The sequence below is a fragment of the Peromyscus eremicus genome, chromosome 7 (assembly GCF_949786415.1).
Source record: "Peromyscus eremicus chromosome 7, PerEre_H2_v1, whole genome shotgun sequence".
In the NCBI taxonomy this organism is placed as follows: domain Eukaryota; kingdom Metazoa; phylum Chordata; class Mammalia; order Rodentia; family Cricetidae; genus Peromyscus; species Peromyscus eremicus.
The window spans coordinates 29502737-29791094 of NC_081422.1; the positions used below are offsets into that span (position 1 = coordinate 29502737).

General features: G+C 39.5%; 2 long non-coding RNA genes across 4 annotated transcripts; one reads left to right on the forward strand and one right to left on the reverse strand.

Moving 5' to 3' along the window:
• Positions 1–120929: 120929 nt before the first annotated feature.
• On the reverse strand, positions 120930–242281 carry LOC131914145 (uncharacterized). Of its 3 annotated transcripts, XR_009380082.1 has the most exons (7): positions 242176–242281; positions 167122–167198; positions 151940–152008; positions 149691–149871; positions 131709–131911; positions 127544–127605; positions 120930–121059 (listed from the first exon to the last, which is right to left on the reverse strand). It is a non-coding gene; the product is annotated as an uncharacterized LOC131914145 (long non-coding RNA). The 3 variants fall into 3 exon arrangements; XR_009380083.1 differs by lacking the exon at positions 149691–149871; XR_009380084.1 differs by lacking the exons at positions 149691–149871; positions 151940–152008.
• Positions 242282–271586: 29305 nt separating this feature from the next.
• LOC131914146 (uncharacterized) lies at positions 271587–288011 on the forward strand. Its single transcript, XR_009380085.1, has 3 exons — positions 271587–271823; positions 281766–281833; positions 287927–288011. It is a non-coding gene; the product is annotated as an uncharacterized LOC131914146 (long non-coding RNA).
• The last annotated feature ends 347 nt before the right edge of the window (positions 288012–288358 follow it).

The window sequence follows — 288358 nt, forward strand, 5'->3', positions numbered from 1 at the left end:
AAAACCTTTGTAAAGACTAAAACTAACAGCAATGCTATAAGTCAAGAAAGTACTATGCTTATTTTGTTTTGTTTTTGGGTGATAGGGCAAGGAAGGGAGAAGGAAAAACGATGTGTCCCAGAAACAAGGTGGAGTGCAAACTGTGGAAATTTACTGAGCTTTACATATATGATAAAATTACAATGAAGAATAACTAGGTATTATGAGCTATAGTACAAGTATATAAATAAAGTGACATGGAATAAGTGACATTTGCTAAATGGTTGACAGCCACCACCACTCAGGAAAATCACTCATACCAGTATAATCATTGTTCTCAAGGGATTGTGTGTCTAGAGCATGACTGTGTGTAGAAAACTTGCTAATGCTGGATCAGTACATAGAATTTGTCACTGTCATATGATCATCTGACTCATCTCAACTAGAAAAGTAAAAATCAAAGTACCTTTTCAAGACATCATAGAGGATAGAAAACAAGGAAGAAAATCAAGGATGTTAACATCCTTTCAACATTCCTTGCTCTCTCTCTCAAATTCATGACTTCCTTTTCTTTAATTGTAACACACAAAGATGCACATACACACATGCCACACACACACACACACACACACACACACACACACACACACACACACACACACATTTCTAAATAGATGAATGCAACCTATTCAGTTCTTATAATGTTATATGATCTCAGGGCTGACCACTTAGTATTAGATAACAAATTGGGGGTCCTTCTGTGGACAAGACCGCCTCCCAATCTCAGCATTTCCCAGTTGCCCATAGTTCTTTGCTTAGGGTTGAGGTCCTCCAAGTTTTTCTGCTTCTGTGTTAGCATGTCCAACACTATCATCGTTCAGGCCTTTCTTAGGCCACTGTGTTCATGAGAATTCATGGAGGTAGCCTTTCTGATATTTCTGGGAGATGCAGTCTCATAGCAAACTTCCTGTTCCTCTGGCTCTTACAGTCTTTCTGTTTCTCTTCCAAAAATGATTTCTGAGCCCAGGTGCAGGATTTGTGTTATAGATATTTCAATTGAGAATACATAGCACATGTTATCTGTGTGGCTGCATTTTGATCGGTTGTGGTTTTCTGCAACCGTCAGTCTCTTTCTGCTGCAAAGAGAAGTTTCTTTGATGAGGGTAGGAACTACACTTCTCTATGGGATAGAGATAAATATTTAGAGTGCAGTTAGGAATTACACTGGTTTAGTTAAGTGGTGGTTATAGATTCCACCTCCATTGTGGGTGTAACAAATAGTTAACAAGCTGGACTCCACTGACTAAAGATTTCTGCTTCACAAAATATGCCAAGATAGAAGACAAGTTTTAGACCAGGGAGAACATTTATCCACAACCTACCTCACGAAGGACAGCTTCCAAAGTGTACAGTGAACTTTTAACACTCCACAATAAGACCTAACAATTTAATTTACAAATGGACACAAGACCTGCATAGGAACAGACACAGCATCAAATAATACAATCATATGATAAATAAGCAATTCAAGTTGCTTAGCACCATGTCATAAAGAAATTGTAAATGTAAAAAACTGTCATATAGCCATTTCTTTAGAACTGAAACATTCCCCCCATAGGAGTGAGAGAGGCTCCTACAACGTACCAGGCTGAGAAAAGTCAGAACGTTGTGAGATTTACAAGACTCCTCTCCAATGTTACATATGCAGCAACAGTTGAATGGGAGAAAAGGTTCTCCAGCCAGCTGACCAGTCTGTAAGTTGCACATGGAGTCCCAGGATTGCTGCTTCCATGATCCCATAGGAAAGGGTGGGCTTCCAAATGATGTGGCTGCCTGGTTCATCATGCTTCTGCAAACACAATAAACACACTGGTTCACTAGGCTAGATTTGATAAAATTGTTTCCTTGGTCTGTTATTGATATGCTATTTATTTATGCATCACACAACAGTGAGACAATACTATAAACCTTTTAAAAGAGCCAAATCCCAGACACTAACCACAGCAAGAATGTGAAATAAATTCTATTGCATTACTGTCATGAACACCAAATGATACAGCCACTTTGCAATTTCTCATAAAACTAAACATGTTCTTACTGCATTCTCTAGAATCTACTCAGATGAATTAAGACCATGTGTATACAAAAACCTGTACCTCAATGTTTACAGCTATCTTGTTCATGATTGCTGAAACTACGATGCTACTAAAGTAATCTTCTATAAAAGAATAGATAAATAATGTGGGAATCCAGACTATGGACTATCATCCAGTGCTATAAAGAAATGAACTGTCAATCATAAAAAAAACATGGAGGAAACTTTACCTGTCGCCTAGCAAAACAAGCCCATCTAAAATGTTCACATACTGTATGTTTTCAACTTTATGGCATTGTACAAAATAGTGGTAGAAAGACAATTGACTATCAAATGTTAGCATGGATGGCTGGATGGCTAATTAGGAGGGATGACTAAGGGAAGCACAGAGGATTCTTGGGGCAGTGAAACTATTAGAATTACAGTGGTAGGTTTATGCTATTATTCTATAGGATATGCAGGACCAAGAATGTTCCTTAACGCAGACTCTAGGCTTTGATGATGTTAACACTTAGGTGTAGATTAGTTAATTATTACAAATAGATCACTACAACACATGAGGTTGATGATGGGAAAGCCTATGGATGGGAATAATGGAGGAATATGTGGAAATCTCTGCTTTTCTGAACAATTTGTTTCTGAAAATTTGCATTTAAAATAATTAAAGGAGCCTTGCTTAAATATGAGACAAATTCTCTTCAACAAACACATAATAGAAGTGACTGAGACAAAGGAGAGAATGAAAAGCCCAGAAAAACATTTGAGGAAATATTGGTTAAAACTATGGACTTGATGAAAAACATTAACCTACATGTCCAAGAAGATAAAAATTCTCCACAGGATAATTGCAAAGAGATTCACACCCACTCACACAAAAGGAAGAGAGCCAAGGGTAAAAAGAACATCTTGAAGACTGTAAGAGAAAAATGACTCATTATACACAAGTGACTCCAACAAGATTAACAGCTAACTTCTCATTAAAAAAGAAAGAAAGAAAGAAAGAAAAGAAAAACAGAGACCAGAAGGTACTGAGCTGACATATACAACAATGAAAAGATAAACTTTCAACAAAGAACTTTATATTTGGTAAAACTATCTTCCTTGAAAAGAAAACACAGTTAGTAGAGTCATTGTGGAAAACAGTATGGGAGCTCAAAAATTAAAAATGAAACTAACATATGATTAGCCCCAAATCACCACTAGATACGTACCCAAAGGAAGTGCCATCTGTGTGAAGATACATTTGTGTGCCTATGTTTATGGCGGTGGTCTTCACAAGAGCTGAGAAATGGAAACAACCAATATGTCCACAAGTAGATGACTGGATAGAGAATGGCTGGTATCTGTATACAAAGAACTACTACACATCTACTAAAACAACAAAATCCTGTCACTTGAAATACTGTAATTAGGTCAGGAAATCACTTTAATTAATGAACTAAGTCAAGCACAGGAAGACAACACCATGTGATCTCCTTATACATGGAACTGAAATAAATGGGTGGTAGAACCATGGTGGTGTGAGATATGGAGCAGTCCAGATGAGAGAGGCTGGTCAGCACATGATAAGCTATAGATTGAAGAGAGATTACTACTGTTCTTATGTGGAGTGACTATAGAAAAGGAAGGGTGTGTGTGTGTGTGTGTGTGTGTGTGTGTGTGTGTGTGTGTGACTGGAAATTGAAATTATATTGAAGTCTTGTGCATCCAAACAAAGTCTCTATGACTGAGCTGTGGTGATATTTTGTTTGTGCTCTAACAAAATAAAGCTTGCCTGGAGATCAGAGTGTGGAGCTAACCACTAGAGGCCAGGCAGTGGTGGCACACACCTTTAATCCCAGCACTTGAGAGCTCATGCCTTTGAACCCAGTACTTGGGAGGAAGAAACAGGATATGGCTGGGCGGAGAGAGTAAGTGAGAAGGTGTGATGGAGACAGGAGCTCAGCCCCTTTTCAGTCTGAGGATTCCTAGAGATAAGTCTCTCTGGTGGTTGTCTCCTTTACTTCTCTGATCTTTCAGTATTTACCCCTATATCTGACTCTGGGTTTTTATTATTAAGACCAATTAGAATTCACGCTCCACTGAGGTATGCCCAGTCAAATGAGGATACTGACTGTTTCTGCCTTAAAGATGTGATGAATGTTTGAGACTGCAGCTCTGCTTACCCTCACATGAGCGTCATGTATATGAATTGAAGCATCATTAAGTACACACATATGTGTGATTGTCATGGACTGACTGAAAGTTTAAAAATAAACACAGTCTCAGATAGACTAAAAGATAAGTCACTGATGAGGGACTATCTTACAAAAAATATGAAAGGAAGCTCTTAAACATCAGAATGAAGTGATGCGTGATTGTAATCAAATGCACAGGATAAATCAGCAGGGCCTGGTGAGTGTAACTGTGCAGAGAATTAGTAATAACAATAGAACTTCCTATTTTTTCTTTTAAACCTTGAATGATTTTAAAAATAGTATATTGTATTGTTCTGTGTTGTTTGTCTTCCATAGACATGTGAGGTGCTTAGTAACATATTCTGAAGGAAGCAAGGGAGAGCAAGGTTGTCCTGGTGTAAATATTTATGGGAGGAAATGAAGACAGTCGGAGAGGATGGAAGGCTCATATTATAAGCTTTATGATGCTGGAGTTGTTCTTTTTTTTACAGTTGTTTCTTAAAAGACTTATACATGATAAATTTGACAACAATAGTATAATAAGTGGGAGAGGGAAATATATAAAAGTATTATTTTTATATATCATTGGGACTAAATATAAAACTGAAACCAACAACCACCCTTTAAGATGCATTCCGTATACATGGAGGAATCAATAGGAAAAATAACCCTGAAATATCAGTAGAATGATTAAAGGAGTTAATGTGCTATATAAAAAATACCAGATGTACTGTGTCAGACGAAAGGAGTGAAAAAGATAGAAAACCGGAAGTACAGAGGCAGATGTAAATCAAGAGCAGAATCCAACAACTGAGTCAAATGATGAAGACTGTCAGGGTGTAGCTTGAAAAACAAGCACCAACAGGATGCAGCAGGCATATTGGAACTCAAAGGTACAGAGAGAAAATAAAAGGACAGGGAAAGCAAATGCAAACAATAATCAAAGATGAAGGGACTAACAGACGGGGTGGCTAACATCATACAAATTAAATTATAAAATAAAATATTTTCAACATAAAGTAGAAAATTTCAAGATAATAGAGTCAATTCATCAGTATTATTAATATTTACAAAGTTTTAAAAAATCATTTCAAATGAAGGAAACGTAAGAATATCAGTAATAATATATAGAATCAGAAACTACATTAATAATTGAAGATTAATACTCTAGTTACAATAATAGAAAAACTAGCCATAACATGAATAAAGAAAAAGATAAAGTGAACATTATAAAAAAAAAATCATCCAGACACCTGTGCCCCATTCCACTTAATAGTAGCAGCACACACTTTGCTTTACAGTGCACATGGAACAGAGTCTGCTTACACCATATGCTAGGCAAGAAAAAAATCAAGCCTTACTAAATTTAAAAAGCTTGAAATCACAGAAAGCATATTTTCTGATTGCAATTTAATTTAATGGATGAAATTAGAAAGCAGTAGCTCATATCTGTGAAACAATACAAGCGTGTAGAAATTAAATACCATAACCAATGGACTAAAAAAGATAAAACAAATAAAATTTAAAAATAGCTGGAGATGAAAAGAAAACACATCAACAGATCAAACAAACAAACAAATGTGTGCTCACTTGCTGATGGGGTGGAGTACACTCTTAATCACAGCACCGGAGAAACAGAAGCAAGCAGATCTTTGTGAATTCAAAGTCAATCTAGTCTACATTGTGATTTCTAGGTCAGCCAGGGCTGCACAGTGAAACCTTGACACCCCCGCACCACTACACTACCACAAAGAAAAAAAAAAAAGACACCAGAAAATTTGTTTTTATAAAATCCTCTCTTAAGAAAGAAAAGTTGGAGGGCTGGGATGTAGTTCAATTGGTATAGACCACATGCCTAACATGCACAGAGCATGGGTTTAGTACTCAGCATTATATCAAACCTGGCATGAAGACACACACCTGTAGTCCCAGAAATTTGCAAGCAAAAGCAGAAGATCAGAAGTTCAAGGTCATCCTCAGCTACGAAATGAGTTTGAAGATACTGTTTAAAAAAAGAAGTATTCAAACATCAATAATCTAACTAGGAAGACCAACAAAAACCCAAAACATAGGCAGAAAAAAATGACTTGGGTAAAAATCAATATAAAAAGACAATGAAATTCAAAGTTTTATTCTCTAAAGGACTAAAAAGCAAATTGATAAACTTCATTCCAAAATGATGAAAGAAAAGAGAAACAATGTATTGTGTACATAACTATAATACATAGAAATACAGCATGGTCAGTAGCCATAGAAAGTTGAGTGGAAACAAAGCTACATTAAAGAGGTGAAATAATCACATACAAACCATAAAAGAAAGTTAGTACTTTCTTTGTATAGGTATAAAATTTGTATATGTATAAAATATGTATAAAATTATAAAGTGTATATATTTGAAGTTGTTCTATTTTCTTATAGCTTTCATTTTAAAGTATGTGAGATTTTTATAAAGTTATTAAATTCAAGAATTAAAGAGAAAATATGACTAACAAATAGAATTATAAATACACACACACACACACACACACACACACACACACACACACACACAGTGAAAGAGAGCCACAGTTATGCTGTGAATAGAGCAACCAGCCACAAATTGGTTAACACATAAAATGGACCAGTCTGAAAGATAATTCCTAAAACTTATTTTAGTGAACTCAGAAATCTTAATCAACCTATAATATGTAAAAATATCAAATCAATAATTTCAAACTTCCTAGAAAGGAAGAAACAAATGCTTATATGAGTTTAGTTGTAGATGCTAACATTGTTAAAAAATTACCAAATCTTGAAGATCTGTTCCCAAACAGAACAGTAAGGAACATTTTCAAATTTGTTTAGTGAGGATGTACTAACCTTATATTGCAATTACAGAAAGATTTCACTCCAAATTACAAATGATAGCCCCCAGAAGCATAGATAATAAAGTATTTTTTAATTAGTAAACATACTCATCAACATTTAGAAAGGATTATAGATGCTATAAAATTTAAGATCCAAAGATAGTATTTTATTTAATTAAAACAGTGTTTTCCAGACATGGGAAGGGCCATTGCACATATCAACTCACAGTGGCTATGACTGCATGCATATGACCTCCATGAGACCAAGCCAGCATGTACTGGTGCTGGGGTATCTCAGAAAGTCCCACTCTTAGCCGAGAAGCCATAATGGCATTTGATGGCTGCCATCCAAAAGAGAGAATCAATTTTCTTCAGAGGTACAGCCCTTGAGAGGCTACTTATGTCATGCTTCGGTACATGGTCCCCACCTATAGAGATACTAACAACACTAAGTGGGCTCAGTGAGTTTTTAAAAAAACAAATGTTGGCACTAGAGAGATGGGTCAGAAATGGATCAAGGGTTAAGAGTAAGTACTGCTCTTGCAGAGGATCTGAGTTCAATTCCTGTAGCTGAAGTTTTCCTGTGTCCCACCTGGTCCGTGGTCAGGACAAATCTCTCTCATCTACCAGTCTTGCAGTCGCTTGGACCCAAGTAAACATACAGAGGTTTATATTAATTAAAACTACTTGGCCATTAGCTCAGACCTACTACTGACTAGCTCTTACAAATTCTTATCACTCATGTCTGGTAGCTCATAACCACCTATAACCCTACTTCAGGAAGATCCAACACCTCTAGCCTCAATGGTCATCTGCATTCAAGTGCACATATCATATACACAAACAGACATATGATTAAAATAAAATAAAATCACTTCAAAACTAAAAAAAAAAAAAAGCACACGGAGTTGGAAGGGAAAAGTAGTGGTGGTGGATGAAATAAATGGAGGAAATGGAATTGAAGATAGTTTCTGTTCAAAACACATTTATAGGCATATATTTAATTTTCAAACAATAAATCTTAAATAAGGTCTGACCCAGAAAGGCAAGGTTGGTTTGACCTTTAAAAAAGTCAGTTAATGCTCTATAATAATGGATTAATGAACAAAAGTTATGTGATCATCTTATTAGATAACAGATAAAAAATGTTTGACTCATGATTAAATTGTTCAACTTCTAAGAATGTAAAAGAATATTTTCAGATTGCCTTAGGACATTGGAGAAAAAGAAATGCAAGGAAACTATTATATTTACTGTTAAAAGAATTAATGTGGGGGTTGGGGATTTAGCTCAGTGGTAGAGCGCTTGTCTAGCAAGTGCAAGGCCCTGGGTTTGGTCCTCAGCTCCGGAAAAAAAAAAAAAAAAAAAAAGAATTAATGTGGTGATTCTTCCCCCACCTTCTACTTCAAAATAGCATATTAATTAGAATAAGTCAGTTACACATAGACAAATTAAAAGTGATTGTCATCTGTATTCAATAACATCCTGGAGGTTGGAGGTTCTAAATGGGCAAATTAGTCAAGAAAAAGAAATAAACATGATCTGTTATGGAAAGTTAAAAATAAATTATCCGTTTCCAGTGACATAACTACAAATGGAAATCGTTAGAAATCCATTGAAAAATCTATTAGAACTAAAAAACTTGCTCTTCATCTTGATTTTATAACCAAAATCAATATAAAAGATCAATGGTATTGCTTTAAACTAGAAATGAAGTCACAAGTAAGTTTAAGAAAATAATCTGTTTAGATATTTTAAAATACCTAAGAATAACAAATGAAGCGAAAGACTTAAACACCCAAACTAAAAAGACATGGTTGATATTTTTAAGGAAGATAGAAATAAATGAAAATATATCTCATGTTCATGGATCATATATAAACATAGACTTAATACTGTTAAAATGGCAATAATCCCCAACCTAGTCAATAGGTTCTATGCAATCTCCATTGAATTCCATTAAGTTTGGAGTGGAAATTGATAAGATGAACTTAAGAATTACTTGGAAGTGCAAGAGACTGCTAATACTCAAAACCATGTTGTAAACCAGGGGTTCTGAAAGACTCACATTTATCAGTTCAAGAATTCATCATAAATCTTAGCAATCAGCAGTGTAGCTGATACTTAAGGATAGACATGCAGATCAGCAAAACAGTATTGAGAATCTAACAGTAAAGCATTATACACATGGTTAATGAATTGCCTATGCTGATAAAAGTAGAACTCATTCGGGCAATATTTTTGTCAATAAATAGAGATGGAAAAATTGGACAATCATATGCAAATAATAGGTACAAACCCTATGAACAATATATGCAAAAGTTAATTCAAATTGGAGGAAAGGATTAATTTAAAAGATAAAACTAATCCTTACAACCCTAGTGATGATTTCTTAGATACACTACCAACAGCACAAGCTACAAAAGCGCACATAAATTGGGGACCACAACAATTTAAAAATATATTCTGCAAATAACGTAGTAAATTGATACCCAATCCATAGAATTAAAGTAAATATATGATAAAAGACTTATACAAGAATATGCAAAGAATTTTTTAAAATTCAACAATATGAAATCCCAATGAACCACCTTTAAAATAAATATGTTTGCATAGATGATATCACAATAAAATGAATAAATCATCAAAAAGTATAGGAAATAATGCTCAAATTTTTGTTGTGAGAAAATGCAGATCAAAAGCTCAGTGAGATAACACTTGACCTATTTTAGGACGGCCGTAACTAAGAAGACAGGCCAAAACAAGTGACTGGAAGAATGTGGAATGATTAGTCTTCTTATATTTCTGTTCAAGGTATAAGGTGGCATAGTCATATTAGAGTAGATGGTGGGTTCGTAGGACTGGGACAAGGTGGCGCCACATGTGTATTCAGCACCATTAGTACAAGGGGACTTATTTCAAAGGAGTTGAAAACATATTGTGAATAGATCTCAAACTCTACTTTGAAAGTGCACTAAGACAATACACAATTGAACTAATATACTTTAAAACAATGAGCTGTACAGTAAGTTACACCTCAATTAAGAGCAAGAGAAAGTGGCAATGCTTTCTGGCCTAATTATGGAAGTTAATTTCCATCAAATTTACCTTATTCTATTGGTTGCAAGTAGGTCAGATGATCCCGCCCACATTGAAGGGCAGAAGAATTCACCAGGGCCTGAATGTCCCTAGGCAAAGATCACTGTGGCTGTTATTCAAAGTTCACTTCCTACAAAAAAAAAAAAAAATCCTGTTGATCAGGAAAGCATTGATAGTATTCACTACCACCATTTCTACTGAATATTTTATTGGAGGCATTTCCAATCACAAATATTTTTAATTATTTGCAAGAAAATGTGCAAGAAATAATTATTAAGCAGAAACTCATTTTATTTCTACTTAAAGAAGAGTTTCAATATGAAGTTTAAGCACATTTTAAGCAAGTAAAAGTAGTGTAATGTAGTTAAGAATCCACATAGATGAAATTACATAAAAAATATTGTGAACAAAATCTTTATTAAATTTTTATTAAGAAGTTTTGAGGTAGGCCTAAATAAATTAGCATTCTTTGTGCATAGATTAATAACATTTAAAGACTCCAAGTTCCACAGCCTTTGGTCATCAATCCTTTATCTACCCTTTTTCAATATATAGATCTACTCTTTTCAAATTACAGATTACGTAGATAAGTCTATTAGGTGTCAAGGTTTATTTTAATGTGATAGTAATTGAGAAAATGTTAGTGCAAAAGTAGACTCCAGAACCAATGCACAGAGAAGAGTGTTAGAAAGTGACCCAGGGGTATAAAGTTAACTATTTACAGCAGAGTGGCTATTTTTAAATCAGTAGGAAAGGGTTCTAATCAATCTTTCTGAAAGAAATGCATAGCCTCAGTGAAGGAGTTAAAGGAGAGAAGAAAGAAAGGGAGAAGGGGATGGAGTGAAGGACAAAGGAAGAGAAGAAAGGAGGGGAGGGAAGAATTACAAGGACATTAAATAATAATTTTGAAAGAAAATCTCCATCCTTTCCAAACAAGTTAACAGTTTATTGATTTTAAAAGAAACAGTTTCATTAAGAAAATACACTGAAAAAGGAAATAAATTTTTTAAATAAAAAATTATAAAAAATAAATAAATAAAAATTACAAAAGAAAATACATTAAATTAAAAGATACAAGAATATGGAAAGGGTGGCTGGATAGTTGGCTCAGCAATTAAGAGCATGTACTACTCCTATAGAGAACCTAAGTTTGGTTCTCAATATCTATGTCATGTAGGGCGATTCACAACTGCTTGTTAATCTAGAGACAGAACATCCAGCACCCTCTCTTCTGGCTTTGTGGGCAACTACACTTGACTGCATCCCACCCCCCAGACATGCATATATAAACAGCTAAAAATATCAAAGTCTTCAAAAATGAGAAAGTGTGAAAAACACCAGCAACACACCAAACAGAATTATTTGCAGTCTGTACAGTGGACAAAGCATTCATCAAAACAAGGGGAAAAAGCAGAAAATGCCATGTTCAGAAAGTAAAAAGTGTAGTCCAGCATTTCTCAAAAATTGAAAAAAGTGCTTACTCCATTAGTGGTGGGGTGATGCAAATTGAAACCCAAATAAAAACCCATTAAACCACAGGGACATGGCCACCAAAGTGCCACAAATTAGAATATAATTGTTTTCCTGGAGGGTCACAATGGGAAAGGTCCTGGAAATGTTCTGTTTATTGGTTTTTCTGTTTAAGAAATAAACACAGATATTGGTTTTATAATTACATGTTAAGCTATGCATAAGCTTTATTTTTCTGCACTTTTATTATACTAGAAAAGTAAAAGTGCTTAGATGCAAAATTTATCTCTTTGTAGGGAGACTAGTGACCGCAAAGTTATTCCCAACTTAATCAGCTATTAGTTACACATTTGCTCACTTTAATATTATGTTATGACTTTCATTTGTTAAGCTTTATATGTAGAGATTGTTTTGTCATTAATCTTTAAAGACCCTAACCTAGAAAAGTCAAGTATACAGCGTAATCTGTGGTGGAATACAAGAGTCACCAGGGAAGGCTTAACTGTTATAATGAACTAGATGTTCAAAATGATTTGACTCTGTGAGGAAGGGTCAGCAAATCACAGCTTGAAGGCCAATTCTGGCCAGCCACCTGCTAAGTGAATGGCAGTTTGCTATGAATGGGTTGGAGAAGATCTGGGGGTGTAGCTAAAGGGTGCAGTGTTTGCCTAGCATGAGTGAGCCCTGGGCTCTGAATACCAGCACTAAAATAATTACTTTATTTATTTTCTAATTAAATTTATAAGATAATGTTATGTTATATAAAAGTTACATGGAGTTCAAACTTCAAAGACTACAAAATTTTAGTGTAACTCAGACAGAGTTTCACCCATCAGGGCCATTTAGAAGAAAAACAGTTTCAAACCAATGTGTGAAATAACCCTGAAGAATGCGTGGCATTAAATGTTTATTTGTATTAAAATACTTGACAATTAGGACAAAACAGAGTTTATTTCTCGATAAATTTTATTTTATTTGGTAATTAGGCCGCATTGCAGAGCTTCTTGTACACTGCCTATCTCTGTTTATCTAAAGCAGCAAATGACCGTGGTTGGGTGACAACAGAGCACAGCTGCTCTTCTAAGGAATGGAGGCTTGCTCTAAAGCACTTGGTCTTTTCCCAGGCTGCCCTCTGCACTGAGAAGCCAGCCTGCTTTGGGCAGCTTGCACAGTGCAGGCCATGGGCCTTCACCATCCCAAAGGGGTGTAATAAATAAGCCCCACAACCATCATTTGTCTGCTCCCTCCCCTTGCAGCAGCAGCAACAGCAGCAGCAGCAGCAGCAGCAGCAGCAGCAGCAGCAGCAGCAGCAGCAGCAGACATCCCTCTGAGAATTCCAGGAGCTCTGATTGGTGTTGATATTAAAAAATGTGGGCCTTGTTGGATTTTGAGAGAGGGGCAGTGTGTCTAAGTTTGAATTCTGTTGCTTATCAGATATTCAATGGTAGGAATTTATATTGATTCTTTGTCCACAGAACAGGACTGCTAAAGCCAACTTGGGAGTATTTTATTGAGTATTAGGAATTCTATACATAAAATTTCTGCAAATAATAGTCATTCCACTACAATAATCAGTATTCATAATAAATTATTGCTTTGGGATCAAAACTAAGGGAATAAATTGTAGATGGCATCTTTAGTATTATTAGATTTCATATCTAAGTCCATGAGATCTTGGGAATGAAGAAATGATACAGAAGCATAATTAATTAATCCAGAAAGACAGAATGGAGAAGTCCTTGATCTGCTCTTCCATTTCTCTAGGGATTTATCAGCTCCCTTGTTCCAGCTCTGCTCTGAATTCAGTTTTATACTACTTAGTCACCTCCTATGTAGATAACTCAACTCACTTCACAATTCCATAAAGTCTAGAACACAAGATTAAGAGCCGAGGACTCAGCAAATCACCAAGGAAATATAAAGCTATTAAAACACCTCTGTGCAGGGCTTCCTCGGGCAAGGGTTCACCCATCAGGGAAACTTAAGAAGAAAATCAGTTTCCAACCAAAGTGTGAAAGAATACCAAAAAGTGAGTTCCTGGCATTAACTGTTTATTCATATGAAAATACTCGATAATTAGGATAAAACATGACTATCTGAGGGTGAGAATGACTGTAATTAAGGTGAAATTGAATTGAGTTAAGCTTTCAATTTAACTAGGTATAAAATTAGACTACTAATGTATTGAAACATGACACAGCAAATTATGCCTGTTGCTGATCCTCGGTACAGTATTTTAGGGATCCTGTTTAAAAAGAGTAGAGAGGTAAGTGAGAAAATTATTTAAACATTATTTTCAACAAAGAAGGGCATCATGCAGAGAAAATGAAGTATTTATTCCTGTGGAGGTAATGAGGAAGAAGGAGGGGAATTCCCCCATCTGGAAGGGCTGTCTGAACTGGGTCATTCCCATAGGGCAAAGGTTCTACTCTGTCCACCAACCCCTGGAGCCTGAGCCTGGGCATGGAGTCTATGGAGATACTTCTAAATCTGCTCTGCCTTGTAGAAGCCAAGAGAGAAATTCAGATATCCGCATGAACTTCTAATTGACTTAAAGATCAAAGAAGAGTTGGTAACCTGTAAAGCGCTCTCAAAAGTCAAAGACAGTGAAGACAAAGAGAGCATTCAGCAGTTTCTGGAGATTCCTACTGTCTGGGCACAGAATAGTTTTCACTTAAAGTAACACATGGGCTCCTCCTGGTCATCTTCAAGGAAATTGGGACTTAGTGAAATGAAGTGCCCTCAGGTCCCACAATCAGAAAGTGACAGCAAATTTAAAAGTCTGTCTCCAAAGTTCAAGCCCTAGGTCTGTACACCAGTTTGTGTTAGAATAGTCCTCACTCACGTCCCTCGGACACATTCACCCTCTCCCTAAACATGGTAGTTTTGTTACAAAACTGTATTTTCAATGCACAACTGAAAACTTTCAATTCATGTTTTTTTTTTTGTTTGTTTTTTAATCTACTTTTGTTTCTCTGAATCTGCATCTGTAAGTATTCGCTAGCTAGGCTATTGATTTCTGAGTTCCTGGAGAACATGGCTGGTGTTTAAAGAGTTTTCCTTCTGTACTATTTAGCATAGTGTCACAGGCTGAGAAATAATCAGAGTAAGTTCTAGCCAGAAGGGTGTGTCTTTGATCTATTCAATACTCCACACCACACTGCTAGAAGAAGAGGTGAAGGCTAGTGAATTTGCACATTGCCCAAGTGACATATGATGCCTGCCTCTTCTGTGGATGTCCCACAAGCAAGTAAAATGGCTCTGTTGGGGCTTGAAGCTAAAAATAGCCTCCAAAGGGTCCTGTGTTAAAGACTTGGGTGGTAGAATATGGATTTTAGAGAGGTGATTGGATCATGAGTATCTATCTCATTTATCCATGAATTAATTTCCAGCTAAATGGACTATTGGTGGGACCTGGCTGGAAGAAGTAGGTCATCAGCTCTCTGAGCAGGTCTCCCTCTCTGCCTCCTGTTTGCCATGCAGTCATCAGCTTTACTCCACCACACCCCTCTGAAGTGGTGCTCTGCCTTACCACAGACCCAGGAGCAAAGGGAAAAATGATCACAAAATGAATCCTTCCAAACTACAACCAGATCTTTCCTGCCGCAATTTATTTTCCTGGTGTTTTGTCATGGTGATAAAAAAAGCTAATTTAAATAAGCTTTTATTCCACAATGGAGATCTTCAGTGTCTGTGAAATCCAGCCAAGGTACCAAAATAGACCAAATCTACGTTTGGGTTGGAATTTCACCACTTACTACATATATAACATACTCCACACAGCTGCAGCTTTCTCATTTGGAAAACTGGGTCCCACTGGGGATTTTATGGTTTTGTTTTGTTTTGTTGCTCAGATTCAATTGGGTCTATTAGACCACTGCTGGTGATCATGAACCCTATCCTCTTGTTACTGAAGCCATTGTTGAGGTTTAGGTCAAACCCCTGTAATGAGGAAGTGATGAGTATGTCCCTTAGCTGGCCTCATAAACTCCATACGAGGCCTCAATGTTCTGCAATCAGCCACCTCTGCTACCCTTAGAGAATATTAGGTTACATGGGAGGCCACTGTTCAGCCCTGGGAGATACCCAGGAAGGGGCACTCAAGTCTTGTCTCTTGGTAGGCTACATTTCCATACACTCTTGTTGAGCTGATTCTCTGACATGATCCAGTGGCCCTCTACAAGACTGTAGACCCATGAGAAGGCTAGAGACTTCTAGAAATAAGAGGACAAACTAAGACACTTAACCATCAATTCCAAGCTCTTACCATCAGAAAAAAAATTCATGGAAAAAAGCAAGGAAAGGAATTGGGAAGGAGTTTCATTGATGAGTGATTTCGTTCTGTATGCTGTGAAAATGTGTTGCTCTGATTGATTGATAAATAAAGCTGTTTGATTAATGGTGAGGCAGAATAAGGCTAGGCAGGACATTCTAACTGGACTGATAAGAGAGGAGAAAAGAGACCAGAGAGACGCTGCTAGCCGCAGCCAGGAGAAGCAAAATATAAAGGTACTGGTAAGCCACAAGCCATGTGACAAAGTATAGATTTATAGAAATGAGTTAATTTAAGATATAAGAGCTAGCTAGCAAGAAACCTGCCATGGCCACAGTTTAAAAATAATATAAGCCTCTGTGTGTTTATTTGGGTCTAAGCAGCTACCGAACCACGGGGCCACGGGAGCCGGGCAGGACCAGAAAAACTTCAGCTATATTACATTATAGATTAAAGGTTCATATTCAAAAGATGAGTTACGATTGCTTGGTCCAGTCACTTCATCCAGGATTTTGGATAACATCTTGTGAATTAACTTTAATAAAGGGAAGATCATTGAAGAATTAAGGAAATGAAGGATTACAGAAATAGACCAAGACTGTTCAGTAATTAGAATTTCTTCTCCCCCCATGTCCCCTATGTATTTGTAAGGTTTGCTAATATACTGTGGCATTAAAAGCATGATGGGAGCAGACAATGCTGAAAGTCTAATGCTATGTAGTATTATAATGAAGCTATGTTGTTGGCTACGTTGGTCCCAGAAAACTTTGGGTGGTCTGGCATTTTTTTGTTAGAAGAGTCACAAATATGCTATAATATAGTTCTATGGTTACATCAGCCTCTAGCCACTGTGAAATTTGCCTCTTTTATTTTTCCTATATCTATCAATATTACTCCAAATCCTCCCAATTCTATTACCTCAAAGATTTTCTCTACAGTAGGTGGTCTGATGACTGACCAATTATGTCCTATATCCCTGTCCTCACCACCTTTTATAATCTCTCTTGATGCTGGAAAGTCATTCTTCCCCCAGTCCTTGATAGCATGACCTCTGCTAGGCCATGCCTTCTTCATTAATAGGAGGTTCTTTCCTCACTGTTTTCAAGGATCAGTGACAGAGGAAGAGCTGAGAAACAACTAGAAAGGAATGGGGTAATACCAGCAAAACTAAGATTTCCAAAATATCATTCTCATTCTGGACATGTTCTTTTAATGATTATGGCAACCTTGTTTCACAAAGAAACTGAGATTGTAAACCCAATACTCTGGAAAATGAGATTGGATGATCTCTCTCTCTCTCTCTCTCTCTCTCTCTCTCTCTCTCTCTCTCACACACACACACACACACACACACACACACACACACACACACACACACACGAGTGGGAGGTGAGGCCCAGGAAGACTAATTCTCTTGTCTGCATCATACAGTGATTGGTCTCTGTTTTTCTAATTGCAGAGGCCTAGCTTCTTCCACTTCACACATCCATCTTACATAGCTGGAGATGTTAAAGCAGAGAGGCCTTATTTACCATCATGCTTCATGTGGTTTTTGCTCCGATGATTAAACCATTAGCTCGGAATTTTAACTCTGTGACATGAGCACTTTCTGGGCTAAAATTCAATGGCTGTGTATTTCTGCCTGATGTTATGTGTGATTCAAGATCCCAGTGACTCTTTTTCCTTTCCCATCCTCCCTTCAAAGAGTGTCTGAAAAAGCTGAAATAAGTGAATTGGGCCCCCTTTAAAACTCCCTGAAGGACCCTCCAATTGCATCAGAGTAGCTACATAATAGTCCTGAGAGGAGGTTTTTTCCATAATTCACTCAGTGCGCAGGAGCTGGACAAGAGATACATAATTTATACAGGCAATTATACATCAATTGGTTATTAAAAGTGCCCTCATTGAGATGTACTATATTGAGGACACAGAGATAAATCTGGTTCCCCAGGTAACCAGCTACAGCTCACAGACAGAAGGCAAATTTTCTGATTTTTTAGATTGGCGTTACTTCTCTTGACCCTGCTATTCTTTCTGCCTGCCGTGTGGCACTCTGCCTGTGCGTGGGTAGCTGAAGACAGGGAGCAGTTGTGAGAAAGCCACAGGATGAATGTTAGCTCCATACTTTCCTTGGAGTTCTTCCCTCCTGGGAAAAAATAATTATTTTCCTAATTAATTACACATTCACCCAGGATTTCACTCATTCAGCAGCCCATCCACTTAAATAATAAGAATGGATACTGACAATGTGATGCTGGAGAAGAAACAGGATCTGAAATGATATCATCTCTTGCTTTGACTTGTGACTGTTTAGTGAGGACAAACATGGGCAAACAAATAATTACAAATATTTTGAAGGGTGAAAAAAAATGAAAAGAGATACAACTGAAAATGTGGATCAGATCACTGGCTCTCCCCAGGACAACTTGAAAGGAAGGGCCTCACTCAAGAGGTTAAAGATAGTAGGGCTGTGGTGGCGTACACCTTTAATCCCAGCTCTTGGGAGGCAGAGGCATGCAGATCTCTGTGAGTTCAAGGCCAACCTAGTCTATGGATAGAGCTCCAGGACAGCCAGAACTACACAGATAGACCCTGTCTTAAAAAACAACCACCAAAAAAGAGGATAAAGATAAGCAGAGACCGATGAAAATAAATAAGGATTCACAGATAGAGGGGAAAGGCATCTACAAAGAGGGACATGGATGTGCAAAGCCACACAGATTTTCCTCTAATTAAGATATCCTTGTGTCTGGAAGAAATAACTATGAGATACTCTGGTCCATGTCTACCTCTAGTTAATAATGGGTGGGGAATAAAGTTATTCTGTTATTAGAGGGCTAGACCATAATCTCCTGCAGGGAAAGCTTAGCTATTCATATTGTTAGAGTTTTCTCTTACTTTTTAAGTTTTACTTTGTTTTAATTGTCACAGAATAAATGTACAATTTAGTCAGATAAATTTTTTTTTTAACATGGGAATACATAGCATGATGCATGGCCTCAAACATTTACCATTTCTCTTTGAAACTGTTTTACTTAAATTCAGAAACTTCATGAAGCACAACTAGAGCTGGACCCAGAAATCAGTCTGTTAAAAGCCCTCTAGGTGAGTCTTTCGAAAATGGGGCTCTGACAACACCCAAGAAAAACTGGGTTAGTGTCTATACTGTTCTGGGCTCTTGTTCTCTTTTCCTAATGCCTGTGCTGGACCCCTGAGGCCTCCTTTAGTCATCCCAAGCAGTTTGCTGAATGTCCTCTGGTCAGTGTTATCCCCAGAAGAGTCCCTGCTTTTCCAGTTGTGTTTAAAAGTTGGGGAAATGCCCAGATACACTGACAGTCCTTTGGCACCAGCTCCCCGCTCAGTTCCTTAGAAATGTACAGTAGCAGATCCAGAGATCAGGTACTGCAGATGCACAGAAGAACAAGCATTTGTGTCCATTGTGTGACTGAACCCTGAAACTCTACTGAGGGTAGAGGGAAGGCCAGTGAAGTAAATGGGTAATGGAGTAGGGCTGTGATTTGTAAGGTTTTACAAAATTGGTTCAGGTCACTCATTAAAAACAACTTAGGAGCCAAAAATATCGAACACTCTGATGAACAAATAAATGAAGCACTTTGGAAAATACAGGTAGTTTTGATCATCTAGGTGAAAGTGCAGATACTATCTATACATGCAGATAATTTCTATAGTAGGTGCATAATAAAATAATTTCAGTTGGCCCTGATAAAATAAGCTAATGACCTGAAAAGCATTTATAAGTGACACTATCACTTGTTTAAGTACTCAGGAAACTATCAAAAATTCACAAAGGAAATAATATTTATTCTCTAGGAGTTATTGCTATGAGAATGCATTTTTTATATCTTGTTCACCACTTGATTTTATTGCTCATCAAAGAAGACAGTTAACATTTGATGGTGCTTTCTATGAAACAAACAAGTAAGGTATTTGTTGCCTGTATTATTTCATTTTAGTTTCTCCAAGACCTAAGTGGGGAAGTGTTATCATGATTCATTAGTGATTAAAAAAAAACTTTCAAGGGATATACACACCTTATCCATGGATCCAGTGAGAGATGGAACTACCCATCAACTCTTTCCCTGACATTCTGCCATCTATACTGGTGGCAGATTTGGATAGTATCATCATTATACTTCAGTGTTTCAACCTTCCTAATGCTGTGACCCTTTAATACAGTTCCTTGTGTGGTAACCTCCAAGCATAAAATTATTTTCATTGCTCCTTTATAAGAATATAATTTTGCTACTGTTATGAATCATAATGTAAATATTTTTGTCGATAGAGGGCTGGCAAGGGGCTCACGGCCCATGGGTGGAGCACTGCTGTTATAGTTGATTGGATAAATATGTGGCTTTGAAGAGTCCTGGGTCTGTGTATTCATTCTGTGATGAGATAAGACAGTGAGTAGAGTAGACACTTTAACAAATCTCTGGCCTAAATTGAACTGCTTTGTGATAAATGCACATTCGCTCACTGCTTTTCAGGGATGTGGGCTACTGGAATGAACAAAATGTTTGCCAATGGTCTGTGCTCATGGCATTTCTAATCTGAAGTTTGGAGTCTAATAGAGTCCTCACTTTATAAATCCATACTATAATATTTTAGAATAGAAAAATGTCGCAGAGAAAGAAACAGCAGTAACACCAACCAAATCACAGCTACTGCCCAGCTTCAGGTGACCAGGTTGGCTGCACTGGGCCAGTTTAATTCCAAGGAGCAGGAAAGACACAGACATGTCCATTCACCTGGCACCTTCTTTCCAAAATTAATCATTCCATGTTTTAGTGGTAAAGATTGCTCATAGACCTTTTTATGAATCCTCGGGTTGAGGATCATTTGCTTATTGGTATTTTTTTTCTCTACCTCCCATTAATTGTCAAAACTTCAAGAGAACCCTATATAGAAACATGGAAAAACAGCAGCGGGGTTGGGGGAGAGGCAAGAACGAGAAAGGAATGCCAAATGTGTGTCCAAGACAAGCCTGGCTCTTCACTAAACCTTCATTCTACTTCCTTGACCAGGAATATAAAATGACTAAGATGGTATGCTATGTGCAAGGATAGCAGAGGATTCCTCTGTCAAGGCACTCACTGTGACAGCGCACTCACCGGAGACATGAGACACGCAGCTGACTGCCAAAGATGTTTTTTTTCCAGAAACAGTTACCCCAAAGCCTCTGGAGCAACAAAATCTTCAATCTGGAAAAGAGAGTTAGCGCTAGTCACTTGGTTTTCACCCAGGTGCAAGGGCAGACCAAAAAGTCCCCTGCCATAAATTGTGTACTGTGATTCTTTGTAGAGGTTCAGAGAAGCAGGTGCCTTCTTGCAGAGAGACATTCTGAAAGAGGATCAAGACAAGAAAATTAATCTGATGAACCCCTATGTCTAGAGCTTTCCCATAAAGGCAGAAAACACAAGAGTTTTCTTCTCAGTCAGGGGAAAATTAGGTCCCTTCCTCCCCAGCACCTGGAGGACTCTCAGCCTAGTCAGTCCCAGAAACTGATCCTTTCCCCAGAGAATTCCTTTAAGGATACTTAGAAGAATATAGAATAAGATCTCAAAAACTTGACTCAATATGAAAGGAAAGAAATAAAGAGAATTTCTCCCCCCTGAAAATCTTCTGTGGCTGTGAAGGGACCCAATTAGCATGAGAAGATAAATCAGAATAATGTAGTCTTCATCCCCTTTTCCCTGTGGCCATCCTCCCAGGACTGTTTGTCACCTGGCATTTTGGAAGAGCAGGTCCCCCTTGGATTCAGATCACTTTCATCCTTCCCCATGCTAAGCGAGGTATGCTAAACATGATGGGCTGATGACAGACAGGCATCTCATCATGGGACTGGCAAAGGAGGGGCAGGGCCAGATGGCAGCCTCGCAGTGGCCTGTGTCTGCTAACTTCTTTCTTCCTGTCTGGTATCTTCTCACTTCTGTAATGTTAATAGGGCTGAACATAGCCACGTTAAAAATGAAAATAAAAAGAGCTTTTCTTCATCTTGAATGAATAACTACTTTTCTTTCCTCTCCTCAAAGTCTCCTCTGCCCTCCTGACCCTGGCTCTTCTTATGTTACTCTTTAAATCCTCTACCATACTCACTAGGATTTACATTTCTGCATCACACTTTCTGAAAGTTTTTTTTTTTCTCATTTCGGGGTGTTGAGGATTGAATCCAGGCCCTTGCACATGTCATGCTGTATCTGAGCTACTCTCTTCTGTTTTTTGTTTTGTTTTGTTTTGTTTTATAAAGACTCCTAAAAAGAGAACCAGACCCTATAAATAATAATAAGTTGGGAATCTGTGATTCAAGAATTATGGTCAAAATCTGAAACAAACTAAATTTCTCTATACAATATGGGCAAGTACAATGGTGTCTGTGAATGCATGCCACTATGGCTGAATTCCTAGTGGAGTTCACAAATGACCTCAAACAGCATATACTTCCCAACAAATCTTGTAATATTTCTGTTTTCTTCCCCCCCCCCACCAGTCTAAGGTGCACAGCTGGTCTTACTGGTGACACTTTCCATATCAAGGTATTAACCGTGTTTGGTGATGTCTCCGTGCTCTCTGACCTGCTGGTACAAAGAGTTTTAACAAACAGAAGCACGACCCCATCATTCCAAGACAGTCTTGTGTAGTTTACACCCACATCTGTTCCTGTACCTGCACCTGTGCTGAGACACCTGGCCATGCCACAGGGCCCAAGAGGCAGGCCCCAGATCCTCAGCATCCTTTCTGTCCTCTGGAGCTCCACATACCAAACCCTCTTAGCAGCTTGTCCTCCCTCTGTTCTATGAGAACCCATTGAGGTAGGAAGAGGACAAAGAAAGAAGTGATGGAAAGTATTCACTGGAGTGAGTTCACCTCCATCCTTTACTGTCAAAGGCTACCCTCTAACTCCAACTACGCTTGGATAAATAAAAGCCATAGGCAGAGGTTTTGCTTTTCTGACCTTCATGGCTGAACACCTACCAGAAAAAAACTGCTATTAAATGCTGCCCTTAAATCACTGCAAATGTGGCCTTGTGCTGGAGCCCTTGCCTCAAAGTATAATCATTCCCTGTGTCTCACACATCCCTCTGACCATCACCATCTCCTCTTATTCCTTCCCCCTCAAGAACTGTGCTTCTTAGAAGAGAAAGAGCCCCAAATTTGGGGGTATAGCCGTTCTGAATAATATAACATAGATTTAACTCTGGGCTGACAGCACATTAAACAAAACAGTAAAACAGGTCCATAAATTTCCAAGGAGACTACATGGAAGATGTTGCTCTGTAAGACCTACTGAGGCTCAGGAAGGCTAATAATTTCACCTTATGTTTTTATAACATTTTATTGTGCATAAGCCCCTTCCCCATTACCTCTGCTTAATTATTATTTCATCTAATACAGGCTCCATAACCATTTACTCCCAGGGAAAGAAAACAGGCTCTGAGAGGCTGGGCAATGTGTTTGAGAGTGCATACCAGCTGATGGGACTGGAGGCATGATTGCAGGGTTTGCCTGCGAGCTGAAAACTAAACTTATGGCTTCTTATTTAAAAAAAAAAATCAAACAATAACAAAATAAAAGCCAAACAAAGTATTGCGAGATATCAACTGCAGAGCATTACAGCAAATGTGTCTCGAACATAGAACCCGGTGACATTCAGGAAGCAGATACTGCTGTTAAGTGCAAGTGAAGCCAGGACTCCCATGAAACCCCTCCAAGTTCAAGTCTATCTTCCCTATTACTCTCCAGCCGGGTCAGAATTCCATTACAAGAACTTCCTCTAATGTTGCCATGCACTGTTTAATCTGCGTGTATTGTGGCTTCACTACTGTAAACCATGACAGTAGAACAAATAAGGACTGCTGTCTGCTCCTGGCTCTCCAAAGTGTTATAATCTATTCCTTCCTCTATCCCTGGGTGCTGCCAAACAACTTTGTCTACAATGCTTCTGAAAATAAAGGCATAAAACATCTCATGGATGAATGTCTTCGTATTTTTCATTCATCAGTGTAGGGTCAATTCTTTCAAAATCTTCTCTCACATATCAAGCTCCCTTTCTTGCCCACATATAAGATGGAAAGAAGGGAGAGAGGGAAGAAAAAGAGGAAGGACAAGAAGGAGGGATGGGGAGAGAGCTACACAGCTCTGGCTGTGCAGATGGCTACATGATCTCCTCTTCTGTTCTGTCAGCGGCAGACTTTACTCCAGGGCTGATGCACTCGGCAATTTGTTCAGCAAAGACACATTTGTGAAACCAAACTGGTTATTATCGTGGAGGCTCCTGCCTCAAGCAACCATTGGAAAGTTTTCTCCCTGAAATCTGAACATATTCATCAAACTGTGCTGTGTTTTTGAACTTGCAATTAATCACAGCTCATTTCAAGCTTTATTAATTAATACTCAGGCCAGAGATCCAGTGGAGGCCCCTTAATTTCATCTGCAGTATTTTTAAATTATTGTTATCTTCTGGAGGAAGAGACATTGGAATTAAATGAATTGTGTTTAGATTCCAACAGTGCATTGCTGAGAATTAAAGGAAAGACGAAGATTGCCCCATGAAAGGAACCTTGGAAAAGCATCTTCCTGTGGTGGTGAGGCAACATCTGGCCAGCAGAGGGAGCAGGATGGGAGCAGGATTTTAGGCTAAGAAGACTTACTAACTAAAAGATGGAGAGAGGCGACTGGAGCCCATCAGGCAGCTTTACTAGTAACAAAACCAATGTATGAGAGACACAAGATCCCAGGTAGTCAGCTCTGGTGGATCTGAGCTGGACATTATTTGATGTCTTTATTGCTCACTTTAAGGGTCTCAATGTTAAGAATTCTGATATGATTTCAATCAGGGAAAGGAGAGAGCATTGACAACACAGTGATTCCCAAGGTGTGAAGGAATCATCCATCCACAGTTACCCTCAGTGGCTAGTGGTTGATGCCACTGGACTGAGATTATTACTGTCTTCCATGCTTTCTTTTCTGAGTTTTGTTCCCTAAACTGGACCAGGCAGGCACATCTCTGTGTCTGGTGAATAATAACAATTATTATTATTACTATTATTGCAACTTTAACACTTACAGCATCATTGCTCAACTATAATTTGTATATGTACTATCTCCTGTCAGTGCCTCACCTGTTAGATCAACTGTTGGAAACTTTTGAATTGGAAATGAACCACAGGAGGGAAACTGGTCTTGAGTTATTAATAGAACAACATCAAATTATGAAATACTTTGTGCACAAAGCAGTACTTATGATCATAAAAGCATAGAAGGGATGATTTTCTAAAATATCATTCCCAGCACTTTGAAGTTACAGGCAGGTGGATGTCTGTAAGTGTGATGTCATCCTGGTCTACATAGTGAGTTCCAGGTCAGCCAGGGCGGTGGTGGCGCATGCCTTTAATCCCAGCACTCGGGAGGCAGAGCCAGGCAGATCTTTGTGAGTTCGAGGCCAGCCTGGTCTACAGAGTGAGATCCAGGAAAGGCGCAAAGCTACACAGAGAAACCCTGTCTCGAAAAACCAAAAAAAAAAAAAAAAAAAAAAAAAAAAAAAAAAAAAAAAAAAAACCCAAAAAAAAAAAAAGACTCTATCTCAAAAACAAGCAAACAAGAAACGCCTAAAAATCTACATATTAAAAGGATAAAATATCAGTGTATAAAGCTCTATAAATCTCTTAATGAGACCAGCAGCCCTCTTTTCTTACACTGCCTTCCCCATATTGGCCATCTCCATCACTGCACACCTTCACTTGTGTGCCTCTGAATCTCCACTCGATACACTACTCTACTCCATCACTGCACACCTTCACTTGTGTGCCTGAGTCTCCCCACAAGATACACTACTCCAGCGGTTCTCAACCTGTGGGTCTCAACCCCTACAGAGGTTGCATATCAGATAGTCAAATCACGATTCATAACAGTAGCAAAATTACACTTACGAAGTAGCAGTGAAATTAAATAGCTTTATGGTTGGTGTCATCATACCTGAGGAACTGTATTAAAGTAATTAATAAATTAATTATCAAACACATTTGGCACACACCAAGCCATGGATCACTCATTTCCTTGAGTAGACAGCTTCAGACAAATACCTGTTCTCCAGAGTTGCTCAGTCTGCTCTGAGCCGCATAGTTACAAGTCAGACAGCATTAGGAAGGTTGAGAACTGCTACACTCCTCTCTTAAAAATCCCATCATGATTCTTTTCTTTCTTCAAGACCCTCACAAGACAGCATTGTTCTGAAGCCTTTTTTGAATCTTAGAAGTGTTCTCATGCAATGATTTCTTATATTCTGGCACACATTGACGTATCACAGGGCTTTCTAAATATTGTATATATATTTCGCTATTATATGTGTATGGCTACTTTATCCTTACATTCCACTAAGCGAATAGAACAAGTTCTGAACTATTAGGCAAATTACCATTGTCTTAACAGCAAAGAGTGGATTTATGCAAACCTAAGTGTTACAGGTGACTCACTTGCTGTCACCTCTTAATGAAATCATGAGGTGACGAAAATACTAGACAGATGTGGCTGCCGACAGTGTAAGGTATTCTGTTTCACAGTAAAATAGTAAGGAATGTATGTTAAAGTGATGCAAAAAAAAATAAGGATATATGTTAAAGTAATGATAGAAAAACATAGCACAGTAAACTCAGAAGCCAGAAATATAGCTATTATTATTACTGTAAGGATTGTTCACCATGCATAATGACTTGTTGAACTTCTGTTGCACTAGTAGTTCAGAAGACATGTCCACCGCAGCATCACCATGAATATACATGTACACATGACCTCGTGTTGACATTGTGTGATGACTACAGAGGTGTCCTTAGGAGACAGAAATGTTTTGGCTCCATTGTGATCTTATGGGAACACTGTTGTATGTAGCTGGAGAGTTTTCTCTCTGAGTCCCGCCAAACCCCAGCTGTCCGACAGCCCACTTATAAAATAAAAACACAAACGCTTATGTTATTTAAACTGTTTGGCCTAATGGCTCAGGCTTCTATCCATTTCTATTTTTTTTTGTTTGTTTTTTGTTTTGTTTTTCGAGACAGGGTTTCTCTGTGAAGCTTTGCGCCTCTCCTGGGACTCACTTGGTAGCCCAGGCTGGCCTCGAACTCACAGAGATCCTCCTGGCTCTGCCTCCCGAGTGCTGGGATTAAAGGCGTATGCCACCACCGTCCAGCTTCTATCCATTTCTATAAATCTATACCTTGCCACGTGGCTTGTGGCTTACCGGAATCTTCACATGTTGCTTGTCATGGTGGCAGCTGGCAGTGTCTCACTCACTCAGCCTTCTACTTCCCAGAATTCTCCTCTCTCCTTGTCCTGCCTACTTTCTGCCTGGCCACTGGCCAATCAGTGTTTTATTTATTGACCAATCAGAGCAATTTGACATACAGACCATCCCACAGCAGTTGTATATACAATTCATCATTGAGCAAAATGCATTACATGCACATGATTGCAAATAAGTGTTATAGATAATAAACAGATAAATGGAAACAAACATATAAGGCTCTTCTTCCAGACTTTAAAATGCCCAGGGGCAGTGCCATTGTCTTTTCTGTCATTTCTATACTCAGCTTCTAGGGCAGTGTCTGTGACACACTACGTACTCGATACTTATTACATGAGTGAATCACTTGAATGAATAAGTAGAGGTCATGCTGGGTCGAGTCTTATTTTATAAAAGGAAACTGAAGTACCCGCAGAGCAAATTACTTGTCTAAAGTCACACAATTAATTATCAAACACATTTGGCACAGCGCCAAGCCACGGAGCGCTCGTTTCCTTGGGTAGACAGCCTCAGACAATTTTCTGTTCTCCAGAGTTGCTCAATCTGCACTCAGCCACATAGTTACGAGTCAGACAGGACATGACAGCAGTGGAAGGAATAAAGACTCGGCCAGAGGAATAGGCAGAACCTCCAAAGATGCCCCAAGTTGAACACTTTGGAGAGGGGTGCAGCCCAATGTGAGAGCTGCTGGGGAACTCACATAAGCGGGAAGTAGCAGATCAGAGGGGCAAGGAGTCCGGCCCTTGCACTCCCACTTCCATTTCTGAGATATAAGGTGAGCAATTTAGAGATTTCAGTGAAGAAAAAAATATAAAGTAAGGTATTAAAGAGATGTATTACCAAGGTATTATTCCCACAAACATGACCACAGATATTAGCCTGGTGGGGAGATGGACCAGCGGATTTATCCTATGGCTTTGCACTGTCCAAATCATGAAAGCACCATTTACTGGAGTGGAAGAATGGTGGTGGGGAGAATGGCTCTGAGGACCTAGAAGGGAACATAAAAGAGACGAGCTGGGCAGGAGTGCAGAGTGAAAAGAAGCATGATTCCAATGGTAGTTGGCATCTAGCCTCGCCTCAATGTCAAATATGCATTGAGGACTTAGGGAAGCAGGAGGGCCCAGGAGGGCTGTCAGGTCCCAAGGGTGCATCATGGGATGATGTGATTCGATGTTGTCACATTTTTATATTACACAGAAGAAGCTAAACACTCAGGAATATATGTATCTTCTTTTGCTTATTTAAAAAATAGTCAGTGACTATTACTGTGTATGGACCTAACTCAAGAAGAAATATGACTGCAGGCTGTGACTAACAGAAGTGTGAGCCCTAACTTAAATCCACACATCCTAGTGGATTTTGTGTTGCCACTGGAAGAAAATCATGTGTTCAGGCAATGTTTTCATTAGTAGCAGATGCTTGGGGGATGAGTGGAATATAGGTGTATTTTTTTCTTGAGTAGTTTAAGAACCCACTGAATTTCTTCATTTTCTGTTCCCATCATTGATTTCAAGGCAACAGACCAAATCATTAACCCCAAGTTTCGTTTTTTTAGTAGACTTACTCTCTTTTATTTAAGTCAAATAATTGACCTTATTTGGGACTCTCAGACATCAGAGCATTGCATGATAGAGGCTTCCCACATGGTGTCCATGGCAAATGATGGAACCAAGTTTCATATTGGTGGGGTGTGGTTGGGAGAGATGCTAGTGACTGGCAAGGGAAGGTTCCCACTGTCCCCCAGAAGGCTAAAAGGCAGCAGTGGCCCACAGTGGGAGGAGGGCTGAACAGATCTCTCTGCACAGGTTGCTTGTCTGTCAAGGTGTCTTCACATAGTAACTCAATTTCTAGGCAGCCTTTGGGCATTCAATCAATGTGGCCTTCAGCTCAGCACTGATCCGTGGTCTCCCCTGTACTCTCCCATTCTTTATGTTGATATAGTCTGCCCACCCACCCACTAACCCCAGTACATGAGGGAGATACAGAAGGCACCCATTTGATCTCTTAAATGGCTCCATGCATTTCCTTCAGAGATACTCAGTCCTGACGGTACTTATGCTTCCCAAACACCAATATAATCTGCTTCATGGTTTGGGCATTTGGAGCCACTGAAATTCACAGGCTTATTCCCTGTCAAAACCTCCCTCAGGCATGGCCACACTTGATTATCTCTTTGAGGATATATGCTTCCATGGAACAAGGGGTGCGGGGAGGGGGGCAGGAAAGAGAAGGAGAATAGTTCGCAGAAAATAAAAGGCTATATCACTGTATTTTCAAAATATCCTGTTGCACATCTTAAGAAAAAAAAGAGATGTTAAACCTCAGTTTCCCCCTTGGTATAAAATAGATATATAATAGTAGAGCTTCATCAGCTGGCCCATAGATTCCACACTAACCCTGTAGCTTACCTGTAAATCCCTAGAACTATGTGTGGGCTCCAGACTGTCTTTTCTGTCAGACACAGACAAACATCACACCCATCACAGAGATAAAGCAGGTCTCCAGGTTTTCAGAATCCACCCTTGCAAGTCTACAAATAAGGTTTGATTGAGTCTGTTTCTGAACAGCCAAGAAGAAAGCTTGTTCACAGCAAGCAGGTTGAGGGAGGTGTGCTGGGAGGGAAGCAGGACAAAGGCTGCTGTGAGCCAGGCCTAGGCAAAGCCTCCGCGGGGATGGCTGAGGAAGGCCACTGTTTTCTCATCCTAACTGGCTCCCTTCTGATGTAAAGGCCGTGTACAGCTCTTACTTTCTTTTCTAAGCCCCTTTATTCCTGGTGCCTCATGCAGTGTCAGGAAAAAAAAGCAACCACTGTGTCAAGAAAGCAAGGGAGCCAGAGGAAAAGGAGGACAGAGCAGCCAGCTTTGAGCACATATTAAAGACTTGAGCAGGCTGGGCATCACCTTTCCAGCCCTTCTCAGCTCTTCCCCTCCCCAACCAAATGAATGAAGTGAGTCCAGTAAAGCTGCCGAGGGCTCTGAGTGTACATCTCAACCTCGGTGTGACGGATAAATGAGGGCTCCCGCTCACCAGTGAGGACAAGTGTCACAAGGGCTTTGCTCGGGGATGAGGGATGCTTCTTAGTGATCTCTGTTGGAATGAAACATACACCTCTGCAGTACAAGTGCAGTCACCCTGAGGTTCCTCCAGGCACCTGTATGTATACTCAATATGTGTAGTTACAAAATATGTAATACATGTATCTATAGACACATATATAATGTTCGATGATATGAATAACAAATGGAAGACAGACAATGCTTTCCTTCTTCTCCTCCTCCTTCTTCTTCTTCTGGAAATTTAAAATCTTCAACAGCAAGCACATTTTTATAACTTTATGTGTTTGTGTGCATAAAGAGTGGATATTATACTGTAGGACTTCCTAATGGGTCAAATGAAATCTAGATTTAGAATCACAAATCCTAAGTCTGAGTTTCAGTTCTGTAACAGGTTTGTTTAATAGCTGTCAAATGCACATCCCTCACTCAGTCTCCCTGAAACTCCTGGAAGAGTCTCTGACAGACAACGGACACTTAATGAATTTTAGTTATTTCTTTGGTTTAGTATTATCACTATTTTAAAGTTGAAAATAGATTCTTTTCTTTTCTCATACAATATATCCTGCTTGTAATTCCTCCCCTCTCCTCCCAGTTTTTCCCCTCCATCTCTTCCCTCCAGACCCACTCACGCCCTTTCTGTCTCTCGTTAGAAAAGAATAGGCTTCTCAGAGACAGCAACCAAATGCGGAAAAAAATAAGGTATAAGGATGAAGCAAGAACTTTCCTACTGGACTTGTACATGGTAAACCAACAGGAGGAAGAGTTGCAAGAGAAGGCAAGAGTCAGAGACCCACCTGTTCTCCTAGTCAGGAGTCTCATAAAAATACTAAACTAATAGCCATAATATATATGCTGAGGACCTGGTGTAGATCCATGCAGGCCCTGTGCTTGCTGTTTCTGTTTCTGAGAGCTCATCTGTGCCTTGCTTAGTTGATTCAGAGGGCCTTGTTCTCCTGGTGCCCTCTATGCCCTCCAACTCATAAATCTTCCTGCCTCCTCTCCTGAAGGATTCTCTGTGCTATGAGGGGAGGGGTTTGATGGAGACCTGCAATTTAAATTCTATCTCCATATAATGTCTGACTGTGAGTCTCTATATCTATTCCTATCTGCTGCCAGAGGAAGCCTCTCTGATGATGACTAGATCAAGCATCGATCTATGAGTATAGTAAAATATCATTAGGAATTATTTTGTTGACTTTTGACCAGTAGTTTTTTATTTTACCCTAGGTCTCTGGGCTGTCTAGTCTCTAGTTCTTGGTTATCCAAGAAGTGATGAGTACGGCTTTCTTCTCATGGAGTGGGCCTTAAATCCAATCAGACATTGGTTGACTACTCCAACAAGTTCTGTGCCACCATTGCCCTAGCATCTGTTGCAGACATGACAGATTGTAAGTTAAATGTGTTGTGGCTGGGTTGGTGTCCATGTTTCTCTTTTGGTAGCCTGACGAGCACCTTTCTTTACTAATGAGACTAGAATGTATGGGTGAAGGATTCATATAGGCACCAGCGTCACTTCTCCATGTTCAAGAAGTTGTGTGTATGTTTGCTGAGAGTAACCGTTTGTCTTAACATCAAGCTGGGTTGTTTGGGGATATCTGTGGGGCCCCTTTGGCTAACAATTTAATTGAATGCAACGCAGTTCCTCCAATGGAAGCCTTTTCTGTCCCTTGCGTTATTGATCTTAGCCATTCTGACAGGTGTAAGATGGAATCTCAAAGTAATTTTGATTTGCATTTCCCTGATGGATAAGGATGTAAATATTTCTTTAAATGTTTCTCAGCCATTTGAGATTCCTCTATTGAGAATTCCCTGCTTAGATCTGTTCCCTATTTTAACCAGATTATTTGGTTTTTGATATCTAGTTTCATGTGTTCTTTATAAATTTTGGATATAGAAATCTTTTCCTATTCTGTAGGCTGCAGATTGTCAGGTTGACAATGTCTGTTTTACAGAAGCTTTTCAGTTTCATGAGGTCCCATTTATTGATGGTTGTTCTTCGTGTCTACACTATTAGTATTCTGTTCAGAAAGTTTTCTCTTATGCCAATGAGTTCAAGGTTATTCTCCACTTTCTCTTCTATCAAGTTCAGTTCATCTGGTTTTATGTCAAGGTCTTTAATCCATTTAGACTTGAGTTTTGTGCAGGATGATTAATATGAATCTATTTATTTGCATTCTTCTACATGCAGAAATCCAGTTTGACCAGTGCCATTTGTTGAAGATGCTATCTTTTTTCCAGTGTGTATCTCTTGTTTATCAAAAATCAGGTGTTCATATGTGTTTGAATTTATATCTCCATTTTCATTTCTATTCCATTGATATATGTGTCTTTTTTTCTGCCAATATCACGTGGGCTTTTATTACTATAGCTCTACAGCACACCTTGAACTCAGGGATTATGATACCTCCAGCAGTTCCTTCATTGTACAGGATTACTTTAGCTATCCTGGTTTTATTGTTTTTCTGTATGAAGTTGAGAATTATCCTTTGAAGGTCTGTAAAGAATTGTGTTGGAATTTTGATGGGGACTGCATTGAATCTGTAGATTAGATTGCTTTTGATAGGATGGATATTTTTGCTATGTTAATCCTACTGATCCATAAGCATGGGAGATATTTCCATCTTCTGATATCTATTTCAATTTCTTCAGTGACTTTTTTTAGATATAAGTTTTTGACTTCCTTGATTAGTGTAATCCCAAGATATTTTATATTAATTTAAGCTATTTTGAAAGGTATTGTTTTCCTGATTTCTTTCTCAGTCCCTTTGCCATTTGTGTATAGGAGGGCAACGGGCTACTGATTTTTTTTCTTCATTTGTTTTAGTTAATCTTGTATCCTGTCACTTCGAGGAAAGTGTTGATCAGCTGTAGAGTTTCCTGGCAGAATTTTTAGGGTCACTTATGTATACCATCATTGAAAGAAAATGGCCCCCAAAAGGAGTGATGCTATTAATAGGTACTGCCTTGTTGGAGGAAGTGAATCACTGTTTGGGTGGGCTTTGAGGTCTTTGTGACAATCAACTTCCTGTTGCCTTCTGGTTAAGATGTAGCCAGCACCACACCTGGCTGCATGCTGCCATGTTCCCCATCATAATGATAATGGACTGAACCTCTGAAACTGTAAGACATCACCTCAATTTAAATATTTTCTGTGTTTTAAAATGTGGAATGTGAAGAAGTGTGTCAATGTGGCTTTATCTACTGAGAATCCCCCTCAGATTCATTCTACAAGGGTAGTTCTGATATAAGGGATGGCTAATAGGAGGTTGGTAATTACAGTGGCTCCTCAGAATGATATTTGTCCTCATGGAAGTATGTATCCTCTAAATGCTGTTGCTATAATGGTAAATAATAGAATGATTCCATTGTTTTATGTTTCTACGAAGGTATATGAGCCATAGTAGATCCCTCGTCCTATATGAAGGAATAGGCAGATAAAGAATATGGAGGCTCCATTTGTGTGTATGTAGTGGATTAGTTATCCATAGTTTATGTCTGGGCAGATATGTGTTACTGATGAGAATGCTGTAGATGTGTCTGATGTATAATGTATAGCTAGGAATAAGCCTGTGAGGATTTGAATCACTCAGCAGACACCAAGTAAGGATTTGAAGTTTCATTGTGATAAAATGTGAGTTGGGGCTGGGAGATCAACAGATGTTTGATAATTTTAAGTAGTGTGTGTTATTTTGAGTGTTTGTCATTAAGTGTTTCTTTGTAAGAGTTGCTGTGTTTGATCGGTGACTACCCTGTCATCATAAAGCCTTTCTCTGGTAACTGATGGAAGCAGATTTAAAGATCCATAGGCAAACACCAGACTGAGCTCCAGGTGTCCAGTCCAAAAGAGAGGGATTCTATGAACAATGGCATCAAGATCATGATGGGGAAACCTACAGAAACAACCAAACCAAACTAATGGGAACTCATGAAATTTGAATCAACAGCTGTGGATCCTGCATGGGACTGGACTAGGCCTTCTGCATAGCAAAACAGTTGTGTAGCTTGATCTGCTTAAGGGGCCTCCTGGCAGTAGGATTAGGATTCATCCATGGTGCATAAGCAGGATTTTTGGAGCCCACTACCTATGATGAGACACCTCGCACAGCCTTCAGGCAGGGGGAAGGGCTTGGACCTGCCTCTACCAAATGTACCTCCCATGGGAGGTCTTAGCTTTTTGTAGGAGGGAATGGGGGGAGGTTGAAAGAGGGAGGCTGGAGGGGTGAGGGGAAGGAAGAGGGTGATCTTTGATTAGTATGTAAAGTGAATAAAAAAATTTCTTAACCAAAAAAACATAAAAAAAGAGTTGCTGTGGTCATGGTGTTTCTTCACAGCAATAAAAAACCTAACTAAGACAGTATCATATCATCTGCAAGTAATAATACTTTGTATACTTTGACTTCTTCCTTTCCAATTTGTATCCCCTTGATTTCCTTTTGTTGTCTTATTGTTCTAGCTAGAACTTCAGGTACTATACTGAATAGGTATGGAGAGAGTGGACAGCATTGTCTTGCTCCTGATTTTGTGGAACTGCTTTGAGTTTCTCTCCATTTAATTTGATGTTGGCTAAAAGCTTTCTATAAATTGCCTTTATTACATTTAGATATGTCCCTTGTATCCTTAATCTCTTCAGGACATTTACCATGAAGAGATGAAGGGATGTTGGATTTTGTCAAAGGCCTTTTCTGCATCTAATGAGATAATTGTATTTTTTTCTTTTAGTTTATTTATGTAGTGGATTACCTTTATTGATTTTTCTATATTGAACCATCCCTGTATCTCTGAGATTAAGCTTATTTGATGATGGTGGATTATTATTTTTAATTTGTTCTTTGATTCGATTTATAAGTATTTTATTGAATATTTTTACATCTATGTTCATAAGGGAAATTGGTCTGTAATTCTCTTACTTTTTCAAGTCTTTATGTAGTTTGGATATCAGGGTAACTATGGCCTCATAAAATGAATTGGGCAGTGTTCTTCTGTTTCTATTTTGTGGAGTAATTTGAGGAATATTGGTGTTAAATCTTGGAAAGTCTGCTAGAATTCTGTGCTAAAACGTTCTGGTCTTGGTCTTTTTCAGTTGGGAGACTTTTAATGACTTCTTCTATTTCACTAGAGAGTATAGGTCTATTTAAATTGTTTTTCTCATCTTGATTTAACTTTGGTAAATGGTACCTATTGAGAAAATTATCCATTTCTTTCAGATTTTCCAATTTGGTAGAATATATTTTTAAATACATCCTTAAGATTCTCTGGATTTTCTTGGTGTCTGATTTTTATGTCACTTTTTATGTTCCCAATTGATTCTAGTTTGTGTCAAGTTGACAAAACTAACCTGTATACTTATGGGTGGATTCCTCACTGGATTCTGTATCTCTAGGCTATTTACTTTCATCTGTTACAGTATTTCCAAGCTGAAAGCTGCCAACCCACCTCACATTTAAAACATAAATTCTAATTCTTTTAGGTTTTCCAGTTTTGTGGAGTAGAGGTTTTTGAAGTATGACCTGATGATTCTCTGGGTTTCCTCAATGTCTGTTGTTATGTCCCCCTTTTGATTTCTGATTTTGTTGATTTGGATGCTCTCTCTCTCTGTCTTTTGGTTAGTTTGGATAAGGGCTTGTCTATCTTGTTGATTTTCTCAAAGAACCAACTCTTTGTTTCATTAATTTTTTGTATTGTTCTCTTTGTTTCTATTTTATTGATTTCAGCTCTTGAACTATGAACCAATGGCTGAGGGGTCCCCAACTGGATCAGGCCCTCTGAATGGGTGAGACAGTTGATTGGCTTGATTTGTTTGGGAGGCATCCAGGCAGTGGGACTGGGTCCTGTACTCATTGCATGAGTTGGCTGTTTGAAACCTGGGGCCTATGCAGGATCGCTTGGCTCGGCCTGGGAGGAGGGGACTGAACCTACCTGGACTGAGTCTACCAGGTTGATCTCAGTCCTCGGGGGAGGCTTTGCCCTGGAGGAGGTGGGAATGGGGGGTGGGCTGGGGGGAAGCTGAGGAGGGTGGGAGGGGGGAGAACAAGGGAATCCGTGGCTGATATGTAGAACTGAATTGTATTGCAAAATAAAAATTTAAAAAAAAAAATTCTAAGCTTCATGGTGGGCTCTTAACTAAAATGTTGTATAATCTATAAATAGGAATTTTAAAAAGACAGAATCTATGTAAGTTTATGTTTATAGCTTTAAAATTTAGAGTTTTTATTATTAATAATATGATATTGAGGAAAACAATGGTTAAATGAGCCCAAAACACTTCCGTTCATTTGTTTGACATTTTGTATCTGTTTATATTGGTGGGCGTATATGTGCCAGTGCACTTGTATCTCTGTGCATACATGTGTGTGTATGTCCTTGCTTATGTGTGTGTATAGGTGTGGATGTAGATGTATGCATTTGTGTGTGAAGAACAAAGGTCAACTTCAGGTGGCTTCCTCAATCAATGTGCACCTTAATTTTTTGAGACAGGGTCAGTCACAGAACTTGGAGCTTCCTGATTTGCAAGATCTGTCCAGCAAGCCCCATGGATCCTCCTGCCTCTACCTCCCTAGTGCTGGAATTACAAAAATTACATACCTTCGCATCTGACTTTTTACATGAGTGTTGAAGACTGAACCCAAGTCCTTTTGCTTGCAATGCAAGCACTGTATATATTGAACCATCTCTCAACCCCCTGATGCTGTGTATGCCAGAGATTGAACAAAAGTGACCAGAGATGCCATTTCATGGAACTTACGTTCTTCTAGGAAAGACATAAACAAAAATGTGGATAGACAAGACAGGCGTGAATGTTCACAAACTCAGAGCTGAGGGCTCTAAACCCGTTGGAAGGAAGGCACTGCCAATGGATCCAGGCACTGATCCAAGTGGACATACGTGGTGAGATGTATTTGTCATGTTTTGCCACGTTTTTTTTCCTCTCTACAGTGTCAATAACAAGATCCCTAAGCCAGATTTGAGTTCCTGAGATACAGTTGTGTGTGTGTGTGTGTGTGTGTGTGTGTGTGTGTGTGTGTGTGTGTGTGTCTATGTTGATAGAAATACATTTCTGAAAATGGGAACTGTAGCTAAATTGGTCCTGCCTGGGTCCACAAGGCAGAGTCTTATAGAGATATTGTTTTTCCAAGTTTCTGAACTAGGAAAATCACTCTCCTTTTCCCTTTAAATTCCCCGAAGTGTCTGCCTCCAGCCATAGTTTCTTAAAGCTCTCCTTCATTTAACTTAGTCTTTTCAGGCCTCAAGAATGCCTACCCTGATGACAGACTCCCAACAACTCCTCCTATAAGTCAAGTTGCAGGCATGCACTGCAGAGGACCTGGGTTCTACACCCAATTCATCACAAAATCACAGTACCTGGTAGGACCCAAGTAGCCTCTTTTGCCTATTTACAAATTTCCCCCTGGAGCTTTCCTCCAGCCCCACTGCATAGTCATGAATCTGCATTGTTGAACTGTAATCACTGACTTCTGAGCCTTGGTCCCTTCCTGACATCTGACCAGATGAGCAAATGTGAAGATACCTGCATTTTCCTGGACAACATCATCCCTAAGACAGACAGACTTAGTGTTGCCTTTACTTTCTCTCCACGGACTGGGGGATGCCCATGAGCAAATCAAGCAACAACAATCAAATTGAGTTAGGTACCAGCTGGAACCTCAAAGCTGTCTCTTGTCTCACCTGACTGAAATATTTATTTTGCTAGACATACACACAGATTATCGATAATAGTTTCAAAATATCTTGACAAGGTATTAATTACTCCCACTTTATAGATGCGGCATTGAGGTTTGCATCTATTAATTCTCCCAAAGCATCATGGCTGGCAGTATTGGAAAGACTGGAATTTAAAAAACGTACTGATATGGGGGAATCACCATGCCAGGGCTTTTATTACTGTAGATGGCACCATGAAGTGACGGGTGGCAGGCTCTTCTTCCTACCTATCTTCCACAGTTGTGCTCAAGGCTTACATCCCTTCTCCACTCTCCAGTTACATAAACTGTGGGCTCGAGTAGCAGCAGTGAAGGAATCGGTAATAAGTCTAATGGTGAACTGATTACTCTTCTGAGCACTTTGGCAAAATACATGACAAAAAGCAGCTTAAGGACATAAGGATTTCCTCTGGCTTGCCATTTGATGTAAAGCCCTACACAGTGGGGAAAGCATGGCCACAAGAGCATGAGGTGACTGGTCACATACATTGTGTACATAGTCAGGAATCAAAATTTAGGCTGGTGCTCAATTCATTTTCTACTTTTTATTCAGTCTGGGGTCTCAGCCTATAAAATGGTACCGTTGACACTCAGGATGAGTCTTTCCACCCGAATTAACCTATTCTAGAAACTCACCCAGACATGCCTAAAGGTGTGTCTCCTATGTCATTCTATAAAGACAGCAATGGCTGCTTCAGAGTGGATCTATAGTAAGGATCATCTGAGATCACAGCGAAGCCAACAGTGCTGACAACATGCTAGGGATTGAACGTGACCTACACTAGGTAGTAGTAATATCTTTCTTATGGCTAACTTTCTTTCCAAGTTGCAGACCTATATTTTACACCTACAATTGAATGCTGATCTATGTAAAATTGCTTCTCAGGAAGCGCCCTGGGTTTCTGAGGCCCCAGCATGTTTTGCTCTGTAGAAATCCCAGACCTAAACCAGCCATGCAAATTACTTGCTGGACTTTGCATATATCCTCATCTAGTCCACACTGACCTTTGTCCTAAATGCCTCAGCTTTCTTCAGCACCGCAGTCACTGTTATCTCCCTAGAGCAGATCATACCTCAAAAGTTCCTTCTTCACAAATTAAAAATTCTTCACTGCCCAAATATTTTTAAAAGCATCACAAATTTTCACACCCTGTTACTTGATTTTCAAAAACTGTTCTCAAACCGTCTGATTTCTTAATCTTTTTCTTTACATTTTTAAAATCTCTTTTGCGGGGAAGAAGCACGGCATGGTGCACTTATGGAGGTCAGAGGACAACTTGTGGGAGTCAGTTCTCTGCTTTCCCACGTGGGATCAAACTCAGATTTTCAGGCTTAGCCACAAGCACTTCCTTTCACTAAGTCATCTTGCCAGCTCTCGATTCACCCACTTCTTATCTGACTTTATACGCACATACCCATGCTAAGCCTCCATCATTGTGCACGTGTTGGGAACTTTTCTCCCATGTGACCCTTATCTGAAACTATCTTATTCTGAGCACCCTTACCTTTCTCCTGAATCCATGTAGGTCCACATCTTAATCCCAAGGTTTCCATATATGTTGAATTTCTTTCCAAAATCTATCTAGCCCTCTTCTTTACAAACCCTACATAGTGGAGATAATGTTAAAAGAACACGTGTAGCACACAGGGCTTCAGCTGAGCCTTCGGCAAACACGGGGAGTATATTAATTCCACCAGTGATGTTACTTGTGCTATACAGAATTGGTAGCCAGTAAGTACTTACCATGTTGTTTTTCCCACCTCTCCTAGGTTTTTCCAGAGGTGTAAGGTATATAATGAGACAGACTTATAAAATGCAAAAGTTGAAGGGAGGAACACTTCAGAAGAACATTTGATGAGATGTTCCATTTTATAATAGAAGGATATACATCAGACAATAATAACCATTTAGATTAAAAGGAAGTGTCTCATACATGCTTCATTCATTGGCAGCTGGTATATCTAGAAAGTTAGTTCTAGTATGTGATTCTGCCCAGCATAATTTTGAAAGCGACATTCATGATGTTATAACCTAAATTTGTCTCGTAAAAAATGTCACTACAATGGTGTTTGTATGTTTTGCAGCACTTGTATAGAGTTCCCCATAATCTTCTTTTATTGCAGGCATTATTGCCCATGCCTGATAGTTCCTATTTAATTTTAAGCTCCTGGAAGCCAGAACTCATGCCTTACTTATATTTACCAAATATCACAGGAATCACTCAGAAGTACTACACAAATTAGCTATATAGGTCATGAGTTTTTAACAACTGCTGGAAGTTAATGGCTGCATCGTGTACTTCTGAGTCAGCATGTTTTAGGCGTGGTTTGACTATTAATTATCCCTGTGGGTAATCATCCGCAGCTGAACAATCCCCCCTGTATAGAACCATTGTGAAGATAAATAGAAGGAGTTGTGAAAAAAAAAAAAAAACAATTCAGGAGTACACATAATAGGTGGAGCATTATAATAGATGTTTTCTTTTAATTTTATGTAACAGAATAAAATGCTAACATACCACTGACATTCCCCACCAGTACTCTTCAAAGAGAAGCAGAGATGTCACCACCCTCTTAATTTCTTTATTTCTACTCTGAGTCTTCTGAGTAGAGTTATGCTTTGTCAGAATCATTCTTCGAAATCTTAGTGAGTAGCCGAAGAAAAGGGGAGATGGAGGTAATGTAAACAGCGTCTAATCTGAGATGGGGGACATCTAAATGTAGCCATGGGAATCAATGAAAGCTGATGGAAAGAAAGCACAAATTGGGAATTATTTCTGTGTCCCTAAGTTTGATATCAGGAACATATATTACCTTATAAAGGGCTTCGGTTATTTTAAAGGTAATCTTTGGAGGGCTTATGTCTGGAAACCTGTAGGTCACAAATTTATAAACCTCAATATTATAATCAACTGATGAAGTCTACTAAATCTTCAAGCTCCATAATCTGATCCACAGTGTACTCTTAAAAAAACAAATAAAGCAACACTTACTCTTAGAAATGAACGTTTCTCCACAGGCATGCACATCCACAGAATGATGAATGATAGATAGCTCTACCCACTACTGGGGCTGATCTGTGGTCTTGATGTTTGAAAGACACTTTAAAAGGAAATATCCTTGATATCACAACATGTTGTAAGACTTCTTAGTTGGTCAGCTTTCATCTGTGTTTTGGCTTTGATATTTTGGATCTTTAAATGTGAAGCCTGGAGGATGGAGAGATGGTTCAGTGATTAAGAGTGTGTACTTCATTACTATCTCTACAGAATTACCTAGAAGGCAAACCTCTGAGCATGTCTAGGTGGGTTTCTACATTGGGTTGATTGAGTTGGGAAGATTCACCCTGAGTGTCAGTGACACATTTTTTCAGAGGACCTGAGTTTGATTCCCAATACCCACATAGAGTGGCTCACAACCATCTGTAACTCCCATTCCAGGGGATTCACATTGGACTATTGAGCACCTACACAGTTGTGACATACACTCCATAGACACACAGATGAACATGTAAATAAGAATAAAATAAATCTTAAGAAATAGAAGTAAAGCCTAAATTCTGACTTCTGAAGTTTTTACTGGGGTCTTTAGAAAAGGCAGGACATTAGAAAGTATACTGAGTATTCTGATAATTTTAGGTTGTTTTCTTTCTTCTTAATTTCCAACATTAATAGTTGTATAGACATTCTGGGAGCCTATAAGATAACTGTGTCTCTGCTCACTGATTCAACAAATATTTAATACAATTTTACTTTTAACAGTTGCTAAACTAATTGCTATGGGTACCTTGTTACACTGAATTCTCCATTCTCTGGAGCTATAAGGTAGATTACACACATACCATTCTTTTTTTTCCTTTCTTTCTTTTTATTAAGAATTTTTTTCATTCATTTTGCACACCAATCAAAGATCCCCCTCTTCCCTCCTTCCGTCCCCCTCAGCCTTACCTCCCAACCCATCCCCCACTCCTCTTCACAAGAAGGCAAGGCACATTCAGTAGAGACAAGTCCAAACCCTTCCCCCTGCTTCAAGACTGCACGAGGTGTCCCAACATAGGTAGTGGGCTCCACAAAGCTAGCTCAGGCATCAGAGATGGATTCTAATCCTACCACCAGGGGGCCTCCCAAGCAGATCAAGCTACACAACTGTCTTGTCATTCAGAGGGCCTAGCCCAGTCCTATGTAGGCTCCACAGCAATTGATCCATCTTTCATGAGTTCCCTCTAATTTGGTTTGGTAGTCCCTACATGTTTCCCCATCATGATCCTGACACACTTGCTCATAGAATCCCTCTTCTCTTTCTTTGACTGGACACCTAAAGCTCTGTCTAGTGATTAGCTGTGGATCTCTGCATCTGCTTCCATCAGTCATTGGAGAAAAGTTCTGTGATGACAGTTAAAGCCCAGGACCAGATGGTTTCAATGCAGAATTCTACCAGACTTTTGAAGAAGAGTTGATATCAACACTCTTTAAATTGTTCCACACAATGGAAATAGAAGGAATGTTACCAAACTCCTTTTATGAGGCTACAATTACTCTGATTCCCAAGCCACACAAAGATGCAACAAAGAAAGAGAATTATAGATCAATTTCCCTCATAAACAATGATGCAAAAATACTCAATAAAATATTGGCAAACTGACTCCAAGAACACATCAAAAACATTATCCACCATGATCAAGTAGGCTTTATCCCAGAGATGCAAGGATTGTTTAACATACGAAAGTCTGTCAATGTAATACACCATATAACAAACTGAAAACAAACAAACACATGAACATTTCATTAGATGCTGAAAAGGCCTTTAACAAAATCCAACACCCCTTCATGATAAAGGTCTTGGAGAGATCAGGAATACAGAGAACATACCTAAACATAATAAAGGCAATTTACAGCGAGCCAACAGCCAACATCAAAGTAAATGGAGAAAAACTCAAAGCGATTCCACTAAAATCAAGAATAAGACAAGGCAGTCTACTCTCCCCATATTTATTCAATATAGTACTTGAAGTTCTATCTAGAGCAATAAGACCCCAAAAGGAGATTAAGGGGATACAAATTGGAAAAAAAGAAGTCAAACTTTCACTATTTGCAGATGATATGATAGTGTACATAAGTGACCCCAAAAATTTTACCAGGGAACTCCTACAACTGTTAAACATCTTCAGTAATGTGACAGGATACAAGGTTAACTCAAAAAAATCAATAGCCCTCTCATACCATTCTTAAGATCAAGAAACTGAAGCTCACAAAGAAGCCACTCTAAGCTCTACAACTGAAGCTCACAATACTAGCCACTCTAAGCTCTACAAAACGCTGTTGGTTGCCTAGGCTGGATGGTGTCCTGGACCGCAAACTTCAGTGGCAATCTTGCAGCACACTCCCTGCCTCTGACAGCCACTGAGGTTGCTCTGCGTTATCGCATGAGCAATATATTTGATGCACAATGGCGTGATGCTCCGAGCTGAGCTATCCAGGCTGATAGAAGATTGTGCCAGTATTATACACTTGTCTCTATTGTGTTTATTCATTTATTTTCCAGGATGCATTTCCTGAGTGCCTCTTGCTATGGCAGCTGGAAGCTCTTACAAAATTTAAGGGACACATATATTATCTATAGCTACCTGCAACTATTGGCATTAAAACTCCAGTTACTGCCACACCACAGGACATTCTCCTGCTGGGTTATTGGAAGCCAGGTTAGTTATTCAATCATTTCCTCCTGGCCTCTGTTTCTCCAAAGCATTCCAGATGCTGAGAGTCTGGCCAGCCAAGAAGTCCACAGGAGCCCTTAGGGCATAAATCTTAGTCCAGAAAGCATCATGACAATCAATATGATTTGGCAGATCCTATAATATATCATAGAATGTAGAAAGCAGGAAAGACGTAGCCGTCACCCTCAGTGACTTTACACCATAGTTCACTCACTTGTCACTCAAGGTAGTCCCCAGTCAGGAAATGTTCTTGCCTCATTCCTAGAGTGACTATATATTATGGGTTTTCCGGAATAGTCTCGATTTCAAATATTCTGTCTTGTTGTCCCCATAAGTGTACTTGGGCTTGTCAGAATTGTATCTTGATTTGGGAGTTGGGAAAATGCATTCCTTCTGATTTTTTTTTTCTCATCGTTGCCATAGTGAAATTGAGCTGTATATCCTTGCATGGGGTGTGAAATCTACTTGGGCCTCAAATTATTTCATGTTGAAAATACGAGAAAGGCAGGAGGGTAGACAACTGAGTCTATTATCTTTTTAGTTTTCCTTTATCAACAGAGCACATTCTTAGGCTTTAATGTCTTACTTTTAATATTATTTTTGATTGGAAAGCTGTAATTATGTTCAATGGTACATGATAGATGTAAACAAGAGTCATGATTAAGCCATTAGCTAACCTATCAGTTTTTATATACAGAATCTTAACATTGATCCTCAATATTTTGAAATGTGCATTATTATTGACTGTGGTCACAAATCTCTGATCTTAAAACCTGTTTCTTCCATGTTTTTTTTTGGTGATTATTTCCCTATTCTCTCCCTTTCTACCTCAATCCTCATTCTCAGCCTCTAGTAACCATCCTTTGACTCTCTATTCCTGTGACTTCAATATTGTTAGAATCCATGTGCATATGTCCTTATGTGCTATTTCTCTTCCTATGCAAACTTTATTTCAAACAGCATAACACCCTCCATATTGACCAGCATTCTCAAAATTGACAAGGCTTCTCCCTTTTAGTGGCTGCATATTTTTCCATTGTTCATATGGTATATGACCTATTATCTTGTCACCCTCTGATGACCATTTAGGCTTTTGGTATTTTGCTTGTGTGAATTATATTTCAGTGAACATGAGAATACAGGTGTCTCTTCCATATATTGATTTCAGTTCCTTTGTCTATATTCCCAGAAATAAGTTTCCTGGATCATATGGTAGTTCTATTCTTAGTGGTTTTTTTTCTTGAGAGATTTACATATCATTTTACATAATGACTGTACTCATTACTTTCTAACCAATGATCACCATTTTATCTGCATCTTCTCTTCCTGCCTTTCATCTTTTGATAAAAGATCATTCTAAAACATTTCAAAATAGTGTCTTATATGTATCCACAATTTGTAATAGCAATTAAAGTAGGTATTTTCTAGTTAAATTGTGCAACTGAAACTCACCCATGGGAGCACCAGAGATATGGATCTTCGAAAGCCTTACCATTGAAAGCTCTTCTCCTAAAGCACTCAGTTTAAAAGTATTTACATTGAAGATTTCTAAATCCCCTTCTAACACTAACCAATGCTGTGAGACTCTGGAAGGGGTGATGAGGGCCTATCAAGGATGGAGTGGCCAGAGGAAAACGTGAAGTAAGTCTCAAATGGATCTTGTGTACATCTACTCTTCACGATCCACTTTTCAGTGCACTAAATCACCAGAGAAATGACTTGTAGTTTTCTTGGAAATGAAAGTATCAGTGAGCATTAATGAGGATTTTTTTTTTAGAAGAGCCAAGTTCAAGGCTTGATTATGTACTGACTGTCTTGGCAAGTTATCTAATCTGTCTGGATATCCATTTGAGCTACAGAATTGTTCACCTGTCATACATGATGAGAGGTCTCAATTACCCCCAACAAGCTGGAGGATTACATATCCAGAGATGGAGACCATTGGGAGTTTAGCTCTGTTTCTAAACCTTTGGATTTGGAAGACACACATGCGGTTGTTCATTTGTTTGTTTGCTCATTTTTACTACCCCACAACTTAGCTCTGTTCTATTACTTCCTACATTCTGATTATCTCTGCCTGATCTGTACACAGTAGTTTCACAGCAGGAAGAAAAATAGAGTTCCCTCATACTTGGCAGAAACACCATGAAGAAAGAGCACAGTGTACAGAGTCATATACACCAGGCTCACAAGTACCTGTCATGAAGACTACATCCTAAGAGTATGGATACTCTCCAAGGATCATTGCTCACTTTTAATCATGTTTAAAATGTTCAAATCTAAAGAGAAAGATATGGTGTGATACAAAGGCAGATCTAAGAACATTACACCATTTGCATATCATTTGCGAAGACCTGTGTGTGTGTGTGTGTGTGTGTGTGTGTGTATGTGTGTGTGTGTGTCACAATGTCAGTTACAATGTGCTATAGTCAGTGAAAACAAACTGCATCTCCTGGAGTATCCAAGATCAAATCACAAGCTAGAGCACTACAGTGCAGTGATTTCAGTTTCTGTGTCTTCATTTACCCATTTTCAACCAAGGTATAAAACTACACATGCAAAGTTCTCACAATAAGTAATTCATAAAACATTAAATAACCTTTATTACAAGACATTGACATCATGATTCTGTTTTATTAGTAGTCATTATTTATATCTTACTGATAATTAAAGTAAAACTTTTGTTGGTGTGAATATGTATACATCTGTATGTATATGTATAGCAAAAATTTTTATAGCAAAAAATCATATTTACATGTAAGTCTCAGTGCTATCTGTAATTTCAGCCATCCACTTGAAATCTTGGGAATGTATTCACAGTAGATATTGGGTTTCCTGGCTTTCTATAGACAGAACTAAGCTTCCCCCTCCCTCCTGACCAGCACTAAGTAAACATAACCCTGACAATGTTCTTAAAAAACAGATGCTGATGTTGTCCACACTCATCCCTCAGATAATCTGTGTTTCTACTAATAAACAACTAACAAGTAACTCAGAAATAAATACAGAAGCTCACAATTGAGTATAAACTCGAGGACAATGTGCCCCATGGTCACCTACTAACCAGACATGCTCTAGGTAACTGGTGATATTCCTTACAGCCAAGTGTGGCGTTTTATACATAAGAAACAGAATCTGTGTGTGTACAGAGGTAAAAGGTTTGTTCCAACTTTGAAAAGCAGTGTCTTTTAAAATTCAATCTTCTACTCTCTCCTTCCTCATTTCCTCCTGTTTGTCACCTTTCTACTCTTAGACAGTTACACTCGTGTTGAAACAAGGTCCATGAATGAAGTTGTATGAGGAGCTTTCTGAGACCTTGTGAGAAAACTCCAAAGAAACAAGACAAGAGTCTTGTAATCTCTATTCCTCCATTACATGGGTTGTTCCTGGAATGTGCTTTCATGCCCCTTCCAGGTATAGCATATAGAAGTGAGTTCACTTCAGATTATTCATTAGAGCTGGCTATTGTTATTTGTTTATATGCCTCTGGGAAAGCATGTTTTTGCTATGTGCAGCTTGTCCTTGTGATTGTAAACTTTATTCATGTGATTCTTCTTAACCCTCAGAGTATAAATTGTCTGATGCTCTGAATAAAGTTGGATATTGCATGAGACTTTAGTCCACCTCATTTTAGGCCCCGCTCTCCCAGGTTCATGCCACCAACTAGAGCAATAAATGCAGCTGGACTTTCATGTCACATATACATACATAATTTGTTGTGTCTATACAAAATTAAGGAAACACAAATGAGAGAAAAGATAATATGCATCTTTCTGAGACTGGCTAAATTTCTCTAATATTATTACTTCCGCTTACATCCATTTTGCTGCAAATGATGTAGCTTCATTCTTCATGGCTGGAAAACAAAACAAAAACCCAACTGTGTCTATGCACCATGCTTTCTCTACCTACCCCTCTGTTGTTGGATACCTAGGCTGGTTCTATAAGTTAGCATTTTTTAATAATAATGCTGAGATAAATATTTATGTGCCAGTAACTCTATATCAATTAGAGATGAAGTCCTTCAGGCAAATATCCTAGGTCATGTGGTAGATCTATGTTTTCAGTTTGTTTTTAGAAACATCCATATGGATTTTCAAAGATGGTGACTAGTGTATATTCATAGTAGCAGTATTTTAGCATTCTCTTTTATCTACACACTTGCCAGAATTCGTTGTTAGTTGTTTTGTTAATGACTGTAATTCTGACTAGAGTGAGATGGGCATCTAGAACATACAAAGAATTTAATAAACTAAACAACAAGAAAGCAAATGATCCAATCAAGAAATGAGCTTGCTGGGGGTGGTGGAGGGATATGCCTTTAACCCCAGAACGTGGGAGGCAGAGCCAGTCAGATCTCTGTGAGTTCAAGGCCAGCCTGGGCTACAGAGTGAGTCCCAGGAAAAGTGCAAAGCTACACAGAGAAACCCTGTCTCGAAAAACCAAAAAAAAAAAAAAGAAAGAAAGAAAAAGTAAAATACAAATGGCCAACAATGGAATCTGAATGGAGTCACCACATAATGCAGGGAGAATGCCCCAACTAGATACTGTATGATGCCAAGTAAAATCTCCAGTGCCAGAAATGGGTTATGTCTTGTTGAATCATTGTCCAGAGGGCTCCCATGGATCCTCCAAACATCCCAGGCTATTGCCAAGGCTGCTTGTTGCTCTCCACATCCTGATGGTAAGACCCCAAAGCTGAGGACAGAATTACATATGTCATCAAACACAGAGAAGTTGAGCTGGTGCCCAACATAAAAGCTTCACTCCAATTGACTAGTGTTGATGGTACTGAAAGTATTCTGAAAGCTCCTGGAAGAGAAAAGCAACCACCAGTACCACCCGACTACAGACCTTGAAATCTACAACAGTGACCTGCATGCAAGATACTGGTGCAATAATGACACAAATGATATTGGAGTAACCAACCATTCCTTCATTGACTTTAAGGCACACTCCATGGGATGAAATTCATACTGGATACTGCTTATGTGGTAAAGAATCTAAGACTAGCTGGATCATAGGCCCTAGGGGAAATCACTACTGTTAATCTGCCAAAGGAACATAGCACTAAAATGACTCCTAATGACATATTGCTGTACCAATAGGTCACTACATTGCTCAATGGTCATGAAATGTTACTTTTTTCAGTAGATGAAAATTAACAGCGTTCCACAGCTGGACAATGTACACAGAGTGGGGGGACTTTGAAGCACTCAATCTTTTTATGTGTATCTTTATCAAATACCTCCTTGCAAGGCTCATGGATCTGAGTATAAGACTACGTGATAAAATTGTAAGAGCCAGAGGCAATGGATAATGACTTCAAGAAACAGCATCTCCCGGGTACAACAGGACTAATGCATATGTGAATTCAGAGAGACTATGGCGGTACACACTAGACCTGCACAGGTGAAAGCCAGACAGGGTCCTAGCACTGAGTGGGGGAAACGGACATGGATCCTACTCCCCCTAACCAAGAAGCTACTTACAGTTGATACCACTAACAAAGGGAAAAGTCAGTTTTCTCCAATGGAGTGACTGTATATAACAACCATATTCTAGGGCAGACTCAGTGCCTAAAAGTAGTCAACACAAAAAGATCACCATGATTTTTTTTGTGGAGTCTCCATTTGGTTTTATTTTATTTTGGAATTTCTTTTGTCTGTTTTGATTTACTTTTGTTGTGGTGGTGGTGGGGATTTTTGAAAGAGAGAGAAAGAAAGAACAAAGTTGGGTGGGTAGGGTGATGGGGAGGATCTGAGAGGAGTTGAGGGAGGAGAAAATAGTAAACAAATAAATAGCATTAAAAATTAAATAGAAATCAGTAAAGATGAAGCCAAAAGGGAAAAAAGCAAATGGCCAATAAACATATGAAAAAATATTCAACATTGTTAGTCACTAGAGAAACTTAATTAAAGTTCTATTTTTTTAATTTTAATTTTTTTTAATTTGTGAAATTTTTTCCTTTTTTTTTAAATTTTATAATTAATTTAATTTTACATATCAGCCATGGATTCCCCTGTCCTCCCTCCTCCTGCTACCCCCCTCCCCAACCTACCCCCCATTCTCATCTCCTCTAGGGCAAGGACTCCCCTGGGGATTCAGCTCAGCCTGGTAGATTCAGTTGAGCCAGGTCCAGTCCCCTCCTCCCTTCACCCAGGCTGAGCAAAGTGTCCCAGCATAGGCCCCAGGCTCCAAAAAGCCAGCTCATGCACTAAGGACAGATCCCGGTTCCACTGCCTGGGGCCTCCCAAACAGTTCAAGCTAATGGACTGTCTCACTTATCCAGAGGGCCTGATCCAGTTCCATGGGTGCTCCTTAGCTATTGGTTCATAGTTCATGTGTTTCTGTTGTTTGGTTATTTGTCCCTGTGCTTTTTCCAATCATGGTCTCAACATGTCTCGCTCATACAATCCCTCCTCTCTCACCAATTGGACTCCCAGAGCTCCACCTGAGGCCTGGCTGTGGATCTCTGCATCTGCTTCCATCAGTCATTGGATGAGAGTTCTATCAGGATAGTTAGGGTGTTCAGCCCACAGATCACCAGAGTAGGTCAGTTCAGGCTTTCTCTTGACCATTGCCAGTAGCCTATTGTGGAGGTATCTTTGTGGTTTTCTGGGGACCTCTCTAGCACTTTGATTCTTCCTATTCCCATGGGGTCTTCATTTATCATGGTATCTCTTTCCTTGTTCTCCCTCTCAGTTCTTGACCCAGCTGGGATCTCCCGCTCCCCTAAGTTCTCTTTCTCCCGACCCTTGCTCTTCATTACCCCCCCCCACGTCCAGTTTGCTCGTGTAGATCCCATCCATTTCTCTGTCATTGGGTGATACCTGTGTCTTTCTCAGGGTCCTCTTTACTAGGTAGCCTCCCTGGAGTTGTGAGTAGCAGTCTAGTCATTCTTTGCTTTACATCTAGTATCCACCTATGAGTGATTACATACCATGTTTGTCTTTCTGAGTCTGGGTTACCTCACTCAGGATGATTTTTTCTAGATCCATCCATTTGCCTGCAAACCTCACGGTGTCATTGTTTTTCACTGCTCAGTCATACTCCATTGTGTATATGTACCACATTTTATTTATCTATTCTTCAGTTGAAGGGTATCTAGGTTGTTTCCAGGTTCTGACTATTACAAACAATGCTGCTATGAACATAGCTGAGCATTTGCACTTGTGGTATGATTGAGCATTCCTTGGGTATATGCCCGAGTGGTATAGCTGGATCTTGGGGGACATTGATTGCCAATTTTCTAAGAAAGCACCATATTGATTTCCAAAGTGGCTGTACAAGCTTGCATTCTCATCAACAGTGGAGAAGAGTTCCCCTTGCTCCACATCCTCTCCAGCAAAAGCTGTCTTCAGTGTTTTTAATCTTAGCCATTCTGACAGGTGAAAGATGGTATCTCGATTTTTTTTTCTTGGTTTTTCAAGACAGGGTTTCTCTGTAGTTTTGGTGCCTGTCCTAGATCTCACTCTGTTGAGAATTTTCTGTTTAGCTCTATAGCCCATTTCTTAATTGGACTGTTGGCATTTTGATGTCTAGTTTCTTGAGTTCTTTGTATATTCTGGATATCAGCCCTCTGTCAGATGTGGGGTTGGTGAAGATCTTTTCCCATTCTGTAGGCTGTCATTTTGTCTTGTTGACTGTGTCCTTTGCTCTACAAAACCTTCTCAGTTTCATGAGGTCCCATTGGTTAATTGTTTCTCTCAGTGTCTGTGCTACTGGTGTTATATTTAGGAAGTGATCTCCTGTGCCAATGCATTCAAGACTACTTCCTACTTTCTCTTCTAGCAGGTTCAGAGTAACTGGATTTATGTTGAGGTCTTTGATCCACTTGGACTTAAGTTTTGTGCACGGTGACAGATATGGATCTATTTGCAGCCCTCTACATGTTGACATCCAGTTATGCCAGCACCATTTGTTGAAGATGCTTTCTTTTTTCCATTGTGCACTTTTGACTCCTTTGTCAAAAATTATATGTTCATAGATGTGCAGATTAATGTCAGGGTCTTCAATTCGATTCCATTGGTCCACATGTTGGTTTTTATGACAGTACCAAGCTGCTTTTATTACTGTATCTCTATAGTAGAGCTTGAAGTCAGAGATCATGATGCCTCCAGAGGTTGTTTTATTGTACAGGATTCTTTTGGCTATCCTGGACGTTTTGTTTTTCCATATGAAGTTGAGTATTGTTCTTTCCAGGTCTGTGAAGAATTGTGTTGGTATATTAATGGGGATTGCATTGAATCTGTAGATTGCTTTTGGTAAGATTGCCATTTTTACTATGTTAATTGGGCCTATCCATGAGCATGGGAGATCTTTCCATTTTCTGACATCTTCTTCAATTTCTTTTTTCAGGCACTTAAAGTTCTTGTCATGCAGGTCCTTCATTTGCTTAGTTATAGTTACCCCAAGTTATTTTATATCATTTGTGGCTATTGTAAAGGGTGATGTATCTCTGATTTCCTTCTCAGCCTGATTGTCAATTGTATATAGGCGGACTACTGATTTTTTTTTGAGTTAATCTTGTATCCTGCTACATTGCTGAAGGTGTTTATAAGTTGTATGAGTTCCTTGGTTGAATTTTTGGGGTCACTCAAGTATACTATCATGTCAGCTGCAAATAGCAAAGCTTGACTTCTTCCTTTCCAATTTGTATCCCTTTGATCTCCTTATGTTGTCTTATTGCTCTGGCTAGAACTTCAAGTACTATATTGAATAAGTATGGGGAGAGTAGACTACCTTGCCTTGTTCCTGATTTTAGTGGAATCGCTTTGAGTTTCTCTCCATTTACTTTGTTGGCTGTTGGCTTGCTGTAAATTGCCTTTATTATGTTTAGGTATGTTCTTTGTATTCCTGATCTCTCCAAGACCTTTATTATGAAGGGATGTTGGATTTTGTCAAATGCTTTTTCAGCATCTAATGAAATGTTCATGTGTTTGTTTGTTTGTTTTCAGTTTGTTTATATGGTGTATTACATTGACAGACTTTCATATATTGAACCATCCTTGCATCTCTGGGATAAAGCCTACTTGATAATTGTGGATAACTGTTTTGATGTGTTCTTAGAGACTGTTTGCCAGTATTTTATTGAATATTTTTGCATCATTGTTCATGAGGGAGATTTGTCTGTAATTCTCTTTCTTTGTTGCATCTTTGTTTGGCTTAGGAATACGGGTAATTGTAGCCTCATAGAAGGAGTTTGGTAATGTTCCTTCTGTTTCCATTGTATGGAACAATTTAAAGAGTATTGGTATTAACTCTTCTTTGAAGATCTGGTAGAATTCTGCACTGAAACCATCTGGTCCTGAGATTTTTTTTTTTTTTTTGGTTGGGAGACTTTTAATGACTGATTCTATTTCCTTAGGGGTTATTGGACTGTTTAAATAGTTTTTCTGGTATTGATTTAACTTAGGTATGTTGTACCTATCCAGAAAATTATCCATTTCTTTTAGATTTCCAGTTTTGTAGAGTAGAGGTTTTTGAAGTATGACCTGATGATTTTCTGGATTTCCACTGTCACCACTGGACAGATGTGCCAAATCAAAACTTAGCAGAAAAATAAAGGACTTAACTGATGTTATGACTCAAATGGACTTAATCAATATCTACAGAACATTCTATCTTAACAAAAAAAATATACCTTCATCTCAGCACCCCATGGAACCTTCTCTAAAATCGACCACATACTTGGCCAGAAAGCAAATCTCAACAGATACAAAACAATTGGAATAACCTCCTGTGTTCTATTAGACCACCATGGTTTAAAGTTAGATTTCAACAACAACAAAAACTACAGAAAGCCTACAATCTCTTGGAAACTGAATAATGCTCAACTGAATCACCAATAGGTTAAGGAAGAAATAAAGAAAGAAATTAAAGACTTCCTAGAGATCAATGAAAATGAATATACCATATATCCAAACTTATGGGACACCATGAAAGCAGTGCTAAGAGGGAAATTCATAGCACTAAATGCCCACATAAAGAAGTTGGAGAAATCTCACATTAGGGACTTAACAGCATAACTGAAAGCAAGAAGAAGCAAAGTCACCCAGGAGGAATAGATGCCAGGAAATTATCAAATTGAGAGCTGAAATCAATAAAATAGAAACAAAGAGAACAATACAAAGAATTAATGAAACAAAGAGTTGGTTCTTTGAGAAAATCAACAAGATAGACAAGCCCTTATCCAAACTAACCAAAAGGCAGAGAAAGAGCATCCAAATTAGCAAAATCAGAAATGAAAAGGGAGATGTAACAACTAAAACTGAGGAAATCCAGAAAATCATCATGTCATACTTAAAGTTCTTTATAATTTCTTCCAGTCACATTTGAGCCTTCCGACTTCTTTGGGTGACAGTGAGGTTGCAGAGATAGAGCAATATCTCTCAAGCATGATGTACATGGTGATCATGTGTGGGACCTGACATAATGATGGTCATGGCTTGATAGGTCTGAGGAGCAAATAAGTCGCTGCATTTGTAGCAAACTTTGAGGTCTCTGAGTATTAATAGTTATTATTCCAGGAATAGACTATTTTTAAGCCTATACTGAAATAGAGGAAGGTGGTATGAGGGGTTTGGAAACCATGGTTGAAGAACACATTCTTATCCATGCTGCTTTATATGGGAAATGATTTAAGCAGCTGGTTGTTAATTGCTTTTCTCAAGTATCCATATCCATAACAGCTGGCATGAATATAAATAAATAAATACAGAGCAGAAAACAGCCAGGCATGTGTGCCTGCCAAAAGTGGATATACCCTAGGTAAAGATTAAACTGTTAATATTGCTGACCGAATAATCTTAAAGTCATATGGTACCTATTAACCTGTTAACTGATTGCATTTAACAATTCTTCCTTCTTTGGGTTCCAGTCAGGGTTAGGATTCGAGGTGTAATTTGGTTTCAGGATAAACTTAAAAGCAGACATTTGCATGTGGTTTGTATTCTAGTGACTTAATTTTGTTGTTGTTATTGTTAGGATCGTATGAGAATTGCTACCATGATTCCACTACATACTTAATTGCAAAGGACCCCTATGGGGTGAAATCCTAAGCAAACCATCCAAAGGCATCTGAAACACACAGCACCTGGGGAGCAAGAAGGTTGGTGGCAAATCTAAGTTGTCTGTGGGATGTCTCAACTGTGGTCAGAATTTCTCCATAAACAACACATTGTGAATGTGGCTTCCCAGAACAAATATATAATTCATTTCCAGGCAGCAATACCTGGAGGCTAAAGCATAAGTCTTGGAAGCACTAAATCCCTTTACCAATCCTAAACTTATCTAAGACACAGTTACTTTTAAATCATTTCACCTCTCCAGTTCCTTGTGTGCAAGGGAAGGATTAAGGATGCCCATCTTGCTTCAGCAAAGCTATGGTGTGAATTAATTATGGTTTTAAAATGACTGCAAAGGACTATCACCCAGAAATGTATATGACAAAGGAATGTTTACACAACACACATGCCCCAGTTGGAATGTAAGTAAATGCCAGAGAAAATTGATGACAAATATCACAAGGCGAAATATTTACTCAGCAGGGAGGGAGTAGTTGTATCCTGCAGGAAGATGAAGGGGAGTTTACCACATGGGTAACATAAACTGACTTAAAAGAAATGATGCTCTGTATCCAGGTGCTCGAAGAGGGGGTTCTTGCTAAGGTCTCACATTTAAATCAGTGGAAGTGCAGACAGTTGCCAAACATTTGTTCATTCATTCAGTTTTTCAGATGACTTTATTGAGAGCCAGCAGTGGTCCACTACTCACTGTTATAGGTCCCAAATGTCAAATCCAACAAGGTATTGATTATCTTCTATGCCAAGAAGCTCCCAATCCACAACATGTAAAATAATGATCCCTGTATGACATCAGAACCACCATGGCACAATCATACACAGAGGTGCTGTAAGAGCAAAGAAGGGTTGCCCCTGCCACAATGAGACTTGGAGCTGAAAGCAAGATTTCTGGAGATTATGCTTGAATGGAAATCCAAGGATGAGTCACAATTTGCCAAGTTCAAAGTCTGGAAAAGCAAACAAACAGACACCAACCTCCCATCCACACAAAGTCAGAAACTCAAAAGCTAATGTTCCACTTTCTTATGGATCTTCGCTCTGGTAGGGGAAATTCAGAGCATTCCATGAAGTGTCCCAAGTGGAGCAGGGCAGGAAGTGACAGGGCAAGAACAGGCTCTAGAAGGTTTGGTCCTCACAAAGCTCTCCTCAGAGCTCCTCTATGCATCTCTTCTTCCCAAGTTTGAGGGACTCCAATGTGTCCTCTTTTGTGTTCTAGCCATCCTTATAAAAGCTTTATTCAAAGGAATACAATTAGGAAAGGAATAAGTCAAATTATCCATGTTTGCACATGGCGCTATCCTATACTAAAATAAAGAAATTAATTAAAATAAAATAATTGTTAAAAGCACCAACAAAGACTCCACTGCAGGCTCTTAGCTCTGACAGACTCCTTCAGTAAAATAGCTGCTTGCTGAAACAGTAGCTTTTGTATCCATACATGCCTAAAATGAAATTGCCTTAGAAGAATCCAGGACTAAAATAAAAAAAGATACCACTTAGTCACAAACTTAACCAAATACGATAAAGCTCTCTATAATGAAGAGCATAAAGCATTGAGGGAAGACCTCATAGAAGACACTGGAAAGGGAAAAGACTGTTCACATTAATAAATTGGTAAAGTAAATACTTTTGAAATGACCATATCACAGAAAGCAGCATATACAGTCAATGAAATCCTTAGAACAATTCTGATGATATCCTTTACAGAACTAGAAGAGACAATCCTAAAACTTGTATAGGAACACAAAAGATCACACATAACCAAACCCACCCTGAGATAAAAGTGCAGTCCAGGAGTTATCAATCACAGTACCTGGTTTCAAAATATACAATAGAGCCACACTAACAAAAACAGCACGGTACTGACATGAAAACAGATACAATGACCAACAGAATAGAATAGAAGCAGAAATATATCCAGAAATAATAGACACTAGCAGCTATAGCCATATGTTTCTTGACAGAGATGTGTGATGGATAACGTCCATTGGAAAAAATAGAGCATCTTCAACAAGTGATGCCGAGGACAATGAGCATTCGACAGTAGAAGAATGAAACTAGATTCAGGTATCATCACGCACACACAAATGAATCACAATGGACCAAAGTTCTCAGTGTAGCACATGAAACTTTGAAACTGCAAGAGGGAAGCACATGGGGAAATGCTTCAACATCTAGACATGGCAATGGCTTTCTGAATGGACCCCAGCAGCTCAGGAAATAAAGCCAATCCTTGACAAATGGGACTGCATCCGATTTAAAAGCTTTCCTGAATTAAAAGGAACCACCAGCTTATGGAATCAGAAAAGCTTTTCCAGTTATTCATTTAAGATAGAATGAAAATGGAATCATATAAAGAACTCAAAAATAAAACTATGAAGTCAACAATACAACCAATAAATGGGCAGTGAAATGAGCAGACAGTTCAAATGAAGAAATATAACAGCCAATGATACATAAAATAATTATTCATTATCGCTCGCCACCAGAGAAATGCAGGTCAGAACTACATTGAGTCCATTTCATTTTTGTCAAAATTATGTCATGAAAACACATAATCAAGTTGGACAAGTAAGAAGATCAAACCCAGCAAACTATAGAGTTTTCTGCATGCCCAAATTTATCATGGTACTATTCACAAGAGCTAAACTATGAAATCAGTCCATCAATATATGAATGTGTACAAAGAATGTAAGATAGCTTTCTCTCTGTCTTCTCCTCTGGGAGAAAGAGAGGAGAGAGACAGAGAGAGAGAGAGAGAGAGAGAGAGAGAGAGAGAGAGAGAGAGAGAGAGAGAGAGAGATGGATAAATGGATGGAACTGGGGATCATCATATTAAATGAAATGAGCCATTCCCACAAACCCACAAAGACAAATATTTAATGTTTTCTCTCATAAAGGAAGTCAGTGCGTCGGGGGCAGATCTAGAAGCAAAGGTGAGGGCTATTAGTGATAAGGAAGAGGGAAATATGGAAGATAATAAATGGATGAAGGAACGACTGAGAGCTCAGGTAGACTTCACCCAAATAAATGGACCACAATTTGGGTGCAAAAGCTCCTGTCCTCAGCTTTGTGGAGACCTGTGCTTCCTGCTGCTCCTTGACTATACAAAAGCAGCCACATCCCCTGCTTATAACATAAATCTAGTTGAGTCCTTGAAGGTAGAGTTATCTTAGGAGTTTCTACTACCTGAGGCAGAAAATAGTCAAAGTGAGGGAACGTTGTATATTCTAGGCTGCAGCTCTCAGACATCTCAAACTTTGGATATCATTCCTCCCAGAAGCTCATGTGCCATTCAGAGGAGGGTAGGGATGGGGAGGTTGGAGGAGAGAGATATCAGGAAAGCATATCCAAGCAAGAGAGGAACTGACAGCAGAGAAAAGAGACAGGCAGTCATGTTAAGAAGTTGTTTCAGTACTTAGAAATGGAAGGATCAAGATATGCAAGCCTTGCCTATTATACGTAATTATACAACACTAATCCCCTTTCTCTCCCTTTGTGTGTGCGTGTGTATGCGTGTGTGTGTGTGTGTGTGTGTGTGTGTGTGTGTGTGTGTGTGTGTGTGTTGAGAGGAAGGGGGGGGGAGAGAGAGAGAGAGAGAGAGAAACACTTTTTCTGAAAAGCTCGGGTCAGTTGCTGCTAGGTCACAAGGATATGTGTATCTTCAGAATAAAGTCTTTAATCGCCTGATGGATATGGAAAAATAAATTACTGTGGCAAAATGTAATAAACGTTAAAGGGAAAATGATGAGGGTAATATAACTACATTGATTTAACTAGGATGATAGAGAGGAATTGTCTGCTTTATAGGTTTCTGGATGTCTATTAGTGGCTCTCTATCAAGGAATGGGGCTGTTCTCTTGATATACTTAAGAGCTGTCAGTAATTCCTATTTCACAGTCCACTGCTTCAATTCAGAAAGTGTGTTCCAGCCCTTGGTGACCCCATCCAGGAGGCACCGGAGGGTGACCAGCTGCCAGTGGTTTGCGTTCAGGAAGCTCTCAGGTAAGGAGCTGTATTGTTCAAAATTGGGTTGTATTTAAGGGGATCCAGTGGCTCCAGCCTCTCCCTCCTCACCAGGCCACCTTGCTGGATGACACTGACATTTGTTTTAATGACTCAGTGTTGGGTTCATTACATCCTGATATTTTCTGGAGAGAGTGCCCTCCTTGGTGTATAGAAATGGTAATTAAGGACATTTAGGGAACAGGCACTGTGCCAATCCCTTAGGGCATATGTCCCCAAGAGTTGGGACACCTTCCCATGATAAAGCATAAGAGGAAAGCTTTAGGCAGCAGAATGTCATTTTTCTACTGTGGTCATGTCACCAAACTATAAAAAGTGTCCTACAGTTCTCCTACAGCTTGCAGAATTAAGCCAAAGTATGATCAGGAGAAAAAGGAAGAAACTCATTTCTGGTCTTTTTATGAGCCCCCTACACTGTGCTGGCATGTTCTAATGTCAACTCATTAGCACTCACATTAATGCTTCTTAAACAAGGTAGCTTTGTGACTCTTCATATCTGAGCTCCAGCTCTTTAATAATCTGTTCCTTACCCTTCATTTTTCTATGGGAGGGGACACCTGTCCAATTTTCAAGCATTTACATGAGGATAGCACACTAGAAGTGTCTAGACCTGGCTTCTTAGCATTACACTGTGTGTCTTTGGCCCAGGCACACCACATTTCTGAACTGCAGTGACATTGTCAGCAAAGGTGAAGTTGTTGGACTCAGGCAGTGATTCTCAGCCAGGGATGATTTTCACACCTTGGTGTGGGGGTGTTTAGTAATATCTGGTGATATTCAGGGATGTCGTGAAGGGATGTGGAGGGGGGGTGGGTGCTAGAAGCATTCATTGGTTAAGGCAGATTGTGCTATTAACAGTCTTCTACAAAAATGACTATTCTGCTCAAAATATCTGCAACGCTGAGCTTGAGAAAATAAGACCAAGGGCATTTCCTGTTCTCTCTCCCAGCATCACCTACCACATTGACCCTATTGCTCTTTAAGAATTTTCCTTTTCTATTTATTTATCTGGGGATGGGATACACATGGCACAGCATGTATGTGGAGGTCAGAGGAAAGTGTGCTGTGAGTCATTTCTCTCTTTCCACTCTGTAATTTCCACAGACTGAACTCAAGTCATCAGGCTTGGCCATAAGTGCCTTTACCCACTTAGCGGCACTGCCTTTTCCTGGAACATGAATCACTAATAGGTCTTTTAATAAAAAAAAAACCCAGAGTCTGATATTGGGGTGAATGCTGAAAGATCAGAGAGACAAAAGAACAAGCTACCTCTTACCTCTAGGACTCCTCAGCCTGAAAAGCCTTCCTCAGCCGAAAGACTTTAATTCCTATCTCCTCACACCTTATATACTTTTCTCCATCCACCCATATAATTTCTTGTTTCAACTTCCTTAGTGCTGGAATTAAAGGTGTGTGACTCCCAAGTATTGGAATTAAAGGTGTGTGCCACCATTACCTGACTCTGTTTTTCTCCTAGACCGAGTCAATCTCATGTAGTCCAGGGTGGCTTTGAACTCACAGAGATCCAGGCAGATCTCTGCCTCCTGAGTGCTAGGATTAAAGATGTGTGCCGCCACTGCCTGGCTTCTATTTTTAATCTAGTGGCTTGTTTTGTTCTCTGATCTTCAGGCAAATTTTATTAGGGTACACAATATGTCACCACATTCTCTTCATTTCTCATGCTCATGTTCTAGCCAGTTTGATCTCCTCCCAGTACCATCTCCCCTACACACATAGGATGCTCCCCCCCCCATCCTAATTCTACTGTTGAGTTGCTAGCCACTCTGGGGGCAAAGTCAATCCTCACCACGCTCCCACTCGTGAATCAAACGTCCATGACCTCTGAATCAAAGCAACTCAAGCAAGAATCTTTATTCAAAAATGAGCTAGATTTTCAATTGTTATCTGTTGGCCAAGGTCTCCTTTTACTATTAATGAAAGCCATAATTTATTAAATTCCTATTACCCATATAGCACTGTCATTTCTAAGATGTATTTTTAAAAGTTTAGCACCCAATCTTTACACAATTTCTGCGAAGACAAATAGTGTTCCCATTGGAAAACCTAGAAACTGAAACTTGGAGATGATACATCATTAGTACAAGATGACCTTTCCTCCCTTAGATACATAATTTAACCTTTGTTCTTAATAGGTGGGCAATCCTGGATTCAAAACAGATGCATCTAACTCTCAATCTGTGAGCATATTTCTATGATGGAGCAGAAACTCCTCAACCTCTGTTTCGACAATGATATGTTCAAAATAAGCCAGTAGCCACAGTGATTAAAAGAGACAACTTACTAAAGCTTGTTAGGAAAGAAATCTGTTTCCTATGTTCATCCTTCCAATCGCCTCAGCTTTAGACATGGATTGAAGAGTAAGGAAAAGACCTGTTTGACCCCTTTCCTAAAGGGAAGAGTGATAGAAAAGCTTTCCATGTTTATAACAAATTTGTCCCTGGGATGAACAAACAATCCACTAGTTGATGATTGAGAACTCACTGTGCCTTGGTCATCTGTTGCTGTAAGATTGTTTCTAAATGTGTGCGTCACAATGTGTGTGCAGCAGAGCCTTGGAAGCATTGCTATGGGGAAGTAGCAGTCACCAGGAGTCTGAATGCAGTTACAATGTTTGTTCTCAAGCTGACACCTTCATTCAGCTGGCATTTGAATACAGAGCTGGCGTTGAGTATAGCTGGCTAGAGGCCTCAGTTCTTTACTACTTTGACCCTCAGAGGTTTCTTGAGTGTCCATATTAAATATATGTTAACATATGTTAACACAGCCAATTTGCTTCAGAGTGGGTGATTCAAGAACAAGGAAGAAAAATCCTGACTGGTTCCTGTGGTCTCATTGCAGAAATTGCATGCTCTTATTTCCACACTTATAAGGGAGGAAGAGACCAACCCTAGAAGCCATGGGAAGGGAAGACTCAAAGACAATAATCCCAGGAGGCAAAGATCCCTAGGACACAATGCTGATGAAATTATCTAAATATAGTGCATGGCAAAATTCAGTCACAGAGATTTTCTAGGCTGCTGGATTCACGTGTGTGCTTGACAGTTAGCTTCCATCTGAGACTTTACCACGGGGCAGTTCAAACAGACAGCTATGATGCAGAGGTTGCATCCCACCTCCGTTCTGGAATATAAGACCATGGAGCTGGAGGGATGAATAGTGGAGAAGCCTGGAGCTCTCGAGATGGACAGGTGAATCAACAACAGAGACTTCAAACAGAATTCAGAAAATGAGGAACCCTTGCAGAAGAAGAAAAACACGCTGTTTGCTATATCCCTTCTGGAGACAGGGGAGAAGGTTTGCTGATGTGGAAGCCCCTCACAGGAGTCTTTGAACCAGTCCAATGTTAGCGTGCAAGCTGTAGTTTCCTATGAGACAGAAAGCAAGAAGATGAGAGCCCAAGAGTCTAGGCTAGAACAACCACCAATCCTAGCATAGACCTAATGGCTCCACTAGCAAAATGAATGAAACAACAATTAATGATACCTTGTAAGACTTAATATATTCTGTCAAGTCCCATGAATGCTGGCAAACTAAAGCCAACAGTGTGTGTATCATCAGTCTCACTTTTACTGAGAGGAAAGAGTGACCGATGTGATCAAAGAACCCAGCCAGTTCTCACACAAGGGCTGTTAGGGGTAATGTAGGACTCAACTTGATTTGTGTGTTTTAGTATTTAGATTGCTTTTGTTGTTCGTTTTATTTGTTTGTTTGTTTCGTATTGGTTTGGTTTGGATATTTGTTTGTTTGAGACACAGTCACATGAACCCCAAGATGTTTTTGATTGGTGTGTATCCAAGGATAATCTTGAACTCATGATCTTTCTGTGTGTACCTCCCCAGTGTGGTACTTATAGACTACTTTAAGTTTCAGATGTTCTGGAGATCCTTATTAAGAAGCAATATCAAGGGAAACTTATTGTCATGGAGAAAATACTCCTGAATAAAAATTTATATTTAGTTATTATATATAGTCTAGGGCTAGAATATGAAACAAAGCCACAATAGTCATCCTAGAGTGTAAGTCAGGTAGCGGCATGGTGACTTCTTTAATAGTAGGGTTTCTGGAGACTCTTATTACTCACTAGCTATGTAACTTCTTCAAATGACAGTCTATGCTTTCAATTCTTTATTCAAAATATGTAACATTACTGGTATTTACTCAACCAAGATCTTTTTCTTCTGTTTTTTATTATTAAGAAATTTTCTATTCATTTTACATGCCAACCACAGATCCCCCTGTCCTCCCTCCTCTTGCCCCCCAGCCTTCCCCCTCAACCCCACCCCTGTTCCCACCTTCTTCAAGGCAAGGCCTCCCATGGGGAGTCAGCAGAACCTGGTACATTCAGTTGAGGCAGGGCAATGGAGGGTAGGGGGTGGGGAATGAGAACATAAGGGATGGGATGTTCAAGCTGGAACAGGGACAGAGTGGGAGAGCAAGGAAAGAGATACCATGATAGAGGAAGACATCATGGGGATAGGGAGAAACAGGGTGCTAGGGAAGATACCAGGAATCCACAAGGATGATCCCACCTTAGACTACTAGCAATAGTGGAGAAGGTGCCTGAACTGGCCTACTCCAGTAATCAGATTGGTGAATACCCTAAGTGTCATCATAGAGCCTTCATCTAGTAACTGATGGAAGCAGATGCAGAGATCTATATATAGCCAAGCACCAGGCCGAGCTCCAAGAGTTCAGTCAAAGAGAGAGAAGAGAGATTCTATGAGCAAGGGGCATCAAAATCATGGTGGGGAAATGTACAGAGACAACTGAACTGAACTAGTAGGAAATCATCATGAACTGTGAACCAATAGCTGTGGAGCCTCCATGGGACTGGACTAGGCCCTCTGCATAGGCGAGACAGTTGTGTAGCTTGATCTGCTTAAGGGGCCCCCTGGCAGTGAGATCAGGGTCTGTCCCTGGTGCATGAGCAGGTTTTTTGGAGCCCAGTGCCTATGGTGGGACACCTTATATAACCAAAATCTTTAAATGAGCTATAACTATGAAGTGTTTTTTCTGGGGTCAATGAAGTATGTGCTATATAATAATGCTGGAGTTAACAATGACCCACATGTTTGATAATAATCCTGTGATAAAGGTCTGAAAAATTCTTATCACTTGGCTGTACCATAGCCATGTTCACACAGCTGAATGCATTGTCATATGCTTGTGGTGATGCTGACTAGACAAAACCATCAAACTGTTAAGTCACACACAAAACTATGCATTGTGAATAAGACCTAATAATGGTAAAACAACAACAACAAAACAAAACAAAAAACAATGTTTTGGTTTATCTAGCTACTTCACTTGAGAAGTAAACATCATTTGAGAGTATATTCCTTAGTAAATACATAAAACAGTATGTTCTTTTGTACTAGAAGAAGCTTCATTCATCACGAGTTTGCCATGTCTTTTGACTGTATCATATCCCCTTGAGCTTGATTTAATCCCATGTTGTGAAGACCCATATGTGTGTGTGGTGTGTGTGTGTGTGTGTGTGTGTGTGTACCAGAAGCATAAACATGTATGTGCATATATGTGTATGTATTTATTTACATTAAATTAGAGGAGCAATGTTTTGTATTGTGTGATTTCCATATAGCCTGTAGCCTTGATCAACAACAGTCTGCCATGCAGGCTGTGTTAGTGCCCTCTGCACTACTCACACTAGATGATCACTGCCTGATGCCTTTCTCAGAATGTGTCCCCATCATTAAGCAGCAAATACTGTAACGTACTTTGGATAGATGTTATTTATCATTAATTAGAGTTGGTTCATGTTTTACAGAGTATTGCCTGTTTTGGCATTTGTTTTCCTTTAGTTCTTCTAACAAGACATCCAAATAACATAAAATGGATGCTTTTTTTTTAACATGTTGGAAACATCTCATATATATATATATATATATATATATATATATATATATATATATATATATGCACTCCATGTGCCAGCTAACATGACATACTACATACTATCACAGATCACAGCCTGGCTAAATTGCAGCTATCTGGGAGAAGATTCATTTCCTTTGAGTTTGAAACTACAAAACAAAATCATAAGGCAATGTCTGAAATTAGTCAGAGTGGGCACTGTACAAAGTGCACAACTTCATAAGAAATGAAGGAGCTGTGCCTGATGTGGCATGTTCTGGGAGAGCAGCAGGCTGATCAAATGTGCTGAATTCCCTGTCCAAGTTTAGATCTATCAGGTTGGGACCCCTGGAACCCATCACCAGAGCCTCTTTCAAAATTAACTAGGCCCATGTATCTGTCAGTAACAAGGCATGTGGTACCACTTTAAAGAATCAAGAGAAGAGCTTTCCTGGTTTCTTTGTGATGTCTTCAGCAGATTGAGTTGCAACTCTGAGAAAACAGGGAGCTGGATACCTCCCTGAGCAGAGTATGTGCTTCCAGCCAGTCCCCAGCCTCGATATTAATAGATTTTCCACTCTAAGTGTTCTTACTTCAGTGACTGAAAGTTAAAGTGATGAAAAGAAAGTAGCAATTACGACTCTGACATGTTCATGTGGACAGCTGTTGGTCTCCAAAGATGTTTTTTGCAGACTCTTAGTTGTCATTTACCTGTTTCTTGCTGGAGAGAGAAGCAGTGCTGAATAGAGACATTGACAGCAAAGGAAAGAGCTCCTGGGGTTAGGGAAATTTCTTCCTCCACTGCCCAAGTAAAATGGAAACTGTGTTCTCCCTTGACTAGCCTCGGGACTGCTTCTAAGCCCTTCACCCTCTCTCCCAACCATGGTAGGTGAAGCATGAAGCTTTGCTTAACATTGTCCAAACACATGGACTTAGTATAGTCAGGTTGAGATGTGATTATCTCATAATACATTTGCTTAAACTATGTTTCAGGGCAATGGCTTTTTACCAATATGTAGGTTAAAGCCATATGAGGTTTTATATACTACATATGCCTGAGCCTTTGATTCCTACCCCAAAGATATACTGACTGAAAAGTTCCAGTGTAATGTCTATGAAAACAAATTTCAAAATGTATTTCCAGAGGGCTGAGGGGATGGCTTAGCAGTTAAAAACTTTTGTGGCTCATCCAGAGGACCTAAGATCAGTTCCAGCATCCACTTTGGGTGGCTTACAACCACCTATAACTCAGCTCCAGGGGAAATGACATCTTCTTCTGGTCTCCCATGTACCATCACACATCTGGTGTACACAGTATGCACACATACATGCATTCACATATACATAATAAAATGAAAATAAAATCTTTAAGTGAAAAAAATTGTCAAGAATTTCTGATGTTCCCTCCCCCGCTCAAAAACAAAACAAAACAAAACAAAACAACAGGATTACAACACCCCACATGGCGCAGGGGAAGCTTGTCCCAGAGGTCCACAGCATGGTGTTCCTGCCCATCTGAATCAGTGCCATGCTATACAGCTCTTTCCTAGAACAGACATAAAAGCTAAGCCTTCCTCTTATATTTCTTCCTTCAACCTTTTTTTAGTTTCTTACCAAACCAAATGAAGGACAGACTTAAGACTGGGGAAGAACAGGACATTGGGAAGCGGTGTTATAAAATTAGACAGGAATGGAATGAGCAACATGAGAGGCATATGAGAGGTTAGGAGCACCCAACTCTACAGCCACAGAGCAGAGAGCAGGGAGCTCTTCTTATCTAATTATTTTCATACAATAAATTTTTATTGTTTTTCCCTTTGCCCACCTATACCCAGGTCCTCCCCTACTCCCAACCTACCCAAGTTCACATTCCTGCTCTTCTTAAAATCCTAGCTTGCAAATTCTCAAGCCATGCTATACTGTAGCAGTAATTCTCAAAGGATAACCAGTAGACTCCTGATAGACCTTCTAAGGAGTCCATACAATCAAAACAGTTCCTTCATGATGACCAAGCTATTTGCCTAAGAAGTGTTATTGACATTGGCGGTCCAACAAGAATGATGCCAAGTACTGAACTGCATTGCCACATGTGGTTATATTTTAATTGTGCTGAAATGAACTTTTATTTGTACGTTAATAAATAAAGATTGCCTGGAGATCAGAGGTCATTAGCAAGCCAGGAATAGAAGTCAGGTGGTGGTAGCCCACACCCTTAATCCGATCATATGGCAGGCAGAGTCTTTGTGTGGTCAACACACAGCCAAGCGTTGTGACCCTTGAGTCTTTAATCCCAGTACCAACCAGAGACCAGGAGGTCTGTATAGACAGGCAGTGACAGGAAAGTCATGTGGCTAGGCTTACAGCCAATGGGAAGGCAAAACAGGAAAGCAATAAAATACAAGACACACAGGAAGAAGGGCTCTCTCCCTCAGGGGAAGGACGACATCAAGTGGTAAGCTAAAGGTAGTCGTGGCTCTTGCTCTGATCTCTTAGGCTTTAACTCTGTATTTGACTCTGTGTTTCTTATTTAATAAGACCGTTTAGAAATTCATCTATAGCCACGCCCTTGCACTGCATTTTCTAAAGGCTAATTTCTTATAAGATTGATCCTAAGGAAGAAAGGAAACATTATTAATTTTACTAACTCTTGATCCTCAGTTACATACCTTTTTAGAGTATTATACATGACAAAGTAGGAAATAAATACAGATCACTTATGTCACATACCCCAACTATGAGAATGTTCTGGAAGAAACACTGTATAGTTGTTAGAGCTGTGAACAGAACAAACCATATCTTTCATAAAACATTTCTTTCTTGAAGGAATGATAGGCAGACAAACTATGGCTGCTCAACCTGAGTATTTGACCTTGGGAAAAAAATGAATGAAGTAAGCCTGTAATTTCAAGAAAAAAGGACTACATTCATCAACAATGGTACAACTGCAACGTTCAATGGAAAACAGAATTCTTGCAAAGTTTCAGCAGGAGCTTTCCATAACTGTAATAGTGGTGAATTTCACTTTTTTGGTGTTTGATGATAAACTGTAGCAAATTTGGAAGGTCAAAATAAATGAGCAGGACAGAGTCTTCTAAATGACCCCACAGCACAAAATCCTGCACAGGTGTAAGACTTCAAAGTTCAATTCAGACTATGGAGGTTTGAATCTTCTATTGTTCATTGACCAGAAATAACTTCATAGTTATGGGGAATAATGTAATAACCAAATTTAGGCAATTAGCCTAGCCATCACCTCACTATTTCTCATTCCTTTGGGTAAGAACAATCTATCTATTCTATTTAATGTGCTTTATTACTGTCAACTATAGTCATTTGGGTGGATAAAGACGATGTAGCATATACCACAACAGAATACGATGCAGTTATAAAGCTCCTAAAACTAACAGTAAACTGTTTAAAATGAATAATGAGGGGCTTCAGAGACCCACCCAACCTCTATAAAAAGGTTTCATTACATGTGTGTTGTAATGCTGACTTCTCTGTATATTAAGGCATTATCAATTTTCTCCAGTGGAGTGTCACTGAGTATTTCAGCCTCATTCCAGGGTGGACCCTATGGCCAGGAGTACCTGGCTAACATGAAATAGACTCCATTTTTTCTGTGACTTTCTTTTGGATATTTTTGGTACTTTTGTCCTCTTGGGTTTTTTTTTGGGGGGGGGTTGTTTGGTTTTGTTTGTTTGTTGTTTGTTTGAGAGAGAAGAAGAGAGAGAGAGAGAGAGAGAGAGAGAGAGAGAGAGAGAGAGAGAGAGAGAGAGATGAAGCTTGGTGTGTAGGGAGATGAAGAAAATCTGGGAGAAGTAGGAGAAATTAGGGGAGGAGAAAGAATATAATCAAAGTACATCATGTGGAAAATTTTGATCAAAAACATAAATTACCACTCATTTATTCTACTAAATGAAAGATTTTTATTTTTGCTTAAGAAATAGCTTCTGTATAGTTTTTCTGTGTTGTGATGCTAGTGGCTGCTGGCTGTATATATAATATACAATATGCCTCTTCAATTATGTAAGCCTTCTAAACACTGACAGGTATTAGATACTTGTAAATTGTACATGGTTACAGAATTTTCATAATATCATTAATCTTGGTGATAGTGTTTTCTAAAAACTTACAGCAAACAAAAAATTATGGAGCCCTATTACTAGTAGCAACAGAAAATAAGTTTAGAAGACATTATGTTAACTAAAATTGACCAGGCTCAGAAATTAATCATCTGGCTCTTTCACTGAGTGGGTCTAGAAAATGTTGTTCTCTTTTTAAAATTACTTCTGTTCTGATGCACTTACTTACTTACTATACTTTCTAAATTAGTGTAATTTCATAATATTTTAAAGTCAATTTTTGTTTCTAGTTTTTAAAGTTTCTTTAGGTTTTCTGAATTCTAAATATTTCCATGTACATTTTATAGTCAACTGATAAGTTTATTTTTTAAATAGATTGTCCGTGTCAAACACTTTTAATCTCAGCACTTGGGAGGCAGAGGCAGGCCAAGCGCTTTGAGTTTGAAGCTAGTCTGCTCTACACAGCAAGTCCCAAGCCAGCCAGATCTACATAATGAGCTGCTGTCTCAAAAAGAAAAAGAAAAATAGGTTGCTGTAAATTCACTGGAAGTGTGTTGAATCTACTCATCAACTTGGGGGAATTGTAATTTTAAAAATCATAGTCTCTTTTGGTCCATGGTGCTTAATTATCTCTGTCCTCCTGAATGGTCTCCACAAGGTTCTGCATGTAGTTTTCAATGAATAGTTTATACAGCTTTTGTTAAATTAATCCCTATGTATGTCAATTTGTAGTGCTGTTGTAGTGGGATTATTTTTTATTTCATTCTCTGATTACCTGTTACTTTATAGAGAATTGTGCAGAACATATATAAATGCTGATTTCAAATTGAAAAAAGACTCTCTAGAATTAGAAATGAGAATGCTCATCTGAAACTGGAGAACAGGAGTTGGGGAGAGACAAGGAGAGGTTTGCCAGGAGGTATGGAGTCACAAAGAGCAAGAGTGAGACCTGTGAATTTTAGTGGAGGATTATGAAACATTCATATATAGTCTCAGATTTTCACTGCAATTAACCTTTAAGAAACTAAGACTTTCTAAAGTTTTGTGTGGCATCAAAGAAGACATCTATAATTATTTATAAGGTTATTAAAAGACACCCCTTTCCAAGTACAGAGTTTGAGACTGAATGCAAAAGCTGACATGAGAATTCTGTTGTCCTCTAGGAAGGCTGTTATTAACAGAGATTTGCAAGAATACAAATGTTTTCTATTCTTTCCATGTGTCCTGTTTACTGATACATCTCTCAATATATGACCTTTTAAAGCAATGTGTGCTGTTTCAGAATGATGCAATCAGCACGGAATGGCATCAGCATCTTCCTGTTACCACAATTTCATTAGGATGGGCAGTTTGGGGAAGATACATCAAATTCTTGTTTATATTGCCCTGTGACATCAGATATCTCTATGTTTCCTGTTTCTGATTTTTTCCCCCCCCCCAGAGGCTGCCAATAAACCTTATCTCACTCATCAGGAAGAAGTGAGATTGTCTTTTTTGTACTTTATTAGGGAACCTTAAGCTTGCATCTATTAAACCTTATCTCATTAGAGTTGACATCAATATCACTAATTTAATCTCTTTGACTCTCCACTCTATCCACTTAACACATCACCTACCTTTCTGAGATGAAGCAACCACTGACTGACTATTTGTCAAGTCACTGATAAAATATCACACAGGCTGAGACTCTGATGTTCTGTTGAAACCTGTCTCCTCCATGAGTTAAGGAGGATCACATAGCATTTTCTGGACTCACTGATGTGATTTTTTTTCTTAGTTTTAAAAATGGCAAATATAAGCACATGTTGCATTTTCCAGGACTCCCCCATTCTCCAGGTCGCCTTAAAGACTTCTGGTTCTGGTCACTGGAGTTCTGGCTCACTCTCTAAAATGGCCCTGCCTACCGTCAAAGACAGCTGTGTGCATTCTTATCAGTCTCATCCTCTTCATGGTTCTATTTCCCAATTAAAATTAGCAGGTCCTACGTGCTTAATGCACAGATCATTATTTTTAATAAAAGAGGTAATTGAAAAATTAAGAGAACTACGAGGTTTTGCCCCCGTTGTATAGGACCATGTTCTGTCATGAAGTCCTTTTTGATCATGAGAGCAAATGGGCCTGTTCCATTTCTACACATTTTGTCTCCAGAGAGATGCCATTGTCCAACTCACAGAAAGCAGATCAGCAGGTAGGCACAGCTGCTTTCTGTGTTCGTCTCTGGCTGTTTACTTTGATTCCATCACTGGTTCCGGGAGAGCTGTGAACAACGGCAACCACAAGTCCTCTTGTCTTACCTCAATAGAATCTCTTGCACTTTCACCCTGTGTCTCCCCCTGGAAAACTCAGGTCTAGGGAACTCATAAAAACTTCTAGCTCAGAATCAAATTTATCCCTGGGGTTGGAGGGACTGCTGTATCCATATTCACAGCACGGCGGGTAGGAAGGGTTGGCCAGAATAGAAAAGGTACTTTTGTTGATCACTTCATGTGTTTTAGATACTGAGCAGTCCACTGTTTAATGGAAGCAGCCTCCCATCATCATTACAATGATGTCTGTGTTGCAATAAGGTATTCCTCAACATTTCATTACCATGAATGGGGCCTCTGTGGATGAGAATCACAGGTGAACATCCCCACACAGGAAATGCCTTCTCCAAAATGACCCATCCTTCCAGGCCCACAGAAGGGCACAGCTGGCCTGTTATTACGGCACTCTTATTACCATTGTCATCAGCATCAGCATCTCAAATGGACTAATTAGTCACAATATGCAAGGCATAAAGTGATGTCCCTGCTTGGACTGGTGATATAACGGCATCAACAGCAGGAATATGCTTTCATGACCGGATTTTCTGGCTAATAGAAACACCTCATGAAGGCATAGGACAAGGCTGTAGATATAAAATAGGCTCCTACTGATTTCTCTCCCAAGAGCCCCCGATAATTTTTGAGACCCTGGTATTTTTTGCAGATTAGCAGCTGTGGCCTTTTCTGAGCTAGTGCCCAGAATGAAGGTTCCCACACATTTAGAGTGCTCTGTTTTGGCCACTTGGATCAACACCATGGATTCCATTACTGTGTGGCGGGCATTCTCATTTCTCCCTCCCTCACTGTGTTGGTTTCCTTCCTGTGCTTCCACTTTCAAACCTCTGCAGACACTGTGCAAAAAACCTATTCAGTGGTCCAGATGTGGGAGGGTTTTTGTAAGCCTCACTCCCCACTCATTGCTATGAGCTTAAGTATCTGAGTGAATGACTCCATAGGTTCACAGAACCAAGTCTTTGTATCAGCTCAAGAGAAGACCCAAGTTATGGCAGAAATGTGAGGATCAGCTATGGGACATGCTTCAACCAAGAGCTTTGTCACATTTATGGTAATAAATCCATACAAGCCCACTCTGGTTTATCTATTTCCCTGAAAAATGGGTCCTCTTCTGCCACCTTCCTGTCTTTCTTCCTCCTTTATTTCCTCATTTTCTTCCTCCTTCTATTTCTTCTTTCTTCCTCCTTCCTTCCATTATCCCTGTCTCTTTCTCCTTCTCCCCTCCCTCCCTCCCTTTCTCCCTCCCTCCCTCCCTCTTTCTCTCCCGTCCTCCTCCTTAGGGAAAGAGGACGTTTTGTACATTTTCTTCCTTTTCTCCTTCCCTCTTTTCATCCCTCCCTCTTCATCACTCATCTTCTCCTTTCCTTTATTTTTTCTTCTTCTCCCTTTGCTGTGAGGAGGAAGGACAGGGCAGGGGAACACAGACACCTTTGAGCTTCTACTTCAAACAGTGGGACACCTCCACAGAAAAAGTCAGCTGTGCTTTTAGAGAGATGTCACAGATAACTTAGACACTCCTATGTCTATTAGGAGATGCCTTAAGGTTTCAATGGACCAAGGTTATAAGGATGCTTCTGGGGGTCCCTCAGTATCTCAAACTAGGAGGAGTCCTGTCTTTCTACAAATTAAGGAAAACAAGAAAAAATACTTGCCATTAAAACTGTTCATTGGTGAACCTGTTGGTGTAGGCCAGCAATCCCAGCTTCTTGGGAGACTGAAGTAGGAGGATCACAAGTTCAAGGCCAGTCTGGGCAACAAAATGAATTTAGAGTCACCTTGGACAACTCTGTCAGAAAATAAGAAAACAAAGTGAGCTAGGTATATAGTTCAGAGGTAAAGCACCTGCTTAGCACATCCAAAGCTCTCAGTTCAATGCATAATATTGAAAAAGCATGTTTATTAAGGTGTAACGCAGATGTAATAAATTGTACTTCGAATATAACCAGCACCGTAACTATTAACCAACACTATAGGCTGACAGTTGCTCAAACCTGGAAACTCCCCTGTGCCCTGATGCAGTCAATCCTCTCTTCTAACACCCCCTCCCCTGACAATGATGGATCTCAGTTTGTCTCTGAAGTTTTGTCTTTTCTATAATGTCACATAAATTGACCCATACAGTAGGTAGCCTTCTGTGTCTGGCTTAATTCACATCAAATTACAAAGCATAATGCTTTTTTATCTTTTCTGAGGGAAAAGATAAATCAAAGGGAGAGTTACTGTATGAGTTTTTCACCTTAGACAGACATGAAAGGTGATATTTGGAGGACTGTCCCTAAGATTTGTCATCATGTTAATAAAGTAGCTTACAACTTAGAGGAGAATGGTACCCTATGTATATGTGTTATTGTATGTATCAGTAATTCATGCATTTTCACTACCAAGAAGCATTTCATTTTATAGATGTATCATAGGTGTGTTTAATTCTTTAATAAGGCATTTTATGTCTGGGTTGCTTATTATTATTTTAGAGTAACATAGACACAAATAGAAGCAGGAGACTCTTCAAATTTCCCCAGAAGGACTTCTTCACCTCCCACAAGTACATGGCTTTAATTAAACTAACATTTATTAAGGACCTATCCTGTGCTGAATGTTACCATAGCCATTTTCCTACCCAGCCCTATCAGCTTTCTGTGATATAGATAACAGTATTCCTATTGTTTCAGAGAACAATGATTAAATGATTCTGAAGGTACAGGCAAGTGGCTCCACCCAAGTTCTCTAACACTCAGCCCAATTCCTTCTTGGATGTCCAGAATCCCTCAACCAACTGTGACCATCTCATAGGCTTAGAATAAAGAGTAGACAAGACAAAATCAGGATTCTATAGACTGAGGTGATTAGCCAGCTGCAGCCACAGGGAGTCTCTCATCTGACTTTCCACCTTACCATCACACACACACACACACACACACACACACACACACACACACACACACACACACCCCTGATCTTCCCTGACAGCTGTACCACAGCCCTTCCCAGCTCCATGCTAGGTAAGTCAAGTGATAATAGGAGTTACCTAAAATAAGCTAAAATCAGATATCCCAGAAAGTGCTACAAGGATCTAGACAGAAATCATTCCCTCTAAATCTAATGGGGAGAATATTCTTGGGCCCTCTCTCAAGTGAAGTAGCCTTGAATGGATTATTCAGCTCATTTAAGTCCACCACAGGACACAGTGGATCCCCACTCTCTATTTCCCCAAACCGTGAGAGGTGCTGGGACCCTGGCAGGATTATGTCTTTGAAATCAGAAATCTCAGGAGAGAACATTTTCCTTCCCTCTCATTCTTATGGCCTGAAGGTTAACATCCAACAATCCTAGGGTCTAAGAAATTGCCTCCTTTGCCTGAATTAAATGAAATCTAATGAAACAGAAATCCAGGGCACCACAGTTCACCGTCAAACCTTCAGCTTCTGCCTTGCTGGCAGCTCTCCTTGTAATAATTAAACAGAAAATCGTAGGCAGGCAGCAGTGAAATCCATTGCTAATCTTGCCCCTCATCAGCCTATCTTCCTAAATGTTCCTTAATTAAGGTTTCTAAATGCTCTGCATTCCCTCTGCACCCAGAGTACCAAATGAAGCCGACTGCTTCGGGGATGCCCAGCAATGAGAGGTGCAAGGTCTTCGATGGATATTTCTCATCCAGAACATTAAAAGTCAGATATTGCATGTGAGGAATGGACAGGAAGATGGGCATAGAGAGGGTTGGGAGGCAATTTCCTTCTTTCTTTTTCTTTTTTTAATTTCTGTAGGATTTCACTTTAAGGATTCTGAAAGCGTATTGCTGGCTTTATCACGGCTTCTCCAACACACCAGGGAGTGAATGAAACAGCTGTCACATTTAAACACACACAGCAGTAATCCTCCACTGAGCACAATACCAGGACAGAACAGAAAATCTATCAACACTTACAATGCATTCTATTTACTTAGCAACTCGACCCCCTTTACTGAAAGTTCCATCTGCGAGGTAGAATCTGGGACCACATGCCACTGGTGGCATTTTGTGGTTTGGCAACTACACAGAAAGGGAACATGGGAAGTAGTCAAATTTCACTAAAGGGACACAGATGTTTGAAGATGGTAAAATTACAGAACTTAATTTTAGGATGACCAAAACCCTGCAGCAGTATGGAGCCATAAACCATGCAGTCAGGGCCCAAATGTCCCCAAGTGTCTTCATGAACATTTGCTTTTCTTCCCCAAACACCCACAGTTAAAAGACCAAGAACATCACTTTCCCCTATGTGGCACCATGTTGGTAGATGCATGCTCATCATCACAGGCCTGTGATAAGTTTCCTCAAGGGGGCAAAACACGTGCCTGGGCAGGTGTTGCTTAGGGTGAACATTTTGGGTATTAAAGCTTTGAAGCGCTTCTACATCTAATAAGACAATGAAAATGTTACTTATAAAAGACCAGGTAAAAAAATTAAAAATCATATGTGTATCCCTGAAAGGAAAACAAACCCCAGAAAAGTTGTGATCTTTCCAAAGACCTCCCCATGTTTCCAGGAGGGGATAATTAGAACCAGAGCCAGTGTAGGAGACCCAGGGCCTTGGCTTCACGGGCCCTGTATGTTGCTCCATGGTCTCTGTATGCGTCTGTGTGGACGCAATCAGAGCAATGAGATAGCTGTCTAAAAGGGATCTCAAATAGAAAAATGAGGCAGGTAGGGAGAATGGAAAGAAAAGAAAACTGAATGACACAGATAATGAAATCTGCCATGATGAGCTTTGGAAAAGCTCTCCATTGGGCACAGCTTTGGGGACATGGAGAGTGTCAGAGAATAAGTGTGGAGTCAGGAGAGACACCCAAGATTATTACAGGGCTGACAAACAGAACTAGCCGCTTAAAATCTACACAGGAGGCTGCTGAAAGACCAGTTAATTAATAGCCTTATAAAAGCATGTTCAACTTAATTCAATTATATACTAAGAAATTTACTTCACATAGCATTTTTTTTTTTCACCTTGTTCCTGTGGAACTTCATGCCAGCCATAGTGTGGGCACAGTAGTGACAGACACCATGTACTGCCAGCTAATCCCAGTGTGGAGCTGGGACCAGGCTCACAGTAGGCTGTGGGATGTGGAGGTGAGAGCTCCACAGCTGGACTCTGACAGGTCAGATCTAATTCTTGGCTCTGCAACATTCTTGTTCATAACTCCTCGGAAAACCTTTGTTCTCTAGTCTTACACATCATGGTGGCACTGTGAAATCTACAGCTGTCATAGGCAAAAAGGTATATGAGGTTCTGTATGTCAGGGAAGCACAATCAATATTAGCTTCCCTCTCTCCAAAATCAGCATCCTATAAGGCAGGAAAGGACAACTGTGTTAGAAACAATCCAGAGTTCATTCCAGCAAGCACGTAGAGCTCCTGTCTGATGTTGAACTGAAGCTTAAGGTCTGTACTCTTCTGGCTAGGCTGTGGGGTGGGGACTTGGATGTATAAGTGATAGTAGAGAAGGCTGTCAAACTCGTGCTTTGTCAAGGATGAGGTTAGAGCTGGGTTTGAGGGAGCAGGGAAGCCTCAGCAAAGAGATCATCGCCATGCTCCATCTCAGTGAGAAACTCTTTGGTAACCTCATCCCATCTCCTCTGCTCTTCATCTTCTCCTCGGCTTCACACTCACAATCTTCTGATACACTCCTTTATTTATATATTCATAAAGTAAGTTGCTTCAGGACATAAATCTTAGTCTCATTGGCTGGTGTAATCAAAGCTCATGGACTGTGCTTCTAGATGGTAAGCACCGTTTCAGAAATACTCCATGGACTAAAAGAAGGAAGAGAATGAGACAGTCCTGTGAGTGCGCCCCTGCAGAGCTGGAAGAATGGTGCTCAGGGAGAATGATGGAGGAGAGGCAGAGGAACAACTTAGGACAGCACGCTGACAGCACGCTGACCAGTTTGTGTTTTGTTCCCTGTGGACAAAAGTAAGCTCAAATGCAGTTGTGCCAGGTGGGGGGTCACAGATTTTCCAGATGGAGCTTGGACAAGCATTTGTGTTTGCTTTGATAGAATAGAAGGGCCATGTCCAGTGCCTTCCTATTGTACAGATGCTTAGATCCTGATGTGGAGGGGCTTTTGACATGCTGGGGGAAGAGAGAATGACAGCATGGGTGAGCTTCGGTGCCACCCATCCTCCCACGGCTAGGCTCCTCTTTGGAACAGCTCTGCAAAGATGAAGTGTCCCTCCCTGCCCTCCAGTGCTCCATGGTGACAACAACTCAGCCTAGGGCTTTGTTGGCAGGCTTGAGATGCAGGCTTTGTCTGGCCCCGCATCTTCCGCTCTTTTCAGCACCACCCCCATCAGCAGCTTTGGAAATGTGGAACGCGCTGTAATCCTTAACTCCACTGTTTTGAAATGTCCCTTCAATGGCTATAATAATCATCTTACAAACAACCTAGAACAAGCTCTAATTGCTTCTAATGTTGTATCACGGCTGGGATGTGGGGAGAGCAGAGGCATGCTAGCTGTCCCAGCCTTCCTCTGATTATATGGTACCTCAGGGAGTATTTGCATGGAGCAAAAGGGAACAAGCTAATGTGGATTTATTTGTTCTTTCTTTTGGTAGATCCTGAATTTGTGAACCTTTTGGATAGTTAGGCAGTCAGAGGAATAGTGTCTGGAGCCTGCAAGAGAAGCTGACCTTTCAGGTACTTCGTGAGCAGCAGTGTTTGACAGACAGGGATACAATAATGGAGTCTCACTCCTCTCAATGATTGCTATTGCTGGCGTTTATGACCCAATGCTTTTTACCACTGAAAAAGTCCGTAACTGTTAATGATTCCTGTATGAAGGCATCGACACAAGACTGGAAGATGTTCTGAATCAGTGAGGGAATAAATGAATAACTAAGTGGATCACTGATGGAGCCAACTCCTCTTGGGGCCCTAAAATGCAGAAGGTTTTCACACAAACCACAGCAGCTGTCCCTTCTTATAACTCCATCAGAGATGCTCGGAAAAATTTAAGTGGACCTGGCTGAAGATCACTAAGAAACATCTTGAGGGTATGAGTCAGGTCCTGAGCACCAATCCCTGGGCTATTTCTGTTATCTCATGTTATCTTCTTCCATCCTCTTGTGGGCATTGGTTCTGATTTGGTCCTTCCTGGCACAGCCATGACACTGTCACTCAGTGCTGCCTCCAAGGTGTTCTCTGACTCCTCAGACCTTAGTGTCACAGTTTGTACTTTTGCTTCTCGGCCTCCCACCTCCTCTCTTTAGTATGGTGGCAAGAAGACTTCCATGCCAGCCTTCTCTTGCCTCTCTTCTGTCTCTAGAGCTCTTTACATGATTCCAAAGTCACAGAATCACAGATGACATGAAACATGTGTTTCATCTTCCTTGACGATGGGGACAATACTCTCTCTTAAAGAAACCACAAGAGCTGGAGGGCATCCAACTTCAGCCCAAGACTCATTTTATATGAATCTTTAAGCAAAGAGATAGAATGCAGCCTCATATAGTCATGGAAAGTCAAAGTGGAGAGAATCCAGGAGAACTAGTCTGTGGCTGGTAGAATTCCTCCATCCCTAGGGTGCTAGCCATAGGCAACTGCTTGTCTCTGAAAAAAAAAAGAAAAAGAAAAAGAAGAAAGAATCACAGTCCTCAAAGCCATTTGAATATCATCTCTGAAAAAATCTAAGTCTTTATTCATTTTTGCAGTTACTTCATTGTTGTTAAGTTACAAGAGTTCCATATTTTACATAAAATTACATAATTTGAATATTAACCCCTTGTGGGACATATGTTTTTACAAGAGTTCTCTCCAGCTCCATGGGCTGCTTTTCACTTTATTGACCACTGCATTTGCTGGGGAGAAGCTTTTCAGTGTTCCATGCTCTGTCTTGTTCAGTCTGATATCTGTGCTTGTGGAGTTGGACCCAAAACATTATTGTCAAAACCAATGTTAACAAAATTTGTTTTTCTATCTTATTCTAGAATTTTTAGTATTTATCAGTTATGAGTTAGGCTTATTTTTTATTTAGTATGTAGCGAGGATCCACTCTCATTGTTTTCAGTATGTGGATATTCAATTTTCTCAAACTATTTTTGGAAGAAATATCCTTCCTCAGTGTGTTTTCTTGATATCTTAGATGAGTGTGCTGTCTGTGGGTGTTTGAATGAGCAATGTCCCAAATAGGCTTATATATTTGGAAATTTGATCTTCAGATTGTACTGACATTTGGGGACAGGTTATAGAATCTTTAGGGGTACAGTCTTGCTGGAGAAAGTACATTAATGACTTTGAGGGTGCATAGACTCCCCAGTTTCTGTTTTCTCTCTCAGGTTCTAGCATGCAAATAAAATGTAACAAGGAAGCTCCCAGCTTGTGCCCTCCCTTCCAGATAGACTCTAGCCTTCTGTAACAGTAAGTTCAAATAAAGCCTTTCTTCCTTAAATTGCTTTTGGCCATGCTATTTTATCACAGCCCAGAAAAGTAACTATTGCACTGTGTATGTGTGAGTTCCTGATGGGCTCTCCATTTTGCTACATTGATCTGTTTCCATGCCAGTGCCATGCTGTTTTTATTACTATAGCTTTGTCTTTTACTTTGAAAGACAAAAGCATGATGCCTCTATATATATATATATATATGCAAAAAACTTTCAGTCACCACTTCACTAAACTAGCATAATCCCTGACTACTTTCTAACTATTTCTCTTTATATCCACAGGTAAGTGTAGTCCTCACCACTCATCAAAGAAACTTCTCTTAGCAAAAGACAGGAAACTACAACCAAATGCAGTAGAGAGTTGTAAAGCCCAGTCCTCATAGTTGCATCTACTAAACACTCCCACATGCAAGGCTCAGGGGATAGTGTGGAAGAGGGTTTGGAAAGACTGTAAGAGCTTGTGGATCAGTGAGTTTGATGTGAGATGGTGTCTCCTAGGAATGTCATAAACTTCACCATAAAGTCTCATCAACATGACTACCTACACATGAGCTGAACAATGACAACAATAGACACATAACATGGATGGGGAAAAGTCTATCTGGCCTAAACCCTACACAAAGAACTAAAGACAACTAAGAAATGCTGAGAGTCGGAGAAACAGTCTTCTGCACGGAAGAACACCCCAATTTTTTCCCAGTACTTAATGATCAGCCCTGAAAACATAAATACAAGTAGCATTATAAAGACTAGGCAGTGTGTGCGTACACACACACACACACACACACACACACACACACACACCCCTTTTAATTTTAAAAGACTCCAGGAATTTGAAAGAGAACAAGGAAGGGTATATGAAAGGTTTGTAGGAAGAAAGGCAAAGGGTAAAAAGAGGTAATTACATTATAATCTAAAAAATAAAATAAATAATAAAAGATGTCAACACCATTATCTTCAAGAAGATGTAAATTAAGGCCATGATGATATATCATTTTATAAGTGTCTGGATGACAATTATAAATGGTGGTAAGTGCTGTGGGATGTTCTGTATGTCAAATGTGTTGCTCTGATTGGTTAGTAAATAAATCACTGATTGGCCATTGGCTAGGCAGGAAGTATAGGCGGGACAAGGAGAAGAATTCTGGGAAGTGGAAGGCTGAGGGGGAGACATTGCCAGTCGCCACCACGACAAGCCGCATGTGAAGATCCCGGTAAGCCACAAGCCATGTGGCAAGGTATAGATTTATAGAAATGGATTAATTTAAGCTGTAAGAACAGTTAGCAAGAAGCCTGCCACGGCCATACAGTTTGTAACCAATATAAGTCTCTATGCTTACTTGGTTGGGTCTGAGGAGCTGTGGGACTGGTGGATGACAAAGATTTATCCTGACTGTGGGTAAGGCAGGAAAACTCTAGCTACAGGTAAGGATGTACTAAAAGTGAGCACCTTTACACTGCTAATCAGAATGTACAATTTTACAGACATTATGGAAAACAGTATGGAGATGCCTCCAATAATTAAAAAATAACATTACCATAAAAGCCATTGATCCAACCTCTGGCCATATGTCTGAAGGAAATGAAATCAGTATTTTGTTATCTGAATCTCTATGTTCATTGCAATATTATTCACAAAAGCCAGGATATGAGATCAATCTGACTGTCCACTGATGGATGAATGGGCAAATAAAAGTGGTTATATGTGCACAGTCGGCTGTTTAGTACTCGGCTTTTAAAAATTAGAGAGATTCTGCCATATTTAAGTGGATAAGTCTGGAAGGCATCACGTTAAATGAAATAAACCAGATGCAGAAACGTAAATACTGTGTGATCTCATCTGTAAAAGTCAAGCTGACAAAGACCAAGAGTAGAACATTGGTTTCCAGAGGCTGAGGAAGAGGAGAAAGGGCAAGATGATGGCTGAAGGGTGCAAACTGAAGGCTGTAAACTGAATAAGATCTGCAGATATACCCTGCAGCCCGGTGATTATTGTTTCCTTGGAATCTGCAACAAGCATAGGTTTTAAATGTCCTCACTACACACACACATACACACACACACACACACAAACACACACACACACCTAATTGGGGTGATAAATGTGTTAATTAATTTGATTGCAGTAATCATTTCACAATGTATATCAAATCATCACATCACACATATTGAATATACATTATCTTAATTTGTCAATTACACTTCAATAAAATTGACAACAAATAACCAAAATTCTGAAAATAAAATTATCCCATTAGCATCCTGCCTCTTGCTTTCACAGTAGAGTGTGAGAGAGTGGCTGCTCAGTGGGCAGTGAAGAGAACTTAGCTCTCCCAGCTTCTTCCCACCCAAAAAACCTCCACAAGGATCATTTCCCCATAAAAATCTCAGTTCTAAGTCCTCTGGGTTGTATGCCCAGCATGTGTGCCTAGATGAGGCTCTGTGCCAAGGCTATTGCCAGGGGTTCATGCCTTGACCCCTGCAGACTGCACTGCAGCCTCCTGCTTTTCCTCGGTCTAGAAGCCATCTCATAAAGGCAAAGAGGTAATTATTTACTCTGTTATTCACACAACATTTGCCATTGCTTCTATTCTGTGAATACTCTGTAAGCATTAACTCACTGAGACCCTGCTGCTAAACAAGGTGGTAAATGTAGGAGACATTTGTTCGGTCACCCTACATGCCCCCAGTTTATAATCTAGTGCGCTGAAGTCAGCAATTTGAAAGTTTGGGGGTAATCATGAAAGGCAATGGAAGATAACTAGTTCTAGACATATTTCATCTATGTAGCCCATAAATATTTATAGTCTGCCTACTACGTGTCAGGAACATGTTTGTCAATGTTTGGCACAGAGATTGACTCCCAGGTAAGATGGGCTGTTACAATCTCCGCTTATAATTTGTTATCCCATGACTGGAAACTTTAAATTCACTGTAAAGCCCAGAGAAAGTTTGGAAATATGATGGATAAAACAAACAGAAATGCCTGGAAGAAAGGCTCTGTCTATAGCTGACATGCAAAACCTCAGCCTTGCTGCAAAAAACATACAGAAATAAATAAATAAGTATGAGCACAAGCAACAACAAAAAGACTTCAGCTCACCCACATGAGTTGACACTTCCCATAGTGCACTGCGAAGTCAATCTGTATAGACATGCACAAAAGGGTTCCTTTCATTTGCCATGGTAGATCTCAGCAAACTCCGCATTTCATTCATGTTAATTAAGCTAACATGTCAAAACAATTACCTCACATAGACTGGCAACATACTTCTTTCCATTTTTGAGTTTTCTTTGAGTTCAATGATGAAGAAAGCTATTTGCTAATGTGGGGACCTCATTTCAATGAAGCTCTCCTTACAAAAGGCTGCCGCCTGACCCCACACCCGGGACCTTGGTGTCTACGGTCATACCCCCCTAGATAGCACATGAGGTGGGAACTGGTGTCAGGGATGTGTACAATGCCGGGTTTATGAGCTACAGGAGAGCAATTTGGCAAACAACCCAGGGCAGTGTAGGCAACAACCATTTTATAAATGAATACATGCTGTTGGTGGCTGGAACAGAAAGGCATCTTTGTGAGAAAGTCATGGAATAAAGAGAGCTGGCAAGTCAGGCGGAGGTGTTGTGACATGGGGGCTGTGAATGCTGTAACAGTCTATTACTGTAGGAAGCATCCTGCACTCTCTCTATTTGTTTGTTATAAATCACTCCACCTCTTTCCCTTTCTCCTGAAGTTAATATATTTTCCTTCAGCAAACATTATTTGTCGCGCAGTGCTAGCTCTGTTCAGCTGTTAGCGTTTGTGTCTATAGTTAGCATTTTTATTCAGCTAATATTTTCATTCAGGAACACTCACCGAGTGTCGGTTCCATTCTCGTCATATTCACTGGAAATACATTTACCTGTTAACGTTTGTTTCCGCCTTTAAGAGGTTTTTTATTTGTTAGGTATTTTTATCTTGTAAAGACTGTCAGCTTCAGCCAGCACTGAGAGAAATTTTGATCATTTTTTGAAAAGTGCTCTGAGTTATCGGCTGCTTCCCACATGAAACAAGGACCAGACCTCAGTCTTTGGCATCTTTAAAATGGGAGCGTGTGGGGAGGGGGGATTTTGAATCAAGGTGAGCCCAGTGAAGAACTTCTTTGCACTGGCTGAATTAAAGTTTGAGAGCTTAAATTATTCCAGTAAGGGAGGGAGAACCATAAGCCAAGAAAGGAGCCTCTTGGTAAAGTAAATATCACTAGCTTACTATAAGGAGAATGAACATTACTCCATAGGGCTGCATGAAGTAATTTCTGCCCTCACATGGCATTAGAGAAGACATCCCCAAACTCTCTGAGGAATCTCCAATCCAAAGGCTTTTGTTCAGTATACCTAGGGTAGTTGTAATTTTTCATTCTATCAGGCCCTTAAGCAAACTGCAGCCCCAGAGCCATACTTAGGATTATTCACTTGAGGTACATGGTGGATGGAATGGCAGAGAAAGAGGAATTCTCCCCTCTTTGGCCTCCTCCCCTGCTGGCTTGCGTCTTTCCAATGTCTCCACTCTATAAGTGGGATCCCAGACAGTTGACATTAAAGCCTGTGGGCAACTGCTCTGGAGGGCACTGGGCTTCAGTGCCAGCCACCAAATCAGAAATGTAGGTAGGATATGAGTGAGAGGTCTTCAGTAATATTTATGTAAAACAAATTCTAGATTTTTGCATAGTCTTTGCAATCCCTGTGACATTAAATAATATTTTCAGCAATATTAGGTCAATAGACAAGGAATAGTGTCTCTTCCATATCCCTGATTCCTATTTCCCTTCTCAATATTCTCTTTTTAAATGTTTTATTGACTCACAATTCTTGTACATATTTATGAGGGACAGTATGGTAGCTTGAGATATATATATAAAATATGTATATATATGTGTATATATATATATATATATATATATATATATATATATATATATTCAATGTGTAAGGAAAAATCACGGTAATTAGCATTTTCATTTTCTTAGATTTCTCATTTATTTGTGTCGGAAAATACTAAAATTGTCCCTTATAGTTCTTTATAAATATTTAACAAATTATTTGTAAACTATCATCACTGGTGCTGATTCCACTTAACCAACTTTAGTTTGGTATCTGTGATGCAACCCCCTGTCCTTCCTTACCCCAATGCTGTCTTCTGGTGAGTGCTACTCTGTTCTCTACTTCTGTATGGTCAGCCCACAATGTCTTCATCACTTCTGCTGCTCCATACTCCCCAAGCTCTCTGAATCCTGGAGACACCCCTGTTCCAGCTGGAAACCATATCAGGAGCTGTATAGAAGAAGGGTTTCTCAGACTGGGTGAGAAAGAACTTCTGAGAACCTTTCCATTTTAAAGATGCTTTTCCTCCATGCCAAGGTGAAAAGTCAGATTATCACGGGGACCCAGGACTGTGACTTAGTCACCCACTCACACATGTGTGGCTGCCGCCATAGCCACATTATATTAAACAGAATCTTCCACTGTGATCCATTGTGCTTTATAATACTGGAGCTTTTACAATCAGTCTGCATTCTGTACTTCCCACAGTCACTTATTAGAAATTAATCCTGGGACTACTAGAGAGAGAAGTGATTCCCCAAAGCAAAGCTGGGACCCCTCCAAACCTAATTTATGGGAAGTAATATGCTACCAGATGGGAGAAGAGAAAAGTGCAGCTTCCCTCCAGACCCAAGGCCTCCTGCTGAATTCAGGGGCCAGACAAGAAGAGAACAGAGCTGGTAGCCAGCTATCTGTCTGAAGGGTGCATTCTGGGCATCCTGCAAGTACAATTACAGAGCTGACCCTGGGCTTGAGGTGGCATTTGAAAGCTGTTCGCTCCCAATTAGGTTCTGGCAGACTCGGCTTAGATTTAGGTTTGACAGAAGCAAGCCTCCCCTTGCTCATCGCTGTCCACCACCTCTGACTCCTCCCTCCACTGGGCCCCAGCTGCAGGCACCAACTGTGATCCTGCAGGGCTGTAGAGAGCCAGCCATCCTGCCGCGAAAGGGGATCATAGGGTGCTGGATCCTTGTTCGTTTCTTGAGCATCTATCTGTTGCCCAGAAGAGAATGACGACTGGCCATGTGGGAACACTGTGAGGATGGCACCGATGCCAGCTCCATGCCTGTCATCCTGAGAGGCTTGCTGAGGTTTAGTAAAACCCACAGGAAGCTTCAGGCACAGAATCCCTCGGGTGTTTTCTTTGTGTTCTATTTTGCATTTCGCAGTTGGTTGACATCACTCAGCTGTCAAAATCTTCCTGGAGACTGTTAGGAAACCGGGTAGCAAGCCTGTAGGTATGTGAATTCTGTTTATCGGCGAAGAGCACATCTACTAGAGGTTTCTGGAAAGTGTGGTTTCCAATGACAGCTTGGAAAGAGGGAGGCTGGAAAACATAGTTCTGAAAACAGCAGTACAAGCTGAGAACAATTTGAGTGTGCTCACAGGTCCCCAGCTTTCACAGGCACTACTGGGGAAATCTGGGGGTGGGTGCACCTTTGCATCTGGAATGCGAGATCCCTCCCATTCTCACTCCTGACAGAGCACATCATTTTCATACCTCTCGGAGCATCTGCCCTCTTACTTCAGTTCTGATCCAGGCATTCATCCCAAGGTCACGGGAGAGGCTAGCTTTGTGCATCAATTACTGCTTGGTGCTGGTGATGACTATCAGACTTAGTTATGTGGTTCTCAGTAAGTCATACAATCTCAGAGCACTTTCCTCTTCTTGTCTGAAGAGAAGGGAAACCAGGCTAAACACAGCACACTTGTTGAGGATTAAATGAAGTCATGATGGTAAAATGACCGTATGTCTGACAAAACTCACAGGCAGCTAGGCTTCTGCCCATTTCCTGCCTCTTAATTTACAGGAGAGGATTTCAATATCTACATAGATATATATGTGTATACACACATTCACACACACACACACACACACACACACACACACACACACACACACACACCTCCAATCTCATTATCTCCTTCCCTGGGGGAAAAAACGTATGCTTTATGTCTATATATTAGGAATATGTTCAGTACAAATAAATGAAACCCTGCTTCAGTGTCTGAAGCACAGTGATACTTGATTTTCTCGTGTGATTATCTGAGTTGAGGTTTGCTGCCATTGACTCGGAAGCTTTGAGAACCAAAGCTGTAAATCCCATGGTCTTTCCCCTGTGAAACAAAACTATCATTGAAACTTCAAAGATTATATTTGAATTCAGACAGAAGTAGAGACATGGCAGCTGTGCATGTCCCCTTAATTAGTAGAACTGAAAGCCTTCCTGCTACCCCAAGGAGTCTGACTGAGTCTCAAGACAGAGCTATGTCAATGGGCAGTGCCAACTTTAGCTGCAAAGGAGTCAGAAAAACACTGCATTTAATTTCATCTGCCTCTGTATGGGAGAAAAAAGCAAAAGGAATATGACAGTAGTTTACCATCTGCCAATAAACAAGACATGCCGCAATGATATGACCAAGAGAAATAAAGGTCATTTATCTTTTTCTGTTGCATTTTAACATACCAGTTGTTGCATGAATTTTTCTGGGGAGATGTTAATCAAATGTATATTCATTCCAGATAAGGTATAGAGCACAAAGTCTAGCTTGGTATATTAATATGCTGATTGAAGTTAACAGGAGTATGGGTGATTCAGAAGCAAATGTATCACTGAAAGGCCCACCCCAGCATGGATGGGTATGGCTCATGAAAGTTCCATGTTTGAAGTCATTTGTCCATCTTTCAGTCAATTCTACTGAAGAAACCTCCTCCCCCAACAAGTGCTTGCTGATTACATAAACTTGCCAAGGTGCATCATGAGATTTGTACTCTTCTGAGCTTTGAGGCTGTGCTAGTTATATTTACTATTGCTGTGATGAAAAGCCATGACCAAAGAAACCTTGGGAGGAAAGAGTTTATTTTTTTCATTCTTACATCATTAAAGGAAGTTGAGACAGTAACAAAAAGAGGGCAGTAACCTGGAGGCAGGAGCTGATGTGGAGGATGTGGTTACATGGTTACATGCTGTTTACTGGTTTGCTCCCTCCAGTTCTCTCAGTCTGCCTTTTTATAGAGTACAGGACCACAAGTCATCCACAAAGGGATGGGCCCTCCCTCATCAATCACTAATTTAAATAATGTACTACAGGCTTGCCTACAGCCTGATCTCATGGAGGCAGTTTTCTTTCCTTTCCTTTTTCTTTTCTCCTTTTGGAAGCATTTTCTTAATTGTGGTTCCCTCCTCTCAGATGTCTTTAGCTTGTATCAAGTTGACATAAAACTATCCAGCACATGGAGTCTTGTTTTGTTAGCTCCCAGAGATTTCTGACGCCCCTTACAGTAAGTATTGATTCGGCTGGGAGGCTATCGTTGCACATTAGATGATATGGTTTGAACGTGTCCCCTAAAATCATGTGCTGAGAACTGCATTCCCCAATTTGTATAGTCATGATGTTTAGAGGTGAGATCTCTAGGAAGCAATGAGAGTGAGATAAGACCATGCATGCGCCTTCCCTATAAGACAATCAGTGGAAGAAGAGACTAGAGTGACATGCTTTCTCTTTTTAACTATATGGTTTATTCTGCCATGTCATGATATAGGGAGATGATACACATCATACTCAACTTTTCAAACAGTAACATAGACATGTATTTTCTTTATTAACTTCCATGTCTGTAGTACTCTGTTAGGGCAACAAATATGGACCAAGATGCCAGTAAAGTTTGCTGTAGCCATTTATTATATCTCACTCCATAACTATAGTGGACCAGATTGCTTTCTGGACCTCTCTGTAATGATATGGTTATTGGTTATAGAATGAGCAGCTATTGCTAAGAATAGAAATTAATAGCACTACACTACAAATGTTATCTGCTTCATATATCCCTCTCGCTGGAATCATTTCATTGACAGTTAAGTGACAGGATGATGTCCATGTCCTCTGAAAGTTCATATCTTAAGATCTCTGTCCCCAGAGTGATGTAATTAGGAAGTGGAGACTTTGGCAGGCCTCTTCCATCATGAAAGTAGAACACACGTGAATGGGAACAGTTTCCCCATGAAACAGAACCCAGAGAGTTCTCTAGCACTCTCTGAGCCTTACAAGAACACAGAATAAAGATGACTGCCTCGGCCCCAGAAAAGTGTTTAGCTGTATTAACAGATATTCTGACAGTGTCTTAGGTCATCAGACTCTGAATCTGCCAGCTCCTGATCTTGAATTGTCAAAACTAAATGCTTTATGTCTATGCTATTCTATTATAGCTAGCTTAGTCAATTTTCTCATGCCATAAGAAAATACCCAAAGCTAGGTAAATAATAAAGACAAGAAATTAATTCAGCTCATATTTCTGGAAGTTCATGAAAGTGGTGCTGGCATCTGCTTAGCTTCTGGTATATCACAACATGGCAGAGAAGCAGAAATAGATAACTGCAAGTTAATAGGTGTGAAGAAGGAAGCAGAAAATCAGACCAAGGAAACAAACTTCATTACAGCAAGCCACTCTCAAGATACATAGCCCAATCCTGTGAGGGCAAAATTAGTCCCTTGATGAAGGACGGTTGCAGGATTTACAGATGAAACTGACTCAAACAAGTAGCCAACATTTTTTTCATCTTGACTATGCATGTATTATACCTTATACATAAAACTTACTTTCCCAAAGTAGGCTGTATAGAGCAGGGGGGTGATAGAAAACCTAAATCACATTTTAGAAAGATAGACTTAGAAAATTAATAAGTATTTAAAAATAGTTATGTGGGCACAATTGGGGTGGAAAGTACATGTTGTATTTGGAATCAGAGGAGCCTGGATTAGAATTAGAATATAAACACTGCAATGTATTTCTATGGAAATGATATCTGCTATATTAGTGATGCAGTAGATAGTACTTACTCTCTCTCTCTCTCTGTCTCTCTCTCTCTCACTTACACACACACACACACACACACACACACACACACACACACACACACCCATTTACAAATGAGAAGACTGGCATAACTCTTTCAATGCCTAATGAGCCCAGATCTACGGCTTATGATACTCAGCCATTATACCACACTGATGATACAAAATTGAGATGCTGCAGAGATGGAATATGCATCATTGGGACACACAGTGCTTGCTAGTTTGATAATCATGCTTCTGATTATCATCATATTTAATTCTCTTTGAGGGATCTTTGGGTGAATATCTGGAATAAGTATTTCTTAACTAGGGACAGACATTTGTCATTATAACAGTTGGATGGAGGAAGTGGAACGTGCTTGTGGCATGTAGTAAGATTTGGCCAGGGATTATAAAATTCTACCGAAATTCTTACAATAGCATTAGACAGTCTTGTAGCAAAGAACTTTCTGGCCCCATCTCTCAATAGTAATGAGGCTAAGCAACTGAATGGCAGAGACAATGCAAGAAGACAGTATGGATAATCTAGAAGAGCCTATTGCAGGCAAACCAGAGACAGACCACCTTCTTAGTCAACCCTGAGGGTGAAAGTATCTCAAGAAGTTTTAAAATTCTTATCTATCCTTCTGTAAAATTAACACTATGTACTGTGGGTTTATAACTAAATTCATATTTTGATTCCTGGACAGGGCAAACCAAGTAATCAAGACTGTCAGTCAGGCCTGTTTTAGCCCAGCATTCTTAGGCTCAGCTTTCTACCTGAAACCAATGACTTACCTGCACAGCAAAGAAAAGAAGAGATGACCTTAGAGAGTTTGTTTTGGAGGTAAGTAGCATCAAATGTTTCTTTCTGTCTCTGAGTCCTGAATTCCAGCATCCCATCCAAATTCAATTACAGCTAGCACTATGCCTAGCTAAAACAGCAGTGGATACCCACTCACACAACAGACTCAATTTTTACCTGAGGCAGCTGACCTCCTCAGATTGTGTGCTCACTGCTGTGGTTATTGTCACTGTACATAGAAGACTTGCCCACGATCATATCTGCAATACATGTCAGAACAGTGGTGGGGCCTCAGTGAAGAAAGACATGGTTCTGAACACAGGACGCAAGTGTTTTGCACTGTACCTGAAACACTTCTACTTGGTTTCAAAACCACTGCATGTTTTGAACTGATGTGTTTTTACTACAGGTTTAAAGTCTCATGCTTTTACAGAATCATAATGCTTAAATTAAAAAAAAATCAAAACCTTTGCTATTTCTTCGCAGTCATTCTCCACCATGTTAAGATTCAAATTAGTATATCTTGGCTTTAGAGCATTAGTGTTGGAATGCTTGGTTTTTAAAAACTGAGGTTTGAATTGATGATTTGAGTTTCATTACAATTGTGAAATGGCTTTTGGTTTGATGTTTGGACAGAATTTCTAACAATTTCTGAGATGGCCCTAAATGGACCTTTGCCATTTTGCAGAGTTCTCAGCACTGACCATCCTAAAATCAAAATATTGATAAGCTCTGAAATATAATGAAGATAGTCTGTGTCCTGTTGTACCAAGTATTTAGCCAAGATTTCATTCTTTATGAAAAGCAAAGAAGTGCATCTGTGCAAATTTGCTTTGACCTTCAATAAATGATAAAGTTACATGTGCTCCAATAAATTGTTTTAAAATAAACTTCTTTATCATTTATTGTCAGTATGTATTTGATTTGTATACCTATTTCCACAGCTATACACCCAATGCCACCTGAAAGCTTTTCAGGCCAAAGCAGGATCACAAGTAGAAAAAAGTTGTTGAAACCTGAGTTGTCTCTGGTTTAGATAGATCATCTAGACAGATGGTCCTGGGCAGAATATAGATATATAGAGTGAGACTGTCCCTCAAAAGACTGGTTCTGCATATGCGTGGGTCCATCAGCAATATATTGTCTATGAAACCTTGGTTGTCTCATAAGAGACCAGAGAACGTAACTTATCATAGGCATGATTTTTAACACTTTAACACATTCCATCTTGTTGTAAGAACAAATTCCACAAATTTGCTTCCCACTGTGCACTAAATTTCTTCTGTATTGCTGAATTGCCTCTTCATCGTTTTCAAGGGGTCCCTCATTCCCTTGTTTTTCTACAGTGAAAAGCCATGCCAACGGTTTCAATATACCTATTTTTGTGCCCTTCGTGCATAACAAGTTTCTTCTCTTTGTCAATCTTTCCACCTCCTTGATCACTGAAGTGGCCCTTCTCTGATTGTGCTCAGTTCAATTGCAGAAAATGTATGAAGACCCAGAGGAAATGATGAGTACTCAGTTAGTGAGCATCCCGAACATCATTGCTTCTAGTCAGTCAGATCCACCCTCCTCAGCATATTTTCTCTACCACCTGATACAGAGAAGCTGGAGTCAGAAGTGCTTGGAAGAACTGCATACATCCTTATGTCTATTTCTATGATAATTATATAGAAGAAGAAGTTAGAAGATCGCTGATAAGCAGGCACTTTGCTACTAGCTCTACATACTTGATAGTAATTTAATAGTCACAGCTGGAAAACAGCCAGCATTAAATCCATTTGACAGATAAAGAAAAGGAAATTCTTAAAGATGAGGCAGCTTTCTCATGGATGAAGACCGAGTTAGGGTTGGTCCAGAACTTAAGCTACTCATTATTGGCTCACCATAGTCATTGGGCAAAGAAAAGAGGGAAAATGCATTGATACTTCTATCCTGATTTAGCCAACACTGAGTGTGGTTGGTGGGGACTGAGTTCCATTTGCAGAATCAGAATATGGGATTTATTCAATAGAATCACTCTCCTACACACATTTTTTTTTAAAGGTCAGAGCACGTTGTTATCTGAAGGCTTCATAAGACAGTGCCATGAAGCTTTCCTTGATGATGAAGTAAAATGATAAAAAAAAAAAAATGGGCTGCCTTGAAGAGGAAATAGTTTGCTGCTTGGGAAAATATTGATTTAGGCAATCAATGGTTAATTCACAATGTTTGTTAACTGTCATCACTGTTCTTGCTGAAGCACTATTTAAGACCTGGGCAACTGTGCTGTGACCCTCTCAGCCTGGAGTCTCTGATGCATTGTACATTAGTCATTTTCTTGTCTCTGTGACAGATACCTGTTCAAAGCAAAGTAAAGGAGGAAGTACCTATCTAGTCTCACTGTTGGAGAGAATGCGAAAGCACCACAATGGAGAAGGTGTGCTGGTGGGGCCAGCTCATCTGTGGCAGCAGACACATGAAGTTGCTTGCTCATATCACTGCATAACAGGAAGCAGTGACTCAAGGGGACTCAAGCTTTTTGCTTTATTCCTTCTTAAACATGAGCCCAGCCCAGGGGATATTGCTACCCATACCCAGGGCTGGTCTTCCTTGTCACTTCATTGTCTCTGGAGCTCTTACAGACACATCCAAAGATATACCTCATTAATGTCTTGCCAGGAACACCCAGCCTACAGCTCTCTGGCTGCATGTGGGCCAAGGATAGCCATGTAAGTAGGATCCAACACAAAATTGTAAATTTGATCAAAAGATTATGAGACATTTTGCAATTTATCTCTGTGTATGACTTGGTTGTACACGTTCTGAGGATAAGCCCTGTAGACAACATTTGTAGATAACAACATCCCGTCACAATTTGAAAGTGTTGGGTGCACCTTCTATGGATTTCTTAATTGAATCAACTTTACAGTCACAATCATTAATGTCAAACACTTTTAGTTACCCTCTGGCCATTTATAACTCTCATTCTGAGAAATGTATATTTGGTGTACATGTATCCAAACAAGCCACACCCCATAAATATGTACAATTACTATATGTCAGCCAGCAATAAAATACCACTGAAACCCAGAAAGCTCTTACTCAGTTGTATTTGATAGGTAACACTATGCCTCTGCACACTTTACCTCTGTATGCCCATTTAATCTTCAGACCACTAAAGCATCAAAATACTAAGTTAGCTGCCTGAATCCCCTGGAGAGTTGCCCATTGTCTGAATATCATAGATTCTGTTTGGATTCCTCATTCTCCACCATTCTTTCACCACTATGGACTTCTCCAACAACCATCCTGTAAGTTGGTTCAGCCAGGCCCCCTTAGCCCTATTGTTTTCTTCTTAGTAATTTTCCGTCCACTAACTGGCAACCTAGTTTTTTCAGTTACAAATTCCCACTCACCCATGCTGCATTCAAAACTGGGCAGATCTCTCTATCAGTGACAACATTCTGTTGCAGTGATCTCTAAACCTGCAGTGACAGACCTAAATAAAGTCCTCTTTGTTGTGATTTCACAGCTACTGTGGTTTCCTACATGAAGTTTTTCTTTACCACCACATCTGTAGCTGCTGGAGAGATGGAGGAAGTGGGGCTGAAAAATCCACCCTTGACCACTTTGACTTATGAATGCCTTCCTTGGCAGAGGACACAGCCAGTCCCAAGCCAGCTTTATGAAGGGTTTGTCTCTGTGACTAGATACTGGACTGCTGTGCTCCCGACTTAAGGCACTGCTGTCTGCTGACCCAACCCTCTCCTATAGGAGCAGTCCTAACAAATGACTCTCAAAACATCTCTAACCACTGTCCTAATTGGACGCATTTCAGTCGTACCTGGGATTAGGAAGAATAAAGGAATAACAATATAAATATTAATATAAAAACAGAGTAGTGGGAGTGATAAGAATTCTTTTAGATGTTTGGAAAAGATCATGGTTCTATTAGGGGTTTCACATATTCAAAATGCCTTTTTTGTTCTGTGTTTTAAGTCTGCCTTTGTATCTTTTCTTTTTTCAGATCTGTAGCAGAGTGCTTTCATATTTAAAAATACCTTTGTTTTTCAGAATCTGGAAGGCCCAGAGTTGTGCACAGAAGACAAAGAGCGGTGCTTGTGATGTAAAAGTGACCCTAAGCTCAGAGGAGTGATTAATTATTAGGATGATAATTACTTACTGTAGCTGTTATTGTTATGTGAATCTTGAGGAAAGGCATAGATTTTCAGCATCTTATTTTATTCTCCAACAATTCTATTCATTTGAAAGCTCACCTTTAATTAGTTGGCATTAACTTCTATATCATTTATATTCATTGCTCTAAGGCTCACTGGCTCAAATAACACAAAACAAACATATCAGGAAGATTCCCCAACATGTCTTCAAGTATTCAGAGATACATTTCTGATAGAGTATTTCAGTTCCTTGCTACATTCTGGTCATTAGTACTGTACATTAAAAATGGATATGTAATGGTATTCTTGGTCTGATGGGAAAAATATCCCATTGATTTAAAAAAAAAAAAATTTCTCCCATGCTGAGTGCTGATATAAAGAGTCCAGCCGAGTGGAAGAAGACTCCTAATGTAGGTAGAGAACTGCTTCAGAGGATATAGGGAAAGACTGGGTTGCTCTTCCCTGGTTGACAAGGTTGAGTCCTTTGCACAATGTAACAACAGGAGTAAGCTTGGCAAACAGCCATATTGAATGACCAATCATATCAGGAAAGGGACCTGATATGATGGGCACATGCCAAATGGTGGTGTGCCAAGTGAAGGAGGCAGTGAAAGTCAGGGGAAAGACACCCCAATCCCATGTCTGGATCTCTAGTATCTGATAACTTTAACAGAAAGAGACCGGGCAGACTTTGGGTTGATTATAATGACAATGAAAATACCTGAACAAATAAATATAACTGGGTTATTGTGATGAGTTAACTAGAGGCAAGCTATTTATGTGAAGTTTATAACTTTAAGACTCATGGCACCATGATAATTCACATTTTATGAGGAAGGAAATGGACACACAGAGATTAGAACTCATCTCTGATTGCCTCACTCCAAAATTCTTTTTTTTTTTTCTAGATTTTTTTTGTTTGTTTGTTTGTTTGTTTTTTTCGAGACAGGGTTTCTCTGTGTAGCTTTGCGCCTTTCCTGGAACTCGCTTTGGAGACCAGGCTGGCCTCGAACTCACAGAGATCCGCCTGCCTCTGCCTCCCAAGTGCTGGGATTAAAGGCGTGCGCCACCACCGCCCGGCTCACTCCAAAATTCTTAATCTTAATATCTGTGCTATGTTGGTTTAGTTGTTTTCTAGAATTCAGGGCATGTCTATGACTATAAGAAGGATGAAGTACTAGGTTAGCCAGGCATATTTAAAAGAAAGAAATTGAAAAGAAACTTTATTCAGAGAAGGAGAGAGACAAGGAGAGACAGACAGAAAGACAGAGATAGTGGCCACATAGTGACAAATGCTTATAATTCCTACACACAGGAAGACAAAGGCAGGAGGTTCACCAGATATTGCAGGTCAATCTGATCTACATAGTGAGTTCCAGCCAAGCCAGGGATACACAACAAGACCCTGTCTCAGAAAGAAAGAAAGAAAGAAAGAAAGAAAGAAAGAAAGAAGAGAGAGAGAGAGAGAGAGAGAGAGAGAGAGAGAGAGAGAGAGAGAGAGAGAGAGGAGGGAGGGAGGGAGGAGGGAGGAAGGAAGGGAGGGAGGGAGGGAGGGAGGGAGGAGGGAGGGAGGGAGGAAGGAAGAAAGGAAAAGCTTAGACAAAGATGAGATGAGGCGTAGCTGCATCTCCATCTGAGATCTACATAGATGGCCAGCACAAAGCCTGTGGTACCTGAGACTTCAGTGTGTGATCTATAAGGAAGCCTGAAGCAGAGACCTAGAAGCCAGGCAGGGTTGTCAATCCCAACAGGCACACCATGCCTCTGATTCAAGGTTGGGATGTCTTGAGGCTATTATTTGCCTCTCTGTTTAGATAATAATTGAGAAGCCCAAACAGAGTGGGTCTGCACCAAAGCATACCAGCAAGGGGAGCCACAGGAGCTGTGAAGAGCAAATACAAAGAACTAGAGCTGGGTACTGGCTTTCACTGGAATATAGACATCTCTGGGCCAGAGCACTGTGATCCACTGCCCTCTTATTTTCTTCTGAAAATAACAGAACAGAGCTTGTATTGTGATGCTTCTCTGTGTGTCACTGTTATCCTCTGGGGCATCCAGTTTGGCAGTTTTATCTGGGCATTTTTCACTTCCTTCCACAAATTTCATTTTAAGCTGTTTGGTCGGGTCAGCAACTCTCCTCCCACGTTCCCTATGATATGAACAACGTCTCTTGCCAGAAACTTTTTGTTCTGGGAAGCTGTGGTCCAGGAAAACAAATCCTGCTCTGACACCATCTCTAGAGCCAGCTGTTGCCTACCCATGTCTTATTTTCCCTGCCAAACTTACAGTCTCCAACCAGGAGCAAGCTAAAAAGCAACACTCTGTATTCCTGCTCCTTTCTTTGCTGTAAGCCTATACCTTCAAGCTATTAAAGATGTGTGTAATCAGGTTTGCTGTGGTTATATCATTCCATCTGTGATGATGGTCAACAGAAGTGTAAGTCTATAAGTTTGGTGTATTTGGGAAAACATTGTCTATCTGTGTCCCATCTGATAGTGTGTGAGGCCTGTCATAGGACACTCACTTCCAGTCATCCGTCTTTCCTGAAAGGAAAATCAAGTGACTATTTCAACTATTTTTCATCACCTTCTGCTGCTTGCTGTGCATTATTTCAACTGTCCTATGACCAGTAACTCTTCCCCAGTCATTGTCCTCTTTGGAACATAATCTTACATACTGGTAAAACAGATGGGGCTTTGGGTAGAGTACCTGCCTAACGTATGTAAGTTTTGGGTTCCTTGCCCTGCACCAGGGATAAAAAGAAAGAGATTGTGCTATGATATGCTAAGGTAGTGCTTACTAGGGTTTGAAGTAGCCAGCAGATGCAATTTGGTTGGTGTTATGGTTTGAAAATAAAGTATCCCTCATAGACTCACACGTTTGAACACTTACTCCCCAGCTGGGGGCACTGTTTCAGAACTTGTGGGATGGTTGGCACAGGCGGCAGAGAAGAGTTATTTGTGAGTTATAATTAGGCTCCACTTCCTGTCACATTCTTTGGTTCCTGACTGGCCCCTATGTGAACAGCAACAGCTGCAAACTTCCATCTCAGACTGAGCATGCTCCTCCTTCCCTGCCTTCCCAGCCAGGCTGAACCAAAACCACGAGCCCAATAAGTCCCACCTCTCTTTAGTCACTTCTATCAGGTATGACAAAAATATTAATAGAGATGAACTAAGAGGATAGAGCGGAGTACAATTTTATGATACTATATAAGAGATTCAACATATAAATGGTATATAATTATAGTAACATATAGTTATATAGGAGAGAGAGAGAACTAGAATATTTGAAAAAAAACCCAAAAAAACCTATCTAACCTAATTATAAAACTTTTTGTTAAATACTGGTTACCAGTGAGGTTGGCTTTAATGAGTGTCCATACATACACATCTGGACTTTACAAATAACTGCAGAATGAGTGTTTCACAGCATAAGAGCAAGCAAGTTGTTTGTTGCAAGTAAAGTTTCTAAAAGACTTTCTTACCTGTAAGAAATAGCTTACACTGGTATCTCATTAAACAAACAATGCTTCTTTCTCATAGCTCTGAACTCAGAGAAGTCCGAGGTTGAGACATCAGAAATTGTGTTGTCTGGTGGAGGTCTACTTTCTCCTGGATGGTTGTCTTTTAACTGTAACTTTACATGGTAGAAGGGCATGGTATCCTCTCTGTGATCTCATTAATAAGACATTAATGATGGTCATGAAGCTCTTCCCCTAAGAACTAGTATCTTCCTCCACCTCCTAATATTTTCATATTTCAGTATGATCAGAAGGCTTGTGTGTGTGAGCCCACACACACACACACACACACACACATACACAAAGAGGAAGATGTATAAAGTTTCTTCAATGTGACTTTTTATTTAGTGCAGGATCTGGATACACAGTAGATTATCTGAGCTAATCAGATAGTTTGTAGCTTCTTTACATATCACCACCATGAAAACAAACTAAGGGTACCAGATGTGCTTCTGTTTTGCCTGGAAGCTCTTCCTATATTTTCTCAATGGTAGAACAAGGGTTACTGAGAACACCTTTTGTAACCTTAACATAATTGCCCAGTTCATGAAGTTCCCAGTTCCCAATGCTATAGTCAAACAAGCACTTCAAAAGTATTTTATGCACTGAAGAAAAGATGTGATCATTCTTGGGAGATGGTCTCTGGTCTGTTCTCCTCAGATTGCCATGGACATAGCAGCTGAGGAAGGATCTAGGGGTATCCTTCTTTCCCAGCAATGAGGCACCCCACATGTATGCATGGATACTGTCTACTACCATATAATGTTTCTCTAAACCATCACATCTGATGGGGATCATCTAGCCCCTAGCTGGGGTGTTTTATCCCCAAGAGAGGATTCCAAGTACTGGCTTCTCTTTCTGCCTTATTAGTCCATAACACATCTGAGCTGAACAAATGGACCCAAAGCTTCCAGGGCTTAGTAGGATTTACAAGCAATTACTGGAGTTCTAAAGGCAGCACACGCTATTACTGAGCATCTTTGTGCAGAATGTGAAGTCCTAGGCTCTCCTGGAGAGCCTTCACTCTTTTGCGACAGCTTCAAGGTTGTGGGGAGAGAAACACAAACAACATTCATTTACACTCTCATCCTCTCACCTTGGACTTTTCTTTTCCTCTGATCCAGAGTCTGAAAATTGGACGTTTATTGTGGAAAATTTTTGACACTTCAACTTTTACCAGGAGGTCCTTGAGAACGAAAAGTGCTTGGGAGTCAGTTCCTTGTCTACAGCACTGAGGTGTGTTTTGCTGTGCTTTCACGGGCTGCCTCGTTTCCAGGTGACAAGCATCTCTTCTTGCCAGGGAGGCAGCACACAGATGCTCACGAGCACCAGCCTCGTGGTCATTTCCATCTAAGTTCTTTCCTCTTTCCTCAGTTCTCTGACTAGAGGATTGAAGTCAGCAAGTGGGCTGCGTATTCTCAAGCTGTGCATCTGTAAAGTGAGTTGTTCAGGATTTTGTGAGCATTGGAGGGAAAGATGTGCATAAATCATGCAGCATGTTGGAACACAAAGTTGTTTTGGATTTACCTACCCAAAATTTGTCTGGCAAATTGACCAGTGAAACATCTTTCTGTTTCAGGAGCTGCTGCCTTTGAAAATCTTCCATATGAGGAAAATGCAGAAGTCAGTTACCTGAGCCAAAGAGATCAGAAAATAGAAAGTCAGAAGCAATCACTGGTTGTGTGTGTGTGTGTGTGTGTGTGTGTGTGTGTGTGTGTGTGTGTGTATACACGTGGACACAGGTGGAGTACCACAATAGTTAGGTGGCTCCTCAATTGATTTCCACCATATTGTTTTAAGACACGATCATTCATTGAATCTGGAACTCATTAATGGGCTAGACTGGCTGGCCAGTGAGCCCTTAAATCCCCCTGCCTTTGCCTCTCAGAGCTTGAATTACATGTGCACACAGCCATGCCTGCCTGACGTTTTATGTAGATACTGGGGATCTAAACTCAAGTCCTCATGCTTACAGAGCAGAGCAAGTCACCAAGTGACTCACTCTAAGAAATGGAAGAGGGAAGTGGGTGACAGAAAGTGACACTAGTTGGAGCACATTCTTTACCACAGAGAGGGCATGCCAGGAGGAAGAAAGAGCACTCCCCTGAAGCAGGCATGCAGAATAATCGCTGAATGGTTTTCACTCAGTATCATCCACATTTCCTACTTCTTTGTTTTTTTTTTTTTTTTTTTTTTTTTTTTTTTTTTTTTTTTTTTTTTTTTTTGGCAAACACTATTTCTAATTGACTCAAACAGTCCAACATGTAGATGATTTATTTCACCACTCACCTACCACTGGGCATTTAATTTGTTTCTAGTGTTTGTCACAACAGATAACTCTCTGGTAAATGTCTTTACTTAAAATTATCTATGTGAATTTCTGATAAATTTCCTTAGGATAAATGTCTACAAGTAGAATTAATATTTCAAAAATTATTTTGGAGGTCTGAAAAGAGGCTCAGCAGTTAAGCTAGCATAGCATTCTTTCAGAGGACCCAAGTTGAGTTAGCAGCACCCACATGAGGTGGCTGAGCACTGCCTGCAAGCCCAGTTCCAGGGATTTAATGGCCTCGCCTGCCCTCTGGGGCACTTCACACATGTCCACAAATGCTTTTGAGATTCTTATTCTATTTTGAGCATATGGAACAAACTGAAGCATGGTAGTACCCTTTATAGCAATGACTATGCTTCTTAGTCTCACAACCTCCTTCCTGAAATAAAACTCTATTTTTTAAAGCATTAGGATATTATTTGAAATCAGCAGGTATCTCTTACTCCATTAGATTCTTTATTTGACTCAATAAAATTTATCTTAGGCTTACCAGCTGTTAGCAATTTATTTTCTATGTATGTTGGCTCATGCCCTTTGCCCAAATAATTAGGAAACAAGATTTTAGATTTTTCTTTAATACTTTTCAAGAATTTTTAATATATTAGCCAAGATTTTGACAAGGGAGAAATGAGGCTAGGCCTCTGATACCAGGCTTTCTATAATTCCCAACCCTGATAATGGAAATATCACAAAAAGAGATATATGGATAGAAGATCTCAAGTAATGTATGTGTATAGCAGGTAGTTCAGACTGATAACTTTCCAAGAGAGAACATTCTGAGAATTGAAATATTTTAAAATGTTTGGAACCATGCTATAGGACTTCTAAGATGCTGGGTTACATAATCAGGCCTTCATTCAGTGACAGGTAAGAAAATATTACAGTTTCTTATCTGGGCTAAGTCAAAGTCTTTAAACTCTACTTGCATATTCAAATTAAAATTATGAAGGCTTGGGTCCTCCCCTAGGTCAAATAAATCAAAATCTCTAGAGGAGATTTGGCTTGGAAAAACTGAGATTAAGAACAAATACTTTGAAAGATAATGTGCTTGGAATCAAATTTAACTAATGGAAGCCATGGAAGCAGAAGGGGAGGTCGGAGGGAGGAAAGGAAGCAGGGAAGGGAGGGGAAAGGAAGGGAAGGAAATGAAAGGAGAGGGGAGGAGAGGGTAGGGGAAGGGAGGAGAGAAGAGAGGGGAGAGGAGGTGAGGGGACAGGAGGAGTTGGAACAAACAGAAGTAAAGGTGACAGGCTTAAAGGAAAAGAAGGCATGCCGTGACAATAGGTGTTTTAAAAGGCGTATTAGTTACTTTTCAATTGCTGTAATAAAAACCCTATGACAAAGGCAACTGAAAAAATATTTAGGCATATAGTACCAAAAAGGTAAGAGCCTGTCCTGACAGGGAATCATAGCGGCAGGTAATCAGCAAGGCAGCAGGAACAGCTGAGAACTCACATCACACAACAGCAAGAAGAAAGCAGAGAGAGACAGACAGACAAACAGAGACAGAGCTAGAGAGAGACACAGAGAGATACACAGAAAGAACTCTTTAAATTCTCAAAGCCTGCCTCTAGTGACATACCTCCTTCAACAAGGTCACACCTTTAAGCTTTTCTAAGTAGCACCACAAACTGGGCTCTAAGAATTCAAATGTCCGAGGCAATGGGGGATGCTTCATTCAAACTACCATGGAAAGTAATAGCAAGGTGGGATCTAGGGCATCAGCCTTGAGAGGCAATGTTAGGATGCACGCAAGCAGTAGTAACACAATGCACTGAATCATCCCTAACTGAAAGGATGAAGGGAGGGGTAAAGTCTGACATTTGAGGGAACACCAATGTAGTGATGACCAGTTGGAAGGACTTCTGGAGCAGGGAGGAGGTGCCAGTTTTTAGCAAGAAAACTCATACAAAGATTTCTAGGCAACCACAATTTAAAAAAAAAAATTCTAAAATAAGGAAAAGGGAAAAAGAGAAGGAAAGATACCACATTGAGCATAATACCTAGTACACAGGAGGTGTTTAAACATTGGTTCATAAATAAATAAAGGACTGGAGGGAACATCATGGCACCCAGGGTCTTCTTTCAGTGAATAGGAGGGAGGAGTCATAGAACCAGGGGCAGGAAAGCATGATCAGTAGACACAAATCTATTAAGTTTCATGAAGACTGTATAACAAAGAGTATTAGTATAAAAGAAGTAGAGATAATAACACTTTACCAGAATAGTAACTCTAGAACAAAGTGAGCCAACGTTTATAATTGTTGAGGAAATAGTAAGGACATTTCTGAAAGTATAAATCATTCCTGGAAAGAAGGATAATGTAGAGCAGAAGGTATTATATATATATATATATATATATATATATATATATATATATATATATATATATATGTATGTATGTATGTATCTGCATTTGTTATTGTCTGGTTTTACATAGAAATTCTTCTTCCTTTTTCTTAGACCATGTGTGACATACATTCCAAGTCATTGGAAAAGAGACAAGAAAAAAGTGGACCAAAGGAAAGAGGGTAATAGTTACAGCAAAGTCAAGAGAAAGCAAGAAGAGGTGTAAGAAGGAGGAGAGGTCAGTAGCCATCATCAGAAATCAGGACAGCAAAGCAGACCCATCTTCAGATACGGAAGAGAAGTTGGCAGTAATTAGAGGCAAAGGGCAACATCAAGGACAGAGAAGGGGCTTGGGAATTGGAGTGACTAATACTAAACTCACTTTAGCGAGAAGCTGAGTTATCATCTGGGAATGCTGGGTGGAGACATTATTTTAAAAAGTAAATGGAGACACAGAAAGAAAGTCTTGAAAAAACATTCTCTGCAGGTGACAGTGAAGATTAAATTAAGGTTATAATAGAAGCTTCTGGCCGGGCGGTGGTGGCGCACGCCTTTAATCCCAGCACTCGGGAGGCAGAGCCAGGCGGATCTCTGTGAGTTCGAGGCCAGCCTGGACTACCAAGTGAGTTCCAGGAAAGGCGCAAAGCTACACAGACAGAGAAACCCTGTCTCGAAAAACCAAAAAAAAAAAAAAAAAAAAAGAAAGTCTTGAAAAAACATTCTCTACAGGTGACAGTGAAGATTAAATTAAGGTTATAATAGAAGCTTCTGGAGCACCCAGGCAACAAGCTTTAAAATACATACAGCATTTAACACCCTGAGTTTGAGATGAGGAAAACTGAGTAGAAAAGATTCCAAGATAGTCTGGTTACCTGTTGCTATGTAACACATTGCCCCCAAAGTTAGCTTCTTCAAATGTCATTCCTTCATGGCATGGCTTCACTAGATCTTCTAACTCATAGTCTCCTGTAGTCTGCTATCAAAGGGAGCTTTGGGTTGCAGTCATTTCAAGACTTGGCCAGAGAATGCTGACTCTAAACCTATTTGTTATTTTATTTTATTTATTTTATTTTATTTGCAAGACTCGGTTTTTCATAGATGTTAAACAAGATCCTCTGATCTTTGCTGGACACTGCTCTGTTAGTTATTATGGGGTGTCTCTGGCATGACAACTAGTATCATCCAAGTGCACAAGCCAAGGGTATATAGTGGTGAGGCAGAAGTCATAGCCTTTTGTTATTTGTTAACCGAAGCCACCAAGCTTCCTTGATTTTTGTGGCTACAAAAAGTCTCTATGGCAAAAGACCACACAGTGAGAATACCAGGAGACAGAGCTCACTGAGGAATCTCTGTGATGGCCTATTAGGTTGTATAAGATATTTGTTAATGACTATTATAAGCAGCATCCAAGTTTATTCCTTTAAAAACCTTTTCTAATCCTGCTTTTCAAAATACATTCTGCCTAGAATCTTTTTTGGTAATAAACTCTCTGGAGATTAATTAAAGCTATGTTGGGAAGTAGATTCATATAGGTACAGATATCAGGAAGGAAAGAATAAACAGGAGAAGGCAAAAAAGAAGAATGCAAGAAAGCACGGACAAAATTAACTAGTGATATGGAGCTGTGGTGAGTGAGGATGAGACTGGAAGTTTAATGGTGTTGGTTCCTGCAAGATGAAGGGAACATCCAGGAGCTGAGTATGTGCAAGTCCTTGGGTATCATTTTGGTGATCAGATAGGATGCTACATCGTGGACTGTGAGATGGCAAATAAAGACCGACAGGTTGTCTCAAGCAATGAGCTCCAAATCTCCTGTATCAGTTATGGCAAGGGTGACTAGGATGGTACTTCCCAACTATGTTACTGGATTGTCACACAATTATCTATAAATACAGCTTGAATATCAACATTCCTCTAGCACTAGGGCATCATTTCATTTCAAAATGAGGACTTTAAGAGCCTGAAACTTGTCTTACCCAAAATCACAAGCTAGAAAAAGGCAGAGTATCATATTGATATCAATCAGACTTCAACCAAAGTAAATATATGCTTTGGGTTGCCCACCTGCTCAGCCACAGGTATTGGGATAGGATAGGAAATGTATCAGTAAGGGAGCAAGGGAAAGAATCCAAGAGTCAAAATACAAATGTGAAGAGAGGATAATGAGATGTGAATGAATTTGGAAGAAAAGAGAGGAAGAACTAAGGTGATCTAAAATACAGTTTAAGAAAAAAAGAGAAAGGGAAGAAAATGGTGAATTGAGAAAAAAATATAAGCACAGGAGGGGTGGTGATATGTAAGTTCTCACAGAGAAAGAGCAAAACTAAAAACATGAGCTGTGATAAAATAGAGGAGAATCTAGAGTATGGTAACATCCAAGAATACTTGGTAAGGAGTTACCATTGGCCATTCATTCATGGCATGATGAGGTCCTCAAGAGAACTTTCTGCTAGAAGGAGATATGCCCTGGTGAGATTAAAAAGAAAAGAATGATCTCTGTATGTCTGTTCCCTATGGTCTAATGGGAAGGATGGCCCTTTAATTTGTTGTCCAGACCTGGGCATTTTAAAAGTGCAAGGAAGTGCCATTAATAACCTGCTGAAGCAGCAGCCTTAGACAAAGACTCTTCCTAACAAACTGAAATTTATGCTCAGCTACTAATGGGCAATAAATAAGTAAATGAACAAATGCATATACAGTCAACAATAAAAAGTAAATGGACAAATATATATATGCAATTACACATTTATGAGTCCTTTAAATGGAACGAAATTTGTTTGAATAGGATGATCAGTAAAGGATTCAACATTGGTGACATTAAGCTAACATCTAGAGAATCTAAAGGAAAAGTCATGTAAAAGGGAATAGCAGGGATGCATAGTCAGGCATATACTGCCATGGTAGGCCAAGAATAGAATGGAGTAAACTTTTTCTGGAATACTCCCTCCAATAAACAGTGTTGCATATTTATTTATTAGAAACTGAGGCTGCATGGTATTTTCTTCTGGGTGCAACAGGAGGCCACTTTCACTATTGCAGTGTTCCTATGAGAGTGCCCAACATGTATTAAACAAGGGAAGCTGCATGATTGCTAGGTTCAAAATATTTCAGTGAAGACTTGCCTCGGCCAGCGGGATGTCAACAGGGGCAACCCACCTGTGGGAGAGAATGAAAGGGACGGGAGACATGAGAGAAGACAGCAAGACAGTGTGTTCTGATCAAGCTGCAAATTTCATTCTCCTCAGCAAGGCTTATATAGCATGAGAGGGGGCAGGAAGGAGGGAAGGGGTGCACGATGTGCCGTACGTGCAGGTGAAGGGGGACGTGCAGGTGAAGGACTATGTGCAAGTCGTGAGGCTGCTAGGTGGTAAGGTCACTGGTCAAGGCCCATTGTTCTGTTGCTATGCTACCTGACCTGCCTGACCTGTTCTTTATCTTTGGGGGCATCTGGTTTAGGGCAGGGGCTTGTTCTCTGGCCTAGCTAGTACTTTTCCATGGTCCATATTTGGTCCCTGACAAAGACTGAGAACAATGAACAAAGTGTGTGTAAAATCTGGAACTGAAATGATGAGAGCCAAAGGCACAGGCTCAGACTAAAGAAATCAAAAATGGCTCCCAGCATTCTCACATGAGGCAAATAGAGGGCAGTGGGAGAATTTCTAAAAAGAAAAACATCTTTCCTGCAGGATAACATCTAAGCAGGAAAGACGAGATAGTTATTTCCAATTGTAACAACTCCAGTTTGGAACCAGAAACTAAAATGTACCTTATCAGTCAGTATTGTTCAGCGGAAGGTCACAGAACTGACACAGGATGGCTTAGGCAGATGTAGTATGTTGGAAAGCCATTGGGAACTCAGAACCAGGGGATCTGGAGATCTGGGCTAAAAATCACTTGAAAGGCAGGACTCACAGGTGAATGGCTTGGGCCAATTCCAAGAACAAGTGATAAGAAAACGAATTTTTTGTTTCATATTTATACATACATCTATGTAATTATTTCAAATTAAATTTATTTTAAAAGATACATGGAACAAAACTATAAATGTTCTTGGAGTTGCCATGTGATTTTTTTCTGTTTATTAAAAATAATTTTTATTACATATGTCCTGATTGTGGTTTCCCTCCCCATATTCCTCCCAGTTCCCCTCTACTTCACCTCCCATATGAATCTATTCCCTTTCTGTCTTTCATTAGAAAACAAACAGGTTTCTAATGAATAATAATAAAATATAATAAGACAAAACAAAAACTATCACATCATTATTAGACAAAACAGAAGAAAAAAAGCCCAAGAGAAAGCACAAGAATCAGAGACCCACTCATTCATGCATTCATGAATTCTATAAACACTAAATTCACAACCACAATATACATGCAGTGGACCTGTTGCAAACTCTGAGAATTTTGCTTCAGTCTCTGTAAATTTGTATGAGCTTTGCTCAAGTTGATTTAGAGGGCCTAGTTTTCTTGGTGTTTTCCATTCCCTCTGGTTCTTATAATCTTTCTGCCTCTACTTCCTTAAGGTTCCCTAACTCCTGAGGAGAGGGATTTTGTGAGACATCTCATTTAGGTATGAGTGTTCTAAGATCTCTCACTCTGATCAGAATGTCTGGCTGTTGATCTCTATATTTGTTTCATCTGATGAGGGAGGAAGCTTCTCCAGTGATGGGTGAGCAGGGCACTGATCTATGAGCCTAGTAGAGTATCTTAAGAGTCATTTTATTGCTATGTTTTGTTGTTGTTGTTCTTAGACCAGTATTATTTAGTTTTACTAGTATTATTTATTTAGATTCCTGGACTATCTAGTCTCTGGTTATTGGTCACCCAAGCAGTGTTGGGTACGGATTCCATCTCATGGGGTGGGCCTAAGACAAATCAGACACATTGGTTGGTTACTGCCAAAAGCTTTATGCCACCATTGCCCTAGCATACCATGTAGACAGGATAACATTGTAGATCAAAGGGTTTGCGGCTGGGTTGGTGTTTATATTTCTCTTTTGTTGGCATGCAGAGCACCTTCCTGTCCCCAAAGACACTAGAACATAGGGGTGAAGGCTCTATTTAGGCACCAGCTTGAATTTTCATTTTCAGTAAGTTGTATAGATGTTGTCTTCAGCAATGAGACCTTGCTGTCAGTGTGTGAAGAGCAACCTATAGTCTTGGCAACAGCCTGGGTTGTTTGGGAAGTTCCATGGGGCCCCTTTGACCAACAACTCAATTAGATGTAAAGCAATTCCCAGAACTGGAAGTTTCATTTGCTAGGACAGCAGGGGCTCTGTCTGCCCCATTATTTGGTGATTTTATATAGATCGCCTTCCACATATGGAAACTTCTGCTGTATTACATTTCCATACTCCTCCTCAGATGGCCTTTCATTTCAATTGTTTCTTCCCTCACACTCTCCACTTGATCCTCTAATTCCAGCTCCCCCTTCCATCCATAACTATCTATTCTATTTTCATTTCCTAACCAGATCTATCTGTCTCTCTGGTCCCTGACTCTATACCTAACTGCTGCTTTGCATTCAATACAGCAGCTGCACCTTAAGCAACTGCTGTTCCAACTAGCAATTGCAACTTCACAGCTCTCAGCAGCAGTTAGGCTGCACAGGCCACAGCCAGGCAGGAATTCTGTCCCCTCAGGCACCTGCTCTATCACAGCTGCTAAAGGAAACTTTCTCTAAATCTATATCCTTCTGTAGAACTCAGGATTCAAAGGTTGGGGTGAAATCCTGCTAGTCAGAAAGGCTGAATAACAGATCGCTAACCTTCTCTCCTTGCTCACATCTCCTAAAAAGGGGACCATCCTTTTGCTCAGCCCCCACTAAAGAACCCTAACTACACTTAGTTCTTCCCTACCGCTTCCCGTCAGCTAGTTGCTGACTCAGTCTCCTGACCCCAGGTTAATTTTATTTAATCAAACAAATGTAACATGTCTTTTTATCACTAACAAAAGTAACAGAAACAAATGTAACATTCCTTTACACAGTTAAAATAATAGTCCATATTTCCCCTTTTTGTCTAAATAAAAAGAAAGGATTTTAACTTAAATATAGTAAGATTACATACAGTAAGAACAATTATCAAGTAAAGATTACATTCACAATCTCCAGTCCATTTCTGTCTGGCAAATTTAAGGAAAATACTTCATTATGTATCTTATCTCGGTGAATCCAAAGTTTTATACCTAATTTTCTTTCTGTCATAATAAGGAAAACTGCAACTATAACTATCTAGTCTTCAACTTCATCAAAGACTACAGAAGGATATAATATTACCTGAGTAAACAGGAAGTAAATTGCAAGCAACTTCCAAAACTCTAGAAATGACAGAGACATCTAGTTGTCTGGACATTCACCCAAAGTTCCTCTGCAATGTTGGGGCATTCATCTTCAACCTACTGGCCTAGAATATTTGGCAAACTTTTCAATGAATTAGAAAATTTGAAGGACTCTTCTGCTTTGTATTGGCAAAGTTCATCAGTCACTTTGCTCTGTGTCCTGCAGAATATCTGGCAGAATCTTCTGTGAAACAGGAATCTTGAAGGACTGTCCTGCCTTGTCTTGTCAAAGTTCAACAGTCTTTCCTGTGTCTCCCTTGTCCAGTCTGTACAGTATAATGTCAGCAGTCAATGCAAGAGGAATGTCTTGCTCAAATTGCTAACATTGCCATATTGAAAGCAAACTCTATATGGAGTTTTTTCAATGCCCATCATCCTTTTATGAAGTAGATTGATGCTACCAGGAGCAAAGCGCTATGTTAACAAAACAAAATGCCATATTCTATAGGTCTTTGAAGTGTTTGAAGACCATCTATCTGTCTAAAATATAATATACCTGTTTAACCTTGCAAATATACCTAATGTGACTACAAGTTTGATTACTATAGATTAATTACTAACCTCATTTACTAATTATACATTTATTATATATATAATTGTATACAATTATACAAATATATTTTTAAATAAGCTATGTAAGTACAATACCCCAAACAAAAGTAGAAACATATATACAGCATAACAAAAATAACTTTAAATTTGTATCAATATACCAAAATTCATACCAATCAAAACATCTGAGATTAATAGTGGTCTTTTTATCCTATATTCTTACATTACCCTAAATGTTAACAAACATTCATAATCCACCAAATAACCAACAACCACCCACCCAACCTCTTGGGAATGTGATCTTTGTTTTCTCTAAACTACTCCCTGTGGGTGAAGGCATTTTTTAGGAGTCCCTGAGAAAACTGAAATAATGGCCAAGTCCTGGAAAAATCAACTGTAACCTGTGGCTTGGAATCTAATAGCTCCCTCAGGGAAGGGGGTGAAAAGGTACAGCATCAATGACACAGATACCAGGAGTCCATTGAAAACAAATAACAAACTCCTTTATTCAATAACAGGGTAGGCCTTATATATCCTCCTCCCAGCACCCAGTCTGTGTGGTCATCCCTCATTAGCTAGGCACAATCAGAGACTCTGACAGCTCCTGTTGCTAGGCCCTCAGGCAGACTCCAGGTTGGCTCTTAGAGAGTACATTATGTGCATGCCTTGGCTACTGGTCTGAGCCAATTTCCTTGACCCTATGCCTGTCCTACTATAGTAATCTTTGTTGGTGTAGATCACCTACCAAGATTCAGGAAGTCTCTTTTGATCAAATGTGATCCATATTAACCTTGAAGGAATCTAGAGCCTCCTGTTTCCTGTGGAAACACAAGCAAAACCTTTTCCCCACAGTAACATATTTTTTACTTCCTTTTTAAAGTTAAGGAATTCTTAAAATATCTAGGCTAGTTTACTTCAGCAGTCCTTCTTTCAATTCCATGTCTTTTAGGAGCTGTCATTTGCTTATCAGCAATCAAAAAATTCAAGGTCAATACAGCAACATACAGGATCCAGACTCCTGTGTGTTTCCCGTCTCCACATGGCTTATTGTTTTTAAATCGTTTCTTTCTATGACTGTCTATTATCCTTTTTCTTTTTTTAAGCCTACACACACTTTTGAGCACACTATAACCTGATTAGAGGTTTTTTTGTTTGTTTGTTTGGTTGGTTTGTTTTTTTTGTTTTGTTTTGTTTTGTTTTTCTCCTGTCTGGATCTGTCTTTATTGCATTTAATCTTACTTTTTTGTCAGCATGAGCAAAAAAAACTGCTAAGCAGCACAGGTAGGTCCTCCAAGCCAGCTTTGGTGGCTGGCTCCACCTGCTTCTTTGGTCATCAAAGTTATGATTAAAGCTCTAGGCCTGGTCAGAGGTGCATTTGCCTAGGAACTGCATTTAACCCCCCAGAGCTCTAGAATGCTCTGCTGCTACTGCAGCAGGAGTTCTTTTTATTCTTATTTTTCTAACCTAACATACTGGCTGCTCAAAGGCTTGTTGTAAGGCAGAAACTCTTAAAGGAGCCATGTCAAGTTTCTTGTTTGTTTGTTTGTTTGTTTGTTTGTTTGTTTTACCAATAAGGTATTTTAAGCAGGGAAAGTAACACAGCTTCACAGAGCTAAACAAATGCAACATAAAAAAATGTAACATATCTTTGCATCATTAAACAAATATTTCACAGCATAAATGAATGTAACACATCTTAAAATAATATTCCACAACATCTAATATCTGCAGTTCTATGGACTGTAGCTTGGTTATCATTGCCTTCACAGCTAATATCCACATATAAGCAAATACATGCCATATTTGTCTTTCTGGGTCTGAGTTACTTCACTCAGGATGATTTTTTTTCTAATTTCATCTATTTACCTGCAAATTTCATGATTTTATTCTTTTTAATGGCTAAGTAATTGTGTAAATGTACATTTTCTTTATTCATTCCTCATGGAGGGACATCTAGGTTGTTCCCAATGTCTGGCTGTTATGAATAGAGCAGCAATGAACACGGTTGCGCAAGTGTCTCTGTGATAGGATAAAGCATCCTTTACTTATATGCCTGAGTGATAGAGGTAGACATTGAGTAGATGGATTCCCATCTTTCCGAAGAACTACCACACTGATTTCCACAGTAGCTGTAGGAGTTTGCATTCCCACTAGCAATGGATGGGTGTTCCCCTTACTCCACATCCTTGCCAGTATGTGCTTTTATTGTTTTATTGCTCTTAGTCATTCTGACAGGCATAAGTTGAAACCTCAGTGTAGTTTTAATATGCATTTTCCTGATGACTAAGAATATTGAACATTTCTTTAAGTGTTGCTCAGGCATTTGAGATTCCTCCTTTGAGAATTCTATATTTAAATCTGTTCTGTACACCATTTCTTAAATTGTGTTATTTGGTTTTTTAAAAAATATTTGGGTTCTTTATATAATATGAGTACTAGCCCTCTATTGAATATGCAGTTGGTAAAACCCCTTTTCCGTTCTGCAGGCTTCTGCTTTGTCTGGATGGTGGTGTCATTGGAGTGTACAAGCTTCTCAGTATCATGAGGTACCATTTATTAATTGTTGATCTTGGTGCCTGTGCTAACAGTGTTCTGTTCAGAAAGTCATTTCCTGTGGCAGTGAGTTCAAGGCTATTTCTCACTTTCTCTTCTATCAGATTCAGTGTATCTGGTTTTATGCCGAGGTCTTTGACTTATTGGGAGATGAGCTTTGTGCAGGGTGGTAAGTATGGATCTATTTGGATCTTTCTACATGCAGCACCATTTGTTGAAGATGATGTTTTTTATTTTTTCCAGTGTTTATTTCTGGCTTTTTTTTTTAAATGAAAAAACGGGTGTCCACAGATGTGTGAATTTATGTCTGGGTCTTCATTTTAATTCCATTGATCAACATGTCTGTTTTTGTCCCAATACCATGCTGTTTTTATTACTATAGCTCTGTAGTACAACTTGAAATTGGAAATAATGTCATCTACCCCACCACCACCCACCCATATACTTCTTTTATTATTCAGAATTGTTTTAGGGATTCTTGCTTTTTAATTTTTCTATGTGAAGCTGAAAAAATGTTCTTTCAAGATCTGTAAAGAATTATGTTGGAATTTTAATGGAGATTGCTTTGAATCTGTAGATTGATATTGGTATGGTCATTTTTACTATATTAATCCTATCAATCCATGAACATGGGAGAACTTTCTATCTTCTGATATATTTTTCAACTTCTTCCTTCAATGTCTTAAAGTTTTTATCATAAGAGTCCCTCACTTGCTTAGTTATGGTTATCCCAAGATATTTTCTATTATGTGAGGTTATTGTAAAAAATGTTTTCCTTATTTCTCTCTCAGTCTGTTTGTCATTTGTACATAGGAAGGCTACTGATTTTTGTATGTTGATTTTGTATCTAACTACTTTGCTGAAAGTGTTTATCAGCTGTGAGAGTTTTTAGGGCCACTTATATATGCTATCATAACATCTGCAAATAATGATATTTTGACTTCTTCATTTCCAATTTGTATCCCATTTTTCTCCTTCAAATATGTTATTGCTCTAAGTGTGGATATATATTATGTACCCCAATATATTGTGTGCCCTAATAAACTTATCTGAAAATCAGAGGACAGAGACAGCCTCTAGAATAGACATAGAAGCAAGATAGTAGTGGCACACACCCTTAATCCTATCACTCTGAAAGCAGAGATCCCTCTGGATCTCTGTGAGTTCAAGGCCTCACTGGAAACAGAGCCAGGCATGGTGGCACATACATTTAATCCCAGCACTTGAGATCTCATACCTTTGCTACCAAGTATTTGGGAAGCACAGATGCATTTAATCCCAGAACTAGGAAGGAAGTAATATGGCAGGGTACAGAAAGGTATATAAGGCAAGAGTAAACAGGGAGTCTCACTCTGGAGGCTGAGGAGTTGGTAAGGTGAGGTTGACTGTGGCTTGTTCTGTTTCTCTGATCTTTCAGCTTTCACCCCAATATCTGGCTCTCGGTTTTCTATTAATAAGACCATCTAGCAATTTGTGTTACATCTAAGACTTATAGAACTATATTGTACAGGTATAGAGAGTATGGACAACCTTGTCTAGTTCCTGATTTAGTGGAACTGCTTTGAGTTTCTCTCCATTTAAGTTAATGTTGACTAGGCATTCTATACACTGACTTTATAATGTTGAGATATGTCCCTTGTATCTCTAATCTCCCCAAGAATTTTACCATGAAGAGGTGTTGGATTTTGTCAGAGGCCTTTTTAGCATGTAATGGGATGATCATACAATTTTATCTTCCAGTTTATTTATATGATGAGTTAAATTTATTGATTTTATATGCTGAATTATTCCTGCATCTTTGGAATGAAGTCTACTTGATCATGCTTGATTATCTTTTTCAATGCATTCTTGCATTCAGTTTGCAAGTATTGAGAATTTTTGCATCTATATTCATAAGAGACATTGGCCTGTAGTTTTTTTTGGTTGGGTCTTTATGTGGTTTCGGTATCAGGGCAAATGTGGCCTCATAAAAATGTTTGGGCAATGTTCCTTATGTTTCCATTTTGCAGAATAATTTTTAGAGTATTGGGTTTAATTATTCTTTGAAAGTCTGGTAAAATTCAGTGATAAAGCCATCTGGCCCTGAGCTTTTTTTTTTGGTTGGGAGACTTTTTAATGACTGCTTCTGTTTCACTAGGGGTTAAAGGTCTGTTTCAATCTTAGTTTAACTTTGGTAAGTGTAAGCATTGAGAAAATTATCAATTTATTTTATATTTTTCAACTTGGTGGAGTACAGGTTTTTAAAGTATGCCCTTATGATTCTTAGAATTTCCTCAGCGTCTATTTTTATGTCCTTCTTCTAACTTCTGAGTTTGTTCATTTGGATGTTCACTCTCCGCCATTTAGCCACTTTGGGTAAGTATTTTTCAACCTTATCAATTCTCGCAAAGAACCAACCCTTTGTGTCATTGATTCTTTACACACTTCTGTTTTTGCTGCTATTGTCATTTCTATTGTATTGGCTTAACCCCTGAATTTGATTATTTCTTGCCATCTACTTGTTTGGGGTATTGTTTCTTCTTTCTGTTCTAGAGCTTTCAGGTGTTCTGTTAAGTTACTAGTATGAGATCTCTCCCATTTTATTATGTAGGTGCTTATTGCTATGAACTTGTGCTGTGGGATGTCTTTCTGTGTGCTGTGAATGTGTGTTGCTCCCAATGGCTAATAAATAAATCTGCATTGGCCTATGGCAGGGTGGGATGGAGCCAGGTGGGAAAATTCAAGAGAGAGATTGAGAGAAGAAAGGAGAGTGGGAAGAGATGCCAAACCGCCGTCTAAGAAGCAATATGTAAAGGGACACAGGTAAAGTCACAGAACACATGTCAATACATAGATTAACAGTTATGGATTTAGTTAAGTTATAAGAGCTAGCTAGTAAGAAGCCTGAGCCATAGGCTATATAATTTACAATTAATATTAAGCCTCTGATTAGTTTGTAAGAGGCTGCGGGACCTCAGAGCCAGGTGGGATCAGAGAAACAGCTACAAACTTGCTGTTTAGAACAGCTTTCATGTGTCCCATAGGTTGGGATATGTTGTTTATTCATTTTCATTCAATTCTAGAAAGTCGTTAATTTCTTCCTTAATTTCTGTCTTGACCCATTTTTTTTTTCATTCAGTAGTGAGTTGTTCAGTTTCTATAAGATTTTTGTTGTTTCTGTTGTTTGCTAATCTCCAGCTCTAATCAGTAGTAAGAAAGGATGCAGGGTTCTGGTTCCTTTGTTTTATATCTGTTGAGATGCACTTTGTGTCTGAGTATCTAGTCAGTTTTGGAGAGGTGCAGAGAACATATATTCTTTTGTGTTTGGAAGAATTGTTCTGTAAAGATCTCTTAGGTCCATTTGGTTTATAACATCAGTTAGCCCCCAGCATTTCTGTTTAGTTTTTGTCTAGAAGATCTGTCTTTTGGTAAGAATAGGGTATTGAAAATTTACCCACTATCATCATGTGAGAGCCAATATATGATTTAAGGTGTAGTAGTGTTAATTTAAGAATTAGTCACCCTGTGTTTGGTCCATAGATATTAAGAATTGAAATGTCCTCTTGGTGAATTTTTCCTTTACACCTTCTGTATTATAATTAGTTTTGGTTTGAAGTCTATTTTGTGAGATATTAAAACAGTTACACCAGCTTGCTTCTGAGGTACAGTTACTTAGAATATCCTTTTCCATCCTTTCACCATGAGGTAATGTCTACCCTTGATGTTAAGGTGTGCTTCTTATACAGCAGAACAACGCATCCTGTTTTCACATCCATTCTGTCAGTCTGTGCCTTTTTATTATGGAATTGAGACCATCGGTGTAGAAAGATATCAATGATCATTGCTGGTTGTTTCTTTTATTTTGTTGTGGTTGTGGTTGTGGTGGAGTGTGCTCCTGTGCACACTCCTGTACTTGTTTCCTGTGTTTCCCTCTTTGGATTTGTTGGTCTGTGATTATTTATTCCATGTGTTTTTTGGAGTATGGTTAACCTCTTTAGGTTGGAGTTTTCCTTCTAGCATCTTCTGTAGGGCTGTATTTGTAGGTAGATATTGCTTAAATTTTATTTTATCATAGAATCTCTTATCTTTTTCATCTATTGTAATTGATCATCTTGCTGATTATAGTAGTCTAGATTGGCATGTAGGGTCTCTTAGAGTCTACAGCACATCTGTCCCAGCCTGTCTGGCCTTTAGAGTCTCCATTGAGAAGTCAGTTGTTATTCTACTAAGTCTTCCTTTATATGTTACTTGTCTTTTTCCCTTGAAGCTTTTAATAGTCTTTCTTTGTTCTGTATGATTAGTGTTTTGATTATGTGGTGAAGGGACTTTCTTTTATGGTCCAATCTATTTGGTGTTCTTTATGCCTTTTGTACCTTTGTAGGCATCTCCACCTTTATGTTAGGAAAATTTTCTTTTATGATTTTGTTGAGAATGTTTTCTGTGCCTTTGACCTGGATTTCTTCTCCACCTTCCATTCATATTATTCTTAGATCTGGTCTTTTCAATATTTCCTAGATGTTTTGTGCCAGCATTTTTTTAAATTTATCATTTTAATTGATGGAGGTTTCCATTTCTTCTACCTTGTCTTCAGTGCCCGAGGTTTTCTATTCCATCTCTTGTGTACTGTTGGTAAGGCTTCCTCTGAGGTTTCCTGTTCAAGTTCCTAAATTTTTGGCTTCCTGATTTCCCTCTGTCTGTTTATTTATTGATCCTAATTACACTTTCAGGTTTTGAACATTTTTTTTTTCATTTCTTTCCACTGTTTGTTTGTGTTTTCATCAACTTCTGGTTTGTTATTTTCATGGATTTCCATAAGTGATTTATTCATTTACTCTTTAAGGACCTCTACTATATTCACAAAGACTATTTTGAGCCATACTATTTGGCACACACTTTTAATCCCAGGAGGCAGAGGCAGGCGAATCTCCGAGTTTGAGGCTGACCTGGTCTATAAAATGAGTTCCAGAACTACCAAGCTACACAGAAAAACTCTGTCTCAAAAAAACAAAAAACAAAAAAAGAGGCTATTTTAGGGTCTTTTTCTTGTGCCTCAGCTGTGTTGTAGCACTCAGGGGCAGCTGTGGAATGATTTCGAGGCACTAGTGGATACATACTGCCCTGGATGTTTTGGTTGTATTTTTATACTGGCACCTAGGCATCTGGGCTTGGGAAGATTATAATTCTAGGTGCGGATACCTAGGCTTGTCTTTATTAAGTCAGTATTTTGTTCCTGAGGTTCTGTTTTCTCTCTGCTTCCTAAGAGAGTGTGGTGGTTGTGTGTTGCCTGTGCAGAATTTCCTCTGGGATCCTGATTGGTGTGGACACAGGGGATTCCAGGTAAAATGTATTTCTAAGTATTGGGACCCGACATTTAGGAATAGGAATGGTCTAGGGAGGGAAGGTGTTCCACCGAGAGGGAAGGTATTCCACCAGGACCCGCTTAGTCCTCTAGGAATGGGGACAGAGAGTGTGGAGAGGCCATTGCAGGAGGTCTGCTACACAGCTGGAGATAAGAACAGTGAGCTGGACTTGGAAGAATGGAGGGACAAGTGAAGACCTGCAGTCAGCCTACCTGCTCTGCTGTCTAAAGTAGCCTGTGGGTTTCCAGGAAATGATGCTTGATTTGAGTGCTGGAACAACGCAATGAGTAGGGAAGGGAAGTATGAAATTAGGATCTGTATGACCCATTGGAGAAGGGGGCAGGGAGGAAAGGAAGCCACAGCAGGTTGCTGCAAAGCTAGGGATGAGATTAGGGGATTGGATTTGGAGGTGAGGAAGGACAGGTGAAGACCTTAGTTTGTTCACCTACCTGTTTCCCTGGCCGGACTGGCCTGTTGTCATGTGATATAAAGTGTTGAGATCAGATTCAATATACCTATCTCTCAAGTATCATGTTTCTATGGTTAAAGCCGTCCAAAGCCTTTCTCCAAGATTTTCTATAGATTGTGTGGTCTCCCTTCAGAAAACAGCTCACCAGGCCTCTTAGTCTGTCACTTGGTACCTAATGAAGTTCTTCCCTATTTTCAGCCCTAAGTGACTACTGAAGAGATTGTGTCCAGTAAAGGAATATCTGGCTTAGTTTGGACTCTGTGTCGATCCATTTCCAGAAGAGAGCCAAGAAGAAAATGTGAAATACAGAAGAACATTGCCGAGTGGCCAAAGCCTCACCAGAGGTGCACTGGGAGCAGAGACTGAAAACTGAAACCCACAAAGGCACAGCAGCTGGTGATCACACAGCCACCTGGGAAAGTCTGTGAGGGAGAGGTGGGGGTGGGTCTGATCCATCCTGAGCAGGCTTCCAGAGTGGCAAGACCAGCTCCTGCTTTCCTGAACATAAAAGGAAGAACCATTTCCCTCAAATCACTCCATTCCATCTGGTTATAAAAATAGCACAAACACTAGCATTTTGATCAGACAAAGTTTATTTCCCTTTCTGTCTGCATTTGGTGATAATTTCAGGGAATTATTGAACCTGGGTCCTCTTCACTGCGTTGGGCTGATTTAGCTAATGATCTGTTAATGAGTTGTTAATCACTTATTCAAATTGGGAGGGCTGGGTGACTGAGCAGGTGCTGAACCTGAAGGAGAAATCTGCTTGAATAAAACCTTCCAGTTCCCACTTCTCTGGGAGCAGGTTCTTCCTGGCTTGTGCTTCCCATTTCCATGCTTGGAAGTGGGATCTTGAGCATATAAGGCTTCTGGTGTCTCCTAAAATACTGACAGCCTGGATGTAGTAGTCTCTAATATATGTCTTGTTTGCTGATGTGGAAGAAATTTCTGTACAGCAGCAGTCTGGCTATCCCAACTGGAAAATCACTGAACGTTGGAGACATAGCATAGGCCCAGAGACAGCAAATTGTAAAAGTCTATACAGATGTGTACAAGTGTACAATAATATGGAAATATTTTCACTGGAATCCTCTCAGGATCAGATACAGCAACCAGATGATTCTGTGGGTGACATGATGAGGATTATAAAGGTTAAGACACTTCCCCAATGACAATTAACTAGAAAGTAAACAGGAATAGATTTCAATCTAGATGTGACAAAACTCAAATCCAAACACATCTTCCAAGAGTCACATGACTGATTCTAGAAACTAAAGTAAACAGAAAGGGAATTAATGTCATATATTCATGCATGAAATATGTCATTTGCTCCTAAATCAATATTTATTAATCTATGGACAGGAGAAAATCTCCTTTAGGCAAACAAGGATGTTGTCTTAAATAAATATTTCTAATGGTATTCCCATAAATGTCTGTTGAATTCACTCCCCAAATGTTGTTTACACACACCAAAACTGGGGACTTTGTTCTCTCACTGTTTGTTCAACTGTTACCACTGTCAGCCAATTTAATAGGATTAATGAACCAGTGTTTCTGCCTAGAAAGCATTTGATGCATAACATGATAAACTGAACTGGGAAAGAGAGGACAGGACTCTTAAGCAAGTGCACACATTGAGAAAAGTGACAGCTGTCAACCAGCTATAGAGAAAGTGAAAGTAACAGCCAAAAGCAGCTCTGGACCTGTATTTACTATAGCAAAACCCAGTAATGGAAATTAATTATGCCTGTCCTGACTCATTGTCCTTATTCAATGTGTACAAAGAAAAGCAGAAATATGGAAAAAGTAAAGGAATTTAAACTAAAACTTATTTAGACACTTGTATAGACAAGTTTTTCTTTGATATTTCCTTGAAGGTTCCTTTTCACCATCTTACCATAAGTGTTCAAAATATTGAGGTTCAAATCCCACCCCTAATGACAATAATTCTATAAACACTGGCAAGTGCTTCAACATCCGTAGTCTCCAGTGGTCCTTGTCATGAGGATGAAATGAGACAACCTGAGATCATGGTGTGGATGTGAAAGCATCAGCTATTGTGACTTCTGGAAAAAAAAATCTAGAATGGCAGTTGTGCTGGGCTAATAAGATGCTCTTGTATTCTGTTCACAAGCTAGCATCAGGATGCAGAAGCACATATTAAATAAACAAAAATTGGTCTGCATATTCAGGTTCTCTTTGCTAAAACGAGCAACTTTGTTTCAAAATTCCTTCCCTCACTTACAAAGTGTCTTCTGTTCAGCACAGCACTGTAAGTTTCTACCAGGAATCTGTCAGAGTTCTAAAGCATGTCATAAGAATAGTAGACAAAGACTTGGGGAAAAACTGAGTTATTTACATTCGTCTAGATGTGAAACACTATAACAGGGCATGGAGCACTGTTATCATGCAAGTGGCTGATTATCTGAACAGATGACTTCCATGGAGGACTTTGAGAGGTGGCTGGACTCAACCTAGAAGATGACACACCATACTCTTGTTTATTTGCTTCTTTGTGTTTCTTTTCCTGATTCAGTTATTTGTCAGTCAAATGATTTGCCTGAAAGGAGTCAAAAAAAAGAGAGCTTTAAAAAAAAAGAAAAGGAAACCATGTATTTAAGACTAGCTTTCTCTGGACACCTAAATTCTGTCATTTATCTAGAGGAAGAGAGACATTTGAGGTGTACTGACAAGCAAGTTTTTGTTTCATAAAATAAAAATAGGACCTTTTTAAAATCGCAGAGATAAATGAGTAAAACTGCAATTGCAGGGACATGTGTTGGTTTGTTCTTTTATTTAACTCCTTGTTGACAAATAGAATTTAAAAGAGCCAGAAACATACATTAAAAAAAAAAAAAACTTCTAGTTTACAAGCCCTTGTCTGGCATACATCAGCAAGCTTTATTTAGGTGGTTTGAAGATAACAACTGTTTGCATTGTATTTTTTTTTCCAGAACCAATGTTAAAATAAAAAGTTTCACTCTTTAATCACATCTTCTGGTACTAATCACACAAAGACAGCTTGATAGAAACTTGAATTTTACAAGTGCAAACATTTAATCCCAGTCAATGAATTAAAATTGGCTTTGAGACTTCTTTTCTGGATTGCTGGTTCCTGTTAGACATATAAGAGCCAGGAGGATTCCAAGCAGCTGAAAAAAAAAAAGAAAACAAAAACAAAAAACTTCTCAACAATGACATTTTCAAGTGTGTAAGAGGATTTGTTTGTGGGGATTGTTTTCACCTATATCAGAAAATTCTGCTCATCCCTTCCTTCAAAGATATATGTATTTATTACATTAATCAGAGAAAGGGTTGTATAATAAAAGAAATTTAGTAAATATATAAACCTGGGTGGAAATGAAGTTTGTTTTGCCACTACCAAATGCATTTCTGGAGAAAAGCCCTTATCAGTTTCTAGGGGATGGTTTGTTCCATTATGGTGAATGCATACACCATACATGAATGAATGAATACAACTCTCTCTGAGCTGTACAATGGCATCAGTCTAAATAAGGGAGAGGGGAAGTCTTTGTCACACCTGTCACTGACCAGTTACCAACGTTTTCCAACAAGGGCATTAGAGGAAAAACTCTGAGTGATCAATTTGTATCTCAAGTATGGAAACAAAAGAGAGAAAATGTACTTAAACACAACGTGCTTGTAGCAAAAGCTAGTGTATTAAGTACGCTTCAATTCTGTAAGCCTTTATTAAGCACCATCTATGAGAAATCTTTCCAGGCCTTTGATTGTTCAAGGAGTTCATTGTCTAGTAGAGAAAATGGTCGGGCCAAAATAAACGTATTCAATAAACATTTGTCAAAGCAACTTGAGCACACACACACAAGATACAAAGGAGAGATTGATTAATTCTTCTTGAGGAAAATATGGAAAGGTTTGAATTAGGTGCTTGACCGTGAGAGATAAATGCCTGGTGGAAGATGTGGATGGGGAGCTCTAGGCAGAGAAGGTGCCTGAATAAAGTCTGGGAGGTGTAAAATATCACAGAAGATTTTGAAATGTCTGTTTCTACACTGATGAAGCATAACAATGCTGTGGAAGGACAAAAGAGATTTGAGGGTGGGCGATGCATTATTAAGATGACCAGTGTGTTGGGAAGCCACTCATAGGCAGAGTGAAGGTGCTTAATTGATTATACCTAGCACATAAAGATTAGCTTGTGGACTTCACCAGAAGTGGAAACACAGACAAAGGAGATGTGGAGACAAGGGGGATGAGGTGCTCTGGATCAAGCCAGAGGCAAAACTACAGATAAAACAATGGTAGAGGTTTCCTTTTAGAAGATCTAGGTTGTGGTCTTATTATTTATTTATTAAATAGGGCAAGTCAATTATAGGGTGTGCACCTAATGCGTGTGTGTGTGTGTGTGTGTGTGTGTGTGTGTGTGTGTGTGTATGATACACACACATCCTCTCTTTGAGGGCATTTTAAATAAGAATTCTAAGTCCTGTGCTCTGACTCAGTAGCTTCTTACTGATTACCTTATTGAAGTTGAACTGTTTTCTGTGAGGTTCTGTGTGGCCTTTCCACTAGATCATTCTCTAAATATTATATATTGATGTCTATTTATTCTTTTTCCATTTATCAAATTGTTCCATAAATTTTTAGCCATTAAATATTCCATTCTACCTTCTAATCAATGAAAACTCAGTCAGGATTCCAGAATCAAGGCCTATTACCTCACATTCCCTAGCGATGACTGATTGAACACTTATCTTTCTTGACCTCTTCATCTCTAATCCACATAGGTTTACTCTTTAAGCCTGGCTGCGTAGTCCAGGCTTTCACATCCCCAGACTCCTAACTCAAGCATCCACTTCTCTAAGCAAAATGTTTTTACTACTATCTTGTTTGCCAAGTGACTTCTTCAACTTTACAGTCAGATTTTTCCATTATTCCCTTTGTATTTCAAGAATCCAGAATAAAGAGTGTTTCTGCAGAACCTAAGCTTATGTTTGCTACTGATGCAGAATTTCTTCTTTCTTTAAAACCCCAACACTAAGTGAAGCCCCACAAATGTCCTCTCTGCACTTAACTGAGTAGCTGAACACCGATGGAGAAGAGCACCCAGCCAGACAACCCCCTTCAAACCAAAGTGGGTTTTCTAAATGACACTGCAGGTCTACTGTTTCTCCATTCAGGAATTCCTGCCACTGGCTAATTCTCCAGCATCTTTTCAAGAGAAAACAGAAGGTATCAGATAGGAACTTTTTCACCTTTCCCTTTCCAGACATAAAATTCTTCTTTGTCTCCATCTTCCCCCTCTTGCTAGTCTGTGATGCTCTGGGGCTTGTACCAGTTCCCACAACATGTTCCTTCTGTCGCATACTTTCAGACCACACAAATAACAGCATGCTTTTTAAACCCTCTTTCGGCAATGACAATAGCTCTTCATTTAGATTCTGCCACCACATTTCAATGAAGTAGAATTTATCCTGAACAACGAACTAGAAACAAACCAAGGCACAATAAACTCTCCCATTACCTCCATGTTTATCTCAGCTACCCTGCCACCTGCATTCTCCTCTTTACAAACATGTCAATCCACATGCTCCTTCTACCTGACTGCAATTCCAGCACTCAATCCTCCATTGAAACAGCTTTCACTCAGAAATTCACTCATCTTCCAGGGGCTAAATTCAAAGAAGAGTTCACAGTTTAAAAACCGAAAATGTCTTAGCCTTTGGGCCACTTATAGTCTCCTACCACTACGTCTGTGGTTGTTTGCTTCCTTTTTCTTGAGTGCACACAGGTTGTTTTCCGTGGAACAGTGTGTGTTTGAGTGGCTCAAACTCAGTCAACAGCCTACTTTTCCTCTCAGGCTATTTGGTGGCACTAGACAGGGTTTGAGGCAAGTTTTGATGTATCAGAATATAGAGTGAATACTTTTGGCTTTGTGGGCCATGGGGTTTTGTCACAACTACTCGGCTCTGCTTTTGTAGGATGGAAGCTGCCAGAGGGGAGGCATAAATTAATGGGCATGGCTGTGTTCTAAGTGAAGTGCATTTAAAAATTCAGGCAGCTGGGTCTGGAGATGTCGCTCAGTTGGTAAGAGTGCTGTCCGAGCACAAGGACCTAAGTTTGGATACATAGCTATGTAAATATTCATAGCCAGGTAAGTAGTTATGTGGCCAGTGATAGAGAAGGACATTAGATATCTTCCTCTGACCTCTGTGCACTTTACCTGCACACATACATGTACATACATCACATGCATACACATACAGTCACACACAAAGAAAACACATAAAGCAGATAGCAGACTGAATGTGTCCAAGGGAACTTCCCAGAGCCTGGTCTAGATTTACTCTTGCAAGCTATGGCTTCGATGTCTATTTGGAGATGAATTAAGAACTGATAGTGATGTGTATCTCTGACTTTTTCTCAACTTTCAAAACTGACTTTATTTTTTTAATTACATTTTAAGTTAATTTAAAATTGTTTCACAATATGTATTTTGATGATACTCTTTCTCCTCCCCCAAATCTTCCTAGATCCTCTGCATTTCTCTACCCACACAATTCCTTGTTTTTTTCTCTTTCTCAAAAGAACATTTAAAAAGTCAACTCCCCACAAGCAACCACCAAATTATAACAACAGAAACAACAACAAAAGTACACAAAAATATGTTCAGTCTGTTTTGTGTTGGCCAAGCACTTTTTTTGTTTGTTTGGGTTTTTTTGTTTGTTTGTTTGTTTTTCAAGACAGGGTTTCTCTGGTGTTTTGGTGCCAGTCCTGGGTCTCTCTTTGTAGACCAGACTGGCCTTGGACTCACAGAGATCCTCCTGGCTCTGCCTCCCAAGTGCTGGGATTAAAAGTGTGCCCCACCACCGCCCAGCTATGGCCAACTACTTCTAAGCGTAGAGCCTGACCTGGAGTGTGGTTGATATACCAAGTGTCACTAAGTCAGAGAAAACTGGTTTTCCCTCTCCAGGACGGTATTAGTTGTACAGAGTGTTTTGGTTACGGATGAGACTTTGTGTTCACTTTCCCTTCTCAGTGCTGGAATTTTACTGGGTTTGAACTCGTTAAGGTCTTGTGCATGCTCTCACCATCTACGGGAGTTCACACATGCAGAAGTCAGATTGTGCCTGGAAGACAGCATTTCTTTGGAGTCATCCGCTGCCTAGGACTCTTACAAATCTTTGTGCCTCCCTTGCCCACAGATCCATGAGCCTTGAGAAGAGGGATTTAATAAAGACATCTCATTCAGGGCTAAGTGTTTCAAAGTCCCAACATCTGCACATTGTCTAGTTGTGGGGCTCTGTGTTAATTATCACCTCCTATTGCAAGAAGAAGTTTCTCTGATGAGGGTTGAGAAATGATCTCTGTGTATACAAATATGTCATTAGGAGTCATTTTAGCAGAATAATAGTAGTGAGTTTTCCCCTAGAACCCATGACCTATCTAATCTCATGTTGTTGGACTCCTTAACAGTGTCAGATATGGGTTCCGTCTTATAGAGAGAGCCTTTAACAATATTTCTAAAACGTGGTTGATGACCCCAAAGCAGTTATGCCACTGGTACACCAACATATCTTGTAGGCAGGTCACTGTTGTAGGTCAGAGTCTGTAGTTGGGTGAAACTGATCATTACTTTTCTCCTCCTCTAGTACCATGTACAGTATCTGCCAGTATTATGGATGCTAAGTCAGTAGAGGTGAAGGTTTTAATTGGAAACCAGTCAGTTTCTCCATGTGCAGTGATATAAGTAAGTATAAGTAAGTGGTATCTTCAGCAATAGAGCTCTACTGTCAGGTTTTGAAGGATAACCAAAAACATTTGCCAATATGTTTTCTCTTATGTATGGATGTCTTTTTTTTTAAAGCTTTCCATATAGGTGTTTCATTTAGAATGTCCACAGAAGTGAGGACCAGAGGAAAGGAAGGAATCTTCTAAAGAAGGATAAACAGAATAAATGAATAAAGGGGGAGCGAGAATAGGAGGACTAAATGGGGAAAGGAATGTGATAGCATTGGAAAAGTAGAAACAACTAACATTAAAGACCTTTTGAAACATCATATGGAAGCCTATTACTCTAGGAACTTCCTAAAATTTATGAGTCACCATATATAGGGAAGACAATGCCCCAATTAGACATCATGTGCTACTAGTACCAGGAATGGATTACATTTTGTTTGCCAAAGAGGTCCCATGGACATTGATCCTTAAATATTTCAAACCATTGCCAAAGTTATGATTTTGCTATTCCTACTGGAACAGATAAAGGAAACCACAAAATCACCAAGTTTCTGTAATGACAACTAAAGTTCTTGTGATGGCACACAGAACGATATATAGCTCTATGTGATAGCTATACCCAATCATTAATGTCAGATGAAATCCTGCTATTGTGTTACTTGCTGTCTACTCTCTTAACACACACTACTTGCTGTCCACTGGATATTCCTTGTCTTTTCCAAGCATGCTTCGATGTGAGGGCTTTTGTACTGAATGTCTAACACATCCACTTCAAAGTTTGTTTTTAATATGGTTCTGTCTATGGAAATGAATATGACTCCTTGGTTTAAAAGTGTATTCTCCACTTCTTGGTAGCTTCAACCACCCTATCCTTTATTTCTATTTATATGGTTTTCACTTTCCAAGATCTTATACACCTATTTCCATTATCTAGATTTTCATGTGTGGTCAGAGTTTAGTCTTAAATGAAATGAATGTTGCTAGCTAGCTTCATTAATTCCAAGGAAGAATAATATACATCAATGTTCACTAGTCAATTTAGAGAGGCTCTTTATTAGATTTTTATTTGCCTATGCAGGAGTGGTACTTGGGAGAGGTCAAGACCATGAAAGGAGATTTTAGAATCATCACTGAATTCAACAAGAGTGGACCGAATGGTAACAATGTTTTCTGATAAATCCTCTTATTTAGGATTGGCAGGAATGACATACCAGCCCAAAGGACTGGAAATAAATGATTAAAGGAAGAGAAGATATGGTAAAGAATGTTAATAAGGGGGCCAAAAAAAAAGGAAATTGTATTAAGTTTTAGCATATGATTACTATAGTCTAATGCTAGAAGTGATCATTAATAGAGGCTAGAAAGTACTGAAGACATTTTAGTAGAGTGATAAGTGTGCTAACCAGACTTATGAGCACTGAAATGGAAGCAGAGGTGGCAGGAAGGGCAGTGTGTTAAGTATGTAAGCATTCTAAGGAGGTTAACAATGAATGAAAAATGAGAGTTAAGGTGCAGCTCAGTAGCAGAAGGATGCATTGTATATGCATCTGATCATGGGTATGCACATGTACACACAGCCCCACCACAACCCACACACAAATATCTGAGAGTGGCATAGCAAAATAAGGACAAGGCTAAGGGTGGGTAGCTTCAATTCATTTTACTACCTTTCTCAAGAGTATTTACATTTAAATAAATTGTATAAACAGTGACATTTGTTGAAATTTTATCTTCTGTCATATACTATGCTAAGCATATTGTCTTTACATTCATGAGACAGGTCTTAATATCCCAGGTTTTCAGAGAGGGTCAATAGGGCACTGAAAGTTTAGGTGTCCTAGCTGTATTTCCATTGCTATGATAAAATACTCTGAAAGACGCAACTTAAGGAAGGGAGGGTGCATCCTGACTCACAGTTCCAGGGTATAATCCATCATGGTGGGGAAGCGTGTATGGCAGCTGGTCACATTTCATCCCTAGTGAGGAAGTAGAATGAAATTACTTCCGCTGTTTGGTTAGCTTTCTTCTTATGCAGTCCAGAATCTGAGCCCAAGGAATGGTGCTGCCCACTTTTAGAGCAGAATTTCCTATTCCAATCAGCGCAAGGGAGATAGTCCTTCCTATGATTAGGCCAGACGCTAACCTAGTCTACATAATCTCTCACAGACATGCCCTGGGCTTGTCTCCTAGATCATTTCAAATCCTGTCGAGCTGATAATCAATATCTACCATCCCATTAGATTAGGGTCACCCAAATTAACCAGCTGATGCTAGGCTAAACATTCTATCTTAAATCTCTTCAATCTCAGAGCTGTGTCTGCAATGCAAAATAAGATAAAAGGAAAGGAAACTTGAGGGAAGCAAGATTTATTTTAGCTCATGATTCCAAAGCTTTCACTCCATCATGGTGGAAAGGGGTTGGCCGGGCAAAACCGCTAACATTATGGCACTCTGAGAAGCAGAGAAGAGTACCCTTGTGCTAGTTGGCTTTCTCCAGGTAAAATAAAGACACACTACAGAGTTTCAGTTTAATGGATTAATTGTCTGATGAATGTCACATGGGGATATTTTACTTACTGTTTTATATGTAGAATTGTAGAAGGTGGTATTTTTCTTTTTCCCCTTGCATCCCACCTGAGCTGACAACCTATAAGACGCTCCTGTCTACATTCAGAGCAGATCTTAACTTATTAATCCTTTCTGGAAATACCCTCATGGGTACACTCAGAGTCCAGAGTTGAGCTTTATTGATCTAGGTACTTCTCAATCCAGTCAAGCTGATAAAGAAGCAGAACCAAAAAGAACTTTCAACTATTATGTTCTTTATTATTATTTATTTGATACTTAGCTTGAAATAAATTTTATTTTTCCCACTGTTAACTAGACTCAAAGAGCTTATTACTGAATAAAGAAAAAACACAAATTATACCTTATTAAATGCTGATTCAATTAGGTGCACATATGACCAATAAATTTTAAACACGTTAAAATTAAGATATTTTTCAAATAATTTATATATTTATAAATTTAAAATGGTTATTTAATTGCTTAATATAACATAAGTATCATGTGAAATGTATACAGATAGAATTATTAACTGAATTAAATGCCAATTCTAAAACCTGATCTAAAAGTGGTTAGTTTACTTTATCATTATATGTATTTGTTTTTGTACAAAAATAGATTATCATTATAGTCAATGTGGAAATTTCTTAAGTTAAATTTAATTAGATGTTTCCCTAATGGTATAGTAATTTTAACAGGTAAAAAAAGATAAATGGTACCATTTCAGAATAGCCACAGTCATAGGATTTGGGTTAATTAGTGGATTATTGGTCAGGCTGTAACAGCTGGTTGATTCTTTTCACGTGTGGCATACCCTTGAGCCATATAGCACCTACCCTTGAGCCATATAGCACCAGCCAGCGCTTGCTTTCCCGATTTAACTTCCCTGCTTATTTCACAGAGTTTTTGGAATCCATGCCATTCATTCAGCTGTAAAGAGTTTGCCACCTGGGATTTGTCCTGCAATATTCTCCTGGTATCTTATTTCTAGCTCTTTGGCCTCCATATTATGTTCATCTAACATTATCTTTCAATGATTATATATTTACTCATTATAGCATCATTAAAAACAAACACTGCCTTACTAGCATCTTACACTAATTAAATGTGCCAATTAAAGATGGTAGTTCACAAAGGATATGGAATCCATTACACTGCTTTCAAGGGCACAGGGTATCTGACACAGTTGTTATCTAGAAACAAATTCAAATTTATTGGAAAGTGATAATTTGTGCTTATTAACCAAAAGACCCTTTTCTAACTGCCAATCTACTAACAGATGTATCATCAATTTTACACTTGAGTTCTTCATTTCTTTGATATAGTTCCTTATCTGTCTAGGACTATCTGACTTATTCCAAGTTTTGTCTTAACGCAGAGAAATGCAAAAATGTAAATGTACTCCATCTATTTTAACAAATTTAATATTCACATATGACATTTGTACACTAATTAATTCAATAAAGTTAAACTTTTCTATTTTTATCCCTTTAAATGGAACTATCCTTGCTTTACAAACTTTTATAATTAACCCTATTATCTACTTTAACACGAAAATGATTGAAAATGATCATGTTTCTTAGTAGAGACCCTTCAGCCCAGTATCTTGTCATCATTGGCCTTAATAGTCTTTAAAGTGCTCCTGCTTAATGTCAAGAGTAGACCTTTTCAGAGCACTATAGTTTGGATATTTAATGTCCTCTGAGGGCTTATGTGTTAATATTTGTTCCATGGGTAGGGCTATTGGGAGATGGTTGAAATATTGAGAAGTGTGGTCTGAAGAGATGGTTCAATAGGTAAGAACATTTGTTGTACAAGCATGAAGCCTTGAAATTGAATACCTAGCACCCATGTAAAAAGACAGATTTGACTGTGTACCTATAACCTAAGCACCGTGGGGAAACAGAGAGCAGAACAGCTTTGGACTTTTTTTGTGCCACTCTAGTTCTGAGTTTAGTAAGAGACCCTGTCTCAAGACAATAAGGTGAAGAATGATGTAGCAGGATATCCAGTGTCCTCCTCTGGCCACCTCACATACACACACACACACACACACACACACACACACACACACACATTCATACTACACTCACACACTGCACAAACACAGAGAAAGGAAGTAGAAGATTATTTCCTCTAAGCCATTGACTATTGGAGTTGTTATGACGATACAATAACACAAATGAACAGTGACAACCAAATGAAATACCGTCCTTAGGAAACAGAGCTGTGTGAGAAGTCACTAGGTCATCAGGAGAGGTGTGCCCTCAGAGGGAATTTGGGGATCCTTCTCCTTCAGTCTCTCTCTGTGCTAGTTCAACACATGTTCCCAGAAAAAGCTTTCACTACACCTGTGTTATACATTTAGATTTGAATGTCCAAAACAGTGAGTTAAATAATGTTTTATTTTCATAGAATTTATTGCCTTCAATATTCTATTTTAATAATGAGAAATTAACTAAAACATGGTTATATTGTTATTTTTTCTTGTCTCAAACTACTTTTCTGTAAGGTCTAGCTGTTGTGCTACAAATATGAGGGAGCACAGTCCGGGTGCTGGGAGCAGAGGTGAATGTCAGTCATGATCAAAGGCACTACAGGTGTTGTCAGTTCATGTTTAGCATCAAAGCTGGCAACACATTTCCTTTTAGGGGCATGCATTTGCTTTCTTTTTATCTCCAATGGAGCATGTTAAGTTGATGGCCTCCCCTTTTTGAGTACTATGATTTTAACTATACTAAGTAAATTGCATAAACATATGTTCTAATTTATCTTAACAGGAAGCTTTTACTTATTGATAAGTTTTAAATCCCTGGTTGCTGGGTCCTCACTGCTGCTGATGTAATAAGCCAATCAAACCAAATTAATAAATCCAGGTTTAATGAGCAACGCAATCTTGGGTGACCCTTGGGAAGGCAGGAGAAGAGTCAAGGGGGAAGAGTGACAGAAGGGTCACAGAGGAAGGGTCACATGGCAAATATGGCTATCAGGCCTTAAGTACCATGGAGGCGTGGTCTTGCGCAGCACCAGGGAGGGGCTTGCTTTTGGTGGGCTTTGAGGGGGCGGGGGTCTGGAATGAGAGGGCAGCTCTAGGGACACGGCTGATGTTTGGTGGGCTTTTAGGGGGCAGGTTTGGTGAGAGATTGGGGGAGGGGAGTTGAGGTGGACCTTCCACAAGAACATTTCAGACTCTTTGCGTATATGGGTACCAGGGGCTGAGGCAGAGCTTCCACCAGAACACTTACTACTACAAATTACCAGTATTATTATTTATCACCACTAACGTAACATCTAAAAGTAAATTACATGATCGAATATTTTATCCTGCAAAACACACAGAGAGAGACACACATACACAGAGACATGCATGCACATGTGCATGTGTCACTTGGACCAGTCATGTCAAATCCTCTGTCCTGGTCCAGCTCAGTGTGGTGGGTACCTTGTTCTATGTCAGTGTGGCCAAGGAGAGAGTGATATCTTATGCACAACTTCTGGTCAAGTGCTACAGTACCTTTCAGGGAGGAGTGAGATACAGGCATTTCTAACTCTCCATAGTGTCCTGTTGCAGAGTCTAAATTCCAAATACGTGTGACTAAGAAGTCAGTCAACTCCCTTTTTCTGCAAAGCCCCAGTGCATAGAGTGGAGGCTGTGGTCATCTGAGATCACTGGAGCCTTGGTTGTCCTTCCTTCAACTTGCATATATGAAAGAGAATCTATGAAGTAAACAAAGTCAAGATGAGAAGCTACTGCCCACATTCCCAACACCCTGTCTACAAAGGAGTGTATCAAACTTGGGAATAAGAGAGTACTGTTTAATGCTCAGCTCTACTTTTCCCACCAGGTTGAGTAGGACATGAGAAAATCAGTCTTGAACTCTTTTTAATAGAACAAGGGTTTTTGAAACGTATATGTTAAAACCTTGAGTGCAATGGAGATTTTTGTTGGCACAAAAGTAAGGTGGAAGCACCACTGGAGCATAAGACAAACTATAGTCCAAGTATTTAACCAGAAAAAAAAATCACTCAAGGAAACAACTGAGAGATTGTTCTGAGATCAGAACTAACCTTGAAGATAGGCTTCATAAACCATCGTTGCCCAGGGTCTCAGCAGTCTCGGACTTAATTGGATAAGGTTGTAAAGCAAGTTTGGCCCTTCAGTGTTGCAAAACAAACAAACAAACAAACAAAGAATGCAGCAATCATCCAGTATCTAGGGGAGTAATGCTGGCTACATCAACAACAGAGGGAGATGGTTTAACATGAAGAGGATTGAAGGGGCTAACTCCACGGTCCTTGGAGGGTAGTTGTGTACAAGATCAAGTCTGGGAGCTCCGAAGAGGCTCACATTAGGGAAACAGAGTTCAACAACATAGTTTACCCATTTTGCTAGGAAAATGAACAAGTGAAAACAGAAACAGCTCTGGATGGACTCAGCTGATGAATTGTCTACAATATCCAGTATGAACACAATAACTATGAGATGAGACACAGAAAGCAGCCATGCGGCTTGGATGACCCAAGGGTTGAGACATAAAAACAAACATGAAAATGTGGTTGGAAATTAATTTTTTAAAATAGCGAGCAACAGAAACTGTCTCTGATGACTCTTAATGGACCCAGATGTCGAACTTTACACAGACTCAAGAGCTGTGTGTGTGTGTGTGTGTGTGTGTGTGTTCAAAGTGCAAAAGGATATGAAGCTTTAAGAAGAAAAGGCAGACATGGTGACAGTGTACAATCAAATACATAGTATAAATATAAAGTAATAGAAATCATTTAAACAAAACCAAATAAATTCCAGATTTGAAAATATAAAAACTGAAATGAAAAATTCACTAGAGAGAACCAACCTACTATTTGATCTGGCAACAAAATTAGTAAACCTGAAAATAGATATATAACACACAGCTCAACACTAGAGAGCTAAAACAAATGAAGAAAAATCAACAGGCCTCAGCTAATTATGCAATACCACCAAATGTGCTAAGATCTTACAATGGAATTAGCAGAAGAATACAATAGAAAAGGGTAGAAAAAATATACTATAAAAATGTTTTAAAATGATGACTAATATCATCCAACATATGACAAGCAACATGAAACCTACATATCCACTAAGTTTAAAAACAATTTCCAGGTAGATCAAATGTAACAAAATCAATATCCAAATACACAATAGTGAAAATACTATAATCAGAAACATGGAGGACAGAAGGCAGTTGATGGTGTATTCAAAATAAATAAAAACAAAGAGGGTAAAGGAGAAAAGAGAGAGGTAGTGGAGCAATGAACTGCTAATCAATAGTCAGGCTTATATCCACATAAAGAATCCTTCAAAAACAAAAGCAGAAGGAAGACATTGTCCAGATAAACAAAATTTGAAAGAATGCATTGCTGCTAACACATTCACTTATAACAATAACTGAAGAAAGTTTTTCAGGCTAAAAGCTTAATGCTTTCATTAAGGATCAACTCCAAAAGTGGTTTGAACCTACAGTGAAAACAAACAAACAAACAAACAAACAAACCAATGTCAGAGTCCAAGCAAAGTTAAGTATGTAATTATAAAGAACAATAAAGATACATTTTTCTTCTGTATTTATTCTCAATTTATAGCTGTAGATACTTCTATTAACTAGGAATTAAAATCTCAAGGAAAATCTAATTTTCCATATTAAGACATCAATTAAAGAAGGACAAACAAAACCTTAACATGGTGAATGAAATCAGAGGTAAGTTACATAAAATGAAATAAAGAAAATCAATAAAAAGAGTCAACAAAACTGCCAAATTTAAATAGCCTGATGAAGAAAAACAAAAAGGAAGACTTGAATTAATACAATCTTGTTGTATAATATTATTTTAAGATGGGTTACATTTGTTTATGCTGTGGAACATTTGTTTAATAATGCAAAGGTATATGTATTCCATTCTTTCACATTGCATTTATTTAACTCTGTAAAGCTGTGTCACTTAAAACACCTAATTGATCTAATAAGGAGCTGAATGGCCTATAGCAAGTCAGGAGAGTGATATAGGTGGGTACGGCAGGCAAAGGGAACAAATAGAAGAGAAATCTGGGAGGAGAGAGATCAAGGAATGAGAAAAGGAGGAACCAGACACCCAGCTACACAACAAGCCACAGAGTAAGAAGTAATGAAAGATATACAGAAATAGAGGAAGGTAAAAACCCAGAGGCAAAAGAGATAGATGGAATAATTTAAGAAAAGCTGGATAGAAATAAGCCAAGCTAAGACTAGGCATTCATAAGAAATAATAAAACTCCCATATATGTGATTTATTTGAGAGCTGGGTGACAGCCCCCCTAAAAGAGTAAAGAGTTAAAAAAAAAACCAACTACAAAATGTTTTTAAAGAAAGTGTATGAAAATACTGTCAGCAACTTACATAACCAAGATAGCCAAGAGTATACAGCCAAGATGAAGTAGGCAAGTTCTTAATCACAAACTACCACAGCTGAGTGAAAAGGAGAGAAACTCTAAGACTAAGCTAAGTGGTCCTACACCAAGATCCTTTAGAGAAGTCAATAGTGTGGCTTGAGAAATTGCTCTAATTTACTTATTTAGAGATTACTTTTGAGTTGATCCAATAAGCGAAATTCAAATAATATCTGCCATATGAAGAGGAAAACAGGGGATGGCAATTTACCTTAGTTTCTTTACCTGCTGCTGTGATAAAAGACCCCAGTGAATGCAACTTATTTTTAAAAAATGGTTTAGTCTGTCTCACCGTTCCAATTTACAGTCCATCATTATGGAGAAGTTACAGAAAATTGAAGCATCTAGTAACATCCACACTGAAGAGCATAAAGAAAATGAACTGAATGCATGCTTGCATTCAGTTCACTTTCTATATTTTTGCTTTTATTTTTTAATTACATGCATATATGTGTATGTGTGTGTATGAGTATGGATATGTGCACACAAATGCAAATAACCATAGAGACTGTAAGAAGTCATCAGATGCCCTGAAGCTGGAGTTAAAGGTGATTGCAAGTTTCCTGGTGTGAGTGCTGGAAACCAAATTTGGGTCTTCTGTAAGAGCAATAGGCACTCTTAATCACTGACCCATCTCTGAAACCCCTATTCTCTCCACTATTACACAGCTCAGGATCTCCTTTCTAGGTAATGGAGGCACCCATAGTGGGCATGTCTCTCTCCCTAACTCAGTTAATGTAAACAAGATTATCACCTAAAGACATGCCCACAGGCCTAAAAGCTAACTTAATCTAGACAATTCCTCGCTGAGACTTACTTCTCATGTAATTCTAAAGTAGGCCAAGTTGACAAGTAAAATAAAGCATCAAAACATCTAAATAGATACTGGAACAACAATGGAAAAAATGCAATGATTCATGACAAAAATCCAAACTATGCTTGTAAGAAAACTGTCTCAAATGGATACCAGCTAATCAAAAACATAATTAACATTATGCATGATGGTGAAGAGATACAATGTTAACATTGTATGTTGAAAAAAGATGAGATGTCTTTCTTAAGACTCATATTCAACTGTGGTGGAGATACAAGACAACTTGGCAAGAAAAGAGAGACAAGGCATCCAAGTTCTAAGGAAGAAATAAAACTATGTTCATTTATAGATGACGTTATTTTTTTATATTGGAAGTCCTAAAGAGTCCTAAGAAGAAACTAAGAAACAAGGATAGCAAGGTTTCAGGATATAAGATCAATGTACAAAGATCAGTAGAATGTTCCTACTCTTACATGAACAATTCTAAAGGAAATGCTAGAAAATAATTAACTTGCAAAAGCACAGAAATAATAAAAGGCTAAATATTAAATTAACAAGATATGTGATACCTGTCCTGAAAACTAATAAATAAATAAAAAATGAAAGAAATTAAATCTAGATCAGCAAAAAGAGACCCCATGTTCATAGAAAAATAATTGAAAAACTGGCAATAATTCCAAAATTGGTCTTTAAATTCATTACAATCTTTATTTACAATTCCAACTAAAAATTTTAAAAATTTTACGGCAGTGGAAATTGCCCAGGATAGCTCAACTAATTTTTTAAAAGAACAGAGTGTTATATTTACGTGTCTTAAAATGTACTTTAAAGATACAGACATTATATATTAAAATAAGGATGAATATATAAGTCAATGAACAATAATTGAGAATTTATAAATAAAACATCAAATTTATAGTCAATCTGCAGTGAGAATTATCCAGACAATACACTGGAGAACAGGGTCATCTTTCCAATCAGCGATTCTAGACAACTAATTATATGTGTGCAAAATGATGCAGTTAGGTCATTTTACAATGCCTTATACAATACATAAATTTAAATCAAAATGGATTGATGTCCTAACTATAGAGCTAAAATTATAAAATACTTAGGATAAATAACAGAACTAGTCTTTGTGTCCTTAAGTTAAACAATAATTGCTTATATATGATATCAAGAGCACAGGAGCATAAGAAGTCCAATTGTAGGTTCTGGAAAAATGACTCAATGGCTAAGAGAGCTTACTGATCTTCCAGAGGACACTAGTTCAGTTTCCAGCATCCACATTAAGTGGCTCACAACTGCCAGTAACCCTAGATCCAGGCTAAAAAGATCCAACACCATCTTCTGGCTTCCAAGGATACCAAACACATGTGGCATATATTCACAAAGACACATACATGTACACATAAATAATAAAAACAAAAAAATTCAAAGAAAAGTCTAATTAGATATTAGATAGTTTGGAGTTTTGGGTCATTAAAATTAACTGGGTCTGGGATCAACTAAGAGATAAGCTACTTGCCACTCTAAAAGATTTTCTTGATTATGGTATTTAAAGTGGCAATGGGAAGCATCTTCTGGTGACCACCAGACGAAAGACAGTCTGAAGGGAAAACACTTTGCTTTTCTCCTGATTGTCTTCATGTCTTGCTGGTTCTTTCATCTACTTCCTTGTTAAGCCTCTGCAGCTGCTACATTCCTTCACTACTATGAGAACACAGCATGTCTGCCTTCCAGTATAGACTGAAGACCAGTGGCTCTCTAGAAGTTTTCCAAGTCTTCTGTGCCAGGATGAGATTGCTGAGCACACATCCTCATGGACCGAGCAGATACCATTTCAGATATGGAATGAGTATAGTCCCCATATGTTACTGGTGGGTTCGGACATGAGAAAAAAGACTGGCATTTCCAAACACATTGAGCATAGAATTTTTTCTCTAGATACATTCCTCAAGAAAAAGAAAGTATCTATTTAAAAAAAAAAAAAAAAAAAACAAGCCAGGTGGTGGCACACACCTTTAATCTCAGCACTCGGGAGGCAGAGGTAGGCGGATCTCTGTGAGTTCAAGGCCAGCCTGGTCTCCAAAGCGAGTTCCAGGAAAGGCGCAAAGCTACACAGAGAAACCCTATCTTGAAAAACAAACAAACAAAAAAAAAAAAGCAAAAAAAAACCCAAAAAACCTCCACCAAGGATGATTGCAGAAGCATCATTCATGAGAACCATATAGTAAAAAGAACCCACAGCACCAACTGCTGATGAGGAGGTAAAGAAAATGGCTTATCTATTCAGTGTGGGTGTTTTATTTGTATCACTGTGACCATAATACCTGTGTTGGTTATTTCAGATTCAAAGCACACAGGATAATATTTAGTAACAAAAAGGAAATAAAAATGGTATATGCTACATCATGGCTGAACCTTGAAAACCTCATGTTCAGAAAAGGAAGTCAGTCACAAAAGACCATGTAGCATACAATTTTGTTTATCGGAAATATCTAAAATAGTCAAACACATTGGGAAAAGAGATAGAATAGCATGCAGTTACTTGGATTTCAGGAATTTCTTGGGAAATGAGAAGTGACCCTTAATTGTTAGGGGAATTCTTAGGATGCTAGTAAAAATATCAGAAAAGTGACTATGAAAATAATTTCCTAAGTCTGTAATAATACTGAAAATCAATGTATCATTCCATTTAAATGGGTGGATTATATGGTATAAAATGTATCTCAATAAAGCAATTAAAACGTAATCACAGAACTGAGAAGACGGCTGGCTGAGTGAGTAAAGTACTTCCTGCACAAGCATGAAGAGTTCGTATCTCGAGACCCCACATCAAAAGCTAGGCATGGTATGGGGCAGAAGGAGACAGGTGGATCCATGAAGCTCATTGACCAGCCAGCCTAGAAAAATCAATGTATTCTGAATTCAAACTTATGGGGGCACATCTCAAAAACAAAAGTAGAGAGCAATTGAAGAACAGCATCTGACTTCTACCTCTGGACTCCACATTTATGCAAACGTGCACTAATTACCATACCTTCACAACACAAACACACACACACACACACACCAAAAACAGCATGAGCAAAATGATTTCTGTGATCATATGGTTTTATTTTATAAAATTGTGTTTATTTGTTTGTTTGTGTTTGTCTGTGTGAGTATATGCTTATAAGTGCACATGGAAGCCAGAAGAAGGCATCAGATCCCTCAGCACTGGAGTTATAGTGTAGGTGGGTACACCATGTCTAACAACATAGATTGTTACGGTGGTTGCTGGGATCATAATTCTGATCCTCATGGTTCTATAGCAAGTGCTCTTAACTGCAGAGCTATCTCTATAGCTCACAAATGTAGTCTTCAGATGTCTCTACACAGCCTGAAAATTTGGGGACACGGTGAAATCTCCTATCAGGCAACAACTCTTGAATTTTCCAAGTGTGGAAGAGAGGAGAGGAAAAGAAAGTAAAATTGAGATAGTGAAACTGTGCTGTGGTGAACATTCCACATTAAAGTTACATGGCAGTATGAAACCAAATGAAATATGGAACAAGTGAAAGTCATAATACAGAGTAATTTTGTTTATTTTTTATTGTTTGAGAATTTCATACATTCTTATAATGTGATTTGATCAAATCTATCCTCTTTTCTCTGCTCTCATCTCTTCCCCCAATCTCTATCACTTTTCATCCTCCAATTCATGAGCTCCTTTTTAAAACCCACTAGTACACTTACTGCAGCAATTATGTGCATGGGTGTAGAGCCACTAGCTGGAACATGGGCAGCCTATCAAGAGTTGTATCCCTGAAGTAAACTGACTCTCCATCTTCCAGTAACCATCCATTGCCAATAGCTCCTATAGGAGTGAGACTTGTAGAACCATTTCCTCATCCATGCTGGTATTTTGGCTGCCTTGATCACAGGCAGGCCATGCGCATGCATTCACAGCCACTTTGAGTTCATGTGTACAATGACCCATCATGTCTTGGAAACCTCTAGGATCTAAATTTGTTCCTATTGGTGTAATTTTGGTAAAGACATGATATAAGCAAATTATCTCTTCTAAGTTGCAGTGTTTGGGGGGAAAATAGAGAGGGAGAAATAGTACCTAAGGCTCTGCAACTAGTTACAATATAACCCCAATAATGCAGGTAAGATGAGGGAACAGAAGGAATTAGACTAAGGATGATGTAGATGAGCAATGGGGAAGGAGGGACAGAGTCAAGACATGTCAGGTTACTTGCTAAGGACAAGTTTTGGGGGTGTGTATGGCATATCTGTGACATTGTACAGTGTGAGAAGAAAGAGTTTGAAAGATCAAGCAGAGTTTCCCAGCAAAATGAATGCGTAGTATCTGAAGCAACAGTAAAAGGAGGAAGACAGGGTTTAGGGAAATGTGGAAAGGATTTGCTTCTGAAGCATTTTCCATGTAGTATTTCCAAAATGTGGTATACTGGAAATCAAACAACCAAGTGGACAAATGCCCAAAGTACTAAATTCTCAAATCCAGCACCCAGAGAGTTCAACTTCCTGCTGAGCCAATTCTCCAAAAACCATGAAAAAAAAATACCTCATGTTTGAAAATGTGAGAACTAGGAGCCAAATAGTCTACGGCTTTCAAAACCTGCCAGGTGTTTCATATAGCAAGCTACTTACAAAAGTTCATGGTGGCAGAAGTGTGGAGAAGGATGCTATCAGAGTGGAAAAACAGGAATGCTTTGCAGAATTTTGATTTAGAGCCTCCGTCGTAAATGCCAGTTGTTCCACTGGCTTCATTTTGCTAATGCTAGAACAGCTTCTGCAGTAATAACATATTTCAGCGTGAATGTCTTTTTAATAATCCTTAATTTGAGTTCTAATTCCCTTGATAGCCACTTTGAAGAGACAACTGCATTCCTAAAGTAACAGTTCAGAAGCACATCTGAGTACAGACCAATAGCATCCGTGCATGCACACATACATGCAAGCAGGAGGAAGGGGTTCATATATTATAACACATTATCATATTTCTTAATTTCAATGTCATTAAAAGAATGCCCTAAAACCCTTTAACAAGCAATTGCTCCAAATTCCATAGACATCAGCAGTTACCGGCGTGCTCTTTAACAGAATCTGGGTGAAAAGGTGGAGGTGGAAGACGTAGATGCTGAGATGAAAAGAGCAATAACAGAAAAGATAAGAGACGACTAGAGACAAAGAACAACTCACAGCACTGCTGCAGAAGCCAAGACAAGCCCCTATTTTAAGCCGGGATTCATTTAGCATCTTATTCTTTTGACCCAACCAATAACCTATGTTGGGATCAATGAGTTGACATTGATGGGCCCAAAGTAACGATGCTGCCACAGAAAACATAAAACTCCAACAAAGGGATGTGTGTGTGTGTGTGTGTGTGTGTGTGTGTGTGTGTGTGTGTGCCCTTTACTTACCTCTCCTGAGTGATGGATAAAGAATTGCTCACACCAGCATCACACACTCCTCATCTATCCCCAATTGTCTCCCAATCTTCTCACCAGAAGTAACTCTTAAGACCAGCCTTGAAATTTGAGTCAGGAGTCTCAGAGGAACTCAGACACCATGAAAGAAACATCAGCAATCTCGCATACTTAAAGAACAGACTTCACCTGGCTTCTATGAGGGAGGAAGGTTGGCCTATGAGTTAACAAGAGATAATGTTTGTGTACTTCTGTGTAAGTGAGTTACTCTTCTACCTCTTACCCTTCATGTGGGTCAAATATCTCAGTTTCTAAGGATTTTTGTTTACTTATTTACAATCATGCATTTCTCCTTTATTACATTTACCGAGATAGTTACTAATAGTGAGCTTTCCAGATCAATTATGGAAAATTGGGACTGTGTCTGTCTTATTCACTGAGCTGTTCTCACCATCTCATTGTCACTCAAAAAATACATGCTTAGTTGCTAAGTTATTAAATTGGAAAAAGAACAAAGTCTCGCAAGGTGGGGAATTGGGAGTAGACCTCAGAGGAGTTGAGGGGAGATGTTGTGGTGAATGAAATCAAAATGCATCGTATGAAATGTTCAAGGAACTAATAAATATTTATTTATATGAAATATATGTATTTTTAGGGACTGGAGAGATGGCCCAACAGCTAACAGCACTTACTGCTCTTACAATCAGTCTGACTTTGGTTCCCGCACTCTAATCAGGAAGCTCACAACTTCCTGTCACTCCAGCTCCACGGAATCTAACACCTTAGTCTGTCCTCCTTGGGCAACTACACTCCTGTACACACACACACACACACACACACACACACACACACACACACACAAATTTAAACTAAGAAAAAAATCTTTAAAATGAATGTGTGCTTGGGGCAGAGGGATGAAATTAGAGATAAAAGAAATGAGGAAAGATTAAGAGGAAGAAGAACCAGAAAGGGAAGGAAAAAGAAGGGAATGAGGGAGGGAGGGAGGACTTGTTATTGTGACTGTCCAGTTAAGACACTTCTCAGGTACTTCAGTTCTACGCATTGTGCAAGCATTTGACCATGCAGCCCCATCAGAGTTTTTGTGCATGTATAAAATACACTGAAGTTTATTCTCTAGACCCCACTTACTCCAGTATCTATGTCTACCCTGTCCTACTTACTGCATTTATTACAGTGGACAAGAGAATGGAAAACCCATTCTATGCTCTGAGGGAACTCAGAATCAAGGACCAGCAATGCCAACATTGTAAGCGAAAGAAAAGCCCATAAGATAGTGGTCTGAAAAAGTAATAGCACAGAGTAATCATAAGTATATTCAGTCACATTGCTTTATCCTATGCATCAGATATTTCTATGATTCATTCACCAAAAAAGATAGCTCCATTCACAAGACAATCATCTCAAACATCATGAAAATCTTTCTATAACAAACGGTAAAACTTATATTCATTTCCTGTGATGTTGTAAACGTCAGAAACGTTAAAGTGACCTCATTAAGGGATCTTTTGTTTCAAACTGTCCCAAGTACATAGGTTCTGCAGTGCTGATGGCTAGAACTCTCTGAGAACATGAAAACGTGAACGTAGGAGCACCGTCTCCAGGGTGGCAGAGGCTGACCATGTGGAACTGGGGAGGGTTTGAGATAGGACTGAAGCCACTGAATGTATTTTTCACTTTGCTTACTTTTATTCATTTTCATTTCTATTTACATAAGCACATTTGTTTAATGGTTACTGTGTTGGGCAGCTCACCATACCGTCCAAAACAAAATGGCTAATGAGAAAGGGTGACCTCTGATTCATATTTTTTGGTTTTCTAAATTCATAAATAGGGAGATTGTGTCATTCTAACAATACCTGACCACAATTTCATTGATAATCCAGTACTGTGGATTTATTAAAAACAAATAAAATTTAATACTTTTTTCCCAGAAGATGGATTAACAAATAACACCTCCGTAGTCAGATCTTTGATTTAACAAAATAAAAACTGAGGACATTTTTCTCTAATATTAATCTTAGGCTTTTGTGGAAGGAGACATACCTTGGTGAGTCATTGTAGGCAGGATGGATCAGTGGGGATTCAGGAGGTTCTGTTGATAGACATCTAGTGCTCAGTACACAAGACTCCCAGCAATCTTGGATATGTAGCCTGAACTGGCCATTTCCTGTGACCAGGCAAGATTTCATGTGGAGAGTGGGAAAACAACCTGGCCACATAACCTTCAACCCGCAGTCTGTCCTGTCTATGGGATATGCTGGGGTAAGGGTGGCCTAGAGATTGAGGGAGTGACCCACCAATGACCAGTCTAGCTTAAAACCAATACCAGGAGAGTGAGCCCATCCCTGACACTGCCTGAAGCACCAGTACTCACAGGCTGGATGACCCAGCAACCTAGGATAGAATCAAACATGCCTAGAGGAAATTAAATGTCAATGTAATGATGCCTAATGATACTCTGCTATACTCACAGATTGGTGCCTGGTCCAACTGTCATCAGAGAGGCTTCATCCATCAATTGATGGAAACAGATGCAGAGACCCACAGTCAAACATTAGTTAGAGCTAGGAGACAGAGGGGTCAAGAACATCACAAGAAAACTCACAGAATTCAACTAAACTGGGCTCATAGGGTCTCACAGAGACTGAACTGATAACTAGGGAGCCTGCATGAGACTGACTTAGGCACTCTGCATATATGTTACAGTTGTGTAGCTTAGTCTTCTTATGGGACTCCTAACAGTGGGAGCAGGGGCTGTCTCTGACTCTTTTACTGGCTTTTGGGACCCTACTTCTTATACCTGGTCACCTTGCCCAGCCTTAATACACAGAGAGGTGCTTAGTCTTACTGCTGCTTGATATGTCTTGCTTTGTTGATATCCATGGGAGACCTGCCCTTTCCTGAACAGAAATGGAAGAAGAGTGGATTGGGGAGGTGGGAACAGAGAGGAGATGGGAGGGAATTGGGAGGAGAAGAGGAAGGAAAAACAGCACCTACTGCTAGAATATTAAATTAATTAATTAATTTTAAAATATGGAGTAGACACCACACACACACACACACACACACACACACACACACACACACACACATATGTTAGCACACAGTGAAACTTGGTATGAATGCTGCCACCAACACTGAATGTTGTCTAGGTCTTTGGGCATATAGGAGTAAATTTATAACATATCCCCTTACAGGATTAAAAGTATGGGTGGAGAAACAGTCCAGTGACAAAACATTTGCTTAGCATGTTCAATTCCCTGGGTTTCATCTCCCATAGTGCCAAAAATAATGGTAAGAACAGATCATAGAAATTTACTGGAAGGTGTTAGCTATGGAGATGCCGCTTGTCCACCATATTTCATTTCATAACTGCTAGGTCTTGATGGTATTCCAGACCATATAGAGCCTGGCACCTACAAAATTCCTAAGTCTTACTCCTAAAAAAGACACATTAAGAAAAGAAAGCCAAAAAATAAATAGTATGCCATCTTACAAGAATCATTCCAAAACTTTAAAAAATCATGTACTTTTGTTACATGAAAATGGAATAAACAACCTATATTGGTACATAGTTACAAGGTCAGTTAATACTACCACCAAGCCTATTACTCATTCGGTACACACACACACACACACACACACACACACACACACACACACACTACCACATGCATGTCCATTTATGAACAATAGCTTTTTCATACAATAGTGAAAAAAAACAAGGGACAAACATTGAAAACTTGTTTTTTTTCTTTTGTTTCATATTTATAAGGAATTTTACGTATGATAATTTTTGCTACTGTCTTAACATAGTATACCACCATACAACTTTCTAAGACTTTGTTATTAGTTTATTTTGGCTTTACTTTGCTAAGGATCCTAAGTACTAGTAAATAGGAAGAAATGAGAGTCAGGTAAAGACCTTAATGCTGGCATCTAGGCTGGTGGACTCTTCAGTCACACACAGTTGACAAAAGCTCAAGCTTGGGCATTGCTATCTCACTTTTGATGCTAACTTGGAAAGCAGAATATGGCCCTGACTCACCTCTATTCCACAGAGGCCTGTTGATTTTATAATTGAGTTCAGATTAAAATATGAAACAGATTGGCTATACTGGCAAACTCAGGGAACAGGTGTGTTTATTCCTTCATCAAACAATAGTACTCCCATTCAAAGCCCCAGAACCCCAGATGGATCCCCTATGTCTCGCCACATGACCTCTTCACCTGACTCACAGATGGAAATCACTTAACTCATCCCTCATTCCTGCTTCTCCACTCTTAGGCTTACCAGGTTATTCTTAATAAAGCTGAATTACTTCTCAAGGACAGAAGCCGCCTTTCAAATTATCTTTAAAAGGGCACACAAGTTTTTCATAATCTGAGACCTGATGTGGATAAATAGTTCCTTACAGTCATGAAGTACCACTTATTTCTGTTATTTTTTTTTTCACTTCACTAGAAGTATAGTGTACAGTTTGGCTGGCCTTGATCTTGACCACATTCTCCTTTCCCTGCGTCCTATAATATCAATCAGCTTTTCATTAGCTCTAACCAAATGTGTGACAGAAACAGGGGGAAGAAAAATTCATTTGAACTCATATTACAGAGAGTTCATTCGGTGGCTGCCTGGCCCCCATCTCCTGGGGCAGAACGTGGTAGTGGCAGGGCCTGGTGACAGGACCAAGTGACAAAGCCTATTTTTTATTGTTTGGTGAATGCGAAGAAGAGAAACAAAGATCAAGGGCCAGGTATGATCTTCAAAATCTTTTTTTTTACAGTTAAAATATGCAAGATCTTTATTAGGAATCCATACCACTGAATATCAATTCAGTGTTCATTTAGTATTATGAACATAATTTGCTGAATATGTGAACATCGTCCATCAGGTTCTTGATATCGATCTGCTTATGTGTTTACCAATGCATCTGCTTTGTTTGTAGGGCAGAGACTTCAGCTGTCGAAGTTAAAGATTGTCAAGGACAACCAGCAGACTACAACATGGCATTGCCTCTTCTCAGAAGAGAATTTCTCTGGATTTTCATTTTGCTAAAATATTTTAAATGCCAAATAACACACAAATACATGCTTCTTGTGAAAATTGGAACTATAAAAATACAAAAATTAAATTGCCCTTTTCATTTCTCCTTCACTTCCTTCCCCAGAAATATCTTGGCTTAACAATAATCCTCAAAATCATAACCCATGACCTACTTTCTCCAGGAGGTCCCATAAGTCCAGAAATAGCATCATTTGGGACTAGAGAGATGGAGCTGCAGTTAAGAGCACTTACTGCTCTTTCAGAGGTCCTAGGCTCAGAGCCCAGCACTCATACTGGGTGGCTCACAACTACTTATAGCTCCAATTCTAAGGGGGATCTGACTCCCTCTCCTGGCCTCTCTACACATATACACATAAATGCACTCAGGCACACACACAATCTATAAAATTCTATATATAATTTTTATATTTATTTTTGATGTATAATATATAGTAGATAGATGGACAGACAGACGGATGGACGGACGGATAGTTGGATGGATGGATGGATGGATGCATGCATGGATGCATGGATGCATGGATGGGTGGGTGAATGGGTGGGTGGATGGATGGATGGATGGATGGATGGATGGATGGATGTACAGACAGACAGACTATTACACACATGCACACATACATGCACACATACACGTAATAGTGTAATAGTGCTATTACCTGGGACCAGGTGTTTAAACATGATCCTGTAGGAGACATATCTGAATCAGATTCAGATCAGAACACATCAACCCAGTCCTCACTAAAACATTCTGTTTTGCTAAATTGCCCCACATTGAATTAAACAACCAGAGCCCAATATTGTATCAGCATTTTATCACTCAATCCTCTACCATTTCCCTTAGGGGTCAGAGAAGAACATGACAAAGGGCTGTTGTTTCGAAGAGCAGATACATGAATAACTAATAACTCATAGTACTGTGTGTAATAAAACCAAAGGAAGGCCAGTTATTCAATTTGGAGGATCAAGAAATGACACAGACAAGATCCTCCTTTGTGGGGCTTAACGGATAGATACACAGCCCCAACTGTGTACAAAACTGGACACAGACTGTTCAAGATAGAAGGGTGTGGAACACTCACAACTCTAGGCAGGTACAGGAAACGTTATTATTTGATAGGCATTTTACTGCCAGTTCCCATCTGTTGTTTTACGTATTCCTGTTGCAATGCAGAAGGTAATGCAGTTCTATTTGTACCATGTCTTACACAGTAATAAGAAGGGTCAGAACTTTAAATGATGTCGGAAGTCTTTCTAACCTTTCCACTGTCTTCCCTTGCTGGACATTTGGTAGGCTTTTCTCGCTGATCCAGACAGTGGGAAGCTGAATTTGTATGCAAACATTTTCCCCTTGCTCTCCAGTTCTGGCTACACAACATACTTCTTTTCGATCACGGAGCACAAAAAACGACTTCTAGGAAGGGTCTCCTTTATGCACTTCCTTCTGATGGCATGCCATCTACTCAGCAAATGCCCCCCTCCCCACGACTATTCTATTTTATCTTGTTTTGTTTTATTTTTTATGGGTGTTTTGCCTGCATATGTGTCTATGAACTATGCATGTGCTCACAGAAGCCAGAAGAGGGTGTCAGATACTCTGCAACTAGAATCATGGATGATTGTAAGCCCAGTGTGGAGGCAGGGAATCAAACCCAGGCCCTCTGGAGAAGCAGCCAGTGCCCTGAACCACCATCTCTCAGATCTCTTGTTCACTATTCTTAACTCTTAGGGAACTGCAAGTAGAGTTTCTGCAAGAATGCTGAGGACAAAGTTGAACTTTGCCTGACTTTCTTTGCTCTAGGTTCTGGAAGTCAGTTCAAAGTCAAGAAAGCCAGGGATGTCTTTCCTAGCCATTAGGTTTATCAACTCCTCTCCGTGTATAGTGCACGCTCCATTAAAGGAGCTGTGTGACATCTACATGAGAAACAGAATTACACTCAGGATGACAGTCATGGTGCTCTGGAAATTATGGAGCTTTTTCCTTGGGGGAGAACAATGCAAAAGCCTTAAAAGTGAAGTCACTTTCTCATTAATTCCTTTACTCATTAGCACACAAAACACACTTTGCAAAGGAAACACAAGACAGGCTTTTACTGGAGTAAATATATATTAATTTGATATATAATGCCAATTATCTGACTTCTTTAAGTTTTTTTTTTTTTGAAAGTTCTTTGAAGTTGTTCTTGGATCTTCTCATTTGGAGAATCATGGTAGGGGGGTGGTTAATGTCTCCTTGATATGAAGGATAGTGGCTCTGTTATTAGTATGCTGGAAGAGTATGGTCAGGCTAGTAGATATGATATTAGTGATGTGTAGTCAATCACACACCATGACTTTTCATTCTATGACCATGATAAGAGACCTGTAACTGAGAAGGCATTTCTGGTTTAATAATTGAAAGACAGCAAAGAAATAAAGTAACAAAGATGGAGTATCATCAATGAACAAGGGAACCAAGTGTCCTGGTGGCAGCCCAAGGGCAGATCCAGTGGCCTTTGGTGCTGGTGGAAAGCAGAAACATCTCTGAGAATAAGTTTACTGTACAGTGAAGAAACTGAACGCAGCACCAGCCTCCTGGTAGTTCTGAGTGCACATACCCATGTCACTTAAAATGATGTCCTTCCATGAGACAAAACGTCAACAACAAATGAAAAAAACATATGGTAGAGCTATAACTGTCCCATAACCCCTTGGAGTTAGAGCCAGGAATACTAACCAGAACGAGCTACAGTCCCAGGTATGTGTGTCACAGCATCCTGAGTGACAACACACACAAGAGTGTGCTGGGGAAATGGCTCAACACTTATGAGCACTTGGTACTCTTCCAGGGGTCCTGAGTTCTTTTCCCAGGGCCCAGTTTGGGAGGCTCAGAACTGCCTGTATCTCCAGTGTAAGGGGATCAGATATACTCTTCTGGCCTCTGAGGGCACTTTCACACCCTTGTCATGCACCCATGCAGACACACACACATAGACATGAAAATAAAAAAAAAAAATTTAAAAGAGTGAAATAAAAGTCCCAAAGTGAACTATGACCTATGACAGCAGCTTTTTTTCCCCAAAGTGCTGCTGAGGTTAGTGCAGAGCAGTGTGGGCCCCCAGCCTGGCTAGGGGGACCACAGCTGTGGAGAGCTGTATCACCCACAGCTGTAATACACAAAAATGTCAGTGTGCCAATGTCTGTGAGATGAGACAGTGTGAGTGGATCAATTCAAATCGACCACTCCTGGAAAAAACAAAACTAAAACTCTCTCACACACAATCGTGTTGTATATCATATTAGCATTAGACACACAATACTATAGAGTATTATAGCATTAATCTTACTGTACTGCTGTGGCCAAATTAGCCTGCCAAATTTATACTTGGAATGAATGTATTCTTCATACTTAACAAGAAAGAACAGAGTCATGCAGTAGGTTCTGCCTAATCCAGGAGTAAGGACACAAATGATGCTGAGTGGGTGGCCCATAGGTCATGGATAATGATCCACTCCTTAGCATCTGGCTAATCTCTACAGATGGGCAGGTAGAAGACCCTAGAATCTGGACCCAGTCTTGCCTCTGCTATTCAAAAGCTGTGTGACCCAATGTAAGCTCACCGGCCATCCCCTGTCACTGCTCTTCACAGAAACTGAATCAGCAAGGACAGGGCCTGCATGGGTCTGCCCTAGGTTCTCTGCATATGTGTTATGGCTGTTACCTTGGTGTTTTTGTGGGACTCCTAACAGTGGGAGTGGTGTCTTTCTGACTCTTTTACTTGCTGTTGGGACTCTTCCTCCTATTAGGTTGCCTTGTCCAGCCTTGACATGAGGGCTTTTGCTTTATCTTACTGTGTCTCGTTTTGTCCTGTTTGGCTATCATTCTTGGAGGGCTGCTCTTTTCTGAAGAGGAAAAGGAAGGGGAATGGATTTCAGGCCAAGCAGATGTTGGGGGGGGGGGAATCAGGGATGAGTGGAGGGAGGGAAAAATCTGGTTGGGATGTATTGTATGAGAGAAAAATCTATTTTAAATAAAAAGATTAAAAAATATATTTCAAAAAATTAATAATTCTGTATCTAGGATGGTTATGAGGGTTAGATAAAGTGGGTATAAAGCATCCAAAAAACCACATAAAAGTAAAAGCTTGCCAGTGATCATCAGATCTCTTGAGGACCCATCTCAACATTTGATACAGGATGGCATTAAAGATTTGTGCTGCTCTGCTCCCTGCAACCCTCAAAAACATAGGCCAATAGAGCACAGTAGGTCAGGATGGGTGTTACAGGAACAGGTCTCATTGCAAATTAAATACAAGCCACCTGTAGCTGGAGCCTTGTTGGTAAGCCCTGCATGTTTAACTTTGCCATTTAGCAAGCCTGAGTACTGTAATTATTACCTGAAGCAAATAACATTGTTAGCATTTTATAAGAAATGCAAACTCCTCATCTTTTTTTTATTCTCAGAGCAATACCATTAATTATGATAAATTCTTCTGATATTTGTGTCACTGTGGAAGGTAATGTCTTAGGTATTCTTCAGCAATTTGACATCAATCATTGTCCACTTAGCATAAATTAAGGCCAAGCTTTCATGGCTGACTCTCACCACTTGCTATGCTTCATTCTGTGAGCCTAATTCCTTCCTAAAATATGTATTAAGTAGGCTTGGGGTGTATTTTTTAAAGTCATGGGCATATCCAGAAGCCAGGTATGTTGTCAGACTTTAATCCCATCACTCCCAAAGCACTGAACTTTTGAAGAGATTGTTGTCCATTTGTCTTTCTGCTCTATGAGAAGGATAAACTACAGGTGATGCTCAGAACTTCCATACAATGCTTCATTAACACAGCCTACCATTTTATCTAATTACCTATGGCTTTGTCCTGATTCACAACTCATGGACTGAATAAGTCTGGCAAGCTTATTCTCATGCAGTTTTATTCCCTTATATTATTTTTCACTCGAGAATTTTCAGTAACAAAACAGTGAACTCTGGTCCAAATATTGTTAAATGAAAATTTCCAACAATAAACAATTTTTGATTGTTACTGTTGTCAACTTGACAGAATCTAGAATCACCCGGGATAAAGTCCTCTGGTCATGTCTGTGGGAGATTATTTTGACTGTGCAAACTGAAGAGGGAGTAACTGTCCACTGTGGGTGGTGCTATTCCCTTGTGGAGACCATACACTCTATAAATGGAGAAAGCTGAGCAGCAACATGCATTTCTGACTGTGGGTGTAATGTGACCTGCTGCTGCTTTGACTTCCCTGGGATAATGGATTGTACCCTCAAACTGTGAGCTGAAATAAACACTCACTCTCTTAAGTTCCTTTTGTTAGGGTGTTTTATCACAGCAGCAGGAAAACAAAGGGATACAATTTACCCGTGTTCAGTTGAGCAGCATTGTCAGTAGAGTGATGAAGTCTCACACCATTCTGCTCAGGACACACAGAATTATTTCTTGGTCTGGCACCTTGCACTGATGCTGTAGAAGCCACTTGTGGGTTAGACACTCACTGGTCTTCTCAGTTATCAGATTACCTATTGGGGATCTGCAAGGCTTGTGTTCAAGTAAGATCACTACAGCCTGACACCCTGGTACAGCCTGGTACCACATCACAAAGTAGCCTACCTTTGCTTCCTGTTGTGGTCATGAAATGTTCCTGTCCTTAACAAAGTAATATGAGGGGGAGGTTTACTCGGCTCACAGTCCCTCCCTGCAGGAAAGCCAGGGTGGCAAAAGCTTGAAGCAGCTGGTCACAGCCAGTCAAGACCAAGGAAGAGCAAGTTAATATATGCTCCCTAGTTCTCAGTTTGTCTCCTTTTCATTCAGGCCAGGACCCAGCCCATTAAGTAACTCCGCCTACATTCAGGGTAGACCTTCCCACCTCAAACTTTGTGATTAAGACAGTCTCCCACAGACATTCTCAGAGACTCTTCTCCCAGGAGCTTGACAAGTCAAACTAACCATTCCACTTGGCCTTTCATTTTCAGGCTTCAGCTCATTGGGTTGATACTAGGTCTTCTCATACCATCTCTAAAAGAAAGTAAGAAGAGCAAAGCCTTTTGAGTGCAGGTACATCCACATATCCTTAATTATAACACATTGCCATAATTTTTCTGTCACATAGTAAATTGTTATTAATCTCTTACTGTGCCTAATTTATAGATTAAACATTATCATGAGTGTATGTACAGGAAAAACAGTAAACAATGTATAAGCTTTGGCTCTACCGTTTGGGATATTCACTCCAGATCTTTGAACATATCCCCTGTGAATAAAGGGAGACTCCTATACTGAAAATCTATGGAAGTGCTTTTTGGTGGAGTTAAGTTTTCAGAGTCCACACATTCCATGAAGGAGGCATGGGGCAGTGGCACCATAGGACAGAGGCCACATGAAGCCACCAGGAAGAGCTTCCTGAGGAAGGGTATCATAATCCTCTTTCCCTTGTCAGAGATTTAAAACAAGTCAAAGTTTCCAAGAAGAGTGGCTGATAGCTCTTGACAGCCACATGGCCAGAGAGAAAATTCTCTTTGATTATCTGAATTTTCTCTGAAGGTAAAGAAACCTATCTATTATGCTACATACACATCAGTAAGCATTTATCCTACCCAATTAAGCTCCAAAACTGAATACAGCATTGCAACATCAAGCAACTGTCAAGTAGCACCCGCCGAGGAGTCAACAGAATTCTAAAACCTGTGCTCCTGAAACTGAAAACACAAATGGCAATGCCCACAGGCCAGCTGTCTGCAATTGCAGGTAGCTTCTCCCCTCGATCAGAGAGAGAAAATATCATGGGTCTGAAGGAATAAGCGAGGATTTGTAGAGAAGATGAAATCTGGGCTGCAGCCCAGAGAATCCTTATTGGGGCAGGTGCAGGTGAGTAACTCAGGAAATGGTTGCTAAGCAATGAGAAGGTCGCCACCCCAGGACAGATGTCTGTATGAGGTTCTGGGGCGGCTTTGCTGATACTTGGCCTATGATGTTCAGACTCTTCAAATTTAAGACCAGCAAACAGCAGAAACGCTACAATATAAAGATGATTGGCTCTCTGATTATTAGGCAAGGGTGCTAGTCAAATAACAACTTCACAGAATTACGTTTCAACTAGAAGAAAAAACACAAAACAAACAAAAAACAATGAACCCTGACTAAAGGGAAGGGAAAGAACATTTGAGTGCCAGAGTCTAAAATCCAAACCTTCAGTTTGTAGAAGAATGACGCCTCTGCCCTCCACTAACTCTCAGTTCTTAGCCTGTTACAGACTGAGAAGAGTGGCTACTTAATCCTCAGCTCAAGGCTCTTCATCCTTTGCTTTCCTTACATCCTGTACTCTCCAAATCATTCTTTCCCTTTAGAGGAAGGCCTTCCTAAACATCTTGTTCCAAGCCTGCCTCTCCACCTACAACCCCTTCCTCCATCTCATATAGCCATCTGGTTATAATCTAAGGCCTGCCTCCAGTATGACCTCCTTTCAAACACTTCTCTGATTTTGAGAACCTGTCAGTACATGCCCCGCACTGCCCCCACCCCCACTGTACTTACAGAACCACTGCTTTTTCCTCTGGTTTTTGGGACCCTAGTCAAGTGCTGGGTTCCATAATTTTCATGTGTTATCTCAACACCTAGATTATAAATATCTGCAAGCAAAGAACCTTCTTCTTTCCATGCTGTGCTCCCCAATGAGAAAATTAAAATCAGTTCCCTCAGTGTCTTCAAATAACAGGAACCCTTAACCCCTAATGAGTTCGTTGAATGATTGTACCAAATGCACCAGCATATACAAAGTCCATTCTGCCTGAACCACAAGTGAAGTGGGAAAGTGCAAACAAACTGTGGCTGAGGTTGATGCCTCTGAAATGTAGTCTAGAGCATTTTCTAGGAGAGGTAGCCTAAAGCATAATGATAATGGCCATTGCCATTGTTGTCATCTACACTGTGTTCCTCATCAGAACACTGCAAATGTAGGCATTTTTCCTAGAAAGCAGGTATCAGATAGCCTCCCCCCTCTAAACTTTTCTGTAAAATCGTGGCAGGTCTGATAGATTTGCCAAGCTAAACTGGTTTTGGTGAGAATGAAACAATTTGTCAAACTCCAAGGGGTTGTGAGCATGAACATGTGGAGGAGAGGAAGTTTAATGCCCCCCTGGAATGTGATTCCAGGACTTTTAGCCAAAACCAGACAAACCAGAAAGGAAAGAGCCCAAGGACAACATCGAAGTGGGCAACACAAATCCCTGTGTGATTGGCTCTGGTTAAAGGTCGACAGCAGGGAAGATTGACACTCCTGATTTATAAGCAGGGAGAGTGCCAGGTTCCCATAGCAATGGGCCCTGGCCTCAAATTAAAACAGTTATTTATAAGGAGGAAAGGAGAACTGAATCCCCAAACCCCCACTGTAGCCCCTGGCCTCTCTCCTGAAGTTTCAAGAGTTTGGGGGAATTGTTTGCTGAGTCAACAAGTACAGTGAGCCAGAGAATTGCAAGTAACAGCAGCATTACCTGCTGCTGAACCCACATGTTTCTGGGGTCACGGTCCTCAAGGCAGCTGTCATCGGCAACAGGGCCGAGAGCAGGAACGGAAAAATAAAATCTGAGCGAGTGTGACCGTTCACCAGGAGAGGAGGGCAAATTAAAATAGGCCTATGTCGCCGTGGTTGGAGAAAGGTTTTCAGGTCCACACAGGCTGGCCATAGAGTGAGGGACATAGAGGCTGCAACTGCCACAAGCCACTCCCTATGCCACTGCCAGCACCCAGTATAGTTTGTGTTATCCAGCGTTGTGATGCTACTTCATCAGAATCTCTACGACATCCTTTTTGGGTCATTACTGTGTTTAGAAATATCAGCGTGGCTTATTAATTAGTGTGATTTGGTTGGACCCTATAAGCAAAAGCAATAACAATAGATAATATTTACCAGTATTTACTCTTTAATGAGCACTGCTCTAAACTTTTCATACATTAGTTAGCTTAATCCACATACACATGACAGAGTAGAAAACACTATTATATCCCATTTCACTAATGAGAAACAGAGAGGTCAGAGAACCTGAGTGAAGCCACACAGCTGGTAAGTGAGGGAGATGAGATCCTAACCCAGCTAGTCTATTCCAGAGGTATGCTCTTAAACTACACAGCAAGATCTGGGACTAAGGCCAAGGTTAACTATAGTCCCCAAGGAAGATGTATCCGTAGCTGTCTCTTCTTTCACAGAAACTGAAGTGCTATTCCTTGGAGATCTAATTCACAGTAACAATTGGCACTTCAGTCTTCATATACATACCAGATTCCTTTCCTCCAACTCTCCATGGCAGGTGACCATTTGTGAAGTCAGGTAACCCACTGCTCTGCAGTCTTTCTAATATCTCCCACTCACTTCTGTACCTCTTGACTCTGTCAAGAACCCGGTGGCAAATAGAAAATAAGGAACAGTCACCTTGCAAGAGAAGTTCTCATCACACTAAGTGGCAGGTGGTTTCATTGATTGAGTAGTCTGTGGCTATTGTCTTGGGTTCAGGGAGTCTTTCCTACTGGGACCTTCCATGAATTTCCCATGGAGTGAACCATGCAGTTCCGCAATGTGAACCCTGCAATTCTGATGGTGTGAACCATATATTTCCAAAGACATAAACCATCCATTTCCCATGGTGTGAACTATATAATTCCAACCATGTGAACCATGCAATGCCCACTACATAAACCATGAAATTTCCATGATGTGAACCATACAATTCCAAAAATAAAAGCTGGATATTTTCCGTGGTGTGAACTACCATGATGTGAACAGGCAATCCCCATGATGTGAATATGCAATTCCTGTGGTATGAACTGTGCACTTATCATGGTGTGAAACGTGGTGTGCATTCTATTCCTCTGTACCCTAGATGTATTCATTTGTCTACTACTTCACACAGACTTTTTCTACGTGAGTCTGAACTCTTTCAGAATGCTCCAGGGACAAATACCTAGTGACCTCAGGCTTACTCACTATCTATGGGACCTAAAAACTGGTTCATGATCCTAACACAGTGACAGCAGCACTCTTTCAGTCACAGTAGTTCACAACCCTTCTCTTGCTTTTTAATTTTCTAAGTGTCAAGCAGGTTATGTCCTGCTGTTTCCCATAGCTGCCAAAGACATTCTGGAGCCTTCTCAAGGAGACACATAGATATAGGCTGAGAAGTATGTGTATTTCAAGAATTCCATTCATGAAAACCTCCCCAATATTTCATTCCTGGCTTTATGTTCAAGTAGAATTTAAGATTTATATGTGACTAGTGTTTCAATTTTTGTGCTGATTTTATCTTAATGCTTCATTCAGAAGTTCTAATTCAATATCTAATATTTATTGAGGATATGTTATTGGCCCAAAACTATTATAAATTACAGGATACATATGCTCTAAAATAAGCGTCTAAGTAATTCCAAGGCAAGTAGTACTGATATTCATATTTCAAAGTTGAGGAGCTGAGATCTACATTCAAAACCCTATTCACAAAACAAAATTGAGCTCTCAGCTCTTGAAGCAAAAGCCCTGGACATCTACACAAGTTACTTGCTAACATATACACTATACTATGTTTTATACTATATTCTACTCTGACATCCGTTCTTTCTTGCCTTAGTGCCTCCCAATTCCACCAAAGCAATATCAGGGGCAAATCACCAAACCATCACCTTTCACCCACATCACCTGCTTGATCCACTGTCCTCTCCAGCATGCCACAACCTGCATTTTGCTCCCCACTTCCCTGGCTGCAGTTTCCATTTATACCTTTGCTACTTCTTCAAGATGTCTTTGAATATAAGGTTGTGGAGCTCAGTCCTAGTCCTTTTTCTTTCCATTCTTCCCCAAGGCACACAGTACCTTCCCTATGCTGATGATCCTTCTGTCTAAACATTCCTTGTTAAACTGTTTAACAAACTCATTTAGAGATCTTAACAGACACATCAAAGACTCTCTGATACAGAATATCTGGCACTATACCTCTATGCAAATATCTCCTTTCTGTGCTTGTCTTTTGATATTGTTCTATTTTTTGTAAAGGAATGGCCTCCTACCACATCAAGGCAAATACCACTTGGGTGTCATCTGTAAGTGTACCATACCCTAATGCTCTACGTCCTTTCCATCATCAAATCTCATTTGTTTTGCTTTCAACTTCATGTTCATCACTCTCATCCAAGCCACCACTATCTTTCTCTCTTCTACTGTGACTGACTCTAAGTAATCAGTAATCACTCTGCTCTGCTTTAGCTACTACATCTATTCACAAGCAGCCTAAGTGACCTGTTTGAATTGTGAATTAGACTGTATTGCTGCCACATTCAAAACTCTCCCATGCCATCTCACACACAGAATGAGACACATGCTTGGTTCCACAGCCATGTTCCTTCTCATCCCAACTTTCTCCTTTTCACCAGCTTTACTTGCCCTTTGTCTGCATGTGGCAGGGTCTTGTGCTGTTCCCTTTGTGGGAGGGGGGGAGTAGGCACAGAGTCAATGACACAGACTCTGAGAGGATGTTGAAACAACAAGCTCAGTTTATTCAGGAAGAGGCAAGCCTTATATAACCTCTACCCCACCCATGGGGAAGGTATGATGAATATGCATCTGGTGGTGTGACATGGCTGCCTCTCATTGGTCCAGGTCATGTCTCCGCTGCTATTGCTAAGGCCCTTAGACAGACTCAGGTTGGCTCTCAGGAAGTATCTTATTACTGGTTTGGGCCAGCTGGCCCTTAGGCCTGTTAGGGACGAGTCATCCCAACATCTGTGTACCACTAGAAATGTATATTTGTTGTATACTGGACTTGAAACACTCTTTCTCTAGCTTATGTTGTCTGCTAACCTTTTCAAATATCAATTCATATAGCAACCTTTCCAAAGTCCATTACTTCTCATTGTATTTGAAGTAGCTCTATCCAGTTATACTCTAGATCATCTATCTCTTTATGAACTCCCTAATGTTATCCTGATACCTTTCTCTCCCCTCTCTTATTTACAGTACAAACCAAATATATATTATATTTATGTGTTTGTATTTATGTTATATGTATATAATTTTTTATATGTAGCTTAGACATTTTGTTTAATTTATGGTATCCATATTAGTCAACAAGCTTTAGTTGAAAAGGCATCTCACTTCCTATAATTTCTCATACAATAAATAATAGCTTTGATTGAGGGCTGACTGGGTAGATGAGACATACTGCAAAGCAAAAAAACATACCAAATCCCTGAATAGAGTCTGACAAAAATATAAACATAGCACAAAAATTATATGAAAAGGCTGACCTTGGTTTGCACTGACCTTCCATGTTTCTACAAATGGCTACTGAAACCACAACACCCTTTCTAGCTGGAGTTGAAGGGGAAGTACAGATAAGGAGCCCAGAGTATCTTCTGAGTGTGAGGCAGCTTGGAAAAAAGCAAAGTCTCCAGGAAGTTTCCAGGACCCTGAGCAATCACAGCACCAAAGGCAGTGCTTGGATGATTTTAATCTGAGAAAAATGGTTTTAATACAGAGCTTGCTATGGGGATATTTGTTTTGGCACAGATTGAGCTTAAGTCAAATAACTCTGCATTTACAATTCAAGTGATTAATAAACAGGCACAAAATTTTGCTCCTTCTCCACAATACACTCAAGAAAATGGATGGATTTTATTATTCTACTTATTATTTTTATCAGCAAAAGTTTTAAAAATGTGATTCCTTCCATCCCTTCCAAGCTGTAAAAATGAGAGAGGCGGTGTGATTATATATTGCTGGAAAGAGATGTAATTGTAGAGAATTATAAATCACATTATTTTGTTTGGTTGGCATTCTTTTGTTTATTTGTTTCTAATGCAAAGAGCAGGAGATTTACCATCATTTGTGTTCTATAACCTGTGGTACATGTGACAGAAGGGGAAAAATCTATTAACAAAAAAAAAGTGTTTTCTCTTTCTGGGCCAAAAGCAAAATAGCACCAGGTTGAAGCATTCATCTGTTTCTCCTACCAGAGTTTATTTCTTTTAGTGAGAGTTGTCCACCTTTAAAAAAACAAACAGACAAACAACTCTTAAGGATTTCCCCAAAAAGGATATTAGTCAAAACACAAAGATTTATCTCCTGGTTTACTCTCTGCAGATCACTAATAAATTTGGGGATATTCTTTAAGAGAAGACAGATTATTTCTACAGGCTTTTACTTTGTAAAACAAAGTATGTAGAGACAAGTGGATTTATACAGGTTTTGAGAGTGGGAAAGATTACCTGAAACATTCCTGTGTCTTTATGCACCCTAGTCAGTGAAAGAAAGAATTGTGCTAGTGAGTTCGCCTATGCTCTGCATTCTGAAAACATGTCCTGGCAGAATCAAGCAGGAGAAGGAATAATGCATGAGTGGCTGAGTGGGTTTTGTGATCATTTCCTCTGTATCTGTTCACAGCAAGTCAAAAAGATATATATTTAAATTCTTGTACAAACCCTTTAACTCAGACAATTGCAAAATATTCCAGACTTAAAGGATTATATGATATGAAAATCTGTCCCTAAGGGCACCTTGATATTATAATCTATTACAAAGAATTTTAGTTTCTCATTATATATCTGATAGCATGTTCTGAGGGAGATACAAAGCACACCATAGTGTGTGTGTGTGTGTGTGTGTGTGTGTGTGTGTGTGTGTGTGTATGTGTGTGATATTTGTACATTTATAATACACAAAGAGGCACTGTGAAAATGCCATATACAAGTGATTAAAATACTCCTAATCCAAAGATAGTTAAAAGAAAATGCAGACAGTTGAGATTTTTATGACAAAACTAATCCCAACTTAACAGTATATAGAAACTTGGTGGGATGAAAGTCAAGAGGAGATGGGGTGAAGAAGTCATTGCCAAGCAAGATATCCAAGTAAGATCTAAGGTCAAAGGTATAACATGGGAAGAAAAGAGGTGGGTGTTAGCAGAGGGAGTCAAGTTAAAAGAATTCTGTAGAAAGAGTTATAAGTCAGCTTAGGAGATCTCTTGATCCAAACATACTCAGAATGTGTAGCAAAGCAAGATCTAGAAGAATACGCAGAGAAGTTGGAACATCTGACAATTGTTTAGTGCAGTCTAGTTGGAATCTGCCCAGATTGGGTTATCTGCCCTGGAGACATGCTCAAGTTGGCTGAAGTTCCACAACAGTTATCAGGCATTGCAAACCCTGAAAATGCTTAAGAATAAATTCAGTTCAGGGCTGGTATAAATTTGATTAAATCAAGAGGAAACTCATGTGTTAGTGAAGACATGAAATACACACACACACACACACACACACACACACACACACACACACACCCCGCAGGACTCCCAAACAATTTGTTCTAATAACTGTATTACTGCTTTAATGCTATGGTTATTTTTGTTGATTAACAAATTAAACACTTAAATTTTTATGAGCCCAAAGACTCTCTCCACAAAGAATTTGGGCAGGGGATAACAGGAATAGCTTCTTCTATCCTGACCTGGGCTGCAATTACGTGGAAATGGCTTCATCCCTTGAATCACACATCTGGCACTTGATACTGGCTGCTTGCTGGGACCTCAACTGAACTGTCAGGCAGTGCATGAACATGTGGCCTCTGATGTGATCTCACACATGAGATGGAATAGGTTTATTCTCACAGTCTGGAGAATGAGTTCCAAGAACATGGGTTCATAGCAAACAAGAGAAAGGTGCATAGTGTTCATTTGATTAGTTTCAGAAATAATAGAGTGTCCCTTCTGACACATTTCATTGGTTGTGATAGGCCAAAAGATCTGCCCAGGCTCAAAGAGGAAAAAAAAAGCAGTTTTACTACATTTTAATGGGACCAATGTCAAGGTCCAACAAGAAAAAAACCCCTGTGTGATACAAGATGTGTGTCATCTAGGAAAATAAACACTGCCTCATCAGCTAAAAGTCAGGAGAAGATAGTCAGTTGTGTAAGGCTAGAGGAGTACAAGAGGACCCTGGCTTTTAAAACATGGTCAAGAACAGAGTAGCTCATGCCTATAATTCCAGCCCTTGGGAAGCTAAGTCAGGATGATTGCCACAAACTTGAGGACAATCTAGGCTACATAGTAAATTCCAGGCAAACTTGGGCTACAGAGTCTCAAGAAGCCAACACAAAAGTAAAACAATGCATAGGAGGGGAAAAGTATTGTAGTTAGTGCATTAATACAAGTTTTAAATTCCCTACTCAGCAGAAGTTCACATATGCAGACACTCACACACACACACACACACACACACACACACACACACACACACACACTCACCTCTCTAAATCAGCATGACCATCCCCGCCCAGTTCCATAGTATGGAAAGTTATGTCTTCATACTTGGATGGATCATTGTTAAGAGCTCATTATCTAACATGGGTTGGCGTTAAAACAGGTTGGTTAAAAAGGCTAATAAACTACTATGTATACTCTGGAGACAGGAAAGCAAGAGACCTGGATTGCAGCATTCAAAGATCCCTGGAGTTTGGGTAAAGGAAGGAGGAAGGAGATTAGATAACTGAATCCCTCAAAGAAAACCTAGGTCGATGCATTCAGATGCAATGATTACTCATCACCCCTCACTGCTACTGAATGCTCAAACATCTTGCTGACTGTATTCATATCCATACTGAACAAGGCTATTGTCCCGAGAGATGGTGACATCATATTTACCATCTCTTCGAGGACAAGAGGTCTGATAGTCTCTCAACTGCTTCATCCACAGTGATGTTTTCTATTACCCTAAGGCCTGGCAACCTCATGGCTTCATTCCTCATGAGTCATCCTGCTTCCCTTCAGAACTCTCTACGCCTCTCTTATTTCACACACTCTAAAACTTCAGAAGATCTCATCTGTTTTCACCCTCTCCATTATCTTTGTCTTTCTTTTACTTTTTGTGCATCATGGCTTACTCTCTTATTAACTATCTCAAATCACATGGTTCATCTTCTTGTTTTCTTAATGAAATTCTTACCAGTAACTGTAAACTCCATTTTTCCTACTTGAACCATTCATCATGACCCACACCTTTGTTTGTTTCTACCATGTATTGTGGGTGGTTTTTTTTTTTTTTTTTTTTTTTTGAGATAGTGCTGTAGTGGAGTGAGAGACAAGAACTATCTAGCATGGAAAAACAAGTTGGCTAATATTTTAAGTCAAACCTGGACACATGAATTGCGTCAAGCAATAGTTGAAAAACTAAGTTTGCTCATTATGACAAAGCAGGTCAGGGCACTTCAATAGCAGTGACTCTAATACTTCCTCTTCAGGAGCACAGAGAACAGGCTGAAGGCTCCAGTGGGGATGGTGATGATGTTCATCCCTCTTCTTGACATTTATCCTTCTAGCTGGGAAGTCTGACCCTCATCACCAAGCACATGCAGATGGCTCCACCTTTATGGCTCCTTTACAAATCCCTCAGCATCCTGCCATCTGTGGTTGAATCTCCTTTCAAGGGCTTCCCTAGATGCTTTTTTAAAAACTTTTTTCTATTTTAATATGAAAAAGAATAACAGGGGTTTGAGCACTTGTAAGGATAGGAGAAAGAGGAGGGAGGGAGGAAGGGAGGGAGGAAGAAGGGAAGGAAAGAAACAGACAGGGGGCACATTTCTTCAAGACCACCTCCCTTTAGGATAGATGCAGCTCTTTGCTCGGCATTCATACCCTTGCATCACCCCACCTCTGCAGTCACAGAAACACCTACAACACGAGCAGTAATGCTAAACAAACCTGATGTGCATCCTCTGTTAAGCATTGAGAAAGAAAATGAATTCCTAAGTGGGAATGGCCTGCCTCTGGAATTTCATAAGACAATCATTGTCCTTCAATATGAAGGAAGAAATGACAACACATCCTAAATGATCATTAAGGATCAGTAGTGACTCTCGAGTCCTGACTTCAGATCTATTTGTCCTTTTCTGCTGGATGACCTGATTCATGTTCACTTGCTAAGCATCACCTACAGAGCCTGTTCCTTACCAACACTGGTACAAACTGAGACCTTTCCCCTCCTCTGAACACTTAAGGAAAACTATATCCTTCTCCTTTTCTGTCATATTGGCCATTTACCTCTACATACTGAATCTGTTGTTCTCCAGGTTCTGGGAGAAGCAAGATAAGTCTAACTTCCCATCACTGCCTATAGTCTGTCATCTGCCAATCTGGGTCCATGGTGGCTGGGCCCTTCTAACTGCATTAGATGTCATAGCATTTGTGGCAGCACCACTGTTCCTCCCAGGCAAATGTGAGACAGAGCAGTAGGCTCATTAACACTGCAGCTGCACAGCAGATTAGATGCATTGTGCCTCGCTGCCTCGTTGACGCACTTCTGGAATTAGGATCTGGCATCACTGGAACACACTTGTACTGTGTTTACAGTCATTCCCAACACAGACAACACTGTCTTGCTTTTCTGTGTCTGTCTGTATAGACTGACTGGCTGAAAATATCTCCCACTAAGTTGGGAGATATTTAGATATCCTATATAACTCTAGAACACACCACACACACACACACAAATCCTAATTGTAGAGTGTCTCCATTCAAATATAAAAATAAAATCACAGTCTTCAATGACTTTTCCAAGAAAAGAAACTGATAACTTCCTCAAATCAACTGTGGTTTCATAAATACAGGGTTTGGGATTGATTACAGTGGATCCCCAAATCCTTCAGAGAACAAGAGCTTTATATATATACATATATATATATATATATATATATATATATATATACATACATACATACAGCCTTCAACATCATAACAGGAGCCTAATATGGCTGTTTGATTTTAATTAATCCTGAGAAATACATTCTCTCTATACAAATATCTCATAGATGGCTACATATACGTATTTTAAAGATTTTTAGGAAAAGCACAGAAGCTACTTCTGTTTTGACCACACTTTTTAAACATAAAAATGAAATTCTCTTGACAGAAAGTCTTGAGCATGTTTCTAAGGCTACTCTGGGCCTGGAGTCTTTGGTCCTCAGAGGGATGAGCAAGATGTGACACAGAGAATCTTAGAATGCAAAAACTAACTGATAGCAGGTAAAAGAGTCCAGCTGAAGATGGCAAGTGCCTTACCTTGGAGTTGATGCTGAAATTAATCATACTTACCACATTTCTAAGTCTGGAACAAAATGAGATATAACAGAGGAGTCATCGAGATGGAAAGTCAGATGTATTACTGGTAAAACACATTTAAGAGAGCTTCTCCAACATGTCACTACAACTAGGTTTGCTAATACTTTCTCCAAGTGATGTACTCACCCATCTTGTCATGAAACATCACAGACAGCCTCAGGCTACTTCCACAGGAAAGGGCAGAGGAGTCCTTTGTCCTGTGAATGGCTTAGCTAGTCCTTTGTTACTTCTGGCTACATATTAGATCCAGGTATGGAGTCCTGAAGGCAGTCAGTGCCCAGAACTCCCACCACCCTAATGAACTAAGGCATCCTCTCTGGGGATGGGTTCTGGACCTGAGCATCTTTTAAAAGTTCCTTATCAACAGCATGGGTTTAGAACTGACATTTGCAAATACATCCACAGCCAACAGACTAAAGGGAGCTGAGGGCCCAGTCCTTGATTCCCTCTCTGGAGTTCACCAATCACATGACTAGTTTTCTTCTCAAAGACATATGTAAGGAATAGACTGGCCACTTCGTAGGCCTAGGCTTCTAAACAATCATAGCAGAAATACACCTGAGCAGATGATGGGCCATCTTTCTTTTTCAGACACTTTTGGGGTCCAGAAGGGACAACTCATATGGTGGCAGTAGCTGGACATTCAGACTTGTGTCTCAGGATTAGCATAATCCTCTCAATCCTTTACCTCATACTATCTCAGTGGGGCAGCAGATTATTCTATCTTGTCTCCACTCAGGCATTTGTGCACTATGGAAAGCTGAGATTTAATTCTTCATCTCCTCTGTCAACTGGATCTCATTTCTGGGCAGCCAGTCAACACATCAGGAATCCACTAAAGCAAATGACGTTGCCTCTCCACAGCAGACTGGCCAGTAACCACCTAGAATTCATTACTGTTCTTGTTTGCTTACGCACACTAGGAACAGACAGTGCTGTGAGTTATTTGGACATCCTTCTTTTTCTATAAATTAGTTTCAAACTATGCTTCAAGTCAATAGGCTGGCTTCAAACGGTTCAATTTCCTTCCCCTCCTTTCTTTGGGCAGTAAATAAGCTGGTCCGTTTACAAAGCATATGTTGTCAGAAGCAAGGTGTCACAGATAACAGTTTGATTTAGGCAAATCTAGTCCCACCTGGCAATACTTGCCTTCACTTATAGAGGCATTTTAGCTTCCTTTTAGCTTGATTGCTAATTAACAGTGTCGCTGTTCCCTTCGTCCCTTTCTAATCAGAAGACACCAGATGATCTTTGAAGAAATGTCTAAAGTTTAAATGAAACTTTTTAAAGTAAAGTCACTTCTTAGGTCATAATGTTGAGTATTGCTTTATTTTGTCTCATACATAGAAAAGAGGTCTCACCTACTAGGGTAAATGTGGTAAAGACTTTGAGCAACAAAGCAAGAGTAATGCCTCCCCTGGGGCTTCTAACTTAAATCCTGACTAATCTTAGCAGGTCAACACAAAAGGCAAGAGGAAGGAACTGAAAATTAAGAACTCTGAGCATTGCACCATGTCCATCTAAGGGAAACTTCCAAAACAGCGGGAGTTACAAGCCACTTTATTTCTGTACCTTTTTAGTAGAAGCGATAAAGAAAAATAAAAAATCTAGCTGTTTTAAAGACCATATAAATGTCAAGGAACTCTAGTAACAAACTGAAAGTTTGGTGAGTTGATGCAAAATGACTGTATTCTCAGGCAGACGATGGAAACAGAGAAGGAATGAGCACAGTATGCTGAATTCCGACCCTGCCACATGACCCACTGCAGAAGCCAGAGGTGGGAAGGCCTCATCTACAGAGATGAAAGAGTCACTTTCTCTTCTGGCTCATGAAGTTTTAATTCTAGCTCTGTTCATATGATTCTCTAATTTTAATTGGAATCACATTAATATCACCACTTTACCTCTAGACCTTGAAAATATACCAAATTCAGAAAGGGACTCTTTAGAATGCCTGATTTGCCCACCATACTTTCTTTGGACCCCTCGATGTGACTAGAACCACAGGGCTCTGTGGTAATAAGCTAGATGTCCCATTCCAGAATGTCTTTCTCCTTTAATGTGAGATGAAAGTAAATTCTTGATGTAAATACCTTAAACTTCAAGTGTACAGCTGTGAGGCTTCAGGACATTGGACTCAATTCCACTGGATAGTTATCAGAAATCTGGAGAAGATTTTGGGTTTGTCAGGGTTCTGAAGAAAGATAGCTCTAACAGGATCTAGAGAGAGATGGATGTAAGTAAAAATGATAAATGATAGATGATAGGCAGATAGATGATAGACAGATGGACAGATAGACAGGTAGATTGATTTGTTATAGGAATGAGTTTCTGTGATTGTAGAAATGAGAAGTCCCATCATCTTCTGCTTGTAGTTCAGCAGGTAAGCTGTTCACACCAGTTAGATGGGCCTTCCTTACCCAATCAAATAATGTCTGACTTGCAGAAACACTCTCAGTGGACAACAAGAAGTAATGACTTTTCAGATATGTGGATGTCTCTTAATCCAGTCAAGCTTACACTTAAAATTAACCATTATAATTTTTCCATCTATCTCTGCAAACAAATAAATGTTAAGCAATGAAATACTTGATTTTGAAATGGGAGTCACTGAATAACAGAAAAAGAAGACAGAAGCTAAAAACTGGATACTTTTGTTGTTCAACTAAGTTACCACATGTCAGTGATGGTGCTAGCATTCAAAGATTCAGATGGAGGCTAGAGAAATGTCTCCGTGGTTAGGAGCATGCGCTGTTCTTACAGAGGTCCCAAGTTCGGTTCCCAGCACTCACATCAATGGCTCACAACTGGTTCCAGTTCCAGGAGATTCTACATCCTCTTCTAGACTCTACAGACATCCACCCACATGTGGCAGATATTCACACAGATACATACACACACATAATTAAAAATAAATAAAAAGGTTAAAGATATAAAAACTCAAGTGTTACCCTGCCTTGAAGAAGTTCACAGTCAGATACAGACCTCGTGAGTGAGCATTCTCAGCCATGCAGTGCAGAGACTCTCAAGAGAGACAGTTATCAGTATGTCTTCATCAATTTCTGTAAAGGAAGCAATTTTTCAAGTTCTGTCTTCGCTTATATGATTTTGGGGGTGGAAAGAGGGGAATTTAATAAGCATTCTGTCCCCAGATGCAGCACAACTATTAACAAAGGTAAAAACTGAAGCCTAAATTGAAGAACAGTATCAATATTTAATCACAGCAGGCTAAGGGTTGCTGAAACTGAAGATATTAAATGTAATTGAAACAAAGCAGCCAGATTCCCAGTATGATGTGTGGGGAGTGGGGCGGTGGCTAGGAAAGAACCATTCTCTGGCTGTTACCATCTCACAGTTGCTGGAATACTCCCTAAGCAGATCGTGCCCATTACAGATACACTAGAGCAACATGCTAGAAAGGTTTCATGTGTGAAGGATGAAAAGATACTGCAGGCAATTTCACCTCATGTAACAAATCAGACTGTTAGTCATACAACACAAAAGCATTTTCTTTCTAAAAAAAAAAAATGGATAGAACAGATGAATAATCTAGCCAGCATACTAATAAAGGGAAATAAAGGTGATTAGGAAAACTCTGAAACTTTCAACAGGCTAATTTGGGAATTCTAGCTGCCACATACCAGAAAGTCAATGTGATGATGTTATTAAACATCTCTAATACATGAGCCATATTACATGGAGTATAAACTCTTATTTTTATAATTTTTACTTATCTCAGACCTTGTATTCGTGATCTTAAAAGACATTTCCAGAAGTTAATATTCTCAGTATATCCCAGAGAGTGTTGTGTGAGGGTTCTGCTTCTTATAAAAGTAACACCTTCCTGGCAGCCCCTCCCCACACTCCAGCTTCATAACCGGGCTCTTTCTGCACACTGTTATTAAGCTGGGGTTTATGATCCCCTTTCCTAGACATCAAATTAGAAATTTCCCAGACATGAAGTTCCTGCTATGAACTGAGTAAATGGTATCTACATTCTTTATTTTTTTCCTTGTGTAGATCCCAACCTTGTTTGCTGTCTAAATATGGCTGTCTGTGCATGTGGATCCAACAAATGATGGATGGATGGATGGATGGATGGATGGATGGATGGATGGATGGATGGATGAACAGATGGATGGATGGATGGATGGATGGGTGGGTGGATGGATAGATGGATGGATATGATAGTCTCAGACTTATAACTACTAGTTTTGTATACCCTGCATTTAAGGTCAATGGCCATATTCTTGACACATAGTCAGAAGCTGGCCTTTACAGGTACAAACCACTTACATCTGCATGCTTAAGTTACTCCTTTACTCTTCTGGTGACATAAGGCATAGAACCAATAAAGAGCTACCTTTCAGATAAGACTTCTCAACATAGGACCAGCATCTTGGATGATGACCCCCTCATTACACCTCTATACTATTAGACATGCATGATGACACCCTAGGCAATCACAGGATCCTAGGACATGAAGCTCAAGCAGTATGAAATGAATCAGGAGCAAAGTTTGTTCCTCTCATACTTTTCCTTTTTCCAAAATTGTACTGTGATGTGATACTCAAATTATGAAGCCAAAAACACGTTTTGCAATCTGCTGGACCAAAGTTATTTAAGGATTGTTTTTCCCAAGCAAGAGAAAAATTATAAGGAAAAGATACGTACATGTTAACTTAGTTCACTTCAATACATTGAAATGTTCTCATTTCTCTCAGTAAATGTTGAAACATTTGGCAAGAGACAAAACTTTTTTGTTTCTCTATTTCCCCATCTGTAAAGATGCAAGGAAAAGGTGATCTATGTATCATACACATTATATATACTGGTATATATACTGGCAAACAAGCTGAATATTGAGCTGAGAATATATGTCATACTGTAAAGATATTTTTAAACTAAAATTGGTAAACATTTAGAAAAATAAAATTATAAAATCCCCTTCTTTTAGTTTTGTAAGAGAATCAAATTCTGCTAATATATTTTTATTAGGATCTTAGTTCATGGGGCTGGGGAGATGGCTCTACAGCTAATAGCACTTGTTGCTCTTATAGAAGATCCAGGTTGAGTTTCCAGCAACCACATGGTAGTTCACACCATTTAAAACCTCAGTTCTGGGAATACAGGAGGTATAACACTCTCTTTTGATCTCTTAGGCACCAGGAACACTCACATGATGTACATACCTGCATACATTTAGTCAAACATTCAAACACCATGAAAATGGATAGATAGATAGATAGATAGATAGATAGATAGATAGATAGATAGATAGATAGATCTAAAATGTATTTTTGAAAAGAGACCAATGCACAAAGTGTTCATTTGGACGCTGCAAGGGTCTAACAGTTGAGAGAGTGTGTGTGACTGGAAGTGATAACCAACAGTTTCCTTTATGGTGCGGGGTGGGGGCGGTTGCTGATGACTCCACAGAACTATGCTATCTTTCCTGCCTATACATTGTGGGGTGAGATGTTTCAGGGTGTCAGGCAACACACACTCTGTCTTCCCCACCAGCAAATGACCCATCAGGATTCAGAAATGTGTGAGGCCTAACTCTGCACAGACTGAGGGGAGAGAAAAACACTCTGGGGTTGTCAGATAAGAGAGAAATAATGCCTTTGAAAGGCAAAGTGGGGCAAGAATCTATAATTTTGAATTGAGTTTAGAGTGGAACTTTCCAGAGAACAACAAAGCATTGCTTGACAAATAATTCAATCATCTGGTTTTATAGAGACCTTAGGCATGATGTAATACAATCCCATATTGTTTCAGATTAGGTTACAAAGGCTCAGGCAAGTTAACTCACCTGCCAAGTCACATTGCTAATAAATGAAAAAGGAAGAAATAATATTTTGAGCTGGCTCCAAGTCTTGTACATTTCCTCACCATAATAAGCAGCCTGCTTCTGATCCAGAATTATCTGACACTTTCAAAATCCCCTTCAGCCAGAGAAGTCCTAGCTGAGTTGGCTGCAGCCCCCAAGTATCGATCCCCAGCTTCCCTTGATCAGTTACCTGCACACTAATTGCACGTCTCCATTTAATGTTTCTTTCTGTTGGGAAATTGAAGCTAATTCAAGACTGACATGGTAATAAGACTGACAGGCTATAGGGAACAACCAACTATAAAGTAAAATGGCCATGTTCTACTGTGGAATACCATCTAAACGTCCTTATCATGAACTGGTCAGTAGGCAAGAGTAGACCATTTCACACAGGCAGTGGGATGATTAAGGTAGAGTCTTCACATCGCTATTGAAAATTATCTCGCTGGGCGGTGGTGGCTCACGCCTTTAATCCCAGCACTCGGGAGGCAGAGCCAGGCAGATCTCTGTGAGTTTGAGGCCAGCCTGGGCTACCAAGTGAGTCCCAGGAAAGGCGCAAAGCTACACAGAGAAACCTTGTCTCGAAAAACCAAAAAAAAAAAAAAAAAAAAGAAAAAGAAAATTATCTCAACAGATGAAGCCATCAGGAAAGAGAGACATCTCTGAACTTCCACCAAGTATTCCAGCAGGCCTAGTTTGACAAAAATCACTGGCAGAGGAGACCAGGAAAGAGTAAGCAGAGGAATGTGAGGACACTACAGTTTCTCAGGAGGCACCTGAAATAGGGAAAATAATGGTGATTGGGTTAAAGCCCGTTGGCAGCTAAAAAATTTCAGTGACTTGTAAAGTACAGAGGATGTTGGCTATATTACTCTGATAGGTGGAGTGGACAGTATGGCAACTGAACTGGAGGCCAGTATCCACTATGCAGAAGAACAGATGTAGAAAATATTTTTAAATAAATACATTAGGATTGGAAAGAGATATGGGGAATTACATAAGCTTTAAGCCATTCAATCCTACCATCCATAGAAATCATGAAACATTTTATTTCAAAACAATTAAGAATATGTAACAGGACTAGAAATTGAGAAAGAGATTTATGAATGGAGCTTAGTTGAGTGAAGAATCTCTCAAAGTGGAATGTAGATGGGATCATCCCGAACTAGATTCTACACCCACCTCATTCAGGACAGGGCTAGAATGCAAGATGAAGTGGCTTTGAGTGGCTTGCTCCAGGATAGAAGATGTGCAAAGAAAAATTGAAGAGACCTAGAGGGTATCTCGTTATACACTTGTCCTCCCCACCTCCTCTAATTGATGCTGCACTTAGGTACCACTGGAGGACTTTGTCTGGTTACTCAAAAAGAGAAAAAAAATCACCTTGCTACACAGTAGCTATCATACATGTCCACAGAAGCAAGACCTCCCCCATCATCACTGAAGAGCAATATCTTAAGGTAATCAAGAAAGAAGTAGGTCATGAAACAGTGACATCAGAGCAGAAGGGTACCCTGAGAAAGACAGACATTTCAACAAAAATTGACATATAGAAATGTGCTTAAAATAGCAACAACGTTAAGACAGGATCCAAGCATGAGGCAGTACCAATTAAAGCACTTAAATAAAAATGTTGAGTAACTGTGCAGAGTGGACAACATGTAGAGCTAATGCATGAGACAGAAGATGTAGTTGAGGAATTATCTACAAAATGAAAGACTGAGACACATGGAGGACAGACTCAGGAAGGTTAGTGTATATTTAACAGCAGATGAAGAAGGAGAAAAGCTGAGAAATTACAAGACACCAAAGAACAAAGAGAGTCATAAGACCTTGCAATGATTTCTTTAAAGATGATCCACAGGATCTCTGTGAGTTCGAGGCCAGCTTGGGCTACCAAGTGAGTTCCAGGAAAGGCGCAAAGCTATACAGAGAAACCCTGTCTCGAAAAACCCAAAAAAATAAAAATTAAAAAAAATAAATAAAATAAATAAATAAATAAAGATGATCCACAAGGAAATGAGAAGATAAGATTCATCACTACTCCCATTTACTTCAAGAAAACAATGGAGATTATTTCTAAAGCAATAAGAAAGAGTCACTTTGGAAGAACAACAAGCGACTTTTCTAGCCAGGCTAACGTTTCAAGTCTGAGAACTAAAAAGAGACGGCTTCGGAAATAAAGTCTCTAAAATTTCACTGCTCTATGTATGCATTATTAATTCAGGTGAATAAAAACTAAGGGGGGTTGCCTAAAGATCGCCAATTGGTCCCCTGAAGCTGCTTCTTTTTTGTCCTAACGTCTTGACCACAGAAGGTGAGAGGGGTAACTGATATCTGAACAGTCTGCAGTGTAAATCAAATGGACAATGGGGAAAACAATTTTGAGGCTTGAAAAAACTGAACGCCAAGCAATCAGGAGGAAATCCAACAGCAAACACGATTTATACCAGCACCTCCAAAAGACTCAATAATTGGTGACATCAAGCATGCTAGAAGCAGGGTAGACGAGAAAGAGCTAAATTAATGAAGATTGGTTGAAAACCTATTTAAGACGTTGTCAAATCCTCTCACTGGCTCAGGTTAACTTGCTGATAGGCTTTCCATCACCCTGACAAAGGCCTGGAGGTTTGTATTTTAGGAGAATAGAACAGCAGCAGTCTGCACTTGTGGCTGCCGGTTCAGCTAGCACAGGAGTCAATGTGCTGAAAGCATCACCTTTAAGGGCATTCATGCGTACTGGGTACCGACAACTCAAGGTTCTTTGCCTTTTTATATAATTAACATTTTCTGTAAGCATGCGAAGCGATGGGTTTTGATAAGACATTTTCACACATGAGGCACTATACCTTGTTCCTGTTCATTCCCCTCCACCCACTGCTTTGCCTCATCCCACTGTCCCCCTGCAACTGGTCTTCTCTAAGTTTTAATTGTGTCCTAATTGACATATCAGATATGGTAGGAAGGTTTGATTCATGTATCACTGTATAATGACCAAAGAATCTATTTAACATTGCCATATTCTTAAATATTGGAACAAATTTTGATCAACACATAATACTTAAACATGTTTAGGGGGTATAGTTATAAGTAAGTATACTCATATACATACGTATTATATACATACTAAGTGAATTAGAGTAATTGTTCTACCTTCGTATCATTATTTTGTGCCTAGATTCTTTGGGCTCCCTTTCTTCTAGTTTGCATTGTTTTTGCTTAGCTTTGGTTTAGTTTGATTGATTTGTGGCCTTGCTCTGTAGCCCAGGCTTGCCACAATTCATTTGTAGCCAAGCTGGTTTGTGACTCATGGAACTCTTGCCTCTGTCCTCTAAGTGCTGGATTATAGACCTGAATTATCATACTTAGCTCCCAGCCATCTGGTCATTCAGTGCACTAGATCTTATTACTTCTTGATGTTTGAGTACCTATCATCTAACTTCCCACTATGGTACTGCCAGCAAGATCCAACTCCCTCCTCTGTCAACCCTGGTCTGGAACCTACAATGAGCTCCAACATTTGTAGTACTTGGGAAAGGTCCATGGGAATAAAATACAGAAGAAAACAAGTAGGAAAGATGAAGGTAAGAAATTAGTCATTTTGGCTATTGTGACCAAAATCTGTGTAGCAAGGTGATGCTTTTTTTTTCCTTTTTGGGTAACCATACAAAGTCCTCCAGTGGTACCTGAGTGTGTGGGAGGATGAGTGTACAAACAGATACCCTCTAGGTCTCTTGATTCTTCTTTGTGCATCTTCCATCCTAGACCAGGCCACTCAAGGCCACTTCATCTTGCATTCTAACCCTTTCCTGAACAGGATGGGTGTGGAACTTAACATTAACAACTTAAGGGAAGAAGGCTTCATTTTTGGCTCAGAGTTTCAGAGATTTCAGGCCATATTCCTTAGTGCTATTAACTCTGAGTCTATGATGAGGCAGAATCTCATGGCAGTATGACATTTCCTGGGGCATGATGAACAAACATCTAACCAGATAAAGTATCAATAACACACTAAAGCAAAAATATCATCAGTGCTATGTGGTGAACATAGAATTTATTTGAATTACTTATAGGAGTGTAGATAAATGAAAGGCAGCCTCATCATCAAAGGTGCATCCCATCATAGGTGACAATTCTCAAAGGCTGAAGTTCTGGAGTGTTATGCATCAGCTACAGGTATCTCAACAGGTCAGAGAATCTCATCTCCCCTACAGTCCTTACTGCTAATATAACCCTGGGAAAGGAGAGGGCCTTGTGAATCTGGAAAACCAGAAATTTATTGAGACTTATGAGTTGTTTTTTCTTTTAGTCTTAAGAGGTCTCCTTAGGTGTGTTTCAACTGGAAGGAAATTGCTACGTAACACTCAATCCCTTATACCAGCTCTTACGTTCATTCTCTTGCCTCTTCTTCAGTGCTCCCTGAGCCTTGGAGGTGGTAATAGAAATATCTGTCTAAAGCTAAGCACTGTGACATTGTGCTCTAATAACAGCCACTTTTCCTCAGGAACTTCATCAATACTTAACTAGTCTCTGTGGACGCTATCATTTGCAAATGGGAATTTTCTTTCATAATCTATGCAACTAACAACAGTGATCAATGGGCTTATGTAAACATATTTAGAAGCCAGCTTGACAGACACATCACATTAATTTAACAAAACAATAACAGTTATTTGCCCACTGGTGCTGATCAATGATTGCCCTAACCAATGGCTTTTGTCCTGACTTACATACCAGACTTACATAAAATTCCCTCTGTTGAGTAGCTTTTAAATCCAAACGGAAAGTAGTTGGTGGCACCCTGAACTGTCCATGCCACTATTGCACCTGCAATCGTATCTTGCTTGGAATTTTGATATTGCAGCATGCAGGACCCACAGTCATGTAGAAATGTTAGTGACAATCCTCTAGCAGCCAGCATGGCACTTTCTATTGTCACTATGAAAGTGCTTTCAGTTCAGTTCTAGCTTTATTTCTCCTTCTATCACAGTCAAAACTCATGGAGTCTTCAGCAACAAAGACTTACATCTAACTCTGGCATATAGCCAGCAACAGTACTGCTTTGTCATCATATTTATCATCTGATATTTATTACTTCTGATACTCCTGGGAATGCCAGGATCCAAAGCAGAGCTGGTTCCAGCATTGACTATATTAATAAAAGATGAATAAATCCACAATTCAGTGTGGAGCTTCCAGTTACTCTACATGATCCTCACTGCAGGCACCCTGTCCACCTATTAAGGGAAAGGGAAGCAGCCAGAGAGGCTCCCATACCTGTACACTTCTTTCCTCGACACTGGGGAGTGGAATGGGTTATCACCTGCACTTTTCTGTTTTCTGTTTTTGTTTTTGTTGTTGTTGTTGTTATTGTTCCTGTGATGAACTACTTAAGGGACTTAAGGCCATCCAAAGGCTCATCAGTTGCACCTTTGATCTTTTAGTGTATTTTTTTCCTTATGGACTCTGACTTCATGCAAATTGAGCCACATTTATCGCTGAATGATGCAGAGGAGCCCCAGAAGGGAACAGAGGGCTTTACAGGCCAGTCTGTGTTTAGACAGCAATATGGCTGACACTTGACATTCAGTGGGCCATGAGTCAGCTAACAATGGCTGACACTGGATACCCAAGGAACCTGGGGAAGCAGTGATGGAATCTGTTTTGTAGCTGTTTCTGGCAGAATGCCATGTTGGTATGGTTTTTGTATAAACATGGCCTTGGGTCAGAAGTGTGTACATTCTCTTTTGCTCTTTGTCCCTTGCCATTGTCATCCAGCTTGTGTAGGGCTGTGTGTGCCTACCTGCCACCTAGGTAACAGTCTGTGTATGAGTGCCCCTGCATACCTGTGTATTGCCTGTATGTGTTAGCATGTGACTGAGTATTTGCCAGTGAATAGAGTATGATTTATCTTTTACATTCTAGTACATCTTACATTCTCTTCATCTTTCTAGTGACCCATGATGTTCCTTGGTTCCTGGCACTGGAGCTTGAGCCTCATAGTCCTTTTGTTTGACAGTACTTCTTTATATATAGCACCTTATGAGCTTGATGTTACTCTACATGGTTTAAGCCCACTTAACCCACTTGATGTCCTAAAGACCATGTCCCACCATAGGGCTGAACAATACAGCCAGAGCTCCATATCCATCTCTTCTAGTGAATTATTTTTCTCAATTCTCTGGTGAACATAGGCTTACTTGGCCCTGTAAACTCAACACCAAACATTCCCTCTCATATGCCCAATTCTCTTCATAATGCTTGTCCTTCTTCTGTGGTCCTCCAATCTCTGGGATCTGTGTTGGTAAGAACAAGTATCTACAACATCTCCTCTAAACCAGTCCTTCAGGAACTGATTCCCATTCAGCTTCTTTGGCTGATATCCCCTTTTCCTCAAGGAGTTGTGCATGGCCATAGTACTATATTCCTCTGCCTCGCTATCACTTAAACTTATCCTGTCTTTTTCATATCCCACAGCCACACAAGCCAGGTGGCAAGAGGCTATTGTAATGCTTATTCAAAAGGTCCCAATCCAAGCAGTTCAGGTGCCAAGGATTTTCTGGTCATCATATGTTGTAGAATATTATTTTAAGATATGTTACATTTGTTTATGCTGTGGAACAGTTGTTTTAATGATGCAAAGATATGTTGCATTCTTTTATGTTGTACTTGTTTAACTCTGTGAAGCTGTATTACTTTGCCTGTCTAAATCACCTGATTGGTCTAATAAAAAGCTCAATGGTCAATAGCAAAGCAGGAGAGAGAAATAGGCAGGGCTGGCTGACAGAGAGAATAAATAAGAGAAATCTGGGAAGGGAGGATCAAGATCGAGGAGCAGGAAAAGGAGGCGGTCATCATGGGCCAGCCAGCAGCTATGCAGCAAGCCATGGAGTAAGAAGTAAAGAAAGGTACATAAAATAGAGAAAGCTAAAAGACCAGAGGTAAAAGGTACTGTGGGATAATGCTTTTGTACACTGGTTTCATATAACAATGATTGGCCAGTAGCGAGGCAGGAAGTACAGGCAAGATAAGCAGACAAGGAGAATTCTGGGAAGAGGAAGGCTGAGTCAGGAGACGCTAGCCCTCCATCCAGGGAGTAGCATGTAATGGCACACAAGTAAAGACATGGAAAACATGGCGACATATGGATTAACAGAGATGGGCTGAGTTTAAGTGGAAGAGCTAGTCAGTAGTAAGCCTGAGCTAATGGCCAAGGAGTTTTAATTAATATAAGCCTCTGTGTGTTTACTTGAGTTTGAGTGACTGCAGATTGGGTGGGACACAGGAAAACTTCCAACTACAAATGGCTCCCAACATGTGGCTCTAACCAATGACCTTGAGATTAAGAGTCTTATGCTCTACTGACTGAGCTAGCTGGGAGGGACACAGGAAAACTTCCAACTACAAGGATAATTTAAGGTTAGGAAAAACTAGCTAGAAACAAGTCAAGCTAAAGCCAGCCATTTATAAGTAAGAATTAAGTCTCTGTGTATAATTATTTGGGAGATGGGTGGCAGACCCCAAAAGAGGCAAAAAATAAAAAGAGTAAATAAACACCAACAACAATCATAGTTTTTTATACTGGGCCATTGTCAAGGTCCTTTTGTGCATACTGAATTAGATTTTCTCTTCTTCTCTATTAAAAATTAGGCCTGAAGGCTGTCTTCTATTGTGCTGATATATTGTGTACCCTAATAAACTTACCTGAGGATCAGAGAAAAGAGCCAGCCACTAGATTAGACATAGAGGTCAGGCAGTGGTGGCACACACCTTTAATCCTGTCACTTGGGAGGCAGAGAGCTATCTGGATCTCTGTGAGTTCAAGGCCACACTGGGCTATATGAGAGAAACAAGTCAGGCAGTGATGACTCACACCTTTAATCTCAGTACTGGGAAGCACACACACCTTTAATCTCAGGGAGTGATGTCTGGGCAGAGAAAGGTATATAAGGCATGAGGAAACAGGAACTCACTCTCTTGAGGCTGAGGATTTTGTAGAGGTAAGAATGTGGCTGGCTTGCTCTGTTTCTCTGATCTTTCAATTTTCACCCCAATATCTGGCTCTGTTTTTTTTTTTAATTAGTAAGACCTTTTAAGAGTCATGTTACATTCTATCACTTCAACCATGGTTCCTTCCTCACTGTCTGTTGTTAAGCCCCTGTCTGTATGTTGAATCATGACCTTTTCCTTCTTCTCTGGTAGATTGGACTTGAGTGGTATCTTCTATGATGTTCTCTTCCTCCTCATTCTGTTTCTAACTATGGTTCCAAGTTTTTGAATTCCAGACAGGGCTCTTTAGCACAGGTATCATTTGTACTTTCTTTTCTTCCTCCACCCCCTGCCATAAGAAATGACAAGCCATCTCCTCCATGTCATTATCTCTTTTATCTAATTTACGTAGCAAATCAGAGGACAGCACCTCTTCCCCCTGTAATCCCTCCCTTACATAAGCAAGTTTCGACCAATAACTGTCTCAGCTCACGTTGAATATGTTGTTATCCTTAACAGTGTAACCTCCATGTAAGCCTGCTGACATGCTCATTTTTTTTTACTCTCAGTGACTGGAAAATTTGCCCTAAACCTCCAACCATTCTCAGTGAATCTCTATATTCACATAGGAAACCACACACACCATGCAGCCATGCCTTTTAATACTACACAGAGGAAGACCATTAGTTTGGGATATATACCACAAACACTTCACTTTCCAATAGCTCAGCAAGTTAAACATCTCACTATACATAGAAAAACCCATGCAACCTGTGCCATAAGGGAGAAAACAGATGGCTGTTATCAGGACTCCCCCCATAAACACTCCACTTTCACACTGTTCATCCTCTCCTCAGTTGCATGTCTTGCTACACAGCCAACACCATGCAATCACTCCTCTCAAACTCATCTTCATTTCTGTTACTTCTTGTTCAGATGCCAGTCTGTGTCATGTGACACTCCTAGGGGGAAAGGAACAAAGCTATTCACCCTAAATCCCTCCCCGAAGTCCAACTTAATGAACCAGTAAGTTTATTAGGGTTACTTACAGGAGCATGGGTAAGAAATTACAAGCACATGGACAACTCAAAGGCACCCCCGAAAGTCTACCCTAGCACAAATGTCAACTCATGAAAGCTGGAACCCTGGAGCTCTCTGCACAGCATGCAGGAAGCTCAACACATCAGTGAGTCTTCTCCTCAGCAAGTCTTACTGCTTGTATAATCTTAGGTAAGGATGAGGTCTTGTGAATCTGGAAAGATTCAGGGATTTCCTGGGATGTCTGAGTTTACTTCCTGAAACTTAAGCACCTTCCCTTCAAAACATCTACATCTTAAAAAGCTTCCCTCCAGGTGGAATGTTTCAATTGGGAGGGCTACACAACACAGTGTGGATATACTGATGAGGAGGTTCTTTACTAACTGGTAAAGGAAGCAAAGAGGAAAGGTCCAGAGACAAGGTCCAAGGACAAAGGACACACCCTCAATGACCTTCTTCAGTGGGCACAATTGCCTACACTTTTCATCACCTAACAAAATGGGACCACCAGCTAGGACCAAAAGCTAATGCATGAGCTCCTGAGAAACATTTCCTACCTGAACCACAGCATAGGGCATCTGAAAACACAGCTCTACCATCTCTTGGAAACTTGGAAGCTACAGAGATAACATGGGGTAATCTGATTTCTACAAAATGTCTGGTATATGGTAAAGCATAAAATAAAGAGAAGTCTTGATGGTTGATGGTTCTTTGTATTGAATTATTGATTCACCTGCCATCTGTAACCACAAAATGTAAGGCAGGACCACAAGGAGATGGAAGTGGAGGATCTGAGCCACACCAAGTCACTATGTCAGGATCCTTACCTTTCCTCCCACCCTCACCCCTGCCCTACCCCTCTAATTTTTATAATAATTCAGCGCTGCATCACTTCACCCCTAATTCCACAGATGATAAAAATGAAACTTCTAGAAAAAAGAAACTTCACAAAGCTAGTAAGTGGTTGGGCCAAGACTAGAACAGTTCTGTCTACTGGCCCACCCAAGGTAAGCAGTTTCCAGTTCATGCAGTCTCATTTTTATGACATTTGCTTCTCCCACTAATGGAACCTTCCAGAACAAGCCGCACACCACACAATCCAAAATGAAACAAGCTGACTGCTCTCAGAAGCTGAGCAGCAAAGGTATTCCACAGGCATTTATTCTCCAGCCACCTCCTGCTAAGGGACTATCAGATTACAGAATTTGGCCTGGAGGCATTCAGTCCCCTCCCCTTTTCCATTTCTCCCTAAGTTAGTTTTCATTTCATAACAGTCATTAGGGGAGCTCTGGGAATGAAGTGTAAAAATCTCCCCTCACCTCCGAGGCCTGGCTGGCTGCAGCTCCTTGCAACTCCCGCAATCAGCGCTCCATTTAAGCATCAAAACCTCATCAATTAGGCCTCAATGTACAGGGATCACGTGGCCTACTGGTCACGCTGAGCCGGCTGCAGAGGAGTACCAGAGGCCTCATTACCAGCCTTAAGCTTTTGTAAAATTCCTGAATAAGCAGCCCATGGAGTGTCTGCAGAAGGGCCATTTTTTTTTTCAAAAAAAAAAAAATTCCCTGGCTTTAACAACCGCTTTTATGGACAATTTAACACAGTAGGTTGCCAGCTGTGTTAATGCCTGAACCCCTCCTTCATGGTGTCATGCCTTGTGAAATAGCCAGCAGATGTAGAGTCCAGGCCCCTTTCCCAAGAAAACTACGCCTTTCTTAACATTCTGGGCCCGGTGTGCCTTTCTTGACATCTTAGTCTTGTGGCCCAAGGCCAAGGACAAAGATATTTTGTCCTAGTTGCTATGAACCCAAGCACCCTGGCTGCTACTACCTGCTAATTCTGGGGTTTCATCAGGTAAGTAAGTGAGATCTGTGTCCTAATAATAAGAACTGGTTAGAAATAAGAGTAGGAAGTGACAGGAGTTAATGCCCAGTGTCCCCTACCTTGTGATGGTGGAGGAGATAAAACAGGAAGAGAAGAGAAGCTTGGTCTGTGCGGGCTGAGATCACTTCGCTGAAGAGATGCCCACAGGTGCTGTGTAGTCTGCCTGCCCAGCCAAACCCTTGAGGACCTGCTTCTATAGGTTGTAGACCGAGGACTGAATCTTCTGCTTGCTCAATGTCTGCTGAGGGTCTAGGGGCATTGATACATTGATCAAGTTCTCCTTAAACTGAGCCATCAACCAGACTGCCCATGTGGTATTTTATAGTGAAAAATAGTGTATTATGTGTGTTCCATAGTCTGTCCATTTTTCTCCTTCATTCTCTCCTCTTTGCTTCACTATTACTAAATTCAAGTGAAACAGCCAGTAAAATAAAAAGAGGATTGAAATCTACTTCAAAGTCATTAGAAAAGTGAACCTGCAATTCTCCCTACAAAAATTAGACTAAGGACATCATTAGGACTTTTTTAAATTTAATTTTTTTATCCAATTTATATACCAACCACAGATCTCCCCCACTCTTATCCCTCCTCCTGCTCTCCCTCAGCCTCTCCACCCACACCCCCCATCCCCTCCTCCAAAAGGGTAAGGCCTTCCATGGGGAATCAGCAAAACCTGGTACATTCAGTTGAGGAAGGACCAAGCCGGTCCCCTCTGCTTCAAGGCTGACCAAGGTGTCCCACCATAGGTCATGGGCTCCAAAAAGCCAGCTCAGGCACCAGGGATAGATCCTGATCCCACTGCCAAGGGCCCTTCACCAAGCTACACAACTGTCTCTGGTATGTAGAAAGCCTAGTCCAGTCCCATGCAGATTCCACAGTTGTTAGTCTAAAGTTTGTGAGTTCCTAGCAGCTTGGTTCGGTTGTCTCTGTAGGTTTCCCCTTCGTGATCTTGACCCCCCCTTAAGTATTTATGCATGGGAACTGTTCATATTGAAATATAGTATTTGGGAGGAAAAAGACTCAAACACTCATAAATAGAAAATGTCTTATTTAAATTCCAATTTAGTTGTGTATACACATATTAAACTAAGATCTATGCTGTAGAAATACAGTATGGCCCTCCAAAGAACCAATAGGCAAAGACTTCATTTTCCTGAAATATGTTGGAAAAAATAATAGAAACAATCCTTTTGAAGAAAAGTGAATTCTAAGTACATTAAGTACTTCAAGGAGGTTTATTGGCAATGGACAATCAAATAAAATGAGAATTTATATTGCTTAGGTTGTAGTTTCAAACTTAAAAACTTACCTGATTCTCTGTGTGGGGGATGTGCAAGTTGAACCTAAGACTTCAGAGGTCTTGGAAAAGCTTGGGAGACACCTTGATGGGGTCCTTGAAGGTCAAGATAGGGCCATTTGGGGTTCAGGAAGAAGGCTATTTTAAATGAACATAAGTTTATCAAAATACTTTTAAGCATTCTTTACTATACACATGTACTACTTAAGCGTTTGTGGTGTGTGTGTGTGTGTGTGTGTGTGTGTGTGTGTGTGCGCGCGCGCGCGCGCGCGCGCGCGCGCGTGCTTGTGTGTTTGCGTGCTTGTGTGTTTAATCACCTATAGGTGAAATAAGGAAACAATTGATTACACTAAATAGTATATATAAGGTTAAGGTTAGGGTTAAACAAATCAAATCTGAACTTTCACTAGATAGTCTGTTAACTGATGAAGAGAAATCTATCTTCATAAAAGTATTCAATTGTAAATGCAACCAGAAGGATAAAATTCTGCCATCTGTAAGGGCTGGATCAATGCATGGGACATTAACACATGCTAGAATTGTGTAATGATAGAGGATCACACATTGCGTGACCGTGGGGAGAAGAGGGACAGGATGACATTTACCACCTGCAAGACTGCCAAGGGGCAGAGCTGAAACCTAAGGCACTACTGGGCCAGTCTAAATACTTGCAGGGCATACAGAGGACAAAAGATAGTATTGGCCGTCACCAGGAATAGGCAGTCAGTAAATTCTACTATGGGGATTGTTTTGTTTTGTTTTTCCTAATAGATAAATGTAAGGAAAAGACAGCTGTATTTTAATGCTTCTGCATGTGCCCTTGGGTAGTTAACTATGTAAAAGTCTAAGGATGTGCTTCCTGAAGGTCAGGGTAATGCCTCTTCAGAAGGAAAAGGGTTTGTGGCTTGTGCAGAGGAGCTGTGTGGGACTACAGTCCTATGAGTTTTCTTAACTGTTTGTGGAAGGACATCCCTGTAGTAAGGTATATATATATATATATCATGGTTCTCTGTGTCTTTTTTAACTTTACAACAAAAGGTTAAAATACACTGAACTCATCATTGAGTTGGCAAAAAAAAAAAAAAAAGAAAGAAAGAAAGAAAATACTCAAAGTCCAAAACTGGAATAAAAAGAAGACTTCAGAATGCCAAGTGAAGATTGAAGCCAGCTTCCTGCCACAGGGCAAATGCAGAATCTTGATGTATTTAAGGTGTCTGTTGTGCAGGCAGCATGGGGTGCCAGGTTGGTAGTAACCCAGGGTCTCCATCAGAAGCAGATTAAAATCCTACCTGAAAGAGAACAGCTTTAACCTAGCCATCCAAAGCTTCCCACAGACAGAGTTCCAGAGAGCATGAGGTCATAAGAAACGTGTCCAACTCCTGAGAAAGCAAAGAACCCTGAGCAGGAGGCAACAGAAGTGGGTAGCAGCAGAAACAGGCCTGCAAAGAGTCCAAACCCTGGATCTCAAAGCGATTCATAGACAGTAAGTGTGCTTAGTGTGTCTATAAATACAGTACTGGATGCCTGACAAGTGGAATTTTTGAAAGCATCTAATAAAATTTTAGTAATGAGAAATAAATAAAAGCACAATTTACGGCTTGGGTAGAGGGGCGTCCAACTCATTTCAAGCGTGATGAAATGGACGGTGGCAAAACAATGCCCACGCCAAGAAGTGAGACACTGGAGGGAATTTATGCAAACATCTGTGTGAAGGAATCTCGGGAACTAACCAGCTCCCCCTCCGTGGAGAGGAAGAGTTTTTGGTAGGAGCAAGTCTCAGAAAGAACCACACCATTAATATCAAGCAGCTGATTTTTCCTCTGTTTTATTTGTTAAGCTTGCTGTCCTAGCAGAGAAATGCTACCTCTAGACATAGGGTGTACCTTGATGCAGAGGGTGGGGGTGGGGGGCTTGGACCTGCCTCAACTGAATGTACCAGGCTTTGCTGACTCCCCATGGAAGGCCTTACCTTTTTGGAGGAGGGAATGGGGGTGGGTTGAGGGAGGGGAAGGCTAGGGTGGGATGGGGAGTGGGAGGAGGGAAGAGATGGGGATCTGTGGTTGGTATGTAAAAATGAATAAAAAAAAATTCTTAATAAAGAAACAAAAAGAAAATGGGGGAAAAAAAGGAAAACAGTGGTAAAGAGAATATGATCTCAAGGATCTGACTTGAGGTTCCTGATCCATAAAGAAGGAGGAATGGGTGAAGATGTGGCCACTTTCTCTTCAACACACAAAAAATTCCGTAGCTGCTGAAGGCAGGACTGGAAGCACTCAGCCCCTACGAAAGATGAGTCAATGTAGGCAAGGTCCTAGTGGACATCCAGGCTGTCCTGTGAAAAGCCCGCAGCAGGAATCTACCAGAGGCAGATCCAACAGCACCAAGTGACAAACACGGTCGAAGACACGGTGGAAAAAGTGTGAGAGCCTGAGGATCAGGGAGCTTGCTGTGGGACTTCTGACTCCTAGTAACATCAGAAGCTATACCCATGAAGTTTGACCAATATGGCTGTCCACATGAGAACTGAGAAAGGACAACACCAATGACCACGTCAAACTAAATGGAGAAAAGCCAATGAGGCCTCAAGCTACACAGAGGTGACTAAGGAAAGCAGAGAGCGGAAGAGGTTAGTCTTCCCCAAGGAAGAGCATACCAATGGGTTGTCGAATGCCAAATGGTCAGCCCTGAAAGGATACATGCAGGTAGCATTATACAGACAGAAAGGTCATGTTTAGAATATACTTGCATATATATCAGTATAAACACACAATAAAAATTAGTAACAGCAACAAGAGGAAAGGGAAGGCAGAAATATAACTAAATTATAATCTTAAAAATCTCACTATGTTTGGCTAGTTGTCCCTATACTTTTTCCAGTCATGGTCTGGATATCTCTTGCTCATAGAATCCCTCCTCTCTCTCATCGATTGGACTCCTGGAGCTCCACCTGAGACCCGGCCATGGATACCTACATCGGCTTCCATCAGTCACTAGATGGTACTGGACTAGGCCCTCTGGATAAGCAAGACAATTGTTTAGCTTGAACTGTTTAGGGGGCCCTCAGGCAGTGGGACTGGGACCTGTCCCTAGTGCATGAGCTGGCTTTTTGGAACCTAGTGCCTATGGTAAGACACTTTGCACAGCCTTGGTGCAGGAGGAGGGGCTTGGACTTGCCTCAGCTGAATGTACCAGGCTCTGCTGACTCCCCATGGGAGACTTTGCCTTGGAGGAGGTGGGGATGGGGCGTGGGTTGAGGGGAAAGGCTGGGAGTGGGAGGAGGAAGGACAGGGGAATCTGTGGTTGAATGTAAAATGAATAGAAAAATCTCTTAATAAAAAAAAATCTCACTATGTAACAGAAGCTAGCTTCAAACTTTTAGACAGTTCTCCTATGTCTGCCTCTGAGCCCTGAGATTACCAGTATGATCCACCATCTCCCCAACAAAACCATCTTGAGTAGTTTAAAACTGTACACAGAATTAAAATACAAACTACTGATAACATTAAAAAGCTAGAAGAGGTTTAATGGAACTAAGGTACGACATGATTTATACACTGTCAAACTGTCAAATGAGTTTCTCCTTAAATTCTATTAAATTTCCAGGAATCATGTTGCCATCTCTGTAGTTACCAAGGAAAATAAAATGAACTCTATGTATAACCAAGCAGAGAAAAATCATAGAGCACACACAAATAAATATCTTATTAACTGAAAAGCATGGAAAATGAGAAAAAAGAAACATAGTACCAAAATAAAATAAGTAACAAAATGGCCAATGTTCATTTAGCTACATTAGCAATTTCATTAAATGTAAATTAGACTAAATTCAATTAAAAGACTAAGTTTCATTTAGAATATGCTTTCTTTTCAAATACATGTAGAAACTGGTCAAATTCTGGTTTATAACTCTCTCAATAAATTTTAAACCGTTTATCATGCAAAACGTCAGACTTTATCCCTCCCAGTTTCTCTCATCTACCTTGCACTCCCCCTCCCTCACCACAATTCATCCCTTCCAGTCCCATAATCCCCTTTTCATCCTTTATACTAGTGCATTATACCTTCCCTGCCTTGGAAACCCGCACTCATGACCCAATAAATTTCCTGACCTCTATGGCTATTCCAAATGAACACACATATCTAAAGATTCAAAGCTAACATCACAAAAGAAAGAAAACATGAAACATTTATCTTTCTGCCTCCAGAGTACCTCGTTCAGAATGATTGTTTCTAGTTCCACCCATTTACCTGCAAATATTATTTTTTTTATTATTGGCTGTGATATTTAATTGTGTGAATGTACCACATTTTCATTATCCATGCATCAGATGATGGACATCTAGGCTCTTTCCATTTCCTATTATAAATAGAGCAAAAATAAACAGTAATGAGCAAGCATCTCTGCAATAGGATATAGAGTCTTTGGGGTAAGTATTCAAAAGTAGCATAGCTTGAATAACACACGCTTGAGCCATAGACTGTGAAGAAATCTACCTGGAACTCAGATGAAAGATTTATTTCTTTTAGACAGCTGGCTAGAAGGAACTATGCATGCTACCAAAAAAGAAAAATAATTGTGATTTTTTACTCAGTTGTGAATACTGTGGGCTACCATAATGACTGATCTGTAATATGGCCAACTTAACAGGTGCTATACTCTTAGAAAAATGACACTCCTCCCAACATCTAAGAATTGCTACTAGTTCCTTCACTAGGGGTGGAACATTATGCCCAGCTCTCCTCTCCGTGCTGGATTTTGTCTGGCTTGGGTTTCTTTGGGAGTTAAGAATGCTGTCACAAGCACTGGGAGTTCATATGTGCAGCTGCCTTGCTGTGTCCAGAAGACACACTTTGTGTGGTCATTAACCACCTCTGGATCTCACACTCTTCCTGCCCCTCTTCTATGATGATCCTTGAACAATTGGAGATGAGGATGTCGTATACATGTTCCAATCAGGGCTGAACATTCTTCAGTCTCTTATGCTCTGTGTCAGTTGTGGGTATCTATGTTAATCACAATTTACTGCAAATAGATGTTTCTCTGGCAAGGGCTGAGCAATGTCTTAATCTATAGGTATAATGAAAAGCCATTTGGAGTTAGTCTAATACAATGTCCATTTAGCAGCATAACAATAGTAGGTTATCACCCAGGGTCTGTGACCTGTCTACAGATAATGGTGACATGTATGCATTTCATATTGTGATGTTGTCCTTGAATCCAATTAGAAAGTGATTGGTTACTTTCACAAAATTCATGCCACTCCTGCACCATTGGTCATGTCTTTTTAGGATAGCCTCTACATGTTTATTCCCAGAGAAGAGGGATGTAACAAGTATAAAATGATTATTTAAATGTAGATTTCCTTAGGACTAGTGACTTCATGAGCTACTTCTAGATTATTTAAGAAAGAAACCTCACCAGCATGGTGAAAATTCTTCCAGAGAATAGAAAACAAGACACTAATTCATAATTCATTTTTTAAAGCAACAGATTTTTGGATTACAAATCATGACAAAAACAATACGAGGGAAATTAATGCTGAACTCTTTCATGAAGATGGTTGAAAAAATAAATATTAAAATGTTAGCAAATAGATTCCAGCAATACCTGCTGTACCGTGGATCAAATAGACTTAAATCCAGGTTTGCAAGATTGATCGAATTTCAAAATCAAGTATTATCACTCAATGTATAGAAGGAAACTTAGTCATTTTATAGAGGTAGAAAGGGACTTGAGAAAATTCAGTCCCCATTAATTATTAAAAGAACACTTTAATTTAATAGTCGAAGGAAATGTCCTTTTCCGATAAATGATACATTTTAAAGATGCTAAAAGCAAATATCATTTCCTTTGTGGAATGTTGAAATGCTCCCTCACCGGAATTTGAAAGAAATGATAGTTCATTGTGTTAGTTACTCAGCACTGATCTGTTGGTCCTAGCAAATGCAATAATAAGGAAGGGAAAGAAAACAGAAAAAATTGGAAAAATAAAACTGTGGAGATCCAGATACAGTATGATGGTGTTTTTAAAAGGACCTATATGTAAACCACCAGAATTAATAATAAATTATTAATTACTGAATATGGATATCTGAATAAGATAAACAAAAAATCTATTTTATTTTTAGTGCAGTTATTAACCAAAGTAAATAAAAATTTTAAATAGATCAAATCATTTATGATAGCATAAAACTCAAATAAGCTTAATGAAAGATGTTCCAGACTCTACCACAAAGTATAAAATATTAACTGATTGAGAGTAAGAAAGACCTACATAAATGAAGAATTAAAACATGTTCAAAGAGATGTAAAAAATATTTCCATATAAGTGGTTAGAGCAATAAGAGAGTCATATGAGTAAATGAATCTTGAACTCAGTCTCTCACTTCTTCAACTCAGTCTCTCACTATGTACTGTATCATACTACAAGGACTTAAAAAAACAGTATAGCTTCTAGAAAAAGCATAAGAAGATGTCTTCAAGAAACTGTGATAGGCAAAGACCTCTATAATGACTCCTGTAGTTACCAACCACAGGGAATATAATTGCTGTATTATATCATATTAAAACTAGGAGATTTAGCTAAGAATAGTGTCACTCAATTGCAATCCCAGCTCTGAGGAGTTGGAAGCCAATCTGGAATACACATTGCATCAGAAAATAAATAGTTAAGGCTGAAGAGATGGCTCAGCAGCCCAAAGTGTGTACAGCTTTTGCAGAGGACCTGAGCTAATCCCCAAAACCCGTATTGGTCAGCTCACCACTGCCTGGAACTCCAGCTCCAAGGGATCTGTCACATTTTTCTGCCCTCCAGAGGTACTTGTACTGACACTCACACACTAACATATAGGTTTTACATAATGCACACTAATTAAGATTTTAAAATCTTAATAAAGAACATAAACATGTATTTATTTCATTAAAAATAAGTAATGTTTTTAAACTAGAAAATGTTATTCACAAAAAATACACTGCTGAGGCCATGGGTTTAATTTTCAGCAACACATACCCTTTTGTTCTCTCCTCTCTCTCTCTCTCTCTCTCTCCCTCTCTCTCTCTCTCTCTCTCTCTCTCTCTCTCTCTCTGTCTCTCTCAAATACACGCTCCACATACACACACTCACATACACACATACACAACATGACCGAACAAGCTATACAATGTCTTAAAAAGAGTCAATGATTCCAAATTCAAGGGTGTGGACCAATTATATCTCCTATACCTAGTGATGGAAGAAATCATTGGTTTAAAAACTTGGGAAATGTCGGGATTACATATTAGAACTGAATATACAAATATAAAGAAGCAATGAAGCACATATATTAATCACAAGATACATACAGGAAATTTCATAGTGATATTTTTGCAATAGACAGATATAAAACTATCTATTGATAGTCAAGTAGAAAAAGTAATGAAATGTTCTATATCCATGAAAATGAGCAAACTACATTCATTGAAAACAATATGACAAATCTCACAAATGAAATTTTTGAACAAAAAAAACCCTGGCATTAAAACTTCAGTACCATAGAATTCTGTTGTGGAGAGTTCACACATGTCAAAGCTAGTCTATGATATTAGAATGGAGAACAATTGTTCATTTTAGTCTGTTAATTAAGATGAGGTATATGAAGAGACACTCCAGACTACTGTCATACAATAATTCCTTAATTTATATTACACAAATATGTTCATTACTTATATTTTATTCACATTGTACAGTTCTGATTCTTCCATTTTATGCAGAAATAGTACATTTATAATAAAATTTAAAGCAACATTGAAATAAAAATATTTTGAGGTAAGTCAAACTGAGAGCATATAAGAAAACATAGAGGTATTCTTAAGGGTTTTGATTTAAAATGATTTTACATTTGCCCAGATAGAGGATTTGAAGTGAAAGAGATGATACTTAGCAAAGAAAATTTGATTAATGGACTAATATTGCTTAGAGTTCATAAATATGAGACTTTAAAATGTGTTGACAGAATACATAACTGGAATAAGTACCAGTTAAGAGAAAAATGACCAGAGATTACTTTAAAATTCTTGTGTTGACCTAAGAGTTATAAATTTTGTGATTTTAATTATGTGTGATACAATTTATCAGGTAAATAGTAAGAGTATCTATAATTTATACAGTTTCTAAACTGGTTATTGAGCTTAAAATAACTTAAAATGAGATATATTTTAATACATATATAAACACACTCTTTCTCACACCTATACACACACAAATATATAAAGATCTTTATCAGTTATCTATAATTAATACTCCCAAAAATACCAAGCTGGAAACAACAAATATTTAGTAGTTTACACTATGTCATGAGTTCAGAAGTAGCCTTGTTGTGTGGTTCTGGCTCATGGTGACATGTGAGGCAACAGTTTAGAAATCTGAGTTACAGTCATCTGAAGGCTTGGGCTTAGGTATCCATTTCTAGGAAATGTCTTGTTGCCTCAAAGCTTTACTGGAGTTTGATTTGGAGAGTTAGTTACCTGTCCAGAAGACAACTCACAATGTGACAGTGGCCATCACAGAATGGAAGTGTTAAAAACGAAATGAGTCACACATCTCAATTAAAAGGTTAGAAAAGGACAGCACATCAAATGTAAGTGGGCTTGGAGAGATGGAGTAAATGGCTCCTTATGCAAGCACGAGAACCTGAGTTCAGATCCATAGCACCCATGGAGCATGGAGGCATGTGACTAGAATCAGAGTGCAGGAGAGATGGAAGATCCCTGGAGCTCAGTGGTCAACCAGTCTAGCCAATTGGTGAGCTCCAGGGTCAGTGATGGAATAATGTGTGTGTATGTGTATGTGTGTGTGTAAGACACTAACATCTACCTCTGCACATACACACACACACACACACACACACACACACACACACACACACACCACATTCACAGGTAAAGGAAGAATAGAAGAAATTGATAACTGGAGGTAGAAAAGATATGAAAGCCAAAAGCAACCTTATTTACACGGTTGGAAAAGTCACCAATCACTAACTCACCACAAAATAGGAGAGAAGGCACAAAGATATTAGGAATAAAACAGAACACACAGTGGCTATTAAACTACATAATCATAATCTTTATGTAAATTAATTTAGAAATTTAAATAAAATGGACAGGCACCTTATAAAAGAAATGCATAATTCACTCCATAAGAAAAGAATGACCATGAATAATTCTAAAAGAATTTGTATAATTGAAATGGTAGTTAAAAATATTCCTCTCCAAAATACCATAGCCAGAATTTTACAAGTAGGACTGTCAAAATATTAGAAGGTAATAATTTCAATTTTATTCCATTTCTGCTAGAAAAGGAAAAAAGTAGTTCATCAAATATTTTATGACACTGTCTTTAACATGATACTTAAAACAGGACAGGATAGTATGAGAAAAAAAACTATATGACAATTTCACTGGCAAATATAGAATAGAAACTCCAAGAAAATAAATTAACAACCTAATAAAGTGTTGAGTTTAGTAAATGACACAGCTTCAATGGCTTTCCATGTGAATCCTAGGATAGTCTATAATTAGAAAAATAGCTAATACCATTTATAATATTAACAGACTAAGAACAGAAAACTCATATGATCCCAGCAACAGAAGAAAGTCCTTCAATAGAATAACCTGTATGGCCAGGTGGCAGTGCACACCTTTAATCTCAGCACTCAAGAGGCAGAGGCAGGCAGATCTCTGTGAGGTCGAGGCCAGCCTGGTCTACAGAGCAAGATCCAGGACAGGCATCAAAACTACACAGAGAAGCCTTGTTTTGAAAAACAAAACAAACAAGCAAACAAAAAAAGGAATAACCAGCATCTTATTCTAAAATGCCTATATGAATTCCAGTTAGAATGATCAATGGTAAATTATATGAAGTATTGACATTTAAAACTATGACTATAAAAGAAATTGCTATTTTCATTGCTCCTTGGCATTGAGGATCCAAGAGAAAGAGAAGGGGTGTTGCAGAATATTTGTTTAACTACGTAAAGATGTGTTGCTGTTTTACCTTGCCTGCCTAAGGTACTTGATTGCTCTAATAAAGAGCTGAATGGCCAACAGCAAGGGAGGAGGTATAGGCAGAACTTCCAGGTAGGAGAGTAAGTAGGAGAAGAAATTTAGGGCTCTGGGAAAAAAAGAAAAAGGGAGACACCAGGGGCCAGCCAGACTGACATGGAGGAAGCAGGAAAGTGGGACACACAGAATGAAAGAAAGGTTAAAAAGCCCTGAGACAAAATTAGATGAATAGAAACTGGTTCAATTAAGTTAAAGGAGCTACTGGGACAAGGCTAAGCTAAGGCCAAGCACTCATATTTAATAACGTCTCTGTATCTTTATTTGGGAGCTGGTTGGCAGCCCAAAGAAAATTCCAACTACAAAGAAGAAAGGAGGGGAGGGGAGGAGGAGGGGGAAGAAAGAAGAGGAGGGAGAGGAATAGGGAAGAAAAGGGCAGGGGAGGGGAGGAGAAAAGAGGGAGATAAGAGAAGAAGAGGGGAGGGGGAAAGGAAGGGAGAAGATATGGAAAAGCAAAATAAACTACCACTAGTGAATGATATTATTACATGGAAAATCCAAAATAATGTTGAAAAACCAGTAACATTTTACAGAGTAACAAATTTCCCATGTTTTGTGCGTCCAGTACACAACCCATTTCTTTTTGTCATTTACATTTTTATTGAAAATGGATTCTTCTCTCATACAATGCATCCCAAGCACAGTTTACCCCCCTTCCTCCCAGCTCTCCCCCACCTGCCCTCTCCTTCAGACCCACTCCCACTCCTTTTCCTCAAGGACAGCCAAACCCGACAAAACAAGACCAGGCAAAAGCCCTCATACTGAGGCTAGACAAGGCAAACAAACAAGAGGAAAAGAGCCCCAAGAGCAGGCAAAAAGTCAGAGACATACCCACTCCCCCGTTAGGAGTCCCATAAAGTCTTACTTCTTAAAACCACAGGTTATGCTATTTTTAAAAAGGTATGATATTGGGGCAGGCAAAAATACTCCTGGTACTAATCTTCCTTTGGGCTGAGGTCAAGTGCAAAAAAAAAAAATATTCCTGATGTAAAACCAACTAAATATGTGGATATATTCATAAAAAATGCCATAGATATTGATTTAAAGATATTAAAGAAAGCGTACATAAATGCAGAGACTTTCTATTTTTGTACCACAGCTGATTTAGCATTGCAAGAGTGTTAATTCCCCTACACTTGAACTCAGATCAAAATCTCATTAAGTTATTTTTCTTTTTAACTAAATGTGCTTCTGAAGATTATGGCTAAGCAAAGGTCTGAAAACAGACAAGAAACTTCTGAATTAATCAAATAATTTAAGAGGACTTTTCCTAGTAGATATCAAGATGTATAAATGGTATCAAGAGATAAATAGAATCGAATGAGAGCCCAGAGAGGGATCCACTTACGTGTAAATGGAAGTTGACAAGTTGACATATGCCAGAACTGGTACAGCCAATTGCTGAAGGATGAACATCTAAATCAATGACTTTAGAAAGTTAATTTTTCATTTGAAAGAAACTAGGTAGATTCCCCAAGTCTCATCATGCACAAAGTTTTATTTTTTTTGGACAGGGCATGCTCTTTTAAAAACATGCTATAATTTGTAAAGGGAATGAAGAAACAAGCTGGATATAGGCAGCTGATCTTTTCAGGTGTTTGCAATGTTGGATGTAAGATTAATACAGGAAACATGTAAAGAATTACAGAATTTCAGAAAAGGACAAATTAAAGTTGTCAAAGGGATTGGATAGCATTTCAAAAGAAAAGAAAAATAGCCATTAACATGAGAAATTATGTTCAACATTGTCAATAAGGAGGGACATGCCAGTTAAAAGCTCTTGGGAACAGCATTGTACAGTCACCAAATGGTCAAAAATTGGAAAATCTCAATTTAAGTGTGAAGAGAGTAAGAAATAACAATACACTGTGGACATTACAATATATAATCTGGAATTGTCTAGGATTCCCAAGAATTCCCAAATATTCTGTCATGTGGGCACCAAAAGACTTACACAAAATGAGAGGAGTGCGATGCACCAGAGTGGTATGGCATTGGCCAGTATGAGTAAGGCCTGGGGTTTGATCTCCAATGCCACAAAAGCAGAAGTAAGCAGCTAGAGAGACCTGAGGAAACACAAAAATGAGCTATATATAGTCCTAGAGTAGAGTTCAAATAAACATAAAACTGAGTGAATTCCAACTACGTGGCCAGTCTCAGAAATTCAAGGCAAAATTCATTTTTTAAAAGCAAAGGGCATCAAGATTATGATGAGGAAACCTACAGAGACAACCAAACCAAACTTGTGGGAACTCATGAACTTTAGACCAACAGCTGTGGAGCCTCCATGGGACTGTACTAGGCCCTCTGCATAAGTGAGACAGCTGTGTAGCTTGATCTGCTTAAGGGGCCCCCGGAAATAGGGGATGGGTTGGGGAGAAGGTGGGGAGGGGGCAGGCAGAAGTTAGGAAGAGAGGAGGATCTGTGATTGTTATGTAAAATGAATAAAAAATGTCTTATAAAAATAAAATAAAAGCAAGATAGACAGAAATGCATTCAGCATAACTCAATTTTTTTTAAATTTCAGAAACAGTGCATGTGGTAAACTATAAACAAAATTATTAAAAAATGTAAAATAAATTGAAGGATTGCAATCAATTATTTAGTGAATCAAGAAGCCCATTCAGGCCTTTGAAGTACTAGTGACTTTATTTTTATGTGTGGGTAGTAATTTTATTGTTTTATTGCTTATTCAGACCTGTATATTTATTTGACTATCTTTGTACAAATTAATATTTTAGAATGTTTGGTTATCTGGGCATGGTGGCACACACCTTTGATTCCAGCAATCAGGAGGCAGAGGCAGGCAGATCTCTGTGAGCTTCCGGCTAGCCTGGTCTACATAGTGAGTTCCAGAACAACCAGAATTTCATAGTGAGGCCTTGCCTTAAAGTACAAAAATCAAACAGAACACTTGGTTAATACTGGATTTAAAAAGCACAAAATGAACATACAAAACACAAGGCAAGAAAGGAGAGAGAAAGAACAGGAGTGGAGGGAAGAAATATCTTAAACTAATTACAAAATTCTCAAAAACAGAAGCGTTGAACATAATTAAAAATCATTCTTTAGTGATTAACATGCAGCAGATAAAATGACTTACAATTAGGTAATGAGTATTCATTTGACATACTTATCAAACTTGAGGCTCAGAAAAGATAACCCATAGGTTACCTCATTTCTAAGTTGTGGTGGTACTGTGTTCCCCAAAATATTGTGTACCTTAATAAACTTATCTGGGGTCAGAGAACAGAAAAGCCACAAGATACTTAGGCTAGAAAATGTTAGCACACGCCTTTAATCCTAGCATTCCAGAGACAGAAATCCCTCTGGATCTCAGTGAGTTCAAGGCCACATTGGAAACAGCCAGGCATGGTGACTCACGCCTTTAATCCCAGAAAGCAGCCTTTAATCCCAGGGAGTGGCGGTAGAAAGCAGAAAGGTTTATAAGGCGTGAGGACCAGAAACTGGAAGCATTTGGCTGGTTAGGCATTTGGCTGGTTAAGCTTTCAGGCTTTGGAGCAACACAGTTCAGCTGAGATTCTTTCTAGATGAGGACTCAGAGGCTTCCAGTCTGAGGAAACAGGACCAGCTGAGGAACTGGCAAGGTGAGATAGCTGTGGCTTGTTCTGTCTCTCTCATCTACCAGCATTGACCCCAATAACTGGCCTCGGGTTTGATTTTATTAATAAGAACTTTTAAGACTCATGCTACACTAAGTGGCAAGCCAGTATTTTAAACCATTGTTTTGATTTTGCCTTGTTATTAGCCTGCCACAGTTTGAATGTTCCTACAGTCTTTAATAATAATCAATACCTTCATATCAAAAGTAGGCTTTTAAAATCGTTATGAAGTTGTTATGTGCATTAGAAAACAAATGTTTATAGATTAACATAGTACAGTGTTTTCTTGAACAGCAAAATCTCTTCTAAAAATGGTTTTAAACATAGAAATTGTAATTTAAATAATGATTATAGACTATTTTTAATTTTATTTCTTTATAAAAATTATCACAAATATATTTAAATTTCCAAGTGGAAATTTGAAATAAATGAAACTGCTTATAGCAAACAAAAGTCTTGTATTCCAAACTTTACCTCTTTGGGAAAATAAAGGACAGAAAGAAATCCATTAATTGGTAAATAAAAAACAAGAAAAAAAGATAATGAGCACCAAGTAGTAGATGCTGAAGATTCTGATGCTGTGTGTGTGTGTGTGTGTGTGTGTGTGTGTGTGTGTGTGTGTGTTGGGGGTGTTTGTTTGACCTTATTTGGGGGGTTTTATTGTTTTTGTTTATTTTCAAATCTAGTGTCTTTACAAAGATTGAACTGACATTTCCAGAATCAGTTCAATTTAGCTACAAGGTTCAAAGTTAAAGGGAGAAAGAGAAAGAAAGAAGGTTGTAAGGAGTGGGGGGGGGGGGAGTAAACATCCTTTCACTAAGAAATATGCTTATAGCACTGTTTCCTTAAAAATGAATAAGGGTTCTGTTGTAAAATACTATTTTAAGATGTGTTGCATTTGTTTATGCTGTGAAACATTTGTTTAATGATGCAAAGATGTGTTACATTCTTTTATGTTGCAGACTCTGTGAAGCTGTGTTACTGTACCTGTCTAAAACACCTGATTGGTCTAATAAAGAGCTGAATGGTCAATAGCAAGGGAAGGGGAAGGGTAGGTGGGAACGGTAGGCAGAGAGAATAAGAAAGAGAAGAAATCTGGGGAGAAAAAGATCGAGGACGGAGCAAGAAAAGGAGGGGGACATCAGGGGCCAGCCACCTGGCTACACAGCAAGGCACAGAGTAGGAAGTAAAGAAAGGTATACAGAAATAGAGGAAGATAAAAGCCCAGAGGCAAAAGATAGATGGGGCAATTTAAGCTAAGAAAATCTGGCTAGAAATAAGCCAAACTAAGGCCAGGCATTAATAAGAAAGAATAAGCCTCCATGTGTGTATTTATTTGTGAGCTGGGTGGCAGGCCCCCAAAAAAGTAAAGAGTGAAAAAACCAACAACAGGGTTTCTTTTCCAAGGTTTTGTTTTGGGAATATCACAGCTTTATTTACAATAATTAAAGTTTGAGGGTCGCATACATCAGCAGGGTTCTCTTAACAAATTATAAGGTTGTATTGGTGGAATACTATAGACACATTTAAAACATGACATCAATTATTTTAACTCAGAAAATATAGATAGAAAAAACATTATGTGTCATATCATTTAACCACAGATGATGACATTTTAAAGAATTTCTATTTTTTTCTCCACAAACACCTACATTTTATTGAGCTTGGGTTCTTGTGTTTGCCAAGACAGAATTTGCTGACTGAGCTATCTCTCCAGTCCTATAATTTGTTTTTTTTTTTAATTCTTGAAAATAAGACAGAAAATAAATTGCCCAACATCAATGCATATTATTAGGAAAATAGTTTTTCAGCCTTACCATTGTAGCTATAATTCATTGGTTTTCTGTTACTCTTCACAATCCTTATGAAAAGCACAACTTGAAAAATTAAATAGTGTGTGCAAATCTAAACCCCAGCTTCCTAAACTGTAGGTTTCAGGCCCATATGGGGTGATGTAACTTAGTGTGGGGACTATGAAAGATCTGGCAATAAAAAGTTTCTGAACAGACAACGAGCAAAAATGAATTCAAAACCAAATGTATAATGAACCCCTAGTATTTCAAACATTGCTCTCCTGTGTTGATCACACAGTTTCCTTGTAGCCTTGGTTTGAACATACTAGATGCACACTTTGCCCTATGTATGTCATCCTTCCGTCATGCCACACAAGGACACTGAATGCTGCCTAACGAACCCTCTCCCATGCCCAAGAATATTGTATGTCATGAATGTGTTTTTTACTGTACACACACAGTTTTCTGCTCTTACAGGAACAGAATTATTTTGGTTGCAGAACACAAGGATTTTAATATATTTTACCATCATTCTCCAGCTTGTAAGTATCAAATTTGCATTGCTTTGTATTGTATTTTTTTAGAATGTTTGATTTTAAAACTTGATGCATTACTGACTTGAATTGCACACACACACACACACACACACACACACACACACACACATGATCACTAAATGTGTTTTGTTTGGAATTAGAAGAGAATTTCTGAAATTTTCTGAAATGGCCTAAAAATCAGCACTGATAACTAAAAAATAAAAACATTGATCAACTCTAAAAATGTTCTTTATTATATTCTATCAAATATTCAGATAAGGTTTAATTCTTTAAAGATAGATAAGTGCATGTATCTCATTAGAATCAAATTTGCTTTAATTTTTAACAAAAGGTAAATTAAACATATATCAAATAATTATTTCAAAATAAATTTTACTTTATTTTTATTTTATGTTTTTGGTTTGATTTGGTTTTTCTGAGGCAGGGTTTCTTTGGCTCTCCTGGAACTCACTCTGTAGACCAGCTGGTCCTTGAACTCACAGAGATCGGCCTGCCTCTGCGTTCCAAGTGCTGGAATTAAAGGCCTGAGGCACCACTGCCTGGCTCAAAATAAATTTTTTAATGATTTCTTATCATAAGCGTTTGACCTGTGTACCCATATATATATCTGGGTGCTGCAAAATCCCTTTGATGAACGGAGTTGCATATGGAAAGTGTAGAAGACCAAGGAGAGGTTGTGGAAGCATTTTGAACTTGGACTCCTCTGAGCCCATTCTCTCATGCTGCTGCAAAACAGGAGCCTCTACCTTGAATTACACCTCAGGCAGCCGTGGGCAGTTTCCAGAGGTTTCTGTGGTCCTCATGGGGTTAACTGTACATCTGTGTGACCAGGATGGACCTAAGTGGATGACACCGAATGCCAACAACTCTTCCTCTTTGTTCCTGTGTAGCTCTCTGGAAACCCACGGTATCCTGTAGTGAAACTTCACGCTGGCTGCCTCGGGTTAGTGTGGATCCTACAAGTGGATGGGCACAGTTCCTAATGAGACTGTCATTTGTGTGGGTGGCAGCCATTCATGAGTGGTTCAGAGGCCACCAGCACTTCTGAACAACCAGTCAGAAAGTCCAGAGTTCCCAGGATGTCCTCTGCCTTGATAGGCACTAGAATAACTCAGAGAGCTTAGGAGGGTAACATGTTTACTATTACATTTTCATTATTTAAAAAAAAAAATGCACCTCAGAAAGTAACTCAGGAAGACATATAGGGCAAAGCCTGGCAGAATCCCAAATGCACAGCTCCATGTTCTCTTCTTGCAGACTCCATCTTTTGACATCACCATGTCCACACCTCCCAACAACATCAGCCTGAGTAGCAAAGGTAAGATCCCTTGAGACATATTCCAGATCCAAAACACTGAAGATGTCTCTTCACAGATAACCAAAACTGCCAGCATTCTGTACAGCAGCTGATAACAAATGTAGGCCTCTTACATGTTTTTCCTTCATGAAACAAAGGGGAGACAACAGTTTCAGGTCAAAATTCAAGTAACTTGATGCTACTGGAAGATGTTAGAAACATTACGAGACGGAGATAATGGTGTCTGGTTAGAAGCGATTTTCACTGGGAGGCCTGTTCTCTCAAGTAGGGAGTGCGACCCCAGTCTTTCTGTCATTTACCTCCTGATCCTGCGGTCAGCAGCCTTGCTTATTAAGCATGCAATCCCAGTCATGATGTGCCGCCTCTCACCACTGGCCTAGATGCAATGAGTCTCTCTGGAGGCTCATGAAGTGGAACCTTCAAACTGAGCTAAAATAAACCTTTGTCTTATTAAGTTGACTTACCTTATGTACTTTGACAGTGATAGAAAGTGACTAAAACAATTTTATTAATGAATCCTTTACTACTTCAAGGGAGATAAAACATGTGAATGATTCATGTGTAGGAAGACCAAAACAAACAAACAAAAATGCTGGGGTCAACATAAAATAGTAACTATGAATTAAGAGAATTAAAAAAAATTTTTTTTTTCCTGAGCCAGGTATAAGGGACTATGGATATAAGGGAACTTGTATTCAAATCACTCTGAATGGGACATTCCACCACAGAAAAGGTTACACCCACTGCTATAGTGGCAGGAAATCAGTGTGTACACAAAACACATCGTTGGAGAAATTAAGCCAGTAGGCAGGATTCAGCGAGGTAGGGACATCTATAGGACTCAGATGTCACTGTCACCTTCTACCCTTAGGGTTGGTGGAGGCTAGGAGTGACAAGCTTGAGGCTACAGTCCAAGAATTTTATCAAGCCAATATTTATTCATGGCGATATTAGGTCAGATAAAGGCCAAAATAACTTTGGCCTTTAACCTGCATGATTCCCTCCCTGAACAATCTTGATGCGCTAGTCAGCCAAGGTACAATAATCTGAAGGATCTTTAATATAGATGCAGCTACTTCAGAGAACTTTACTGTACACCTTCTGTTAAATTTCTCTTTCTTTTTAACTCTTTATGGTTGAAATCGTGTTTGTTACAGTTAGAAAACGTGCCTATCACCTGAGGACTTTGTTAACATGTGGATCTTTACAATGCTTCCTTTCTTGCAGAGCCTGAGAGCCTACAAGGCAGAGGGAGGGACTGAAGACATTGCTCATTGGCCAGTACGATTGTATATTGCTCTTCCAAAGGACTCAAATTTGGTCCTAGAACGCATGTTGAATGTTCAAATCAGAATATATTATATGAAAAAAGAATCTGTTTTCAATAAAAGGGAGAAAAAGAATTTCAAAATGGCAGCAACTCTGTGTTCAACAAAGCAGAGACCTTCTGAGATCAGCTACCTAGGAGATGGCAGGCCACATACTATGCACTTCAACAATGAATTTTCGAAAGTATCCAGGTGAAATTGGTGCTAATGACTCACATAACTGGCATAGACTGGCAGAGTAGGGATCCAAAAATGTCTTGAATTGCCTGCCCTCCATTTTGGATCCATATTTGTGTTTTCTCATTGACTTGATTTTTTTTTCCCCTTACATAAGATGCTTACTTCAGAAATTAACCAAGAGGCTTGGGTGCTAGAATTATCATGAAGACTGACGTTTGTTTGAGTTGTTGCTATAGAAAATTCAATAAATACTTGTTAAGTTAATGGGTACATGAATATACAATTGCTTTTTAATTCTCTTCCTTCTCTCTTGCTTCCCATAACAGCCATCTCTTCCTGCAAGCTGTGCTTTGAAGCATCTGCAGGAAAATTATATACTCCAGTCCTCTCATTCTGTGCACATCATTTCTTCCAGGAAGTTCTTGGGTCAGACATTTTCACCTACAGGATTATGTATAACAGTGGCTCTTCAGCAGATATGCTCTAATACAAGAAATAGGAAAGTGGTATGACCAGTTTCTACAGATCGTCAAGTTTCAATTTTAAGTATCGTTAATATTTTCAGCCTTTAGTGAAGCGGTACTAAAACATATGTGTATTTGTTGCATTTAAAGCACATGATGAAAACCATGACATGAATTATGGGCTTCGGCTAATAGTCCATGGAGTATTGTGAATCAGTGGCACCTTAGAGCTTTGGTGATGTGGGAAGCAGAAGCAGGCAAAGTTGCTCGTACCTGTCATCGAAGCACACAGGAGGCTGAGGCAGAGGGATTGTTCTAAGTATGATGATCATCCTGGGCTACAGCGTGGGACACTGCTTCATAATAATAAAATCAAATAATAGAAATAATCCAAATAAAAATGAACCCAGCCATGAAAAGGCTGACTTCCCTACCTCATTTCTTGTATAGTTTGGAAATTCTCCGTAAATTACTATCTATAACTTCCCAGGGCTGGCAGTTTGTTTGCCTGAAATAGAATTTCCACTGTCAACTCTGTATTTCTAATACGTTTTTGAAAATCAGATAGGCACACTTAGTAAGGGAATTCTTCAGCAAACTGACAGACATTTACTTAGACTCTCTATATAAGGAATTAACTAAGAGTAAAAAAATTAAACTTTAAGTTTTGTCACATAAGGTCTGTGACACCAGTCTTCCGGGCATAGAACTTATTTTTTTCTCTGCCTTCTGGACACCAGGTGAAGTTGCTATCAGTGATCCCGATAATTACAGCCTTCCTGGGCCTGAGTCTGCCTGACAATAAAGTCCCCGATTCTAATTCACACTTGGATTCCAGCTGATTATTTCATCTCTTGGTATTTCTGAGCAGACTAGTTTGTGAATTCCAAGTTTCTTGGATCTTTTCCTTTTTTTTTTTTTTTTTTTTGAAAATGAAGTGGGTTAAGTGTGTTTAAATGCCTCTAAATTCACAGGCAGTAAATCATTTTCATATTCAACTCTTCAGAATGTGGTCATTTGGCAGATGGATAGCTTATCAGCAGTCCACACCCACTGTATCTCTCCTGCTGCCCTGGAATCAGTCTCACTTCATTGCTCAGAGGTAAGTCCCTGCTGTGTTAATTCCTAAAATGATATACTAATGTTTCAGTGCCCTGCATAACTGACTTTTTTTTTGACGACTATCAAGTATAGTGGGAACCTGGAGCCAATGCCCACTAGCAGTACACATCATAAAGGGAAAGAGTGAGGCAGGCATGCTGGAGCTTTTACCACCGAGTCATCATAGCCTGTAATGAGCTTCTGCTGACAAAGCTCTAGGAGAAGGAGACACAACTTCAGCTACTGCTGGGGAGGGAGAGGGAGTTTTCTTTAGGGGTGTGGTCCCTAGCGCGTTGGCCATGCTGCAGTGGGTGGCCTCACACTCATGCATATATGGGCAGTGCAATTTGACTCAGCAGGTTGTAAAAAAATGAAGAAGAAAGAGGAGGAGGAAGACATAAAGTTAGGAGGAGGTAATATGTGGGAGGTATCGGGAACGAGCTAAATAGGGGGAGTGTGGTAAATGTGAAATGCATGCATGTATGAAATTATCAAAGAATAAGTAAAAGCACTACCTATAAAAGTACTTCAGTGGGCAGTCCAGTCCCTCCTGAAAGTCAAACAAATGTTGCCCCTTACACATCAAGAAATTTGAACTTAATAGAGAATGTATCACATTAAGGAGACACAAGGGAGGGATTCTTAAGGCGAGCAACATGGGGAAGAGAAATAAAATGCCAACAGAAGCGGATGAAATACAGGCAAGTCCCCGCACCTTATCAGCACTATGTCCCATTAGGACGGCGGAAGGGGCTAGTTGACATTTTCAACTAGAATACTAAAAATTTCAGACAACAAGAAAGCTCTCCAGATTTGTTTAGAGGGGAAAAAAAATCTGTAACTTGTAAAACTACAAAGCATTTTGTGGGTTAAGCATGAGAAAGGACTCCAGAAGAAGACCAGGCAGAAAGAGTTTTTCAGAGGAGTCACTCCCTTTCAGTGACCCTCTGTTTTGGTATACTGTCCAACAGTTGCTGAGCCAGATCGTCCTAACGAAGGAAACCCAATGGAGGCAGGGCTGCTTTGGGCTTACAGTTCCAGAGGAGCTACAGTCCCTCACTACAGCGGAGACATGGCCCTCTGACCCTGAGAACAGCCAATCACATTGCATCAGGCAGTTCTAAAGGAGAGAGAGAACAGGAAGCAGGGCCAGGCTAAAAAGCCTCAAAGCCCACCTTCAGTGACATACTTCCTCTATCAAGGTGTTCCCTCCTAAAGGTCCTCTAACCTCTCTTAACAGTACCACAAGCTGGGGAATGAGTGTTAAAAAACCATGAGCCTATGGGGGACATTTCACATTTAAACCACAACACCCCAAAGCACAGAAGCATAAAACTAAAGGGGCCCTAGGCTGAGTATGTTGCCTGGGCTAAGGAAACTGAAAATGTAAACAATCACCCCAGCAGAGAAGGAAATTACATGCATCTCAGTGCCTCTTTTTCTGTGTAAGTTGAAATTTCTTATCATAAATCCTGTTGCTTTCCAAATCCCTGCGTTTATCCTTCACCTCAGATCCCTGGGGTATGGGCATCCAGCAAGAGAAATGGCTTGGGCAGAGGCTAAAAATGCTGCATAGGTGTGTCCGAAGTTCATCACAAGTCAATTGAAAATAGCCAAAGAAACGGCTTGAGAGAAGAAAGAAAGAAAAGCAAAGAGGGAGAGGAGGGAGAGGACTTGACATATTCCAAACCCTGAATGTAGCTGAGGAGCCACCAGATGGCAATGTTGCAGACTAGCTCTCATAGCCTCTGGACATCGTGGCAAAGGGGAAGGGACACTGAAGAGAACCTGGTGAGCCCTTGTTTGTGTCCCTGGGGGAAGGCAGTGCAGTGAACTGCAGCCTCCCAAGGGTGGGGCTGACTTTCCTTCCAAGGCTTTCAGGGAGGGAAGGAAGATACAGACCTGGGTTTCTGGACTTCTCAGTTTAGCCTCACAAGCTGGCTCAGCAGAGCTAGAACAGATATTTCCGGAGAACTACAGTTTCTGGAGTGCTCCAGAGCAGTAGACAAAAGCCAGCAAGACCAGGAAGAGCTTGCAGGAGGCCTCTTCCCTTGATTCTTTTTCCCTGACTGGCTTTCTATGCTGCCGCTCCGTGTAGGTCCTTACCCTTCCACCAGCACCTGCCCACACAGCCATTTCCACATGCAGGTGGTACAGAATTACCAATGACCATGCCGGCCAACCAAAGAAAGCTCCCATTGATTTCCTGTGTTGTAAATTGATCCAAATAATTTCTGTGGTTTCAGGGGTTCATTAACTCACTAATTTGAAATAATCTGAACATAAGCCGAGTTAAAGTTTCCTCTTGCCCTGTGTCTAGACTCATTTAGCTCAATTTCTTAGATCACAATGCTCAGGAAGACAGAGTTCAATGTGCTATCTACACTGGAGATCTCTCTCTCTCTCTCTCTCTCTCTCTCTCTCTCTCTCTCTCTCCACATATATATCTCCTTTCCTCCTTCCCTCCTTCTCTCTGCCCCAGGACAGACTCCTAGCTCACATCTCTGGCTGACTTTTGGGAATGAGAACAGAAAAGGAACCTGAGTGAGGGGGATGGAAAAGAAGGAATGATGGGGAAATATGTATATATCCTAATCCAGTCTCTGGTTTGGGTCTGAAGCAAAATGGGTAAGCAAAATCCCCATTGTCCCCTCCATTGAAGGAAGCTATGAAATCTGTGCAGACTGCAGGAGAACTTCTTTGAAAACTCTAGTGAAACAGCACCTAAAAGCCAGGTTGAGCCGGGTGGTGGCGGCGCACTCCTTTAATCTCAGCACTCAGGAGGTAGAGCCAGGCGGATCTCTGTCAGTTCAAGGCCAGCCTGGTCTACAGAGCGAGATCCAGGACAGGCACCAAAACCACACAGAGAAACCCTGTCTAGAAAAACCAAGAAAAAAAAAAAACCAGGTTGAGGAAGATGACAGAATTCAAAATATCAGCCAAGTGACAAGACAAGGTGTTGCATGCATTTCCTCTCTCCTGCCCCATTGTAGATACAACTATGGCATAAAATAAGGAAATGGCCTTTGACCTTGAATAGAGGGCATTTCAAGAGATGGGAGAAAGACACAAAAGCATCTCCATTCTCAGATGATGTAATCTGCTGAGGATAAAAATCCCAAAAGAGTCACAAAAGTATTCCTAGAAATGATAAACAAGTTTATCAGTGTCAACCAACAAATAAGAGATTGCTTACCCATATAGTGTCAATGGACAATTTGAAACAAATAACAAATTCACTGTCTAAAAATAGCGTTAAGAAACACAAAATGCCTAGTGATAAACCCAATATAATCTACTGTGTTGCATCTCCATGCTGAAGAATGCTAGTACCAGAAATCCACAAGGGGGCAAATACATGAAAGACAAGCAGAACTTATGGATCGGAAGACTTAATAAGACATAATTGTTGATTCTCAAATCGATCTACAATTTCAGTAGTAAAATGCAATGGAATTTAAAAATCAGTGAAAACAATTTGAACAGACATTCCATCTAAGAGGAGGGTCATATAGGAAAAGTAAATAAATAAATTAGCAGCTTCACTAAGCACTAGCAGAGTGCAAACTGAGGCCACAAGGGTATCTCTTCAACCCTAGTAAAACACTCTGATAAGAGAAGGCATGCTGTCAATGCCAAGGTCTGGCAGGACACAGGGTGGCTCACATCCCCATGCGTTGCAAGTGGGAACATGAAGTGGTATAGCCATGGCATTTGTCACCTTTTATAAAGCGAAACATGTATTTACTGTTTATATGAATCAGAAATCCTACTCCTGGAAATTTTACCTGAGAGATAGGAAATTTTTATTCACACAAAACTGATGCATCTAGTATTTGCAGCATATAGAGTGAGCTTCCAGATCTGGAGGCAATCCAAGTGACTTTCCATGAATGAATGGGTAGACAGTGACACCTTCTTACAACAGGATGCCTTTCAGCAACTAAAAGGAACCATCTACTGATAGGCGGCTCTTACAAACATCAAAGGTGTTACATAGAGCTAAAGAAACCCATTCAAAAAGTTAGTGCACAATTTATTTATATGGCACACTTAAAAAGTCTGTCACAGTGATGGAGACAGTACGAGTGTTTGCCAGGAAGTAGGAGAGCTGGGAGGGTGAAGGAGTACTGCAGGAAGTATTGGGGTACATGCCCCTTGTGTGCACCCTATGCTTATACTAATCTGTTGATGTGGCAATTTCATAGAACTATGCACCCTCAAAGATTCAGTTCCATACCACATGTTAATGTGAGAAAAAAACTGTGAAACCCATTTGCTGCTGACAAATGATTGATATTTGCTTGACCTGTCTGAAGGAGAACACATTCTTTTTCTGTGAAGGGAATTGTTCAACCCTTATAGGACAACTGTTATCTTATTTAATCTATACAGTTCTCCACTGTGTTGAGTTCTGCTAGTCTCTGCTTAACAATGAGAGATGGGCATTTAGAACACCTACATAGAATGCTCAAGATTAGAGAGCTTGAACAGAGGACTCGACCTTCTCAGAGAGGCGGGTATGCTCGTAGAGAATCTGTGGCCATCTGCTAATCAATAGCTCCCCAACACTGACCTGAAGCAGATATGATCCTAGTGCTTTCAAAGCAAGCTTTCTACTCACTATACAGCTGCCCTTATGGCATTAGACTCAGCCCAGTAAGATCTGTACAGGGAAGTGCTTATTAGCAATGCCTCAGGTTTTGTGTATAGTTCCTAATAAGTCCTTCCTGGAACCCTATAGTTTGGTGTCTCAGACTCTGTTAGGCTCACCTTGGCTGGATACCCAAGGGGAAAGCTTCACCTCATGATAAGCCTTTCACAGATGAAAAGCTCTATTTCTAAGCTTGTTCTGTCTCGAAGCTAAAGCCTTGCTCAGGCTCTAATTAAATATGGCACTGCTATTTAAACTCTGCAATTTTCGAACAAGATGGAAAGTGGCTCAATCCTTTAAACGTTGCTTGGTATGCAGTTAGAAGAGTGGTGGTCATCTGTATCTAAGTGTGGGAACCATAGAGCCATCACAGAAAGGACTGTCATCATTCTCTCCTCCACAGCAAAATAATAGCACACGCCAAATTCCTTCTGTCATCCTGTCAGGCAGCATGTGACATCCCCACAGATGAAAATCCTAAAGAACTGAAGAAGCTAAAATAAGTGCTCCAGCAACAGTGTCTACAACGGACCTCCTTAGCTTTGCCATCCAGCACACTCTGCCAGCCCAGCCCTGAGCTTCTCATTTTCGGAACTGGATGTGTCTAAAGAAAAGCAGGCATCAAGTTTCTGGCATAGGAGTCCCATGCATGCCAAAGGTTGGGCACAGTTCTAACTTGTCTATAAGATGCAAAGGGCATAAACAAGCATGAGATAGTGTTGACACCACTCTGACAGAGGTGTCTAGGTCAGCCAGTGAAAACCTGGGAATTGTTCCACACTTATTTATAATCCAAGTAGAAAGGCCCAAGGATGTGGGGAGAGGAAACCCACACAGAACTAAGCATATAACAATGGCCTTCTCCTTGCAGCTCTCCCTGTATATAAACATGTGTGAACCAAGGATACTATCACAAATGGCCCCTCTGAGTCCAAAGTCCAGATCCAAGATCTAAAGCCAAGCAACTCCTTCCCCCACCCCCTACTTCTCATGGACACACAGTGAAGGGAATACATGTTTTGTCTAACTTACCTCCTCCTTCTACACCTTCTCTGGTCCAAGGGCTTGACCTTGACCATTCTAGCTTGAACAATGTTGGTAGTATTATAAATGGGTCTTCACAGTTCTGTTCTTCCTCACAACCCATATGCTAGGGATGTACTCCTAAACTCAGCTCCACTTACCTCACATTACCACTTGGGATTTTCAGTGAAACAGAGGCCAATGAACATCCAAGACTCCAGAGAATCAAAGTTCAACCTGCCTTCCCAGCATTACCCCCTCCATCAATTTCCTGCACATACTATAACATAAAACACTTCTTGGCTATCCTCCGAACAAACTCTTTCAGCCATCCACGCATATATTATTTCTTCCACCAAAAAGGGGCACTTCTTCATTGCACCACTGATTGAAGACTGCTTGATCCTCAAGGCCACCTCATATACAGTCATGTGTCCCTTAATAATGTGAATAGCTGTTAATTTCTTTTGTCATTGTGCAGGACTAGATGGTGTAGATCAATTGCCTAATGTGGCCTTTGCTGTGATCAAGGGACACAGTGAACATGAACTGTCTGAGGTTGCTGCTAGGATAACATGGAACTTTGCTTTGCAGAAAGCATGGTTTTATACATGAGAGAAGTGCACTCTAAAATAAGGTATGGTAACATGGAACAGTAAATGCTAAAGTATTAACATCCATTTCTTGTCATTGTCAAGTTCTTAACTTCATGGGCTATGCTCTGCTGCAGGAGGCAGAGCAGGAGATTTGCCTTCAACAGCATCCACAGTGAGTAATGTAAGCATCGTGTTGTCCCATAACTTACAATGGCTCTGACATCACTAGATACAGGATTTTCTTTTTCTTTTCCTTTTGACTTCATGAAAGGTATACTGGATCATCTTCATTGATGAGATTTATTTATCACCTACTAAGATGTTATTATGCAGCACATAACTGTATTATTTCCCCCACAGTCTACTGTTTGAAAGAATTAAGTGACATAAAAAGGTCATGTGGTATCACCATGTGTAATCAGTATGTGTAATCAGGTGCTCAATATATATTGTTCTTAGTCTAGCTTCCTCTTGATTTTGAATCATGGTATCCTCCTTTTCTCTCATAGATTTCATTCTTTGAGATGTATTTCTGCTGCTACAAGATGTTTTGAGAGCTTAAATTAACCATCACTTATATTTCCAATATAATTTTAGCACACTGCCAAAATAAATATTACCTGGTCTTGTCTGTGAGCTATTTGTGTGGATCAGACACCCTGCCCAGAAAAATTCCACTGTTTCTTAATTTTACTCATACACAACATTAATGATAACATTCATATTTAGTGATACCCATAATATTAATATTATACTAGTACTAATTGTGAGACAATGAAGCATGGCGGTTGGGGAGGGTGGCTTAGCAACCTGGTATACACTTGGTTTGGGATGTATATATATATCTCTCTTCTAATAATGTACTTGCCAAATTCTGAAGCTATGTGTGTATATTACACACACACACACACACACACACACACCTCCAAACAATGCACAAGGCAGCCTATTAGCAATCTAGGACTCCTACCTGCATTGAATTGCATAGATACTTGCTTTTAACAATGGAAATCAGTCACTTCTCTTCTCAACCCCTTGATAAGACCCCACTTTTATTCAAACACATGCTGGAAAACTTCAAGAAACTGGCTTTGGGTCCATGTCCAAAAAGGCAAACTGTGTCTTTAAGTGAATTTTTAGGCAGAATCTCATATTTGCTATCTTATTCCTACACATAATTAAATGTGCCTATGGTTAAAATCAGATGCATCATGGGAGGGGACATGTACAATGGGCAAAAGTTTATATAATCCAACCCTGCCAATCAAACATAGGATTCCCATGCTACACTCTTGGGCAACCAAATGCCCTTTTCTCCTGAACACCATAGAAACAGACCCAGAGAATGATTAGGACCTTTGAATACTTTACTACTCACATGGCCTACTGTTTTTACTCTTGGTAGCATACTCTTCTCATATGTAATATTATTTTGATTTAAATAAAGTTTCCCCATTATTTTAAAATCTGTCTGAGCCTTTATTTTAATTATTTAAATAAGAGGCCAAGAGCCTACAAAACCCAAACCCAGACACAATTATACACCTATGAAACACAGGCACTGAGCTCTATCTTTTCCACAAGTTATATGGGAGAGCAGGGAACCCAGACACACTTTGTGCTTATGTGGATAAAGCCAACTTGCCTTTTGCTAAGGAGGAGAAATCTACCAGTGACACAGTTCAATACTCAAGACAGTCAATATCCAGTAGAGGATGGATGATCAGTATCTATAGAGAGTAGAATATTAGGCTCCAATTTGTCATTGAATGGGATGGATGACTAACTCCCAAGTTTGGGGCCATGGTTTCCAAAAATATAAAATAAGAGGTATTCCCACATTTTAATTTGCCTGGACATCATTCAGGGTTCTATATTAAAGGCCTGATGAGATTCTCCAGGTATGAGTAGAGTTTGTATTACTCACCAGCTTCCCAGTGAGGGAAATGGCCTGTTCACTGGGTTACATTTTCAGGATCCAGAAAGATCTAGAATGTGGTACTTAGTACTGAGTTCCTAAAGTAAGCTAGAGACCAGAGGCCAACACAGAGGCCCCTGGATTACAAGTGTCATAAATACTCACCACAAGAGCTGAGAAGGAAGGGACATCTTTCCTCCAGGACCCAAAGAGCTTTGAAGAGAAAACAAAGATCTGCCTTGAGGAGAACTAGGAGCAAAATGAGTGTCACCAAACCTGTGAACCTTCCAGTGACACATTCCCTGTGGTGAAAACCTGCAACCCATTTCAAAAGCCTCATGGAATTCTAAAGCCTCCTTCTCCTCCCTGCCTCCCACCTGCACTGTCACACAAGATTCCCTTTGGCAAAAAGCTGGAGCTCCAAGAAGGGGTGGGATGGGGCCTGCCAAGATGGAAAGGGCTCAGAGAAGAGGTGGGGGTGGGATCTGCCAAGATGGAAGGGGCTCAGAGAGGGGTGGGGTGGGGCCTGACAAGATGGAAAGGGCTCAGCTCAGATTCTTTCTACCCTTCAAATCTTGGCCTGCTCTAACACTGTATAGACTATAAAGCTCATTAAGAAGGGAAGAAGAAAGTCTACCCTTTTAAATCCCAAAGCACAGGCTTTCCAGAAAGCATCCCTCCAAGACACAAAGCAATGCCAGCTTCACAGGGAAGTAGGGGGCCTTGGTGTAAAAACAGCCACTGAACTGGTTTAAAGAATGTTCTTGAATCATAAAGCCAGCCCTGCTAGCTTATTATACATCCTAGGAATTAATTGGAACCAGCTGATCTCTAATCTACAAAAATAATACAACATATCTTGTTTTCTTACGTTTGAGCTCTGAGTGACATTTCATTTGTTCAAGAGGATTTTGTCTGCTCTTTCCTGTCAAGAGACCTTGGCAAAGCTAAGTGCAATCAACATTTTCATTCTGTCTGGCAAGGACTATTAGATGCTCAGACAGGAGATGCATAGAGCCCCACTCATGGATTTGGATGCATGGGGGGGGGGGATATGCAGTGATCAGATAGAAAGTTTTAATGAGACACAGTGCCCAGATGTGACCTATTAGAATCCCATCCCCAAATGCTTGTTCCTCCAGCTCCCTGTGCTGGCATTCTCCAGATAAAGGGAACAACACAAACTGTGGGTGTGCAAATGACATTCACACTTATGCTACTTCCCAGCCTCACTTTGGGGCACAGGCATGGAAATAACCCACCCCAGTTAGTCAGTATTTAGGACACTTGATTAGTCCCTCGGGCCAGAGCAAGGGGGTTTAGAATGGAAAGTTCTCAATGCTGGGGCCCTTACTTTCCCTGCTCTGAGGGAGATAACTTGAGTGCTCCAGAGCAGCTGCCAATGGCAAAGTGACTTTCCCTCCCATCCACACGAGTGGATGGAAAATGAGGAGCGATGGGAGGGAGTTAAAAATGAGCTATGGTTCTGCAGGGCTCCCAGGAGAGTGTAAAATGGAAAATGGGCCAAACAAAATAATGTATATTTTTAACTCATAAATAGGCCAACAAAATTATATTCAGTCTTTGTAAAGTGCTCTGGTACACATCCGGCCACTAATAGCCTCCTCTGCCTGGCCGCCCCTCCATTTCTTAATGCTTTTGAGTTTACTATGTGAGAAGCATGTTAGAAGGCTTTGTGGGCTATGACTCCACACTCTCAGGAATTAAATGTACAGAAGAAACCACTCTGATTGTTTATTGCAGCCATCAAATGCTAGTCACAGGAGCATTTCAGGATGTGTTTTATGTGCCACCTCACCCTCTGCCCAGACCCCTCTTTTATCTGGGTTAATATTTATATTCTGCTAAGCAGTGTGTTGTGTAGATTTTCTACTTGGAAAATAAGTATAGAATCTGTCTATCTAGCATCTAGATTCTACGAAGTTGAATTATAAACAACAACCTTTGATATTAGAAATTTATAAATCAAAATGTATTCATTTACTCATTTTTTGTTTTGTTTTTGCTTTCAAGTGGGAAGGCTAAATCATGCAATGTGGCTGTAGTAATGGCTCAGCCATTAAGAGCACTTCTTGCCCTTGCAGAAGACCCAGGTTTAGTTACCAGAACACACATCGAGGCTCACAAGCACCTATAATTACAGGTCTAGGGAATCTGATAATCTCTTCAGTCCTCCATGGGCCTAAGTACACACACACACACACACACACACACACACACACACACACACACTCACTAATATATATAAATGTATTTTTTAAAAATTAAAAACCCCACAAGGCCTGAACCCTGCACAAAAAACTATACGCATATAAGCAACTAAGGAAATCTGGGAGTACAAGAGGTGGTCTTCTATGGAGAAGAGCACACAAATTGGTTGACCAGTGCCAAGTGGTCAGCCCTGAAAACATATATACAAGCAACATTATAGAAGCTGAACATATGTATGTTCAATATATATGCACATGCAATAACAGTTACTGGAAAAAGAAAGGCCTTGAGTTTGAAGGAGAGCAGGGAGGAGTCTATGGAAGGGTTTGGGGGGAAGGAGGGAAAAGAAAAAAATGTAGTTATATTATAATTATAAAAAAACACAAATTAATGCTAGTAAGCAACTGTTATTAGTATCATTTCCATGCTCTCTTGAGACTGGGGCTCTTACTACATTTTGTAAAAGAAAGTGTTACACTCAGAACTGAAGAGTCAACCAGGTTAAGCTTGTAGAGGGAGGATTCTAAGGCACAGAGTAGAGAAAGGCCCTGTGGTGAGAGAGATTACCATATAAGTAGGGAGGGAGGGAGAAAAGTGAGAAAGACTAGAGCTGAGAGCATGAGAGCATGCAGCACTAAGTGTAGGAACAAACAATACACAGCATCAGAGAAGGAAGTGAGCCTGAAGAAGTTGTGCATGAACACTGTGGAACTGGAGCTACCCTTAACTGTAGAGAAGCATACAGACATGAGTAAGGAGTTAAAATAGACCACTACATAGTTCAGGCAACTGACACAGCGAAACAAAGGCATGAGAGAACAAAACATGCCATTTTATTGCTTCTCCTACAGTTTATGAATGCATGGACTTCATCTAAAAAAAAAAATACCAAAGCGATACACTGTCATATATTTTAAATAAACACTGGAATGAACAGCACTTCTCATATAAACATTCATTTGAATGCATTAGAGATATAAATGCTATAGGTAAAGCCATAACATTTTTTAAAAATCAAATGCAGAAGAGCATCTTCAGGATGTGGGATTCAACAATGAATTCTTAATCTCGACACCCAAAGTACCATTTGTCAAAGGAAAAGCTGATCAAGTGCACCTCATCTAAATTAAAACTTCAAAAGCTCATATAAGAAGACAAAGTGGATATTATTGGAAAATATCTGCAATACAAATATCCTACAGAGGAATGGGGTGTCTAGAATATATAAAGAAATATCAAAACTCAATTCTCTCTCTTCCCCCATCTCCCTCCTTCATCTCTTTCAATACACAATCACACACACACACACACACACACACACACACACACACACACACACACACACATACACGCACTTAGCAGAAGGCCAAAAGACAGATGTGGGTGAAGAGGACCTAGACATGGCAACTAAGCCCATGGAATGATCTATCTTTTCACCATCAGGAAGACAATTTAAAACCATGATTAGATATTACTACACACCTACCAGAATGAACAAAATAAAAAAGAAATGAGATCCAATGCTGGCAGAAGTGGAGAGGAACAAGACCATTCTTGCATTGCTGGTGAGAAGATGAAATGGTCCAGACACTCTAGAAAGAAATCAGACAGTTTCTCAGGAAGTCAAATAAGCAGTTAATGTATAGCCAATAGCTCATTTAAATCAACTTCATTGGATTGAAACCACCTAGAAGGCTAGTAAGGCACAAGTTGGGTCTGTCTATAATGGCAATTTTTAGGGAATCAACTGAAGAGGTAAGGCACGCACTGAACGTGCTTGGTACCATCCTGTGGGCTCAGGGCCTAAACTGAATAAATAGAGAAAGAAGAGGAATGCTCCTGTGCTCCAGCGTTCATCTCTCTTTGCTTCCTGACTGAAGGTGCTGTGTGACCAGCTGCCTCCCTCTTCCACCACAGTGCTTTCCCCTCATCATGAACTACACCTCTTTCTAAATCATGAGCTAAGGCACACCCTCCCTTCCTTTGCTTGCTGTTTTCAGGCAATGAGAGATGGAAACCAGTAATATAATGCAGCAATTGCCTTCTATATCCCAGAGAAATACAAACACTCTACATAAAAAATAGCTTACATGATTATTTATAATAATCCTATTCATAATAGGCAGAAGCATCCCAGATGTCCCTCAGTTGGGGGTAGTGGCATATGCCACAATGGAACATTGCTTCATGAACTGCCAACTAAACCACTACTAATGTACACAACAGTGTAGAGAGCTTTCTAGTGAATTATATACCAAAGAAGTCTGTGTCCCAAGATCACCTGCTGTATCATTTCATTCATGTGCTATTTTTATAATAAAGTTAGATAAGGAAAATAAATTAGTGGTACCACAGTTAGGGATATGAATGGAGGGCACGAAAGGGCAGGGTCTTTTCATTGATAGAATTTTGTAGCTTGTCTGTTGTTATTGACTTCAGTTTTTGTTGTTGTTTTGGTTTGTTTTGTCTATCTACAGTTCATATGTTAAAACCCTAATCCCTCATGAGGTGTGTGAGATAAAGCCTCTAAGACAGTGGTCCTCAACCTCCCTAATGCTGTGACCCTTTAATAATAAAGTTCCTCAAGTTATGGTGACCCCAACCATAAAATTATTTCATTGCTACTTCATAACTGCAGTTTTGCTACTGTCGTAATGTAAATATGTGATATGCAGGATATCTGCTATATAACCCTTAGTAGGGGATAGTGACCCACAGGTTGAGAACCGCTGCTCTGAGAAATGACTGGATCTAGGGAAGGTTTTAAGGGTCGAGCCTCTTTGATGACTCAATGCCTAACCAGAACCACAAGAGACTGAAATATATTAGCCCTTTATTCTCTCACCTTCTACATCTCCCTCTGTGTCTTTCCTTAAAATAGTACATCAGAAGGTGGCCATCTACAAATCTAGAAGATGCTCATCATCATCATCACCAAGTCCACTGCCACCTTGATCATGGGCTTCATAGGAATCCTTCTTAACTACGAGAAAATGCATGTTAACTATTGAGAGCTCTGAGTTTATGGCTGGCTGTGATGCTAGACAGCTCTGTCTATACGTGTGTTAAAATTATATAGAACTAAGTACACGTGGATATGTGTGAGCAAAATGAGGAGTCCAAAGTAAGAAATAAGAACGATGGGTTGCTTCAATGTTATGACACCGTTGGATAATTTTGCAGGATGCTCCCATTAGGAGAAACTGGGTAATGAGCACACCACATTGTTATACATTATGTCTTACAACTGCATATGAACGGGCAATTATATTCATATAAATTTAAGTGAAAACCATAGAGTTTCAAAGTACAACATGCTTTGGGGCCATAGAATAAAAATAAGAATACAGAAAACCATAGGGATATAACGTGCTCTCCTATCTCCAGGCCTGAACATCCAGAAATGGGACAAAGAATGACAAGCACTCTGGTGAGAACACTGGGGAGATAGCAAGGCATGAGTGAACCCTCAGTAACCAGGGGATGCCGGGTATCCATTCAAAACAGAATGCATCAATCAAAGTCCTAAATAGCAGACATGAAAGGGCCTTTAGAAGCAAAACTGGCAAGGAAATCACAAACCTTCCTAGGTGACCCACTTTGATCAGAGTACCCATTATAGCCACCTGCTCTGTGTGTAAGAGCACACAATCTGCATGGATGCCGGCTCCCTTTATGGTCCAAATTTTTCAAAAAACATCATGTATTTTTAAGAGATGGAAAGAAAACTGTTGTACCTTATTATAATGAAGGATTTCTACTAATCCCTATAAATATTCTGTGTTGGGCCTCTGAGGTAGCTTAGTGGGTAAAGGTACTTGTCAGTAAGCCTGATGGCCTCACATTCACCCTTGGGCCCACATGGTAGGTAGAAGGAATGAATCAATTCCATTGGGTAGTCCTCTGAACTCAACGTGTGACTCCTGACTCCACTCCATAAATAAATAAAGTGTAATTTAAAAATAAAATAAATATCTGTCTTCTTATCTAAATTTTATGCTAACTTACATTAAATTAGTGGTTGATATGATATGATATGATATAATATGATATGATATGATAGAATATATATATGTGTGTATAGACATATATTTTTGTATATTTTTGTGTCTTTATATTTTACTTAGGTCTATTACTACAGTTGATGATATTTTAATTTTAATTCAGTATCACACTTAGTATTGGTAATTGGTTGACTTTTTGATTTAATATGAAGATCATCATCTTTTTTTTAAGATTTTTTCTTTTCCTTTTTTGTTTTTTTTTTTTTTTTGTTTTTTGTTGTTTTTTTTTACTAATAATATGACAGCTGCATATTATTTGTTAATTACTTACAACAGACTGGGAATTATATTAGGGGACTCATATCACCCCATAGACACCTTGCAAGGCAGCATTAGAAGCTAGACGTTTAGACAGAGGCACTATCAAAGTGAATGGTTTTTTGCCCCAAGCACTGGAATTTGATCCAACACCTAGGCAAGGACACATAGTTTAGCTGGAATTTATTAAATTAGTTAACATTCCTATAGGAATGAATATTTTAACACATTCTGTAAAGAACCATTTGACACACCCTCTGCCCTGCACTCATATAACAGAACCTAAGTGGAAACTCAGTATGTCACTGAACACTGGATTGGTGTGACCAGGGCCCTGGACCCATGTGACAGTACTCTGGTGCTTCTGGGTCTCTCTCGGCACTAGTCTGCTGACACACCTCACTACTCCAGTGTGAAGTGGAGTCTAGCTTTGTGATCGCTGATATCCTTCAACTTTAGCTTAACTGTATTTAACTGTTTTCTGAGTAAAATGGAACTAGGGGAGGACCTCAATTCCATTTTGTGTTATGTACTGACTTAATGACAAAGCAAGCACTTCTGCAGGAGGGTTTTAACAATCACTTGAAACATTTTATGTCATTTCAGTTTTGGTGGTGGCCTCTTTCCCTGACACCTCTCAGCTCCCTCTTGTATTCTCTTCGTGAATCAGTGCCCACAATGAAACTTTTACTTATACTTTTAAAAAAGATTTATCTTATTTATGTGTGTATGTATTGTGTGTGTGTGTGTGTGTGTGTGTGTGTGTGTGTGTGTGTGTGTCTATGGAGGCCAGGAGAGTTCTGGGTCCCCTGGAGCCTGATGAGAATTCTCCTCAGCTCCCTTTGCTTTTATTTTTTACACTCATTTACTTCAGTAAAATAATTTGTACATTGTGAAAGCACAGTTTTTAAAAAGCAGCATACTTGGAAATTTCATTTTAAATGCTAATATTAGACAAAAATAAAGAAGAAATTAAAATCGGAGGTTTTTTTAAATATCTAAGGTCTTTATATATTATTTCCAGCTGAAACAGAAGGAAAACCACTAAATGGCGCCAGCTCTTTTATTACCATTGGCTAATACAAAGGCAAACAGAAAAATAGAAAGTACTACATACTTAGTGACAATAATTTGACACCACAGTATGAAAATTATGCCTTTATGGATTAGAAAATCTTTACCCAAAGATTTTTCTCATTTTAGTTATGGTCACTGGGGTTTTATTAAATTTTAATTACAAATACAGGATTCTTATTATTGCTTGTACTTTTATATTTAAAGATGAAAAAGTAAAAAAAAATGTATTATATACTATTAAATAGCCAGCTTTAATCTTGTGATTATTTCCTTCTATGAAATAGACACATTTTGTCAAGTTCATTTATCTTGTGTCTGTGTGTGTATGTGTGTACACATGCATATGCATATTCATGTGCATGAGTATATACTAAAGTGCAAAGCCTTGTGTGCTGGCATTCCTGTGTATGAAGGTACACATGTGAGCATATTTATTTGCATGTGGAAGTCAGAAATCAGTCTCACATGCTGTTCCTCATGTATTCAATATTAAATATTCCATTGTATTGTTTTTAATTTACCTTTCCATTCTATTCCGTTTTAATTGAGAGATTATTGCTTTATGAGATTAATTACTTACATGAATAAATAATTTAGATTATTTCTTTTCTATATTATTTTTTAGTATTCAGATTTCCTCTTTCAATACCAATACATTTTTTAACTTTTCTTATTGTAGCTATGTTAGAGCCTACAGCATGTGTCCATGTTATATTAAAAGCACAATATGAATCAATAATTTTACCTATTACAATATAAAGTGAGAATTTTGGGACATTTAAAAGTTTTCTAAGCCCTCCTGATGATTACTTCTCGGTCTTATAATTGTGTAGGATGTCATTGAACATTATGCTATTAAACTAATTTTCTTCAACAAATGCCTAGTTAGACTTACTGTCATATTTACCTGCTGTGGTAGAGTGAATGTAATTGGCCCCCATAAGCTCATAGGGAGTGGCATTATTAGGAGGTGTGGCCTTGTTTGATTAGGTGTAGCCTTGTTGGAGGAAGTGTGTCACAGTGGAGGTGGGATTTGAGGTCTCATATGTGCTCAAGCCACAGTGTGTCAGTTGATTTCCTGTTGCCTGTGCAAGATGTAGAACTCTCAGATACCTCTCCAGCATCATGTCTGCCTGCAAGACACTGTGCTCCACTATGATGACAATGGACTGAACCTCTGAACTGAAAGCCGCCCAACTAAATGTTTCCCTTTATAAATGTTTTCCAGAGCTTCCAGGTGTCTCTTCACAGCAATAGAAACCCCAACTAAGACACCTGCAAAGCTATTGTTTTTCTCTTTCAACACTTGTGACTTGCTATAAGAAACAAATGATAGACCAGTGAGATGGCTCAGTGGGTAAAGGCACTTGCTGCCAAGCCTGACCTGTACTCCATGTTTGGGACCCACTTGTTAAAATGAAAGAATCAGTTCCAAATTTGTCCTCTAACCTGCACTCTGTGCTGTGGTATACACACACACACACACACACACACACACACCATACACACATAAATAAAATAAATAGATATAATAAAAATAACTTTAAAAGACACAGATGGTGAAAATGTTAAACTTTATTAGGTACACTATCATAGAATGAACAAACTAGAAGAACGTTCACAAATCACAACAAAAGATCAGAACACAAACACAGGGAGGGCACTAACACTACAGAAAAGGGGAGGAACGAGGTCATTGTAATGGTTAGACAGTCTGATGTGCATGCAATAGGACTTTCTAGAGGAAGGGCTTTAGAGGTGGGACAGACTAACACAATTCAGCTGACCAGCCTGCTTTTAAGATGTACTTTCTTAGGCAGGGGAGATGACTCAGCTGGTCAAGTGCTTGCTACATGAGCGTGAGGACCTGAGTTCAGATCCCCAGCACCCGCATAAAAGTCCAGTGGAGCAGTTCAAGCTCTGTAATCCCAATGCTGGGAGCAGGAGACAGGAGGACCTCAGGGGCTTGCTTTCCAGCCAGTCTAGCCGAATTAGCAAACTCCTGATTCAATGCGAGATTCCATCTCAAAAAATAAAGTTGAGAGCTGGCAAGATGGCTCAGTGTTCAAAGAACTTGAAATGAAAGCATCAAATCTCCAGAAGCTATGTGTAGACAAATTTCTACATGGTCTTATTAAATAAGAAACACAGAGCCAAGTATAGGGGTGAAAGCCTTAGAGATCAGGGAAATAGTGAGAGCCACCAGCTAACCTTAACTCACCATGCCGCCATAGCTTCCCAAGAGAACTACCTCCTGCCTACCTAGGCTTTTATTGCTTTGTTGTTCTACCCTCTCATTGGCTCTTAGTCTAGGTACCTCACTTCCTTGTCACTGCCTGTCTGTACGAACCTCAAGGTCTCTATGGTTGGTACTGGGATTAAAGGCATGTGTTACCATGCTTGGCTGTTCCCTAGTGTGTCCTTCAACACATAGAGACCCTGCCTGCCACGTGATCGGATTAAGGGCGTGTGCTACCACTACCTGACTTCTATGTTTACTTAAAAATGGCTGGCCTTTTTCCCCTTGATCTCCAGGCATGCTTTATTTATTAACATACAAATAAAATACGACCACACTTCAGCACAAATAAAATATCACCACAGCCATATAAAACCAACTGGGATAGCACAAGGCTGTAACCCCAGTTCTCTCACAGTACGGGAGGAAGCAGAGAGCAAAATCTCTGGGAGGTGACCGAGAACTTCTTGAAGCTCATGGGTCAACCAGCCTGACACACACACCAATGAACAACAGAGAGACTCCATTTCAATCAAGGTGAGGAATGACACCAGAGGTTGTCCTCCGACCTTCACATGTGTTTCATCACACACACACACACACAAAAAAAAAAAAAAATGCACACAATTTTCATATAATATACATCATACACACATAACAATTAAAATTAAGTAAATAGGGCTGAAAGTAAAACACTGATATCAACTTTGGGCCTCTGCAGACACACAGCCACCTATAAATACACATACATGGGCACACACATACACCATGCACACAAATAATAATAATAATAATAATAATAATAATAATAATAATAGAAGATGAAGAAAAATAGGAAGAAAAGAAGAAGAAAGAAGAAGGAGAAGAAACTTTCATTGAGCTTAATTTCAGCATCAGGTTCTAGAGCTTTGATGTTTATTTGCATATATTTATGAACTTTCAATGTTACATTTAATGTCTGTTAACATACTAAAACTTAGTTTGTGCAAATAATTCCATTTACTTCATTTGCTGTGTGCTTCTTTCTATTGTTCGTTGTTTCTTCTGACAGGTAACTAGGGATGTAGTAATTCCAAGTTATCTTAATCCGATAAGGCAGTTGTGATTAAAATAGAGACAAGAATCCATGCAAGGGATAAACTCACTATAATTTACCCCTGTGTGGCATAGCATCATTCTGTTTCTCAATCCTGAGCACAAATACTTCACAAGACACTTGTACCTGTGAGCTGCAAACACCATGGTTGATTTTAAGCCATTTTTATTTAGTACAGCTCTTCCTAGCTGCATTTCTTGGATTCACAGATAATCTGAAGGCTAAACATTGACCATGAAGGTCTTGCTATGTAGCCCAGGCTGGCTGCAAGCTGCCTATCACCATGTCTCAGCTTCCCAGGTACAGGGATTTTAAGATCACACCCAGCTGTGAAGTGTATTCATGAGGATTTCTGCCTACATATTTGTTGAATACCTTGTTAACTTTCAATGTTTCTACTAGGTTTTTCTCTCAGACTTCCTGTTTGTTTGTTTTTTTTCTAAAGGGATAGGTTGACCTAATCAATCCTGCTTTAGTGAAGTGGAAACATTTCAGTTGTTATCACTATAATTTCTTCAATTTTTCCCTCAGTGGACCTTTGCCCAGAAATGTCAATCCTTTTGTTCCAATTTGAAAACTACTCCTTGTGGTGGTATTGTGTTCCCCAAAATATTGTGTACCCTAATAAACTTATCTGGGGTCAGAGACAGAACAGCCACTAGATACAAAGGCCAGAAAATGGTGGCACTCACACCTTTAATCCTAGCATTCCAGAGGTAGAAATCCCTCTGGATCTCTGTGAGTTCAAGGCCACATTGGAAACAGCCAGACATGGTGACACATGCCTTTAATCCCAAGAAGTGAGCCTTTTATCCCAGGGAGTGATGGCAAAAACAGAAAGATATATAAGGCGTGGAGACCAGAAACTAGAAGGATTTGGCTGGTTAAGCATTTGGCTGGTTAAGCTTTCAGGCTTTCGAGCAGCAGTTCAGCTGAGATCCATTCTGAATGAGGACACAGAGGCTTCCAGTCTGAGGAAACAAGATCAGCTGAGAAGTTGGCCAGGTGAGGTTAGCTGTGGCTTGTTCTGTCTCTCTTATCTTCCAGCATTCACCCCAATACCTGGCACCAGGTTTGATTTTATTAATAAGAACTTTTAAGATTCCTGCTACAACTCCTCTAAATGCAACTTTATGAAAGATAAAAAATATTTTCATATGTTTCTTCCTTTTTTATTTTTTTAAACATGGTCTCATATAGAGCACATTGACCTCAGACTCACTAATTAACTGACACTTGCCTTGAACTCTTGACCCTTCTGAATACAGGGATTACAGACATGAGACATCACATCCAATTTGTTTTCAAATAAACAAACAATAAAACATTTTGTCTATTTCATGATACTTTTCTGGCTATAATAGTTTTGTGTGATCACATTTTTTGTTTGTTTGTTTTGTTTTTCGAGACAGGGTTTCTCTGTGTAGCTTTGCGCCTTTCCTGGAACTCACTTGGTAGCCCAGGCTGGCCTCGAACTCACAGAGATCCGCCTGGCTCTGCCTCCCGAGTGCTGGGATTAAAGGCGTACGCCACCACTGCCCGGCTGTGTGATCACATTTTTAACTGAGATATTTAGTCCAGTTTTTGTTGTCAACTTGACTGGATTCCACATTGACCTATAAAAGCATACTACTGGGTATTTGTATATATCTTTCCAAAAAAGATTCATTAGAGAGTGGTTACCCACCCCAAATGACTGTGACATCCTCCCATGGCCTTCAAGGTTCTGACAGAACAAAAGGGAATAAGGGAAAGCCAGGAAAGAGGGAGCACTGTGTTTTCTCTGCTTTCTAGTTGGCCAAGATGTGGTCATATCTTCACTGTGTGCTCTGTACATGAAGTTCTGTCCAGTATGTGGGACCACATGATCATGTATTAACACTATAAAACCATGGGCCAAAATCTTCCATTCTGAAGTTGTGTCATTGACAATTTGGTCACCATAATAGCAAATGTAACTAGTAGAGTCATATCATCTTCTTTGTACTCAGGGGTCCTGGTGAGAACTCAATTCTATTGGGTCTAGAGAAACGTCTTCATGTGCCTCCTAGTCTCTACTTTTCTCACCTCATGATTCCTTCCTCCTACTGCTCACTGCTACCTCTTGGTCATAAGGACCCTCTTTTTCTTCACACTGCTTTTCTATCAGGTGGATGTTGGCTCTTTATTATTGATCACTGATATTCTTATTTGTTTTCTACATTTTTTATCTTTATTGGTTTTTCTAAGAAGTTCTGGGAAACTTTCCCAATTTTATGTTTTATCCCTTCTATTAGATTTCTATGCGTATATTTCAGCAATCACATTAACGATTTTTCCTTAACTTTTAGAAATATTTATTGTTATCTGACTAGTTATTCTTATAATAGCCCATTCTTGCTTTAGAAATGAAGTGTCTACTTTTATCTAAGAATATTGATTTTTGTAAATATCTTTATGCCGTTGTTTGAAAATATATCTACAAATTCCTCCTGAAAGATGGAGAGTGTGTGGATTGAACTTAATAATACATTTTAAATGGATGCAATACAGCAAATGTTATCATCAGTAATATGGCAGGTTAAGTAGTGCAGAATCCACAGGTACCGATGGATGGGAGCTTCAATTTCCTTTATCTGTACTCATAGTTGTGTAATAACTTATATGTGGCAATGACCAAAGATATGCTCAATTTAAATACAGGTTTACATATTCTAGGAAGCCAATACGACATTTCAAATTACAAGGGGAGAGTACTTTAATACTAACTTTAAATTCTACAAGCTATTAAATATAGTTTTTCACAATCAGCCAAATTAAGCATTCCTTTCCAGCAAAGAAAGCCTTGTCATAAAGACCAATGCACAAAATGTTAACATATTCAATTAGTGAGAATAGGAATCCCATATAGGTCAGGTTGATAGATGCTGGAAAGAACTGAAACAACCCAGATCTAAAGGCAAAGTCATGCCAGTAAACCTCTTTTCCCCATCCATCATGAGGCTTGATGCATAATGGAAGTCCTTGCTAGCTCAATGGCATGGATTGTATGTATATTAATATGCAATTTTATTATAGTACTTGCATGTGTCAGGAGATAGATATGAGAGATCCAGACTTGAAGAGAAAAATAGGCATGGAGCCTATTTTGAAACATTTTCTTGAGAGAGATGGTAACATTCATCAAATAGTCACACAAATAATGATTTGACTAAGTCAGCATTTTCCAACTTTTCAACACAGAATTTATTAAAAATTAAAATATATTGATGTGATTCCAACAACAGATCCTAAGATACAATGTGCAGCTGAATGAAAGCAGACAGCGAGAAGTAGCATCACAGATTACTTAATTACTGCGAGAAGTGATAAAAATTTGATTCACATGAATTTTTATGCTATGACAGAAAAAATCCAAATCAGAGAGAAAATATTTTATTAAAAAGAAGAATAAACAAGATAATAAAATATCACCCCATATGTTAGAAAAAAACAAGACAAGATATATAAGATACAACAGTGAAGACAAAATAGACCACATACATCAATATGATAGTTAGTTTGTAAATGCTGTCTATGCATCAGCGCACAAACTGGATGCCATTTACCCACGCATCAGGTGATCAATCACGCAGCATCTTGACATTTTTCATGATAGTGCTCCCATTTCTTAAAAGGCCCACTATCATGGAGCAAAATAAACAAGGGTTTAAGCGTTATTAAATTTTTTCATATGTATGTATTAAGTGGTTCTTGTAAGAAAACCAGTTCCATGCACTGCTTTTTTATTTCATAGACACCCCTCCTCTCCCAAGGATTTCTTGAAAGTCAGAGTAACATCATGGAAAGCCCACGGAGGCAACATATTTTCATACTATATGGGACAGCAAGAAGGGACAACATTAATAATTACAGTGGGCTTCAGGAATCAATTTAAAAATCATAATATTATAAATAAGGAAATTCAAACTTGGAGAAATTTCCAGTGCTTTAGAGTTGAAGATTTATTTATTATTTTTATTTTATTTTTTATTTATTTTGTTGTTGTTTTGTTTTGTTTTTTTGAGACAGGGTTTCTCTATGTTGTTTTGGTGCCTGTCCTGGATCTCACTCTGTAGACCAGGCTGGCCTCAAACACACAGAGATCTGCCTGGCTCTGCCTCCTGAGGGCTGGGATTAAAGGCATGCGCCGCCACTGCCCCGCTAGTTGAAGATATTTTACAGGCTATGTAACTGGATTCCCTCTGAAACCATGGACCTATGTAAAAGTCCTGCAAGCTAATGTAACGGCTGTGGGGCGTTCCTGGCCATGGACATTCTTCCACTCACTTACGTCATGATTAGCATAGGCTACTTTATTATGTCACAGAACTTGGAGTTAGAGAAGTTCAGAAAACACCACCTTGTAAACCCTCAGGGTACTTAGGATTTAAAATTGGATCATGCCGGGCGGTGGTGGCGCACGCCTTTAATCCCAGCACTCGGGAGGCAGAGCCAGGCGGATCTCTGTGAGTTCGAGGCCAGCCTGGGCTACCAAGTGAGCTCCAGGAAAGGCGCAAAGCTACACAGAGAAACCCTGTCTCAAAAAACCAAAAAAAAATAAAAATAAAAAAAAATAAAATTGCATCATGAGACCATCAAGATAGCTCAGTGGGTAAAGGCACTTGCAGCCAGCCCTCCCTGGCAACCTGAGTTCAATCCCCAGCACTCACATGGTAGAAGGAAAGAACTGGCTCCTGAAAGCTGTCCTCTGTCCTCTGATTTCTACAAGCACTCAGCAGCTGCACACAGAAACACACACATACAATGATAATAATAATTCTTAAAAATAAAAAAAAAAGATTTAACTGGATCATGATTTCAACAATCAAACTGAAATCATACTTAACGTGTGCTTAAAAAGAGGAAAAATTAAACAGAATTCCTACCAAATTAAAAATGCCCAATTTCAACATTCAAATGAATAATGCGACCATATGTTAGTTTCTCATGTGCATTAAACTAGGATGTACTATGTCCAGGAGGACTCCAGGGATGGTTCTGACTGGAGTGGCAAGGGTCTAAAGAAAAGACAAATGCAGACAGACACATAGAAAATCTGGGATCAGGTGGTCAGAACTCTCTGCTTAAAAAAAAAAAAATCCACGGATCTCTGTGAGTTCGAGGCCAGCCTGGGCTACCAAGTGAGTTCCAGGAAAGGCGCAAAGCTACACAGAGAAACCCTGTCTCCAAAAACCAAAAAAAAACAAAAAACAAAAAAAAAAAAAACCAAAAAAAAAAAAAAAAAAAAAAAACCACGGAGCCCCAGAAGCTTGGTGTGTTTACTGTACTAAGTGGAATAGAGCGGCAGTCTAATTGCGTACACCTGACCAAGGAGGCAGGGTTGTTACATGCAGGTAAATAAGGAGGCAGGATTTATGGTATACAGCTGAATTAAGAGGACAGGTTTAGCTAATCTTGGTAGGAACAGTCTCTGTAGGGGAGCAGGCTTCAAGCCATAAAATTTACAGCATAAACATTGCGGGGAGGGAGAGAAATCTGATGGACATTTTCTGCACTGTCAACACTCATACTCAGTTTGCTGAGGAAGGCTTTGCCATCTCTCTGAGGATATGGGGTCCTTGGCATGGCCATGCCTATGTCAACAGCACCCATTCACTCACTCACTCACTCACTCACTCACTCACTCACTCACTCAGGGCTTCTGCCACTCCCTACAAGAATAGCATCATTCTAGGTAAAAGACTTGCATGAACAGAGGTGTACACATAGATAACCACGATATACTCAGGACGGCCTTGCAGCCCAGTTTCAGTGAGGCTGAAATGTGGTATCTTCATTATTATAAGTTTCCTTTCAACCCCAGTAGTAAACACACACTTCAACTTCAAGGGTTTTCTTGTGCCTTTTTGCAATTCTCCATTCCTCTTCTACATTCTCATCAACCATACATAACCACTGATTTGCATTCACCATATATCATTGGTTTGCAAAATTTTTACATATGTGGAATCAAAGGTTGAATAATCTTATCTTGCCTTGGTTCTGGCACTAAGCGTAATTATTCTGAGACTTATGCATGTCATTTCATACATCAATGCTCTATTCCTTTTTAATGTGAGTGCACACATTAAAATTCATTTAGCCATATTGATAGGCAAGTGGAAGACAGTTGCGTCTAGTTTTAGTAAGACAAAAACAAATCAGTTCCACCTTTGTTTAGATAAACATTTTTGGTTTTGTTGCATATCTTAGTGGGTGTATATAGACTAGGTTGAATGGGAAGTGCTGTGTTAAGCTTTATAAAGAAACATGAAATCCTTCCAAAGCATTTACACTGTTACATGCCTTCTAGCCATATTTGCATGTCTAGATGCTTCATATCCTTGTCACTGTTTGTCACGGAAATTTTGTTTTAGATAGTCTTCTATAAAGGCCTAACTCATAATCTATCTCTGTTTGTATAACAAGTGTGTTTGGGTGGGGGAGTATCATTCTGTCCTCTGGGCTATAGTTCTCCATACAGCTGTGTGAGAATGAGTGTGTCTAATGGTTTGTTGAAATAATTGCTTATGATTCCTGCCTTTGTTCTGCTGGCTTCAGAAAGGAGTAAGCTCCAATATTATTGATTCATGTGCATCTTATTTCAGTTCTTGCGGTTATTGTTTAATATATGTAGAGGTTCTGCGGAAAGATCCATATGTGTTTATGATTTATATTTTCACTTTTCTATAGTTAACATTATCAGTATATGATATAACTCTTGTTTTTAATGACATTATTTATTAAGTTCAGGTTGGCCAATGCTCATATTGGTTTCTCAGCCTTTCTTTAATTCATTTTACTTTTTCCTTCATATTAACTTGCTATATCATTCCTGTTCATTTATTTTCAATATTTATTGGTCCATTTATTTTAATGTCCCTTTGGGGGTAATATAATACCATAACATGAAAAAGCATAGGGCTGAAAATAACAAATATATTTAATATTCTCACACAGAAATATACAAAATACTGTTGAAAACTGATGAATGCATACACACAGGTACATAGTATGTTCAAGATTTAGTAGGCTTGATGTTATAAATGTATGAATTATATTAAATTGATCTATGCATCAAATACAACTCCAATAAAAGTCTCCCAAGGGTATTTTGTAGAAATTTTCAAGTCAATTATAAAATTCACTTGGAAATACAAAGCAATAAAATCAGTAAAGAAATCTTGAGGTGAATAAAGATATAGGGCTTACTGTACTGCTCTTAAGACCACACTGTGGCTTTTGAGGCAGTGTCTCACCAGGTAGCCCAGGCTGGCCTTTAACACACAGTCTTCCCTTAGCTTCCCAAACACTAGCATTACAAGCTTAAGCTTACAATATCCAGTTAAGACCATGATAATTTTAAAAGCATGATGTTGTCACACAGATAGTGAATTAAACATAATAGTGCACTTAACATTACACTCACACCTTACTTAGGTTAAAGGGGGAGTATGCAGACCACAGAGAGAACAGATTCCCCGGAGAAGATGTTATTTAATCAGAGATCTACATAGAAGTGCAAAAATTGATCCTGACTTCACTTTATTTGAAAAATTAAATTTCAAGTAGATTATAACTTATTTATGCATGATAAACAAAAACATCCAATAGTAAAAGATAAACTACCTAAATAGCTCACAGAATAGATTATTAAAATGATCAATCAACTATGTAAAATTGTGTGGCCTCATTAATAATAGACAAATATGAATTAAAACAATGCCATAGTACTTAAAAGACCCTCCCATAAGTGCTAAAATTAAAACCAAACAACAAACAAAACATTGATGATATTAAGCAGCTAGCATCCTATGTATCCCACTGGGAATATAATTGGCATAGTGACTTCCAGTCCCAATTTAACATGATCTGCTACTACAGACCGGGTATGTATGCCCAAAAATTCATATGTAAAAATTTAGCTACAAATGTAATGACTTTGGTGGGTGAGGCTTTTGAGATGTCATTAGGTCATGAGGCAGAGCCCTCATGTATAGGGTTAGTGCTCATATACTAGGTTCCTCAGTACCACAGTAGGTACCACATTAAGGTGGCTGATTGCAAATAAAGACATAGACATGCTCTAAACCCTAACAATGCCTAGAGTCTACATTTTCTAGTCTCCAAAACTGTAAGAAATGAATCTCTATCACCTATAAGACACATAGTTCATACTATTTTTGTTCTAGCTGTTCACAGGAACTCTGATATCTACTAACATGCTATCCTATAACCTACATGTACCAGGAATCAAACACTGAAATGGTCACAGTAGTTTTATTTGTAATATTTCCCAAATGGACACAATTTAAATATCTATAAAGAGTAGAAAAGATAAAGTATATTATGTTTCCACAATAGAATGGCTATGAAGCAATGAAAATGACTTAGCTACTATTGATAGAACATATTTGAATTTCACAATAGTTTCCAATGAAGGAGGCAGACACAAAAGAATAGATAGCATATAATTTTGTTTATATAATTTCAAAATATAAGCAGAGCTAAAACATAGGATTCTAGGATGCATACTTTGTTAGTAAATCTGCCAGAGGGGTTGTTACTGAAAATCACAATAATGCTCCGAGGGAGGGTGAATTCCACAACTAAAGGGAATGTGGGATTTCAGGGTGCTGGCAAGATTTCTTTCCAAAATCTATTGGTAATGACAAGTATGCTTTCATTCTTGATGCATCATATAGCCTGAGCATCTATTTTGCACATTTTTTTATGTATACATCTTATATAAGATGTATTTTAAATAAAATTATCTCTGTTTGTACAAAAATAAAATGAATTTGGCAAAAGGAACACTGTCACAATGAAAAGTATTTCTTAGGAAGATGAATCTGAAAGGGAGTTCAGGTCAGAGTAGAAAGAGCAGCCCCAGACATGAATGAATCCAGCTAAAATAACAGAAACGGTGAGGGTCTGAGCATCCATTGTCTAAACACTATGGAGGATTGTCATACTGTGTTGTTGATGCGAATGACTAGGTACTTAAAACTGTTTGTGGAAAGTCATTTCATTTGTGGCACTCTTATGTTATATTTAAGATTGTAAAGAAATCACCATAAAAATGTCCACAGCACAAACAAAAATGTGTCTTCTAAGAGTTTCAGTGACTCTGCTTCTGTCCTTTGGCTAAAGTAAACTTTAGCCTCAATTTATAGAACGTCCTTTCACGTATTCAATTATGACAAACTGGGGTGACTAAGCTTGTGTAGCAATTTTAATAATAGAATAGTGGGTGTGTTAGTTACTTTGTGCAGAGCTAGGACAAAATACCTAATAAAAGCAATTTAAGAAAGGAAAGATTCAGGTGAGCCCAGAGTCTATCATGTCAGGGAAGTCGTGGAGTTACGGCAGCAGGGCTTGAGGAAGGTTGGTCACCTTGCATCCACACCCAGGAAGCAGAGAGAAATGAATGCAGGAACTTAGCTCACTTCTCCTTTCTACTCAGCTCATGGCCCCAAGGAATGATGTTGAACATCTTCAGGGTGGGCCTCCCACCTTGGTTAATTCAATCTAGAGATTCCCTCACAGATACACCCAAAGTTTAGTTTCCACAGTGATTCCAAATCCCATCAAATTGACAGGATGAATCATCTCAGTAAAGCTGTGTGGAAGGTCAAGGTTCATTTTGTTTAATCGCTCATCAACTAAGTTAATCATCTGCATAAGGCCTCTTCTAGGGCCATCTACCATCTACCCCAAATATGGACACTTCCAAATGAGATTGTTTCCAAACAATGACAGTGTATGACAGAGACAGGCTGGAACCTTCCCTCACTGCTGTGGCTCTGTGTCTTTACCATGCTTGTAACAGTCTCTTGCTTCATCAAAACTAGTAGTTCTGACTAATGTTTCTGGCTTCCACCACTTTCTTTAGATAAGCTGGCTGCCCCAACCTTCTTTTGTTGTTGATTATGGAGAAGCTACAAAAGATGACTCTTGTTGTGAGTTATCTCTGCCCAACCTGTCACTTCACTCAAGTAGTACATTTTTTCATTAATTAAGTTTAATGTATACAATTTTACACACGTACAAAATGCATACTGACTCCTTTCATTTTCAGTCCTCTCCCACCTCCCTATCACTTCTCTGCTCCCTCCATCTTTCTCATAAAATCTCTCTCGTGTTCATATCTACTTGTTTCATTATATGAGCCACTAAATTTAACCAGAAATGTCTGCAGGCTCTTAGGTTTGGAGCCATACAATGGAAACAAGTGGGCTCAGCAGTGGGTACACAAATAAAGACACTGCTTCTCCCCACCAGGAATCTATCAATAGCAAATAGTTCAAGGGTAAAGGATAGGGATCCATGAGCCTCTCCATGTTCCATTAGTGATTGTTGACAAGAATGCTCTTCTGTGGGCCCAGAGCAGGTAACCACTGTTGTTGTGAGCTGATTAGAGTGGTTGTACTGAGTCTAGAGAATGGAATTTCTTATATACTTACATTGTCATTTTTTTTCCTGAGCCTTAGAGGGGTTGGTATAAATGTCTTGTTTAAACCAACTTGGCTCATAGGAACTCACAGAGCCTGAACCAACAACCAGGAAGCCTAATTGCAACCTGCTTGGGATGTGCTTCTGTATGCTGTGAATGTGTTGCTCTGATTGATTGATAAAATGCTGATTGGCCACTAGCCAGGCAGGAAGTACAGTATAGGTGGGATAAGCAGAGAGGAGAATTCTGTGAACAAGAAGGCTGAGTCAGGAGTCACGAGCCAGACACAGAGGAAGCAAGATGTGAAGACAGAACTGAGAAAATGTACCAAGCCACATGGCTAAACATAAATAAGAATTATGGGTTAATTTAAGTATAAGAGCTAGTCAATAGTTAGACTGAGCTAATGGCCAAGCAATTTTAATTAATATAAGCCTCTGTGTGTTTACTTGGGTCCAAGCAGCTGCACGAATGGCAGGTGAGAGAGATTTGTCCTGACCACATGCCAGGTGGGACACAGGAAAACTTCAGCTACAGAGGAGTATTTTTATCTTATGTGTTCTACTACACAGTTGCAAAAGTAGAGTAAATATACAATCTAGATGATATAGCACAAAGTATCTACGGAGTTGAGGAGAATATAAAAAGAGTAAAGCATATGAGAGGTGAATTATGAAGATCTCAGTTTGAAATGTGGACCACTTATTTTACTCATGATAAGCCCAATGGCAGCACAAACACAGCGAAAACCTGACATGATGATATGAAGTCTGAAAACTGATCACTTTGATATGTGTTTGTCAGGTACAACTTCATTAGTCTTTATGTTGGGGATGATTGTTTGTGAAAAGGTACTGTACAAACACTGATTCTTAAAAACTAATGTTATAATGAGATGAAAATGATATTTTTAAATATTGTAAAATTTCCATCAGGTTCCTTGAATTCTCTGTACCACATGGAACTAACTAATGGGAAAATAGCTTTCTGTTTAGATCTATTGACTAGTGAAATATATTTTAACATTTGTACTATTTGTCATCTGTTTACAAGAATTTTTAAATTATTTCTCTTATTTTTTTGAGAATATAATAGAATCACATCATTTCTCTCCTCCCTTTCTTCCCTCAAACCCTCCCATATAGCCCTCCTTCCTCTCTTTCAAATTTGTGGTCTCTCTTTTCATTAATTGTTGTTTTACACATACACACATAAATATATGTATATATTCATGTATATACGTACATGTATATATGTAGAGGTGTGTAATTACATATTTATGTATTTTGTAGGAATGTATACACATATATTCCTAAGAACATAAATACAACCTGCTCAGTCTGTATAATGTTACTTGTCATATGTTTTGGGGGCTGACTATTTGGTATTAGTTAACCAATTAGTATGTTCTTCCCTGGGGAAGACTATTTCTCCTTTTCTCAGCATTCGCCAGTTGCCTATTCTTTGTTGTTTCCCCAACCTACACTATCTGTCTACTGTTGTTGTCTTTGTTCACCTCGTGTTTTTTGGAGTCAGGTTGTTGAGACTTTATAGGTATAGCTTCTGACATTCCTCTGAGACACAGTCTCACAGTAAACTCCTTGACCCTTAGGCTCTTACAATCTTTCTGCTGCCCTCTTAACAATGATCCCTGAGCCTTAGCTGTGGGAGTTGAATTGTAAATGTACAAGTTAGGAATGGTCTCCATAACTCTGCATTGGTTGTGGTTTTCTGTAATGTCAGTCTCTTGCCAATTCACTAGGTCTGGTGAGTACCTGAGGGGATTAACAAGAGCCTGTGTTGTTTTGCTCTCTTGCCTCTCTGACTTAGTTCCGTGGAAGTATTTTATTCTTGGGGATAAGATCCTATGTTGGGTTAGCCACTGCTTCTTGAGGCAGCAGCATCAAAAACTAATGGGTGACTCTCCTCGATCCCCATTTTGTGTGTTTTCTTTGGGTTATAAGACACAGACTTCCATTTGGCTCCTTTGTACTCCCCTCTCCTCAGTTACTCTCCCTGGGCCAGCGTCTGCACCTTCTGCCTCCAATATCTCCTCTCTTTGTTTCACTTTAACCTGTGTTCTACTACCTTCATCATTTAAAATCTCTCCCTCCTATGGCTTGTGTTTTAGTTCACTGGCTTCTGCAGGTACGCTGTTAAATGAACTGAACTGAAGAGTTTGAAGAGGGACCATATATAAAAAACAAATGTGACATCTGTCCTTCCATGCCTGAGTTATCTCACTCAGTATAATTTTTTGTATTTTCTGGAGATTTTCATTTTTCTTTAGAGCCTAATAAAATTCCATTATGTATGTATGTATAGAAAACTTTTTTATCCATTCATCGATTAATAGACAACTAGGCTGGATCCATTTCCTAGTTATTGTGAATAGGGTAGCAATGAGTCTGAAAGGGCCAGTACCTCTGTAGTGAGACATAGAGTCAAACAGAACACTTTTAAAAGGAACATTTTTTTTACTCATGACTTAAATGCAAGGTAAGGATACTTGGATGTGAAAGTGTGTATGGGTACGTCCTAAAGCAGTGAAGGAAGAAGGTAGAATATTCTAAGATTTATTAGACTTCAGTAAGTCAGGTATTAACTACCTTGAATGCATTGATCTAGCATTTTTGGCTTGTTATAGCTATTATCACAGAGAATAACTTGGAAGTTTTTGTAAGTTTTTACAGAATAATGTCATTCATTTCTCAGAATCTCTTATTTTAAAATGTTAAAATCTTCATCTATTGTTCCAGTGAATTCAACTAAAGTAATTACATGAGAAAAGGGGCAAACCTTCTTACTTCTCAAGAGTTGGTATTTTCAGAGTTTAACACACACAACTTGTTTAGAAATCACCTAGAGAATGCTTCCAACTTTGAAAGTAACTCTACCTTTCCTAGAAATCTGTGGGGTTGTGTGCTCAGAAGAAATGGTGGGTTGAATATTGAAGGATCTTCGAGGAAGCCATCCATTATTCTAACTATGTGTGTGCCTTTAAAAGGTATCATCGTGACTATCTTCTCAGGCTCTCTCCATCGCTGGATTCTACTGAGGACACATGAATATTTGCCTTATTCCAAGATGTAGTCAATAAACACTCACTTCAGAAAATTTACTTTTCAACTTTGTGTACTATTTCTTAATCAACCAATTTACCATGCTTTTTCTATTTATTTTACAAACTATCCTATAGCTGTACTCTAACTAGTTATGAGAAAAGATACAATCTGAAGCCATTGGAAGGCTCACACATGTCGGGGTCATTCCCAAAGCCACTTCATAAGTAAGTTCTAGTTTAGATGAAGATAGATCAGGCACACTCTGTTGTCTACCTACTAAGTCCACTGGAGATTTGGAATAGAATACATGCAGCAATCATATAAAGACTGAATAGTAATTTATGGCAAACAAATTAGAAGAAGAAGGAAGAAAAAAGAAAGAGGATATGGGAAGGAAGAAGGGAAGGAGGGGGAAAGACCTATTAATCTGGCAGTAGGTTTCCTGTCATAATTTTCCTTCCCTGCCTCTCATCTCTATTCAAATGCAGCATAATCTCTCTGGTTGTGCCCCATGCACACTCAGAGAAAGTTTTCCTAAGAGACATCTGTAGATAACAGGTCCCTCACAAAACAGAGGACATAAAATAAGCGCCTTGTTATTTGCTTCTCTTTTCCCATCCCTTTCCACAGGCAACCTTATTTCAAAATCACAACTATGCCATTAAAGACTTTACACAAACATTAACCCAAAAATCACTGGGGGACACTAATTCTCTCTAACCTGATGGATCCAGGATTCAAAGACTGTTGAAAGAGTCCATGCTGTTCTTTTTTTCTCTCATTATCCTACAGCTCTGAAATATGACCCAGCTTGGAAAAGTGAGCATTCATGGACAAAAGATGGAAGTCCCGTTGGTCTTATTCCTGAGTGCAGAAGAGAATTTGTAACACAGTAAAGAGAACAGAATCATTGTTTGAGGAGAGTAACTCCTGGAGTCATCTCAGCTGTTCATGCAGAAATATGCCCCTAAGTGGGCTGAAGAGGTTCTCCCAGGAAATCATCCATGGAGTACAGCACTGTCTAGACTTGATGTTGTTCTTAAAAGACACAAATGTTTTGGTTGCAGTAGCACTCCAAGGCCTTTAAAACAGAACCAACATTAGAACTATAGTCTAGAAAAAGTGAGGCAGATTGACAAATTTCACACACACACACACACACACACACGCCTCCATAAGGTTCCTAAAAACACTCAGAGTCTCATTTTCCAAATATTTAAAGCCAATACCACAGGACAGCCAGAGAAGTTTCAAAGGAATAGACAGTAGAAGAAAGCTAACTCTGAGATGAGCCCAATGTGGTTATCTGACAAAGACTTTAAAGCAGTTATAATAACACAAGAAAGTAAAGATAAAGACTCTAGAAAAGATACAAAGTTTCACGAGGGAAATAAAAGCTGTAAATTTTATCAAATGGAAACTTTAGAGTTGAATAATACAATAATTGCTGTAAAACTCAATGTGTTAATTCAATAACATGGTGGAGAAGAACAAAATATCAATAAAATTGATAATAGGTTAGTAGAAATTAATGTAAAGAAGTCTTAGAAGGCTGAGAATCATTTTGGATTCTGGAATCTCAACATTTCAGAGGTGGAGACAAGAGTATCAAGAGTTCAAGGTCCCCACTCAACTTGATGCTAGCTTGGGCTATATGAGATACATACAGTCTCTAAAAACCAAAGGTGGGGACAGGGTATTATAAAATTGAAAAATTTTTAAGGGAACAAGGCCACTAGTACCAATGAAGCAATTAAACAATATCTAGTACACATGTAATTAGCATCCAGAAAAAGAGAAAAAAATTATTAGAGGAAACATTTTGGAACTGTGAGCTCTTTGTATGCTTTTTGGGAGATAATGTAGCTAATAAAGAAACTTACCAAATTGCAGGCAAGATAAACAAGGAGTAATATATGCTCAGAAATATAGTATCAAAGTGACAATAGGAAAGGCTAAAAGTCTGTTTTTATTTTATCATCATCATCATCATTATTATTATTATTATTATTATTATTAGTTTAGATACCTGTTTGTATTCTAATGAGAGAGAGAGAAAAAGGAGTGTGTACTTGGGTGGGTAGGGAAGTGGGGAGGAGTTGGTGGATCAGAAAACATAATCAGAGTATATTGTATAAAAAATGTATTTTCAATAAATGAAAAGGAAAAGACAGAATCACTCTTAAATGCAACAAGAAGCCAATGTAGTCCACAGAAAAGAACGTCTTGAATTTTGGTCAATCCACATGAATATAAGATTCTCATAAGTAACTACTGCTAAGACAGAACTCTTGAGATTGAGAGATCTCTGAAATTAATGTGATTATTGAGTGATTTTACTAGTAAGGACAATGTCCTAAAATAATTTTTCAAAACTTCTGACAGCAAGACTAGAAAGCAGTTAGAAAAACATATGCTAAACTTAGAATTAGAGGCACTTTTATAAATGAAAATCTAGGGAAGAGAGGCATGCATTGTTTATATTGGATACACATTGGCTCTGGATGAGAGGGATGGGGCTAGCAAAGCCAGGGCAGATTGAGATAGGGAGTCCACAAAGCGAAGAGATTGTTGCTTCAGAATTGGTTTGTAAGGGGAATCTAAGGTGGCTTGGATGAATGCTTGGGTGTTGGAGGGGCTATGGGGAGGTGCAGCCTTGCTGAAAGAAGTGTTACTGTGTAGCTACAGTTTTCCTGCCTGGCCCACAGTGAGGACAAATCTCTGTCACCCGCCAGTCCCACAGCCGCTCAGACCCAACCAAGTAAACACAGAGACTTATATGGCTTACAAACTGTATGGCCGTGGCAGGCTTCTTGCTAACTGTACTTATATCTTAAATTAGTCCATTTCTATAAATCTATACCTTGCCATGTGGCTCATGGCTTACCAGCGTCTTCACATGCGGCTTGTCATGGCGGTGGCTGGCAGTGTGCCCCCCCCCCCCCCCGTGCCCCCCGCCTTCCTGTTCTCTCCTTTCTCCTCTCTGTACTTCCTGCCTGGCCACTGGCCAATCAGTGTTTTATTTATTGACCAGTCAGAGCAATTTGACATACAGACCGTCCCACAGCGTTACTGGGGGCAGGCCTCAGGACTGCACTTCCAGTTCTGTTTGTATTTGAGGTTAAAGATGGGATCTCTCAGCTTCCATGCCTGCTGCTTGCTGCCATGTCTCCACTCTGCCATGCTGGACTCTTAGCCACTAAAACCACAGGCCAAAATAATACATCTCCATCCTCACTTGTCTTGGGTCATAGTGTTTTATCACAGAAACATAAAATAACTAATACAGTTAGATGAACAGTCCAGGCAATATAGTCAGAATTAGATTTAAGCCAAGGTTTTAACAAGCATTAAAAAAATATGGAAGTTCTCTTGCTTAATTCTCTTATTTTTCTCCCACTTGGCTTTCTAGTTCTTGTAAGTAAATTTAGGACATTTCAGAAGTTTTCTTTTATCACCATGGAGGCCAGAAAATAATAGAACAACATTTTCAAGTTTTGAAAGTAACTGACTGTCAGTCTACATTTCTATATTCAGTGATCCTATATTCTGCAATTAGATTTTTAAAATCCAACTTAGACTAGTATACTCACTTCTAACACCAAGTGTGTGGTAGTTTGTCTCTACAAACCAATAAAGTAATTACTATTGTAGTGAACAGCAACATGATGGCCTCTAATTCACTTTAATTCTGACACTATTTAACTGGAAACACTGCCAGATCCCACAGTTCGAGGACTCAGTCATACGAGATTGTTCCACATATCAGACAGACTCTTCACAATACCCAGGCCTCTGGAACTTCTGATCCATTCATTAAAAAATAATGATAATAAAATAAACCTGAAATTTCTACAACCTCCTTCTTGGATCAATTGGTTTTCAAGAAGATATTAACAAACCAGGTAAATACTCTCACCAGCTTGTCACAAAAGATACGATGATGGAGGTGAAGGGATGATGAGGCACAGGCAGAGGGCACAGAGCTTCTGTGTAAGCTCCAAGTACATCTTTCTCTAGAAAATTATTCTGTATCCAGAAGTCCATCCACATCTATTCTTCTGGGGTTTCATGGAGGCTTTCTCCAGTAGACATATTTGATCAAATAAATCACCACTATGCTCAATTTAATTATCAGCCTCTCTCACCTCCCTTAAAGTTAGCAGCAGGAGTGAAAATTCTGAACTCTCAAATCTTGTTTTTCCTGTGAGCAGCCTCCACTTTAATACTAGCTACCAAGGGGCAGGGGCCAGTTATCACGCCACTCACCGTCATCTTAAAAGACATTCATGCCTCTGGAGATGTTGGATTGTGGCCTGGTTATTTGTAAGATGAAATAAATTTCCTCCTCAAGTTGTTATTGGCATGTCCTTATCAGAACAAGATTATGAAAACTAGAACAAAGTCCAAATATATATTTCACAATGTCACAAAGATCTATTCAAAAATAAAAGCAAAATGAAGAAATTATAGGATAAAAGAAATCCAAGGGAGCCCATATACAACTGACAAGCTTTGAAATCAATGCTAAAGAAAATGAATATGGAAGGAAAATATCAGAGGGAATGTTGGTATTTTAGGAATGGCAAGGAAAAATAGGAACTTCAAGCATCAGACTTTGTGTTACAGATCAATCTCTCTATTTGAATTCATTAAAACATATACTTCAGTAAACATAATAACCAGTAATGAATAAAGACATTGAATCAGTACTAAAAAGACTCACCCCAAAGCAAACTAAGGATCTAACCAAGGTTTAACTAGAAAACTCCACCAAACTTCTAAAGAATGTAATGGCGATATTTCTTAAACTCTTCTAAAATCTGAGAAGATGGAATACTTCTCACTCATTTTAAGTTCATTATTACCCAGGTACTGAAGGCCAATGAGAACCCAAGAAAAGGAAATATAGGCTGATGATTTTATTGGACATTGATGGAGAGATCCTCAACTAAAAGAATATATTGGTCACCTTTGTCTTACTGTCACAGAATACCCAGAGGAAGAAACATATGGGAAGAAACATTTGCTTTTTTCTCTTCATTTAAATCTACTGTGTCAACGAGGCACAGGACTAGGAGCAGCCTTGTCTGTAGCAGGGGGAGCATGAGGCAGCTTCTTGTCTACATCATAGCAGGAAGGCAGCAGTGAAAGCAGGCCAGAACCAGAAGTGGCCATAACCATCAAAGCCTGCCCACAGTGATCCACTTCTGCCAATGAGGTCCTACATCGCAAAGATTTCACAACCTCCCCAAACAGTGCTACTTGTGAGGGACCAGATATTCAAACACATAAGCTGTTGGGAGACATTTCACACTCAAACCATAGCAAATGAAACAAGAATACTTAGAATAACCTCAGTGGATGCTGGAAAAGGTTCTCACAAAATCTAATGTCTTTTCTGCCTAAAACCTTTTGACAATTTAGTTATAGGAGGAATCTGACATGACACAAAACCCATATATAATAAAATAAAGATGACATGCAACTCAATGATGAAAGGATTTAATATTTTCCTCTAAGATAAGAAACAACACAAGATGCCTATTCTTACACTTTATATTCAATATAATGCTGAAAATCTTAGACCAAGTAATTAGGCAGGCGAACAAATTAAAGCAGTCAAATGAAAAAGGATGCAGCCAAATTGTCTCTGCTTGCAGATGGTGTGAAAGCCCTAAAGAAAACCCTAAAGATGCCACCAAAATGCTCTTAGAATTAGTAAATGAATTGAACAAAATTTCAGAAACTAAAGTCAGCATTCAAATATCATAAGCACTAGTGTACTAACAAACTTCCTACCTGTAAAACTAGTAAACAATACCATATTTACAACACTACAAAAATACATGGAAATAAATTCAATCAAGGAAGACAGATCCACATACCAAAAACCATAGAAGACTGAAGGGAGGAAATGATGATACAAATAAATGTCAAGATGTCCCATAGTTATGGATGAGAATAATTAATATCATTAAAATGTTCATACGATCCAATGTGATCTACAGATCATTGCAATTAATCCACAGAGTCTATTTAATGATCAAAGGAATTTATTTATGGATAAACTAACAAACATGAGAAATTTATCGTAGGGGCCAGGAAAGCTGAGCTATGTCCCATGCTGAACAGCTAGGTCCAATATTTGAGCATCCAGAATGATGAGGTAGCCAAGAAGAGAGGGTGTATGTGCATCCCTGGTCTTAAGGGTCCTCAGTGGCCCCACCCCAAGTGCAGGTACCCCAAGGTCATAGACAGGTGTAATAGCTACAGCTACCTCACTAGGGTAGTGCTTCAGGGCATGGCTCCAACAGCAATCTACCACATCTTCCCCTTTTGTATAAATAAGAAAGTTTTAACCTAACATAAAATTATAAAAATAGGAATGATTATCAAGGAGAAATAAAGGGTAATGACATAAACAAATGGAACTACCACCAACAAGAACAACATCAAACAAGAGACACATACTAAAATCCAAAGATGTCCAGAACATAGGTAAATGGTATGTTAGAGAGATTATTCCAAAAGCTGTCCTATCCTGAAGAATCTGAATCTAGTACTTAGTATGTTCTAGCTAAGATATGAGAAGATTATAACTGTAACTGTTAGTCTTCAACCCCATCAAAGACCTGAGAAGGAACATAACAATATCTGAGAAATGGGAAATGCATGCAAGCAACTTTTGGAAATCTTTTGAGAATAGACAGAGACAGCTGGCAGCCTGGACAGTCACCTAAAGTTTCTCAGCACCATTGGAGCATCCAATTTGGCTACTGGCCTAGAATATCTGACAGACCATTTTCAGAAGCAGGAATTTTGAAAGACCATCTTACCATGTCTTGGCAAAGTTTAGTAGTCACTTTTCCTTGTGTCCCACTCATCCAGAAAAGACAGCATTCATACTCTCAGCAGTTGAGGCAAAGATAGTTCTTTGCCCAGAAGGCCATTATGCAATAAGAAGAAGACAAACTTCCAAACGGAATGTGTTAAAAGCACAACATTCTCTCAGGATCAGATTGGTACTGCCAGAAGCAATCTTGTCTCATGTCAGCAGAATTTTAAGTTATTTAAATGCCATATTCTCTAGGTCTATGAAGTGTTTGAAGATTACCTGTCCATCTGACATATGTATCTGTAAATCTGGACAACCTAACTAATAAAACTATAGAAATGACAAGCATGGGTGACTATAAATCTGAAAAGTCTTATCTACCGAAATAACCTAAGGACTAAGGCTTTATATAAACAAGGTAAACAATCTGTAAACAAATGTACAGTAAGAGGACAATGACTTCAAAATTGTGACAATACACAAAACATCTTAAACAAAGGTAGAAATGCAATATGACAACAATCCTAAATATGTATCAATATATAAAATATCCTAAACAAAGGTAGAAAGAACATATGTAAAGTATGACAAATATAATTTTATATTTGTATCAATATACAAAATATTTCAAATAAGAGTAGAAATATATGTGCATTACAGCAAATATGGCTCAAACAGCTGTCCACTACAACAGATTCAGTCTCTCTGAAAATTGCAATGTTACATACATAAAGAAATCCTGTACTTCATATGGATCAACAAAGTATTCTGAGTAATGCAGCAATCAAGAGCAATATTAATGAAGCTGAAGATGTAATCAAACCTTACTTCAAATCTATGGGAGTCACAACTTTATAGAGTTGACATGGAAGAGACCAATAGGACAGAAGACAGTCCAGAAAATTAGGCTCAAATGATTGAACAATAATGGCAATACATACAATGGAAAAAAGAGACCATCTTCAGTAAGTGGTATGGAGACCACTAAACATCACTATTTACAAAAGTAAAATCAAACCTAAGGTCACCACAGTAGTTTAAAAACCAGTGCTAAATGGATTGAAGGCTTAAATATGAGACCTTAAACTATGGAAGTACTAAAATGAAACATCATAGGAAACTGTATTGTGGGGACAAGAAGAGCTTAACATAAAAAATATGTGTAAGAGCTGAATATGGTAGTGTACACCTTTAGCCCTGGCACTCTGAAGGCAGAGACAGGCAGATCTCTGAGTTTTGGGCTAGCCTGTTCTACACAGTGAGTTCACGGCCAGCCAGAGCTACATAATGAGACTTTGTCTTAAAACTACATAAACATATAAAAGGGGCCAGAAAGATGGCTCCACAGGCAAGAGTGCTTGCAGCACAAGCATGAACATGTAAGCTTTGATTGAAGTATGTATGGTTATAAAAAGCTAGCACTGTCATGCCTATAACCCCAGAAGTGCAGCAGGTGGAGACAAGGGGCTCACTAGGAAATACTAGCAGCTAGATTAACTCCAAGTTTAGTGAGAAACCCTGCCTCAAAGAAATAAAGCAGGGAGTAATAGAACTGGATACTTTATGTCTTCCTCTGGCCCTGCACATTCATAGGCATGTATACCCTCCACAAACACCACACACACACACACACACACACACACACACACACACACACACACGAAAACAAAGTTAAGAAAAAAATTATAAGCAAATCAAATTACTTTACATCAAGAAAACAAATAACATGATTTACAAATTGGTAACTGATCCTAATAGACATCTCTCATATGAAGATGTAAAAATCATTAAAAACATATAAATGCTCAACATTACTACTTACCAGAGAAATTCAAATTAAATAGCAAGCTATCCCTTACATCTCTTACATTGTCTATTATCAAAAGTAAGGTCAGCAAGGTGGCTTAGAAGGCAAACACATGCCACATAGACCTAGTGGCCTGAGTTCTATATCCCCAACCCCAAGAAGAGAACTTGTTGTTGGTTGTTTTTTTCTCTTTTGGGGAGCCTGCCAACCAGCTCCCAAATAAATACACATGAAAGCTTTTCTTAATTATAAATATCCGGCCTTAGCTTGGCTTCTTTCTTGCCAGCTTTTCTTTAATTATCCCATCTACCTTTTGTCTCTGGGCTTTTACCTTTCTCTTCCTTCTGTATATCTTACTTCCTCCTTACTCCGTGGCTGGCTGAGTGGCTGGCCCCTAGCATCTTCCTCTCCTCTCTCGTTCCTTCTGCTTTTTCTCCCAGATTTCTCCTTCTATTTATCCTCTCTGCCTTCCAACCCTGCCTATCCTTTCTCCTGCCTCACTATTGGCCATTCTGCTCTTTATTAGACCAGGAAGTGTTTTAGACAGACACAGTAACACAGTTTCACAGAGTTAAACAAATGCAACATAAACAGAAGTAACACTTTTTAAAATAATATTCCCCAACAGAACTGATTCCCAAAAGTTGACTTCTGACCACCACAGATGTGTGCACAACCGTACTCACACACATCATACACATGCACACATATATGTACATAATAAGAATTATGATGACTATGTTTTGGAGAAGACGTGGATAGAAGAGCAATCTGGATTGGTGGAAATGAAAATGAGTATCTCAGTCATGGAAAAGAAACTGAAATGTCACTAAAAATTTATAATATGAATACCATATGATCTAGCAATCCTATTGCTGAATATATATATATATATATATATATATATATATATATATATATGAAAATGAAACAATGAAATACACTCTAATGAAAACAATGGGTAGAAGAGATGCCTTCATTCCCGTGTTTACTGCAACATTATTAACAATAGCCAAGATCTGGGCAGAATCAACCTAAGTTTCCATCAAGGTATGAATGGGTAAATAAAATGTGTTATGTTATACAATGGAATGCTTTTTAGGCTTTAAAAAATAGGAATTCTGTCATTTGATGATATAGGTGAATCTGGAGGACAAGAAATATAATCTAGACAAGCAAAATATCACATGAGCTCAAACATTATGTAAAAACTAAAAACTTCAGACTCACAGAATTAGACAGTTAGCAGTCAATAGGAAAGGGAGATGTTGGTCAAAGTACATAAAAGCCCATTTAGGAAAAATAATCCAAAGAGATTTACTTTAGAACATGGTGGTGAGAGCTAATGGCAGGATGTGAAATTCCTTAAAACTGCTAAGAAAGTCGATTAGAGATATTCTGTCCACAAAAAAGATGTGAAGTAATGCATAATAAATTGGATCAACTTGGCAGTCCCACAGGGTATGTATATTTAAAGACATATTTTTGGTGACAAATACATATAATTTTCTATCAATTAAAATTATTAAAATACACACATAATCTAGCAATGAAAAATTCAAACTTTTTAAAGGGAATCTTTTATTTATGTTGACAACTACAACAAAAATCTATATAGTGGCAAGGCTTCAACATTCCATTTAAAGTGGTTAAATATTAATTCTGAGAGAGATGTGAAAAGGTAAATAAGAATACTGTATCCTTTGAACAACCACTGCAAAAATAGAGGGATAACATAAAAAACCTTAATAAATAAAAGACATAAACAAGTCATAAATCACACAATATTTATTGATTGGAAAACTCAACATAGTAAAGACATTTATTCTTCCTAAGTTGATGTATAGATCTAATATGTTTATAATAAAAAGACTAGCAGGATTTTTGTGGGCAAATAGACTCTTTAAGTTCACATAGAAAGATAAATAAATGATAGCTACAAAAGTTGAGAAACTAAGAAAGTTAGAATGAAAAACACTGCTCAACTTCAGGATTTATTATGAAGTTACAAATAGAAAAATACTGTAGGAATAGGGATAGATAGACACAGATCAACTGAATAGACTAATCAGATCTACACACACACATACACACACATCATGTGTCTCCATCGTGAAAAGGAGAATGAAAGGTCACCAAAATAGGAATACCATATGATCTAGCAATCTTATTGGTGAATATATATTCAAAGAAAATGAAATCAGTGGATAAAAGAGATGTCTGCATACATACATACATATGTATGTGTGTGTATTATATGTATATATATATGTATGTATGCATGTATATGTGTGATTGCTAGAAGCTAGAAATAATATAAATGGGTAAATAGAAAGACACACACACACACACACACACACACACACACACATATATGTATATGCTCCTTTCCAAAATAACTTCAAATTTATCATGCCTGACTTGTAAAACCAAACTTTATAAAACCAAAATCTTTTAGAAAAAAACATAGGAATGAATCATCTTACATTCTTGTTAGGCCAAGAATTCTAAAATACAATATCAAGGATACAACCCATAAATGTAAAAAAACTTATAGCTCTAATTTTAGAAAGATAAGAAATATGGGAGAAAGGTGATAAAAGATGCTCTTGAAACATAAATGACAAGGATTATTTGTCAATCAAATTTTTGATCAGGTAGTTTAATCCAGAATATATAAAGGGTTTTCATGATACAACAAGACAGCAAACCATCTAGGTTTTTTTTTAAGGAGCAAAATATTGATCAGACATTTCATGTATGAAAATATGTATGATTACATGAATGGGCAAAAGCACAAAAATAGATGTCTAATATCAATAGACTTTAAAGAAATGTAAGTTGAAGCTCTCATGAGAAGCTGTAATATTACAAACTAGAATAGGTCAAATTTATTAACAAACTGATAATAACAAGTAATGGTGAGTATTTCAGGTAATTAGAACTCTTCTACATTGTCGGTGCATGTGTGAAATGATATAAGCACTGAGAAAGTGATTTGGCAATGTTTTATACTTAAATAGGCAATTACCATAAGACCTGCTATTTAGATACCTGAACATCAAGTGTAGAAAAATTAAAACTTACAATTACACAAGAAATCTGTACTGGTATCTGAATGGTTATTAGCTTATTCATAGTTACTACAAGTTAGAAATGATCTAAATGGGCCAATAGACAGACTGGGTCTACTTGTAGTAGAAAGATACTCAGAAACAAAAAGGAAATAGACATCAATGCACAAACAATTTGACGACTCTAAGCGAGAGAATCCAGTCTCATGGAGTTGGGTCCTTCATGACTCTCTGGGAAAACATTCAAGGAAACATAAAATAAGTGGTTGTCATGAGTAGGAGTTGGGAAGACGATCTGGCTACAAAGGGGAAATACCAGGAAATGTTTTTCATTATAATTGATTGGCATATTTTGTATCCTGCTTCTGGAGGTGTCTGCTTAGATCTACAGCTATTAAAAGTCACAAATCTCTTCCCACAGGAGTTCATTTAGCAGCTTGATTATGTTTCGTGACATTCCAGTCTCTTTAAGGATGCCATCTCTTATTTTTACCTCTGACAAACCCAATAACACTGAAGATCAGCCTAAGCAAAATCTCATGTCTCTTTTTAAATTCTGAATACAGAGCCATATGAAAATGGGAACAATTAAATACATATAAACATTTTAGCAGTGTAATCAAGAAAATCCTATCAAGTAAAATTTATAACAAAGTTAATTTAACATGCATTACTATTATGAATCATTACTGTTGGGTCACATGGTATGCAATACATTTAAATGACTGTAATTAAGATTGCTTTTACAGTCAAAACCATTTAAATTTTTTCTCTGGTACCTGTAACTGCTGCCAATGTTTTTAATCCCGATAAACATCATGCACAAAAATCCTTTCCTCTCAGTTGATTTGCAAAAAAAAAAAAAAAAAAAAAAAAAAATATGCATAGATTTGGCTCACAAAAGTCAAATGCAATTCATATTTGGGGGCATAAGTAACAAGAGAAAGATTGTCTGGAACTGGAAAACAATTGAAGCATGGAGCCATACAAAATAAATATTGGATTCTGGATGAAAAAAAGTTAAAACACAATGATTTCTTGTACACTTACTCCTTATGAGGCAGGGGGTCTGAAACTTCAGGGATTCAATTGCAATAATCCAAGACCTCTGGCCTACAAAGAGATGTACTGAGGAGTGGCAACAAAGGAAGTCCAGGAAATGACAAAGGCAACCTTTGTGAATTCTGACATGCTATTTGAAGTCAATGATACTGTACAGTGAATGAGTCTGAGTGTGATAACAAAATCTGATAGTTGGGCTTTTTGTTGTTTTTTGTTTTGTTTTGTTTTAACAAAGAATAGTTCATTTTTAACTAAAAAAAAAATGTAGAACCTTCCTAGGAGGTGGTTATTGAGTTGAACAAGGATGGACAAGGGTCAGGACTTCAGGAAGGGTGGGGTCCCTACTCACAGCACTGAATTCAACCAAGAAAGGTAGAGTATGTTTGGGAAAAAGTAAATAAAGCCTGGCGTGAAAGTCACCAGTGAAGGTCTGGTGTGAATGATTAGCACTCACTGTAAGTCTAGTTAGGAGTCATCACAAGCTTGGAATGGGCAACTTGTATGCTCAAAGCATCATTCTCCAAGTGAATGTGAAGCAGTATGGAAGATAAATTACAAGAGGACTGAAGATAAAGTGAGCAGCTGGGACGTGAGCTAAGTGGTCCAGAAGAGACCAAATCAATCCTAGGCAGTCTTTGGGTGTGGACAGGAAGAAAACATGAGTAGCATAGCACAGCTGGAATTACAGGTTGTGAGTCTGCCTAGTTTATCTTGATGAGAATATAAAGAACTTAAAATATGGTCAGAATACTAAGGCTAAGTGATAGAGACTTGGGGTGTCATCAGTTGCTAGATGGCATTGGACCTGATACTGAAAAGGTGAGTTTGGTCAGGAGAAGTTGAATTTGAGACACGAATTAAATGGAAATGTAGCCAGAAGGCCACAACTGATGTCAGAGTAAGAGCCAAGTGTATTAAAGCTAAACTAAAAAAGTAAAGTGTCAATAGCTGAGAGCATCAAGAAAATTGATGGAGAAGGCATTTTGGACACAGGTTGAACAAGGCCTTAAGCAATAAAGCAAATGGAGAAAGTTCACTAGAAAACTAAGTGAGAAACCATATTGAACCCTGTTGAACCCTGTAGGATGCTGGGTTCCTCTTCATAGATTAGTATTCATAGGAACCAAATTTCAGGTGAATGAAACAGAAGGAAAGGTGAGGAAGGAGAGCTATGAAGTGAGGGACATTTAGATTTAAATATCAAACTTAAAGAGCTTTACACAACCATTCTCAATCTCTAAAGAATTACAGGCCAACAGCCAGGTGAATTGCATAAAGAATTACCCCATTTCTTCATAGAGCAAAGTATCTCTACATCAGTTTGGGAGACAGCTCGGTTGCTGAGGCGCTCAACTTGCAAGGATAGGGACTCTGAGTCCCATCCCCAGAACAGAAAGTGAGGAAGGGAGTGAGAGTGTCACATACCTGTAATTTCAGAGCTGCAGCTGCAGAGAACATGTGTGGGTGGGGACTGGTAGACCCCCAAGGCAGCTTAACCTACTTAGTGATCCCCTCTCAAGGGAAAATTAAATGAGCAATAAGGGAAGCAGGGGACTGCACCCAAAGCCTTCACTTCCGCATATGCACACAGAATAGAAAACATCTGTCCACACCTGGCCACCACTATAGAGCCATTAAATTGGCATTTGCAGCTCTAGCTAGACAGAGGACCCAGAAAAAAACTGAGAAAATACCTATTTTTCCTCATGATTTTCCTCATGACTTTTAGGGAGAAATGATGGAAAGAGAAGCGTGAACAGAGCTCGACTCCAGCTGAGACTAATTTCCCTGAACCCCAATAAGGCTATCAACTTGGGACAGGCAGTCTCAGAATTGAGCTCCTTCTGTATGTCATTGCCTATCCATGATGGAGAAAACCGGCACCTCCTCTTTCTCAGCCGACAATTTTGCATTTTGCGTTTTAAGGAACATTTCAACACCATCCCTAACTGATTTCTTTTAAGGTGTGTTCTCAAAATTTGACACACTAGCCTTATGATCATAGGACATTTTTGATTTGCTATGAATGACACTCTTCCTAGCCAGATGGAAGAGGAATGACTCATTGCTGGAGGAATTATGGGATAGGCAACTCTATGTAGGTCTGTATTCCAGTTTTTCAGTGGCCACAAGTGATGATAGCCCTGTGTGATAAAATATGACACTCCACATCCTAGAAAGCAGATGATAAACATGGCACATCACTTCCAATGTGTCAGCCCTCTCCTTCAGGACCCGACTGTTCCCAGACATAAAGTAACCTTGCAGAAACAGGCTAAGTGGGTTGTTCAGATTTGTGTTCTTGTTTCATTTTCCTGAAGTTTTTCATTCCACGGCTATAGAGATGTGGCTTGAGGGTATTAGATAAATGCTAAATAATAATCAGGCTGAGAGGGAGAAATGGATTTCCCAGCATAGTGGGCATAAAGGGAACAGGCTTAATTATTGATTCTCACTCCTGCCTTGTTCACACCTCGGCTCACATTCAAATAACTTGAGGGAGAAAATGGTTCAGAATCTAGTAAAGCAGAAACTATTCTGGGGCTGCCCATGTATCAATTCCACCTCTCCTTTAATTTGGAAACATATTTCTATGTCATTGTAGTAGATCAATAAAGAAAACACAGGAAGCGGACCTAGCAATGTACGGCCAAGCTGCTAAGATTGGAGCTTGCCAGATGGAAGCAGGAGGGGAGGAGTTTTGAGGCCTGGCTCATGGGAAGGCCTGAGGCCACTTTTCTATTGGATTTTAGCTGATTTCAGTTTAGAGATTGCTATTAAGGGCCAGTTTTAAAAAAAAAAAAAACTCAAGGAAAATCTATGAGGTAGTAGCATGGATCCTACTTCGGCTTTTTGTAGCCATAAGTTTTTGAATCGAGATTTCTCTAGCTCTTTGCTAATGCACCACATTAAAAATTAAAGCCTTTCCAATTTCTGAAACTAGTTTCAAATAGTCTCATGGTGTGTTCAGGTCAAATCCAATGAGTAGGTTTGAATGGTGTGAAGTATCTGATAGGCATATTACTTTGTCTACTTTCAACATGAAATAGTGAGTTTGAGCTTACTTGGTGGATTAAAAAAAAAAACCCAAAGCCATAAGAATAACAAGGACATATTTGTAATTGTTCCACAATCTTGATTTTTAAGATGTTTCTACTGACACCTAGTGAAACGGAGAATTGAGTCAATTATATATTCAGTCCAGATGTCAGCAGGGTCACCCTGCCCTTTGAGACTTACATAAATTAACTTCAACTGACACTCTTGTCTTTAATAAAAAGCCCAATATCCTCTGGAAGAGTTTTCACACATCTAAACTGTACCTCCCTGTGGCTATTTGTATTTTTAATGATCTGTTCCCATTAAACTTCATCTTCTCTCCAGGGGCTGTTCCCATCTTCTTACCTGGTGATAATTTAAGCACCAATCCATCCCTTTGTCTTCCAAAGTCTGTTCTCACAAGGCAGTTATGTATAACAAGTGGTTGTTACACCACAGTAGACAGACATAACTTTAAAATTAAGTGTATTACACATGTGTGTTCCTAAAATCCCTCCACCCCTCTGACCAATGACAATTCTTCTTGTCAAAGAGTTCTGAGAATGGTACCCCACACACTCGAACTTCTGTTGAGTTGTGGAGTCATGTCTTAGCAGGTCCCTTCTCTCCTTACTTTCTGCTTCCTGAAATAAAGGTTCCCTTTCATATGGAGTGACATAACTCTCTTCTCATATCCTGGCTTAAACATGCAGGGGCTAATGAAGACATTTTGCTAAACAAAAGATTTTTCCCTTAGCAAGGAATTCTGGCACTCCCCTCGAAGAGGAAAGTCTCTTTGTCAGGGGTGATGTTTACAGTTATTTTCCTATGGTACAAATCGAAAAGAAAAAGCAGGCCATAATCCCAATAGATCATTGTGTAGAAATTTGAGAGCACAGATTAAGGTATAGTCTGAATTACCATCTGGCACTATAACTAACTGTACATTTCAGGCTATGCTCAGTCTTACATAGCCAACTGTGGCAATCTGACCCAAGGAAAGGATTCTTTACCTGATGGGAATTCCTGTTGTGTAGACGTCACTGAATATATGATCCTGTCTCCAAAAATAACCAGATGAATTTTTTTATGTAAGCTAAAACAAGCATAAGACTTTATTTTACTAATGAAAAGGATTACATTTCATTTTTCTATAAAGTTCTGGCCATAGGAGGTAAAGAAGCCTTGAGGGGGCCTCCATGCCCTGCCCTGGCCTCATTCCCTCATGTAGAACATTTGGCTAACAATACATAAACTGTCCATGTGAGGGGTTGAGAGTGGGTCCATATCTTACCTTCCCTGGGAATGTTTATAAAATAGGTTAGGGGTGTAATTGCAAGTGCACATTTGGAGAGCATCAACTACTAGAAATGAGGTGTATGTAACTTTGTAGACAGTGCAATATCTGGTACATACACCTTTAGTAAGTGTGTCAAGTCTTCCTCACCTTCCGCTGACCTTTGAACTAGAATGAGCATTTCTGATTTGGACTGCCATTCATTGGTCACAATCTTACCTTCAGGGAACAAAGAGAACATCTGTTTTCTCTTCATGTGAAATGACTTCAATTACTTAAGGACAACTGTGCTGTTTCAACTTTCTGCTCCCCGAGACCCAGTCCTTAGGGTCTCCCCTAGTGCTGCAACAGAACACCAGTGGCAGCCTCCCTCTGCCATGTCCATGCATCCTGTGGACTTCAAAGACCACCTTTGCCTCCTCTCTCCTCATCCCTGTGTTCCATCACCCAATTCTGTCAGACAATCCATGCGAAACTATAGGCCACACCTGTCAGATGACCAGGTAGGCTATCCTCAGAGCTTCTCTACTCTCTTTTCCCCCAGACTCATCCCTCAGGGTTACCCCTAGTGCTGCAAGAGATCAGTTCCCCCTGGCCTCCCCAGCCTTCAATACCAACAAGCATTCCCCATGAACACACCAGCCCAGTAGGCTACTAAAACAGGCAGCACACAGTTAATACAATCTGTAAAAATCATGACAGGAAACAAAAACCAAGGAAGAAAACATCCAATCAACAAAGACAAATACAGAAATCAGCATCCCAAATCCAGATGCCTAGACTCCAGTAAGAGCATACAATCAAGGATAGACAGGGCAATGTGTCTCCACCAAAGCCCAGCTATCCTACCACAGCAGTCACTGAATATTCCAAAATCTTGAAGCACATGAGAAAGATATTAAAAGCTATGATATGAAGATTAAAAGAAAGATATGAAGATGATAGAGGTCCTTAAAGAGGAACTGGATACACTCCTTGAAGAAAGGCAGGAAAACACAAACAATTGAGGGAAATGAATGAATCCCTCAAAGAAAGACAAGAAAAATCAAACAAACAGTTGAAGGAAACAAATAAAACTGTTCAAGAAAATGGAAATGGAAGCAATAAAGAAAACATGAACTGAGAATTCCCTGGTAATGAAATGTTTAAGAATGTGAACAGTAACTGCAGAGTCAAGCTTCCCCAACAGAACACAAGAGACGGAAAAGAGAATCTCGGGCATTGAAGATACAATAGAAGAAATGGATACATAGGTCAAAGAAAACGTTAAATCTAAAATGATCCTGGCACAAAACATAGGAAATCTGGGACACTATGAAAAGACCAAACCTAAGAATAATAGGAACAGAAGAACCCCATCCCAAAGGCCCAAAAACTATTTTCATCAAAATCATAGAAGACAATTTTCCTAACCTAAAGAAGATGACTATAAAATTACAAGAAGCACACAAAATACCAAATACATTGTACCAGAAAAGAAAATACCCTCACCACATAATAATCAAACACTGAACATACAAAACAAAAAGAATATTAAATGCTACAAAAGGAAAAAGTAACATATTAAGGCAGACCTATTAAAACTGCAATTGACTTGTCAGTGGATACTCTAAAAGCCAAAAGGACTTGGACAGATGTGCTGCAGACTCTAAGACACCACAGATGCCAGCCTAGATTACTATACCCAGCAAAACTATCCATCACAGTAAGTCAAATGTAAAGAATATTTTGCTACAAACCCAGTCCTACAAAATGTGTTAGAAGGAAAACTCCAAACCAAGAAGGTTAACTATGCCCACGAAAACACAGGGGATAATCTCACACCAGCAAAACCAAAACAAGGGCAACACACACACACATACACATACATACCACCACCGTCACCACACCATAACAAAATAACAGGAATTAATAATCATTGGTCACTTGAATTTCTCAATAAAATTGATCTCAAAAGACACAGACTAACAGAATGGATGCAAAAACAGGATCCATCTTTTGGGTGCATCCAAGAAACACACCTCATCATCAAGTATAGACATTACCTCAGGGTAAAGGGCTGGGAAAAGATAATCCAAGCAAATGAACCTAATGAGCAAGGTGGTGTAGCCATTTTTATGTCTAATAAAATAGGCTTCAAACCAAAACCAATCAAAAGATATGGGAAAGGACGCTACCCACTAAACAAAGAAAAAAAATCCACCAAGATGACATTTCAATTCTTAACATCTATGCCACAACCACAAGGGTACCCACTATTGTTATAGAAACACTACTACGGCTTAAGGCACATATTGACCCTCACACACTGATAGTGAGAGACTTCCATACCCCACTCTCACCAATAGACAAAACTAAACAGAGAAATACTGGAGCTAACTGACATTATAAACCAAATGAACCCAACAGATATTTACAGGACATCCCACCTGTACTGGGTGGTTTTGTGTATGAACGTGACACAAGCTAGAGTCAACTGAGAGGAAGGAGCATCAGCTGAGGAAATGCCTCCTTGAGATCCAGCTGTAAGGCATTTTCTCATTTAGTGATCTATGGGGGAGAGCCCAGCCCATGGTGGGTGGTGCTATCCTGGGCTGCTGGTCCTGGGTTCTATAAGAAGGTGGGCTGAGCAAGCCATGGGAAGGAAGCCAGTAAGCACCTCCCTTCCATGGCCTCTGCATCACCTGCAGCCTTCAAGATCCTATTCTGTTTGAGTTCCTGTCCAGACTTCCTTCAGTGATGAAGATCAATGCTGAAGAGTAAGCCTAATAAACCCTTTTCTCCCCAACTTGCTTTTTGGTCATAGTGTTTTATCTCAGCAGTGGAAACCCTAAGACAGTACTCAACCACAAAAATATATGCCTTTTTCTCGGCGCCTCACAGAACTTTCTCCAAAATTGACCAGGTATTTGGTCACAAAACAGTCTCGATATATACAAGAAAATTGGAATAACTCTCTCCATCCTATCAGAACAGCATGGATTAAAGCTGGATTTCAACAACAACAGAAACAACAGAGAGCTTACAACGCCATGGAAATTGAATTTTTAAAAAATGGATCAAGACAGAAATAAAGAAATTAAAGACTTCCTAGAATTCAAAGAAAACAAATACACAACATAGCCAAACTTACCAGACACAATGAAAGCAATGCTAAAGGAAAGTTCAGAGCACTAAGTGCCTACATAAAAAAATAAAATAAATAAAAAATTAAAAAAAAATACCCTAATTGTCGTGCTAGAAACCTCATCCAACTACTGAGGGATCTGGATGCAGAGATCCATGGCTAGGCCCCAGGTGGATCTCTGGGAGTCCAATTAGTGAGAATGAGGAGGGTTTATAGGAACGAGAATTGTTGAGACCAAGGTTGGATAAAGCACAGGGACAAATAGCCAAACGAATGGAAACACATGAACTATGAACCAATGGCTGAGGGGTCACCAACTGGATCAGGCCCTCTGAATGGGTGAGACAGTTGATTGGCTTGATCTGTTTGGGAGGCATCCAGGCAGTGGGACCCGGTCCTGTGCTCATTGCATGAGTTGGCTGTTTGAAACCTGGGGCCTATGCAGGAGGAGGGGACTGGACCTACCTGGACTGAGTCTACCAGGTTGATCTCAGTCCGCGGGGAAGGCTTTGCCCTGGAGGAGGTGGAAATGGGGGGGTGGGCTGGGGGAAGGTGAGGGGGGGCGGGAGGGGGGAGAACAAGGGAATCCGTGGCTGATATGAAGAACTGAATTGTATTGCAAAATAAAAATTTAAAAAATAAATAAATAATAAATAAATAAATAAATAAATAAATAAATAAATAAATAAATAAAATAGATCACATAATAGCAACTTAATAGCACACCTGAATTCTCTAGAACAAAAAGAAATAAATACACCCAAGAGGAGCAGGGGGCAACAAATAATCAAACTGAGGGCTGAAATCAATAAAATAGAAACAAAAAGAACAATACAAAGTCTATGAAATGAAGAGTTGGTACTTTGAGAAAATAAAAAAGATAGACAAGCCTTTATCCAAACTACCTAAAAGACAGAGAGAGAATATCCAAATCAACAGAATCAGAAACGAAAAGGGGAGCATAACAGCAGATACTAAGAAAATCATGCTTTAAAAACCTATACTCCACAAAATTGGAAAATCTAAAATAAATGAGTAATTTTCTCATTAGATAACACTTACTAAAGTTAAATCAAGATTAGATAAACAATTTAAATAGACCTATACCCCTAAGGAAATAGAAGCAGTCATTAAAAATCTCCCCCCCCTGCCAATAAAATAAGGACCAGACAGTTTTAGTGCAGAATTATATCAAAGTTTCAAAGAAGAGCTAATGCCAGTACTCCTCAAATTGTTCCACAAAATAGAAATGGAAGGAATACTGCTAAATTTCATGAGGACACAATCACTCTGATACCAAAACCATACAATGATTCAACAACGAAAGAAAGAGAATTACAAACCAATTTCCTTCATGAACATAGATGCAAAAATTCTCAATAAAATACTTGCAAACCGAATCCAAGAACACAGAAAAAGATATCCACTATGATTAAGTAGGCTTCGTCCCAGAGATGCAGGGATGGTTCAACATGGGAAAATCAGTCAATGTAATCCACCATATAAACAAACTGAAAGAAAAAAAAACACATTATTGTCTCATTAGATGCTTAAAAAAAATCTTTGGAAATATCTAACACCCCTTCATGATAAACATCTTGGAGAGATTAGGGATAAAAGGGATATACCTAAACACAATAAAAGCAATTTACAGCAAGCCTATAATCAACATCAAATTAAACAGAGAAAAACTCAAAGCAATTTCACTGAATTCAGGAATGAGACATGGCCATCCACTTTTTCCTTATAGTACTTTAACTTTCAGCTGAAGCAATAAGACAACTGAAGGAGATTGAGGGGGTATAAAATTGGAAAGGAAGAAATCAAAGTATAGTTATTTGCAGATGATATGATAGTGTACATAAGTGACCCTAAAAATTTCACCAGGAAACTCCTACAGCTGATAAACACGTTTGGCAAAGTGACTGATACAATACTAATAACAACAAAAATCAGTATCCCTACTATATACAAATGGCAAACAGACTGAGAAAGAAACCAGAGAAACAATACCTTCTACAATAGCCTCAAATAATATAAAATATCTTGGAGTAACTCTAACCAAGCTAGTGGAAGATTTGTATGATGAAAAATTCAAAATTTGGAAGAAACTGAAGAAAATATCAGAAGATGGAAAGCTCTCCCATACTCATGAATCAGTAGAATTAACACAGTAAATATGGCCATTGTACCAATAGCAATCTACGGATTCAATGTAATCCCCATCAAAATCCCAACACATTTCTTTACAGCCCTTGAAAGGACAATTCTGAACTTCACATAGAAAATAAAAAACCCAGGATAGATTAAAAAAAAATACTGAACAATAAAAGAACTGCTGGAGATATCATCCTTCCTGATTTCAAGTTGCACTACACAGTTATAGTAATAAAAATGAGTATTAGCATAAAATTTACAGACATGTTGATCAATGGAATCAAATTGAAAACCCAGACATAAATACATACACCTACAGACACCTAATTTTTGATAAAGAAGCCAGAAATACAAACAGGAAAAAGACAATATCTTCAACAAATGGTGCTGGTCAACATGGATACCTGCTTGTAGAAGAATGCAAATAGATCCATATTTATCACTCTGTATAAAACTCAAGTCCAAGTGGATCAAAGACCTCAACATAAAACCAGATACACTGAACCTGACAGAAGGGAAAAATAGGGAACAGCCTTGAACATATTAGCACAGGAGATGACCTCCTGAACAGATGTGCTGGGGCAACAGTGGCCCAGAACATTTAGAAGTGACCAACCAATGTCTGATTTATATTGAGGCCCACTCCACTTTAACTTGAGGGAGCCAAGATGGCCAAGAACCAGGGACTGCATAGCCCAGAGACCTAGGGTAGAACCAAATACAACTGGCAAAACAAAAAAATCAATGAAATTATCTCTAATGATATTCTGCTATACTTGTAGATGAGTGCTTTGTCCAGTCATCATCAGAGAGACTTCCTCTGGCAGAAGATGGGATAGGAACAGATGCAGAGAGCCACAACCAGACATTATGCAGAGAGAGTCTAAATTCAAGGTCTCAACTGAGTCCCTCCCCTTGAAGCTCAGGGATCCCCGTGGAAGAGAAGGAGGAGAGATTGTAGGAATCAGAAGGGATGAAGGACACCAGGAGGACATGGCTCACTGAATCAACTAAGCAGGGCTCATGGACTCAGAGAGGCTGAAATGGCACAGGGCCAGCGTGGGTCTGCACCATATCCTCAGCCATATGTTATGGCTGTTAGTTTAATGTGTGTGTGTGGGGGGGGGGGACTCCGAACAATGGGAGCGGATGTATCATTGACTATTTTGCCTGCTTTGGTACTCTTTCTCCTATTGGAGTGCCTTTCCAGCCTTGGTATGAGGGCTTCTGCCTTGTCTTATTGTATCTCTTTTTGCTATGTTTGGTTGTTACGCTTGGAGGCCTTCTCTTTTCTGAAGGGAACCTGAGGGGTAGAGGATCTGAGGGGCAAGGGGAGGCGTGGGGAGAGCTGGAAGGAGTGTGTGTGGGGGGGGGAAACAGTGGTTGAGATGTATTGTATGAAAGAAGAATCTGTTTTCATTTTTCTTTTCTTTTTATTTATTCTTTGTATCTTTCACATCATCTGTCTCTATCCCATTCATTTCCTCATCCCTGTGTATCCACCCTCAGCCCTTGCAAACCCCCCAATAAAATAAAATTTATGAGAAAAAAAAAGAAAAGAAAAAAATCAATCTCAATCTCATCATGGAAGCTGTTGTGTGACACAGTGAGTCATACAGTAAACCCTTTTCTCCATGTATCCTCACTTGCAAATGTTCATTATAAAGAGTCATTAGTCTGGATCGAGCCCTCTGGTTTCTGCTATGCAATTGATGCTAGACTCTCACTGGGACGCCTCTTGGATATCCTGATGTTGCCCGGTGTCATGGAGACGCTGCAGCTTTCGGTCTGCTGGACACCCCATCCCCAATCCCCATCTTCACCACTAGGGTGAGCTCTCCAGCATTGCCCTGGCTGGTTCACCCCTTGTAGCCATGAGCAAGGGGCAGGGCCAGCTATTATGACCTCAGGGTCTGCTCTCTCTCACACACACACACAACATCAAGGCCAGCTCTACTTTGTTGCTCAGGTGAGGTGAATTGGCCACTCTCCTGTGTGCTGCGGCTGGTGAGGCGCAAGAGCAGCTCCCCTGCTCTTATGACTTCAGGGCCAGCTCTCTCACCGACCTCAGGCATAGAAGTGGGTGGGCATCTCTGCCCTGCCTATGGGGCCGTGTCAGATGACGGGCGGAGCCTGATCTCCCACGCTCACATTCTCAGGCCCACTCACCCTTGCCCCTTGAGGGCCTGCTTTCCCAAGTGCTGCAGCTGGTAAAGGGGAGGATCAGCTCTCTTGCCAGCTGGAGACGGTAGAGGCGAGTGGAGGGGGGGGGGGGGCTCTTTCCCTCAGCATCACTACTGCACTTCAGACAAGGGTGGTGGTACCAGCTATGCCTCTTTCATGCCCTTAGGGCTGGGTCACCCACGTCCCTGTTTACAGGGTCAACTCTACTGTGATGATGGTTCTTCTGAGTGCTGCAGCTGATGAGGGGTTCAGTCAGGTCCCCCATCTGCTGCAGGTGGTCAGGAGCAAGGAGAGGCATCTTTCCCTCACCACATGGCAGATGAGATCTGTTCTCCCATTCTCACACCCTCAGGGCCAGCTCACCCTTGCCCCTGCAAACAGGGTCAGCTCTATTTTGCTGCCCAAGTGAGGTATAGGACCCTCTCTAGTGCTTCAGCCAGTGAGTGACAGGATCAGTTCTCCCTGGTGTTGCAGCATATGAGGGGCTGGGCCAACTCTGTACAGCCCTATCCTCTCGGCCTTAAAAGGTATCAGGATCCACGAACATCAACACAGACAGTGACTGCATCAGGGCCTTGAACCCAGACATGGGCCCCCAGCAGCAGCCCAGGCCCAGACATACCACCTACATCAGCCCACTCCTAAATGCTTTCACCTCTTCAGGTATGCCTCTGTCCACAGGACATGAACCATTCTCTCTGTCTCTCTCTCTCCCATAGCACACCATACTAAACTAGTTCACTAAACTAGTCTCTGACTGCCTGGCACCACATATGGGTCTCATTGTCCTGCTCCATTGGTCATGGCACTGGGCAGGACCCTGCTTCCAAGAATCATAATGCTGCCTGATTGCCCGGTGCCAGAGGCTCACGAGTGAAATTCTTCCCACCCTGAGTCTAGAGATCTGGGGCAGAGCTGTGCTTAGCCTCCGGGGTCAGCCAGGCCTAGAAACCAAGAATCTATTTTGAATAATAAAGAATCTGTTTCAAAACAAAAATAACATAAATGAATGAGTGAACTAAAAATAAAAAGAAACACAGACTCGATCAAAAACTAGAATAAATAAAGTTATGAATAAAGAAAATTAAAGGCTAAATATACTGAGAAGCTGCAGAAATGGAATATGAGGAAGCTTGACAAATACTATATATTATATATAATGTATCTGTAAAACACATTGTAAATAAGAATATAAAATAATAGAAAACTATATTTAAGATTTTAATTATATGTGTTTATATATTATTTCATTGTTATGATTTGTAACCTTTGAAATTTATGTTGAGATTTGAACTTGATGGTCTTGTAATCACCACCTTAAGTGGTGATTAAGTGGCTTGCACACTGCTCAGTAACAGAGCATTTGCCAGAGTGCTCAAAGCCCTGGGTTTGGGCCCCAGAACTGAGAGAGAGAGAGAGAGAGAGAGAGAGAGAGAGAGAGGAAGGGGGAGGTAGGGAGGGAAAAAGGAAGGAAGGAAGGAAGGAAGGAAGGAAGGAAGGAAGGAAGGAAGGAAGGAAGGAAGGAGAGAAAAGAAAGGGGAAGGAAAACAAGAAAAGCTTGGAGACTTGATTAGGCAGTTAGTGAACTGCCCTTTCTGAACGAGCCAAGCACTGTGGTCATAAGTCTCTTTTTTTAATTATTATTTTACAAACCTTATTACAAGAATCCTGGCAAATAAATACCATGTATCTCATGACCTTTTAACTTTCCACAGACTGTCAATAATCCAGTTCTCTAATTTGTTATCCTCTTCTTTTCCATATTACAGATTAAGACAGTCTTTTCTGGTCTCCAGTAGCCTGTGGTGTGGCTGTTCCTCAAAGGCCATTACAATTGGCTCTCCACCTGTTTCCATAATTCTTCCCACAACCAGGGATAGAAATCATTTCTACCAAGTCATATGACTGCAGTTCAAAGTTATCCTTTTACCAGCCCTATTGATGAGGCTATTTTTCTGTCCTTTCATTGCCTCTATTCCTCCCTTCTTTATTTTGTTTCTGATTATAAAAAAAATCAGGATTAAGTAGCAGAGAAGACAGTAGACATAAGTATGTTTTTAACAAGATTGCCTCTAAGTGTTTCACCATCAATCACATTACCTGTTCATTTCCAGTAGACACCCTTTCACAGTCAAAGGCTTAATCTTCTGAACCTAGCTTCCCAAAAGTATTTGTGCTTCTTAAATACAGAGGAAGAAAAAAGGATCAAAGAGAAAAACCGGAATGTTTTTTAAACATTGTTAAATGTTAGCATCTTTTCTGATTACTGGTGCATTATTTTATGTGAGATTCTGTTCTGTAGTATATTATAATCATACAATGACCCAGCTCTTTAATCTCACTACTTAGTCATGGTTGATGATTATTTAGAGACAGCGCTGAATCTGATTTGGTAATGGTTTAAGTGTTCTATATCAATATCGTACAGAAAACTTCTATATAGATACTTTCCAGACTCTGGAAGGTGTTGCTTTTTGCTTATGTCTTTTAGGATGGTGGAGCTTTTAAAAACAATGAAATAAATACCAATCTGTTTTTTAAATGTTTCTTAAAATTGTGGGTGATATGAGAATTATGTGCTCTGTAAAATTCTAACAGTAAAATTATTTGATCATGGATCTGTTATTAAAGATTTTTAAAAAATCATTTGTTTTCTATTTTTGGCCAAATCCAATTTTCTACTTTTTCTTAGCTAAATGTTGGGCATTGATTTTCTTCCCTAGGAAATCATTTATTTAATGTAGCTTTAAAAAGTATCTATTGTGTAGTGTGAGTCATGTCTTCTTGACTTAAAAATTTATCTGCTCTTATGTCCTCACATCAAAAACTGTGTTTATTCCCTCTCTTTTATCTTGGCTGGCTTCACCTTTTGCTTTTTTTCACTGATATTGCTGCATTGTGTTTAAAGAAAAGCTCTTAGATTTACTGAGAAGTTACATTCTTTCATTTTTGAATCCATTAAAAATCTCTCTGTCCTTATTATATGTTCTCTTCTGTTTCCTTAGATATATTCTGTGGTTCCTTTTTTAAGTCACTGAGTTGATTGCTATATTCCTTTATTTTATTATTATTTTAATAATGAAAGCATTTAAGATTATTGCCTCTGAGAATAACTTTAGCTGCTTTGCAGTATAATAATGTATTTTTATTTCTATTATTTTCTAAATAGCCTATCATTGTAATTTTGATTTCTTCTTGTTTGTCCTAATAGATTTTTTAAAAGAATGTTTTAAATTACCAAATTGCTAGGTCTTATTTCTGTTTGATTTTTTAAGCTTTGGTTATTAATTTACAGGCATTGTATGGCAACCAGGCATTTTCCTACTCAATTTCGGACACACATTTTGTTTGTGAGCTATAATGCAATCAATTTTTATAATTATTCACTGAAATTTGAGAATGAGATCTATGTTTTGTGTACCATACAAAGATCAATATATTTACAATTTAAAACTTGTTACAGTATTAAAACTATTTTCTTTCAAGACATATTTTAATGTTCTACTATAACAATGATGTTTTAGTCATTTGCTCATTTACCAGGTGATATTGAACACCTTCTCTGTGCCAACCTCACATCTGGGTGCTGGGGACACAGCTGTGAAGATGTGTGGAGGGTGCCTTAAACCAATAACTAAAAATACAGGCATAGAGACCTAAAAGACTTCTCAAGCTCACAGCCAGGGCTCTATATAATGGGTAGAGACAAGCATATCACACAAATGCCCACCTTTTGAAAAACAGAGTGGAAGTGCCCTTCCTCAGTATTCTGTCTTCTGTACACATTGTTTCACAACTAGCTGATATTTTATTTGAGGTTTCTTACTTCTTTTTTGAGACAGTGTCTTATGTAGCCTAGGCTCCCTTTGAACTCTTGACCCTCTTACCTCTGCCTCCCTAGTTATGGGATTATAAGAGCATGTCATCTTGTGTCTTAGTTAGGGTTTCTATTGCTGTGCAGAAAGAAAAAGAAAAAAAAAAAGGCCACAACCAACCAAAGCAACTTGGGAAGAAAGGGTTTATTTCCTTTACACTTCCACGATACAGTCCATCATCAAAGCAAGTCTGCGCGGGAACTCAAGTAAGGCAGGAACATGGAGGCAGGAGCTGATGCAGAGGCCATGGAGGAGTACTGCTTACTGGCTTGTTTCCCAGGCTTGCTCACCCTGCTTTCTTATACCATCTTATACTGCCTAGGAGTAGCACCACCCACAATGGGTTGGGCTCTTCCACATCAATCACCAATCAAGAAAATGCACCAGAGGCACATTGCCCACTAGCCCATTTTGTGGGGTCATTTTCCCAACTGAAGTTTTACTCTCCTAAATAACTCTATCTTGTGTCAAGTTGACATAAAACTAGTCAGTACACCGTGCCTGCCTAGCTACTGTTTTATTATGTTTTCTAGTGTTTTCTGTTTGGATGGCTTCTTGAAGATCACAGAAAAATAAACTGGAATCATTAGCTAACAACACCTAGTATTTTCAGGGAGAAGGAGGAAGTCAGGGCTTTGTGTATTCTAGGGGATAGACATTTGAAAGCGGATTCTGTTCTGCCTAAACTATGCTTTTCACCTTACTCTAGGAGTTGTAGTTCAGTTGTTTGACTTTCCTTTTTCCCTCTCTGTATGCATTACAAAAAGCAAGAGTCCTACACTGCCTTTGTACACACACAGGCACACACACACACACACACACACACACACACACACACACACACACACTGGCGGAACAGAGGGGAGGCTTGGACAGATTCCCTAGGCTGTATCCCTTATTCTGGCGGTAGCTGCATCAGCCAGTTCCAAGAAAGCTTCTGGTAGACTTCAGTAGTGCATGAACCTGTGTGCCTGTGAGCTATGATCCCTCTTCCCTACTACTCAGGGTCCACTCTGATGGGTAGTGCAGATCCGTGTGCTTCTTGAGCAAGAACAAGCTACAAGTATAGAGAAATGAGCTCCATGCAGGAATGCTCTCCAACACTCTTCCCCTCTGAACCGTCAGATAGATAAAACATCCAGCTCTCAAGTCTGGATATCCAGAGAGGAGACTGAGAAGCCTCTCTCAAGGCACCATGGATGGAGTTTCCTCTAAATACTTGTATTGCCTCTTTGAGAATTTCATACAATGTATTTGGATCATATTCAACCCTAACACCTCCCAAACTCCTCCCAACTTTATGTTGTGTTTTAGGTTTTGTTTTTGTTTTAGTTACCCCTTGATTCCGATTGTGCTGCCCCTACACTCTGGATATGGGGCCACTCTATAGAGAATGGGTTACCTACCAGTGGCCCCATGCATAAAGAAGATTGACTCTTCCTCCCCCAGAAGCCACCCAATGCCCTCAATTCGAAATAGAGGCTCCTGATCCACTTCAGACTCCATGCTGGAATGTTGAGTGGTGTGTGATTTTGTGCAAGTGACCACAGCTGCTGTGAGTTCATGAGTGCCACAGTCCTGCCATGTCCAGAAGCCACTGTGCTGTTCCAGTCCTCCAACTTTCTTCCCCTTCTCACAAGATGGTCCCTGAGCCTTCAGAGGGTGATACAAATGTCCCATTTGTGGCCGAGCACTCTACCAACCCTTAAACTGGTATCTTTACCAATTGTGAGTTTCTGCGTTAACCATCACGCACTACTCAAAGAAAAATCTCTAATGTGGTTTGAGAGTTGTGCTAATCTATGAGTAGAGAAATATCAAAATAGGGGGCTGTTTGATACTATGTCATTCAGCAGAAAAACAGTAGGTCAAGTCTGTCCTGAGGCTTATGATCTCCCCCGCTGTCGATTCTTGGCCAAATTTGCTATACCAGCATATTTTTCTTTCTGTGAAGACTTTAAATCCAATCAGAAAACACTTGGTTACCACCATGATTTTCATGCCACTGTGCCATCTATCGCATCAAAGGGAGTGTCTTGCCATGTTGGTCATTATTGCAGCTTACAATGTTCATACCTAGATAAGACTACTAATGCTTTTTGCCCCCACCAGTAGCCTGAAGAGTAACTTCCTGTAACTATGTATCCAGCACAGAGCAAGTTTCCCAGTCAGTACTGACTTGATTTCTCTGTGTCCTGTGACCAGTGTGTGTGGTGTCTTCAGCAATAGGATCACAACATGAGGTTCTGGTGGGCAACCTCACAGTGACCAACTCTACACTGCATTTTCTGCGACTTTCCCTCTTCCCTGTGGTGCCTTGTGACTGTGCTTTAGGACTGCTTGCACATACTTTCCCGGTGTGCTAGCCTTCTCTCAGATACTGCTTCCTGAGAAACACAGACTAAGACAGCTTCCTTGCCTAACACCATGTGTTTCACACAGCTTTTAAATCGCTGTGGTTTAAAAAATTATCATTCTCAAATCTTTGTCTAACAATATTTAGGCTTCTGAAAAATCATTCCTATGTCCTGATTCCTAGGCTGTTCTTTTGTGGTTTTCCTTGATGTTTTTTCAATCCTTAGTATGCATCCCTTTGAAAAAGAAATCCAACTTGCAGCTTTGACAGTTCATTAAAATTTGTAGATCTTTCCTTACCATTAGAATAATTTCTGATTTTATGGGATTATTTTCCTCCAGTTTTCTTACCATATCATCTCTCTTAGGTCATCATCATTCCCATCTTTTTCTATGGATTATACACCCACTCATGCTTCCTGATTATATTATTATTATTAAGTTCTGTGTCTTTCCAGGCTCTCTGGGAACAAGGCAGAATCACTTTACCCAAAGGCCCTGGTGCTCTAGTGACAACCACCACTATGTTATTATTTATTTAGTATTTATTAATACAGCAATTTCCTCTTTGTTACTATTTTTCTTTTTAATAATTTTTAGATGTATTTGTTTTACTTTGTGTATGAGTGTTTTACCTGCACACACATGTGTGCACCACATGTGTGCTTGTTGGATCCCCTGGAACTTGGTTGTCAGCTATCATATGGGTACTGGAAATCAAACCCAGGTCCTCTGAAAGGGCAGTAAATAACCTCTGAGCCAACCCTCCAGCACTCTCTTTTCCTTTGAAGTAAAAATTAAAATGATTCGCAGCTTGCCTTAACAAGGTGCTTCATTTTTAGAAGTGCTTGCTCATTAATGAAAGTATTCTATGCAGTCAGTATCACCTCCTTGAGAAGTTCTGTACTGTTTAAGGTACATCTCTATACTACACTTAGTGAGCTGGTCGTGTCCTCCATCATCAGGCTTTTGCTCATTTTTACTACTGGATTCATACATGTGCCTTCAGGACTCCACCCTGTTGCTGATGTTGCTGATGACAGGTGTACTGTGTGTTAATACATGGCCAAATTATCTTCCTTTTCTATTTTATTATTTTTAAAACAGGTACTTTACTACTATATTGTATCCATGCTTAAAACTCACGAAGTTTCAATTATTGCACCAAAATCTTTAGTGTTATATATGTGTATAATTATGTATGTGTGTCTACATATATACATACATACTATATGCAGACATACATGAATGTGTATGAAAATATAAGGCTGTATTTGGTTATTCAGAATGTTTGGCATATGTAGATACATAATTCGCACTAATATTGTTCCTATTATAGTCATCATTTTTTTTTATCATTTCTCCACTTAAGAGGTACACTTTTTGTTTTCATTTCATCTGGGCATTTTTTTCACCTTTTTAAAATGCTTGTTTATTCTGATCACATTGATGGGTGTGTTTCCATATTTTTAGGAATTTGAGTAGCAGCTCACACCATTTGCTCAGAGAACATCATTCTTTCATGAGTCATCATGCAGAAAAACAATTTTCCTGTTATTGTCAATGTAGTAGACAGGTTACTTCTCACAGACTTTCCTAGTCATGATCAAAATAACAACTATGCTTAAAGGTGATTGAGTTTCTCCTATGCATTGGTCATAACGTCTTTCGCATACATTATGTTCAGTTCCCATGACGTTCCAATATATAAGGGCTCCTGAATTCTTTTCCCAGACTGAATTCTCTTAACTGTTAAATGATGGACCCTAAATCTGTGACTCCAAATCTTTTGTTCTTTCCATGACTGATAGAATATGCCTCAAGACAGTTTTAATGTTCTTTGGCTGTTATTGTCGTTGGGAAAATAGGGAACACATATGTTTAAGGCCTAGTTGTTTAGTCACTTGTCAGACATGCAGAGGCAATAAAGGCATTTTGGTATTACCTGTTGATTAGATACTTTTTCGTGGTGAAATAAGTAATACTCAGTGTTTGATGGTACAGGTACACAAGAATGTGACATATTCCACAAGTGGCCATCTCATGTGAATGTTGGCCATTTCTGTGTTGGTCACCATTGGCATCATGTCCTTGCAGGCTCCCGTGGGCATCCCTACATTGCTATATTGCTCTTTATAGCACAAGATATGCTTCTGGTTGTGCTTTAGCTTGGTACTCTACTGAAAGACAGATAATCTCTTTGGTATTTCCTCTTGCAGTTTTAATATTTGCTATACATTGGTAGAAGTAAGGACAGAAGATGCACCACCATTGATTGAGTTGATCATAAAATAATGAACACTATAAAGTGGTATCTAAATAGAAGATCCTGGAGTTAGATCCCCACTCACAAATACTTATAAAGATGGTGGAGGATTCCTTTCCTTGAATGAATGTCTTTATTACTTAAAATTTCTTGAACCTCGATTTCCCAGGAATTCCGGATCTGAAAATGACATCCAGTCTCAAACCGAGCCATACTGAGCCAAGTTAAAGCTAAAAGTTCAACATTCCTGACTTATTTTATAGAGGTGATTTTAAATCAAACATCTGTACATATGTGTCAATGTCTCCAGTTTCTACAGAGCTGTACCTCAACATGTATGGCTATTGTTTAAATGTGCAATGCCTTTAGGATTTCAAATGTTGACAAGCCATTGTGTGCCTTAAAACTTTGCAGGGATTTTTGTTGATGCTCTAAAAGTCTCCACAAACTGCTCTCCACTATATTGCTACTGCTGTGGTCATACAGTAATTTTCTCAGCCCCATTTGCCCAGGGTTGGAGTATTCTTTTAGACAAATCCATATGGCTGCAGACTTCAGTCTCTTTGTGTTTGAAATGGCATTCTATTGTGTTTTGTAGGATCTGCCTTCTTCCTGAGAGAGCAGATCCTTGGTAGCCAGCAAACAAGTTGCTAGTTTGCTTTCAAAGAAAAGTAGATAGATTTCTTTTCCAGGTGTAATTAAAAATAAAATCTAAAAGGGACTAAATAAACTTCCACAAGTCATATAGCCAACAGGTGAGAATGTCAGGACTCACATCAAGTCAGTTAGATACATGCAAATGCCAAGCCATATCATGAGCACACAAACTTAAAGAGTCAAGTTAGGTTTGGGAATATTACCAGAAAAAAACCCAGAGATTTTTACATGAAATCCTACAGGGGTGAGCAGGAAGGATGCACACTGGTAACTCTGAGGAAGAAAGCTCAGAAAAGGGAACAGAACAGCAAAGAGGTAAACAGCTCCTTGAGAACAAAACTAGCCAGTTTTACAAGTTCACCTTAGGGTGATGGCAAACATTCTTAAGTTCTTCTTGGGTCAATACCACAAGTATCATCCAAGACATTACTATGTAATTGAGTGCCAGTCTTAATTTGTAGAAAACAAGGCATGCAAGGTCCTCAGCAAACACAATTCTTAATAATATTAATGGATGAGGAGGAGAGCAGAGAATAGAGATAGCAGTGCTGTTTGGCCTTGGGACATCACATGGAACCCACCTCTTTAGTTTCAGTATCCCCAGTGGATGAGATACTAGTTTTGCTGCATTGATTGCTGTTTCATAATATAAAATTTAATTATCTCTATTATTTTACAATAAGCTTTTCTGCCTAGGGGCCTCTGGTAGAGTAGTAACAAATCTAATAAATAAAGAAATAAAACACTTCATTTCCTTTTCAGAAGGAAGTTGGTTTTTTTTTTTTTTTTTTCTTTTGCTCTGTATGTTTTGAGCTTAGAGGAATTCATGTGAGCTTTTTCAAATACACTTGTTCTTTGGCTCAGATGAGGCAGGGGCATCTTCTGGAAGAAGAGTTTCAGAAAGGCAACCATCCCAGGGCTCCAGGACATCCAGTCGTGGGAACCATTGTGTTGCTACTTAGCAGGGACTGGAGTAAGAACAGCTGTGTCTCCACACACTCTTGGGGACTGCTTCTTCCTCTTTATGCTTCTGTTATTGGATCCCCTCCATTCCATTTGTTTAGCACAAGCAGCACAGAATTAAGAGCCCTGACTCTGATTAATCCTTCACCCACTTACACTTTTGTTTACCCAATTGTTTTCTTTAGAGCAAAGATTTCAATATTAGACAGATGCAGGTTAGCAGATACAAAACATAGCTTTGGAGAGATGAAAAATGCTATTGAGAATGTAATTGAAGTCAAACACTAAGCCGAGCGTGTACAATAGCCTAGTGAGATGAGAAATAGATGAGATGTATTTATTATTGAGCTAGCTAGACTTTGGGGAATATGCAATAAAGGGTCTGCCATCCAAATATATACTGTAGTTCTCAGTATCATGCATTTAATAAGCATTTTATAATCATAAATTATGCATATTCTCTAGGTCTGGTGCTATTGAAAACAAGAAAAAAGAGATAAACAGTCTGCCTTTTAAAGACCAATAAACCAGGAGTAAATATAAGAGAATATGAAAAATTATATTACAAGACAGAATATAGGAGTCCCTGGGAAATGAGGAAAAATAAAATTTTATTTAAAGACTATGTAGGATCTAGTAGAAGGATGGGAAAATCTTACAGAAGATGTGGGGCTTAATGTTGGCCTGAAAAAGTCTCAATGATTTGCAATTGCATGTGTCAATAAGATAGAAATGAATATTGAGCATACAACTGAGTTAAGAAACAATCCCAAAGAACATATTCAGAATCTAACTCTATATGTTTCAGATTTCCTAAAATGAAAAATGATTCATTCAAAATATATACAAAGATGAAACTGGAAAGAAAAGAATTACTATCAATAATAATAATAGTAATTCCTTTAACTCTCGGGAGAGACAAAGGATGTAACAAGATGTTTGACCCACAAAAAGAGTCTCTGGGACATTGACAATGATACATTCTTAAACATGTTAGCTGCTTTATAAACATCGTTATACATGGCTAGGAAAGTATGTGTTTGTGTGGTGTCTTCTGTGACGATGATATATTTCAAAATAAAAATCTCAAAATACACAGAGCATAACTGAATATTTTTATTAATATGGTGAAAAGGAAATGAGTTGGCTGCTGTAGAGGTCAAGCTATTTGGGGCGGTGAGATTGCATTAAAGCTCTATTAAGCCTTATGAGATTAAAGCGAGACTGTATTTCAACATGTGAAAAATAGCATTAATATCAGAACTAATTTAGTATCAACAGAGACTTAAAAAATAGAAATGTGAGGATGATCTAAGGTTTTGGAAATGATAAGGTTTTATTGGTTGGAAATAAACACTGACTATCACAATATAAGACATTATAGGGTTATAGAGGTACATCATCCTCTATTTGGAGTACATGTTCTGCAGAGTAAATCTCTAATGTGAGCATCTTTTTCAGTCTTCAAAAATGATAGCAGAGTGAGCAAAGTGAACAGTGGAGGTAGATGAAGTCACAATGGTAAGGAATCTCAGCAAAAGTGCCTCACAGTCTGAGGGATCGGGAAATTTACTCTGAAATTCATCTCACAGTTTTGAGGAGATATATGATTTCACATTAATTTTTTTAAGGCACTATCCTGATATCTGCATCACAATAGTCTTCGGGAATCAGGCAAGGATAGAATCAAGTAGGATTGGTCAGGAGCCAGCCTCAGTCAGGTGAGAGAGAAGATGGCTTGGACCAGGAAGCTGCTATAATGAGAAGATGTATCGAGGCTCTGAAGGTACTTTAAAAATAGAATCCATAAAGTTGATGACAAAGCTTTAGAAAGAAAAAAAAGCAAGTAAAAAGAGTTTGAACCAACTGGGAAAACAGAGTTCTCAACTGAGACAGGGAAGATTGAGGATGGACAGTGAATTTAGAAGTGCATCATGCAGGGGATATACATACGTCTGGATAGGAAAGCCCTAAGATGCAAGGAGAACTCTAGACTACTTATTCCTGATTCACTCTCTTGCCTCTCCATGTCTGTCTTCCATCCTGAAGGTTCATAATGTCTCAAGAGCACCTTTGGTTAGTATCTCCAGTTTTCATGATGTTCATTTCTCACACAGAGGATTCCATTCCTGTAGCCCAACATCTCAGTCTTCCTCTCCAGTGTTTTGAACTACCTCAAAGCAGTCAATATGATAGAAGTTAATCATCACTTTTGTCCAATAAAATTATTTGTATATTACAATGAAAACATAGATGTGGTCCAAAGCAGTTGTAATGTTATAAGCATGCAATTGATCTTCAGAATCAACCAGAAGAATCTCGATACTTCTCTATCAGTTGAGTCTACTCTAGCTCCAGAAGTTACTTTTAAATGTGCTGCTCATTCTGAATTCCCATAGACATTCACATTGCTTCAAGTCACACAAGTCTTTTCTCAAAACAGAGAGGCTTTCTCAATCATCATATGTAGGCTATCAACTCTATCATTTCTCATGGCTTTAACTGCCCATTTTCCTCCATTAGAATTCCGAATTTTTATAGTTGGATGTCAGTTTTGTTATTATTTTATGACTCACACCAGAAGAAGGTGTCTAAGCTTTTTTTCACTTGAAACCTGTTTTCAACCAAGAAGTTTTTATATGACCCTGAGTATAGAGATGTACTAGTTAGTTTGTAATGTCAACTTGCTATAACCAAAAATGACCTGGCATGCTGGTTAGTTTTATAAAGTGGACACAACTAGAATCACCCAGGAGGGCAGAACCACAACGAATTGCCCCATCACATTGGCCTGTGGGGCATGTGTTAAATGGATGGTAGATGTGGGACAGCCATTCCTAGGCAGGTGATCCTGGGTTGTATGAGAAAGAAAGTTTAGTAAGACATGAAGAGCAAATCATTCCTGACTCGATTCCTTCCTGCCTTGAGTTTCTACATTCTCTCTCCCTCTGTCTCTGTCTCTGTCTCTGTCTCTGTCTCTGTCTCTCTGTCTGTCTCTCTCTCTCTCTCTCTCTCTCTCTCTCTCTCTCTCTCTCACACACACACACACACACACACACACACACACTGCCCATGATAAACTATAACCCAAAGCCAAATAAACCCTTTCCTCCTCAGATTGTCTTTGGTCAGTGATTTATCATGACAACAGAAAAGCAAACTAGAATATGTAGGCAGAAAGCTTCAGGTGAAAAATTACCTAGATCAGGTTGGCCTATGGGTATGTCCATGGAGAATTGTCTTGATTATTGATTGATGTGGGAAGAAGTAAGCTACTGTGGGTGACACCATTATTTTAGCAGCTGGTCCTAGACTGCCTAAGGGAACAAAGCTCCTAGAGAACAAGGGTTCATTCATTTCTCTCTGCTCTTGGCCATGGTTATGATGTGACTAGCTGATTAAGTTCCTATAGTGATTTCTCCTCAAAGATGGACTGTAACCTGGACTCGTAAACCAAATAAACCATTTTACTCCATCTAATTGTGTTTGGTCAGCAACACAAATGAAATCAGAACAGTAACTATACAAAATTATTATGCAAATCAAATACTACTAATAATCACAATGACATCATGAAACAATTCTTTGTACACATATTTTTAATTTATTAAAAATGAAAGCAAGTTGCATGCTAATTAAATAGATGTGCCTGCTTATTTTTACATAAAGAATTAAATCATGGCTGAATATTTGATACTACAGGATATAGATTATCTTCAGTGTTTTTCAGAGTTGATCAATATTTTTATTTAAAATTGTCAATGTTGAGAACACTACTTTGCACAAATACATAATATAAAATGGCAGAAATACCAATTAGGGGTATTTCAGAAATTGTTGGAAATTCCATCCTAATCCCAAGCCAAAATTCATGTAGTAGTTTATTTTTTCTAATAAAACTCAAGTCAGCAACTCAAATAAGCAATTTTTCAAATCAATTATCCTAACATAGTACAGTCCAAAGACGTGCTAATATGATACTAACATGCTGAGAAATGATGGTATAAAAATATTCAAAATCTTTGTTTTCCATAATTCAATCATTATGGTCTCATAAGAGCAGAAACTTAGTGTTTGCAGTAAAAACACCACAATTAATAGCACCCAACAGCCTGGAATCTGAACTGAGGTGTTTCAGACAGTATCTGTTGGTGCTATGTAGCATGATGCACAGCTCACACCCCAAGAGTTAGTGAAGTCACATAACACCACATCGGTGGATTCTCCTGGAAGCACTTCAGATCCATAATGCATTTGATTTTGAACCAATTTTTGATCATTGGATATGAAGAAACCTTTTACTACTGCCAAATTTTGGCCACCTCCACACTCAGTTATAGGACCCCATAATGAGATCGTGACCCAGAATTTAACAAGTTCTGATCTAGCACATAAAAACAATCAGAGAAGGGCAGCGTTTCTTCTCTTTGCTGCTGGGTCCCTGGCATTTCAAACAAGGCCTGGCACGTAACGGGGCCCTAACAATTACTTGCTCCACTATGGTTCTAAGGTTGAAGGGTCTTGATAGATTCAATACCTCTTGTGCCCAAAGCTGGCGGCAAACATGACCAGCAGATGCCATGAATCTCCTCCTTCTAGTCTCTCTGTTAGGTCGCTGCATTGGATGAGAATTTAAATTAAAAAATTGCAAATAGCAACGCAGCAAAAACAAAGCCTTCCTTTTCACTTCAAAGCTTAAAGAGAAAGCAACGTTTCTGGTTTACTTAAAGTGCCCAGCTTCCTTCGGAGCTAGGCAAATACACAACTGGAAAGAAGGGCCTTTCAGGACACATGGACCTGCCCTTCTGCCAACAATGTAGCAGTTCATGGGCTGCCATCATTGACAAGATAAGTAAGAGGCACTTTGAATCCCTTGAGACCCAGGAAACTGTTTTGAGATTCCCATATAACAGAAAAGGAGCCCAAGGGTGGAGGTGGAGAGGTTTTACAGAGTTTTCCAAAGGAGAGAGAATCAGTGGGGGTGGAGGGGACAGAAGATTAGGGGAGGAGAGGAGGAGGATTCAAGGTTATCTATGAAGGTTATCTACATGGATTGGCTACTTTCAATCATTAGCACTGTACAAAAAAAAGGTCCTCAAAGAACTTACCCCTGTGAGCCATGCTAACCTGCTTCACTCTCCATCAGAGTCACAGATGAAAAACTGATGCGTGTGGGTCATTTTCTTTGAGCTTTTAGCTTTTGTTTTGCTGGAGAGCCCATACCACTGTGTCCATGTTCGGTTTACCTGCAATACCACTAGATGGTATTCACTAAAAGAGCATTTGAAAACAAGGATGAAAGGATATGAAAGCTGGTCCTCACCTTGAGTCTCATATCAGGAGCTGAAATTAGATCCCACCTACTGGGAGGCAAGGGAGCCTGTGTCACCCAACAAAGCTTAGCCCCCTCGGCACATCCAAAGTCTCATGTCCTTGCCTCCTGGGTTTTGGCACCAGGGGTTCCGTGGCTGTGCCCAGGATAAAAGGACTGTCCCCAGCTTGCTCTGAGGCAAAGACAGCCTGCTTTTAATTAGGTGTAGGAGGGTTGTTGGATTTGTATTTTTCTATCTTTTTTTTTATTCTTGATGGCATGATGTGTGTTACATATTTAATTAAAGAGGATCTAATGAGTACTTCTAACAGCCCTAGGGTCAAAAGAGCCACTGCAGAGATTCATGCAAATGAGCTGGGCTTTATGGCTTCCCTAGTGAGCAGCAGCAATGTGGTCCAAAATGGTAGAGTCGGTGGGAGCCCGTCCGCTTTCCAACTTCTACAGCAAAAAAAACCCAAAGGGAAACAAACAAAGACCCGGGAAATGCACTTGGCAGGCTTTGTGTCTGGGCCCAGCAAACACGTCTAAGCATAAAAAGAGAAGTCTAAACTTATAAAATAAAAGATTCAAATGAGCCAATTGGGACAATAGCCTAGGCCAGAGAACATTCAAGAGAACAAAGACTTAGGAAAATGTTTCTGGACATAGGAAGATGAATCAGAAAAGAAAAGAGGAAAGGGAGAGATAAAACATAGTATGCTAATACATTTGGATCTCATCTTGTGGGAAATAGGTCACCAAATGTGCTATCTTTGCCATGAGCCATCTTTAGGTCTGATTACTGCTCAATAGCACTTGTCTATGATTACCTACAGACATATTTATATTCCCATCAGACTCTGGACTGACTCCTGGAGACTGAGAGTCACATACCTCTGCTCCCTGCTAAGCTTCCTGTACCATATCAGGCACATTTCCTAGATTGTACTTACCTGTTGAGTTTTTCTTCATCCTGACTGATCGTTGATTTTCTGTTGGTTGCTTATTTCTCTGACACTTTTGGATTTTGGGGGTTGGTTAAGTATTCCTATTTGTTTTGACATATGTATTGTCTTATGCCTGGAGTTTAACACGGTGCCTGGAATATGCTCCCCCACGTTGTTATTGAAGGAGCAAATCATACAAGTCCAGTCAATGTGATTTGAGGCTTGTCTCAGTACACAGCCTGAATCTACAACAAAGACAGCTTGAAAAAAGCATTGAAGAACTTCTGAAAGTCAGCTACGTGGACAAAGAGAGATGGTTAATATATTGTAAAATATACCAGACGTCTTCCTCAGAATCTTCCATAAAACAGAAATAAAAAAATTAAACATATCATCTGTAATAGGAACCAAGTTTTGAAGAAAAAAAAATTAATCAACTAACACTTAGGGAAACCTGAAGTAGGAGAATCTTTTTCAATAATTTTTATTTTTATTGAAAATATTTTTCAGGCTATGTATTCTGACCACAGTTTCCCCTCCCCCAGCTTCTCCCAGATCCTCTCCACCTCCCATCCACCCAAATCTACACACTTTTTTCTATCGTTAGAAAACAAGCAGGCAACGACAAAAACAGAAAAGGACAAAACAAACGGAAAAAGAAAAAGAGCTAAACAAAAGCACAAGAAATGCATACAGAGGCACAGAGAGAGAGAAGGAGGGAGGGGGAAGAGAGGGAGAGAGAGAGAAGGAGGGAGGGAAGGAGAGAGAGAGAGAGAAGGAGGGAGGGAAGAAGAGGGAGAGATACCATGAGAACATGGGCAGGGATGGTGCACACCTTTAATCCCAGCACTTGGAAGGCAGAACCAGGTGGATCTCTGTGAGTTCAAGGCCAGCCTGGTCTACAGAGTGAGATCCAGGACAGGCTCCAAAACTACGCAGAGAAACCCTGTCTCGAAGAAAAAAAAAAACACTAAATCAGAAACCATAATACATGAGCAAAAGACCTGTGAGGTTAAAAAGAAAACAAATGCCCAGAAAAGCATTCTGAGATTAAAAACCTCCACAACAAATACTACTGGGTTCATTTTGCTTTGGCCATCTTCTGCTGGGCGTGGAGCCTATCCTTAAGCATTGTTTGTATTCTTAGTAAGACTCAGCTGGAGAAAACCAATTTTTCATTTGTGAGTAGTTATCAATGGGAGTTGGGTTCCGGGTTAGGGAGGGGGGCTCCTGTCCACATCCCCTCTCAGCTCTGAGAACCCGTCTGACTCAGATCTGTGTAGACCCTGTGCATGCTGCCACAGTCTTTGTGAGTTCATGTGTGCATCAGCCCTGTTGTGTCTAGAAGGCTTGGTTTCCTTGGTGTCTTCTGTCTCCACTGGCTCTTACACTCTTTCTTCCCCCTCTTCCACAAAGTTTGCTGAGCCCTAAGGGGAGAGATTTGATGGGGACATCTATTTGGACCTGCGTGTTCCAAGGTCTCTCACTCTCTTCATGTTGTCCAGTTGTGGTCCTGTGCATTTGTTCCCATCTGCTGCAGGAGGAAGCTTCTCTGACGATGGGTGACTGAGACACTGATCTACAAGTGCAGCAGAATGTCATTAGGAGTCATTTGAATGCTACATTCCTTAGCAGAACTGAAGTATTTGATCTTCAGCTAGCTCCATGGCCTATCTAGACTCAGGTCCCTGGCTACCTGTCCAGAGTCAGGCATGGGTTCCATCTCATGGAGTGGACTTTAAATCCAAACATGCCACTGTTGCAGCAGCACATCTGGCAGGCAGGTCACCATTGTGGATTGAAGGGTTTGTAGCTGGGTTGGTGTTTACCTTTCTCCTCTGGTGGCATGCAGAGTAGCTTCCAGTACCATGAACACTAGTCAGTACAGGTGAAGGCTCTAAGCAGTCACCAGCTCAATTTTTCCACACTCAACGAGTTGTGAAGATGTCTTCTGCAATAGGGCCTTAGCATCGATTTGGGGAGAGCCACTGATGGCCTTGGCAATTGCTTAGGTTGTTTGGGAAGATTTTGAGGTCTGAAGCCCTCTGGGTCTATACCGTAAGACCTTGTCTCAACAAAACAATAAGTGAAAAATTCAACCATTAAAAATTTTCTTTTGAGAAAATAGAAAAATTATTAGTATCAGATAATATACATAAATTTTGTTATTGATATGATAATAACATCATGCAATATAAGATACTGTCTAATTGTCACGATACACGATACACGATACACGACTAATTGTCACGATACACGATACACGACTAATTGTCATGCTAGAAACCTCATCCAACTACTGAGGGATCTGGATGCAGAGATCCATGACTAGGCCCCAGGTGGATCTCTGGGAGTCCAATTAGCGAGAATGAGGAGGGTTTATATGAGAGAGAATTGTTGAGACCAAGGTCGGATAAAGCACAGAGACAAATAGCCAAACAAACGAAAACACATGAAATATGAACCAATGGCTGAGGGGTCACCAACTGGATCAGGCCCTCTGAGTGGGTGAGACAGTTGATTGGCCTGATCTGTTTGGGAGGCATCCAGGCAGTGGCACCGGGTCCTGTGCTCATTGCATGAGTCGGCTGTTTGAAACCTGGGGCCTATGCAGGGTCCCTTGGCTCGGCCTGGGAGGAGGGGACTGGACCTACCTGGACTGAGTCCACCAGGTTGATCTCAGTCTGTGGGGAAGGCTTTGCCCTGGAGAAGATTGGAATGGGGGGCGGGCTAGGGGGAAGGTGAGGGGGGCGGGAGGGGGGAGAACAAGGGAATCTGTGGCTGATATGTAGAACTTAATTGTATTGCAAAATAAAAATTAAAAAAAAAAGATACTGTCTTTATGATGTACTTTAAAAATAGCTATAAATCTTTGGATACCTCATGAAGAAGGGTACCTCTGTCCTTTCCCATGTAATGTGGGCATGGCTGTTCCTACCTTTATCAGCAGAGCTCACTGAACGTAATGCTACACTGTGGTGATATATTGTGTACCCTTATAAAATTTGCCTGAAGATCAGAGAGACAAAGGAACAAACCACAGCCACATCTTACCTCTAGGATTCCTCAGCCTGAAAAGCATTTAGTTCCTGTCTCCTCATGTCTTATATACCTTTCTCTGCCCAGTCATCATGTCCTTCTTAGTGCTGGGATTAAAGGTGTGGTGGCACACGCACTCGGGAAGCAGAGCCAGGCGGATCTCTGTGAGTTCAAGGCCAGCCTGGGCTACCAAGTGAGTTCCAGAAAAGGCGCAAAGCTACACAGAGAAACCCTGTCTCGAAAAACCAAAAAAAATAAAAATAAAAAAATAAAAAATAAATAAATAAAGGTGTGTGCCACCACTGCCTGGCTCTGTTTCTCTTCTAGACTAAGTCACCAGGGTGGCTTTGAACTTACAGAGATCCAGACAGATCTCTGCCTCCCAAGTGCTAGGATTGAAGGTGTGTGCCACCACTGCCTGGCATCTATGTTTAATCTAGTGGCTTGTTCTGTTCTCTGATCTTCAGGCAAATTTTATTAGGGTGCACAATATATCACTACACTACACAGCTTCCAAGGCAGCAGCAAAAAGTACATGCAGATGCCTCCTAGGTGTTCTAGAACTTCATCTTCTAGAAGCTCCTTTCTGGAAATGTTTCCTATCAGAACCCAAGTTCCATAGTGGAAGATGCCCAAGACATAGGGAAGGACCAGAGGTAAGCTGTCCAGTCTCCACATCCAATTACATCTTGACTTTGAACCATTCCTCAGCTAGTCTGCAGAAACCTCTAGATAATTCCAGTCCATAGCCATCTCAATATTCTCAGCTACAACTCCACATAATGTTTGGCAGGAACATGTCATCATTCTGCACATTCCTCACACATGGGATCTGTCAGAAAGCAACACTTACAATTGTTGTTTTGTGCCCCTGAGTTTAGAGTGGTTTATTAAGAAGAAAAATTAACTTGGGATGGTCCTTGACAACTTCTGGAGATGCATACTAGGGAACTTAAAGATAAAATGCTGACTTGCAAATGGCTTTGAATAAACATGGGTAAAGATAGTCAGATAGATGGATTGAGCAGATTCAGAAAAACACTGTCAATTGTCAAGTGTAAATGGTGAAGATGTTGTTATTCATTGAGCAATTTTTCAACCTTACTGCAAGCTTTAAATTTTTCATAACAATTTTTAAGCAGTATTTTAAAATGTCTTTCTTCCCCCAAAGTTCTATTCACCAAGGAGGCCTACATTCATTGTGTATGCCTTCCATCTCCCATAAACCCCTTAAAATGGTCTTTTTGAATGGGAACTATTTCTTCCTCTTGCTTTCTTCAGAGCCCTTTTCTTGGTTGACTAAGACCCTCTAATGAAAGGAACCAAAACAGTTTTTTTAGGGGAAATCTGCCATTTTATAAGGCAGAGAAAGGGGTTAGGATTGTAATTACCGGTACATTCATATATTTCCTATACATTTCACATGACAAGTTTAAAGGGATTTTTTTTTTTTTTTTTTTTTTGGTTTTTCGAGACAGGGTTTCTCTGTGTAGCTTTGCGCCTCTCCTGGAACTCACTTGGTAGCCCAGGCTGGCCTCGACTCACAGAGATCCGCCTGGCTCTGCCTCCCGAGTGCTGGAATTAAAGGCGTGTGCCACCACTGCCTGGCTAAAGGGATTTTTAAACTACCCAAGATGAATAAAACACAAGAGATTTCCATTAAATTTAATATCTATTAGTAAAGCTTGAGCAAAATTTACAGTTCAAAATTTACATTAAAATTTTTCCAGAGCAAAGCTATGAGAAATTGTCATCAAACACTCCCTAACCATGCAGCAAATCCAACATGGGGGTGGGGTGCTCTCATAAAACATGTTCACATCTATCAACTCTCAACCCTAGGCTTCCTCTACTATATAATTTATTCTCAATAGTCTTGCATGAGATCTCCTTCCTTCTTTATAGGTCCCTGGTCACCTCTCCAACCAGTGCACCCCTCTGCTCTTGAAGGTGCTCTTTACTCTAAGGGGCAGAACCAGTATACTTGTGGAACCCTGATTCCATTGGAAACAAGATTCTTCCTGTCATTGATATTTGAAGTTACTCCTCCCCACATGGCCACAGAAATTGAAACCCTCTTTTCCCCTTGAAAGCACTGTTTCCTGTATATACTCCCAATGCTAACAGTAGTGGTAACAAGGGAAGAGGAAGGGGAAATCACTTTTATTTATCATTTAGTGAGCTTCATGCTACTACTTTCTTTTATAAGTTTTTGCGATGAACCCTTCAGGACCCTATGGGTAGATATCATCGTCATCTGAGAGATCTGAGATCTGGGAGACCTTAGAGACAAGGAGACTGAGATTCATGGGGGTTGAGTAATTTACCCATGACCACAGTACTAGGAAATCACAAAAGCAGAATAGACTCAATAGAATAAGCTGATCTGACCAAGAAGTTGTGCTTATAACTACTTCATTTTCTTCCCCAGAGTTCTCTCTCAACAGGCTTTATTCCTGTGCCTGACTCCCAATCCTGGACATCCAACCATCAGAAGGGGTTAGTTTTTATACATGACAGCACCCACAACAGTGTTCCTCACTACACCTGGATGTCTGCCAAGCTTTGAAGCCTACACCATACTGTCCTCAGTGTCTACCAGCTCCAGGACAGTCACGGGGTTTCTCCAATCCACCTACAAATTCCAGTTTAATAAGAGTCAATATTTATGGTTATGGTCTTGTAACTCTCTGGCAGCTAATCTATTCACAGCCGTATGCCACCCACACCCAACATTTACAGCTGAGACCTTCCAACTCTAGAGACTTGAGCCATAGTTTCTTTCTGCTTCCACCCTTCTTGCCCTCTACTCTCCTTTACCTCCATTTCAAATGAACTGGTTCATGTAGCTCTAACTTCTAGCAACCAACCATGTCACTCCATCCTCACCTTAGTGCCGTGCTGACTCATGACACTGTTCAACTGCCATACTTCCTATGCCAACACTCTCCCTTACAGTCCTTAACTTGGGAATATTGCCATCTGCTTTTTTCCAAGGTTTAAAATACAATTGCAGGCTGGGAGTGTGGGTCAGAGGTAGATATTGTGTTTTGTATGTGCAAATACATGGATTCAATTCCCAAGGCACACACATACACACACACACACACACATACACAGAGAGAGAGAGAGAGAGAGAGAGAGAGAGAGAGAGAGAGAGAGAGAGAGAGAGAGAGAGAGGGAGAGAGAGAGAGAGAGGGAGAGGGAGAGGGAGAGGGAGAGAAAGAGAGAGAGAGGGAGGGAGAGCTTGCAATATACTGTTAAACTATAACTGCAAAAGTTTATGAAAACATTTAACTTTTGTTCACCTCAAGAATCAATTTAACTAAACTCACCTGACATTTTAATCTTGTGTGAAATCTTTGTACATATCAACTAATTTCATTTTGTCTGAAAGTCACCTGAACTGTTTCCTCTCCTATGCCACCTATGCATGCTCTGACAGGTGATCCTGAGAATATTTGCCTCATTTTTGGTGAGCACAATATGCCTTTCTTTGCTGTCTCATTCTAAGCTCTTAAACAGAACCCAGTGGGTTTCTCCCTGAATCAGGATGCCCATACCTTTCTTCCCACCCTTTCCTTTGCTCTATTAAAAATTCCCCACCTGTCTCATAACATCCATCTTTCTCTCTTCTTTACAGTTTCTGCTCTACTTTATACATATTTTCTCTCCCCAGCCTGTAAAATAGAATGTCATTCTGCTGACTAGCTCACCAATCTCTGACTACACTCAAGCAGCCATGCCACCCTCCCTGTCGTGTTGGACCACACCCTCAGGGAAGAAAAGATCCACGTCCTTGCCATGCTTGCTCAGGAGCTCTTTGCAGGGATTTCCCCAGCCAGCCTCACCAGATGGGTATTTTAAATTATTGTTATAAATGTATGATGTGTGTGGGGACACACATATGTGCAGAGTATGTGTGGTGATCAGGGACAAGCTTGAGGAGTCAGTTCTCTCCTCCACCTTTACCTTGGGTTCTGGGATTTAACTCAGGTCAGATAGGCAAGCGTTTTACTCACTGAGCAGTTCACTGGCCCTTGGCTATTGTTCCTCAACTCTCCTTCCATGACTGCTCTGAAGAACCAAAGACCTTTCATATCCTCTTTATCCTCATGTGCCTCTTCTGTGCTCTTCTTCTCTCACTGTTTTCAAGTCCTCCTTCTCAACCAGAGCCCTGGGAAGAGGAACAAAATCAGCAGACATGGGAGGGAACAATAGAGGGTAAAGGGAAGTGTGAAAGAACACATACATGTACATGTGTAAAATGCCATAATGAAACTTGTTATTGTATATGACTAATATACATGCTAGTGAAAAACACCAAATGCCTAAGATGGTAACAGTTATTACCACTTCTTTCTAATCGCCTTGGACTTTTATATATTTTGGCATCACTTTCTTCTGATCTCTAGTCTACAATTGCCAAAGTGTTCTCAGATAGCCACATAAACTGGACACATTTTAAATCCTGCTACAGGCAGATCTAAATACTAAATCTAAATTATCTAAATGATCCCATACCAAATAGGTTCACAGTACTTCATTATTGCACTGTGTAGTAAGGCTGTGAAGACCACTAACTCTGCCTAATTCTATCTACTCCTACTGAACAACCCCACTGGCACACACTTGGACATCATTAGCACCACTGAGTAAACCTCCCAGTAACACTGCCCTTCTCAAGAGCCTCTAGAAATCCCCTGCTGCCATGGGCTCAGCCCCAGCCTCTTCAGACAGTTAAATTCACCAGTGTTCTCCTCTAGTGTGTCGGCACTATGCCTTCTTCTGCCAGATACACGTCTCCAATAAGACAATGTTTGAAAAGTTTACATCCTTCTTGAAACGCTATGTCATCTGTCCATTTCTTTAAAAAAAGCACATTTTTTTTTCCAGAGCTGAGGACCGAATCCAGGGCCTTGCACTTGCTAGGCAAGAGCTCTACCACTGAGCTAAATCCCCAACCCAAAAAAGCACTTTCAAAAGTATTCTCAGTAGTCCAGTTTGAGACCCACTTCTGACTTTACAGGTCCCAGATCACCTCTCCAACCAGTGCACCCCTCTGTTCTTGAAGGCAGTGTTTCTCTGAGGAGCAGAACTATCTCAACTTAGCCTTGATACTTCAAGTAGACTTTTGTGGTCAATAGCATGGATCCAAAGTTGAAGTTAAAGCAAATTAGAACCCCAGTTCTTCCCACTTGGGATTTGAGCACCTAGAGAAAATTATATACTATCCCTAAGTTTTATCTATGAAATGGACATTTTTCAAAACCAGTGGGGTAATGTAAATAAAATACTAAAGTACTGCCCATAATGTATGTGTGTGTGTATATGTGTGTGTGTATATGTGTGTGTGTTTGTGTGTGTGTGTGTGTGTCTGTGTGTGTGTGTATATATGTGTGTGTGTGTATGGACTATTTTGGGTTTGTCAGAATGTATTAAATTGTAGACATTTTCTGCTTTAATCTGAGCTCCGCCGGGAATCTTTATGCCAAGGATATTGCAATAACAGTGAATCCCTTCTGAAATGAGGCATTGGGATTGGATCTCATTAGCTAGTGTCCATTGTCCTGTGTCAGAAGAGCCACATGGCATATAATCTGCCACCTTTGAGGAACCACCTAATTGGATCATAAAACTCCCCCAGACCAACTAAAACCAGAAATTAAGCACTTGGCTTTTCCAAGCAGGTGAAGAGAAGTTCAAGGCAACACATTTACTCCTGGGGATGTCTTTGCTAGTTTTCTTAACTAGGACACTGCCCAAGTACCTGAACAAGTTCTTTCTGAACAAGGAATCAGGCATGTGCCTGGATCTACCCTCAGTTCTCTATGAGACCAGAAGAAAAGAATACATTTTCCTGGCCTCCATTTTTATCATCTGTAAAGACATCAGAAATTCTTTCCATATTTGCCTAAGCCTAGGAAACGGCCTATATTAAGGACTCAAAGAACAATGTGCTCAATTGAAGAATTAACTACTTTAAGGCCAAATAAGTGACTGAAAAATAATCAGTTCGATTTACATAATAGACTGCTAAGCAGCAGATGAGTATGCCAAGCCCCTAGGTTTAAAGGATCTACACTGTGCACACACTCCTCTGCTGAAAGCCCTCCACCTCTGGAGGAAGCTCTTCGGGAACACTTTACTACAATGTTGTGCAGGATGAAGAGTGCAGCCACCACCCTCCTGAGCACTTGTCCACCTTGCCAGCGCTTAGGGATCTAACAGAATATCAATAACTTCTGCAAGGTGCTTGCTACCAGCTCCTGTTAGCATTACATGAGGCCAGAGAGCTAGGAAGCCTCGAGAGTACAGCGCTAGCTCCTGGCTTCTGTCACCTGGTCCATCTGCTCTTTCTGTGACCCCAGCCTGCTAGCAGCTCCCAGGGGTGATTCCCTTGCCAGAGGACCCCTGTGCTTACTCCCATTGGCTGCCTGAGTCTTGGCTTCTCGGCTGAGAGGCAATGACCGAGGTAAACCTTGGCACCACAAACCCCACAGCCATAAATTTCACTTACATCTAGTAAAACACAGGCATCCAATTAAACCCATAATCCTATAAACTTGCCAGCAATCAAGTTCCCGGTAGAAAATGAAGACGGACAGGTGCACTCAATCAATACCATCGAGGTTAGAGCCCGAATGGTGTAGGCTGTTCTTGCATTGAATCCTGTGCTCTGTTCATGTTCTGTTTGTGTTCTGCCTGGGTAGAAATAACAAATACCCTGTTTACTCTTCCATTGCATTGTCCCGTACGGTGATGTATGGCTGAATCCTGAGGGCAGCCACACATGGGGCATGTAAAAACACAGTTTCTTCTTGGTGCAGCCCCACTCCCCACGGCAAGCCCGGAATGTCACCATCTGGCCAAAACCCAGGTTTAAACCATGGGGGACCTCCCCTCAAGAACACCATATGGACTTTCCACTCATTTCCTTGGGCCTCTGGCCACCTCTAAAGGTGTCTGCCCAGCCAGAAAAGTTAACAATGTATCAGGTTGCTATGGTTATCCAATTTACAGGGGATTTGATTTAAAGGTTAAAACATTTGAGGAGTATTTGAAAATAGTTTATCAGTTAACATTTCAGCAGGCAACAGCTCTCTAAAACAACAGAGACAAGTATGTGACTTCCAGCACCTTCTTCCCGTTCACCAAGTGCCTCACTGAGCTCCTCCTCAGCCCTGTTCTTTACTGGGGTTCTGCTTGCTATCATTCATCTCTTCTCCTTCTCCATAGAGCCCTTCCCCCATGCCAATCCATTTGACTAACCCTTAACTAAAGTCTACGGGGCATACTGTTTACACTCTTTCTCCTCCCAGCACCTGCCCGACAAAGCCTAAATCTATTTGATCTTTAAATGAAAGCTGAGCTGTAGCTTTAACTGTACTCTATTTTTTTCCAAGAATAAAATGTCTGTAGATACCTCTCAGTAGATTTCCTTGACTGAATTAATACCTCCCAAAGTTTTCTGCACCTCCCTTACCTGTTGAAACAAAGATTCACAAGGGGGGGATTTAGGTGATTACAAAAGAATATACATGAAAGAAACATACTAGTTGTTGGTTACAATCAGAGGGGATGTGGGTAGCTAATAAACTATTTCTTCCTCTAGGAATTATAGGCAGAGCTGCAGGATAGGCTTGTGACTACCAGCTTCTTTGTTGTAGACGTCCTCTGTTGGCTCTGGAATTAGGGCATGGTTATTGCCAAGTCTTGTTCATTATCCTGGGGACATGAGTCATTACAACGTATAGGAGAAATGTTCTTGGCAACATGCAGGCCTTATCCCTGCAAGTAACAGCATCACAGAGACAGGAAGCTTTGGAGGCTTCAGGTTTATCTTTTATGTAAGCTATCTATGTTCCTTTTGTCCAGGGATGACACGGTTCCTAAAATTGGGGGAGAGGGTACATAGGCATGGTAAGAGGATTGCTAAGAGCCAGTGGGATGGCTCAGTGGGTAAAGGACTTGCAGGACAAGCCTGATGACCTCAGTTTGATCACTGTAGCTCACATGGTGGAAGGATTCTGACCTCTGCACATGCAGGACCACGTACACATGCCCACACACGTACACAAACATGCATATACATAATAAATAAATGTAACATATTTTTAAAGGGCTGCTAAGAACATATAACCACATAGTGTTGAAATGCACAGCTCACAACCATAAGACATTGTGCAAATTCTCATTCAAACGCAGTAGCAAACATGGGCTTAAATTTGTGACCCTTGCTGGTAGGACCATAAGGCTGGAAGAGAACACGAGAGTGCCTCTTCTTTCATGCCTTCTACCTTCTAAGAAACAAGGCTGTAGGTGGACCAGAAAACAAACTCTACCTGGTTCTAGTTAAGGCAGCTGATTCTACAAGCATGGCTATTAATGACACACAATTGCTCTCAGACATCCAGACAGGCAAAAACAACAACCAGGAGGGGAGGTCGAAGCACTTGCCCAGGCACCTCCACTTGTACAGTCTTCATTTCCAAGGTAACCCATGACTTTAATATGATGGTTATTTCCGTTGGGGAGGTAAAATGGCATAGTCAGAACCAAGTCATATACTCGTGTCTTCTCAACCCACAGTTTGACTCTGCCTGGTGAAGCATGCTGCCCATGCTGGACCTGGACAGCTGGACATCAAGACAACTGGTCGGTATACTAATGGCAGGTGAGTAGGTGAAGAGGTTGGCTGACAGCCTCGACTCCAGACGAATAACAGCAGAGAGGCTTTTGCCTCCTGCTTCCCCAAACCTGGTGACAGGGATAAATCCCACAAAGAGGGTCGACCTCAGCTGGGGTGGATAATCTTCATCAAACGCTGGTGCATGGGAAATATAGAGATACACATACTCTGTCATTAAAATAAACCCATTTTTTCTAAGCTGCTAATAGGATTATTCAGAATGTTTAAAGCAAAATCCCAAAGCCTGTTATTGGTTTGCCGAATAACTAAGTCTTTCTTTTTATTTTAATCTTTCTATGGATGTCAGTTCTGAGTCAGACAAACAAAGGGAC